Genomic DNA, 242,095 nt, shown 5'->3' with positions numbered 1-242,095 from the left:
GAGAGTCAACCTCTGAGCATTTTCCAGATGAGGAAATGAGGCCCAGAGAAGGTAGGGATCTGCCCAGGGCCACAGACAAGTGAGTGTCAGTCTCCCTCTGATTTTTGTCCCCTTGATGCCTCCCAGCATGGCCTGAGTCCATGATCAGATGGGCGGGTGGGAAGCTTCAAGTGTGTATCAAATTCTCATCTAACAGTTTTTCATCATCTCCAAGTATTGGCCTCAACTTCCTGATGCCCCATGCAGTCCAGGAAACAAGGGGTTGGGGTCAGTGCAGTAGTGAGTACGGTCAGGCCTCTGCTCAGGGCCTCTACCAGAGCTGCCACCAGCATTCATAAGCATCAGGATGCACAAGCCAAGTAGCCTCTGCTGCTGCAGGGAGGGTAACGTCCACTCTACTTAGGGATCCACCAGCAAAGAAGTGCTGCTGGTGGACTCAAAGTGGGACTCAGCAAAAAGCTGTTAGGAATATGGATTTCCAGGGATACAGAAGCTAATGGGGCAATTAATATGTACTGAGCATCTACTACATGCGGGTGTCTTAAACATGTTGTCTAATGACAGCTCACAGTCACCTAACAGCCCCATTTTAGAGGTGAAACAAGGTGCAGAGAGGTAAAGTAATGGCCCAAAGCCACAGAGCCAATGTGTGATGAAGCCAGGGTTTTAACCCAGGTGGTCTGACTCCAGAGCTCAGGTTACAACTGTCTCAAGCTACTTGAGGCCTTCAGGGGCTGGCCATTAGGGGCTGGAAATGATAGGAACACTAGAGTGGCTGGTCCTGAATCCTAGGACCTCAGGACCTGGCCTCCTGCCCTCCTTCAGGAAGTGCCGTGAATGTGACAGAAGGGAGCCACTTCTGACCCTGCCCCAGGCCTCCCCGACACACAGCTGGCCAACTTCACTCTCCTGCTTAAACACCCTGTTGCCCTAAGATTGAAGTTTCAGCTCCTTCAACTAGCTGGCAAAGCCCACTGCCTCACCAGCCGCTCCTCCCTCCTCCCTCCTCCCTCCACACTGCAGTCACTCTGAAATTCTGAACTTGTGGCAGTTGCACGGACCCACGCCCTCCCTCTATCACCCCCGCCCCCAACAGTTTCCCAACTAACTCCCTAACTCCCAGTTTCAATTGATCACTAAGTCACTTCACCCAGAAGTGGTGGATGCCTGGGGCTGGTGAGAAGGCTTTAAGCCTGAGCCCTAGGCCTAGATTCACCATTCCTAAGCACAATCTCACCCAAGGCTGATCTCATGGCCCTCACAACCCACCAGGGCCAAGGGTGGTGGGAGTGTCAAGGGATGATGGGGTACTTGTGATCAGGAGGGGAGGGTGAGTATGATAGGGAGGGAGACGTCCCATCAGCATCTGGTCTGTGCTCGACCTTCAACCATCACTCCAAGGGCCAGGCCAATGACCTGGGAGCACAGAGTGGGGCCTGCTCCCCTCTTTCCCTTTCTTCCTTCTCACACAGGAGGAATATGAAGACTGATTCTTTTTTTTTTTTTTTTTTTTTTTTTTTGAGGCGGAGTCTCGCTCTGTCGCCCAGGCTGGAGTGCAGTGGCCGGATCTCAGCTCACTGCAAGCTCCACCTCCCGGGTTCCCGCCATTCTCCTGCCTCAGCCTCCCGAGTAGCTGGGACTACAGGCGCCGCCACCACGCCCGGCTAATTTTTTTGTATTTTTAGTGGAGACGGGGTTTCATTGTGTTAGCCAGGATGGTCTCGATCTCCTGACCTCGTGATCCGCCCGTCTCGGCCTCCCAAAGTGCTGGGATTACAGGCTTGAGCCACCGCGCCCGGCCTATGAAGACTGATTCTTTTAGTTCATTGAAAAAAACTAGTTTTTAAAAACAAGTGAGTATTTTCTCAAATAGCCACAGCTCTTATGGCATGTTAGCTTACCAGGTGAATGATGTTGTCATAAATTGACTGTCAAATGGTTATGATATTTGAAAAAGGGCTAAAAGTAGAGGATGAATAGTGACAAAGGGGATCAGAGAATCCACTCATTTACCCTTCCCCCCACGGTGGGTGGGTTATACTGATGAATTCACTCATGGGCATTTATTGGGTACTTCCTCCATTCCAGGACCCCTCTTTGGTGAAGGGGTTCCCAAATTGATGAAGACCTGGTCTCTTGCTCTCAAACAGCTCACAGGCTATTAGGAACAAGGGGCTTGGACATCTACAAGGTCTGATAATAGCCAATAGCAATGCAAGGGTGCAGAAAAAAATCTGGGAGACATTGTCAACACCTCCTCAGTCATTATCTGATGAGTGCTTTCAGACACTCATCAGATTCAGCCAGTGAAGGAGCATGGAGAGAGCCCATCTGCCCAAAACTGATGTCTGGAAAGGCAAAACTGGAGGAACTCAAGGTGACGGGATGGTCTATGATGTCTTCTAGGGCCAGCAGCCATTCATTCTTCCACATGTGGATTATCTGCCCCTGTCTGCTTCTAAGAAGGGTTTGACTCAGTTCTGAGAGTCTGAGGTTCTGCATCAAAGGGCTCAGGAGCTAATGCACCCCCTGATCCTGTTTCAGGCTGGGAAGGAACCCTGAGACACTTCTTTTTGGTGCTCACAAGGAGGTCATGGGAGAGGCAATAGGACTCAGCAGCAGAGGCCTTGGGATTTTGGTTTCTTCCAGCAGTTGCTGAAAGAGGTAGGAGGGAGCTCTGAACTGGAACCTTGTGAGAGAGAGTGCATTGGTTCTTTGTGAGTGGTAACCATGTAGGTAGTATGGGCCTGAGTGCTATCTGGTGTGGGATTGCTTTCTGGCCTGATACAGACCTGTAGGACAGTGGGTGGTGGGCCAGTGACCTTGGGTTGCTCCAATATGGGTCACCTCTGGGCCATCTGATTGCTCCATCTCTGTGGTTTGTTTGGTCATCTTGGCAAATCAAGCTCCGAGTGCATGGAGATATCCTTCCCATTCCTCAAGTTCTTGGAGACTGTACTGGCCTCTATTGGTTCTGAGAGGTGGGGAACCAAGGGATTTGCTGGCCAGGGCAGCCATGTTTCTAGGGTGCAATATTGGGAGGACTCCATGCATGATGTTCAAGGTCAGCCTATGGCTGTCAGTGGTCTCTATGTTCAAGCCTGGGAAGCTCAAGATTGCCCTCATCCTCCTCTTCTGAGCTGAACTCACTCCTGGTCCCAGGGCTACTCTCCATCACACTCTTGTCTCACTCAAGGACTTAGCTGGGTCACTTCCCAATCAGGACCCTGGCCTGGTAGTGAGGTTTATGACCTTCAGATGGTCCCTTCCCCTCTTTTGGCCTCCATTTTCCCACATGAACAAATGAAAATGTTGAATAAAATCAGTGTTGAATAAAAACTTTCTCAAGGACCTCTTGTCAAACGAAATGTTATGTGAAGCCCAATATAGAGAAAAACTAAAGCTGCTTGGAATAAGATGTGTGTGTGTGTGGGACGGGGGAACCTGGACCTCTATCTACCTGGCCTCCTTAACCCACAAAGTGGCCACTGAGTTCTCAGGAGACTCCCAGGACTCTAAAGAATGCAACGTGACAGCCACTAGGCTGGATGGTCTTTCAAGGGCCTTTAACTTTGGTATCCTGGGATTTTGTAACTTGAAGCCACTGCAGCCCAGCCCTAACAGACTCATTCTGAGTCACAAGCAGGCAGTGTGGGATGGGCCACAGACCTGGGCTGCCTAGCTGGTGACACTGCCATATGGTTCTCCAGAGAAAGTCCATTCTCTGAGGTCCTCTGGCAAAAGGCTTGTTGCCAGTCACAGCAGAAAGAAAGGTCCTATGTCCCCCAGAGCCACAGGGAAGTCAGGGAATGGGGATCTAGCCTGGTCTCCATCTTACCTGAGGGCCCTCCTCCTGCACAGGCTAGGGCTTGGTGGGGCAGATGGTCAGGGGTCAGAGTCTTTGACGTTGCTATCCCTACAGACTTCCCTTCTCCTGCTGTGACCTGTCCCTCATCCGAAACAATATATTTTAGCAATTATAGTTACACAAACAAGCTCCAGCATCCTGGCGGACTCAGATGAAGACAAATCGTCTGAGAGTTTCATCAGTTCTAGCCTCTCTTATCTATCCTAGGGTTTTCCTCTACTGGGTCTTCCCAGAAGTCTTGACTCTTCCTCCACGTACTCCTCTCTACTTCCCTCCACCCCTACTCCAGAACCTTCTCCCTCGCCCCCAGTCACCAAGATAAGAGATCTTTCCTATTTAAGTATCCAGTCATCTGATCAGGGTACCTCGATATCCTTGAACTAGAAAACCATGTGCTCAGGGCCTTAAAAATAAAACTCCAGGAGGGGCTGCTCTAGGCATGTCCCAGGAACCCTCTGTTTTGCTGAATTGAAGGCTGCTGGGCCAAAATAATGAAGGACATAGAACTGGGTTTTCTATCTCCACCAGGCAGGGACAGGCTAGAGCCTTCCTACTGGTGTGTTAGCTTTCCGTATCTTTAGTGAAGACCTAATCCCTCATTCTCCTCTACTGAGTAGAAAGCATGTCTGCCTCCTTGAGTCCCAGGCACTGGGCAAGCAGCCTGCCATCATTCTGGTTTATGGTCAGCCCACCCATCACTGCCTCCTGAGCCCTTCTTTGGCCAACCCCACAGCCCAACAAAGCAATTCTCTGGGAAGGCTTTTGGTGGGAAAAGCCACTTTATTAAAGATTCTCTATCACAGTCCCCCATTTCTGGACCAGTCAGATTGGCTTTGGGTTGAAGTTTCTGATTGTCTTTCCTTCCAGTTTCTCTCTTTGTCCATGGCTTCCTGAGATTCAGTGTCCTCGGTGGCATCTGGGGAAAGGTAGGTGACCTTGGGGTCCTGGACCAATGCAGGGTGAGCTGGTAGCTGGCAGAGGGCCAGGGAGTGGCCAGCCCCACAGCCCACAAGGAGTCCTGATGATGACAGCAGAGCCTGCACCGGCTTCGGGGCCCAGATGTTGGCTTCAGTGCCATCTCCGCACATGCCATGCTCATTCCAGCCCCAAGAGTAACACACTCCACCTGTGAAGGAGAGGGCAGACTGCTGTAGAATAGGTTTTGGATAATAGGGCTGAAAAATTCACCCTGAGGGTACAGGTATCATCATAAACCCCAGTTCACACAGGAAGACGCCGAAGCTTAAGGACACATGGTGGCATGCTCCCCATCCCTACTTTCCTCCCTTCCTCCGAGGGCGGCTGCCCTCCCACCCCCGAGGCATGCTTCCCATTCCCACAAAACCCACGACTGCTCATGTTCCAAGCACGGCTTTCCTCCTCGGCCCTTCCCTACTGTCACCACCACATATAATCCATCACCAGACCTACTGACTCTGCCTCCAAAAACATCTCAAATCTTTCCCCACATTTCTCCATCTCCTCAGTCAGCTCCAGCCTGATCCAGGCCACCATTTCTCCTACCTGGACCATGCCAATAGCCAACTAACCAACCCAGCTGCTCACTCCATCCACCCTGATCTTCAAAGAGCATCAAGGCGATCTTCGACTACTGCAAATCTAATCACGTGTCACTCTACACCTAAAACCCTTCAGTGACTTTCCACGGTCTTTAAGGAGGCCTTCCCTTGGCCTGTGAGGCCTGAGTGATCTGGCTCCTGACTATCCTGTGGCCTTACTTGCACAACTCTTCCCCTTCTTCTTTGCATCCAGAACCCTGGCTTTCTTTCTGTTCCTTTCTGTTCCTTAAATATGTCCAGTAAGGCCTTCCTATCTCTCAAAGCCTTCAGTTTACTGGGCTTCCAGACCTCTTCATGTTTTCCATTCCAGTTGTCGCTCAGAGGCCAGGGTCTCCGGCCACCCAATCCAAATAAGATTCTCATGACTGCCCATGTATTCTTCCCTCAGGAGGACCTGGCACGCTGTAGTGAGGGATGATTTGTGTGGTGATGTGTTTACTGTCCTCTCTTCACTAGACTACACTCTGTGGTGAGGGACAAAGCATGTATAGTTTCTCCACTGCTGTATCTCTAGGACAGTGCCTGGTACACGGTTGGTGCTCAATAGGTGTTTGCCGAATAGATACAAGAATGAACAAATTCATACAGTCAGAAAGTGGCCAAGCCAACAGTCATGCCCAGGTAACTCCAACACCCCACCAATCATAACACATCTTCCTAGGTTTTAGATACTGTCCTAGGGTCTAAACTCACTCATGTTTTTCTGTGGTTGTTTAAAAAATCTTCTGGATGTAAAAATAATACATCTTCATAACAAAAGAAAAGAAAAGAAACAATGGACAATATGGATGTGTAAGGAAAAGCAAACTTGCAGAATCTTGCCCTTGCCCACTACTAGAAATATTTTGGATATCTCTTTCAACCCTTTACTTTGTGAAATTTATAAATATTTGTATATGTTTGTCCCGCTTTTTAACATTATAGCACAACTATTTCTCCATGGATTGTAAACTCTTCAAAAAGTAAATTAAAATTAGTCAGGCATGGTGGCGCATGCCTGTAATCCCAGCTACTCAGGACACTGAGACAGGGGAATCGCTGGAAGCTAGGAGGCAGAGGTTGCAGTGAGCCAAGATTGTGCCATTGCACTCCACCCTGGGTGACAGAGCGAGACTTTGTCTCAAAAACAAACAAACAAAAAAGTAAATTAAAAATAATTTTCTTCTCAATATGCATTAAAGAACAGAAAATAATTTAATAGAAAGATGCAGATCTCCACTCAGATTAAGAACATTAGCTAACATTTTGCCATATTTACTTCAACTCTTCTCTTAAAAATATCATAAAGATACAGTTTATGCCTCACCTCCTATTCTTGTCCCTCTATCCAACCCTCCTTCCCAGAAGTAACCACTATTTTGAAGTTGGTATACATCATTTGCATGGTTGTTTTATATTTTTCTACATAGCTATATCCTTAAATATTGTGATCTTTTTAGTTTGTTTTAAAGACTTACACAAATAGAATCATTCACATATGCTTTTTTTTTTTTTTTGCAAGTTGCTCTTTACACTTATCATTGTTTTCGAAATTTATCTGAGCTGGTAGTTACAGATTTAGTTCAGTTATTTTCATTTTAACTGTGCATAGTATCCCGTTATATATAAATCGCACTTCACTTACCCATGTCCCTTTTGATGGATAGTTATTTAATAATATCATTGCTGCTGTTTTATTATACAACAATTGAAAATATATAATATTATGCAACAACAATACTAATATGGTTGCTATTATAGACAGTATTGCAATGAAAGTCTTTGAACATGTCTCCTTGTACAAACTGGTATTTGTACAGGGTGATTCCTGGGAATATGTGCATCATGCATGTATATGCAAGCATGTTTACTTTCAGTAGGTATGGCCAAATATCTCTCCAATGACTAGACATTCATATTCTCATCAACAACAGATATGAATTTGCTTCCCTATATCTTACTTTTAGACTCTTGCCATTCTCATGAGTACATTCAATTAGTTTGCATTTCCCTGACTACTAGTGAGACGGAGCAGTAGCGCTTTATGTTGATTACCCGTTTAAGTTGCCTCTTCTGTGAATTGTCTATATACATTCTTTCTCTGTTTTGTTCTTTGGTTGTTTGCCTTTTCCTTATTGATTTGCAAGTATTCTTTGTGTATTATTTTGTTTTTCTGATTCTTTGTTGTTACGTGCATTGGAAGTATCTTCTTCCAGAAGTCTGTGGTGTGTCTCTTTACTTTGTTTATGGTGTCTTTTGTTATACAAATTTATTTATGATGGCTGCCTAATTGCCTATTATGAAGATTAAACAATTTACTTAACCTGCATTCTATTATCAGATCCATAGATTGTTTCTAATTTGTCATTATTTTATATAGCATTGCTATGAACATCTTTATGCATGAGTCTTTGTCTGTCTCTAATTATTTTCTCAAATTAGATTATTAGAATGGGAATTCCTGGTCAAAGAGTATAGGCATTTTTGAGACGCCTGAGTACTGTTTTGAGTACTGCCAGAATATTTTCAGAAAGGCTACTTGCATACAACTTCAGCAATCTGTGCGAGTCTCTGTCTTACTCAGCATTGCAGGTACTTAATAGTATTATAATGTTGAAAGATCTTCCTAATTTGAAGACAAAAAATGGTATCTCTTGTTTCAACATGTACTGTTTGGAATACCATTGAAATAGAAACATAATTCTAATGTTTATCAGATATTTATATTTCCTCCTTTGTGTACTATCTGCTTCATATCTTTTCCCTGGTTAGTACAGAAGAGTTTAAGTACTCAGGCCCAAGAGCCAGATGGACTGCATTCAAATCCCAGCTTCGCCACTTATTAGTTGTGCCGCTTCAGGCAAGTTACTTAGCTTTTCTATATCTCAGTTCTCTCGTCTGTTAAATGGGGACAGTAACACCTTATTAGAGTTGTTTACAAGGGTTAAATGAGTAAGTAGAGTATATGCAAAATACTCAGAATGGTGCCTGGCACATAGTACTACAGAAATGTTTGTAATTGTTGTTGTTACCTATTAAGAGCTTTGTGGTTTGAAAGACTTTGATTTTAAGAATATAAGTTCTTTCTCTGATATATTTAGCATTACTATTTTTTTCTCAGTTTGACTTAAAGTTTTGTCTTTTGATAAGTGTATGGTTCTGCGCAGTAAAAACTTCTTTTTGATATTTCAATAATTTGAATTTTTAAATCTTCTTTACATTTAACTCATTATCCATTGAAAACTTGTTTTGCAGACCACTCTATCAAGAGGGTGGCTGACTGGGCCCCAGAATTACCCTTCCCTTCCCTTTGCCTTAGTAGGAAGGCAATCACTGGCCAAAAGCTTGGGTTTAGGGAAACACAGATGTCTGCCTGTTTGGCCCACAAACGCGGAAGCGCATACAGAGAGGATGAACCCCAGGCCACATCTCCTACAGTTAAGCAGGAGTTCCAGCCAGGTTGAGCTGAGGCACAACGTAGGGAGAGTGGAAGAGGCTTGGTACCTTTGGCCCTAGTTCGGCACCTGGTATGGGCTTTGTGCCCGGCCCTGGTGAGTGGCACCAGCTGACCGTCAGCAGGAATGGGGGTGGGAGGAAGGCAGAGCTGACCTACCAGCAGGACACGGCACAGTGGGAAGCTGGCAGGCCCCTCTCCTCCAGCCAAAGGGAACGCACTCTGAGGAAGCTACGCCTGGGACCGGGTCAGCCAAAGGCCTAGAGCCAGGATTTTCATGCCCACTGGGTCGAGAAGCCTGGTAAAGGCCCAGTAATATCCCCCCACAGTACTTCCAAAGAAAGCTTGACTTTGGGTTAGGTGCTCTGTGTACTTTATCTCATTTAATTCTAACAACCATGTGAGGCAGCCACAATTTACTGATTATTCTCATTTTTCAGAGAATAAAACAGAGGCTCTAGAATCCAGGCAGGATGGCCCCAGAATCTGTGCTAAAGTCTGCATGTTCTATCCCAGGGCTTGCCAAGATTATTCTATAAAGGGCAGATAGGATATATTTTAGGTTTGAGGGCCATGTTAGGTCTCTGTCATGTATTCTTTTTGATAACCCTTTAAAAACCATTCTTAGCTTGCAGCATCACACAAAAAGAGGCTGCAAGTCAAATCTGGTCATAGTTTGCCAACCCCTGATGCACACATATTACAGACTATGGCGTACGGACTCTGCTATCCTGTCCTGGGTCCCACTTTACCACACAACCGTGTGACAATGGTACGTAGGTCCCCACCGACTTCACAGGGTTGCCAGGAGGAGGAGCAATGCCCCAGCACCATGCCTGACACAGCGACAGCTCAAATCCATGTGGAAAGCAGACCATAGAAAGAGAAGGAAAAGGCAAGGAAAGCCACACCAGTGGCAAACAGCACAGAGGAGATGGGGGGGCAGCAGCAGATGAGAAGGTCTACAGTAGAATGATAGGAAGTTTGGGGTTTCCAGACACTTTAAACAAGCCTATAGAAAAAAAAAAAAAAGCCAGGATGCTGAACTCAGAAAGCAAAGGATTTGTTATCCCCTTAACAGAAGGACTTGCAGCAGGACATCTTTCAGTAATAAGCTCCTCTAGCATTTTAGAATAGGTTTCATTCACCCCCTAACCTCACTTAGGGCCACCTTTTCAGGGGCACAATGAAGCTGGCAAGGCCCTCCAGACTCAGCAAGATGCTACTGTGCAGGCTGTTCTCACACAGAAGTAAGAGGAAGGAGAGTGGCCCACAGAAAGCCTCTCCCTAAGCTACACGGAACATGGAATGTCCAGTTTTCAAAACAGGTAAGTTAGAGGATGATTCCTGGCTTTACAGAGGGCTCTCTGCAGTGTGCTTGGCGCTTGTCATGTCCTTGAAGACACTGGAATCCCACCTGGTTTACTGGTCCCGGGGCACATGGCTGAGCCTTGGGTAGAGAGCCCCATATTTACAGAGGGATTCCCTAGGCCCTTGGAGTTCAGGCCCCCTGCTCACAGGGCTCAATCTAGGCCGTGACGAGTGATGGAGCTCACAGCCCACCACACTTGCGTCAGCCTAAGAGCCCTGCAAGCAACGGAACCTCGGGACTGGCAGGGTCCCTGGCACAAGCTTGACACAATACCCAAATCTGTTCGGGTCTGTGGCACCTGCCTGAGCTTCTTGGCAACTAAGTCCTCACAGGGCCGTATGGTGCTGGGACTGCAGCCCAGTGCTAGGAAGGGGGCAGCATTTCTGCTGGAGGACCTTGCCAAGGAGGAATAAACACCTGAGCATGTGTGCAGAGCCTCCTGGTTGTCTCCTGAACCACAGAATCAAGACATTTCCCAACCTTTCTTGCAGCTAGGTGTGATCATGAGGGTCAAGCTGAAATGTTCTGTAACTGCTTATGGGACTTTTCCTTAAAAGACAGAGGGCTACACTCTCTGCTCCTTCTTCTTTGTCCCTCCTTCATCCTGTCACCGGGAACGTGGATGTGATAGCTGGAGTTGTAGCCACTACCTCTGACCATGAGGATGAGGGCTGCGACCTAGGGATGGTGCTTCTCAGTTTCATAAAAATGTCACCTTAATTTCCACAGCAACCCTCGGAGGTATTACTACTTCCATTTTACAGATGAAGAACCAGGCTCAAGAGGTAAAATAACTTTCTACAGTCACACAGCTATTCTAGTCAGGACTAGAATCCAGGACTCCCAAATCTCAGGCTCCTTCGCTAGTTCCAAACCATGTGAAAATGGTAATACAATCATTGAATACTTGGTATATGCCAGACCCTGTGATAAGCACTTTGCAAGTATTCATTCACTGAATCCTCACAACAAACCTGTGAAGTGCCATCTAATATTATCCCCATTTTGCAGAGTGATGACGTGAACCGTGCAAGGTAACAAGAGGCAGAGCTGGATTCGAACCCAGACAGTCTGGCTCCAGGCCCTCTTCTATTTAATATTATACTGTTCTCTCTAGCAAAAACACTGCTTCCCAGGTAGTTAAGAAAAGGTACAGAGTAACAGGCCACCTATGGGAACACAGGAAGTAATGGAAGGCAACTCCAGCTGGCGAGAGAAAGACACTATGCAGAGAAGCAGAAATCCCCCTGAGCCCTGTGAGCACTGGGGCTGAAGCCCTGCCCCCTTCTGCATCTGCTGGGCAGTGGGAAGAGGAGGGAGAGATGGGTACACGAAATTAGGTAGCCAATGGTCCATGTTGTCTCCTCCTGTCCAAGAGCATGCATAGGCCTAGACCAACAGTCAGGATTGCTCTTCTGCACTACCAGGCTGATGGAGAGGAGGGGTGAGGTTTGAGCACCCTCATGGAGAGGAGGGCTCTGGATTCTGGTAGATGTCAGGAAGGATGGGGTGGGCCTTGGAGCGGGGTAAGTTTGGGAGACACTTCTGAGTGTTTAGCCACCCAAGCTCATAGGGATCTCATCCTTTTGGCAGCAACTGGTAGAATGGTCCCTAGGGTCCTGCTGTGAGGAACAGGGAATGAGGAATCCCAGAAGTGGGACCTCCTGAAGTGCTTTGGGTCTAGATGGCAATAGCAGGATGGGAAAAGGGGATCAGGTCCTCAGCTCCCTTGCCCGGACAATTGCAACTACTACTTTATCCTTTACGCTGAGGCTGCTGGCCTGGGTGGGAGAAATCAGGCAGAAACGCAGCCTGGACTAGGTCCTCCCATGGAAAATTTCCTGTCTCCACAGCACCTATGAGACCAAGTCCAGACCCCTTAGCTGGCTCCCAAGGCCCCTCAGTAGTCTGTTCATCTTGGCATCATCACTCCTGTTCCCAACTCAGTGTTCCAGCCCCACAGGCTTACTGTCAGCTCCCTGAATTCACCCAGGCTGTTCACATTGCCATGCTCTTGCCCAACCTGAGTCCATTTATTTCATCATGTGGGTGCCTTTTCTGGTTTAGGACTTGTGCTGCACACAAGACCCAGAGAAGAGGAAAATTCAGTTTGTGCCCTCAGGGTCCCCATCCACTGAGGAAGACAGCCGTGGGAAAAGACAATTATGGCAAATGACGGCATGTGTACACAAAGGGGCATGGACAGTAGTGTTTACTGTAGCACCGTTTGCAACTGCGAAAGACTGGGGGGCCCCAAGAATATTCATCAATAGAAGATTATTTCAAAAAGCCAGAGCCCCCTTCAGGCCAGGGTCCTTACATATTAAAACTTCTTTTTAACATAAAGTTATGTAAAGCCCCTATATATTTTTATATGTACAAATCAAACTGAGAACAGTCTCTGAGGAAGAGAGGGGGAAATGGGGGAAGGGTGACCCTCATTTTCTGTTTTGTTCAAATATTTTAAAAAGCCATAACACAGATGATGATTTAAAAAATAATAATATTTCTAAGGGACAGAGGGGTAGCATAGAGGAGAGGATGACCTAGGAGACACTGACCCAGGAGGCCATGCAGAGAACGGCCATGAGAATGGCTATGAGGATGATGGTCCTATTGGGCTGGGCAGAGGACACAGGCACTGTCAGTGTTGGGCCCTGCTATGGTTTAAGTGTGCCCCCAAAAGCACAGGTGTTGGAAACTTAATCCCCAGTGCAACAGTGTTGAGAACCGGGACCTTTAAGAGAGAAGTAGGTCATGGGGACTCTGCCTTCATGAATGGATGAATGCTGCCACTGTGAGAATGGGCTAATTATGGTGGAGTTTGGTCTCTTTTTCTCTCTGTCTTGAATGTTTGCTTGCCCTTTTGCCATGTTACGATGCAGCAAGAAGGTCCTCCCCAGATGCGGCCCTGTGATCTTGGACTTCCCAGCCTCCAGAACCATTTATTGAGCTAAATAAACCTCTTTCTTTAGAAATTACCCAGTCTGATGGTTTCCAGCTGCATCCATGTCCCTACAAAGGACACAAACTCATCCTTTTTGATGGCTGCATAGTATTCCATGGTGTATATGTGCCACATTTTCTTAATCCAATCTGTCACTGATGGACATTTGGGTTGATTCCAAGTCTTTGCTATTGTGAATAGTGCTGCAATAAACATACGAGTGCATGTGTCTTTATAGCAGCATAATTCTTAGCAATCTATCACAAGAACAGAAAACCAAACACCGCATGTTCTCACTCATAGGTGGGAACTGAACAATGAGATCACTTGGACTCAGGAAGGGGAACATCACACACAGGGGCCTGTCATGGGGAGGGGGGAGGGGGGAGGGATTGCATTGGGAGTTATACCTGATGTAAATGACAAGTTGATGGGTGCAGCACACCAACATGGCACAAGTATACATATGTAACAAACCTGCACGTTATGCACATGTACCCTATAACTTAAAGTATAATAATAATAATAAATAAATTAAAAAAAAAAAAAAGAAATTACCCAGTCTGTGGTATTCTGTTATAGCAGCAAAATATGGACTAAGACAGGCCCTTTCAGGAATTAGTCCATCCATCAGTCTCCAGGGCCAAGGATACCCTCGAGGCAGGAGCTGAGGCAGCAGGAAGAAGCTATTCCAGAATCAAGAAGTGGGGCTGTTCACCCACAGAATTACTCTGGGGATGTTTTGGGTTTGTGGCCCACATTGCTTCAGAGAAGGCTGTATGTGGGAAAGCAGACAGGCCTAGGGTCCCCTTCTCACCAAGATCCATAGCAGCCCTGAGAATGAGGTAAGAGAAATAGATGGGTGGCGGGGGTAAGGCCAGCAAGGAGGCTGTGGCTGTCCACCAGGTAAGAAAAGGGGAGGGCCTGTGGAAAGAGGGTTTGGGGAAGATAATGTGCAAAATACAGCCAGGATCTGGCCACATCTCACTGGCCCCATCACCCCTCAAGGGCTGCCCAACTGGTCTCTCTGCTGCCTCTGTTTCCCTGCATGTTCTATTCTCCGCACAGCAACTTGAGTGATTGTGTTAAAACCTATGTCAGACAAGGCACTGCACTGTTTAGAATCCTTCAGTGGCTTCTCCTCTTACTCAGAATAAACAACAGCTGGTCTCCAGCTCCTTCTCTGACATCACATTCTATCACGATGCACTCTGTTAACATCATCATAGTGACACTGACTTTCTTACTGTACCTCAAACACTACTTGTCTCAGGACCTTTGCACTTGCTGTTCCTGCTATCTGGAATGCTCTTGGCCCTGATAGCCACAGGTTCACTCCTTCATGTTGTTCAGGTATTTGTTAAAGTCCCACCTTATTTGAGAGGCCTTCTCTGATAACTCTACATGAAATAGCAGTCTACCCTTACTCCTATCTCTATCTCTTCACCTGCTTTATTTTTCTTCATTTTTTTTACAGTATATTTATTTTATGATCTCTCTCTCCTAACCAAACACAATCTCTTTCAGAGTAGGTACTCTGTTTTGTTTGCTGCTATATCCCAGTACTTGAAACAGTGCTTGGCATATGTTAGTGCTCAATACTGTTGTGTGAATGGAAGGACAAATGAATGAATGGCTAGTGAGAGAATGGAGCTGCTTGTTCTCTCTTAGAGACCGAAAGAGAACCCATGGATGTGGGAAGAAGCAGCCATGGGCATGGCGATTGTAGCTCGCTATCAGGAAGAACACTGCAATGACTTGAAGACTGCTCTAGAACATAGCTGGTGCTCTGTCAGAGGTCCTGAGCTCCCAGGACAGTCCCACAGTGGGCAGAGGCTGGGCTGAGACAAACCAAAAGTCCTTCCAATCCTGGAGAACTTGTTTGGTGGTGTGAGTGGATATGGAAGTGTATAAGAAAGAGAAGGAAGGTGGACACAGAAGAGTAGAATGGGCAGATACACGCTCCCCAGGCTGGCTCCTTCAAACCAGACAAAAGAAAGGTCTTGGTTCAAGTGATAAATAAGTGTGTTGAATTAATGGGTTCTAAGCTGCAAGGCTAGGACTGCTCTGGAACTTCTTCTAGAACCCCTCTGCTCAAAAGGTCACCCAGTTTCTCTCTGTCAATCACTTTCCCTTTACACAGGAGGAAATTGAGGCCCACAGTGGGGCAATGCCAGGGCAAAGGTCCCCACTGGTCTACCTCCCCACTGCTCTCAACCACCCCCTGGCATCACTGCAGGCACCTCATCTGACAGCAGCCCAGTGAGGCAGGTGTTGGATCAACATTGCATGGAAGAGAAAACTGCATTTGGGTGCGGTTCAGAAACAGCCAAGCTGGGACAGGCAGAGGCCAGCCCTCCTTACCCCCAGCCCCAGGAGTAGGAGGCTGCTGAGGCTGCTGTGGACACATTTCCTCAGTCACCTGCAGTGAGAGCGTGCTGTGGCACGTTGGCTCCAGTGGGTGACTATTCTTAGATCTAGGGAGCTATGATGACGGATTTAGAACTTACAAGGTGGAAACATGTTGGCCTGTTTTATAAACAACTGAAATCCTCCCTACAGACTGTCTTTCTGAATTCTGTGTTCTCTCAGAACTGCTGGCTTTCTGGCTTATTGGCTGCTTTGGGAGAGGGGGGAGAAAGAGAAACTAATCCTCTTGAGGGCCTACTATGATCACATATGGTGTTATGGGCTTTTGTATCACCCATCTCATTTAACAGCTCTGGAAAGAAGGCATTTTGGTCACACTCTGTGGATAAGGAAACAGGCTGGGAGAGGTCCAGAAGCAAGCACACCCTGTGATGTGGTACAAGAACGAGGCCGTGGACCAGCAGGTCTGCTGTGGAGCCTGGTGCTGCCAAAAGAAAGGTGGCCCTGGCAGATGAAGCAGTAAGGGCATGCGCACAGCACCTTCAGATTTGAATCCCTTCAGGTGTTGCTCTCCTGTCCTCTAAGATTTCTTCACTCCTGGTGATACCTCCTCCCTCTCTATGACCTGGTAGCTTGTCCCCATTGCATACCAGGGCCCCCTCAGCAGGTTCTCAGTTGTCATCATCCCTCTAGAAGTATGGTATCCAGAGCTGGCTGAGGTCCAGAGATGAAGAGCCCACCAAGATGCACACACAGTCCCCGAGGCTCTACCTCTGTTAGCTTAGCCTGAGGCCACATTCGCTGCTTTGAAGGCCAAGTCCACTTCCCCTTGCTGAACCTACGGCCTGTATATACTCCTAAACAGTTTCTGGAGGACCTATTCTCCTATCTTTTACCTGGCCTGCCTGCATGCTGGTGTTTTAGACCTGGCTGGAACTTTCAGGTTGTTTCCATTAAAAGTCATCTTATTAAATGAACATGCCAATCTCCGAGGGGCACTAGCAGAGGGGTGGAGGAATGGATGCCACTCTGGGCCCAGGAGCAGCTGTACTGTTGCCATTCCTGAAGCCTGGTCACCACCAGAGCCTCCTTACATTGCTCTCCTCAAGCCTGTTTGGGAATCACCAGTGTGCAGAAGAGGAAGCTAGGGAATTAGGGGAATAGTGGAGGTGGTAGTAACAAGGTCTGCTCTGGAATCCAGTGGCAAGTCCAGAAGAATCCACATGCAGGAAGATTAGGGTACTAGAGTTCACATGGGGACGGATGACACAAACCTGAGATAGAATTCTCCCTAGAGGTTCCAATCACTGAATAAATATTATACCTACTTAGTATCTGGTCTGTGTCTGGTGCTATGCCCAATTCAGTTCAATTCATTTTGTACACATCAACTAGGCTCCCACAAAGTCCAAGTGCTGGGTTGGAGAGCTGAGCATCCATCCCACAGTGACAGTGCAGGGAGATGAGGTCCTGGAAAGATTTGCTCAGAAAGACCAGGCAGTGGCTAATTCCTGAGACGGATCAAACCCCCAAGGGAAGAGAGTCTCTTATCTTTTTTTTTTCCTAAACAGCAAAATTTTATTAAACTTTATGTCAATAAACATTATTACAGTACAAAATAGGAAAAAACTAATGGGTTAATACTTATAATACATATTAATCAATTTTTTTTCCTTTTAAATAGACTATTTTTTAAGAGAAAACATAGGTTCATAGTAAAATTAAGAAGAAAGTATGGACAGTTCCCATAACACTTCCTGCCTCTACTTACTTCACAGCCTTCCCCACCAATATCCTGCACCACTGACACACCATTAGTGCTCAAAGTGGGTGGTTTACATTATGGATGATCTTGGTATTGTACATTTTAAGGGTTTTGACAAATGAATAATGACATGGATCCACCTAATTATAATGTCATACTGAATAGTTTTGCTGCCCTAAAAATCCTCTGTGTTTTGCCTACTTATTTATCTTTTCATCTGCCAGAGTTGCAGAATAAATGTTATAGAGTGCCTATAATATTCAAGCAGTTGCAGAGAATACAGCACCAAACAACACACAAGGTCCCTGTCCTCAAGGGGCTTACACTCTAATGGGGGAAACAACAACCAAGTAGGCATACAAGTCAACAGAATGCAGCTAGTAATAACAGTTATACAAAAAACCAGTGATACAATTTAGAAGGGCAGGTAGTCGGGAAGTCCTCCCCAATTATGTGGCCCCTGAGTTGTGACCTGAAGGACAAGAAGGAGCCAGCCATACCTGTGGGAAGAACTTGGCAGGCAGAAGAAATGACAATACAAAGGCTGGAAGAAGGAAGGCATTTTGCCAGTTCCAGATATAGCAAGGAGGATGACTACGCGTGTCTGGGGCCAAGTAAGCCAAGGGAGAGGCAGGCCTTAAAATTGAAGGGGAAGCAGAGCCTTGAGATGCCAGGTGAAGAGTTAGAAGTTTGAGAATGCTGAGAAGCTAGGGAGGGATTTAAGCAGGCAATGACAAATTCTGATTTACATTTGAAAAGGCTGCTCTCTGAAGGCTGGATTACAAAGGCAAAATGCAGGGAGCAGATTTAGGAGGCTACTGCATTGCAGAGGACCAGGCAGTGCATGAAGGTGGCTCGAAGTAGGCTGGTAGCAATGGGGACGGAGAAAAATGGATAGATTTATAAACTGCTTTGGAGATAGGATTTCTAGGACCTGCTGATAGATTATACACAGAGAGAGATAGGAATTATAACTGATTCCTTGAGCAATGAGTGGATGGTAGTGCTATTTATGAAGTTGAGGAGGCCTGGAGGAGAGAGAGGCTTGGGGGAGAAAATCAAGAGTTCTGTTTTGGACATTTTAAGATGTAAGTGCCTATGAGACATGAATGAATGAATGTATTCCCCAAATACAGACCTCTGGTGAGCCTAAGAGATGATAAACCTGAGACCTGGGAAACCGTGTGAATGACAAATGGTAGGAGCTACCAGGTGAGCAGTGGGCAGCTCAAGAGGTAACATTGTGCTTATGGTTCGATGGGGACTAATTTGGTGCCTTTATCACTCTAAATTATAGCTTCTGTTTTTGTTTTTTCTTGAATGAAGTGCTTGACTGGGATGCATACCTACTACATGGGCTAATAAATATAAATTGCCTTTGTGAATGTCCCTACTTCATTAAAAAACACATAATATTTGAAAGGAAAATTACCATTTCAGATAATTATAACCACCGGCCCAAGTTCTCCTACTGGTCCCATTGGAAGTAGCATTCTTCTCTAACCCTGGTGAGCTGCCAGGACTGCTGGGCTGGGAAATCCAGGCACAGAGTTCCTCTCTCAAAGCAGGGTGTCAGCAGGAGCAGTGGCATTCCCAGAGGATGCAGTGTTTGCATGAGACCCTGAAGCCAGACTCTCCTTGGGATATCTAATTCCCAGGTAGTAGGAGGCCACCCCAAAATGAGGCAGCCCTGAAAGACCCTTAAGCATTGGTTCTAAGAATAAATATACAAATGAAGATAAGGAAGCCTGGTGAGTTCCACTGGGCTCCCTCCCTACATGACTATACATGTCTCCACCTGGGACTATTCAGCCTCCTGTGGGCTCAGCCCCAAGTGGCAGATTCCCCTCCCAGATAAGGGGACTAGAAATTTTGAGGCTGAGGCGAGGTACATTTGTCTCAGAGTGTGAATCCTTCAATGGCATTCTAGCTCAGAAGAAAATCCCAAGCCTAGACCTTAGCCTATAAGGTTCTATACCACCTGGTCCCAGCTACCTCTCTGATGCCCATTGCTGCCATTCTCATCCTCACCTCTTCTAATCCACTCGTCTTCAGCCACACTGGTCTCCTTGCTCTTCCTCCAACTGGCCAGTCATGCTTCCAGCTTTAGCCTTTGCACCAGCTGTTCCCTCTGCCTGGAACCTTCCTCTCCAGATAACCATATGGCTCCCTCCCTCCCTCCCTTCAATCAGGGCATCATTCAAATGGCACTTAGAGGGCCTTCCCTGATCACCCAATTTCATCCTTCCATCTCTGTACACTGCTGAATTTTCCTTCCCAGCACGAATACCCTATCATATACTTTTGTTTGTCTGTTTCTCCACCAGAATGAAAAGCTCTATGAGAGCAAACATTTCATTTTATTCAACTGCTGTATTTCCAGCACTTAGAAAAGGTATGGGTATATAAAAGGTGCTTAATAAATATTTATTTTAGCAATGAAGAGCTGTCACTTGCCCCAGGAGGGGCTCATTCCCTTGAGGGGAACCCAAATCAAAGTGCTGAGCAGACCATCCACTGGGATCACCAATCCGAAGCAACTGCTATATTGTGTGTGCACACCCACACATGTGGCAGGGCAGTTAGGGTAGCCCATGCTGAAGGCATTTTGTAGGGCAGCTGCAGCCTCAGTTATGGAGGAAGGGAGTTTTATTAGAGCTAGGGGTTGAACAGACCACCTCCAGCTCTAGGATCAAACCAATCCTGGCAGGCCTAGCCTAGCCTAGTCCATCCCAGCTCTTCAAATGAGCACCCATCCATCTGCCTGTAGGCTGACCCTCTGCTTCCTGAAATGAAGGAAAGCCAGCTGGGCAGTATATATCTCAAGTCCTCACCCAGTGGGTCAGAGAACTGGGAAAGAGTTGTTGCTGCTCAGTACTTTTGGAGCCAGACAGGCTTGGATTTGATCTTGCCTCTGCCACCTACTGCATGTACTTAATTCTTGGTTTCTTCATCTATAAATAAGGACAATCATCTTTTCCTTGCCTTTTTCTAAACGAACATGTAAAGTGCCCAGCACAGACTCCATCACGTGACACATGCTCACTGGACACTTGTTCCCTTCCCCATCTTCCCCTCTGCTGCTGGGATTGCCCACATCTCCTGCCCAGGATCTACTTCTCAGCCTTCCTCGATCTAGTCTATCTTGAGGCTAGCTATTAGTAAATCTGGGAAAATCGTCCAATACAGGGGCACATGGAAAAATGGTCTCATCCCTTCTCCTTCTTCCCATCTCAATGGACCCCTTGCATGGAACAAGTAGGTAACATTTCATACAAGTTCTAGCTGAGGGTTCAGATTAGTGTTTGTCTGAGGTGTCCTGACAGGCACAAGCCACTAAGCATTGCTATGGAAACCATTTTGTTATTCTCTGCTGTGTCGTTTGTTTTCTGGCACAGCTGCAGTTGTGGTACAGGGGGAAAGGCAGTGAATAAGGTGCCCAAGGATCAGAAACCTAGTGGGGCCTGTGTTCCTACAGGATTGTATGACCAAGGCTAATTCCTGCTTCTCCTTGGGTCTTGCAATCTCCAACTCTCAGGTAGAACACTATTTTTCAAATAGTGGCCCGATGACCATCTCAACAATCAGAGTCCTGATGCCCATCCTATACCAACTGTCAGAATCTCCCTCAGAGCTCTGACGCACAACAGAGTTTGAGAACACTGCTGTAGGAGTTAGACTCGCTAAATTGTTTTCAATCTCCCAGTGCACAAAACAGGCAGCACTGAAGTTATGCTGACTGGAGCAGGGATGAAAGGCTCAGAGCCCTATCCACTCAGCCTCCCACTACTCCCAACTGGCTCCATGGAATCCTACAGCTTCCCAGAGCACAGTTTGGTAACCACTGGACAAAATGATTTCTAGAGGCTTCCCTAGAAGAGGAGTCAGCATTCATTCAATCATTCGTTTATTCACAAATATTTATTAGGTGCCTTCCTTCTTTACACCAAGTATTTGTTTGAAGTCAGTAGCTCCACTATTACCTAATCTCTCTTGGGCTCAGATTTCTCCTTTGCAAAATGGAAACATAGTATTTGTTTTCCCTACTTTACTGGATTCTTCTAACAATCAAATAATCATGAGACCACCTAAGAAAAAGTTGTTTGTTACCTGGAAGAGACTCTGCAAATGCCAACAACTATTATCATTACTGCCATTAGTGGTATATCTAACTATCTCAAGTCTATAGAACTAAGTTAAGTCCTCAGAGGCCTCAATGGACTGTTACTCTCCTATTCTCTGTAACTAAACTTCCAGAAGGTGTTGCAGGGTTTGGAGAACCATTGGTCTAAAAGCCTCCATCTAAAAAATATATTTTCTGAGGGCTAAGAATATCCCTGAATTTGATGTCTTCTAAATAGAACATTTCTCTATTATCCCAATTTACTTCCATGATCATATATTACTTTCATAACAAAAAAAGTTAGAAAAATGAAGACTGTTGAAAATACTGTCTGATGCACACAGTTCTCTGATAAACTCTTTATCTAATGGTTTAAAATGAATTCAAATGAGATATTCAGGCAAGAGAAAATGCAAAATTTTCCCTTCCTGACAGCTACATGGCTCCACGGCAGTGCGGGGCTCAGTGTCAGACCTGGGCTCTAAGTCTCGGCTCTGCCACTAACTCAACACGTGGTCTTGGGTGAGTCACTACCTCTCACAGGATCTCAGTCTCTGCACCTATAAACTGAAAGCACCAACTATAGTGATCTGCAAGGGCCCTTCCGGCTCTGATGGTTGATGCTCCAGACAATGAAGGTACTTTCCCAATATACCCAGGCTGTAATTCTACAGCCTATCTGGCTGTGCTGGGCGCACAGCCATGCTGAGTTCACAGTGGCTCATGGAAACAGTGCTCCTCTCCCCAGTCACTCATGTGGAGTTTTAGACCTTCCAAAGCTCCATCAGCCCCACAACAACCCTGAAGCAAGAAGGTCAGGGAACAAGCACCTTGGGAAGAAAGGTGGCTCATTTCAGAGCTGCAAACTTGTAAGTGACAGGGTCATGACCAAAATCAAGGTATTTTGACTCCAAGCCTACCTAGTATTCTTTACCTCATTTGGATCATATCCTAAGAGAACTACAGACCCTAAAAGCTTCATGCGGTGGAAAGACCACCAGTGTTAGAATCAGAAGATGGGTGCAATCCCCTCTTCCTGCTCTCCTGTGTATGCTTCTGCACCAGCCACTCCCTATGACTGAGCCTCAGTGTCTTTCTCCATAACACGGGGCTATTGTTCTGACAATTCCAGTGCTGTGAGGAGGCTCATGGAAGAGTGAATGGAAACCTTTTGTATGTTATAAAGTTAGATGTCAGTTACCATGAATACCATTTATTGGGCCCAAAGGTAGGGAGGAATCCATCCCATTTGTCCTTCAAGAAACCCAAAGCCCTGGGAAGTTTAAGTCCTGGGCCACAGGGCAGCTGGGTATGAAACCTGAATGAGCAAGTCACTTGACTTGCAAGCTGAGCTATACAAGACAGACTTTAAGCTTGGCCTGGCTCCCACCCTATGGAGACCAAACTACAACAAAACTAAAAACACTGGACAGAAGTGTAGAGCCCAACAATATGGATGGTTCCTTCTTCCCATCATTCGCACATTCAACTAGTCAACAAACATTCCTCTAATATCAATTATAGATAGTGATGTTTGGGTACCTTATGTATGCAAGGAAAGAGAAGGAAGAAGGAGCAAAGATGAATATGATGGTCCATATATGGAAAATAACTAACATTTAATAATGAACATTTCCTGAGCTCTTACCATATATCAGGAACTATGCTGTACTATTTGTGTTATCTCATTTCACACCCACAATAAGCCAAGAGGACAGGAATGTTCTGGATTACTATTTTACCCTTGAAGAAGCTGAGGCTTAGCTGAGGCTCAGGCTCAGCTGAAAACTAAGTGGTGGAACCAGTACTCAAACCAATGCCAGCCTGTTCAGATCCTAAATTTTTAACTTCTAGTTCCACAGCCTCTGTATTGCTGGGTGACCTTAGGCAAGCATCCTCCCATCTGAAATGTAGAGATTCAATTATTCTAATGGGCACAAGAAAGATCACAAACAACTGTGACCCAAAAGAGAAAGGGAGAAACGCCCACTTGAAGTGAGGTGTGGCCGTCACTTCCCATTCCTCAGGAGAGGAAAACATCAGATATAATCTGGGTGGCATGATGACGGAGTCAGGCTTTTGCCAGACAGGGCTCAAACCGGCAGGGTTCAGAGAGATATGGCTAATATCTGCCTACCTTCAACAAGGTCTGTTCTCCCACCAAACCCAACTGTGTACCCCATCTACACACTCCATTTACCACCCCACCCCTGAGCCAGGCCTTTTGTTCACGCTGCCCCCACCTCCCCTTACTTCTTTCCTCCAGGAGGGTCTCTTCTGATGCTGCATCTCTCCCCCAACAGAAAAGCTTTAACAACCACTCAAATACTATTTCATCAAGAAGCCCCCAACTTGATGGAATAGCATTTTCTTTAAGACCCTGGTCCTTGGTGAATGGTTCCCCTGTCTCCACAACTTGCTCTGCTTATAAGAGAAGAGTAGTGGTCCTTCTCCATCTGAATCTGTCACAGTAGCAGATGCCGGTAAGGTTGCCTGGAATGTCCGCACATGTGATGCTGCCATGGTAACAGCAGACCAAGGTTCGGAATGCTTCATCCCTGATGAGCTGCCCCGGCAGTGCCATGCCAGGCTGCTCACGGAATCTTCCTCGAAGAACAATAACAACAACAAAAATCACCAAAACCTATGCAACAACAACAACCCATTAATGGACAAGAAACTGCTGAGCACTGGTGCCAAGGTTCAGTTCCTATAAACATACTTTGGGCCACTCACCTGGTCCCTTAGCTGATAAGGAGGCCAGGCCTTGGCTGTGTGTACTGTGGCTCACCCAGAGGGTAATGCAGTTTTTAGCTGGCTGGGCCAATGAAGCAGGCCGTCCCCAACTCCAGCCCCCAAATTACCACTTCTCTTGTTTGATGCCGCCAACCAGGGATCTGCCGGCGTGGACCCTGGCAATTAGCACAGCGCTCGCATTTGTTGGGGAATTAGGAGCCACTGATTACCCTAATTCCACGTCATTTACAGGCAATGAGTGTCAGCCTGGGATTGGCCTTTCCAAACGGTGGCCTACAGGGTGGCATGATCATGACTTGACTTTGAAATGGAAGCAGAAGCCTGGTAAGCCAGGCTGTGAACCAGGAGGGGAGGCAGGACTCACAGCTGAGCCTAGCTATATGGCAGCCATTGCCTCCCCTAGTCCTGCCCACTTAAGGGAAATGAAGACCAGAAGAAGGTGTTTCCAGATTGAGAACATGCCTATTTCTAAGTCATCCTGACCCAGGAAGGGAGCCCATTTCCTGTTGATAGCCCTGCTGACCCCCTAGAATGTGCAGCCACAAGATTAGTGTCCCCTAATCTGAGAGTTTCTGGGGGCTAAAGGCCTGAGTCAAACTCTCACTGACTGAGCAGGACCCTCACACTCAGATCTGCCCCCAGGATCCAATCACTTGCCACCAGGCCCCACCTCCAACATTGGAAATTACATTTCAATGTGAGATTTGGAGGGGACAAACATCCAAGCCATCTCACCCAATGATAATTACCTTTAGACTCTTGCTGTTAGATCTCTAGTCACAAATGGGCCCTCCAGGATAGTGACATTTCCAGGATAATATAGGCCCCTACACCTTGTATGATTGATCCCTATCTCAACCCAGCAGGGGCCAACTCTGTAGCTAGTATATTGCCTGTGTTTCTACCATCTCCTGCCAGTTTGCTGTAAGAGGAGCCAATAGGCTTGTCTACACTTTATAGGGTCATGACCATGTGGAGCCAGCTAACTGAATACTTGTCCACTAGAGAACTTCTGGATCTCTCCAAAGGAATATATAGGTATTGGGGTTTGGCTGGACAAGTCCCAACAACTTCCCTAATTCAAACTGTAGCTTGCTTGAAAATCGGGGACTGAACCAGGTCTTTCCAGTCATTCATAAAATGTCTATTTTGTCTTACTTGGTAGATATCGTAAGGGATATAAAATGAACCATTCATGGCACCTGCTAGCAAGGAATAAACAGTCTAAGGGATCAGAAGAGACTTCCTGGAGGAAGAAGAAAAGTTAGGGGAGAGGGAAGAAAGAGCATCCTAAGTAGAAAGAACAGTGGGAACAAAGACCTAGCTGGGGGAAGGAGTGGCTTGCAAAGATAATGGTGGTAGTTCCACTTGGTGGAAGAAGAAGTGGTGCAAAACATAGCAGAAGGAAATAAATTTGGGATGATAGGTAGGGGGCATATGGCAGATGGCTCAAGAAATATAATCCTTAAAAAGCCTGACTAAAGATTTCGGATTTTATTTCATAGCCAATTGGAAGCCACTAAGGCTTTTGGACAACAGAGTAGCAGAATCAGATCTGTGCCTCAGAAGCAAAATCTGGCATAATAACAATCATCATTATTGTTCTTGCCATCATGACAGATCACATTTAGGATGCACTCACACAATGCCAGGCACTTTTCTAAACACTTAGACTGAGTGGGAAGGAAGGTCTACAGGGAGATCACTTGGAGGTGGAGGCAAAGTCTAAGAGGAAGAGGATGAACAAAGCCTGAGCTGTCTCAGTGGCAATGGGACATAGAAGAGGGCAGGATGGAGAGAAAGCAAGGAGGTGGGACCAAGAGGACTTGGCATCTGTGAAGCTGTGGGTACAGAGGGGTGAGAGGAGTCAGATAGCCTTAGCCAGGAGACTAGGAGGATGGAAGTCACAACTAGGTCTATGATATGTGATTCCTTGATTCATAGTCCTGGTAGATGAATCTAGAATCCAACCCCAAGGATATAGCCAAAATATTCCTTGTCAACCTGAGTTCAAGAAAACATCTGGGGAGGAACAGACCATGAATCAAGGGCGGCTGTCCCAGGAAGATTTATTCTCCCACACTGTGCCCTACTCCTACCAACCTAGAACCTGCTGGTTGGAGTGAGAAGGAAAGGACCTGGAGAGAAGTAGCCTCTCTTTGCTTTGACAGTAGTATCTTCTTGGTGGAGGTCTTCTATCATGATATGCATCAGACTAGGGTCCCTATTTAGGGAGAATGCCCTGGTTTTAACCTAACTTATTTCTCTGTCCTTAGGTATCACTGGGGTGGCCCCGAGCCCCTGAGGATTAGGGCCCTCAGATGGAAGGCAAGAACTGCCTGCTCTGATATTTCTCTCACTTCTTGTATCCCACACAAACCCTGTGCTCTGGTCAGGAGGGCTTCCCACACTCTGCCCTCAGCCTGGGATCCGTCTATGCTCATACCTCCCCATCCCGCAATCAGGAATGCCCTTATCCTGGGCTAATCCAAATCCTAGCCTTCGAGGCTCAGCTCAAGTCCTCCTTCCTCTAAAAAGTCTACAATAATCATGCCTACACTGAGCTACAGTGAAATTTCAGAGCTGCAAGGGAACTTATAGATCATTGGCCCAACCCTCAAAACTCTACCGAAGAGAAAACTGGGGCCTGGAGAAGACAGAATAAGGGCTATGCCTAGAACCCGAGTCCATAGCATTCCCTTGATGAGCTTCCCATGAACTTTGTAGTTCTTTATTTCACCTGTCCATGTCACAGATTGTGAGACTGTCTGTGAGGACAATGACTTCTGTATCTCTATATCCTTCACTGTGCTTAGCACAGAGCCCTGGGTCACAGATGGCTCAGGAAATAGAATCCTTAATAGCCAAAGATTCAGGAAGGTAACAGGTCCTGAGGAAAAGCAGGATACAGGTGAAGAAAAAAAAAAAAACCACCACCAAAACCCTCCTTCCAGCAATTCTCCACTGTTCTGGGATGCAAGCCAAGCCTAGCCACTGGACTGGGGGTGAGAACAGAGATGATGCATTCAAAGGAGACTTTTACATCCGAAAGAGATTTCTGCATCCAATATCAGTGTTCTAGCCCAGAGCCTCTTGGGAGAGCAGCTTCCAGAGGCTGGCAGAAGGGGTCATGCTGAGGTCAGCCTCCAGCCTAGGGACACTGGTAATGGTGGTGGAAGCAGCTGAGAGAAGATTTTTCTTTTAAAGCTGAATCTTCAAATTTGGGGAACTAAAAGAACCCTCCAAGATCACCTAACCCAATTCCTAAATGTTTCAGATAGGGAACCTGAGGTCTTGGTAAGGAAAGAGACTTGATCAAAGTCACACAATACATTAGGGTTACAGCCAGGACACAGTTCCATGTCTCTTGATCCCAACCCAGGGGTCTCTGCAAGACAACTTTTCTCAGCTGGGTCCCACATGGACATAGCCAGGAGAGCAGCTGGTAGGATTACATGGCTACCAAGAATTTCTACACTGCTTTTTAAATTGTCAAAACTCAACTGCCGATAGACTTGTGATGCAGGTTTAGAGAAAATAATGAGTTTGACTAAGGCTCCAAGCTGAGAAGTCACTTGCTTGAGATCATATCAAGCACAGATTTATCTAGTTCAAAAACCCGTCGTTTCCCATTGGCTCATGCTGCCAGACATGCTGCATCTAGGCTCAGCATGGAAGAAGAAAGACAGGACAGACAGACATTCTGAGAGGTTTGACAAAGAATTCCATCAGATACACACTTCCTGGTCAAGTTCCTCCTTTGCCCCAGGCACTGTGCTGGGCGCTCCAGACGCAAAGAGGAAATACGATCCAGGAGTGGAGAGACTAAGTAGGTAACTTCCAGGGAGCTCCTAAATGAGCAGTTACAAAGATTGGAAGAGAAACAAATTCGGTCCTTCAAATTCTGAAAAGAATGAGGTTGAGGAACAGTAACAGACAGGGATGTTGTAACAGAACAGGCTGGCAGGGTCCACCACAGATGTATGTGCCACCAGCCAAAGCCATTTCTGTACTTGCAGAGCACAGCACAATGCCTGGCACATAAAAGACACTCAATGTAGACTTGCTGAGTCAATGCATGGATAAATGAAACTAGCATCCCAAAGGGAACTGAGGGGCAGTTCCAGTGCTTGCAGAGAAAGGGTCTGCCCACCAAATGTGGTCTTGCTCCACTCCATCTGTAGAAGGGGCAGGAGGCAGCTGGTGGGTCCAGAAATGCTGACAGAGAAGGACAGAGCTTCCAGCCCCAACCCACTTCTCCATGGCAACGAGCTGACAGAAAACTGCACAGGAGACTGAGAAACCAGTTTTAAAATAAAGACACAAAACACTCTCAGTCTAAAATCACACATGCAAAGCAACAGCTCCTGCCTCTCAGCCCCTTAGGAGGGGTAGGCACAATCACTAAGAAAAGTACCTCCTTCCAACCTGCCCATTTCTCTGCCAAGGGCCCATGGGCCTCCCCTCCTGCTGTATACTCTTCTAAGAGCTGCCAGGCAGAATTCCTCTTGCTTTGCAGTATATGCTTCAGGGCATTGCATCAAATCTGACAAGCAATGGTAAAGCTCCACCAGGGTTAGATCTGGCAGGTTCTGCAGCAAACAGGCTGTCTGCTGCTGGCTTCGTGTAGAACGGCAGTTCATAGCAGGGGTGGCTGTGGCACAGGGGCCAAGCAGGAAGAGCAGGACAGGGATCACTTTTCTCCATCCTCCTCATGTTCAATCCTGCTTCATCCTTCAGGGCTCAGCTGTATTTGCCTTCATCTCTCCAGGATGACTTAATTGTACCTTTGACTGTAAACCCAAAGCCCTCTGTTTACATTTCAAATACAAAACTTACCAGTCTACTTTTCATTATACTGCTTACTTATTCTGCCCCCAGTAGAGAGCCTGGCATATGATAAAGCCTCAATAAATGTTTTCTGAATTGAATCAACAGCATGAGAAAACATGTTAATTTGAGTAGCTGGAGACCAACCTCCTTCTGGTTTATGGGAGTCCACTCAGACTACCATTTCCCTCCAAAGCCTTGGGTGCTTAGAGAGTGTGAAGGCAATGTCACCTCCTCTCCAACGTTGGATCTGCTCACTACTTTTCTGCCAACACCACTGTGTGCTCTTCCCTATAGTTCCATGGACATCACCGTATTCAGAAGGGTACCCTAAAACAAGCTAGACTAAGGATCCTAGATTCAGTCCCAGCCTTATCACTTCCCATCTGTGTGAATTTAGACAAGTCATTTAATCTCTTTGAACCTTAGTGGCCTTGCTTGAAAAACAGAAGTACCAATTTCCATACCAGTATCCTGCCTACCTCACGAAGCTGGTATGAGGACCAGAGATGATGAATGGTGAAAGTGCTCTGAAAGCAGTCAAGTGGTGTCTGTGCAAAGATGAGGTGGAGTTTTATTTCCAGAATCTTATAAAAAGGTAGCTGAGGCCTAAGCTCATGAGGTGACTTGCTCATGATCATATGGGGAGACAGTGGCAAAACAGGGTTCCAGTCTTCTAATTCTTGGTCCAGAGCTCCTTTCACAACCTTTTGCTGCCTTAGAGATCCCATCTAGACATTCTTCAACTTTGGCAAAAGCAATTCCACATTCCATTAAAATGAGAAGCATTTTGGATCACCTGCAGAGTATAAATCTCTGCCATGGAATGGAGTCCAGCTCTCTACTTCCAGGCAGAATGCCACCTGAAACATTCTAGGCGGGGAGTTAACTCTGACTCCCCCACAAAAATCTTTCCTTACAGTCTCTCAGTGACTGCTAACTAACCTGTGCCAGAAAGGTCATCCTGGTAGCTAAAATATTCTTGCTGTGGCAGAGCCCACATCTTTTGATCAAACCTCAGAAACAAAAATAAAGAATGCAACACTGCAAATATTAGAGAAGCAGATTGAAAACAACTTGTACAGGATATACAGGAAAACTCATATGGCCTGGAGCACAGGCTTCAATGGAAAACCACTAAAGCTACCCTAGGGCTTGACTCAGGAAGTAGGGACACTGCTTCCCTGAGATGTAAAGTCAGCAGAAACAGATCTGAGAGAGTCAGGAGGGACACACAGACCCCACTGCTTAGGTTCTAACAGCTTGTGGGCCTACAGGCCAGAGATAGCATTAAGTGAAACCTCTTCAGACCTCAGCAATGAATTTAAAAAGAAGGGAGGAAGGGAAGATACAGGGAAATGTCTTTGCTGAGAACTCTAACCCTTACATGGTATGATGGTTAATTTTGTGTCAATTATGGAAACCAGTTGTTTGATCAAACACTTGTGTAGATGTTTCTGTAAAGGTATTTTTTAGATGTGACTAACATATTACAGTGAGTTGATTTTAAGAAAAGTAGACTACCTTCCATAATGTGGGTGGGCCTCATCCAGTTAAAGGCTCTAAAAGCAAAGACTCAGGTTTCTTGGAGAAGTAATTCTAACTCCAGACTGCAACAGAAATTTTGCCTGAGTTTCCAGTCTTTGGACTCAACTCTTACCTGAATTTCCATTCTGCAGCTTGCCCTATGGATTTCAGACTTGCTAGCCCCCACTACTGTGTGAGTCAATTCCTTCAAATCAATCGCACTCTCTCTTTATCTTTCTCCCTCTCTTTCTCTGAGATGGAGGTAGAGGTAGAGATGTAACTTATTGGGTCTGCTTCTCTGGGGAACCCTGATGAATACACATGGGATGCGATGCTTTCATTTAATTTACCTAATTTCATCCTCCAAATGACCCTGGGAGGTAGGTTTGCTATTTTGATGCTTGTTTGCAGATGAGGAAACCGAAGCTTGCTAACTATGATTCCAAAACCCATGTGTCACCATAGGTCTGTGAGGAAGTGGAATTTCTCCGAAGAACTCTGGGACAGAATTCCTGGCCAAAGCAAATAATGTTGCTGATTCCTCTGAGTTCTCCTTCTCCTTGGGGATGTAGTTAACACCAGAGGGAACCAGGAGTATGAATAATTTTGCTCATTCAAGCAGGATGACTTGCTTTTACAAAACACAGTCTTTAGGATGGCCAGGTACGCTCAGAAACAGCCTATAATCCTAGTGCTTTGGGAGGCTGAGGTGGGAGGATCACTGGAGCCCAGGAGTTTGCAACCAGCCTGGACTACACAGCGAGACCTTGTCTCTACAAAAATAAAAAATAAAAAAATTAGTCAGGTGTGGTGGCATGAGCCTGTAGTTCTAGCTACTTAGGAAGCTGAGGCAGTAGGATCCCTTGAGCCCAAGAGTGCCAGGCTACAGTGAGCTACCATTGGGCCACCACAGTCCAGCCTGGGTGACAGAATGAGATCCATCTCTTAAGAAAACAAAAAGCAAAAATTACAGTCTTTACGTTATGACCTACATTCTTACCTGGGGATCTGTTTCTGGATTTAGGGTTTTGATCTACATAAACACTCCAAGGTTTCATCACTTTTAAAAACTGACCCGGCTGGGTGTGGTGGCTCACACCTGTAATCCTAGCACTTTGGGATGCAAGGCAGGCGGATCACCTGAGGTCAGGAGTTCCAGACCAGCCTGGTAAACATGGTGAAACCTCGTCTCTACTAAAAAAAAAAAAAAAAAAAAAAAAAAAAAAAGCAAAATTAGCTAGGCATGGTGGCACACGCCTGTAGTTCTAGCTACTCCGGAGGCTGAGGCAGGAGTATCACTTGAACCCAGGAGGCAGAGGTTGCAGTGAGCCAAGATTGCGCCACTGTACTCCAGCCTGGGTGACAGAGCGAGACTCCGTCTCAAAGCAAAACAAAAACTGGCCAGGCTCAGCAGCTCACACTTGTAATCTCAGCACTTTGGGAGGCTGAGGCGGGCGGATCACGAGATCAAGAGATTGAGACCATCCTGGCCAACACCGTGAAACCCCGTCTCTACTAAAAATACAAAAATTAGCTGGGCGTGGTGGCGCATGCCTGTAGTCCCAGCTACTTGGGAGGCTGAGGCAGAAGAATCACTTGAACCCAGGAGGCAGAGGTTGCAGTGAGCTGAGATCGTGCCACTGTACTCCAGCCTGGCGACACAGTGAGACTCCATCTCAAACAACAACAAACAAACAAACAAAAAACACTGGCCCTCAAGTACGAAGGGGAAGATAAAGTTTTTGCTAGTTAATGAGTGGTCTTCCTCCTGAAGGCAAATCCAGGCTATAGATTGTTTCCATTGGGCTACTGCTAGAAAGTGGGAAGACTGCACTCCGCTCGAATAATGAGTCCTAAAGGGGCTGAGCTCAGGTAGGGCGAATGAGCAAGCAGCCCTCATTCTGCCTCTTCCAACTCCCCTTTCCTGATCCAGAAGTCTCTCAGCACCGTGGTGTCTCCTGAGAAAGGGGGAGTATTGTTTTCCTGAATAACAACTCTAGTCTAAGGATGGATGAAACCCTCTTTCCTCAGTTCCCATTAGTGCAGCTGAGACAGGGCGGTATTTGCAGGAGGAAGTTTACTAAATGCTAGGGGGCAATGAAAAGGAAATAATCACAGGAATCCAAACATATCTACCAGCAGGCAGGGCTGCCAAGATGAGGTTCGTGACTCCTTAATAATTCTCTCTCCAAAGGGCTGGAACATGCATCTGCAGCAGCCTTTGCTAAGCTTCCTGCCATTTGAGCTTTCAACAGTCTCCACTTGGTCACTATCTTGCTTACTGCCTCAAAGGCACAGCCTCCCAGAACTCCCCAACGTGTTAAAGCTCACATAAAAAATGCTGAAGTTTGGCACATAGGTAAATGGAAAGGTAAGTGTGTAGTCTGACATCACCGGCTCCTGCTAGCTCAGGCCTGACCAGCCACCCCAAAGTGCTGAGGGGATCCTTGTCTTGGTATCCTGGTTGGGAAATCTGTCCTGCAGAGTCTTGTCTCACTTGTGGCCTGAGACAAGATCCAGAATCAGCTCTGGCTCTGGCCTGAGCCAATCCCCTTCATTTCTGGGTTCTGGTCTGAGAGTGCTGCTTCCTCTTCAGGTAATGGGCTGGAACGTGGTGACAGACAAATGACTTCACCTTCAGATGAGATCTCAACCCTCTCCATAGGGAAGCAGCCTTATATGTGATATACCAAAGGGTCCTTCAGGAACAAGGAAGAGTGCTACTTGCCCTAGAAGCCTGTCCAGACAGGTACATCTTCTCTGTATCTGCCTAAAGACCAGGGATCTCTCCTCTCCTCTGCTGCTGGTGTTGCTCTGTCAAAAAGAGTTGCCTGCATGTTTACACAGCTGCTAGGGTCTATGAGGGGAAAAAGCTCATGATAATAATAACAGTAGTAACTAACATTTACTGAGAACTTACAATGTATTAGATACTACTACTCTAAGCACTTTCCATGTATTAAACTCATTAATATTCACTATAACCCTTTGAATTAGGATCTATCATCATACCCATTTTACAGACAAGAAAGCCAAGACACACAAAGATTACATTATTTGATCAATATAACAAAGCTAGTAAGTGGTAGAGCTGGGATTCAAACCCAGACAGTCTGGCTCTATATCATTTAATCCAAATAACAGCTCTGCAAGGTTAGTATTATTAATGCTGGTTTGGTTGAGGAAACTGAGGTTTGAGCACTCTGCTAAGATCATATAGCTAATAAGGGGCAATTCAAGTATTCAACCCAAAGGCTGCATCCTTTCTCAAGCTCTCCTTGGTAAGGATGATGTTATAACCACTCCAAGCTAAACTCAGGGAGGCCAGCTGACTTCATTTGTCCTTTGGGTTGAAAGGCCACAGAACCAGAAATGGATGCCCTCAGCCATCAGGAAGGCTCTTCCAGCAGGTGACTTTGGAGGAGCAAGGTTCCCAAAGCACTCTATGTATAATCCCATCTTTCCCTAAGATGGACAGACTTGAGGATTGGGAGAGCCAGCCTTCTGTGACCACGTGTACACTTTTTTGTTAGAGTGCATGGACACTATACGGTTATGGTTTTCTGGGTGTCCGCTCTGCCCCAGGAATAAGTGAACCTACTTGTAATCAGGATTGTGTGAGACACTCGAAACAGCATCTCCCAGTGGAAAGGGCAAAGGCTCAGAGGAACTTAGACCTCTGAGCCACACTACCTGGGGGGATTTAGGCAAGTTTCTTAATCTTTAAGAGTTTCAATTTGCTTATCTGTAAAACAAAACAACAAACAAATATATTTTCCCTTTTGGGGTGGTTATAAGAAAAAAATGAAGTATGAAAATTTACAGAAAACATCTACTAAGTACCTACGGTGTGCCGGGCTCTGTACGTTTGTATCTTATTTATATTCCACAAAAATCCCATGAGATAGATACACTATTACATCCATCATACAGATAAGAAAATTGAGGAACTGAGAGACTGAATAATTAGATCACTCAGCTGGTAAGGAGGAGAGCTAGGATTTAGGCCCAGGTTGTATAGTGCCTGAGACTTTGTGCTTTGGCGCTCTGCTGTGAGTCCCACTCTGCTGCTCCACAACTGCCTCCTTTTCACAGGTCTCTCCAGCTCTACTCTCCACACTGCAAAGGCAATGATCTTTCTAAAAGGCCAAACACCGTTACTCCTCTATCTAAACTCCACCCTTGATTTCCCCTGCCTAAGGTGATCTTAAACTCTATAGCATGGCATTCAAGGCCTGCTCCTGACCCTGCTCCTAGCTCCTTTTCTGGCCTGTCTCCCACTCCAACTCCCACCAAAACTGAAGTCCTTGCCACCTAGACTTTGAACCTGCTGTTCCCTATACTTGCAAGGCCCTCTCTGCAAAGGAGGGAAACTCCTACTCATCTTTGAAAGCCTAGCCTAAGTATCACCTCCTCCTTCCCAGATTTCTTTAGGCAGCTGTCTAGCTTTCCTCTATGCTTCTGCAATAGCTCTGTAATAACACTGTTCACCCATAATCTTGTTTGTCAGTTTATATCTCTGTCTTCCATGCTACACCAGTGGTTGCCAATAAATTTGAGTCTGAGGACTCCTTTTTAATGTTGGAGAATTTCAGGATCTTCATATATACTAATCAAAGCAATACTTAATGACCAAGAGTCACCATTAATTCAGTAAAGCTTATAAATGCGACTGTATTTTGGTCAACACCGTGCCATCTACAATATTTGAAAACAATGCTGCATGTAGGTGTATGTGTTATAGATTCTGAGGACTCTAAGGCTCCAGAGCCTCCAGTTTGGAAACAATAGCTCTGCTCAGCAAGTGAGTTTTTTGATTAAATGAAAGTAACATTCATTGACCCTATTATATTCCAGGGGTGTGCCAGTCACTTTTCATTTTTATCTCCTTCAAAGCTCAAAAAAAATCTATATTCTTCAGATAACAAAACAGAGGCTTGGAAAGCTAAAGTGCCTCATCTGAGGTCACACGGTGAATGAGAGGCAGAGCAGGGATTTGGTTCCTGATCTTTTTCTATTCTACCACTCTGCCTCTGGTGCAGGACCAAAACATGTTCATCTCTAAATTTCCAGTGTTCACTCATGGCAGTGCTCAGCAGGAATGAATAATATAAACCCAGAGAACCCTTCTCTACACAGTCTCAGGCCCTCCAGCTTATATCCACCCCAGCCAGAGACCTTCCCAGTTGTAGGCAAGCATAGGAGCCCTTCACACATCAAAGAACCAGAGGTGCTGGGCAAAACTCTACAATGGCAAAGCATGGCCCACTTTTGCTTTGTTGTTGTTGTTGTTGAGATAGGATCTCACTCTATTGCCCATGCTGGAGTGCAGTGGCACTATCAAAGCTCACTGCAGCCTCAACATCCCAGGCTCAAGCAATCCTCCCCCACAGCCTCCAGGAGAGCTGGGACTATAAGTGCACACCACCACCCCCAGCTAATTTAAAAAAAAATTTTTTTTTGTAGAGGTGGGATTTCACTACGTTGTCGTGGCTGCTCTCGAGCTCCTGGGCTCAAGTGATCCTCCCGCTTCAGCCTCCTAAAGTGCTGGGATTACAGGCATGAGTCACTGCATCTGGCCCTACTTTTCCTTTAAGTGCTATTTCCCTCATTTGGTGGGTATTCCTGCCCTTTTCCTGAACTCCAAGCCCCTTTTCTTCATTGTCACCCTCATCCCCACTGTCCTCACTCCCCCAAACTTCCTGCCCATATCCACTGCAGCCTGCTCTCTATCCTCTAACAGTTCCCTCAGACTAGCTCCCACAAAGGTCATACTGCCTGGTAATAGCAAGGTGTGGCACCCCGCAACCCCCTCAACCGGACATTTATGTATTAAGCCAAAGGACAGACTTCTAAACAATTCTGGTCAGTATGCCATGGGAGGAAGAGAATGGGCTTCAAAGTCGGACAAAGCCAGGTTTCAATCACTGGTTCTGCTACTTCCTTTTTGAATTACCTTGGGCAAATCACTTAATTTATCTGAGCCTCAGTGTCTTCATCTGAAAAACGAGGATAATAAAAGCTACCTCATAAGGTAAATATACAAAGACCTTACAATCTTGGACTGTATAGTGGGTTGAACAGTGGCCTTCCAAAAGATGTCAGTCAATGCCTTAACCTCCAGAACTTGTGAATGTGACCTTTTATGGAAAAGGGTCTTTGCACATATAATTAAGTTAAGGATTTTGAGATAAGAAGCTTGTCCTAGATTATCTGAGTGAGCCTAAAGATGCCATCACAAGAGAAAAGCAGAGGGAAATCTGACACACAGACAAAAGAGGAGGAGGCAATATGACCATGGAGGCAGGGACTGGAGTGATGTGGCCACAAGTCAAGGAATGGCAGCAGCCACCAGAAGCTGGAAGAGGCAAAGAACAGATTCTCCCCTAGAGCTCACAGAGTCTCTGCAGATGTAACCAAGTTAAAGACCTTGGAATGAGTGCAATCTCTTCTTTATAAGAGAAAGAAGAAAAGATGCAGTCACACAGAGAGGGCCACATGAAGACAGAGGCACGGTTAGGGTTTTTGCAGTCACAAGCCAAGGAATGCCTGAAAACACCAGAAGATGGAAGAGGCAAGGAAACAGTCTCTCCTAGAGCCTCCAGAGGCAGCATGGCCCTGCTGACACCTTGATTTTGAACATCTGGCCTCCAGAAGTGACAGCATAAATATGAGAATAAATTCCTATCATAAGCCACACAGATTGTGGTACTTTATTATGGAAGACTAATAATTTTTAGGTTAATAATACTAATAATTATTCATATCATGTATACTAATACACACTGCCTATCTCCTTAACTTATCATATATCACCCCTCATCTCCCTCATACAAACTACGTTACAAGAACGCAAGCTTTGGGAGAATGGAACCTTATCTGACTTGGTCATTATCAAAACCCTAATGATTAGTATGGCACCAGATAGATGGTAGGTGCTCCATACCTTTTTTTAAATAAATGAATTAATTGCAGTTCCTCAAACACAATATGCTATGTCATGCCTCCATGTCTTTGCATACACTGTTCCCTCTGCCTAGAATGCCCTCCTCATTCCCTTACAAACACCTATAAAATTATCCTTCAAAACTCTACTCAGATATCACCTCTTCTCTGTGTGCCTTTCCTTACCACATAGATTAATCTGTCTACTTTAATTCCATGTCACGTACATTGCTCTAATACAGCATGTCTTACACTGCACTCCAATCATGTGTATATGTGTCCATCTCACTGAAAAGAGAAGAGCTTCTCAGAGGGCAAGAGAGTAATGTGATTTACTGCTTCTAAGTCCTCAGCATCCACAACATAGGGTACAGCTACATATACGTAGAGCTTCCCCCTCCTTCCACATATTCCAGCACTGAAGGGGCAACTCTCCCAAAAAAAGGGGCAAATCTTACCAGCCTGAGGCCCAGAAATAAGCCTACAGGATCCAAAGAGTACATGAGCCCCTTCTAGGCCTATTTCCAAACTACCTCTAAACAGAAGCCATAGAGAGAACCTTATGACTGCAGAATCCTGGGAATGGTATTGTTTAATTAAACAGAGACTCAAGTCACCAGCATCTGGCTCAGGCTGGGCCTCTGGGACTTGAGCAAGCAACATTTCATCATTAGGAGGAAAGGAGATGACAAACTCTTTCCTGAAAGAACCCAGCAGGCAGGCAGCAGAATTACTGGATGTGGATAAATAAAACCATTATTTCCAAATACATATCCCAGGCAGCACTAAATGCATTCTCCGTATCACAGGCGATACTAAATTTAGAACTGGCAGTTTGAGTCATATGCTGATTCCTAAAGAGAAAAACTAAATTCAAGGGGGAAAAATGAAGTGAAATATGAAAATAAAAATGCAATCTTAGTCTATAAGAGCAAGCTATCAAGAGAGGTGAAGAGGAAGTTACCCGCACAGAAATTCTGGCTGAAAAAGAACTCCAAATGGGGAGAGGGCAGGGTTTTGCTAGGTACCAGCAACAGCGGCATTTGGGGAAACCTCTGGAATGTCTCCCTGTGTGGAGTTTCAGAGAGGCAGGAGTGGAATCTGCATTTGAACAATAATGTGGGTAGCACCCAAAGCCATCCTAAGGGCCGAGGCTTGCTGTTTCCAAAGTGCTGTCAAGCACACTGTCTCACTGAAGTTTTTTTTTCCTATTCTGCAGTGAAGGTATGTCACCCCCATTTTACATCGAAGAACCGAGCCTACAGGGGTCAAGTGACTTGCCGAAGTCATAACGTCAGTGAGGAGGAGCACAGAGATTTCATTTAATAAACTCTTAATTTTAAAATAGCTTCAGATTTACAGGAAAGTTTTAAAGATAGTACTAAGTTCCCAAATATCCCTCCCCCAGTTTTCCCCATTGTCATCATCTTATATTACTGTGGTACATCTATTACAACTAAGGGACCAGCATTGGTACATTACTATTAGCCAAACATCATATTGTATTTAGATTTTGCTAGTTTCTCCCTAATGTCCTTTCTCTGCTCCAGGATACCATGTTACATTTAGCCATCATGTCTCCTTAGTCTCCTCTGGTCTGTTACAGTTTCTCCAACTTTGTTTTTGATGACCTTGACAGTTTTTAGTATTAGCAGGTATTTTGTAGGATGTCCCTCAATTGAGTTTTTCTGATGTTTTACTCATAGTTAGACTGGGATTATGGGCTTGGAGAATGAAGACCACAGAGGTGAAGTGTCCTTACCATCACACTATATAAAAGTCATATACTATCAGCATGATTTATCACCGATGATGTTAACCTTGGTCACCTGGGCAAGGTAGTGTTTGCCAGGTTTCTCCACTGTAAGGGTATTCCTCACCTCATCTCCCTCCCCCAACCCCTTTCCATGCTCTACTCTTTGAATGCAAGTTAGGTGGTCCCAGGAGGAACAGTTTGGACGGAGCCTGAAAGAATGGATGAGATATTAAAATGTCAAAGGACATCCCAAGTAGAGGGAACTGCAATGTAGGTAAGTGCAGGCATATCTGGGGAACAGGGCTAGGGGCAAGGTATTGGCAAATGGGAAGAGAAGGCTGAGAGGGTGGCTAGGCCCAAACTGAGTAGTGCCCTACAGTCAAGCACGGGGCTTGGACTAATCTGTAGGCAAGACCCATCTCCTCTCATCACCTTGCTTAGGGCACTCAGGGTACTGCTCAGATGCTGAGAAGTGGGACTATTTTGTGAGTGATATGCTGACTTCCAGCTTCCTTTATTCCCCAAAATTCTCCTGCTCTTTGAGGCACAGACTGCTGGTTACCTGCTCACGATCCATTGTCCTCTTCTTTCCTGGTAACAGACCTCAAATTTTATTCAGGATAGCCATATGCCCAGCTAAAAGTCTCACTTCCCAGGCTTCATAACAGGTTTGGCTATGTAGCTAGGCTCTGGCCAATGAGTTTTTAGTTGATATTGCTGGGTACCACTTCAGGGAAAGTGCCTTAAAAGGGCTTCTTTTTGTCCTTTCTCCCTTCTATCTGGCTGAATATTGCTAGTAGCCATCTCAGACCTTGAGAAAATCTTGAAGACAAAGGCCTATGTTAAGGATAGTGAAACAGAGAGATAGAAATAATTAGGGCCCTTGATATCTGTAGAAATATTATACCAATCTTGTGGGGGATATCACCAGACCTCTCATGCGTGAATGTATTAGTCAACTTGGGCTGCCGTAACAAAAAATACCACAGACTGCATAGCTGAAACAACAGAAATTAATTTTTTTCACAGTTCTAGAAGCTAGACGTCTACGATCAAGGTGCCATCAGAGTTGGTTTCTAGTGAGTCTCTCCCTGGCCTACAGATAGCTGCCTTCTTGCTGTGTCCTCACATGGCCTTTCCTCTGTGTGTAGAGGGAGAGCAATTCCTAGTATCTCTTCTGCTTCTCATAATGATACGTCATATCAGATTAGGGCTCCATCCTTAAGACCTCACTTAACCTTCATTACCTCCTTAAATACCTCATCTCCAAATACAGTCACATTGGCGGTTAGGGATTTAATCTATGAATTTTGGAGAGAAACAATTCAGTCCATAACAGTGAGAGAAAACGCTTCTGTCTTGTTTAAGCCATTATTATTTCCGATGGCTAGCATGCGCACACACTTTCTTAATGATAGACCTCCACAGTCCAAGGAACACCTTCTAAAGCTTCCACCTTGATGGCCTTGTTAGCTGAAAGTCCAAAGGAAGGTACCAGAGATGCCACTCTTAAGTCATTTGGAACGCTGATTCATTAATCGCTTTCATCCATTCAATTGACAAACATTTACTGAGCATCTCCTATATGCCAGATACTGAGTTATGTGCTGGGGACACTAAAGTAAACGAAAATGGTCCTTGACCTCTAGGTGCTTATAGTCTTTATTGATTTACTTACTCTAAGCTCATCTCCTTTGAAAGGGTATTCCTATAATATAGTAAATAAAATAGAAGTGGAAATTCAAAACCATGGAAAGGAGGCGTATCCAAATGCCAGCCCTGGGAGCTTATATACATGCCATAATTGAGCATCCAGGTTGGCTTTAGCTTCCTAGCAACCATGAAAGAGCAAGAGAGCGTGACTTGGTTCTTGTTTTCTGAAAGGAAAACGAATCCCAATCACTCACAGAAGTCAAATGTAAGCATTTTCTTTTCTGAGCAAACTCTACCTAGTGTTTGTGTCCTGGAAAATACCATTTTCTGATCAAATCCCAGTCAACGTTTCTCTAAATTCCATGTGCAGTTCATTAGCTCTTAGGTACTCATCAAATAAAGCCAGAAAGTTCCATGGTTTGCACACATGCTTTTGGTTTCCTACTTTAGAGCTTATGGAAGACTGTGAGTGATCACTTCATTCACAGAGAGAATGGGGACTGGTAAATACAGAAAGCGCTGAAGCTTGGACATTAAGTATATGATTTTAAGAAGAAGAAACAGCAAGATGATATGACCCTAGAAAATGGCCAGGGTATATATTAAGATGGAACACCAAGATGAAGTCAGTATACCTCACCCATAGGGTTCCTTTCTTGGTGTATCACAACAGGCAGCATCTTATGAGAGAAAGAGTATGGGTTTGAATCCCAGCTCTACTACTCTGTAACTTATTAGCTCTGTAATTTTGGGAGTTTTAGCAGCCCAGAGACTCAGTTTCCTCAGGTAAGATGAAAATGATATCTACCTATCATGGGAATTAACTACCAAAACATATATGTTATCTCTGCCATAGTGGAATTATGGTAACAAAAGCCTGCATATAAGGGCCTGATCTGTGCCAAGCACTGTATTATACACTTGACATGAATTATATCATTTAATCTTCACCATAAGGTAGATGCTATTCAAGAATTCAAAAACTGTTGGTTTCTCCCCAAAGCTATGCCAAGCCATATCCTTTGATATTTCTGAAAGGAATGTATCAGCACTTAGAAGCCTCTTTGCCAGATCCATTCCATGCAAAGCAGCTATATTGACACCAATTTTGTAACCATCTGCAATCCCAAAAGTTTGCTGCAACTGGTATAGACTTTTAATTCTCGGGCTCCCCAGTGGGAGTTTGAAGAACTCAAAACCCTTCCAAAAGGCTCTTTTTAACTTCCATTTGCAATGGGAAGAAAGACACTGAGGAATTTGGAGCATGCTATTCAAAATAGAGTGCCCTGGCTGCAAGGATGGGGAGTGGGAGTTATTGTTTAATAGGTACAACATTTCAGTATGGGAAAATAAAAATGTTCTGGAGATGGATGGTAGTAACGGTTTCACAACAATGTGAATGTATTTAATGCCACTGGACTGCATGCTTAAAATGGTTAAAATAGTAAATTTATGTCATATATATTTTACCACAATAAAAATAACAATAGTAATAATAATAATAAATAAAGTAACCAGGGCTGTGAAGAATCTAAAAGTCATACATGATAGAGAACATGTGAAAGAATTCAAGTGTTCTGAAGGAAAAAGTTGGAAAGCCTCTGGTTTACAGGATAATGGTGCTCCCTACTACGTATGAAGCACATCATATATGTCAGGACTTTACCTAGATTATCTTTATTCTCTAGCAGGGCCCTGCAAGGCATTCCTTGCTTATAAGGATCAGGTGACCAGCCCACGATCACACAGCCAGAAAGTAGTAAAGATGGGATTTGAATTCAGCCAGTGTTCTTTCTTCTATACAATGCCGCCTCTCATTCAAATATTGAAAAGATGCCTGGATTTTAAAATGCTGAAAATTTATCTCAAGCCTGAGATTTTATTATTCTGAATTGGGATGTAGGGGGTAGAAAGGTCAGATATCCATCTTCTTGAAGGCTCCCTGTACTGCCAGGGCATGCAGGTAAACCTCAGCCTATTGAATCCTGCCCTCTAGGGGCAATCATTATGATAAGAGGAAACTGGAGGGGCCTTGAGATGAGAACCAGAGGCAAAACCAGGTTGATGCTGCCAGGGGACTGCATCAGGGCCGCTGGATCACAACCAGCTCCTATGGCTAAGGAGGGAGCCATCAGCCAATAGAGAACACAAAGTAAGCTCCAAATACAGCAAGAGCTACTAAAAGCATTTCTCCCCACAGTGTAGTCACCATATCCCAGAAGAGAAATTTTGAAGAGGAAGAGAAAGACAATGAAACAGGAAGAATTAGAGTTCGGTGAGAAGGCTCTGAAATCTGTAGTGTGTGTTCAGATCCTAGCCTATTGTTCTGTTGGTAAGCATTGTAACAGTTTTGGAGCTGGAGCACAATCTCCTACCTGCCTTGGGTGCCCTCAGAAATTCCTTGGCATCACCTCCTACTCTTCAGTTACCTCCCCCCGCATCACTGAATCTTGCCCTACAGAAAAACAGATTTGGGAAATGATCCTCAGGTCTAACTCAGTGTCACAAACTTCCAGATAACAAAGGTATTAGGCCAGGGTCAAAGGATGAGTGACAAGGAAATGAGTTTTCTGTAATGCTGGCTATTGATCAGAGACTCCTAGACACTGAATCTGAATTTTTTCCCACTGGATAAAGATGTAGACTTGTTGACCATTAGTTTGCTTCAAAAAGTAGAAGAGCTTTTTGTGTAAGAAATGTCTGTGAACATTCTCTTAAAGGAAAACATAGCAGCTCTAAGTTCTTCAAGAATAAGACAAGCCTTGAGTGAAAAAGACCTGTGATGCAGCAAGAAGGGGCTGACTCCTAGATGAAACAGAACCCTATTCTGCATGGATGGTGTCACCTGCAGCTGCAAGTTCCGCTAGGGAGCTAGGGGCTAGTGAAGGCAGACTTGAGATACCCCATATCTACTGTGTGCTCTCAAAACATGTCTGTATCCTTGAGTAAGTTGGGAAGTTGATGTAATCTTACATGCGTGTGTGTTATAGGTATGAGTGTGTGTTTCTGGCCTCTTTCTACCAATCCACAGATTCTCATTGCATTTCCTCCAGTTTCCTTCAAGAACTTTCTCTTTAAGCTTGTAAGCTGGGACACATTCATATGAGTTCCACAGATGGCCTGCACCGGCAGCAGGAGTCTTTCTGAGAAGAGCCTTGGAATAGTGAGCGGAGCCGTGGCTGACCAGCCCTGCCGTGTGGATCCAGCTGGAGTCAGCTGGGCTCTACTCCACACAGCGCACGGCTGTCGCCTGCTCACTTCAAGTGGAGGATCTGGCACTTATTTTAGGTCCTTATAAATAATACATTTTGTCATCTCGATTCTTCAAGGCCTTCTTTTAAGCTATTTTTTCCTCTTTGGGAAAACCGCTTTTACTCTACAAGACAGAGTTGTTCATAAATCAAGAGGAGTTCCTAGTGACCAAAGCCTAAGTTCCTGACTTCAGAAGAAGTGGGCAGCCACCCAACCTGATTAGTCAAAGCCTCATACAAGAAGAGAATCTTATTTTAAGGATGAAAAGAAATGTCCAACATCTGATTCCTTCACCTCTGACCCAGGAAGTCCTAGTGCCTGAGCTTTAAATACCACATTCAACCCCTGCTTCCCCAAGAGTCCCTACAGGCTCATCATGGTCAGTAAAATACTGAGGTTCTTAGCATCTGTAAAATGGGAACAAGGCTTCCTGTGTATAATTGTCCAAGTGTCTGGCATAAAGTCAAGGTTCAGCCTGTGAGCTCCCGGTTCAGTCTTCTAGTCCCTTGCAACTCCCAAGAAGATGCATTTATACTTTGAAAAATTGTTCCTTTCTTCCTTCTTCACAACCATGAATCAATCACAGAGGAAGTGTTTACCAGTTAATACGGCACAAAGAAACCTAGTAGGACAGTGATAAAGTGCTGAACTGTGATCAGATAGACCACGGCTTGAAGCCTGGCTCTGCTACTTGTTATGTGACCTTGGGCAAGTTCCCTAATTGCTCCAGACTTCAATGTCCTAATCAATAAATGGGACAAACCACTAACTTCATAATCTCTTCCAAACTTTACTGTGCATAAAAATTGCCAGGGAATACTGCTAAAGTGCAGATTCTGATTCAGCAGGTCTTAGGTAGTACCTGAGGTTCTCCATTTCTAATTAGCGCCTTCCTCCCTGCCTCTGGTTTGTGGACCATCTTTTGACCAGAAAAGAAGAACATGAACAGTAAAGACATGTTGTAAGTTGTAAAGGGCTATGCCACCTTAAAGTCTGATTCATTAACCATTATCGTTTTATCTTAAAACACAAAGAAGACAATGAATTAATCCTTTATCCTTTATGGGTAAGCAAAATAGTGATTATTTATCTAGTAAAATAACAGGAGCTGGCCGGGCGCGGTGGCTCAAGCCTGTAATCCCAGCACTTTGGGAGGCCGAGACGGGCGGATCACGAGGTCAGGAGATCGAGACCATCCTGGCTAACACAGTGAAACCCCGTCTCTACTAAAAAATACAAAAAACTAGCCGGACGAGGTGGCGGGTGCCTGTAGTCCCAGCTACTCGGGAAGCTGAGGCAGGAGAATGGCGTAAACCCGGGAGGCGGAGCTTGCAGTGAGCTGAGATCCGGCCACTGCACTCCAGCCTGGGCGACAGAGCAAGACTCTGTCTCAAAAAAAAAAAAAAAAAAAAAAAAAAAAAAAAAAACAGGAGCTGGGGAAAACCGGTTGTCACCAATCCTCTCCCCATACCACCCCCAAAAAATTCAACAACTACTAACCAACAAAGTGCAACACTCCTCCTATCAGCTGGCTGATGTAAAAAAGTAAATATACAAACAAAATCCCTAATAGAGCTTAAAACTATTTCAGATGAAAACTTTTAGGGTTAACAATGTAAACTACACTGATCCTCAAAAAAGCATTGTTTTAAGACCAAGTGTTTATGACTAAACTGAAGTGTTGGTTTTGAGTGTAAAAGCAGATTTGGGTAGGTTGAAAAAGAAAAAAAAAAAAAAACAAAAAAACACATAAACATTGAGTTCCTGAGATTAGTTTGATGGAGGAGGAGAGGAAATTGATGACAGAATTTAATGGAATGGAAGAAGGAAGCAAGTGACAAGGACTGTGAAAAGGGCTTTCCTGCTTCTTGGAACAATCCTATACTCCAAGGCCACTTCCTTGGTGACACCTTTCCTGACAGCCCCAGATAGAGGTGATTCCTGCTCTTGTTGCCAAAGCACTAATACCCACCTCTCTATCCATCCTGGGGCCAGTGCTTATCACAGTACGCTGAACACTCACATTGATCTCCAATCCCTTAAGGTCAAGGACCACATCCTATTTATATTCTCAGCCTGGCATAGTGCCCTGGCACATATTAGGCACTCAGTGAATAATGCTGATTGAATGCATGAAGTAGGGGATGTTGAAGAAAAAGTTAATGACCTTTCTTCAGGGTTTACCTTTCTGGAGCTATTCATTCATATATACATTCACTTGGTGTCTTAGTACATTTTGTGCTGCTATAACAGAATAGCACAGACTGGATAATTTATAAATAATAGACTTTTATTGGTTTATAGTTCTGGAGGTTGAGATGTCTAATATCAAAGTGCCAGCATCTGGTGAGAGCCTTCCTGATGCATCATAACATGGTAGATGGCAAGAAAGTGAGAGAGAGGAAGGGCCGGAGGGGGAGAGAGAGAGAGAGAGAACGCATGTACATGCAAGAGTGAGTAAGTCGGGATGAACCCACTCCCTCGATAACAGCATTAGTCCATTCGTAAGGGCAGACCTAAACACCTCTTACAGGTCCCACCTCTCAATGCTGTTGTAATGACCAAGTGTTAACATGAATTTTGGAGGGGACAAACATTCAAACCATAGCACTTAGTAAGCACACATTTTCTAAGTGTGAGTACTCAGACCATTTACCAGTTTTCAGTGTATTTCAGTCTGAGAAATAATTCAAATTTTCTTTATCTCAAGACTGTAAACTTAATAATATGTAATAAGTAAATACGTATAAACTTTTAGCATCTTCCCAAAGTACTTTTCTATTTTTGCGGTAAATTGAATATATAATTTTCCTATTTTAAAACAAGGAAACAGGTCCAGGAAAAAAATTATCTAAGGCAGAGTCTTAAACTTTAGGTAAATAAAAATCACTTGGTGCACTTGTCAAAAATACAAGTTCATGTCACCTACCTCCAGAGATTCTGATTCAGTAGGATGAGATGAAGCCCAGAAATCCACATTTTAATACTCCCCAGGTGATTCTGACACAAGTGGTCTACAGACCTGGGGCAAGACCCCTATACAATTAAAGTCCAGTCCAGAGCCCTCCTTCAGGCTGGGTGCCTGGCCTATTCTGGAGGTCAGCATGGGGTGCAGATTGTCTCAGGGCTTTGGTTTCAAACCTAGAGTCATAGGATGGGAGACAAGTCACATGTATGGCACCTTCATGGGGCCTGGTGGCAAAGCCAAAACCAGAAAATGATGGCAGTGCCAAGAGCCCATGAGTAAAATCATGAAGCCAGAATGGTAGCTGGCAAATGGATCCCATTTCTGAGGACTTAAGAGCTGGAAGGTCGGGTTCTGGAAAAGAACTAGGCCTTCCTACGGAAGAGGAACAACAACAACAATTGCAAAGAGGCTCATTTGGGGAAATACTGGAGGTGTCTGATATATTTATCTTGGCTCTACACCCCTTCTTTTCCACTTTGAGACAGCTTACCAAATGGAGCCCAGTGAGAATTCAGTAAAGAACAGTAACTAAAGACAGGATAAGTTTCCCTCTTGTCTGTCTTCCACATTCAAGTCCTGCTGACTAGACCTCTATGTTCTCTCCCATCAGCCCCTTCTTCATTAGCCCACTGCCAAAGCCCTAATTAAAGATCTTGTGCATTACCTTTCATCTGAACTGTAAAAACATTCCAAGGCTCTCCCTGACTCTGGCTTCTCCTTCAAACTACCTCCCCTAGAAAGCCTCATTAATCTTTCCGGAGCATAGATTTCATCATAGAATGTAAAACGTCCACTATATTTGAAGCAAGAAGATCTGGTTCTGGCCCCAGCTCCAGCACCATCATTTACTAGGTGTCTGACCTTGGGTTAGTAACTTCCCCTTTTGGGATTCTGTCATTATGTGTGAGATGGTGATATGGTTTGGCTGTGTCCCCATCCAACTCTCATCTTGAATTCCCATGTGTTGTGGGAGGGACCTGGTAGGAGGTAACTGAATCATGGGGGCAAATCATTCTCGTGCTGTTGTTGTGATAGTGAATAAGTTTCATGAGATCTGTTGGTTTTAAAAAGAGGCATTCCCCTGCACAAGCTCTCTCATTTTATGCCTGCTACCATCCACATAACATGTGAGTTGCTCATCTTTGCCTTCCGCCATGACTGTGAGGCCTCCCCAGCCACATGGAACTGTAAGTCCAATTAAACCTCTTTCTTTGGTAAATTGCTCAGTTTCAGGTATGTGTTTATTAGCAGTGTGAAAACGAACTAATACAGTAAATTGGGACTAGTAGAGTAGGGTGCTGCTGAAAAGATACCCAAAAGAGTGGAAGTGACTTTGGAAGTGGGTAGCAGGCAGAGGTTGGAACAGTTTGGAGGGCTCAGAAGAAGACAGGAAAATGTGGGAAAGTGTGAAACTCCCTAGAGACTTCTTGGAGACTTGTTGGATGGCTATGATCAAAATGCTGATAATGATATGGACATGAAATACAGGCTGAGGTGGTCTCAGATGGAGATGAAGAATTTGTTGGAAACTGGAGCAAAAGTGACTCTTGTTATGTTTTAACAAAGAGACTGGCAGCATTTTGCCCCTGCCCTAGAGATTTGTGAAACAAAAGAGATGATTTAGGGTATCTGGTGGAAGAAATTTCTAAGCAGCAAAGCATTCAAGAGGTGACTTGGGTGTTGTTAAAAGCATTCAGCTTTATAAGGGAAGCAGAGCATAAAAGTTTGGAAAATGCCTAACATTTTCCAGCCTGACAGTGCACTACAAAAGAAAATCAAGCCAGCTGCAGAAATTTGCATATGTAACGAGGAGCCGAATGTTAATCCCCAAGACAATGGGAAAAATGTCTCCAGGGCATGTCAGAACAGCCCCATCCATCACAGGTCTGGAGGCCTAGGAGGAAAATATTATTTTGTGGGCCATGCCCAGGGTACCTGTGCTGTGTGCAGCCTACGGACTTGGTGCTCTGAGTCAGCCCTGGCTGAAAGGGGCCAATGTAGAGCTTGGACTCTGGCTTCAGAGGGTGCAAACCTCAAGCCTTGGCAGTTTCCACATGGTGTTGAGCCTGTGAATGCACAGAAGTCAAGAACTGGGGTTTGGGAATCTTCCTTTAGATTTCAGAAGTATATAGAAAAGCTTGGATGCCCAGGCAGAAGTTTGCTGTAGGGGTGGGGTCCTCATGGAGAACCTCTGCTAGGGCAGTGCAGAAGGAAAACGTGGGGTGGGAGCCCCCACACAGAATCCCTACTAGGGCACTGCCCAGTGGAGCTGTGAGAAGAGGACCATCATCCTCCAGACCCCAGAATGGTAGATCCAATGACAGCTTGCACCATGTGCTTGGAAAAGCTGCAGACACTCAACCCCAGTCCGTGAAAATAGCCAAAAGGAAGGCGGTACCCTGCAAAGCCACAGGGGTGGAGCTGCCCAAGACTATGGGAACCTACCTCTTGCATCAGTGTGTCCTGGATGTGAGACACAGTGTCAAAAGAGATCATTTTGGAGCTTTAAGATTTGACTGCCCTGCTGGATTTTGGACTTCCATGGAGCCTGTAGCCCCTTTGTTTTGGCCAATTTCTTCCATTTGGAAAGACTGTATTTATGCAATGCCTGTACCCGCATTGTACCTAGGAAGTAACTAATTTGCTTTTGATTTTACAGACTCATAGGCAGAAGGGACTTGCCTTGTCTCAGATGAGACTTTGGACTGTGAACTTCTGAGTTAATGCTGAAATCAGTTAAGACTTTGGGAGGACTGTTGGGAAGGCATGATTGGTTTTGAAATGTGAGGAAACATGAGATTTGGGAGGGGCTGGGTGGAATGATATGGTTTAGCTCTGTGTCCCCATCCAAATCTCATCTTGAATTCTCACGTGTTGTGAGAAGGACCTGGTGGGAGGTAATTGAATCATGGGGTCAAGTCTTTCCCATGCTGTTCTCATGATGGTGAATAAGTCTCATAAGATCTGATGGTTTGAAAAAAAGACATTCCCCTGCACAAGCTCTCTCATTTTTTGCCTGTCTACCATACACATAAGATGTGAGGTGCTCCTCCTTGCCTTCCGCCATGATTGTGAGACTTCCTCAGTCACATGAAACTGTTAAGTCCAACTAAACCTCCTTCTTTTGTAAATTGCTCAGTCTCGGATATATCTTTATCAGCAGCATGAAAACGGACTAATACAGATGGAGTGCTGAACTGGGTTATATCCAAAATCCTTTCCAACTCTAGGATTTTTCCAACTCACACCTGCTTAAAAACTTATTAAACTTATTAAGTTTTTACTTATTAAACTTAATAAGTTTTTAAGCAGGCATCTTAGTGCCCATAGAATTAAATATATAAATGCCTTACCCTGGAAATCTGAGGAAGAGGCCCTCTGTGATGATCTGATCCCAACCCTTTTTAAGCCTCTTCCCCTTAGCCAAACTGAAGTATTCCTACTTTCCTAAACAAGCCTGAAGTTTTTTGCTTCCTCAATGCGTTTGTCATTATTTTATCTTAGAAATCCTACTACACCTATTTCAATGTGTATGATTCCTGCCTTTTTGAGGTCCAAATCACATGGATCTCCTTTACATTTTTCTCTTTGTGCCCACAGGCTAAAAACAAACTTTTTCTGCTCTGATCCCTCTAGTACTTCTCTCAGCTGGTATTTCAGTTCCCCTTGGCCTGGTTCACACATCTTTTGTCAGCTCCTTGAGAGCAGAGCCTGTGTATGTCTCCTACCCACTTAGCACAGGGCCTTGCACAGAGAATCATTTGACAAATAATTGGATAAATGTTGGAAAGTGGATGATCCCATTTTAGTTAGGTCCTGAATTTCAGTGGCAGCCAAGGCGGAGAACAGCACACACTGGACAAATATTATTAATAGTTTTCAGTCTGATAAAACAAGAAATACAAATCTGTGTTACAGTGAATGACTTTTTCTTGAAATCAACCCCAAGGATACAAGCCATAAAAAGATGCTACCAAGCTTGGCAGTGTAGTATGTGCACACTGTTCATTAAGGCCTAAGATGATTTTCGTTGCCAATAACAGTTTGGGCTGAGGTGCTCAACTTGATGGCTGAGGATGACTGTAAGCTCCAGGCAGTCGCATGGCACAGAGCACAATCCACAGAGCACATCCTCATAGCCACAATGGCTCAGTTTAAATTCGGAGCCCTAGGGTTGTGGTAAGAGGCAGACTTCCTACATATATGATGTACTTAGAAAGGATTTCCTCCTCTGACACTCCTACCCCTGTATCTGGACTGTCTCTGCTTCTCTGTCCACCTGGGTCATAGTCAAGCATGTATATGTTTTATCTCCCTAACTACACCATCAATTCCTGCCTGGAAGGACCTGTATCTTATTCATTTTCCTATCTCCCTCATGCCTAGCATAAAACTTTGCTCATAGCAGATGTCAATAAATGTTCTCTGGATGGATGCTCAAATTTAGATCAAACTGACTCAAATCCCAATTAAAATCCCTAGTCAGGAAGACAAGATTTAATTTATTTTTTTTCCTACAAAAAGGACAATCTTGCTGTTTAATATAACCTAATACATTTTCTTCACAACTCTGAGACAGATGCAGGTTCTGTTTTTAGAAGGCATATCTGAAATGTTGTAAAGTATTGCTGATTTTGATATTTTATTCTGATTAAATTTGAGGCATATTAGAATTATAAATGATAACTGGGTTTGCTCTGAACTATTCATCACCCTATAATCCTAGGGTAGTAGAGTATGAAAGGCCTTAGAGAACAACCAGGTGGTTGTACAGCTGAGAGAATGAAAATTCGAGAGCTGGAATTAGAACCCAGGTTGGATGGTTGACTGGTTAGGTAGAGAGTTGATTAGTTTCTTTTCCTTGTTCATTTGTTCAGCAAACATCACTGAGCACATACCATGTGCCAAGTTTTGTGCTGGATGCTAGGGATACAGAGCTGGCAAAGACAATCACAGCCACCAGTGAGGTTACAGACTAATGGCTACTTCCTGATTCCTTAGCCCAGCACATTTTATCCTCTTCAAAAGAGCTTGACTTTCTGTTCAAAAGAGCTTCCTGGAAAAAAGGACCAATGTCCATTGGGCAAGAAGGCCTTGAGTTTGCTGGAGCACTACAGGTATATGGGCTAAGGGCATCCACTCAAGGTCTACTGGACTGGGCTTGCTTGAAAGCCTCATACTTTCATGCCTCCTTCATGAGAATATTTCTGAGGCTGCATCCAGACTCTATAGAAAATGGGGATTTGAATGGTTAGCATTCAATAGGACAGCTATTTGCTTTCCATCAACTAGACTACAGCTTTAAGACCTCTATTGCCTCCTGATGCCTAAGGATTAAGTCCAATACCCTCAACATGCCACACAAGGACCTTCATGGTACAATCAACAATGTAACACATCAGCGCATATCTCCTAAACACACCGTCTTGTTTTCTATTTCTTGAATATACTCCTTTCCTTAAGGATTCTGGGCCTTTTCAAGTGTTATTCCCTTTTTCTGGAATGCTCTCTTGCCTAATCCCCTTCTGAGGCACAGTTTCTCTATGAAACTTCCCCTTCCTTCCCCTATGAAAAGTAAGTCCCTTCCTTTGAAGTTCCCACCTTCCCTGGACTGTCCTTTGCCATTATACCACTCACTGAGATTCGCCTATCTACAGATTTACCTCCCCAGAGAGAAGGGGAGTCCGAAATAACAGAGCCCTATCTTATTCACCACCAGCAGAACACCAGCCACAGATAAGGTACTTGCTAAAAGACTGCTGAATGGATGAATTCTTTAGAAATAGCTCCCCTTTTCACTTCTCCAAGCTATCTTTTAGAGGTATAAGAACTAGCCTCTATAGTCCCTCAAATTTATGGAGGTACTTCCTGGCAGTCAGGTCTGTTACCTCTCAAATCTACCCACTGCCAGGTGATACCCTTCTCTTCTTCCTTACCATACCCCACACCCCAATCCCCAAGTTTTAGAGCTGAAACTAGGTATTAACTTGATCTATACTAATTGAGTACTTTTTTGTCTAACACAGGGTCTGGCTGAGAATAAGTGCTAAATAAATAAATATTTATTGAAAGCCAAATGAATGAGTTCCCCTAAACCTCATGTTGAAATTTGATCCCAATATTGGAGGTATAGGCCCTGATGGGCGATGTTTGGGTAAAGGGGGGTGGATCCCTAATGAATAGTTTGATGCCCTCTGTGGGGAGTGAGTTGTCACTCTATTAGTTCCTGCCAGAGCTACTTGTTAAAGAGAGCCTGGCACCTCCCCTCTCTCTTGCTTCCTGTCTCACCATCTCTGCACATGTTGTCTCCCCTTTTTCTTCTGTCATGAGTGGAAGCAGCCTGAGGCCTTCACCAGAAACCAAGGAGATGCCGGTGCCATGCTTCTTATATAGCCTGCAGAACTATAAACCAAGTAAACCTTTTTTTTTTTTTTTTCTTGAGACGGAGTCTCGCTCTGTTGCCTAGGCTGCAATACAGTGGCACTATCTCGGCTTACAGCAACCTCCGCTTCCTGGGTTCAAGTGATTCTCCTGCCTCAGCCTCCTGAGTAACTGGGATCACAGGCATGTGCTGCCACCATGCCCGGCTAATTTTTGTATTTTTAGTAGAGACGGTGTTTCACTATGTTGGTCAGGCTGGTCTTGAACTCCTGACCTTGTGATCCACCTGCCTCGGCCTCCCAAAGTGCTGGGATTACAGGCGTGAACCACCGTGCCTGGCCAATAAACCTCTTTCCTTTATAAATTAACCAGTCTTAGGTATTCCTTGATAGAAACACCAAACAGACGAAGATAGTAACCTTCAGGGCATGCACAGCACTAGAAGTCAGAAGACCTGTGTGCCATATGTGGCCTCTCATGAAGCACAACGTAACAACATGAAAGAGTCCAGGTAAAATGTCAAAGTAAGGGAAGCAACTCGTATTTGCCTTAGAGAAAGTGAGGAAAGAGGAAAGCTCTGTGGCTAGAGAGGCCAGGGTAGGCTTTAGCGGTCCAGAACACAGCTGTGGGGCAAATGTCAGGGGTGTGGTGCAGAATGCCAGGGAAGGATGATGTTTCCTGAACTGGCATAAAACTAAACAGGCAGTATCTGACAGAGAGACTTGAAGTGGCCTCTGGGCAGTAGGGATGAGTGTGATGGAGAGAGCTATGGAGAGGACTTAAGCATGACCTTAGCTTCCAAATGTATTTTGTGGGGTACAGTAGAAAGACCACTAGATTAGAAGTCAGAGGAGGAACTAGGGAAAGGAAACAAGTATTGACTGAGCACCTCCTCTATTCCAGGCTCTGTGCTGGGCAGTTTACACATGTCATCTTATTCAGCCCTTATCATCACCCTCCCAGGGAGATATTAATATTCTTATTTTATAGAGAAACTGGGGCTCAGATAGGGAAAGCTACTTTAGCACTCTGAGTTTCAGGATACTTATCTGTAAAATGGATAATAATAAAACCCCTCTCACAGGTCTAGTGTGAGAATGAAAATGAGATATAGTGTAAAGCACCTACTACCACGCCAGGTGCTTTGTAAATTCTACTCTAATTATTAATATCAATAACCATTTATAATAACTAGCTTGCACAAGGTCATACAGTTCATGAATGCCATTGTTGGGATGTAAATGCTGGATGGTGTTTTCATTATGTCAGGCTGCCCCTTAGAAGACCAGGATTTGAAAAACAGCTCTGCCAATAATTAGTTGGGTGACCTCAGACAAACTATTGCACCTTGCAGAGCCATGTTCTCTTAATCTGAATAAGATTAAGGGCCAAGAACCCTGCCCTCCAGAGCCCACAGGGAGGCTAGGCAGATAAAATAACTGGTAAATACAGAGCTTCATTGTGTGTACAAATGGAACTGTGATGACTATGTTGGATACCCTGAACAGTGACAAATGTCTTCAAGTTGGAATGATTCAGGTGTGCTAGATGGTGACATATGAAGCCAGAATTTTGCCTGAGGTGTCAAGGATTTTGCAGGTGGCAAGCAGCCTCTAGTTTACAATGACTATGCTTGCCCCAACAAAAGCCTAGTCTACATCCTCTTAGTGCTCCCCATGAAAATAAAAACATTGTGAACCTCCTAAGACACCATCAGAGACACGCTTTAGGATTTTATCCAACACATTAGAAAAATAATTCCTCATAAAATCCGCTTTAGTAAAGAGTTGGCATGGGAAAGGGACATAGTGAGAATTCTTCCAGGGGTCAGATTGCAAGAAACATGCCACTCTCGGCACCTGAAAGGATTTCTCTGTAATGAAGACTGAGTTCTTTGGGGAAACTTAAGCCGGGTGGGCTGTTTGCTGAGTGGGTGTCAGTCCTCAGGCAGGAACAGGACAGCGTGTCCCAGCCTACCCCAGGCTGCCAGTGAGCTGACACATGCCCTGAATTTGTGTTCTGTGGAGCAATGAATGTTCTCCCTGTGCAGAGCATGCAAACTCAAGCCATGTGCACACCATCCACACGCACACGCCACACGGCTGCCAGCTGATCAGAGGCTCCAAAGGTTTCTCCCCTGAGGTGTTGGCTCCTAGACTTAACTCATTTGACCCTTATACACACAAAACTCTGCAAGGAATTATAAACCTAATTTTATAGACTGGAAGAAGGAGGTTCAGAGAGCCACCTGCTTAATTTACATAGCTAGAAGAGGTGGAGCTGAGATTTAGCCTAGGTCCTTCTGACTTCAAGGACACATCTGTCCTTGGCAGATTTGCCTAAGGCAAACTTACTTTTCAAGACAGAAAGCAAAGCCAAGAATCAGAGAATCTTAGAGCTGTGATTCTCAGTCCACCATGGGAAGCAGTTCCTCTGTCCCACCTGACACATGGTCGTCTGGCCTCTGCTGGATCACCTGCCCTGACAGGGGCTCACCATCTGCTCCAGTTATAAGAAGTTCTTTGTTCCACTGACATAGAGAATGCCAGCTTCCCCTGAGTGCCTAAACTGGCATAAATATTTCGTCCCTCACTACATTGCATTTTAGATACACTAGAGGATATTCTAAAGGATACCAGCTCCCTTTTGTGATGGTAATCGCTGTTCCAAATTCATGTGGCTTGTGAGTTTAGATTTTCACAAGGCAAATGTTCTTAAAGCATGTATCTATTTCACATGGGTATTCACAGATCCTATCACATGGTGCCAGGGCTTGATGAGTCACACCTCTGCCCACCACCCCCCTTCCTGCCCACCAGTCCAGCTCTCCTCTGCTATTCTACAGAAGAACATGAAACCTCCTCTGACACTTCCCTCACCCTCACCTGCTCACCTGGACACAAAGAGTTGCTTTCAGGCAACAAACCAGAACACATAGCAGTGGTAGGGTGGGGCGGCTCAGAGTGCCCAGCTGAGCCCTGTTCAAAGTGGAGAACCGGCACTGATGTAGTTACTGTCTAGGGAGACTGCAAAAGAGAGGCCCCCAAAGACAGACTGAGGAGTTGCAGCTGCAGAGGAAGCCCCTGACAAACCAACCACGTGAACTCAACGACAGGTTCCCTTGATGAAAAGTCAGCCGCTCAGCAGCCTAGAGATTTAGTATTCTCTAAGATCATAAGAACAGCAAAGCCAGATGGGTTCTGGGGGTGTCGCTTCCAAACTACCATGGGTCCTTTCTGACTTGACATTGTGTCTACCACATAGTAGATATATATTAATAGCAAATATTTTAATAAATAAAAGCACACATGTCAAACACAAATATCTCACTCACAGATTTGGAAAAAACATCTCAAACAACACGCATCAATACCTAAATTGTTTCCCCTAAAGCAGCAGAGTCTCTCCCCAGACCGTTCCTATTCCTTCTCAGGCTGAATTCTCCCCTTTCACGATATTCTGGTAAGGAAATCGAACCACAAGGGTGGGAAGCAAACCATAAGTCCTCAGGCCAGCTACTAAACAAGCCTGCCCACCAGAGAAGCTGGATCTGGGTGAGATTGCTTGGGGCATTCTAAGGCCATTGTGGCCTACCCTTGGTGGCCATAGGCATGGAATATCCATACCCAGATGTCTGAAAGGCACCTCCAGTGCAGCGTGTTCAAATTCAGATCAGATCTTCCTATCCAAACCTGGTCACCTTCTACTTTTTTTACTTTTAGCTTAGTGAATGGCAGGGCCATTTCCACTCATGCACCCAGAAACCTGGGGCTTGTGCTTCACATCTTACCTTTCCTCACAGCTTCATTCAATCCACCATTAAGTCCTGCTAATTTTACCTGCTAAGTATCTCAAATCACGTTGTCCTTTTTATCTCCACTGTTACTTCTCTAGCTCTATCCAGCATGATTTCTTGCTGGGACCATTGCAAAAGCCTCCTTAACTGGTTTTGCCACACCCACTTTTGCACCCTCCATCCATTCTCAAAGTCATTGTTGGAAAGATCTTTTGTAAATGTCGAATTGAGCACAGTGCCCTTCCCATGTGTAACATACACATAACCACCTCTGCTTCAAATCCTTCTGTGATTCCTATGAGCTTAGAATAAAGAGAAAAAAGATTCTTCACATGGCCTGCAAGGCCCTAATCTCCTCCTCCAGCCTTTTCTCTGTACTCAAATCATATTGACCTTCTAATTTCTTTGAAAGCGCTAAGCTGCCTCTCACCATAAGGGCCACATTTGTCCATATGCCTAGAAAGCTTTCTCCCCACCCTACCCACTGCTTTCATCTAATTATAACTCCTAGTGATCTTTCAGATCTCAGCTCAGATGTCAATTCCTCAGCAAAGCTATCCTTGATCATGGGAAGTAGGTGAGGACCCCTGTCATACATTCTCAGAGTACCCTGTCCCTTTCTTTCATAGCATTTATCCTAGTCTGTAATTTTACATGACTGGTGCAATTTTTTTTTTTAACAGTGTCTGAGTCCTTCCATAATACTGTAAGCTCCTTGAGGGCAAGGGATCATGTCTGTTTTATCATCATAGGATCTCTAGCTTTTAGCACAGGCCTGAAACATAGTAGGTAGTCAATAAAAATCTGCTGAATGAATAATAAACTGCAGCTATTCACTGAGTTTATTCCAAGCAATCATACCAGGTCCCTTTCTAATACTATTTCTGAGGTTCTCTTGAGTCTCGCTTAGATTAACAGAAGCTGTTGATATTTTTGCCACCTCTCCTCATCTCTCTGGTATCCACTACAGTGAACCATCTTCTATAGATGAAGAGACCACAGCATTGTCATCATTACCACAGTTACATTTATTGAGGATTTTCTTACCATGCATTAGGCGTGGTGCCATGCATGTGGTATTCAGTTAATCCTTTCAGTATTATGAGGTATACATTACTAGACCTTTTTTGATAGTAAGAAACAGAAACTCAGAGAGGATTTGCTAAAATATGGTGGGGTCCAAGATTTGAACCTCGGTCAAACTTAAAAGCCTACAGTCTTAATCATAACCTACTGCCCTATAAAATGAGCTAATAATAACCACTAATAGTGATGTCAAAGGACTCAAACACAGTAGGCACTCAGTAAAGGGTGGCTGTTATTTTTGTGGTGCTGGAGGCATTGTGGGGAGTGATAAGCATTTACCATTTTGCCCAGAAGAGAACGAATCTGGCTGCCTTCTAGGACTGAAACAGCTGGACTTGGTTTGAAAGACAGACTTTTATGAAAAGCAGCATGCTGTGGCAGTTCCAACACAGAGTGTGTGAAGAGAAGAGTTGATATGCTAACGAAACCAATGCACAGATTTTTAGCCCTGAGAACCAACCATTTGAAATGAACTTGAGTTTCTCACAGCAAGCCCAGACATCAAGCCTGCATAAGGATCCCCAACATACAATAGTTCCTTGAATTTCTTTTGTTACTTCTCCTTCTACCTCCTGTAGCTCACAGAAACAGAGAGAACATGCCACACTTAAAGTCAAGAGATTCTAAGTCTGAATTCTGATGTGCCCAGGGTTGAGCAGCTGAGGATCACCAAGATGCCTGGCCCTCAGTCAGAACCTCAGTGTCGCAGGAAGCCAGGAGATGACAATGAACCATATTGCCATCCTCTGTGGCCTGGCTTGAGATTGATCTATTCTTCTGAGTCTTCCTCCCTCCTTTTACTGTTACTCATCACTGGGCATGTAAAGGAAGAAAAGAAGCTGAGATACTTGAGTTCCTACTATATGTCAGGCACTCTACATCCACATTTTCATGTAGTAAGTCAATCCTAACAACAATCTCAAGCAACAGGTGCCATACTCCTTATTTTACAATCAAAGAAACTGTAGTTTAAAGAGATTAAATGACTTGGGAGAAATCACTACACAGTAAGAGAAAGAGTTGAGATTCAAATCCAGTTTTTTTACATTCTAAATTCTGTGCTCTTTCCATTTACCGTTCTGAAGAAATCTATAGTGACTGAGGATGCAGGAAAAATTAAGGACATTACTTGGATGTGTATAGGTGGTATAAAGCCATGAGAGCCCATTCATTCCTTCCTTCCCTTCATTGTGCCCACTGCTCACTGAGTACTATCAGTGTGTGAGACATTGAGCTGGAGGACGGGGATAAAGAGATGGGTAAGATACAGGCCCTCCTCCTCAGAGGTTCACAGTCTAGTGAGAGGAGCACTCTAGGGAATAGAGGAAAAGAAAACAATGTTCCCACTGAGCAAAGAGAAAGAAGGCAAAAGATCCTAAAACATCAGAACCAGAGGGGTTCAAGGAAGACCAACTACTCAAAACTTGGCTATATCACCTGAAATTAATTACCTGGAGGACTATCAGAACTAAAAATTTCTAAGCACCCAATTCCCAGTTCTACTTATTTGGAAGTGAGCCCAGGAGTGTATACGTTTAACAATTATCCCATGTGATTTGATAGAATAGTCCAGGTGAATAAAACCACTGATCCAGACTCTTTACTTTGTTGGTGTGAGAGCAGAGGGGCAGAAAGGGGAAGTGACTAGCTCAAGGACACACAGGAATCAATACTTCAGACTCAGGCATCCAAATCACAGTTAAATGACCTTTAGTCACTTTTTAAAAATTAGAATAATTTTATTTTTATACATTATATATACATTTATACATTCACATGACATTTTATGTACATGGATTAGGTAGCTCTTGACAATGTTATATGTTTACTAAAAAATGACTTTATAAAAATAAGGCATGGAAAATAACAAACCAATTTAGAAGACTAAAATTATCCATGGACACACAGAATGGATATAGGTTTCCATAATCAAGAACAGTATTTTCACCCTCTCATACCTCTGACCACCTCTTTCCTAGGTAGTCAGTATAGGGCAGAAAATTATAAATTAATCAAGGATAGTGCTTCAAGGTACTGGTTCCCAGACTGTGATGGACATAAAGAAAGAGCAATAGACAAATAAGCATTTTAGTATTTGCTAAAGCCTCGCATCTTCCTCTATCCATAATGGAGATGTCCTGGCCACTGAAAACATGATGGGCCCCCTGTTGCCAACTTCTCTGCAGTGATCTCAATCCCTTTGCCTCACAAGAGCATCAGAAAGGTCCCCTGCCCTTCCAACTTTAGATTCCTTTCATTGGTTACATGTAGAAGACAGACATGGGCCAGAGGTATAGAGAGGCTCTAAGTCAGAGGTGTCCAATCTTTTGGCGTCCCTGGGCCACACTGGAAGAAGAACTGGGCCACACAAAAAGTATACTAACAATGGCTAATGAGCTAAAAAAAACGAAACAACAACAACAAAAAACGACCCCTCATGTTTTAAGAAAGTTTACAAACTTGTGTTGGGCTGCATTCAAAGCTGTCCTGGGCCACATGCAGCTTGCTGCCCGCGGGTTAGATAAGCTTGCTTTAAGACAATGAGTGTAGGTAGGCCGTTCTATAGGGCCTCTGAGTTCATGGAGCAACTTCTCAGCAGCCATCTCCACCAGGTTCCCTTCTTTTGTTGTTTCACTGTGGTTTGCCTCTGTAACTGTTTGTTCGAGAACTCTGTCAGCAAACTCTACATGCTCTGCTTCAACTTCTTCATGTCCTTTTTGTTTTGGCAGCCTTAGCATAACAAAGTTAAATTTGATTTACCTTCTGGGGCTCAGCTATCAAAGCCTACTCCTTCCTTTTCTACTCTCAGGCCATCAGGCCATGGGCCCTGGGGCTGCTAAGGAAGCCCAGAAGCAGTGGTTAGAGGTATAAGTAGAAGACTCAGTAGAGCTCACTGTTAGAAAAGCCAAGTGCAGAAAGGGTTCCAAACAGGGGCACAGCAGCAGTGCTGAGTGAAGAGGCAGCCTCAGTAGGACTGGGGTGTCTCAAGACTTGGGCTCAGCTGACTGGCCTCTCCATCCTGGCTCTGTTCATTGATATACTAGTCAAGACACACCCTTCTTTTAGCCTCATTTTTCCCATTTGTAAGTGAAGTAATTTAATTAGCTTGTGTCCATGTTTCCCATCCAGATTTTGAAATTTGAGATTTTCATTTTTTTTTTTCCTTTGGCATTGGATACAAATGACTAAGATTGATACTGTGACTCATGTTTATAATCCATAACCACAGATTCTGAAATCTTAGAGCTAAAAGAAATTGACCAATACAATTCTCTCTTTTCTACTCATTTGATGAGAAACTAACGTCCAGAGAGGGCCCACTTCCAGGTCTACAGAATTGGGAATTGGGTGCTTAGAAATTTTTAGTTCTGATAGTCACCAGATGATTAAGTTCTGCAAGGGCAGGAACTATCTGTCTTGTTCTCCATTGCATGCCTGGCCAGATTTTTTTAAATGCTTGTTGAGTGAATGAATGAACAAATAATCTCCCTCTAATGTCATGCAGCCTGGGACCACGGAAGTATCCTTACTCCTTGCCTGGAGGTAGAGGCAGATAAGACTGAAGACACAGACTGCTTCTGGCCCCTAAAGGGATGGTGCTCTCCAGCTGGAGAGCCAAAACGGCGCCAGGAACAAATTCTCAAGGTTGGTGGTGCCAGCAGCGCTTGGCCACAAAGTGGGCTTCTACTAGAGTCCTTCGTGCTGTGCATAATGAATCACGATATGTCAATTACTGCATTCTGTTAACAAGCTCATGTCCACCTGTGCATCACCAGTGAGTGCCCTGCAATTTGCCACAGCTCTGCAGTTAATACATGGCAGAACAAGTGGGGCAGAGGATTCTGAAACACTCCAGGCCCAGGGAAATCAGGTGGTTGGTTTGTTTTTGGCAACTACTGGGCTTGATGATGGGGCAGCAGTACGTGGAGATGTATTCTCTCCTCTGGGGAAAGGGTCTGCGTCCTGGGTATTCTTTCCTGTCCGGACTCAGATAGGTTCAGATGGAGAAAGCCACCTTTGTATTTTTTTTTTCTCTGAAGTATTGAACAAACTGGGGCAGAGGCAGAATGATAATTAAAAAATCACCTCCAGCATGGTTTGATGGTCCGGTCATCTGATCATCGGCACTGAAGTCTCTCACAGGATTCAAAATATGGCTCCACGACACATGAACAGTGTGATCTTGAGTATATCTCTTAATTTCTCTGCAACTCCATCTCCACATCAGCAAAACTGGGATAATAATACTTACCTTGCAGAGATACTGCAAAGATTAAACGAGAGAATGCATATCAAACCCAGAATGGCGGCTGGCATGTAGCAGGTATACAATTAGATGAGCCTCCTACCATGTTAGAGGTGTTTCCTGAAGGGATTCTAATCTCCTGAGGAAGATTAGGGCCAAGACCTTAAGCAAACCCAGACAAGAGCCTCTGTGTCTTAGATGTGTGTGCGTATTACCCCCTAGTGGCTCCACAGTAATGATTACAACTGCAGTCATGTGAGGATGTCAGATCTGCCTTCCTCACCTCCACACTGGCCGTGTGAGAAGTGAGCAGGCCTCCCGGTGACACGGGAGGCTGTTCCTTTCTCAGGCAGCACCGCTGCAGCCCCTGACCTACTTTCTTACTAAAAATAGCTCTTCTTAGGTCACTGCTGCAAATTGAATTCCACTGCTTCACTGCACCCTGTAAGCAGGTGGGTGGGCGCCAGAGCACATTTGGTGAGATGCAAGCCTCTGCTTATGTGGTGCATTGCTGCCCAAGGATGCTAATTCCACATGCCTGAGTAGACGGCAGAGGGTGTCTGCACTCAGCAGGGCTGCGTGTGACCCTGCTGGGGTTCCTTTATTTGGGGGGAGGAGGGACAGGGAGGAGCAGTGAGGGAAATTCTAGATCCAGTTTTGAAGTCTGACAGAACTGAATCGAAACATAGGATCCAAAGTTTTCTTATTTGACCTCGGGAAAGTCACAATTTCTCTTTGCCTTAGTTTTCTCATCTGTAAAATGGAGATGATAAAACTGACCTTAAAATATGATTGTATAGATATTTTAAAATGCTGTTTATAAAGCAGTCCTTGGCACAGAAGAGGAGGAGCCCAATAATGAAGCTAGTACAGGTATTCTCCATTGTATGGCCTGTTGCTCCACATGCGCTCCAGCTAAAGCCTCTCATAGCAGGGGTAGCAAGGGATAGGAGGCCAATCCAAGAACTAGAAAGATTTTAAGCTGAAAGGGCTTTAGCAGTACTGAGGTCAAAGCTTCTCAGACATGGCTGAGCATCCCAGTAACTATTAGCCTGCTAATAATACTGATTCCAGGTCCTTACCCTGGAGACTGGGACTCAAGCAGTCTGTCTAGGGGCCAGGGAATCTGCATGTTAATAAGCTCTCCAGGTGATTCTTATGCACTGCCAAGTTTGAGAACCTCTCAACTAGGCCAGTCACCTTGTTAAAGTAAATGAGTAAATGAATTACTATTATTTTTCTTCCATTATAAGCACAATGTAGGGTCATTATAAAATATGCAGAAAACATGGAAAAGCAAAAAATCAAAATAAAAAAGTAAAAATTCATTCATATATTGAGTGATTATTAACTGCCAGGCACTTTGCTGAGTCCTAGGGTTTTGTTGATAACACAGTTCTGACCCTCAAGGAAGGCCCAGTCTATGTGCAGAGATAGAAACAGACAAGAAGACTATAACACAAGACATATGTGTTAGAGTCAAGTTACAAATTATATAGAAAGAAGGATGAAGGAGCACCTGATTCTACCTAGGAAGTCAGGGACATCTACAGAGCAGGACTAGAAGAAGAGCAGATATTCATGGCTAGACAAGGGAGGGAAGGGCATTTCAGGAGGAATGAACCAGACATATAAAAGCATATAGGGATGAAAGGTATTCATTAGGAAAATGTCCTAAAGTCACCATAGTGAGGTCACTATATACAGTAAATAGTGGTGGCACAAAGAGAGCTGATGTGAACATCTGGGTCTGGATCATGAAGGGTGTGGATAACATCAACAATGCTTCCTACACTGGGAAGTATATTTCCCAGTATATTTTTCATATATGGCTTTTTGTTTTCATTTTTACATGACCAATGCTGCAATTCTTACTTAATAAACACTACAAATTAGTCAAGCAGAGAGGTCATCTTTTATCCAGTTCCAAATGTTAGTAAAATTAGGTAGCTCTTAATTTTACTAAATTATAAAAAGACTATGATGAACATCTTTAACCATAAAGCTTTTTCCATATTTAAGATCTTTCCTTAGAGGAGAATTCTAGGATATGAATTAATAAATGAAAGTGAATGGACATCTTCAAGGCTCTTGATAATAGCTCCAAAGGATTTTCAAAAAGTGGCCCAGATGGTTTTACAAATAATAATAAGGCCCAAAGAGGTTCCATGTCTTGTGCAGATCATACAGTTGAATGGGGTGCTACCAAGAGCAACATCTGGATCTCCCAACTCCCACTCTAGCTCTCTTTCTTCCGACCACATTGCTTTCCTACAAATCAAAGAGAGATGAAATAATATCTATCCACCCAATGCTTCTAATCAATTCTAAGTATTTTAGGTTAGCAATGTACATGCATAGGAGATGTGAGTAACATGTGTGTGTTTATATACACACGAAGCTGCATATATGAGTCATTTTTCCATCCTTATCATGTATGCTCCCCTACCAATGACAATTTTTGTTCTAGCCAAGCTGAGCAAATCTTACGTTGCCTTACCTCCACACCTTTGATCCTACATGAAGTTATCTCTTGTTCTCCTAGTCAAATTCTATGCATATTTTTAAAATCCAAAAAGCATTTCCTGACTCTGGGCACTTATTATCAACAACAGTCATATGTGACACTTACTTTATTGCTTTGCAGCAGCTCTGGTATTGATATAAAATTATTTAAGTTTTGGCCAGGCGCGGTGGCTCAAGCCTGTAATCCCAGCACTTTGGGAGGCCGAGACGGGCGGATCACGAGGTCAGGAGATCGACACCATCCTGGCAAACACCGTGAAACCCCGTCTCTACTAAAAAATACAAAAAAAACTAGCCGGGCGAGGTGGCGGGCGCCTGTAGTCCCAGCTACTCGGGAGGCTGAGGCAGGAGAATGGCATAAACCTGGGAGGCGGAGCTTGCAGTGAGCTGAGATCCGGCCACTGCACTCCAGCCTGGGCTACAGAGCGAGACTCCGTCTCAAAAAAAAAAAAAAAAATTTAAGTTTTACCTATAGAATAAAAGCTGTCTCTGGCTTCTGTCATTAGAAAGGGATAAAACAACCTCCAACCCCACCCTCGAGGCTAATAAGAAGACTTCTGGTGTTTGATGGGCTGAAGACAGGTCAGGCCAACCCTTGTACCTTGTATATCTACAGTAGTAGACATCTTGGTAGACTGGAAAGAGCACAGGACTAGGAGACAGAATAATAAAAGCTTCCATGTGCTGAGGACCTACTCCAACCAGGCACAATGTTGGTTGCTTTATATATATATTACTTAGAATCCTTAAAATTACCCCCAGCAAGGGAAACATTATTAGACCCATTTTACAGATGAGGAATCTTAGGACCTGACAGATTAATTTATTCAGTCAATACCGTCAGTAAGTGGCAAAATCAGGATTTAAACTCAAGTATGTGTGACTCAAAAATCTGTTTCTTTCTGCTTTACTATATTATGCCTCAGCAAATGTCATTTCAGTTCATTTCATGTATCTTTCAAGATACATGATCTTCTCCTGGTCTTTTATTCTGTTGCTATAACCGAATACCACAGGCTGGATAATTTATAAAGAAGTTGATTTGGCTAACAGTTCTGGAAGCTGGAAAGTCCAAGAGCATGGTGCTGGTATCTAGTTAGGGTCATCCCAGAGTAGACAGGTGGAAGGAGAAGAAAGCACATGCAAGAGAGAGCTTGCATTTTTAACAAAGCCACTCCAGCAATAACTAACCTACTCCTGCAATAATGACATAAATCCATTCATTCATAAGGGTGGAGCCCCCATGACCCAATCACCTTCCGAAGGCCCCACCTCCCAGCACTGTTACACTGGGGACCAAGTTTCTAACACAGGAACTTTTCAGGAGCATATTCAAACCATAGCAGATGCCTAAAAGGACATTCATGCTCTCCAAATCCTAGCCTCCTCACTAATAACATGGGGATAATCATCTTCCTATCCTGCCCTTTACTCCTAACACACACATACACATACAGGACTGTTGCAATAATTAAATGTTATAATGGGCATAAAAGACCCAGACAGACATATGGGTTGTTATTAGAGTCCTGAACATCACAACTGATCATTCTGGTGATAAATGGACATCCTGCCAAGATCCTCTGTCACCTAAAGAGAATTTAATTATGCTAGACAGCTCCTTCTATAGCACCAGAGAGTGAATGGTTGCAATGCATTTCATAATGACTTTCAATAAGGCCTGAAACCAAGAGGTTAATACTCTGAGAAAAATCCATTAACCAAAATACTGCATTCTTGGAGTACTCTGGTAATCATGGCTCCCTGGGATATTTTCCCACTCTATCACATATATGTATGCATTTCTATATACACTTGCATACATCTTTCACTGGCAGCCTATTTCTAGAAAGCAGGATTCAGCAGAAGGGAAGCTGGGCTTGGATTCCACCACCAGGGGGGCAACTGTAAATGGGCTGGGGTGCATTTATTCCAGTTTTCCAGAGGCTTCTGGTGAAATGTTAGGAGACTTGGCTGAGGTGTCAGGAGACCTGGGCTGTAGTTCACATTCTGCTGCTTACTCACTGTATAACATTGGACAACATGCTTGACTCAGCCTCGATGTCCTTTCATATAAAATAGGGATGATACCTACCTTAGATAAATTAGCTATCCTCCCTGCGGCAGTATTTCCTCTGCAGTGAAACTGTCACAATTACTATGTATATATCTGTACTGTGTGCTGGCCCTGTGCTGAGGGCTTTGCAAGCATTCTTTCACTCCTCCTTACAGTCCTGTGAGATGGGTACTATTATCTCCAGCTGACAGAAGAGGAAACCTATGCTCAGAGGAGTTCAATAATTTGTACCAGGTCATATAACTGTTAAGTCACAGAGTTAGGATTCAAACCTTGGTCTCCTTGATTTGAAATCCAGTGCCCTTAACCATGAAACCATATTCCTACTTACCAGAGAGCTGTTGCAAGGAAAAAATGAACAAACATTAATTATTATGTGTCTCCTGTGTATCTAGTAGTTTGCATCCCTCTTCTGTAAGACACACGAGTACAAGGATGCTTTACAGAGCCCATGCACATGAGGCTGCTCTGTGACTGTGGGGCCCTGTGTGGGGATATGTGCATTTTGAGAAGGGAAGGGAGAGACAGGACCTGGTAGAAAAGTATTTACTGCTGCGTTCCCCAAAGTCATGAAGTCAGCCATACTAGAAACATGGATGAGGGTTATGGATGAAATTTCTCCAAAGTTTTAAAAGTTGGAGAGTTGAAGGCTGGCGTGGCAGTGACAGAATCTTGCTGAAGACTAGAGTAAAACACTTGCATTCATGCATTATCGCAGATTTTTAAGCTGATGGTATCCAAGGTGACTGTGCTGGACACTAATGAGGAAAAAGATATGACTGAAATGGCAGGAGTACTCGCCTTCAGAGAAGCTGGACAACCCACCCCACCCCCACTGCTTACACAGAAAGGATGAGGGGACACAAGGAAGAACCCACATTTTGAAACCTTAGGCTGGATTGAACTAAAAATAGAACTGTGATTCAAACATCTATTACTGAGTTCTCTGCTTTTGCACTCTGGAAACCAGGTTGTTTCACTCCCCATCAAATCTACCTCCCCAAGGTGTTCATTCCCACAGCTTGGAGACACAGCAAAGTAAAAACTGCTGAGAGTCTAATGAGTGTGTGGTACCATGCTGGGCCCTTTAAACCCATGATCTCATCTGCGCCACATAATAACCTTGAGATGCATGTACAGAGGAGGAAACTGAGGCCCAGTTAGGTGAGACGACTTGCCCAAGGTCATTCAGCTACTAAGTGGCAATACCGGGAATTGAGTGAACTCAGGGCAGTCTGACTCTAGAACCCATGCTCTTTCAAACAGAAATCCTTGCTACATTTCAAAGAGGCAGAGCTTCATTTTAAGCTTAGTGAGTGATGAGAGCAACATTGCTCCCTAATTTACCTTCTGGCTCTGGGAGGACCCAGCAAGGCAGCCATTTGAATGATTCATTCCTGTGACTGACAAGGAGACTTCTCTTGGTTATAGCTTCAGCAGCTGCTAAATCTGCTACACACCACCCCACCTCACCCCCTCCATTTGGCTCAGGTAGGTGGAATTATTTATGTAAGAATTTCAGTGGCCTCCTGCCTTAAGCATGATTATCACAGACTTTTAAGTGATAAAAATGTCATACATCATAATAAAGGACAAAAGGAGTCAGGGTCAGGGAAGGTAACAGGAAAGAAGATAATCTGAAAAGCAAAGAAGTAGGTACAGATGCAACAGGGTAACTCTCAACATTTACAAAAACACTTTCCTAGCAATTTATTCATCTGATCCTAATACCCTGGTAGATGTAAGTATCTCCATTTTACAGATGAAGAATATGAGGGTTGGATCTGAGGTCCAAGGTCAGACTGAGGGTGGGATAAGAACCTAGGTCTCCTAATTCTCACTCAGTGCTTCCCATAACCCACTCACCCAATAAAGTGAAGACAGAAATCCATGAGAACTATCAGAGAAAGAACTCTGTAGTCTTGCTCCTCTGCATGACAGGACCAGGGAGGGGAAAGTGGCTGTGACAGTATCAGAGAGAAGTAGCATGGAGTCTGGAACTGTGGGTTTAAGAACATTTTTCAAGTCCCACCTTGGATATATATTACTAAATAATTGTGTGACCCTAGGCAAATCATTTAATCTCTCTGCCCTGATTTCCTCACTTGTAAAACATGGCCAACAATAGTACCCACTTCATACGGTTGTTGTGGTGATTAAATAGAAAAACAAAACACCATACGTGAACAGTCCTTGGCACCAAGGCAAACAATCAGTAAGTGTTAGCTGTCACTGTTTTCATCATTATCATCATGAACATGCCCAACACACTGCTTGGCACATGGGAAATGTTAAGTGAATGTTTATTTCCTCTCCTTCCCCTTGTTCCTGTATCTCCCAAGGCACCACACCCCCATCTGTTATCTGTAGACCTGTTGACAGGAGGTCTGGGGTTGAGGAAGAGCACACAGTGCTTCTTTCCAGACAACGTGACTGGGCTGGCCTTGTTTACTGGGGCAGCGAGCTGCTACACAAAGTCATTAATCATACTTGGTGCTATGAGCTTTCAGGTCACTCCGCAGAAATGAACAACTCCATCTGGTTTCTCCCCAAGGAGACAGAGCCTTCCCATGTATCCATGTATGGGGTTCCTATTGAGGATTCAACCTTTGCAATAGCTTCTTGGAATCTGGAAAGTCTACTATGATGAATTGGCCCCCATAAAAAGGGACCAGGAGGCTGGGCACGGTGGCTCATGCCTGTAATTCCAGCACTTTGTGAGGCCGAGGTGGGTGGATCACCTGAAGTCAGGAGTTTGAGAAGCCTGGCCAACATGGCGAAACCTGTCCCTACTAAAAAAAATACATATATATACATATATATATACACACACACACACACACACACACACACACACAATTTAGCCGGGCACGGTGGCGCACACCTATAGTCCCAGCTACTCGGGAGGCTGAAGCTAAGGCAGAAGAATCGCTTGAAACCAGGAGGCAGAGGTTGCAGTGAGCCAAGATCACACCACTGCACTCTAGCCTGGGGGACAGAGCGAGACACCATCTCCAAAAAAAAAAAAAAGGGGGGGGGGACCAAGAAAGCAGTCTTTGCGCTGGGCCAAATTATTGCAGCAGCAAAAATAATCACAGAATAGTGACACTTATATAACATTATTAAAGCTATCACAACACCATACCCTATAGCAGGGCCACTTAGCAGAAATGCTTTGTACATATACATACAGAAAAAACTGTAATTAAGTAGCTCTGCTTCATTAAGCTTTTTCTACAGAACCAACTCCTTGACTTCTCTACAGAGCTGAAAGCTTTCATTCCAACCTTCTACCAAGTAGTCCTATTTGGGTGTTCCACAGGCATCTTACACTCAGCTATGCTAAAAAAAAAAAAAATTTCATTACCTTGCCCAAAGCCTATACTTTCCTCTCTCCAGGCATCTCTCTTCTCAATGATGACCTATCTACCCAGTCTACCAAGGAGAAAAGGGTACCACATCCTCGATTCTGCCCATTCCTCCCCTTCCTTTCTCAATCCTTTTCATATTAGGCCATTTAATTACTGACAAGCACTGGCTTTCAAATCTCTTCCCTACTTCCTATTTCTGCTGCCACTGCCTGTCCTTCCTGACAGTTTGCCCTGTGGATTTCAAGCTTGCTAGCCAGTCTCCACAATTGTACAAGCCAATTCCTCACCTAAAATATCTTAATTTGCATCTCCTTCTGGGTCTGTTTCTCTAGTTGAACCTGGACTGACACACTCTGTCTTTGAAACTAAATTCTTATTTTGGTAGAAAAACATTTTGTTTCTCACCTTTGACTGGCAAAAATTGACAACTGGATCATGCTAAGTTCTGGCAAGGATGTGGAGCTACAGAAATCTGCATTTACTGCTTCTGTCAAGCATCAGGCCCTAAGCTCAGTTCTTTACATATATTATCCCGTCTAACAGTCATAGTAGCTCTGAGCATTTTCATTCTTTATCTACGTAGGGAAATCGAGGCTCAAGGAGGTTATAATTCACTCAAAGTTGCATGGCTAGGAAGGAGCAGAGCTGAGTTTCTTTCATGGACTTAGTGTCCCCCTCAAAATCACATCAACTTCATTTGAAAATTGTAATGAAACTATTTATTAAAATTATAATATTCTTACTTTTTATACAAAATTATTATCTTTCTTTTCCAACCATACTTATACTTGTTACAACCTCAGAAAGTCTATATAAAGTAAAGTGGGGGAGTAGGAGAGCCAGAGTATTATCTTTATTTTATAGATGTGCATTTGGAGCCCTTGAAGGGCAAGTAAATTACTTAAGGTAATTTAAATTTCATTTTAAAATTGAAGATTAACAAAGGTACCTGGACAGTTTAAGGAGCCAGATTAAAAAGACATCTTCACTAGGGGATAGTCAGTACTGGATTTGGAAACTGTCACAGTTTTAAATACAGTAGTGCCCCCTTATCTTCAGAGGACATGTTCCAAGACCCACAAGGGATGCCTGAAATCTCAGATAGTACCAAACTATATATATTTGCTGTTTTTTCCCATACAGTAACAGGCGGATAGTATATTCATCATGGACACATTGGACAAAGAGATGATTCATATTCTGGGTGAGATGGAGTGACATGGCATGAGATTTCATCACGCTACTCAGAATGTGAAACTTTTGCATTGCTTTTTTCTGGAATTTTCCATTGAGTATTTTTGGACTGTGGCTGACCACAGGTAACAGAAACTGTAGAAAGTGAAATCGCAGATAAGGGGAGCTGCCATTCTCCCTCTGAGATACAATTTGAAGCAAAGGGGCCTAGGCTGAGAGTTGGGAGATCTGCTTTCTTAGTCTGCCTGGGCATGTCCTCTGGCTGGCGTACAACTGAAACATATCACTGCCCCTTCTAAGACTTGAATATTTCACTTATAGATGAAGATTGGGAACAGTTGGCTTCTGAGATCCTTTCCAGCACCAACCCACTTTAATTCTATAAACCCAACATTCCCAAGTATACCATGGCCATCTGTACTTTGCAGGCTCTCTCTGGAATGGACAAAGGTTATTCTGCAGCGTGGGCACAGACGTGGTCCTGTAATGCAAGATACTGAAAACCACATCCCCACCCCTAACCTACAAATTTCCTCTCTAGGCCTCTTTTATAGGAATGTCTTCAGACTATGCCACTGCCTATCCCACTGACAGTTTAAAGGCAATATAATTAACAAGCTCATCCTTTATCCTCTGTCAACATCTCTGCTGCCATGGCTGGCTCCCCTGTGCTCTGGCCTCCCTAGTGCAAGCTGACTCAGTCAATACCCAAGACTTACCATTTCTACCACTAGGCCCTCTCTTATATTTATTCCCAATTACACATTACTTTGTTAACTTCTGTTCATATTTCCACCCTTTAGATCCTGAATTCATCATCCTTTGTGTATATAAATTCCCAGTTTTCAGAAAAAGTGAAATGTTCCCCTTCTATGCCTTCATGGAGACAGGCTGCAGCTGGAGCCTTTTGGCAGCCAAAAGAGACCCCTTTGCAGCTCCTAGCAATCTGTTACTGAATAATTTGAGAGAATATTGCTAATTATGAACATGTGCCTTTAGATTCCCAGCTCCTTAAGCTGCAGAGTACCCAGGACAAGGTTCTCCTCCTTGAGCAAGTTACTTAACCTCTCTGCCTGAGTTTCCCCATCTATGAAACAGGTATAATAATAGTACCTACCCAACTGTTGATGTAAGAATCAATTAATAATGTATGTAAAATGTGTAAAACCACACATAGACCAATAATGTCAACTATTACTGTTACTACGGTCCAATAAATATTTGAGAGTTGATCATACAGCGTGTTGGCTTCCTGGACTCTTCTTTCCCCTTAACTTTTCTAAAAAGCCAAGCTATTGAAGTCATTATCTTTTTTTGTTTCTTAAACTACATTTGAGTTCATATGGTGAGCCTTGGCAGAGCCCCCAAAAACAATGAAATGAAAGGAAACATGTCTAAACGGGTCTACAGTTTGGCATAGCACTGGTTCAGTACAAACCTCTGCTGCATAGCCTTGTACCCAAAACTATGCAGCATAGGGAAATGGAGAATATAACATCTCCAGTGTGGGTGAGTAGCAGAAACTACCCAGAAACAAGCCAAGTCAAGGGCTCCTGAGGCCATGGACTGCTAGGTCACAGCAACAAGGGTGGGGCCTTTGGAGCTCGCCTCTAAAGTTGCTGACTTTCTATCTCCAGAGGGGTATAATGTGCCAGCTGAAGTTAGGACTTATGGGCGACAGTTCTGGGCATAGCCTATAACTTGCTGTGTGACTTAGGGCAAATCATTTCCAAACTGAGGCCTTAACTTCCTCTTCTGTAAAGATTAGGCTATTTCTGAAGTTCCCTCCACCATGAAAGTCTGTGGTCCTATGACCCCTGGGCTCTTCTTACATTAGATCAGCTAAGATTCTGCTTCTCCCCCCTCTGAAAAGCAGTCCTTCCCACAGTAGAAGCCTATAAATCTTCTTTGGCTACCCTCTACATTTGGCAAAATTAAAATTTTAAAAAGTATCTGTCCAAGAGCTCCCCATATTTTTCCCCCTTCTTGCTATGTAATGCCATTTGGTAAAAAATTCTTCAAGTAGGTTCCCAACTGATCTTAGTAAATTCCCTTCACAAGAAGTATTCATCTCAGAGGTGCTGCTCGAATAAAATGAACTGACTCACAAAACTTGCAAATACAAAGGCCACGGAGCCAAGGCTTCAGTTTTGAATGGCTTCCCTTCTGTCATATTGCGCAGTCACACAACTTCCAGCCTGCCTCGCGCTCTCTGGGCCACTGTGACCACTTCCTCTATCCTTTTCAGCTGTGGCCTACAAAGAGTAGTAGGAACTTCCATTAATCCGGGTAGATTGAGCTCCTACTTTATCCCTATTTCCTTCCAAAACCATCTTAAACCAACTGTAAAGGAATAAAGAAAGTATGAATCCACCAAGAAAAGAGGAATAGAAGGAGAAACAAGATAGCTCAACACATTTCAGATGACTACCACAGTTGAAGGAGGTAACTGACTATGCAGAGTGGAGGAGGCTGAAGCCCTGTGCCTGCTGAAGGGAACAGTGAGAAGGAAATAAATTTTGTCTTACAAGACACTGAAAAGCCTCAGGACTGAGAAGCACCAAGTGTCTTTGAAAGTCAGGTAAGGATAGGGCTGAAATCAGAGGGGTTGCCTGACAGTATATTTATGGGGGGTAGTTAGATGCCCAGATCCTCACCAACACATGTAACTAGGCAACCTATCTCTCGCTATACCTAACGAACACCACACGTTTATTATCTGGCGAAACTGACTCAGGGGAGCCGTGGACCCGGAAAAAGAGTCACTGGAGGGTGGGAATGAGGATCAGAATGAAACAAATGGGTTAAGTGACTAAGTGATGGTCTATGTAAAGGATGATGGGACTCCCCCCAGCCCACTTCCGCCATCCTGCTCCAGAAAGTCAACAATTAAGCATATACACCCCAAGACAAAAGATTAGGGGAAAAGTCCATAAATATTGATCTCTGGAAGTTTACCAATGGAAAAGCTTCCCCAACTCCTCAGTCGAAACATCTTACAAGGAAGTCAGCAGCCAATGCACCCTCTCCACATACACAGAGTCTCACGTAGTATCTCTTTTCAATATAAACAGCCAGCTAAAGATCATCGATCTTTAGAGAGGAAAATCCCTGTATCTGTTAGAATCTCAGTAGAGGACCACATCAAACTGGATAGCCGGCGAGAGTTTAATAAAGGAACCATTTACAGAGGTATGGACAATGTTTATATTCCAGGACTACTAAATAAAACTAGAGCTCTACCACCTCTAAGCCTGAAGAGTGGTTACCCTTGGAGAGGGTGAATTGAAGAGGGTGAAGTTAAGGAGAGGGACACCAGACTGGAATCCCTGATAGAGGGATGCAGCTATGGCAGGTAAGCAGGGAGAAGCTAGGAGAATAAATGCCCTGACCTCATTGTTTTTCAGTCCTGAGATCTGCCATTCCTCTCATTAGATGAACCCAACCAGAAGCAAGAGGGCCAGCTGATGCAGGCCATAAAGAGGCCATCCTCCCTAGGGGTATATGGAGTGTGAAAAAAGGTGGATAGTGCATCTACAGGGCAAACAAAAAACATCCAGCACAGTCTCCAGTGTGAAAGGACAGAACCCAAAACAAAGAAATAGAAAATTAAAAATTGGAAAAAAACAGAGTCAAGGCAGAGAACAAAAGAAAACATTTTTTAAAAATCTATAATATCCATAGAAAAATGACAGATGATACGGCAATATAAACAAGAACAGAAAACTATTTTAAAGGATTAAAAATAAGAAAGAGCCTTAGAAATTAAAAATAATAGCTAAATAAAAGTTCCATTAGAAAAGTTGGAAGATCAAGTCAAAAAATTTTCTCACAAAGTGGTAAGAAAAGTAAAAACATGCCCAAGAGTAAAGAAAAGATAAGAAAATTAGGAGTCAGGAAATTCAATAAACATTCAATAGAAGTCCCTGAAAGATAGAACAAAGAAAAATAAGGAAAAAAATGTAAAACAATTTCAAGAACGATTTCCCAGAACTGACAGGCCTAAGCCTCTGGACTGAGAAGGCTCAATAAACACTGGAACAATGAATAAGGAAGACACATACTAAGGCATGTCATCATAAAATTTCAAAACACTGAAGTAAACAGAAGTTCCTAAGAATTTCAAGGAAAAAAATGGCAATGTACAAAGAAACAGGAATTAGGAAAAGCAGCAGACTTCTCAATAGTAACACTAGATGCTAGAGGACAATGGGAAATGCATGCAAAAGTCAGAATGAAAAAAAATGCCCACCTAGATTTCTTCAAAGAGTGAAAGTGTCAATTAAGTGTGAAAATGGAGTAAATATATTTTCAGAATTTCAAAGAATCAAAAAGTTTACCTTCAACTCCTCTTTTCCAGGAAAGGTACTGAGTCCTGTGCCCCACCAAAATGAGACTAATCTAAAGAAGGAGGAAGATAGGGAACAGGGATTTAACACAGGAAAACGGTATAGAGAAGTCATCAGGTAACCATGGTGCAGGCCTAGAGTAACCATTTCAGAGTGGAACAGAAAGGCAGAACCCCAGAGTGGCATGTGGTGAAAGTGGGGATGGGGAGACTGCTGAAAGAGTTGACATCTTCGACCATGTTGCAAAGCGTGTAAGAGGTGTTTTACAGATGTTTTGGAGGCATTTGGGAACAATTAGTAATTGGTATATAGAAAGTCAATTAAAGGAAGGGAAAAATAAACAGGCAAGTTTAACTCCAAGAAAAGAAAAGTCTAGCATAGGAACCATATCATGATATATTACTTGGCTTAGCAGTGAGAACAGTATTTACACTACTCATAATAATAGACTAATGACTTAACTACAGGTGGGGATGGAGGGAAAGGAAATGAAGGTGGTGGTATAAGATAATTAAATGTTTATTTATAAGGAAGCAACAGATAAAATTTATTTTAAAATTGATATCTTAAATAGACATTTAATTTAAAAATACAGAGATAGACACCCCAAAATAATTCAAAATGGTTGGCTCCAGAAATCAGACAACAGAATGGGAAAAGATGAGGCAGAAATTGCCATTATTAAGGCTTTTAGTATTTTAAAAAATTTTTAACTCTGTACATAACACTATTTTGTAATAAACAAAAGGTAATCTAATTTAAAAGTGCATGCTCCAGAATCAGATAACCTGGCTCCAATCCTGGTTTCATCACATATGAGTTTAAGATCTTACTATGTTTAGCTTTTCTGAGCCTCATTTTCCTCATCTGTAGAACAGGGTTACATGTTAAGCGTACAGAAGTGTACGTAAGATACACACACAGTGGATGTAAGAGTGTGTGTAAGAGCTTAGTGAAACAGTGTAAGAGCTGAGCCTGGCACTTGGCATACAGTAAGTTCCCTAAGGAGGAAGAAGGGATCATCATGAGATGGTCAGATCACCTCAACTTTGTTTCAAGAGTGAAGGCTAAACCCTCTCCACCCTAACATACACAATAATCAGGTAGCAAGCAGTGAGGGCAAGGACCATTTCCTATGTCCTCTCACTTCATCCACAAGGCTTAGCTTCATATCGTATACCCAGGAAGAACATTTCCAGTAATACATGTCTGTGGCATTGACTTAAGAATAGAGGAGCAAGAGAGATGACAAAGAGGGCCATATGGGAAGCAAGGCGAAACACCAGAAAGAGCACTGAAGTGAGTCAGAGGAAACAGAAACAGACACTCTGAGCACCTACTCTGTGCCAAGAGCTTTTCCATAAACCACATAATTCGCTCCAATGACACGTACATACAGAAGCTATTATTATCTCAGTCTTTAAGGATGAGAAACCCACAGTTTAGAGAGGGTGGCAATCTTGCCCGTGGTCAGATATTAAGATATTAAGCAGCAGAGCTGGAAATGGAACCCATGACTTCCCAACTTCAAGACCTCATCCCCCTTATACTACATTATGCTGGTTGGGGCAAATCATGCAACCCTTCTGAGATTCCATTTCCCCACTGTACAGTAGGGATTATACTTTCTCTGAGAACTTCAGAGTTACTGTGAGAATGAAAGAAGTTGATGAGTCAAAGTGCCTGATACACTATGAAGCAGTGAGCACACATGAGGACCTACTGACACATGCATGCGTGCCACAAGGGCTACACTGTGGAGCTTCCTAAGTCAGCTGTTTGGCTTGGTTGTCATGGGAAGAGAAAAGGGCTGGCTTTGGCTTAGGCCTGGAGTTGCAACTAGAATCGGGCAGAATCTGGGCCAAGGAGTCTGATGGGGATTCTGGAGCCACAGTCAGACTGTAAATCATGACATCCCCCATCCAATAGGTCAGTAGCAACTTGTCTCGGCTAAAAAGCACAAACTTACCAAATTAATATCTTATAAAGCCACAAGATTAAACCCACTGCCATTCCTCCCAGGTTTCTCTGTTGAACAGTACTAGCTTCTAAAAATAGATCAAATCAAGTCATTTCTCTGCTTTAAAACCTTTCCTGCACCTTCACCCCACAGGATGAAGTTCCAGTTTCTTAGCCTGACATTAAAGCCTTTATGACCTGGTCGTAGCCATCACTGTAGCCTTGTCTCCCACTGCTCTGCTCCCCTCCAGATGCCCTCATTTCCCCCAGGTTGCCATGCCTTCTCCATACTTTTGCTCATGTTGATCATATTCCCTGGAATACCTTTCTCTTCTTCATACCCATCCTTTAAGAACCACTTCAAGCACCATCTCTTCTAAGAAGCATTCCCTAACCCCATGTTAGGATGAAGGTGTGAATTTACGGCTGAATAAAACAGTTTCAAAGTGAGAGAGCTAGTAGAGACCTCAAAGATTACCTTACGCAATTCTCCTATTTTATCCATAAAGAAAAGGAGGCCTGTAGAAGAAAGTGGCCTTCCCAAGGTGTCAGCAGCTTGTCTAGTACTCAGGTATCCTGTCCCAGTACTCTTCCTATTGCATGATACAGCTTCTTAATGAATGAATTCATGAATAGACAAATAGGCAAACCGAATGTTGCTAAAGTACTGCCCAGGGACAGCATGGTGAATGAATAGTCACAGCTGTTCTACATTTAAGGGCTTTAGGTGCACCCAGGAGGAACAGAAGATTCCAGAGGTAAGAGGCAGCAGGGACAGCAGTCACAGGACAGGTGATACAGAGGGGCACCAGCATAGGCTGAGGCCTGTGGATGCTGAGAAGCAATACTGTGAGTCTGGGTTTTGCAGATACAATGGTGCTGCCCAGGCTCAGGAAGCTAGTATCTGTCTAAGGAAGGACAGAGCAGGCTCATGGGCGGACTGCTTGGCCATTGTCCAAGCTGCCCAATGCCACATGTGGTCATCCCCTAGGTGCTATGCTCTGGGAGATAGACAAAAGGATGGGACTGGCCTCCGCCCCTACAAACAAGTACCATCAGTAATGCTAGCTCTGCTGTTGCTTTCTCCTGTCTTCCAAAGTCACATGTGTATTAAAAGTTCAGTTTATGCTGTTTGATATGCTAATTAACCTAAGTCAAACCTCTGCAGGGAGCAGCAAAAGAAGCAGCAAGTGCAGACCTTGCAGTCAGCAGACCTGACCTTAGTTTGAATTCTGGGCTCTACTTCTTTGAGTCTCCATTTTCTCATCTGAAAAACGGGGACAATTTCTATCTACTTTCTACCCTGCATGGTGATAACTAAATGAGATGATATACACAAAATGCTTAGAATAGTATCAGCACTTTGTACTTAACTACATCACTTCAGTTTTACTCTGTAAAAAGATATTATCCTTTAAAGAAAAAAAGTTTTATCTGCTATAATTGTCAACTTCTAAAGAATCTTCCTAAATAACCCACGATAGTTCTACACTGTCTAAACAATAAAGTCAGTGCCCTTCAGCATGCTGTTGGAGACTTGGTCCTAAGCTGTTTTGCTAGTTGGCCACTTGTCCCTCAACCATGATTCACACTTTAGAGCCTTCTTTCCCTTTGCTCATGCTTATCCCTCAGCACAGAATGCTGCTCTTTACCCTTCCTCCACTCAGGAGCCACCTCTTCCACAAGGATTTCCAAAATTAATCATTCTTACGTCTTCATTCTTTCTCCTAGTTCTTATCATGGTCTGCTTTGTATGCATTCATTCATTCATTTACTCAGTATTTAAGTGCAAAGTATGTGCCAAATTTAATTTCCATAGCTCTCTTTCCCACTAAATGTGAGTTCCATGAATGTGACTACATGAATGTGAATTCCATGAATGCTGTATTCTTCCACAGCATCCATAATACTACATGGCACATCATCAGCCACTAGTAAGCTGAAGGAAGAGAATGAGAAAAATATTGCATATAATGTTCATTCAGTATTTAACAAACACATGAAGCACCTATTGCATGCAAGGCAAGTATAGATGGTCTGAGTCTATGAAGATGTTCAATACAGTTTGTGGACATGAAGACAGACTTTGAGAGTTGCAGAAGACTTTAGAAATTGTCTAGTCCAGCTCCCACATTTCCCAGACAGGGATTCCAAAGGCCCAGAGAACGAGAGTAACTGCCTAGGATAACACAGAGTTATCACCATAACTCTAGTTATGGTGCACAGTGGAAGGCTGTCTCTAACTTGCTCTAATTCTTTGTATTTCCCTCTTTGAGTTCACATTAGATTTACTTTTGCCAGGTCTCAAACCTCCTGAGTAACTGTAAACAAGTGCAGTGGGTCACCAATGCAGTTTCTGCCACTGTAAGCAACCCTAAAAAGGACCAGAGCATTGTGCTAAACAGGTGGTCAACCTTGTGCCTAAAATGACCAGCATGAAAGAGTAATTTAGCAAGTATGGGAGCCTCCTCAACAGCCTAGCACCCTCACCTGTGGTGTCATACAGAACGACTCCTCAACTCCTGTGGAGTGATATAAATGCTGCTTCTTTAGGAACAGTGAAAAATCCACCTTGATTGAGAGGTAAAAAGTTACATCTTGGGTTTGAAGCTATGCCTTGAAAATATATGACTTAACAGAAATGTGACTTGAGCAATAAGCAAGATTCCGTAAAAATATCTATATTTATTGTGAAACATCTTTTTTATTTATTTTTTTATTTTTTTATTATTATACTATAAGTTCTAGGTTACATGTGCATAACGTGCAGGTTTGTTACATATGTATACTTGTGCCATGTCGGTGTGCTGCACCCGTCAACTCGTCAGCACCCATCAACTCGTCATTTACATCAGGTATAACTCCCAGTGCAATCCCTCCCCCCTCCCCCCTCCCTGTGATAGGCCCCGGTGTGTGATGTTCTCCTTCCCGAGTCCAAGTGATCTCATTGTTCAGTTCCCACCTATGAGTGAGAACATGCGGTGTTTGGTTTTCTGTTCTTGCGATAGTTTGCTGAGAATGATGGTTTCCAGCTGCATCCATGTCCCTACAAAGGACACAAACTCATCCTTTTTTATGGCTGCATAGTATTCCATGGTGTATATGTGCCACATTTTCTTAATCCAGTCTGTCACTGATGGGCATTTGGGTTGATTCCAAGTCTTTGCTATTGTGAATAGTGCCGCAATAAACATACGTGTGCATATGTCTTTATAGCAGCATGATTTATAATCCTTTGGGTATATACCCAGTAATGGGATGGCTGGGTCATATGGTACTTCTAGTTCTAGATCCTTGAGGAATCGCCATACTGTTTTCCATAATGGTTGAACTAGTTTACAATCCCACCAACAGTGTAAAAGTGTTCTATTTCTCCACATCCTCTCCAGCACCTGTTGTTTCCTGACTTTTTAATGATTGTCATTCTAACTGGTGTGAGATGAAACATCTTTCTTAAATGTAAAAGGTTTATCTCATATCTGGCCTGTTGGAGAGGAAAATACGGTGCCCCAACCAGCCAGGTGTGGTAATGGCAACGAATATATCAGTTCCAGAGCTGGGAAAGGCAAGACCTGGGACAGAGCACTGGTAACCAAGAACTAAAAAACTGTTGTTCCCACCTATGAGTGAGAACATGCGGTGTTTGGTTTTCTGTTCTTGCGATAGTTTGCTAGGACTCGGGAAGGGAAACATCATACATTGGGGCCTATTATGGGGGGGAGGGGGGAGGGGGGAGGGATTGCATTGGGAGTTATACCTGATGTAAATCATGAGTTGATGGGTGTTGACGAGTTGATGGGTGCAGCACACCAACATGGCACAAGTATACATATGTAACAAACCTGCACGTTATGCACATGTACCCTAGAACTTAAAGTACAATAATAATAAAAAAAAAAAAAAAGAATATAACTAGATTGTAACACAAGGGATAAATGCTCAAGGGGTTGGATACGCCATTCTCCATGATGTGATTATTACGCATTGCATGCCTGTGTCAAAACATTTCATGTATCCCATAAATATATACACCTACTAACTATGTACCCACAAAAATTAAAAATTAGAAAAAAACAAAAAAAAAAAAAATAAAAAATAAATACAATAGGAAAAAAAAAAAAACTGTTGCTTTGCCTTTAGTTGCTGTCTCCCCGTTTGGCAAACAGCTCAAGCAACCACTTGAGAAAGCCCCTTGAAAACCAGGCACAAGGCCGGGCGCGGTGGCTCACGCCTGTAATCTCAGCACTTTGGGAGGCCAAGGAGGGCGGATCATGAGGTCAGGAGATCAAGACCATCCTGGCAAACACGGTGAAACCCCGTCTCTACTAAAAATACATAAAATTAGCCGGGCATAGTGGCAGGCGCCTGTAGTCCCAGCTACTCTGAGGCAGGAGAACGGCGTGAACCCAGGAGGCGGAGCTTGCAGTGAGCGGAGATTATGCCACTGCACTCCAGCCTGGGCAACAGAGTGAGACGCCATCTCAAAAAAAAAAAAAAAAAAGAAAAAAGAAAACCAGGCACTATCTCCTTCTGAATAGCACAAGCTAGACTTGAGTGCTAGTCCTAGCTCTGCTACTGACTAGCTGTGCAATTTTGGGTAATGCCTTAGGGCTGCTCTGGTAGCAACAGGACCCAGAAGGCAGCCAAAGAATTCAATAAATAGTTTTGAGATAATTGATCAGCCATTTAAACAACTGCGAGGCTGAATGCACACCTGAGTTATAACAGGATAAATTCCAAATGGATCGAAGATTTAGATGCCAAAAATAAAACCATAAAAATATAGTCATGTAACACATCACCATGTTTTGGTAATATATACAACAGTAGTCCCATAAGATTATAATGGAGCTGAAAAAATTCCTATTGCCCACTGCCATAGTAGTTGTGATAATGTTGTAACACAACACATTACTCACGTTTGTGATGATGCTGGTGTAAACAAAACTACTGTGCTTCTAGTCATATAAAAGTCTAGCACATACAATTATGTACAGTATGTAATCATGCTTGATAGATGAATGACTATGTTACTGGTTTATGTATTTACTATACTATACTTTTTATTGTTATTTTAGAGTGTATTCCTTCTACTTACTATTTTTTTTTAAGTTAACTGTAAAAATACCTCCTAAAAGTCAGGTCCTTTAGGAGAGATATTCCAGAAGAAGGCATTGTTACCATTGGAGATGATGGCTCCATACATGTTACTGCCTCTGAAGACCTTCCAGTAAGACAAGATGTGGAGGTGAAAGACAGTGATATTGATAATTCTGACCCCGAATAGGCCTGAGCTAATGTGTGTGTTTGTGTTTTAAACAAAAAGGTTTAAAAAGCAAAATAATTATAATAATAATTTAAGAAATAGAAAAAAGCTTATAAAATAAAGATATTAAAAATATTTTTGCACTGTATACAATGTTTGTGTTTTCAGCTGTGTTATTACAAGAGTAAAAAAGATTTTTAAAGTTCAGAAAGCAACATGTTACAGTAAGCTATGGTTAATTTTTGTTTGAAGAAAGAGAGTTTTTATGTGTAATTTAATGTAGCCTAAGTGCACAGTATTTACAGCCTAAGTGTATAGTGTTTATAAAGGCTACAGTAGTATATAATAAGGTCCCGGGCCTTCATATTCACTCATCACTCACTCACTGACTCACCCAGAACAACTTCCAGTCCTGAAAGCTCCATTCATAGTAAGCACCATATACAGATGTACCATTTTTAATCTTTTGTACCATATTTTTAATGTTTAGATACATAAATACTTACCATTGTGTTACAAGTGCCTACATATTCAGTACAGTAACATGCTGTCCAGGTTTATAGCCTAGGAGCAACAAGCTAAGCCACACAGCCTAGGTGTGTCCTAAGCTATACCATCTAGCTTTGTTAAGTACACTTTATAATGCTTGCACAATGACAAAATTATCTGACGACACATTTCTCAGAACATATCCCCCCTTTTGAGTCTTTGAGGGAGTCTTGCTCTGTCACCCAGGCTGGAGTCCAGTGGCAGGATCTTGGCTTGCTACAACCTCCGCCTCCCTGGTTCAAACAATTCTTGTGCCTCAGCCTCCCAAGTAACTGTGATTACAGGCATGTGCCACTAAGCCCAGCTAATATTTTTGTATTTTTAGTAGAGACGGGGTTTCACCATTGTATTAGTCTGTTTTCACACTGTTAATAAAGACATACCCAAGACTGGGTAATTTATAAAAGAAAGAAATTTAATGGACTTACAGTTCCCTGTGGTTGGGGAGGCCTCACAATTGTGGCAGAAGACACGGAGGAGCAAGTCACATCTTACATGGATGGTGGCAGGCAAAGAGAGAGCCTGTGCAGAGAAACTCCCCTTTTCAAAACCATCAGATTTCGTGAGACTTATTAACTATCACAAGAGCAGCACAGGAAAGACCTGTCCCTGTGATTCCATTACCTCTCACCATGTCTCTCCCACAACACATGGGAATTCAAGATGAGATTTGGGACACAACCAAACCATATCATTCCGCCCCTGGCCTCTCCTAAATCTCATATCTTCACATTTCAAAACCAATCATGTTTTCTTAACAGTGTCCTAAAGTCTTAACTCATTTCAGCATTAACTCAAAAGTTCACAGTCCAAAGTCTCATACGAGACAAGGCAAGTCGCTTCTGCCTATGAGTCTATAAAATCAAAAGTAAGTGAGTTACTTCTTAGATACAATGGGGGTACAGGCTTTGGGTAAATATAGCCATTCAAAACGGGAGAAATTGGCCAAAACAAAGGGACCACAGGCCCCATGCAAGTCCAAAATCCAGTAGAGTAGTCAAATCTTAAAGTTCCAAAATGATCTCCTTTGCCTCCATGTCTCACAGCCAGCTCATGCTGATGTAAGAGGGGCGTTCCCATGGTCTTGGGCAGCTCTGCCCCTGTGGCTTTGCAGGGTGCAACCTCCTTCCCAGTTGCTTGCACGGGTTGGCACTAAGTATCTGTGGCTTTTCCAGGTGCACAGTGTAAGCTGTCAGTAGATCTATCATTCTGGGGCCTGGAGGATAGTGGCCCTCTTCTCACAGCTCCACTAGGCAGTGCCCCGGGAGGGAGTCTGTGTCGGGGATCTGACCCCACATTTCAGTTCTACACTCCTCTGGCAGAAGTTCTCCATGAGGGCCCCACCACTGTAGCAAAATTTTGTCTGGGCATCCAGGCATTTCCATACATCTTCTGAAATCTAGGCAGAGGTTCCCAAACCCCAGTTCTTGACTTCTGTGCACTCACAGGCTCAACACCATGTGAAAGCTGCCAAGGCTTGAGGCTTGTACCCAGTGAAGCCATGGCCAGGGCTCCACATTGGCCCCTTTCAGCCACAACTGGAGTGGCTGGGACACAGGGCACCAAGTCCTTAGGCTGTACACAGTAGAGGGACCCTGGACTCAGCCCAGAAAACCATCTTTTCCTCCCAGGCCTCTGGGTCTGTGATAAGAGGGGCTGCCATGAAGACCCCTGACATACCCTGGAGACATTTTCCCTATTTTCTTGGGGATTAACATTTGGCTGCTCATTACTTAGGCAAATTTCTGCAGCTGGCTTGAATTTCTCCTTAGAAAAATGGGATTTTCTTTTTTATCACATCATCAGGCTGTAAATTTTCCGAACCTTTACGCTCTGTTTCCCTTTTAAAACTGAATGCCTTTAACAGCGCCCAAGTCACCTCTTGAACGCTTTGCTGCTTAGAAATTTCTTCCACCAGATACCCTAAATCATTTCTCTCAAGTTCAAAGTTCCACAAATCTCTAGGGCAGGGGCAAAATGCCACCAGTCTCTTTGTTAAAACACAGCAAGGATCACCTTTACTCCAGTTCCCAACAAGTTCCTCATCTCCATCTTAGACTACCTCAGTCTGGATTTTATTGTCCATAGCATTATCAGTATTTTGATCAAAGTCACTCAACAAGTCTCTAGGGGGTTCCAAACTTTCCCACATTTTCCTGTCTTCTTCTGATCCCTCCAGACTGTTCTAACCTCTGTTACCCAGTTCCAAAGTCACATCCACATTTTCGGGTATCTTTTCAGCAGCACCCCACTCCTGGTATGAATTTACTGTATTAGTCCATTTTCATGCTGCTAATAAAGACACACCTGAGACTGGGCAATTTACGAAATAAAGAGGTTTAATGGACTTACAGTTCCACATGGCTGGGGAGGCCTCACAATTATGGCAGAAAGCAAGGAGGAGAAAGTCACATCTTACATGGATGGTGGCAGGCAAAGAGAGAGCTTGTGCAGGGAATCTCTCCTTTTTAAAACCATCAGCTCTTGTGAGACTTATTCACTGTCAAGAAAACAGCACAGGAAAGATCTGCTCCCATGATTCAATTGTCTCCCACAAGGTCACTCCCCAAAACACGTGGGAATTCAATATGAGATTTGGGTAGGGACACGGCTAAACCGTATCAGTCATGTTGATCAGGCTGTTCTCAAACTCCTGGCCTTAAGTGATCAGCCTGCCTTGGCTTCCCAAAGTGCTGGGATTACAGGTGTGAGCCACTGACCCTGGCCACGTATCCCCATTTTTAGGCAATGCATGACCATACTAGAATAAAATATAAAGAAAGACCATTATACTCTGGAGTAGAGGAGGATTCCCTGACTCAAAATCCAAAAGCCGTACAGGAAAAGACTGATACATTTAATCTATAGTAAAAGAAAAGGTTAGGCCGGGCGCAGTGGCTCAAGCCTGTAATCCCAGCACTTTGGGAGGCCGAGATGGGCGGATCACGAGGTCAGGAGATCGAGACCATCCTGGCTAACACGGTGAAACCCCGTCTCTACTAAAAAATACAAAAAACTAGCCGGGCGAGGTGGCGGGCGCCTGTAGTCCCAGCTACTCGGGAGGCTGAGCCAGGAGAATGGCGGGAACCCGGGAGGCGGAGCTTGCAGTGAGCTGAGATCCGGCCACAGCACTCCAGCCTGGGCGACAGAGCGAGACTCCGTCTCAAAAAAAAAAAAAAAAAAAAAAAAAAAACAAGAAAAGGTTGTATGGCAAAGTATTAAGGACAAAATAAACAAAAACATTAAAAACAAAAGATAAAAAGCTGGGAAAATACATTTGCAATTCAAATCACAGAACAATGCCTAATGTCCCTAACATGTAAAGAACACCTAGACATTTATTAGAAAAAGACTAACAATCCTTTTTCTATTCAGTTGTTTTAAAAAAACAAAAGGCTGTCTTAGTCCTTCTGGGCTGCTATAACAAAATACCTTAGACTGGAAAATGTATAAACAATAGAAGTTCTGAAGGCTGGGAAGTCCAAGATCTACGTACTAGCTGATCTGATGGTACATAGTGAGGGCCTGTTCCTTTTAGATGGCACCTTTTAAATGTCCTCACATGGCAAAAGGGGTGAACAAGCTCCCTTGGACCTCTTTTACAAGGATACTAATCCCGTTCTTGAAGGTAGAGCCCTCATGACCTAATCACCTCCCAAACACCCCACCTAATGCTATCACATTAGGGAATAAATCTCAAAATAAAATTTTTTGAAAGACACAAACATTCAGACTCTACAGCAAAGGCAAAGGATACTGAGGTAGAAAAAATAATGGCCTCCTAAATGTCCTAATTCCTAGAGCCTATAAATATGTTTTATTACACAGCAAAGGGGAACTGAGTTATCAGATGAAATTAAGGTTGCTAATTAGCTGATATTAAGACAGGGAGTGATATGGTTTAGCTGTGTCCCCACCCAAAATCTCATCTTGAATTGTAATACCCATAATCCCCAGGTGTCAAGGGAGAGACCAGGTGGAGGTAATTGAATCATGGGGGCTGTTTCCCCCATGCTATTCTTGTGATAGTGAGTAAGTTCTCGTGAGATCTGATGGTTTTATAAGGGGCTCTTCCCCACTTCATGTAGCACTTCTCCTTCCTGCCTTGCTTCCCCTTCACCTTCCACCATGATTGTAAGTTTCCTGAGGCGTTCCCCAGCCACGCTGAACTGTGAGTCAATTAAACCTCTTTCCTTTATAAATTATCCAGTCTTAGGCAGGTATTTACAGCAGTATGAAAATGTACTAATACAGGGAGATTGTGCTGGATTATCCAGGCAGGGCTGATGTAATCAGAAGGGTCCTTAAATGTAGAAAAGGGAGGCAGAAGAGTCAGTATCAGAGTGATGCAGTAGGAGAAAGAAAAGTCATGGCTTGAAAAGCCATGGCTGTGTTTGAAGATGGAAGGGGTCACAAGTCAAGGAATATAGGTAGCCTTTAGTAGCTAGAAAGGGCAAGAAAATGAATTCTCTCTGGAACTTCCAGAAAGGAATGAAGGCTGCCGACAGCTTGATTTTAGCCAAGTGAGACCCATCTTAGATTTCTGACCTCAAACTTGAAGATAATACATTTGTCTTGTTTTAAGCCATTAATTTTAAGGTAATTTGTTACAGCAACAATGAATAAACTAATATGGGTGTGGAAAACTCTTCATAAAGGAGGAAATATAAATAGTTCTTGAACATATAAAAAGATGCTAAACCTTCATTTACAATAATTAAAATTAGACAGATTAAAAAGGCCACAATAATCTTAAAAAAGAACAAAGTAGGAGAGCTTATAATGCTAGATATCAAGATTTATTATAAAGTTACATTAATCAAGCTGGTGTGCTACTAGTACACAAAAGGAAAAACAAACTAATAAAAAAGAATCTAAAAGCACATTCACATATACATGCAGTCTCTTGATTTATAACAAAGATGCCTCCACAATTCAATGGTAAAAAATGAACTTTTCAATAAATGGTTCTAAATGTTTTAAAAAACTAATTTGGGATGGATTTTAGGACTAAATACCAAAGGCAAAATAATAAAGCTTCACAAAGAAAACATAGGAGAATACTTTCATGATCTTGGAATGGGTAAAAATGTCTTAAATAGGGCACAAATACCTCAAACCATTAAAGGAATGGTCAATAAACTGGACTTCATTAAAATAAATATTCATCAAAAGAACAATTAAGAAAGTAAAAGAGTAAGCCACTGGCTGGGAGAAGATGTTTACAATACATATATTCAACAAAGGACTGGAATCTACAAGATATAAAGGATGCCTACAAGTCACTAAGAAAAGCATAGACAAAAACCCAACTCAAAACGATGGGCAAAGGCTTAAAGTCTTTGGATTTGACAAAAGAAGCCATCCAAATGGCCTATAAGCATACAAAAAGGTACTCCACATCATTAGTTATGAGAGAAATGCAAATTAAAATCAGAGAGATTCCATACTGCACATTCAACAGAATTGCCTAAATCTATAAGATAGAAAATTTCTGGTGAGAGTATAGGACAAATGAACTATCATATTGCTGGTGGGGGTGTAAACTGGTGCAACTACTTTAAACAGTTGCGCAGTATTTACCAATTATAAACATGAACTAGAATTCCTAGTCTTAATCATGCACCCAAGAGAAATAAATGTATATGTCTACCAAAAGGCGTGTATAAGAATGTACATAGCATCCCCAAACTGGAAACAACCCAAATGTTCAACAGTTAAATGGTTAAGTAAGTTGTGATATAGTTATACAGTAGAATATTACCGAGCATTATAAAATTACTGCTGCACACAACATGAATGATTCTTACAGACACAATGTGTTGAACAAAAGAAGTCAAACACCATTCATATGAAGTCCAAACAAAGGCATCTTTGGAGACAGAAGTCAGAAGAACGCTTACCTCTGGGGGTGGGTTATAGGCAGAGATGGAGCGTGAACTAGTCTTCCAGGGTGCTGGAAATGTTCTATATCTTGCTCTGGGTGGTGTTTTCTTAAGTATATACATATGTAAAAATTCATCAATCTGAACGCTTAAGATTTGTGCACTTTACTGTATATTTTATACTTCAACTTTAAAAGATAAACAAAAACTACCCTGAGTAGTTGCTTACCTATCAGACTGGCAAAAATCCGAGTTTCTTAACATATCCTATTAGGGAGACTGCAATAAGTAAGTACCCTTACACATTGCTAGCAGGAGTGAAAAATGGCATAGCCCCTATGGAGGCCAATTTTGAAGTACATTGCACAATTACAAATATATTTATACTTTGACACAGTAATTTCACTTCTAGGAACTTACCCTATAACTATACTCTCCTACACATGAAATAACATATATAGAAGGTCATTCACTATAGTGTTGCTTAAATAACAAAAGACTAGAAATTACATAAATGTCCATGAACAGGGCACTAGTTAAATATATCAAGGTACATAGGAACATTGGAATATTAAATAACTGTAAAAAAAAAAAAAAGAGCTAGGACAGCTTTTATACTGATATGGAAAGATCTCCCAGAAAAATCGTTGAGAAAAATCAGGCACTGAGAAATGAGCATAGTATGCTGCCATTTATGTAAAAGGCAGGATAAAAACATATCTTAGTATTCACTTACATATGTAAAAGGACACTAGAAGGATACAGAAGAAACTAGTAACAGGCTTTAGCTGCACATGTGGTAGAAGGGTTTTGGGGAACTGGAGAGAGGGAGATAGCATGGAAGGGAGTTTTTCTTTTTTTTTTTCTTTTTTTTTTTTTTACCAGACATTCTCAAATATATTTATTAAATTATCATGTATAACCAAAATAAGCTTTTTTTTTTTTTTCAAAGAAAATTTGGCACTACTTTTATTATTTGACAATGCTGCCCATGTACTTGAATATGTCAAATAAGCCCAGTTATTTTAGTATCTCTCTTTTTTTTTTTTATTTATTATTATTATACTTTAAGTTGTAGGGTACATGTGCATAACGTGCAGGTTTGTTACATATGTATACTTGTGCCTTGTTGGTGTGCTGCACCCATCAACTCGTCATTTACATCAGGTATAACTCCCAATGCAATCCCTCCCCCCTCCCCCCCCTCCCCATGATAGGCCCCGGTGTGTGATGTTCCCCTTCCTGAGTCCAAGTGATCTCATTGTTCAGTTCCCACCTATGAGTGAGAACATGCGGTGTTTGGTTTTCTGTTCTTGTGATAGTTTGCTAAGAATGATGGTTTCCAGCTGAATCCATGGAGTTTTTCATTTTAAACACTGAAACAAAAAGACGAAATACTCCTCTCTGGTAGCGTTAAAAACAGGCCAGACCATCACCAGTCTGCAGGAAGGCAGCATCGGGTAGTAGTCCACAGGCTCTGAAATTAGAGGCGTGGGTAAAAAACCTAACACACAAATTCTTCCTACTTGCGTGACCTGGGCAGGGTAAATTGCTCACCTTCAGCTTCATTTTCCCTTACCTAGAAGATGGGATTAACCAGAGTACCAGCTTATCAATTTGCTGTGAGGATTAAATGGGATGAGATAGGTAAAGTATTTACATTCTGCCTATCTTGTTGTGCATAGAAACATACAAGTTTGTATCTGCCTCTAAGCTCTCTACAAGGCCCTAGGGTATGGAGATATCACCTCTCAAAGGAATATCCAGTGCCAAAAAAAGTTATTTCTTTATATTTCTATTAAGTTCTTACATGAAATTGCTTGATAGTTTCATGCCAAGGTCAGATGTTCTGCCATACATATTATAAAGGTACAATGGTTCAACAGTTGAAAATCATCTGTGAAATGAAAAAAAAATCTATGCATATATTATAGCTCCAATTTAGTAAAAGAATTGGCTCTGCTTGGAGGAGGAGGAGGAGGAGGCATCACACTTCCCTGCCAATAACCAACCCTTTAACAATGGCTGTCTGGCAAGCCTGAGTGCTCCAGGAAAAGGCCACCAATAAAATCCTTCCAAGGTCTGCGTGGAGCAGGGAGAGAGGAAACGCAGTCAGCTCTTTTTCCTCCGCAGGAAGGGAAGACAAAACTGCACATCAGGGGAGAAGGCAAACAAATTGCCAATTCAAGCCAAAATAAGCTGCTCCTGATGGAAGCACAACAGCTGGAGCCAATTCATCCAGACACAGAGGTGAGGGGCCTGAAAACAGAGCTGGATCTGGGGACCCTGCCTCTGAAAGGCAGGGATCTTCTCAGCAAGTGATGGCCACGTGCCCTCACTTCACCTCAGCCTATGCCCACAAATGGGAGTTAGCCAGTGAGCTTTGTCAGATGTGGAAAGAAATCCTAAGTGGAAAGGAAGAAAGCGAATTAGTGAAGCAGCCAAGTGGACAAGCACCTGTGGAGCACCTATGACATGGCAGGTACTGAGCATGCACTTGACATACATATGCCATTGGGAAGAACAGCTTCTCGGAGTGGGTATCAGGGTGTCGATTTTACAAATGAGGAATCAGGCTCGGTGAGGCAGAGTGATTGTAGAAGGCACATAGGTAGAGAATGCCCAAGCCAGCCATGGTCAATGGCCTCAGCTCTCTCTTTTCTGATTGTCACCTGAGTCTGTCTATGCTTAGCTCCAACAGTTCTTAGTCTAAAGCAGGAACTCATACCACTTCACCATTCTGTTTAGCCATGGGGGCACCTGGTGGCAAAGACAAAACATGTCAAGAGAAACTTAATTGGAAAACTAAGGAAGTAACTAAACCAAATTTCAAAAGAAGTGAACAAAGAAACCCAGAAGCACATAAAGCAGCAGAGTAAAATTTCCATCTTCGCAAGAAACTGAAATGTGGCTTCCATGGGGCTTGCCTCAGGCTGGAACATGCAGGGCCTGAGTTCCTGTCTGGGACAATGAATAGCAGAATCCTGTCTTTGAACAAATCTGGGCTAGCACTGTTTCCAGGGCTGTTTGGATGTGCAGATTCCCCAATGGGAACCCCAGGCTCCAGTTTACAAATCCATCCTGCAGCTATGCTGAGATCTTGCCATGGACCCTGATATCCAGGCTGGGAAAGACACTTCCTTCTCTAGCTCCTGAGGTTCCTACCCTGGCCTCAGGCTTATAATTATTTCCTTCCTTGAGGTCTTAATATAGAATAATAATAATAATAGCAGCTAACATTTATTGAGTCTTTACTTTTGTGTTAGGCATTGTTCTTAGCACTTTACCTAACAACCTTATGAAGTCAATAATAATATATCCCAGATGAGGTGATCAAGACACAGAGAAGGTACGTCACTTATACAGGTTACACAGCTCGTAAGTGGAGGAGACAGCTGTACTATCTAACTGTAGGACCAGTTCAAACCAATTAATCACTGCTTAAGTTACAGGTAATGCAGAGCCAAAGTTACCTGGCATGCTCAGGAGAAAAGCTTTAGCAACCTAATTGTTACCATCACCAGCCTGGCCAACCAGCTGCACTGGCATTACCTGGGATTAGTTTAAAATGCCACAAAACCTTGACCCACTCCCAGGTTGGGGAGATTGATTTGAGAGTTGCCTCCCTGTCTCCTTGTCAATTGACTCACAATAAAGCTTTTTTCTTTGCTCAAAGCCAGTGTCACAGTATTTGCTTCTGTGTGCACTGGGCAGTGAGCCCATTGCTCAGGTAACACTGCTACTTATCTCTACGACCTGTTTAACCCATTTAACCTCTGAGCCTGTTTTGTCTCTAAAGCAGATACAACAAATATACTTGGAGGAATTGTTTCCATTAACCCAAGACAGAGTAGGTTCTCAATCATGTCCTTTCACCATTCTCTGTTTCACCTCCCTTTCCAAGTTGATTCATCTGTCACACACTCATTAGACATTAAGGTTGCTTCTACCCTTGGGCAAAGTTTGATTGATTTATGTTATCTTCTAGTCTATTCTATAACTATTTTGTGCCTTTTACATGTGGGACACAGCACCAGGCACTGAAGGGCTAGAGTTCAGGAAATGACACTGAAGGCAGGGAAATCCCTCTAAAGTAGGCAAAGGCAGTAGGGTTGAGGGGAGGAGCTCAACCCATGGGAAACACGGCTTTAAGCTGGTAGGAACTCTTCTTCACCTGCAACTTGTCTCCCTCATGCTGGCCTCCTGGCAGGGCTAACAGGCAGCTTCTTGTAGCTTCCTGTTTCAAAGCCTGCACCCTGCAGAGCACCCTCTCAGGGCCTCATTCCTCCAGTGATGGAGAGCTTCTTCCTCCTGGCTGGCAGGCAGGTACATACGTGCAGAGCCCTGTGCCTGCACTCACCTTTCCTGACTCTGAAACCATTATTCAGCAGTCTGTGAGCCAGGTCCCAGGCACTGGGGATACAACGGAAAATAACAGGTCTGCCCTCAAGTGCTCGCCAGCATGCCCTATTCTCCCACTGCCTCTGATGGCCTCCACACAGGTAACACTGGACACATCTTTCCAGAATGTCATTGTTTCTCTCCCAACAAAGAAATATTTCACTAGAACAGTTACACTAACAAGTATTTCTCCCCTCCCCCTACCTAACCAAGAGAAAAGAGAAACCAAAGGAATTTATATCTGCCAGGTATTTCACATAAATTATCTCACCTAATCACAATAATCCTGAAAGGAGGAATTATTATCCCCATTACAAAGATAAGAATATGGACGCTCACACAGTGATGGAACCAGTTTGAATCAAGGCTGTCTGCAGAGTCTTTGCTCCTTCTACAGCCCCAGGCTGCCTACATCAGCTCAGCCTGTCGCTTTGCTAGCTCTGACCCATTCCTTCATCTGGATTTTGTGTTTTCACAAATTTAGATTCCCTGCAATCTTCTTGTTTGTGTTGGTCCCAGGGGAAGCCGACCTCTCCCAGTCCAGTGATAGCAGTAGCAGCAATGTCCTAGGCACTGCCTTTGACTCTTTGATTAGCTTATCTTAATTACAACCAGGCTAAAGCAGTTCCGGTATAAAGTATCTGGTCCTGCTGCAAAGCATGCAGGTTTGCTGTTACATTTTCTAGCTCCTTCTCTAACTCCAGCCCCTGTTACTCCCCACCTCCTCTGCTGTCTTTGGTTCTGCCTCTTTGTACATCATGTTTGGGCCTGCAAAGTAGTGCTTCACACTACTGCCACCCCAGACAGCCAAGCCAGTCTAGCTTAATTCAGAAAAGAACGTGTGAGTCTCTGCTAAGAGCCACGCACTGCTTTAGGTGCTGTGAATAGGCAATAAATGAGGAAAACACAAGGGCCTTGCCTGGTAGAAGTTCAAAGTTAGAAGCTAGGAGACAGGAGTGGCCAGGAACAGAAATTATTGACAGAAGTCAGTCAGTGGTGGGGTTGTAACAAGAGTCCTAAAATATCAGAGCTGGAGGGAAACTTGGTTTTCTGTTTTAACTTCTCCATTTACAGCTGGGGAAACTAAAGCCCAGAGGAGGGCAATTACTTTAACACATAACACCAGGTAATAATAACAAACATTACCAAAGTCCCTACTAGGAGTTAAGTGCCATTCTATGTGCTTTGCATATCTTAACTCGTCCCTTCAACAACACTATGAGGTAGGCACTATTGCCCTCCCCATTTTAAAGATGAGCATAGAGAAGTCAAATACCTTGTCCAAGTTCACATGGCTAGTAAGTAGAAGTATGTACTGAACTCAGGCAGTCTGGCCCTACACTGCAGTCTCTTTAATGTACTGTGAGATGGAAACTGAGTCTACCTGTGGAAGTAAAGAGAAGGCTTCTTGAATGAATAGATCTAATTATGAAAACACTAAACTGTGATTATCCAGGGCCAACTAAGAGGAAGCCTCTATTAACCAGAGGTTTGAGTCCAGCTGGGAGCTCCTGAGTGCCACTAAATACAAGGCAGCGAGGGCAGTGAGCAGAGCCGCATATTTCCAAAGAAAGAGCCAAACAAATAGGAAAGAACTTTTGAATGGGGATTTATTCAAAAAACCAGAAGCAGTCCAATCATTCTTCCTTTTTATGTCTGGCTTTCTACACATGATGCCCCTCAGCCTGTGAGTTCTTTAATATGCTCAAATGCCACTTCCCAGGCAGGGAGACCAGCTCAGGTACCTTAAAAAGATGCTCAATGATATGAATTGAAATATTCAGAAAAGGAGCTTCTAGTAAACCCTTGGTCAACCAAGGATTTCCATTTTCCCCAATCTCCCCTAAAACATGCATGAGCACACGCACCATGGCTTTTGGTTAACCAAAAGTCTTCTCCAATTCTGCCACATGACTTTCAGAAGAAACAGTTATCAGTATAAAAATTACTCACCAATTACTGCCAAATTATGCTCTGAGCCACAAGAGACCTGTAAAAAAAAAAAAAAAAGAAAGAAAGAAAATGGATAGATATTTCAGTCAGTATATTTTATAATCATAGTTCTTTTCTAATGACACTAACATCCATTTTTGGCAAAATTTAGGAAGGAAATAGAAAGGAGCATCACATACAAAAGTTAAGATTGTAATTACAACACATTCACAGCTACGTAAAAAGAGAAAATAAAGAAATACAGAATGGAAAGTCATCAGATATTAAAGTTGTCTTTAGCTAGTGAGACCATGAGTAATTTTTTAAATCCTTTCTTCCTTTTACTTTTTGTATTTTTCAAACTTTCTATAACGAGCATATGTTACTGTAAAAATGGAAAGATAAGGCAATAAAGATAACAGTTTTTGAAAACTGAACTAAAAAGACCATCACTCTCATATGGACTGATAAAATGAGCAAAGAATTCAGTGGAAACAGACTGGTCCGTGGAGAAATGTTTGACTTTTTCTCATCTGTCCACTATCCCTTTCACCTACCAGCCACACAAACTATCTGTAGTTCTTTCAACATGTCATGTTCTCTCACACCTCTAGCCCCTTGCACATGCTTGTTCCTCTACCCAGAATGTCCTCTCCTCTACTGCATACCTAAAAAATTTCTACTTATCCTTTAAAATCTCAAAGTATCTACTAAGACTCCTTTGCTGTTGCGTCTAGGTAGACTCAGGTGCACCTGTCCTTATGCCCTTAAATGTACCCCCACCGTAGCAACCATCTTGTTGCCTTTTATCATTGTTTCCTGTTCTTATGAGACTACATGTATTTTGAGAACATGGTTGAGTCTCATTCACCTCTGTATTGCACGGATGGATTGGACAAGGCCTGGGACTCAGTTAACATCTGCTAAATGAGGGAATGAATGAAAGAACAAAGTACATAAAAGAACAAATACTTAATACATAAAAGACAGTTTTTGGCTTTCTGAATCCAGGGTTTCCAACCAGTGAGAGATACTTCTTGCCCTTCAGTCTCCATATGTCTCAACCGCTAGCAGGAGGAAGTGACTGGGAATACAAAGGCATAAATGGTTCCCTAGGACTAATTAAGAGGAGCTCTGGACTTTGGAGAATTATCCTGTGACCTTTATCAGGATACTCACTTTAGCTCCTTGCAAGAGGAATGTTTCAAGTACTCTGGAATGTTAATGCTGGAAGGGCCCTGGAGATACCCTACATTATGAGGAGAAGATGGAGGCTCAGGAGGGAGAAATAACTTACCGCAGGTCCCAGGCAAGTCTGTGACAAAACTAAGACTAGAGCCACCACTCTATCCTCTACTTCTATGAAATCAACTTTTTAAATCCACATATGAGTGATTCCTTATTGAATGAGATCATGTGGTATTTGCCTTTCTGTGCCTGACTTATTTAACTTAAAGTAATGTCTTCCAGGTTCATCCATGTTATTATATATGACTACAGTTAATATATCAGATTCTTAAAAAATGATGAAAATAGATTTTGTTTTCTCACCACAAAAATGACAACTATGTGAAGTAATATATGTTAATTAGCCAGTTTAGTCATTCCACAATGCATACATATTTCAAAACATCATGTTGTATACAGTAAACATATACAATTTTATCTGTCAATTAAAAAAATAAAATAAAAAACTAAGACTAGAGTCACTCTGATTCCCTTAATTCTCCCACAAGTTCCTTTGGTAGTGTTTCTCATTCTTTCCCAGTGAAAACCACTTGTAAGTAATATTCAATGGTTCTTAGCGCAGGCCCCTGACAGCGTAGCTCAAAAGGCATTTGAGTATTAGAAGCCAATCTGCATATTCATAGGTGAGAAGCGGCAGCAAGGTTTCCTAGGCTTTTTCCTGTATAGAAGCTGTGCTTCCCAGATCCCAGTTTCCAAAGGGAAAAGGTTACACACACTTTAGTGGACTCCCTGACAGTGCTTATTTGCCAGTAAGTATCTCCAGGTTGTTTAGTCTCTGAGCTCCTTTGAGGCTGGCTCTGTGTCTGATTGACCTGACGGCTCCCACTATGCCTCACTCAGGACCATATACACAGCACAAGTTCATTATATGCTTCCTGGCTGTAATGAGGCTGGTTCCCTAGGTCTGTTACAGGAAGCTATTTAGATTGAAGAATTGGAAAAAACTCAGATGTCTAACAATTGGGAAATGCTTATGTAAATTATGGTAGAGCCACCTGATGGACTAATATGCAGCCTTGGAAAACGATGCTTATAATAAGAAAATATTCATATGAAAAATTACATAAAAATTGTATATATAATATGATCTCAACTCTATAACAAAGTGTGAATAAGAATGACTGGAAGGAGATACAACAAAATGTTAACAATGAGTATGATTTTTCTTTTTCTTTTTTTCTAAACTCTGAATTTTATAAACAATTTTTATAATTAGGAAAAAATCTATTAAAAACAAGAAAAAATAAGTGTAATGCAGTTACCACCATGGAGGAAAAAAACCCACCTGGGTATAAAATATACATGTGATAAAATCAGAAATGTTTAGAAGTAGTGGGGGAAAAGGATTTGAAGGAAATTTAAATTACAAGGGTAGCTGCATCATGGTGGTAAGATTGTAAGATATTTTTTCTACTATTCTCTATTTTCCAAATATTATTTAACTATGGTGGCAGTAGTAGTGGTGGCTGGGGCAACAGTAACTGTAGGAATTAAAGTCAGTATATATTGAGGATTCATATGTGCCAGGTGTCATGCCAAGGTACTTTATAAACATTATCACATTTTAGTCATTACGACAATCTTTTCAGGTAAGTTCTACTTTCTTATCTTAGACATAAGGAGACTGAGGCTCATACATATTAAATGATCTTCACAGCTAGACAAGTGGCAGCAGCAGATCTAAAACCCAGGTCTGCCTGATCTCCAAGCTAGTGTTCTTTACTGCTACATCATGTTATCTTTGCTATTGTTTTAAAGTTATTTTATTTTACAAAATGCAGAGAGAGAAAAGCCCTACTTCTGACTGCCGGGGTTCACCCTGGGGCTGTGACTGTAGAGCTGACCAGCCTTGAGGACTGGGGCTTCCAGAAACAAGCCATTGACAAATGTCAGTATCAGACAGCACATTAATGAAAGAGACAGTGATGAATGGATTTTGTCAAACCAATGTAGAGCTTGAAGCTCAAAGTTCCCCACTGCTTCTTGCTGTCTGTGTGCTGGCATAGAGGTCAGGCGACTGAACACCACAGGCCGCAAAATCCAGTGTTACACTCCCTCAGTGAAACTGTATCAATGACCATATGCTTCATAATGCTCCTGTCTGCATCTACCCACTGCTCAGTTGCAGGCAGCTTTCTAGAAGACGCTATTAACAATGGCAATGCACCCAGGAGAAAAGAGATTCAGGACCGGGAAGCTAGGTGAGTCCCAGGTCCTCCCCTTTCTGGCTCTGAGACCTAAAGGGCAAGGTATCTGACTTGACCTCTTGGGCCTCAGTGTTCTGAGGTGTAAAAAGTAAACAGTGTCTTCCCTGCCTGCCTTACAGAATTGCTAGAGGACAAATGAGACAATTTATCCTCTTACAGCCATGCATCCCACCTTCTTCATGCACAAATCTGACCATGTCATGTCCATGTATAAAACCTTCACAGGATTCCAGCGTTGGTAGGGTAAAGCCTAAAACATCTTACAAGGCCCTCATGAGTAGGTCCCTGTTTACCTCTCTGGCCTCATTTCCTCCCTCTGCTACTCAGAACCCTCAACCCAAATAACATAATCCTTTTGTTCTATTCACATCACATCACTTTTTCTCTAAGAACATGATGCAATTTCAGGCCTTTATGCATGCTATGCTCCTTGCCTGAAATTCGCTTTCTCCCACTGTCTACCAAGGTAAATCTTTTAAGACTGCTCAGCCGGGTGTGGTGGCTCACATGTGTAATCCTAGCACTTTGGGAGGCCAAGGCGGGGGGGATCACTTGAGGTCAGGAGTTCGAGACCAGCCTAGCCAACATGGTGAAACCCCGTCTCTACTAAAAATACAAAAATAATTGGTGGGGCATGGTGGCGGGTGCCTGTGATCCCATCTGCTCAGGGGGCTGAGGCAGAAGAATTCCCTGAACCTGGGAGGTGGAGGTTGCAGTGAGCCAAGATCACGCCACTGCACTTCAGCCTGGGCAATGGAGCAAGACTCAATCTCATAAAAAAAAAAAAAAAAAAAAAAAAAGACTGCTCAAACAACACCTCCTGGTAAAGCCTTCCCTGACTTCTTCGGCAGAGCCAGCTGCCCCACCCTGGCTATTCCCACAGCACTATGTATCATGGCCCTTATCACACTACGATGTCTGTTCACAGACTGTGCATGTTAGGTTCTCTGTCTCTCAGACATCCAGAAGACTGCCTGCTCAGTAGTGTTTCTGCCACAAAATCTAAGTGTAGGTCATGGGGGTGAGGAGGTGGCAGTGCAAAGAGAAGGGACTCAGGGAAGGTATATGATCCCAAAGCAAGTATGAGCAGCAGTGTGGCCAATCCAGTCCAATTGGAGACTGACCCTGACATGCACAATGCGGGCAAGAAGGAGAGAGCATTAGAAGGATACAGCATGAAGATGCTGGGGGCACTGAAAGCAGAGAAGCGTTCTTCTGGCAACTCCAGTACAGCAAAGCACAGAAGACTATAACAGAAGTCAGTTCTAGGAAACAGGACCCCACTATAGAAAAATCAGGTTCCAGCTTGCTGACTGGGGCCTTCTGGAGAAGGGGGACACAACTCCCCAAGAGTAAGGGGTGAGAAGCAAAGGTGGCTGTGGAGAGCTGCTCTGTCTTAATGCTTCCCAGACATGAGAGAGGTCTGCTCTGTTCAGGGACCTCAGCCCACGAAGTCAGAGCTGCAAAAAACAAATTCCAAACCCCCACTGCCACAGGGATAAGATCTCCCACCCACCCACCAGGCTAGACTTCATCAGTTCTTGCAAGGCCAGTTAAAACTTTCCTAGGGGTGGTGTCTTAGAAAATACAGCTGGACCAGGGCAAGAGCTGACTAATAATATGCTCAGTAAATACATGCTGAATGCATTAATGAGTTAAACAAATGAAAAATTTAAGCAAAAATTTGATGAATGTGAAAATGTTTGCCAACTGTTGGATGTGAGTACTTTGGTTCTCAACAGTACAGTTGTACCTGTTTGTAAAAACAGCTGACTGGCTCTTATAGAATACTTATAGGCCAGGCACTTGGCTAACTACTTTACCTATATTATTTCATACAGACTTACACAAAACCTAAGATATTCTTTTGTTACAACCATTTTACAAATGAAGCTGCTGGGGTTCAGAGAAGCAAGGTAACTTGCCCAGTGTTTCACAGCTAGTGGAGGTGTAGGATTCTGTGATCCTTCAGGTTCAAGCTTTCTTCCTCAAAACGGTATGTACCCTTCCTTTTCTCATATAAGATGGAAATAAACTACCCATCCAGTTCCCTTACATCTGGCAAGCCCAGTGCCATGGATGTAAGGCTGGGAGAGCCCTAGATTTACAGGGCCCAAACAACATCCTGACTGGGGCTAGGAGGGCCCACCTCTGGAAAGATCAAGGAGCTGTTTCCAGGGATATTTCTTAAGGGGAATGGCTGCAAAATGGCAACAAAGTTCTGCCGCCTGCCCTCCTCATGGATATCCCTTGGCGAGAGAACGTCGCCAGATTGTTCAAATCTGAATATTCTAAATGGGGAAATCGGGGCACAGAAGACTGGGGTGGGAAACGAACACTGGGTTGCGGACCAGAACTCAGGGTCAGGTACGCCAAGGAGAGGAAATGAGACGAGGTCAGCTCCATGCCACCAGCCAGGGCCCGCTTCCCTCTACCGGAGAGTGGTAGCCAGCCGCGGCCCAAAGGCCACCCAGGGTGCTAGGTGGACAGCGAGGCCTGCCGACTGGTTCTCGCCCCGCGCCAATGAGTCCGGGTGCCTTCAAGTGCTTTGGCAATGGGGCGTACGTGCGGAGATGCGTGATGGCCAGGGTGGAAGGGGAGTAACAGGGTTTAGGCTGGTATGGCACTGGGCTATGCTCTGTGCCTCACTGCGAGCCCTTGGCAGGCACAGCCGCCAGGGTGGGAGAAGTGTGCCAGAAGCAGCTCCAGAATGGCAGCCCCAGCTGGCTGGGCAGCCTGCGCCGCCAGGGTTAACAGGTCAAGGGAATGGGTGTCTCGGTGCCCCTTTGCTAGAGCTCTGCCCAAACCCAGTTTCCATCTGTGTATCTCTGGGGTGACAACCAGAATTTCCAAACTATTAAACACAGTGCTTGGAAGCTGGGCATGTTTTACAGGCACACTGCAATCCAGTGAACCACAAGAGTTCCACCCCTAAGCTCAGAAATAGTCCCAACTGGGGAAGGCCACCGCGACACCAGAGAAGCAGTACAGCTGTTTGCTTCTGGAAGCACCTAGCCTTACAAAGCTATCTTTAACTCTCTCTGTGGGCTTGAATTTGTATTTTATTTCATATATATGTACGAAATAAAATGAAGGCACATTGTATGTATGCCTGTGAAAAAACAGTGAGGCTTGAACTAGGTTCTGCTATCTTCCAGAGAAGTTGGGGTGAGAAGAAAAGAGCTAAAGTTTGGTTAAGTGCCTGGATGCCAAGCATGTGACATTATAGAATTTCACTTTACCTGCAATACCTCCCATCCTCACAGCCACTCTGAGAAGTGGGAATCTGTCTCCCTACATAGCAGGCCAGCAAACCCACTCAGACCAGTTAAGTCACTGGTCCCAGGTCTGCTTTGGTGCAAAGTCTGTAAGCTAACTCACTATAGACATCGCCTCCTCCTCTTCTGATACTGGTACCACAGCGTCCCTGTCACAAAGGCTCAAACTCTCAAGTGACAGTTCTAACTCTTTTCCTTATCTCTCTCCTACCCTTATATTTAGGCTGTCTCCAGATCCTATTAATCCTGCCTTCTCAACGGTTCTCAAATCTGACTTATTTCCAGCTGCTATCATCTTAGTTTAGTCCTTTTTGCCTCAGTCTGAAGTCTTAACAACCAATGACTTGAAGCTTTCTTCTCACCATAATATCATGATCTGATCTGTTTTTGTTTTTGTTTTTAGAGACAGGGTCTTGCTCTATCACCCAGGCTGGAGTGCAGTGGTGTAAACACAGCTCACTATAACCTTGAATTCTTGGGCTCAAGCGACCCTTCTGCCTTAGCTTCCTGAGTAGCTAGGACTACAGGTACACACCACTATGCCTGGCCAATTTCTTTTTTACTTCTTGTAGAAACAGGATCTCATCATGTTGTCCAGACTGCTTGAACTCCTGGCCTCTCAAAGTTCTGGGGTAACAGGCATGACCCACCATATGTGCATGGGCATGATCTGATTTCTTTTTAATTAAAGTTGTCACAGTTATCAAAGTCTCATTACTGTTTAACACACATTTTACCACTCCTTTCCTACATAAACCCTCCAACCCAGCAACACGAGTCTCTTTTCTGTCTCTGGAAAAATCTCTTGTTTCCCCACTTTTGTATCTTCATTTGTACCATTCTCCCTTCTCCACACCATTCTAAATCCAACCAACTCTACAAGGCCTAGTTCAAAACCTTGAGGCAGTCCCCCAGATCACCTCAGCCTTTAGGAGATCTGCCTCCTCTCAGTTCTCCCCACTTGCCTTGACTATAGTTTGCTTTTATCAAATCTCCTTTGTGCTTTTAATAGTTTGGACATGAGTATGGGGCATGTCAGTGCGAGGTAATGCAGAGAGTTCTGGATATGGAACCAGAAAACCTGGATTTAAGTCCTGATGCCCCCCGCCCCCACTTCCTAGCCATGTGACTTTGGGCAAATCTCTTTGCCTCCTTCTCTGGCCCTCAGTTCCCTCATCTGTAAAACGGAATTCAAACAACCAGTTATACTTCACGCATCCTAACCTCTGCTATCTACAGAATAAAATTCACTTTGGGCTTGACCCCATTCTACAGATACATTTTAGGACTTATATATTATTTGAGAACATAAAAGGAGACTATAAGCATTAGGAACTGGCATAGGTTCACTATGAAGAGTTCTTCAAGCTGGGTGTGATGGTTCACACCTGTAATCCCAGCACTTTGGGAGGCTGAGGCAAGCAGGTAGCTTGAGCTCATGAGTTCAAGACCAGCCTGGGCAACATGGCGAAACCCTGTCTCTATCGAAAATACAAAAAAATTAGCCTGTCATGGTGAAGTGTGCCTGTAGTCTCAGCTAGTTGGGAGACTGAGGTGGGAGGATCATTTAACCTGGGAGGCAGAGGTTGCAGTGAGCCGAGATCATACCACTGCACACCAGCCTGGGCAACAAAGTGAGACTAAAAGAAACAAAACAAAACAAAACAAAACAAACTTCTTCAGTCTAAACAGTTCATTTCCTTTTCCAATCGTTTACTGACAGATAAGGAGAGGGCTTGAGAAATGTCTACTGAATTAGAATATAATATACACAGTAATTAGACTATAATATATACAATTAAACTAGTCAGGCAGTCAGATTGCTTGCTTTTCCCATAGTGCCCTTCTAAGGGAATGTCTTCATCATAAATGGCCATGTTGATACCATGTGGTCCTGCTTCCTGGGGCCATACCTAATTGGACTATGGATGGACATCTGTCTCAATGTGGATTAATGCATAGATTGACCATAGCCTGTGAAATGGCTTAGTGAAGATTCTGCCTTGAAACAGTTTTAGGGAGTGAGTCCTCTAGTTGGTAGCTGGAGCAGCAGCTGGAAGAAATAGACACAAGGAAGGTTAAGATGAGGAGGAGGCACAAGCAGAGGAGTCAGAAGCACAGGAACAGTAAAGTGAAGATAAGTCACCAGGATGTGAGTTCTAAAGGAAGAAGCAATAGATCTTACTGCTGAGGGCTCAAGAAGGTTTAGGCTTTTGAGTTGCCTTGGGTTCTAAATGACTTTCCCATTGTTCTTTTATAAGGCATTTGCTTCACCTGTTTTCCTTACTTATGCTAAAGTACAATATAGTCTTCACAATAATAATCTGCAAGTATCTTTGGTCCTTGCCGGCTAAAAACGCCTGACACGACAATACATCTGGATTTCAGTAAAGGCATGCTACTAGGTTACTTAAGTTACTCAGTACTTGTATTGAGAACAAAATGGAACCATGTGAGTTGGACAATCAAACTAAAAGACAGGCAATTAATAGATTCAGGCCAGGCAAACATCCTATGGCAGGCTTCTCAAAAAAATGTAACCCTTTCCCTAGTGGCCATGATAGGTTAAAATTAAAAAGACTGCCAACACCAAGTACTAACGAGGATGTGAAATAACTGGAACTCTCTTACACGGCTGACGGGAGTGTAAATTCAACAACTGCTTGGAAAAACTGTCTGGCAGTATCTACTAAAGCTAAACATATATATGGACACCCAAGTACCCAAAATAAATTATTGCTTACTTCTACCAAAAGGCATGTACAAGAATGTTCATAGCAGTTTTATTCATAATAAAAATATGAAATAACACAAATATTCATCATCAGTATAATGGATACAGTGTAGTTCATTCAGAATACTTTACAGCAGGGGTCCCCAACCGCCAGGCTGCAGACTGGTAACATTCCTCGGCCTATTAGGAACCAGGCCACACAGCAGGAGGTAAGCAGCAGGCAAGGGAGGGAAGCGTCATCTGTATTTACAGCTGCTTCCCATTGCTCATATTACCATCTGAGCTCCGCCTCCTGTCAGATCAGCAGTGGCATTAGATTCTCATATGAGCGTGAACCCTATTGTGAACTGCGCGTGGGAGGGATCTAGGCTGCGCAATCCTTACGAGACTCTAACTAATGCCTGATGATCTGAGGTGGAACAGTTTCATCCTGAAACCATTCCATCCCCACCTCTTCCAGGAAACCGGCCCCTGGTGTCAAAAAGGTTGGGGACTGCTACTTTACAGCAATGGAGGAAAATATTGATATTCACAACATAAATCTTTAAGAATGATAATATGAAACCCAAAAGTAGGCAAAACTGATTTCAAATAAATAATATAACTGCTCTTAAGGGGGTCAGAGTAACTCCTGAACATAGTACTTTGACTAAATAACTTATGTTTACAAACAAACAAAATGCAAAAAAAAAAAAATTTAACTACTTTGTAGGTTATTTTCTTTCATTGCATGGGTGTATCAATTCTGAAAGTATTTTGTATATATTGTGGGACCATGCAAATAAGGAAATAAATGAATGTTGCTGGGAGCCAGAATGCTCACTGTAGTCGAAGGAAACACAAATATAGAATGAGAGAAGGCAAAGAGAAACCCTGTGGATATCAGGTTAGAATTAGAGTTTTCAGTATGAACTCAGAGTTTTACACACACACACACACACAGGGGTTGAGTTAAACCAACACGAAATTGCCTAGTAGCACTGACACCCCAGCAGCAATGAGTTTACTTGGTGCACAGACCCTGGCTTTTAAATACTATTCAACTAAGAGGGATCAGAGCTCTTTGGAGAAAAGGCTCATTCTAGGGTTGGGATGAGGAAAGAATAATTTGAGCCTGGAACATGTATTTGTACCACGAAGTAATAAAAGAGTAATGGAGACATGTCAAAAGGAAACTAGCCAGCCTGAAACAGCTCCCACTAGCTAAATCAGGGAAAACTTGAGCTCCAAAATGAATAATGACAATAGTAGATTACAGCCCATTGAATAAAATAAAAATCCACAGTACATACTGAGCAGTAAATATATATAGGAAAGCAGGGAAAGCTCTTTCTTATAGTAGGATGCCAAAAATAATAAATGTAAAAAGAATAATTGGGCTAGAAAATAGTTTTGCAATCATTAGTTAATTCAGACAAGAATCATCAATGCAGTTAAAACTACTGGGCAAAAGTCTGAAGAGAAAAAGGATATTCACATAGTCTTAAAGTATTTCTTCATAGATGACTTCTTAATTACAAAGAATAAATGGTAGCCTTACAGCAGAGAAAGGAGGCAAGCACTGCCTTACACAAGAAATGTAGGTTAGCATCACTAATAATGGGCCAAACTGACAACAGGTGCCTCCTCACATGATGCATTAAAGACAGACACAACATCACTTATTTAGTATTCCTGCCAAAAGTGCGTAAGTGAAATGTAATCATGAGGAAAAATCAGATAAAATCAATTGGGGGACATTATATACAAAACAACTGTCCTGTACTCTTAAAAAATGTCAATGTCATAAGAGATAATGAAAATCTATTCCAGAATAAAGGGGGCAAGGAGACATGACAACTAAATGCAATATATGATCCTGAACTGGATCCTAGATCAAAGTGAAGAACTGTCATAAAAGATATTGTTGAGACAACTGGAAAAATATACAGAAGCTCTGTAGATTGGGTAAGAGTATTCTATCAACGTTAAATTATTTTAAAAAGAGAAAGGACACAAATGTGGCAAAATGTTAATACATTCTGTGTCTGGATGAATGGATTTGTGGAATTCTTTGTGTTATTCTTGCAACTCTTCCGTGAGTTTGAAATCATTTCAAAATAAAAAGTTAAGCAAAATTAATCTGTGGTGAAAGTTTAGAATAATGGTTATTTTGGGATGGGTATATCCAGGAGGCTTACTGAACTGCCTAATTTGGGTGATTACATGGGTGTATACACATATAAAATGTCACTGAGTTGAATATTTACGATTTAATCATTTTACTGTATGTAAGTTACACTTCAACCAAAAAAAAAAGCAAAAAAACAAGGATAGCTTCCTTCTTAAGCCTAAGTGAGGAAAGTGGCCAAGCATCAGAGCCTACATGAGAAAAGTGGCTAAGAAGGGGCAGCAAGGGCCCAGTGGAGGTTCAGAGCCTGGCTGGACAGCTGTGGCCTGCTGGGGAAGCAACCTGTGCAAGGAAGGTAGTCAGCAGGACTGTGGTGCAATGGGTTGGTTTCATACAGGAGAACTGAGCAAGTCAGTAAATGTACTGAAGATAATGGGAGCCAGGTTGCTCATAGTCAGGGAAGTGAATTACAACTGAAAGAGCGAGATATAGAAGGAACTCTGTAGTGTTGCATTATAACTTAAGACACTGGTGTGAACTCATTGTTTTCAAGGTAGACACAGAAATAGAAACAAATATATATAGAAAAGTAGGTCTGTGTGTGTGTGTGTGTGTGTCTGTGTATGCACAAACTCACGTTTTTCTCACATGTTTTCTCTCACATATTTTCTCAGCTTTGTCCACTGAGAGAGCCTGGGAGCAGCAATCTCCAATGATATAAGCACATCCAGACCTGAGACTGATGAACTGATTGATTTTTTGTAGAGACAAGGTCTTACGATGTGGCCCAGACTGGTCTCAAACTCCTGGGCTCAAGCGATCCTCCCACCTCCCAGCCTCCCAAAGTGTTGGGATTACAGGCATGAGCCACTGTGCCCAGCTGACTTTTATTTCTTTTTTTTTTTTTTAGACAGAGTCTCGCTCAGTTGTCCAGTCTGGAGTGCAGTGGCGCGATCTCGGCTCACTGTAAGCTCCGCATCCCGGGTTCACACCATTCTCCTGCCTCAGCCTCCCGAGTAGTTGGGATTACAGGCACGCACCACCACGCCCGGCTAATTTTTTGCATTTTTAGTGGAGACGGGGTTTCACCATGTTAGCCAGGATGGTCTCGATCTGACCTCGTGATCCGCCCGCCTCGGCCTCCCAAAGTGCTGGGATTACAGGCGTGAGCCACTGTGCCCGGCCTGACTTTTATTTCTAAAAATCATTCTCCACTAAAAATTATTGTTGGAGAAATGGCTGATTCTAGGACTGAGGCAGGGAAAGTACAAGGTGAATCTGTAGCATCTTGTATCAGAGAGCAAAAAAAAGTGCTCAAAAAATGATGGGGGTATGTCAAATGACACAGAAGCAAACTTGAAGGAGTTCCCACTGGCTAAATATAAGACAAATTGAGCATCAAAATAAACAATGATACTCATTGAAATATAAGCCAGAGACTGAAACAGAAATCTTCCTACGTGAAGCTCTTACCTAGAGGCATCTTGTGGTATACCAAGGAATGTGGCCCTCAATTTGGCCTACCTAAACTTCTGATCAACAAATAGGATCAAGACTGAAGATTTGCTTACTAAATACACAGAATTTATAATGCTGGGAGAGACAGCCAGTACCTTGGATGGAATGCTCTGGACTCAAAGAGATGAACAAGTAGAAACACAAAGGTTATAATTTAAAATGTGAATTCCTACACTCAGTTTCAAAAAATAAGTTGTAGAGAGGCAGAATTGGCAAGAAATAACTAAAGAGCATTTCTTGTGAAAAAAGATTCATACTTGCAATTTGAGTCAGCAATGTGACATAGCCTCTCAAAAAATAGGATCCTGGGCCGCATTACATTTTTGCCCACAAAAATGAACTGATCCTAGTGTCCTCTGTGCTGGTCACATCATATTTGGAGCACTGTGGTCAGTTCTGGACTCTCTCTCACATTTTAAGATACTGAATTTAAGGAATAATAAGATCAAAGTAACCAGAATATTAAAACATGTAGAAATTGTCATATGATGAGCTGCTGAAGAAACAATACATGTTAAGCCTGGAAAAAAAACATTTGTAGGGACGTGGTAGATGGAGGTGCATATAACTCTTCAAATAATTGAAAGACAGTCACATAGAAAACTTGTTCTGCAGGGTTCCAGATGGTAAAACAGTGTTATTAACATAGAGTGTGGTCTAATAAGCAGAAGAACCTTTTTAACACAGAGCTATTCTAAAACACAGTGGTCTATCTTGTAAGGTGGTGAGCTACTACCTATTATGGGAAGCATTTAAGTACAGACGGGGTGACTGCCTCTCAAAGCTAATTACTGAAATCCTTTCGAGTTCTGAGTTTCTGTATCTGGCCTACTACTGGCTAGACATTTTTTCTAAGCCACCATCTTCTTTGGTCGCCTTGTCTATCTTTTAGGATCTTTTTTCCAAGTGGGCAAAAATTCTGAAAATAAATATTTGCATATAGATAAATTCTGGAGTAGGACTATGCCTAGAATGGGGGTGAGAAAGCTTCCAACTTTTTCCAGAAAAACACTAGAGTTAGGAAAAATGTGAGGAGCACTTGGGGATAAAAAGGAAGCATGCCAAGAAGATAGTAAAACATAAAAACACTATTATAGACTGATTGGATGAACATCCTCAATTCTTACTCCTCCTCATATCCACATCCTTTGCCATGAACTGCCTTCCCATTCAGAGACAGTTTACCAGCCCGTCAGCCTTTGACTTTGGACTCAGCCATGTGACTTGCTTGGGTAACTAGATGTTAGCAAATGTGACACAAGCAGAGATTTGAAAAATCATTTGTATATTTACGCTCATTTTTGCTCTCTGCCCTCTGCCCCTGCCATGAGAACTTGCCCAGGCTACCCTGTACAATGATGAGATGTGTGGAACAGTGCTGAGCCACTCCCAGTTGTCCTAATCAAAGATCAGCCAAGACCTAGGCATGTGAGCAAGCCCTGCCAAGACCAGAAGAGCCACTCAGCTGAGCCACAGACACATGAACAAATAACTGTTTCTCGTAGTAGAACCTAGAAGTTTTTAAACTACTAGGTTATGAGTGATTTGTTATGTAGCATTACTGTGGCAATTGATAACTGATTTAAAACATCCACTAACACTTGTCTGGCACTGAAGGGTTTCCAAGTGTATTCACTGTCAATGCCCTGCAGCCTAAGACTACCAGGAACATGTGTGTAGTTGAACAGACTGGGTTTACTACTTATTGCTGTGAAGGAGAACACACACTACAGGAAACCATGGAGCATCTCTGGGAGGTGGAGGCTGCCGTGAGTCGAGATCATACCATTGCACTCCAGCCTGAAACATATTAGAAAGGACTTTATTAGACAGAAGAGTAGTATGTTTGGTGTTTTATGGCTTGGACAATGTTCATGTTTTGTCTGTGTTCAGACATGATTACAAAGTGGTCTTATTTTTGTCTTGATCCATCATGGTCACAGAGTGGCCCTGTCTGATGCTGATGTTTTGTGAAGTAGTATATGTTCAACAGGAGAACATCAAGACCTACCTGAGTGCCAGGCCAGCTCACAGCAACACAAAGGCCCAGTGACTGAGAATACTAGGCCAGTTCCTGGATGCCAGGGAATGATTTTCTCTTTATCATTTATACAGAACTCTATTTGATCCACAAAATAGCCCTAAAAGTTGGTTTTATTATGACTTTTTTAAATAGGTGAGGAAATTGAGGCTCATGGACATTAAGAGCCTGGTCCGAGGTCTGACATATGTAAGCTGTCTGACCTTGGGCATGAAGCCTGTACTTTTTGAACCTTTGCTTCTTCACTGTAAAATGGGTGTAGTAATATTTGCCTCACATGATAGTGAAGATTACATGAGATCAAATATGCTGAAGAACCCAACCCACCTCCTAGTATCTAGAAGTGGTTCAACCAATATTACTGCTTCCATCTCCCTTGATATTCCCACTCTTTGCATATTATGAGGCCTCTGGAAAACATCTTTATATGGAATCCATATCAAGGTAATTTTCATTGTTGTGATTTTAAATACTGGGCGTCTCTTCAGAGAGGTTCCCCTACATGAGGCTATTTCATAGTTCAGCTGGTTCCACAGCGGCTCAGCTCTATACAAGCCACTAGTGTCCACGTGCAGAAAGATCTTGTGTATATGCTCAACTCTCATATGATGTGATGAGTATAGCTACATGGGCAGGGATGCATGGGTAGATCAGCCTTGAGATCAGAAGGCTGAACATAACCTCAGAATATTAAAAGTTATGGGCTACATGGAATAAACTATCACTCAAACCAGTGTTCCTCCAGCAAGAAAACCAGAGGCACATAGAAAGGGTGGAACTAAATATCTTGCTCAGCCTCCATGACACTGAGGGTGTCAGAGAAATGGCCTGAGTCTTAATTCTGGCCTTAGCTCTTGCCTGAGATTCTGCAGCAGCTTCCTTGTGCTCCTCTCTCCTCTGATCTCTCCCCCACTCTGTCAAAATGGTCTCCTTAAGTACAAGTGAATTATTTTGCTCCACATTGCCCAAATCCAAATTCCTTTGTCTGGTATTTAAGATCTTCCATGGTCTAGACCCAATGCAGTTCTCTAGCCTCTTTCCCCAGTAAAATTACCCACAAGTACTTGCATTCCTATCTCATCAAACCCCTCCACACAGCATCCGACCACCCCACTCCTCATCATGCCCAACTTGTGCTGTGCTCTCAGTTCAGTGTACCTTCACCACTCATCCTTGAGAAGGAAGGAGAAAGGAGAAGAAAAGGAAAATAATTGCATTTATTGATTACTAAACCTATTCTAGGTACTTTTTGTGGATTAACACATTATATCTACATTTTATAGATTAACTGAGAAATAGGATGATTAAATACCTTGACAAAAAGCACATAGCTAGTAAGTGGATGGGCCACTTCATAAGTAATTGCTTCCTCCTCTGGGTCCTGCTATAGAAATAGCACTTATTCTACTTATTATTAAGTGGTTTTCAAATCTGTCTCTTCCCAAATTATATTGATTATAACTTTCTTAATCATGAGGGCTATATTTCATTCATTTCTATCCCCTGTGGCTTGCACAGTGCTGTGTACATAGTAGGTCCTAATGAGATGTTTGTTGAATTGAAGCCACTTCTCTGGGTACCCCTCACTGCTCCTGGCTCAGAAGCTGACACATTAGTATTCAGGAAATGCTAAATGAATGACAGTGAATTTATCTCTGAACTTCCTGAGCTCCTCACCAGGGTCTTGTAAATGCATCGAACTCTGTAAGTAATGGCTGAATTCAGAGACTGATGACCCTTCAGACGTTAAGAATTTGAGTCAGTGGCTAAACAGAATGGCCTCCCAAAACATCACAGGTAGATCCCACAAAGCCTGGGGAAAAGTTCGCTGGGTGATGCCACAGGGCAGAGACAGTTAAAAAGTGGGCCTGTAGTGTATGGGGAAAGGCAGCACAGCCCCTTCCTGTCTCCATTCTATCCCCAACAACAACCAGATGACACGCTGACTCTGAGCCATTTGTGCACAGAGCCCAAGAATCTTTGCCTTTGCTACAGCTGCACAGGAGAGCTTGGCTGGGCCATTGCCAGGCATGAGGCACAAACACGTGAACATAGCCCCTGATCAAGAGGCCCTCTGGCACCCCAGAGCCCTTCACAGTAAGGATCACTTTTGCTTTTTTGATTAAAACAAAACAAAACATATTGAGGCCAGGTCCTAAAGCTTTACTCTTTCTGGGATTTAAAAAGTCAGTAATGAAGATAAGATGTGACAGAGAGATCAAAGCTTATCATAGCAAGTGTATACAATATAACATTGAACACAGCAGCAAGAATGATGAATATATCTTTCGCAGCTGACTGGTGCCATGTAACCCAGCCTGACAGACTCCTTTCCTAGGCACAGCCCGACAAGTCAGCAGACTTAGGAGTGCTGCTGTCCTGTTCCCAGGGGCAGCTTGCTAGAATCCCACTGCCAGAAGTCCAGTTCCTAGCTGAATGATGACCACAATGACCTTCTTGATCTACTGACATGACTGCAACTTTTCTGGTACAAAACAAAGTTGTAGATTATCAGGTTCTGTTTTGGGTGACATACACATACATAATAATGTTTAAATAAAGTTTATTTTTTTAGGTTATAAAAGTAATATACACTTATTGCAAAGAATATAATAAGGAAAACAAAAACACCCATAATCCCACTGTTCACTTAACATGTGGTGTATTCCCTTTAGTCCTTTCCTATCAATATTTGTCTTCATGTGAATAAAATACATATAATTTCAGAAACACAGCTTATAGTCATATTATATATTCAGTTTTATATCATGACCTTTGCATTTAACATGTTATGTTTCCCATATCATTGTTTCATTGAAAATGTGATTTTCCTGACTTTATAGCATCATAGGAATATGCCTTATTTCACTATTTCTCTTCTATGGGGTACCTACATTATTTTCAATATCTTACCATTATAAAGTGTGTGGTGAACAAAAAAATCTTAACTTATATCTCTAATTATTTCCTTGGGATAAGTTTTCTAAAATAGAATTCTTGAAAAAAGGGCTATGAATCTCTTTAAGACAACTACACAATTTGGGGAGTACATTTTATTAGGATCATTGACAAAATGAACCACATGCAGAAGAAAAAGAACAAAATGGGGAAAAGGTAACAATACTGAAATGATAATATTGGCTAACATATATGGGGTGTATATAATGTCACAGGAAAAGTGCTTAGGAATTTTGTTTGCATGCATTAGCTCATTTAATCTGTGATTTAATCCTATAAAGTATACGTACATAAGGAAACCATAGTTCAGAGAAGTTAACTTTTTCAATATTGCAGTTCATAGGTGGCATAGCTGCAGTTTAAATCAAATTATGGTATAATTCCAGAAAGTACACTTAATGCTATGCTACAACATATCACATAAAAATAAAGGGAAAAAATGAGTGTTTTCAGTCTGGAGAAGAGACGACTTGGATAGTACAAGTACTGGGATAGTATAGAATAGGACAAGGGAAATCAGACAGCAGAATGAGATGGTACAGTGAGGATCAATGGATAGAAATAGTGGGCGGATCTCTTGAGGTCAGGAGTTTGAGACAAGCCTGGTGAACATGGTGAAACCCTGTGTCTACTAAAAATACAAAAAAAAATTAGCTGGGCATGGTGGTGTGCACCTGTAGTACCAGCTACTAGAGAGACTGAGGCACAAGAATCACTTGAACCCAAGAGCAAGAGGTTGGAGTGAGCCAAGATCACACCACTGCACTCCAGCCTGGGCGACAGAGCAAGATTCTGTCAAAAAAAAAAAAAAAAAAAAGAGAGAGAGAAAGAAAAGAAAAGAAAAGCTTAAAATGTCAAAGTACACCTTAATACTAGGCCATTCTAAAAATAAAGTTCTACCAAAAATCAAAGGAGTGTCTCCAGGTGGGCCTAATCTAATCACACATGCCCTTTAAAAGCTGAGAGTTTTCTCTGGCTGATGGCAGAAGGAGAAATCAGGAAGACTAGGAGCACAAGAAGGATGTAAGGGACCATTGCTGGGTTTGAAGATGTGGTGCTACATACAAGAACTGGAGAGCAGCATCTATTGCTGACAACAACTCAAGGCTGACAACCAGCAAAGATACAGGGACCTCAGTCCTATAATCTCAAAGAACTGACATCTGCCAACAATTGGAACAAGCTTAGAAGCCGATTCTTCCCTAGAGTCTCCAGATAAGAATCCAGTCCAGCTGACACCTTGATTTAGGCTCTGTGAAATCTTAAACAGAAAGCCTTGCCAATCCCATCCAGACTTCTGGCTTACAGTACTGTGAACTATTAATTATGTGGTGTTGTAAGCCACTAAGTTTGTGGTAATTTGTTATGCAGCAAGACAGAACTAATACAATGGGTAAGTGAATAAACAAAGCATAGTACAACCATATAATGGAATACCACTAATCAATACAAAAGCAACAATCTACTGATACACATAACATGAATGAATCTCAAAAACCACTGTGCTGAGTGAAAGAAGCCAGGCACAAAAAAGTAAATAGTGCATGATTTCATTAATATGAAAGTCTAGGAAAGTCAAATCTGATTTACAGTGATAGAAAGCCGGCAAAAAAAACAAATCTAATGTATAGCAATAGAAAGGCTGTGGTTGGGGTGGATTGGTTGACTGATCCTATCCCCTTCCTGTCTGATTTTTCTGCCTCCACCTGCAGCCTCAGCCTAGCATGGAGAATGGGGAGGCCCACTTACAAAACACACCAGTATATATTCATTTCTTTCTCTGCCACTCTAACAAGACTAAGGACCCTATTAACCCCTAATGTGGGTAAACAGTCTATCAAAAGCACAATTTGAAACCTTAAAATACATTCCAGAAGGGAATAACCAAGTTTTCAAAAAGCTATGCTACATCGATTTCTCTTGTCAAGTTCCTTTTAACAATATGTCCCATGTATAAAGGGGCCACACTGGCAGGGCTGAGCATTCATGATAATTTAACACTATTAAAAATACATATTTTAAACAAGTAGGCAGCAATGGTGACTGAGAAACTCAGGAATCTGGCCCTGTCTTGCCTTCAAGCAATATACAGGTCAAATATTTTTGAATGAATTCCTTGTTCTAGCAGATCTAAAGTGAAGCTGTGAACATAAGCTGTCACCCTCTGCCACACACAGCAGGAAGGGTGCACGGCAGGGAGAAAGGAACATGAGCTCTGCAGTCACAGACTGTCAGGAAGCTACTGCAGTAGTCCAGGTGAGAGTAGGTTGAACTTCAGGTTCTATCACAATCTTCTGTGAACTTAGCCAAGTTACTAAGACTTTCTGGGCCTCAGTTTTCTCATCCGCATAATAGGAATTATAGTTCTAACCTCACAGGACTATCATAAGGGTTGAATTCAGTTAACTATTATTTAGCATCTTGGACAAAGTAGATGCTTACACGATGGTTCACTTGCCCCTTTGTCCACTGAATATTGTTGAGGGGTAGGAAAACATTCTTCCCCCAGACCCCCTGCATATTTCATTAAGAAACATTAGATGGGGCCAGGCGCGGTGGCTCACGCCTGTAATCCCAGCACTTTGGGAGGCCAAGGTGGGTGGATCACAAGGTCAGGGTATCGAGACCATCCTAGCTAACACGGTGAAACCCCATCTCTACTAAAAATACAAAAAATTAGCTGGGCATGGTGCCGGGCGCCTGTAGTCCCAGCTACTCGGGAGGCTGAGACAGGAAAATGGCGTGAACCCGGGAGGCGGAGCTTTCAGTGAGCCGAGATTGCGCCACTGCACTCCAGCCTGGGCGAAAGAATGAGGCTCCGTTTAAAAAAAAAAAAAAAACAAAACAAAACAAAAAAAACATTAGATGGAAAATAAAAACTCTTCCAAAACTCTGAGTTTAATTCTCTCTAAATGTGTTAGCTATGATAATTTTACGAGCAAACAAAAACATTTTTGTACCCATCAACAATTACTTTAGCTCTCTAAAGGCCTGATATGGTTTGGTTCTGTGTTCCCACCAAATCTCATGTCAAATTGTAATCCCCAGTGTTGGAGGTGGGACCTGGTAGGAGGTGATTGATCATGGGCGTGGCCCATCATGAATGATTTAGCACCACTCTCTCGGAGCTGTTCTCATGATAGTGAGTAAGTAATCGTGAGATCTGGTTGTTTAAAAGTATGTAGCACCTCCTCCTTCTCTCTCCTGCTCCTGCTCCTGCTCCAGCTATGTAAGACATACCTGCTTCTTCTTTCCCTTCCACCATGATTGTAAGTTTCTTCGGGCCTCCCCAGAAGCAGAAACCACTATGCTCCCTGACAGCCTGCAGAACCGTGAGCCAATGAAACCTCTTTTCTTTATAAATTACCAAGTCTCAGATATCTCTTTACAGCAGTATGAGAACAGACTAATACCAGAGCACTTTAAAATCACTGTACATTTCCATTTTAATCAATATTTTGGTCCTAATCTAAAAAACGACTTTTTTCCCTTCTACAGTTTCAAAATTTCCATCAGCAATAATATAATCCAACATTTTCTGAGTTCTATGTGCCAAGTACAATGCTAAGAGTTTTACAAGAATTATTTCATTTAATCTTTACTAAAGCCCTACATTGCAGGTTCTATCATTATTTCTATTTTACAGATAATAAAACTAAGGCTTAGAGAGTCTCAGTGATTTGTCCAAATCTACACTGAGGGTGTGCCTATTAATATATCACCATACCATAACTCTTCTGTGAAATACAGCATCTCTAGCAGCAACAACAGGAATATGTAAGAAACTTCTTTGACTACCTTCACTTCATATCAGATTAGGAAAGTAACTTAGAAAGATATTCATTCATCAAACATTTAATGAGGCCAGGTATGGTGGCTCACACCTGTAATCCCAGCACTTCAGGAGGCTGAGGCAGGAGGATCACTTGAGGCCAGGAGTTCAAGACCAGCCAGGACAATATACTGAGACCCCCATCTCTAAAAAAAATTTAAAAATCAGCTAGGCATGGTAGTACACACCTGTAGTCCTAGCTACTCAAGAGGCTGAGGTGGGAGGATGGCTTGAGCCCAGGAGTTCAAGGCTGCAGTGAGCTATGATGGCACAAGTACACTCCAGCCTGAATTTTGAGACTCTTGTCTCTAAACATGTACTATATGCCAGGCACTGTGCTGGCACTAGGGATACAGATAGAATGAAGACAATATCCCTACCTTCTAGGAGTTAAGAGTACAGTGGACTAGAGTTTGCTTTAGACAATATTTCAAAGCTGACTGAAGTATCACCAAGTGGCAGTACACACAGTGGCTAACAGTGCAGGGTCTAGAAACAGACAGCCTGAGTTTGAATCCTGGCTCTGCCTTATTAGAGCTATGTGACCTTGGGCAAGTTGCTTAACTCTAAGCGTCTCAGTTTCCTTACCTAAAAAACAGGAATAACACAGTTGCCATTTTGCTAGGTTACCATGAGATGTGAATTAATTATGATATGCAAAATGCTTAGAGCATTATCTGTACAAAGGAAGTACCCTATATACGACAGCTATTCTTTTTTTTTAAATATACTTTAAGTTTTAGGGTACATGTGCACAATGTGCAGGTTTGTTACATATGTATACGTGTGCCATGTTGGAATGCTGCACCCATTAACTCGTCATTTACATTAGGTATATCTCCTAATGCTATCCCTCCCCCGACCCCCTCCCCACAATAGGACCCGGTGTGTGATGTTCCCCTTCCTGTGTCCAAGTGATCTCATTGTTCAATTCCCACCTGTGAGTGAGAACATGTGGTATTTGGTTTTCTGTTCTTGCAATAGTTTGCTGAGAATGATGATTTCCAGCTGCATCCATGTCCCCACAAAGGACACGAATTCATCCTTTTTTATGGCTGCATAGTATTCCATGGTGTATATGTGCCACGTTTTCTTAATCCAGTCTGTCACTGATGGACATCTGGGTTGATTCCAAGTCTTTGCTATTCTGAATAGTGCTGCAATAAACATACGTGTGCATGTGTCTTTACAGCAGCATGACTTATAATCCTTTGGGTATATCCCCAGTAATGGGATTGCTGGGTTAAATGGTATTTCTAGTTCTAGATCCTTGAGGAATCGCCACACTGTTTTCCACAATGGTTGAACTAGTTTACAGTCCCACCAACAGTGTAAAAGTGTTCTATTTCTCCACATCCTCTCCAGCACCTGTTGTTTCCTGATTTTTTAATGATTGCCATTCTAACCAGTGTGAGATGGTATCTCATTGTGGTTTTGATTTGCATTTCTCTGATGGCAAGTGATGATGAGCATTTTTTCATGTGTCTATTGGCTGTATGAATGTCTTCTTTTGAGAAGTGTCTGTTCATATCCTTTGCCCACTTTTTGATGGTGTTGTTTGTTTTTTTCTTGTAAATATGATTGAGTTCTTTATAGGTTCTGGATATCATCCCTTTGTCAGATGAGTAGATTGCAAAAATTTTCTCCCATTCTGTAGGTTGCCTGTTCACTCTGATGGTAGTTTCTTTTGCTGTACAGAAGCTCTTTAGTTTAATTAGATCCCATTTGTCAATTTTAGCTTTTGTTGCCGTTGCTTTTGGTGTTTTAGACATGAAGTCCTTGCCCATGCCTATGTCCTGAATGGTATTACCTAGATTTTCTTCTAGGGTTTTTATGGTTTTATTTCTAACATTTAAGTCTCTAATCCATCTCAAATTAATTTTTGTATAAGGAGTAAGGAAAGGATCCAGTTTCAGCGTTCTACTTATGGCTAGCCAATTTTCCCAGCACCATTTATTAAATAGGGAATCCTTTCCCCATTTCTTGTTTTTGTTAGGTTTGTCAAAGATCAGATGGCTGTAGATGTGTGGTATTATTTCTGAGGGCTCTGTTCTGTTCCATTGGTCTACATGTCTGTTTTGGTACCAGTAACATGCTGTTTTGGTTACTGTAGCCTTGTAGCATCGTTTGAAGTCAGGTAGTGTGATGCCTCCAGCTTTGTTTTTTTGGCTTAGCATTGTCTTGGCAATGCGGGGTCTTTTTTGGTTCCATGTGAACTTTAAAGCAGTTTTTTCCAATTCTGTGAAGAAAGTCATTGGTAGCTTAATGGGGATGGCATCAAATCTATAAATTACCTTGGGCAGTATGGCCATTTTCACAATATTGATTTTTCCTATCCATGAGCATGGTATGTTCTTCCATTTGTTTGTGTCGTCTTTTATTTCACTGAGCAGTGGTTTGTAGTTCTCCCTGAAGAGGTCCTTTACTCCCCTTGTAAGTTGGATTCCTAGGTATTTTATTCCCTTTCAAGTTATTGTGAATGGGAGTTCATTCATGATTTGGCTCTTTGTCTGTTACTGGTGTATAAGAATGCTTGTGATTTTTGCACATTGATTTTGTATCCTGAGACTTTGCTGAAGTTGCTTATCAGCTTAAGGAGATTTTGGGCTGAGACAATGGGGTTTTCTATATATACAATCATGTCATCTGCAAACAGGGACAATTTGACTTCTTCTTTTCCTAACTGAATAACCTTGATTTCCTTTTCTTGCCTGACTGCCCTAGCCAGAACTTCCAACATTATGTTGAATAGGAGTGGGAAGAGAGGGCATCCCTGTCTTGTGCCAGTTTTCAAAGGGAATGCTTCCAGTTTTTGCCCATTTAGTATGATCTTGGCTGTGGGTTTGTCATAAATAGCTCTTATTATTTTGAGATATGTTCCATCAATACCGAATTTATTGAGAGTTTTTAGCATGAAGGGCTATTGAATTTTGTCAAAGGCCTTTTCTGCATCTATTGAGATAATCATGTGGTTTTTGTCTTTGGTTCCGTTTATATGCTGGATTACGTTTATTGATTTGTGTATGTTGAACCAACATTGCATCCCAGGGATGAAGCCCACTTGATCATGGTGGATAAGCTTTTTGATGTGCTGCTGGATTCGGTTTGCCAGTATTTTATTGAGGATTTTTGCATCGATGTTCATCAGGGATATTGGTCTAAAATTCTCTTTTTTTGTTGTATCTCTGTCAGGCTTTGGTATAAGGATGATGTTGGCTTCGTAAAATGAGTTAGGGAGGATTCCCTCTTTTTCTATTGATTGGAATAGTTTCAGAAGGAATGGTACCAACTCCTCCTTGTACCTCTGGTAGAATTCGGCTAGGAATCCGTCTGGTCCTGGACTTTTTTTGGTTGATAGGCTATTAATTATTGCCTCAATTTCAGAGCCTGCTATTGGTCTATTCAGGGATTCAAATTCTTCCTGGTTTAGTCTTGGGAGAGTGTAAGTGTCCAGGAAATTATCCATTTCTTCTAGGTTTTCTAGTTTATTTGCATAGAGGTGTTTATAGTAGTCTCTGATGGTAGTTTGTATTTCTGTGGGGTCGGTGATGATATCCCCTTTATCATTTTTTATTGCATCTATTTGATTCTTCTCTCTTTTCTTCTTTATTAGTCTTGCTAGTGGTCTATCAATTTTGTTGATCTTTTCAAAAAACCAGCTCCTGGATTGATTAATTTTTTGGAGGGTTTTTTGTGTCTCTATCTCCTTCAGTTCTGCTCTGATCTTAGTTATTTCTTGCCTTCTGCTAGCTTTTGAATGTGTTTGCTCTTGTTTCTCTAGTTCTTTTAATTGTGATGTTAGGGTGTCAATTTTAGATCTTTCCAGCTTTCTCTTGTGGGCATTTAGTGCTGTAAATTTCCCTCTACACACTGCTTTAAATATGTCCCAGAGATTCTGGTATGTTGTATCTTTGTTCTTATTGGTTTCAAAGAACATCTTTATTTCTGCCTTCATTTCGTTATGTACCTAGTAGTCATTCAGGAGCAGGTTGTTCAGTTTCCATGTAGTTGAGCGGTTTTCATTGAGTTTCTTAGTCCTGAGTTCTAGTTTAATTGCACTGTGGTCTGAGAGACAGTTTGTTATAATTTCTGTTCTTTTACATTTGCTGAGGAGTGCTTTACTTCCAACTATGTGGTCAATTTTTGAATAAGTGTGATGTGGTGCTGAGAAGAATGTATATTCTGTTGATTTGGGGTGGAGAGTTCTGTATATGTCTATTAGGTCCGCTTGGTGCAGAGTTGAGTTCCATTCCTGGATATCCTTGTTAACTTTCTGTCTCGTTGATCTGTCTAATGTTGACAGTGGGGTGTTAAAGTCTCCCATTATTATTGTATGGGAGTCTACATCTCTTTGTAAGTCTCTAAGGACTTGCTTTATGAATCTGGGTGCTCCTGTATTGGGTACATATATATTTAGGATAGTTAGCTCTTCCTGCTGAATTGGTTTTATGTAATGGCCTTCTTTGTCTCTTTTGATCTTTGATGGTTTAAAGTCTGTTTTATCAGAGACTAGGATTGCAACCCCTGCTTTTTAAATTTTCCATTTGCTTGGTAGATCTTCCTCCATCCCTTTATTTTGAGCCTATGTGTGTCTCTGCATGTGAAATGGGTCTCCTGAATATAGCAGACTGATAGATCTTGACTCTCTATCCAATTTGCCAGTCTGTGTCTTTTAATTGGACCATTTAGTCCATTTACATTTAAGGTTAATATTGTTATGTGTGAACTTGATCCTGTCATTATGATATTAGCTGGTTATTTTGCTCATTAGTTGATGCAGTTTCTTCCTAGCATTGATGGACTTTACATTTTGGCACGTTTTTGCAATAGCTGGTATCTGTTTTTCCTTTCCATGTTTAGTGCTTCCTTCAGGATCTCTTGTAGGGCAGGCCTGGTGGTGACAAAATCTCTAAGCATTTGCTTGTCTGTAAAGGATTTTATTTCTTCTTCACTTATGAAACTTAGTTTGGCTGGATATGAAATTCTGGGTTGAACATTCTTTTCTTTAAGAATGCTGAATATTGGCCCCCACTCTCTTCTGGCTTGGAGAGTTTCTGCCGAGAGATCTGCTGTTAGTCTGATGGGCTTCCCTTTGTGGGTAACCTGACCCCTTTCTCTCTGGCTGCCCTTAACATTTTTTCCTTCATTTCAACTTTGGTGAATCTGACAATTATGTGTCTTGGAGTTGCTCTTCTCAAGGAGTATCTTTGTGGCATTCTCAGTATTTCCTGAATTTGAATGTTGGCCTGCCTTAGTACGTTGGGGAAGTTCTCCTGGATGATATCCTGCAGAGTGTTTTCCAGCTTGGTTCCATTTTCCCCGTCACTTCCAGGCACACCAATCAGACATAGATTTGGTCTTTTCACATAATCCCATATTTCTTGGAGGCTTTTTTCATTTCTTTTTACTCTTTTTTCTCTACACTTCTCTTCTCACTTCATTTCATTCATTTGATCTTCAATTGCTGATACTCTTTCTTCCAGTTGATCGAGTAGGTTACTGAAGCTTGTGCATTTGTCACATAGTTCTCATGTTATGGTTTTCATCTCTATCAGTTCTTTTAAGGACTTCTCTACATTGGTTATTCTAGTTAGCCATTTGTCAAATCTTTTTTCAAGGTTTTTAGTTTCTTTGCGCTGGTTACATAGTTCCTCCTTTAGCTCTGAGAAGTTTGATCGACCGAAGCCTTCTTCTCTCAACTCGTCAAAGTCATTCTCCGTCCAGCTTTGTTCCGTTGCTGGCGATGAGCTGCATTCCTTTGGAGGGGGAGATGCACTTTGATTTTTTGAATTTTCAGCTTTTCTGCACTGCTTTTTCCCCATCTTTGTGGTTTTATCTGCCTTTGGTCTTTGATGATGGTGACGTACTGATGGGGTTTTGGTGTGGGTGTCCTTTCTGTTTGTTAGTTTTCCTTCTATCAGTCAGGACCCTCAGCTGCAGATCTGTTGGAGTTTGCTTGAGGTCCACTCCAGACCTTGTTTGCCTGGGTATCAGCAGCGGAGGCTGCAGAAGATAGAATATTGCTGAACAGCGAGTGTTGCTGTCTGATTCTTGCTCTGGAAGCTTCGTCTCAGGGGTGTACCCAGCCATGTGAGGTGTGAGGTGTCGGTCTGCACCTAGTGGGGGATGTCTCCCAGTTAGGCTACTCAAGTGTCAGGGACCCACTTGAGCAGGCAGTCTGTCTGTTCTCAGATCTCAACCTCCGTGCTGGGAGATCCACTGCTCTCTTCAAAGCTATAGGACAGGGACATTTACCTCTGCCAAGGTTTCTGCTGCTTTTTGTTTAGCTATGCCCTGTCCCCAAAGGTGGAGCCTACAGAGGCAGGCAGGCAGGCAGGCCTCCTTGAGCTGTGGTGCGCTCCACCCAATTTGAGCTTCCCAGCAGGTTTGTTTACCTACTTAAGCCACAGCAATGGCGGGCATCCCTCCCCGAGCCTCGCTGCCACCTTGCAGTTAGATCTCAGACTGCTCTGCTAGCAATGAGGGAGGCTCCATGGGCGTGGGACCCTCTGGGCCAGGTGTGGGATATAATCTCCTGGTGTGCCGTTTGCTAAGACCCTTGGTAAAGTGCAGTATTAGGGTAGGAGTTATCCGATTTTCCAGGTGTTGTGTGTCTCAATTTCTTTTGGCTAGGAAAAGGAATTCCCTTCCCCCTTGCACTTCCCAGGTGAGGCGATGCCTCGTCCTGCTTCAGCTCTCGCTGGTTGGGCTGTACCCGCAGACCAGCGCCAACTGTCTGACACGCCCCAGTGAGATGAAACCGGTACCTCAGTTGAAAATGCAGAAATCACCTGTCTTCTGTGTCGTTCACGCTGGGAGTTGGAGGCTGGAGCTGCTCCTATTCGGCCATCTCACGGCAGCTTTTTTTTTTTTTTTTTTATACTTTAAGTTCTAGGGTACATGTGCACAACTTGCAGGTTTGTTACATATGTATACATGTGCCATGTTGGTGTGCTGCACCCATTAACTCGTCATTAACATTAGGTATATCTCCTAATGCTATCCCTCCCCCCTCCGCCCTCCCCGCAATACGACTTGGTGTGTGATGCTCCCCTTCCTGTGTCCAAGTGATCTCATTGTTCAATTCCCACCTATGAGTGAGAACACGACACCTATTCTTAATACTGACAAAACATCAATCTCAGCATTGTTATCATCCTGAATATATTTTTAAATTTTATCATCTCTTTCAACAAAATCTATGTACTTACAGCAGCTAAAAGTCATCTAACTTTCCTATTTGATATATGCTAATGGCTCCAATTGCATTTGTTATTAAACTAAAATCTACTGTTTATTCTCTAATAACCTTTTTAGCTTATTGAGTCAATGGTTCAGTGACTCTACCTAGGGGATTAGCGGAGAAGTACAACATACTTCTGACCGTTCTAAGTGCTTTGTCAACCATAAACGTCCATACAAACATGAACTACTGGTGTTATTACACCAGTTATAACCACCAGGTGGTCATACCTGTAGGTATATTTATGTGTGGGAAAGCATACAATGAGGAGACTAGCCTTAGGAAATACCAAGTGACATGGATGGTACATCAGAAATTCAAAGATAAAGAAGGTCCACTTGAGAGTTTCACTCAGCTACATTGTAAAAGGAGCCAAAAGTTTGCTTAATAAAAAAGAAGGAGAGAAGGGGACCAGGAATGGTGGCAGTCATAGTGAAGAACACTGAGCATAGTTGTGACATAGGTAACTCACCTGCACCTAAAATTCAACCTGCACAAAACAGAACACACCATCTACCACCACCTCATCCATTCCCACCCCCAAATCTGTTTCCCTTACTGACCCTCCTATTTCTGTTAGGCGCTGCCATCATCATCCTTGTAGTCACCTCAGAATCATCTCCTCCTCCCACTCCCCAAGTATGTCCAACCACCAAATCCTGTAATTCTGCCTTCCTGGTTCTGCTCTCATGTTGCCCCTCTTTTCCATCTCCACTGCCACTGTACTAGTTCAGGCCCTCAAAACACCTGTACAGGACAATGGCAATAGTTTCTTAAGTGTTTCCTCTATTGTTTCTCTTTCTCTCCAATTCATTGGGTGCCCAAAGTAACCTTTCCAAATCTCAGCTCAGACTAGCAACTCCTCCGCTCAAAACCTGCTAATGGCTCCCCTGAGCCTATAGAACAAACCATGAATCCTTTAGCTAGACATTTAAGTGTTCATCAATGAACAGGCTACAGTTTACTTTTACAGCCTTACATCCCACTACATCTTCTACCACAAGAAGTCCATGCTCCAACCAAAGTGGACTGTACACTAATGATTTCTAATGACACTACCAGCATTTTATGTCTGTACCTCTGCCTGTGCTAGTCCCTCCCTTCCTGATCTCTGCCTCAGCTCCTTCTGTCAAAACACTGCCCATCCTTCATACTCAGTGGAATCCAACTTCTCCACGAAGTCTTCCCTAATCTTCCAGCTAGAAGAAATTTCATCATCCTCAGAATTTTGACAGCACCATAACTACAGTTCTCATGATGATGGGCATTTTCTTCCATGAAGCTGTTTTATGTGTGTGCCTTATCCCTCCTGCCCTCTTAAAGACTTTAGTTCCCACCCACCACTCTGCCTCTAGCACCAGCACGGCAGCATAGCAGGAGAACATGTTACTTTTTTTTTAGGGCTTCAATTTCCATATCTATAAGGTGAACAGAACTCAATCTAACCCACAGGAATAACAACAGAATTAAATAAGATACTAAATACAAATTATCAGCACACAGTAGGTAGTTACCAAATCCAAAACTCCATTCTTCCCTTTCATATAGCAGAGTACTTTGTTGGCCAGACAAAAGGTTGCATTCTTTATAGTTTGCAAAGAAATGTTACTGTATTTTTTCACTGAAGAAGGGAGAGAGGGATGGAGGGAACAAATGAGTAAACATGCAGCAGACAGGAGTAGTCCACTTTGGTATGAACAACCTAGATGGGAATTGAAGGTTTGATTGATGAAAGAGCTATAACGTTTGGCCTGATTGCTTTACCAAGTTTTAAGTTCAAAAGTTGGGAGTCTATCAGTCTGTATGATGGATGAATGGACAAAGGACCAGAAGATCACGAAGAGGCTACTACAGTGGTCCAGCAAAGAGAGCACAGACACTCGGCTATGGCTGGTAGAAGCCACAAGGGAGCAGACAGGAATCAATTTGCAAAGCATGTTCAAGAGAAAAAAATGGCAGAGTTGGTGAGTGCAGATGAACTAAATGACTGGAGCACTCTTATCAAGCTGAATCACAGAGAACCCCAAGCCTAGGTAACTAGAAGAACAGAATACCCAGAAGAATGGAGGGATCTGGGGAAGGTAGGAGGTGTCAGGGGAGCAACACATGTAGGAAGAACATAAGTTTACTTTTTTAGTTAGGTGGAACATGGGCAGAAATGGGGAATTAGTGCCTGGGGGCCCTCAAGGACTGAGACGCCACTTCAGAGACAAACAAACAAAAAATCACATTTTGTACATGAGAGCCTACAAGGATTCGCTGAACAAGCAGCATGCAGGACTAGAGTTTCCAACATGCTGACCTCATGAGCTTTCTAGGAGACAAGGGACAAGGGATATCTGCCTACCTACCAGACATCACCTGCCCAAAGGAAATGACTTCTTCTAAGCTATCTTTCCTTCCTTACATTATCAAGGCATGGTATTACAAAAGGAGGTCCTAAATTGTTTTATCTGCAAAGAGAATTCAGAGAGTTGATGCCTTCTCCAAATTAAGAATTTGCTTTCCTGGGAAGGATAAAGTCTGGCATTAGGACTAATAATTTATTAGCTGGGCAGCCTTAGGTTGGTTATTTAAACGCTCTAGGTCTCAGGTATTTCACCTGTTAAGTATAATAACAGTATCTCATGTGCGAGAAAGGACCAGAAGATTTTGAGAGGTCTCTCAGCTCTAAGATAGAAAATTCAGTATTTCTTCTAAACCCTGCAGGTCACACTCTAATCTCTCTGAACCCCTGGACTGTGACTCACTGCAGAAGCCTACATGATACGAAGATGAAAAAAACCTGGCAAAAACTCAGAGTTGAGACTGGGGGCAGAAACTCCAACTGGCAGGTCCCAGTCACAAGAAGATACAGCTAGAATATTAAAGCTGGCCTGGGGACAGAAGATAATTAATCTTCAAGGCAATAAAAATATTTAATTCATTCATCTGAGAGAAATGACAAGAAAGAAGATGGATATTTCCTTTTTCCCTCCCTGTTCTGACAAGGTTACCCTGGATAGATCATAGAATGTTTAATGAATATTTAGTATAAAAGCCTGAGATGCAAACAAGTAAATGATGAGAGGCTGGGCAGCAAGCAGTGGAGGCTGACATTGTAGAGGCTGCAACCAGGACAGACGTTTCCAGAGCAGAGCTTTGGAAAGAGAAGCTAATTCGCAATTGTTCAGGTGGCAGCACAAGTTAAAACATGGGGAGAGATATAAAAGAAATTCCGAGGGTAAAAATCACAGGATTTGATCATTGAATGGATAGATACGGAAGGAAGAGGCACAGTGAAGCTGCCTGAGCTTTCTAACCATGATCAGAACTGAGGAGGCATTGATGTAGGGAAGGAGACAGCCATGGAGAAAAAGGGTAAGGGGAGTCTCCATTCCCATAGATCATCTTAAGTGACAAGGTAACAGCCATCAACTGTGAACACGATAATCCCTCCTTCACCTTGGCCGTGTAGGCCTTGCAGGCATCACCACAAGTGCCAGATCAGTTAGCCCACATCTGTTCTGTGCCTAGAACAGAGGAGTAGGTATCTAGGGCCAGGGGAGTATATGCAGGGAAGTGTTCAGGGATTGGGATAGTAGCAAAGCCAAAAGAAGAGGAGAAAATGCAGCCCACTACTTTAGACCCTGTGTTGGTTTTGTATCAGAGGGCTAATGAGGGCCCCAAGAAACAGAAAAGTATTTCCAAGGCTGGAAGTAGGAAGATGGGCCACAGTCTGAGCCAGTGAAGCAGAAGTGAAGTCCTCAAGGAAAAGAGTGGGGGTTCTCCAAGGTACCCTTGGCAGCAGCTAAAAGTGAATGGTTGAGGACTAAAGGCTACTCTTAAGATAAGTGTCCACGACCAAAGAGGCTGGGATCCTGGAAAGACTACCCAGACAGCCTCCACCATGCCAGACTGAGCCCTGCTGGGGCATTCGACTATAACCACAGGCCCTGCCTTTCAATTCCCTTAATGTAACCGTTCTAGGAAGAGAGATGACTCTTGATAAACTTCAAATTACAATCTCTCTCCAGCTTTACTCTGTCTATTCAAACCATTTCTATGAACTCTTAGGTGACTCTAGTGACAAGTCCTAGTTTAACCCAAAAATGAGAATAAATGGAAATTTCTATGACTATGTCAGTCTCTGAGTAGAAACCTCCCTAGGTATCAAGAAGCTTTTCTTCTTTCCTTCTCCCTCTTTCTTTCTTGTAGTAAATATCAACTAGATGCAAGGCCTACCAGTTTGCAAACAGATATAACCTTCCAAGACCAAGGAAATCAATTAGAGGCATTTAAACAACTTCTCTGACCAAAAACACAATGCAATGCAGTGCAAGACAGAAACCTCTGCTTGAGGAGAACTGGATCGGTTCCAGATGCCTGATTCCCCGGGTCATCAAAGCCTAATTCTCACAGTTAAAATGTTTCACCTATTCTAATGGGTTTGTCTGTTTTTTCAACTTTGCTCAACCCAGAGAGTACTTGACATCTGAATTATCAACTGTCTTCCAAAACATGTTGGCCTTGAAGTTGGCTCTGAAAGATCCTACGTGAATAGTGCATTTGATTAGCAAACTTTAGTACATCTATAAAAATATGGGTACACATTTCTGCATTTCAGTTGTAACATCAATACTTGGTCCAAAGACAACATTCCTCATATTGGAGACTATCCAAAATATCCAGGAAAAAGTATTAGGGAGATTGGTTTTATTCCACCCTTTGTTTCTCTTCAAAAGCGAAAGAGATGCTGTACAGAATTTAAATGTTCTAACAAACATTGTCTTTAAAGCAAATTTCAATAAATTGAAGTGCAATTTATGGAAAACAATTTTTAGTCACAATGAGCCCAGTTTTCTCACGGAATAGCATAAAAGTGCAATGGCCTGGGTTCCTGCCACACTCAGCTTTTCTGACTGTGAGAATCTGAGCCCTTGCTCTGAGGGAAGACCCATTCCTACCAAGCATTCTTGGGGAGGCACCAGCCTTGCTGATCAACCAGCACTGGCTGAACAGGGCTTGGTCTGAGGAGGAAGGCTGCAGTTGTCTGACAGAGATGGAGTGACCTTGGAATCCAAAGTGAGCAGGACCCCGGGCTCCTCTAATGGGTAATTTACAGGTGGAGACCACTGGGTCTCTCAGAGCTCACATGACAGGAATCAGAGGTGACAGGAGTGAAACCCAGAAGGAGGAAGTGAATGTTCTCGGAGACCCATTAGAAATGAGGACAAGTGCACAAATGGGCACTGTGTGGTTGTAACAGCACTAGACTGGCCTATGTTCTAATCCTTTCCTCTCTGTCCCTTAGTCTGCCCATCTCTAAAATAAGGAGCTTGGATGAGCAGATCCTTAGGGTCTCAGTCAGTCTGGAAATTCTGAAATAGATTACAACCCCAGATTGCTGAGGAGGTCTCCAGCCTTAACAAGGTTGCCCTGAGACTAGCGTGGGAGGCCACCAGCATCTTCCCTTCATTTCTTCCTGTCTTGACCCAATTCATCACTCAAAGCCTAGTTCGAATACCACTGCCTTCAAGAAGCTTCCCCTGACCCTTCTGGCACAATCACTCATTCCTTCTCTAGAAGCTCCTAATTTGTGTTGGTGCTCAGCACTGACGCTTTCAGAGGTGGGTGCTACACAATTGGAGCAGGGCAGGAGGAGGGGTGGACTGATAAGGAAGGGAAAACAGGAGACAGGCAAACTGAAACATTACCAACCCTTTCCTCAGTACTGTGCAGAACTCTCAAACCCACTTTCAGCCTCCTGACAAAATCAGCTCTGCAAAGCCAAAAGACTTGATCTATGGTTTAGAATACCAGTGGCTAACGAAGTTTAGGTCTAAACCAGTCTCTGTCTTTTTTATTGAGAAAAAGCCATTCTTGAGCTGAGAGATATAAAAGGTTTGTGGTCTGTAGAGAAACAGAAGGCAAAATGGCCACAGGAACAATCACCTGCAAAGGGGGTGGGGTTAGTGGGGGGGTGCTGCAGCACAGAGCTAAGTGGGGGTGGGACGCTTGGTGGCTCAGGCTCTAGGAGACAGTGCCATGCTGTGGCCACCTGCCGCCTCTGCGCCGCCTTCTGCAGCCTCTGCAGGTACAGGAGGCCTGTTTCCTGACCCAGTTTTCTCCCCAATCTCTATTTAGCTGTTCGCTAGTGATGCTCCTGGCATGCCAATCAGATACTGCAGCCGGCAGTGCAGTTTGTTACAACAAATTCACAGTTCCTAGTAAATTCAGTGGAAAAGTACTGTGTCAAGCAGCCTAATTAAACTGACGTAATTTTCACAGCCATACACTTCTACCAAATAAGAAAAGAAAAAAAAAAAAAAACAAAAAAAAAACAACTTCAGGGTAAAAAGAAAGAAATCATGTCTTTCAATCTTACGAAATTGACTGTGTTGTAATATATTTAAAGAATGATTCTGCCCAGTGTCCTTGGAGCCACAGTTGTTCAAGTCTTGGGCCCTAGATGAGACTTTGGACTGTGCTGGGAGGAACACTAGGCTATAAGTCTGCAGGCCCTTCTTCTCCTTGCCCAGTCCGTGACCCTGGGAAAGCTATTTCTGGTGTCTTGGGGGAAAGGGGAGACTATCAAACTGGATTGTCATTAAAACATTCTGTAAGTCTCTTATTCTCTAGTCTGTCAAACTGTCAAACTTATGACCAAAAAAAAGGAAAAAAATGTACTTTCATTAGACTAGTGAAACAAGAACTGAACTAGAGGTCCCCATTCTGGTCCCAGTTCTACTACTAACTAATTAAGACCTTGACCAAACCACAGGATCCTAGAAACTTCAAAGTCTTCATCTGCAAAATGAGGGTGATGAACTGGATAAACTCTACAGTTCCTTCTGATGCTAATGCTCTATTCTATTCCATAAAAGATTAAATTGGTCAGCACTACCATGGAGGGAACAGTTCTGAATGTCACCAATTGCATTTCAATCTGCCTACAATGGGTTTTCTCTTCTCACAATGAGAATTAGTTATATGTCCTTTCCCTGTGTTTAAAGATCTTCTATTCTAAAAATGTCTGCAAGACAGACACTTGCCTCTTCTTTCTTTTGAGATAGCTCAGCAAATAAGGTTGCCCTTTTCCTCACTCCTCCCCAAGTACCACTCTTGGAGGAGGATAGCACTATCCAGGCAGAGGGGGAATGAGAGTTACCTAAAGAAATACCAAAGTGTCACTCAGGTTTCCAAGTACAAATTGAAAAAATGACCCAGACATTAGTCAGACAGACGATAAAGGTAGAATCAGCCAAAAGGAGAAGGATCTCAGAGGGAAGATGGGGTAGGGAAAGGGAAATTGATAGTTAACCAGGAAACAAACATCAGGTTTCTCTTCAGACAGCAAAAAGGAACTGCATGGAGGAGACAGCAAGGCAGACAAATCTAAGGGTAAGACAAAATAGCATGCATCCTCAACTCCATGGGCAGCTAATCAGCTACTAGTCCTAGAAATTGCACCTCCCTGATATTCTGAACCTATTTACTTCTCTCCATTATTGCTGCCATAACCTTAGTTCAAGTTCTCCTCAACTTAGCCGTCAATCACTGTCACAGTTTTCTGACTTCTCTCTTATCTCTCCCTTTCTCCAGTCCATCTTTCACCCTGCCATCACAGTGATCTTTCTAAAATGCTATTTTAAACAAACCACTCTTTTACTTCAGATCTTTCAGTGGCCCCTCATCACCTTGAGAACAAAATAGGAGTCCTACACAATCTGGTTCCAGATGACCTCTCCTGCCTCATCCCTCACCATCCCTACAGGCTCTGCTCTAGTCATGCTGAAGTGCTTGCAGTTTCCTGAATGTGCAGCTTTGGATCTTCATATAAGCAGCTCTTTTTGCCTGAAACTCTGCCCTCTCTACAACTCCCGCAACCACCACCATCACCATTCACTCACTCTAAGGCAATTTCCACTCATCGCTTAGGAGTCAGTTCAGACATGATCCCCTCTGAGAAGACTGCTCTGACCAGCTCCCTCAAATCTGGATGGCATGCCCCTCCTCTTATGCTCCCACAAACATCTTATGTTTATGCCATCACAACCATTTCCATATTGAATTGTAAAGGGCTTCTGATTCCTTGATCGCTTCAACCATATTTTAACATCTTGGAACTCTAAATACAGTGCTTGACATCAGTATTCAGAAAACAGTTGATGAATGAGTGAATGAGTAAATAAATAAATGCACATGGGAAACCAAGCCTACCTGATAGAGGGGGTGCCTTAATGAATCAAAGCAACACTGACAGGACAAATGGTGAGAAATATGGGACAGATTAGGGGGAAAGCGGGACCTAAGGTTCAGACCAAGAACAAACCTGATGGTAGAAAAAATAAAAGCAGAAACCAGTAAGAGCTCTGGCTAAGGGAAATGGATAGGGTTCCATCATCAGCATGAGAAGCCACAGAAGAATCTCAGGGCCTGAGAGGTAAAACTTCTTCTTGCTGGAATCCATGGAACTCTCCCAAGAATAAAAAGGTATAGAAGCAGCAGAGAAATTAATAAATAGTTTAGCCTGGGATCACAGAAAAAACCTGGAGCTAAAGCCAGAATAAGCCTAGGCAGATCAAAGGGAAGATGCTGGTAGAAGGAGCCAGGAGTCACATGGAAAGAGGACCGGGTTTGGAGTTAGGTCGCTCCACCACTTACTACCTCTGTGACCTTGGTCAAGTCAAGCCATTGTTTTCCTAGGAATCTTAGATTCTTCACTGGCAAAATGGGAATATAATACCTATTTCACAGAACTATTTAAAGAAACATATGAGACACACAACACTTTGTAAATGAAAGGAACAATGTAATTGACAATTATTATTGAGTATTGGCCAGAAGCTGTCTCTTCTGTTTGAAGGAATCCAGAGCTTACAAATTGTTCCAGATTCCTTGTGAAGAGAAACAACACATGTTGATAAAGGAATGTGCTCCAAGGTATGAGAAACATGAATGTTACCATTCCCAGTGGGAGATTCTGCTGGAAAGGGCAATGCTTAATCCAAAGGAACGGTATTAATGATGATGAACTTATAAGCAGGATCAGGGACCAGCTGGGATGGCACAGAATAATGTGTTATTTTGTGTAACTATCAGAATATAGATGTCTTCTTGATGATATGGCTAAGGTACATCATGCTACTAGAGTCGAGTAAAGGACAAACCAGAACGATATTTGTGCAGAGTGGAGTGGCAGAAGTGTCACCTGAATAGTGATCATCCTGGATATGTCTCTCAAACTGAATAAAGGAAATGTGTATTTAGAGAAACAGAAACCAGGTTCTCCAATCTTAGACATTAAAATGTCATATATCCAAGAAGGAGCTCCTGGGGAAAAGTTTTCAGATTAGACCTCCCACAGAGGCAAGGGGCTGCAGCTGGAAAGCAGAGGACCAGGCTAGAGTCAGGGGAGTTGCATCCACCCCTTAGGGCCAGAGACTGAGTGTCCTAGACTAAGTGAGCCAGATGCTTCGCATTTCTTCTCTCTTTGTCTAGTTCCCTATCTCTCACTCACTATCATTCAGACAAGTCAGAACACTGCCAGCCTGCCTCAGCTGCACTCAGGGGACTCACAGCAAGGTCAGGGTCCAAACTTGGGTCAAGGGATTAAAGGAGGCCTACAGTTCCCCTAAGGTCCGAAAGGGAAGGTGAATTCAGAGGAGCAGACTTGGGACCATTTGCCACCTACACACACAGATACACACACACACACACACACACACACACACACACACACACAGAGAGAGAGAGAGAGAAAATTTCCCTCCAAGGCTAAATCTTGTAAGTTCTGGGTTGGTTGGTTTGTTTGCTTAGAGATAGGGTCTCACTGTGCTACCCAGGTTGGAATGCAGTGGTGAACTCATAGCTCACTGTAACCTCAAACTCTTGGGCTCAAGCAATCCTCCTGGCTCAACCTCCCGAATAGTTAGGACTACAGGCACGTGCCACTATGCCCAGCTAATTAAAAAAATTTTTTTTTGTAGAGATGGAGTCTTGTTATATTGTCGAGGCTGGTCTCAAACTTCTGGCTCAAGCAATTCTCCCACTTTAGTCTCCCAAAGAGCTGGGATTATAGCCATAAGCCACCATGCCTGGCCTGTTGTGGGTTTGTTTTAATAAGCTAAATCATGGGAATTTGTCTGTCTAAAGTCTCCCTAATATTTTGCAAATCATACACCATTCACTCATTCATTCATTCATTCATTCTACTTTTACTAAAAACCAACTATATGCCCAGCATAGGCAAAGACGACATACAGAAAAAATACCAGATATTACATGTGCCCTCAAAAGATGTCCAATGTAGATGAAGAAGAAAGATATCTATACAGAAAGCCACTTAAAAAAAAAGACAAGACCAAAAATCTGGCTGTGAATCAGTAACAAATACACTAATACAAAACATCAGTGCTGGGGAGAGAGGAGGGTGGCCAGGAGGGCCTCGTGGCTCAGGTGGGTGGACAAGACCTCACAGATCAAGTAGAACCTAAGTTGGACCTTACAGAAGAAACAATATTTAAATAAAAGTCAAGGAGGGAAAATAGTACTTCAAGACTGTGGCAACATTCATTCAACAAACACTTATTGAACACCTATTCTGTGCCAGACATGGGGCACATGAGATGAATAAGAGAGGAACAGCAACAAACACTTTGGAAGTGTCAGGTAATGTTTTAAGCACTTTACCTACCCAATCTTCCCCACAATCCAGTACGGTAAATTACTGTTACAACCCTCATTTTACAAATGAGAAAAACGAGGCAGAGGAAAGGTGAGTAACTTGTATGAGTGATAGGGCCAGGATTCAAGTCTGGCTCTGGGAAGTGTTTGTTTGTTTGTTTTTTAAGTTTTATTGAGGTATAATATGTACATATACACACACATATATATATTTAATGTGTGTGATTTGATAAGTTTTGATGTATTTATACACTAGTAAAAAATGTTTTTGAGACAGTCTCTCTCTGTCACCTGGGTTTTTTAGAGACAGGGTATCTCTGTTGCCCAGACTGGAGTGCAGCAGCACGAAGGCTCACTGTAATCTCCGCCTCCCAGGCTCAAGTGATCCTCCCACCTCAGCTTCCCAAGTAGTTGGGACTACAGGTACACACCACCACACCTGGCTAATTTTTGTATTTTTTGTAGAGATGGTATTTCATCACGTTGCCTAGGCTGTTCTCAAACTCCTGGGCTCAAGCGATCTGCTTGCCTCAGCCTCCCAAAGTGCTGGGATTATAGGCGTTATCCACCATGCCCATCCTACACTAGTAAAATCTTTACCACAATCAAGATGATGAGCATATCTATCACCAAAAAGTCCCCTTGTACAGCCCTGAGCAGTTTTTGAATGACAACTCATTAATGGAAACAGGGAAGTCAAGTGGAGGTAGCTGGGTAGTAGTTTGGAGTTTAAAAAATGACATGTTTAGTTTTGGATATGATGAGTTTGAGTTTATATTCAGCAAATAGTCAAAAACAGGGAACTAGAGAGGGGCTTGGTAAGTGGAGGTGGAAATACCGATTCCAGAATAAAGATAAAAGTATGACTCTATCCATGAGGGAAAAAAACAAAACAAAACAAACAGAGAGAAGAGCAGGGGCTAAGAACTGAATCTGGGAGACATACGGTATAGAAGACAAGAAGAGAAGATGGTGAAGGAGACAGTGGGATGACAATGAGAAATACACAGTGTTATGAAAACCAACAGAGAACAAAGCTTCTAAAAAGTTAAACGCCAGAGAAAAGTCAAGGATAATGAAGACACTGTATAAAACATTTCAGAACCAGAAAAAAACTTCAGAAATGATATAATTTTTCTTAAAAAAAAAAACACAGGGACTCTGAATACCGTTTGTGGCCTAGTTAACAAGAGGTATTGTGCCCATTTCCTGATTTTGATATGATACGACAGTTACCTAAGATTCTATCATTGAGGGAAGCTGGGTGAAGCGTATCTAGGATCATCTGTATCAATTTTCCTCTGAATCTATATTTCAAGATTAAAAAGTTTAAAAACCAAGGAACTAACTGAACATCTAGTGTATGCCAGGCATTGTACTAGATACTTTCATAATGAATGATCATTTTAATCTTCAAATAATCCTATTAAATAGATGCTATGTTCCCATTTTATAGCCGACAAAAGTGAGAGGCATAATAAAGGACTTGTGCAGAATCACCCAGCTAGATTACAAGGGAGCCAAAGCATTCACTACTTCTTCTACCGCAATGTGTATACATTTCACCTAAGGCAGCCCTGGCAAGCGGCATCCTGGCTCCCGCTTGAACAAGTCACAGCCTGCATATTTTCCATCCACACAACTGTAGAATAAGGTACTTTACCCTATCCTAGCCCTAGTTTTCTCATCAGTAAAATGGAGCAATAACTCTTATCTTATTCAATTCATAGGACTGCTGTGAGATTCCAATGACATAATGGGTGCAAAAGGTCCTTACAAACTATAAAGTCTGTGCCCATCTCAGGGACTGACATTCTGAAACAAATGACTGTGAGTAAGGTCAGCCCTGGCTAAACAGACAGAGGGAAGGAAAAAATATCTGCCCTAGCAACTCTTGCTTGCCTGTCCTTTTGGGTAGTATATGACCCTGGGGATGTGCTGGCTACCATGAGCATCTGGCCAAGGGCAGGCAGTCCTCTCTGCATAAGCCTGTATCAGCAATACTAGACCCAGTCACCATCCTGCCTCCACCAGCCCCACACACATATGGTGTGCCTGCCTGTGCAGATGTCCTGTGCCTCCAAAAGCTTCAGTTGTTTATAAATGAGCATCCTGCTACGAAGCTACTAAAAATACACCCTTGGGCCCCTGACCCCAGCCCTAGCTCAAAGCTGTCTTTTTGGAGGCAGGATGTTGTTAGTACACCCAGAGCTTAAGAAATTAACAGCTCCAGATACTAGTAGAGCCGACTTCATTCATGGTGCTGGAATTAGCTAGAGAAGACACACACTGCTATTGTAAGATAACAGAAACCTATCTCAGAGGTGGCTTTGGAGGGACTGAGTTCTGCCTGTAGAAATGCTTCTCTGGATAAAATGGCCTATCATTTCAGGAAGGAGGCCTAGCTGCACTGTCTACTCCTCAGTCGTGCACAGGAAAAACCTAGGCTAGGGAATGCCAGTGCAGCCTGACTCCCCTGGCTTGATTAAAAGGCACTGGCACGGCAATGCCAGTGATTCCACCAAGAGAAAAGAGACCTGTGGCTGCAGTGTAGGCAGCCCTCACACGGCCTGGTTGTACAGGCTCCACTGCTGCCCTTCTCTCCAACACCAGTGATGCAGCCCTCAGTGGAGCCCACCTTACTTAGACTTTGGCAACTGCCTCCTTACTGGTCTCCCTGCCTGCTTCCAAGCTGTCCTCCAAGGGCAGCCAGGGAAGCCTTTGATCACATCATTTGTTTAATAACCATTCACAATTCTCACTGACTACATGACTCAATGAAGCCCAAATTCTATAGCCTGGCATTAAAGGCTTTCTCAAATTGGCCCCAGCTGACCTTTACAACATTGTTTCAATTATTTCCCTTTGGGTTCCTTAGGCTCCAGCCGAAATGAACTACTTGCTGATCCCTGAACTCAGCCTGTGATTCCTGCCTCTGTACTTTGTTCATGCTGTGCACTCCATCTGGAATGCTTTCTTCTTGTCCAAATCTTACCTGATTTTCAAGCCAGCTCAAATCCCACCTCCTCCATGAAGTGTTCCCGACTATTCTACTAGTTCACACTATTTTAGCTACATATTATCAGTACCTGAGGAGCTCTTACAAAATACTGATGCCTAAGCGTTATCTTCAGAGATGACAATTTAATGAATTTGGGGTAGGGCTTGGCAACTAACATTTTTAATGTTTTTATTTTTTTAATTTAATTAATTAATTAATTAATTGATTTTAAAGTTGGGGTCTTGCTCTGAACCCAGGCTGGAATGCAGTGGCACAATCCAAGGCTGACTGCAGCCTCCAAATCCTGGGCTCAAGCGATCCTCCAGCCTCAGTCTTCCGAGTAGCTGAGACTGCAGGCATGTACCACTGCCCTCAGCTAAGTATTTTATTTTATTTTATTTTATTTTTATTTATGGAGAAAGAGTGAGAGAAACTCAAGGTATTTCTAACATGCAACCAGAGTTAAAAACCATTGTCCTCGTTAAAAGAGATCTCTCCTCTCACTGAGCTCCCATAACATTTTATCTAAATATCTTTTATGACACATAGTTTCTAGCTTTTTTCATACATATTTTATTTCTAAAGTATTTTATTGAGGGTTATTTTGTGTCAGGCACCATTCTAGGCACTGTAATATAATAGTGATGGACTCAAAGGGCCTTGCTCTCATGGTGTTTAAATTCTGATGGGGAAACAGATACTAAATAGATAAAATAAGGTCAGATGATAAGTACCATTAAAAGCAGGAAAGGAATGGAGAATAAAAGAAGAGGTCCTCTCTTAGAGAATGTGGTTAGGAACAGCTTTCCTTATTGCAATCTTACGTCCCTTTTAGACAGCATATTGACTGACAACAAAACCTGTGTCTAATTCATTTCTGTATCCCTCATAGCTTTTTCTATAGTGCCTGCATAAATAGGTGCTCAATAAGTAGATGCTCATTGTATGAATGAATGAAAGAATGAATGAGTAAATGGATCAATGTGCCTTATTAATAGTTATATCCCCCATAATGCCCAGGGCAGTACCTGAAATATACCAGATGCTCAATACATATTGGCTGAGTGGGTGAACTTGACTCAATTTTGGGACAAGTTATTTTGATGGCTCATTTCCTGCGACTAGATCATCACAAGATCACAAAATATCAAGCTGATCCTGAGATCACTGAGCCCAACTTCTTCATTTTAAAGATAAAACTCTTGTTCAGAGATGATCACCTAACTGGCCCAAGGTCACAGAAGAAATCAAAGGGACAGGTGATCTGAGTCCCTAGTTCTTCTGACTCTTGGTCCAGTGCTCATTCCATCAAACTGAAACACTTTTTCCATTAGTAAGAGAAAACCATTCTGAGGACCATTCACTCAACTGGCCCAAGAAACAACTCGGATTAGCATCAGTAAAACTAAAGAAAACCTCCATTTTCTTTGATCTCATAACAGTCTTTGCTGATGACTCAAGCGTGGTACATTTAACAGACAATCTCACCCTCATGACACCTCACTGCCCAACTCCACCACCCACAGCAAGGCATGCAGACAGGATCTCCTAGAGCAGGCAGGGGATTGGTGAATTTCCAACTACAAATAAAACTATGTACCTTTCCCCTTTTCCATCCTTAGCCACAGTTCCAATGAGATATGGTAAGGCAATGCCAGGCTACATGGGAAAGGCTAGGCTAAGAAGCCAGCAGCTGGAAAACCAGGGAGGAGCTAAAGAATCTGGCCAGGTGAGGGACAGCAGCAGGTGCAGGGACTGTTGACACAGTGATGGGTTGTGCTGCAAACTAGTGGTTGGCCACACTGGCCTTGCTGTGGGCAAATAAACTGTGGCCTGAAGACAAGCAAGTAAAACCTTTTATTTCCCATTTTTCTTAAAATTCTGTGGAATCACAGCATCCATCTGGATGCAATGAAGACCAATTTCCTAGAATAACATTCCAAACAAAATGCTCAAGAGAGCCAAAAGTTACACAGTTGGCATGGGCTTCCCTGGCTTTGTAGTAAATACATCGCTCTATCACCTGGCCATTCTGTACCTCTACAGTCCAGGAATGTTCAAAATGAGGACTCTAAGGCATTTAGAGATCCTAAAGGGTTTTCTGAATCATCAAAGGAAAATTTGGCTGAGTGCAACTTTCAGTGCCAAATATATTATTATTACTATTTCTTAAAAATTGGCATTTTGTGTTGGGCATAGATGAAAAAGAAGCAGAGTAGCTGATTAACTGCAGCAGAGATTTCTAGCTTTATCTGAGCTTATAAATTACCTGGAGGCATTGAGCCCCACCAGATTAGAATCAAAGTAGAGACCTGGAAATCTGTATTTTTAGCAAGCACACCACGTGATTCTTATGAATTGGTTAGCATAGGAAACACCAAGCTAGAAAACTATAGTATCCATTTCACAGGATTATTATCAGAATTAAGTGAAACTATATAAAGGTGTCAGCATAATAGCTGGCACATAAGTATTCAGTAAGTGTTGTTTTTTGTTGCTATTTAATTATTAATAAGACATTTCAAGCCTGGTCAGATAATAATTACACTATGGACATGTACAAGTTAAAAGGCAGACAGTACAAATATCCTGGAGTGGAACAATTACTATCATTTACCTCTTTTTTCTTATTAACTTCATCCCTGTTACCCTCCTAGCACAACGGTTCTCAAAGTGTGGTCCCTAAACCAGTAGCATCAGCATCATCTGGGAATATTATTAGAACATGGATACGGTGAACAGGGAACACTTCTACACTGCTGGTGGGAATGTAAATTAGTACAACCAATATAGGAAACAGTGCGGAGATTCCTTAAAGAATTAAAAGTAGAACTACCATTTGATCCAGCATTCCCACTACTGGGTATCTACCCAGAGAAAAGTCATTATACAAAAAAGATACTTGCACATGCATGTTTATAGCAGTACAATTTGCAATTGCAAAAATGTGGAACCAACCAAATGACCATCAATCAACTAGTGGATAAAGAAACTGTGGTACATATATATGATAAAATACTACTCAGCCATGAAAAGGAATGAATTAATGACATTTGCAGCAACCTGAATGGGACTGGAGACTGTTATTGTAAGTGAAGTAACTCAGGAATGGAAAACCAAACATTGTATGTTCTCACTCATAAGTGGGAGGTAAACTAAGAGGATGCAAAGGCATAAGAATGACACAATAGACTTCAAGGACTTAGGGGGAAAGGGTGGGAAGTGGGTGAGGAATAAAAGACTGCAAATTGGGTTCAATGTATACTACTTGGGTAATGGGTCTCAAAAATCTCACAATCACCACTAAAGAACTTACCCATGTAACCAAATATTACCTGTTCCCCAAAAACCTACGGAAATATAAATAAATAAATGAATTAAAAAGAAATGTAAATTCTCAAGCCCCACTCCAGACCTACTGAATGAGTATATCATCAGAAGTGGAGCCCAGAAATTCATTTCAGCAAGTTTTCCAGGTGATTCAGAAACAGACTATAGTTTGAGAACCATCACCCAAATATCTTGCAATTCAAAGTATGGTCCCTATATCAGCAGCACAGGAATGTTAGAAATGCAGAACCTCAGGTCCCAACCCAGACTGACTAAATCAGATTCTGCATTTAATGAAATCCCCAGGTAATTCATATGCACTATATCATCTGAGAAGCACTATCCTAGTCCACAGGAACTTCAGAGATGTAAAAGAAACTAAATTTACTGTTGTTTTGATTATTAAATGGGGTTTATAAGTACTTACTAGGCACTGTCCTTTACACAGAATACCTTGTTCATTCTCATTAGGCCTGTGGTAGGTATTTTTATTCCTGTTCTACAGATTAGAAAATTGAGTCTCAAATCAGTAAAGTAACTTGCTGAAGGTCACAAGTTATGAAGTGGTACAGCTGATCATCACTGTATGACCCAAAGTCTGTGTTCCTTTCTCCACTCCATGGTGCCTGTGGGTATAGCTAAGCAGATACCACCTGCCTGCTGGTACAAGCGGAGCACTTCAAAACAGAGGCAGTCCCCAACTTATGAATGAGCAAGACTCCAAAAGTGTTTTTCTAAGTCAGATGTTTGGAACTAGTGAGAGAACTACTTGTAGAAACTATTTACATCATGGCTTCTACAAGAAAATGCATTCTGAATTACAGCACCAGAAGGTAGCAGCTCCCTGCAGGGTCAATACATCTGGGCTCCAGGAACTTGTTAGCACTTCATTTATATCAACATAAGAAAAAGCACCTCCAAGGCAAATCCCTCCCCAGATGTTATGGCCTGGGAAACATTCATTGATTCCCTCATTCAAAGATTTACTGCCTCCTATGGAAAAGGTGCTGTGCTAGGTGCTGTAGGTGAAAATGATCCATGACTTAAGGAATTCATAATCAGTAAGGGAAATAAAGCAGGAACAGACACACACACATTCTCTCTCTCTCTCTCTTTCTCCCTCCCTTCCTCCCTCCCTACCTAAAATCCAAAGCAGGAAGTGGTAACTGACAAAAAATTACTACGGAAGTTCAGAGAAGGAAGTAATCAATTAGGACCTGGACATCAGGGAAGACTTTCCAAGGAGATGCCATCTAAAGCTAGTCTGGAAAAATACACAGAATGTGGATTAGGCAAAAAGCACTCCTGGCAAAGGGAAGAGTGTGATCAAAGGTATAAATGTGTGAAAGAGAAGTCGTGTTACAGAACTGCGAGTTATCCCCTTAGGTGAAGCAAAACGTTCACTTGACTTTGGGAGATGAAACTAGAAATGCAGGACTGTGCCTCGGTAGGGAAGACTCTAAATGCTAGGTTGAGAGAGCAGAACTTTGTACATATATAGAGAGCTGCTGCATATTACTCATCATATTACATAACAAATCAGTGAACCCCAAATCCTTTTTGCAACAAACTAGGGTAAAAACAAACATTTCTGAATTGGTATTATAATTATTTCAAGTCTGCTTCCTCCATTAGACTGAATTCAAATGACTTTGAGCATTAGTAAATTCTCAAAAGATGCTGAATGTATCAACAAAGGAATGAATAAATGAGTACGTTAATGAGCAGCTGAGAGGTTATAAGCAGGAGAGAGAAGGCTCAATACTGCATCATGGCCTGAAAAGGAAAGGGTAAGGGGAGGGATGGAGATGGAGAGACCGGAAGCTGCAGATCTCATGGTTAGGAGGCCACTGTGATTAGACAGGCAAGAATTTGGCAACAACTAGGTTAAGGGTAATGGGAATGAGGAAAAAGGGACGGGAGAGAGAGAGATGGTTACAGAACACAGCAAGTGATTGACAATGTGAGCAGAAAAGGAAGACATTAAAGTCTCACTGAAGTTTGGAGTCTGGGTGACAGTGCCATTTGAAAAATGGGTAGTGAAATGGAAGAGCAAGGTGCATTATAGATATCACTTATTAAATCCTTACAACCCTGAGGGTATTATCTCTCTGACCTCATCCTCTCATTCTCCCCCATACTCACTCCACTTGAGTCATGCCAGCTTCCTTGCTATTTCCTGCATATGCCACGCCTGCTCCCACTTTAGGGCCTTTGCACTGGGACATGCTTCCCCAGATATCTGCATGGCTAAGTCCCTCACCAACCCCATGTCATTATTTCAATGAGGCCTATTAAAAACCGCAACGCAGGAGGCTGAGGCAGGAGAATTACTTGAACCCGGGGAGCGGAGGTTGCAGTGAGCCAAGATCGTGCCATTGCACTCCAGCCTGGGCAACAAGAGCAAAACTCCATCTAAAAAAAAAGAAAAAAAAAAAAAAACAACTGTGGCCGGGCGTGGTGGCTCATGCCTGTAATCCCAACACTTTGGGAGGCCAAGGCGAGTGGATCACAAGGTCAGGAAATTGAGAGCATCCTGGCTAACACAGTGAAACCCTGTCTCTACTAAAAATATAAAAAATTAGCTTGGCGTGGTGGCACACGCCTGTAGTCCCAGCTACTCGGGAGGCTGAGGCAGAAGAATTAGAACCCATGAGGTGGAGGTTGCAGTGAGCCGAGATCGCACCATTGTACTCCAGCCTGGGCAATAGAGTGAGACTCTGTCTCAAAAACAAACAAAACTGCAACTCACACTTCCCCCAGCATTCCTAAAATCCCTTACCCTGCTCTCACTCTTTTTTCTTCTTTTGATTATATTTATTATCTTCTAACATGGTATTTGATTTTCTTATTTATTATGTCTAGGTTTAATGTCTGTCTCGCCTCACTAAAACGTAAACTCCATAAAGACAAGGATTTCTGTCTATTCCCCAAATGCCTTGGAAGTGACTGGCACATAACTGTGCTCAATAAATTCAACGAATTATCTCCATTTTATAGATGAGAAAACTGAGGCTGAGAGGAGGAATGCAAATTTCCCTAAATAACACAGTCGTCAATCAGAGATAGGAATCTGAATTCAAACACAGATCTATCCAACTCCAACTGTCACTTTACCAGGCAGTCTCCCTTTAGACAGACCAAGTTTAAGGCTACAGTGGCCTATATGGGAGGCGAATGATGTGAGATTAGAGCAACCATTCCCACAAGACAGTAGACTTGGCCTGGAAGGGAGCAGGTCTACGTACACATAGAGATCCTGAACTACCTGCAGTCTGAGAAACAAGCAGTCTGACTAGAGGATCACCAAGAGAACCAATAGTTTCATTTTCCAAGTGCAAGTTTGAAGAATCAGGCCAGCTTCTCCAGTGAAAGAGCTTCTAATTTTTCCAGCTGCCTAGATTGTCAAATTACAAACTTGTCTTCAGGGGAACGTATTTAACAAAGGGACATGTTCATTTCCCTTTTTACCACCCATCCAGTGGATCTGCACTTGGTTTAATTGCCACTCTGATCCCCCCACATAATCCATACATCACAAGACTCACATTTACAGTTCAGTACATTATCACACTGGAGCTGCTCAAAATAAACGGGTTTGGCAAAGTGTAATTATTTCCAGCAAAAGAGTTGGTTCTGCATTTTGACAGTCATCTGATACATTATTGTACTAAATGCTAAACTGTGAAACTGCAAAATTAAAAGAAAGCAATTTTTTAAGTTTTAAAAGTACTCATTATTAAATTATAAAGCAGGTCATTTATGATGAGTCAGTCCAAAAACAGAAGGATGATAATGAAAGAGTGAAGGAAGATTAGCTTCTTTGTATAACCTCTAATATTCACAATCCAAGGCCATTGTGAAAATGAAATGAGATTGCACATGTAAAATATCTAGTCCAGTGCCTAAGACATAATAGATGCTCAGTAAATGCTGATTTTCTTCCTTAAAAATTATTTTCTCAGCAGCAGAATTTACAAACTACCTCAATTTGTTCATTTGTTCATACATTCCACAATTCCCTCATTCCCAAAGAGCTCTCAGTCCGCTGGGGAAAGGCAAGTAAGCAGATGACTCCCACAAAAGGGATGAGGGCTAAAAAGAAACGTAGACAAAAAGGGCCATGAGCGTGCAGACAAAGAGTCCTTACCCCAGGGAGAGCAAGACCTGAAATGAACTGGACAGGGAAAGATGAGGTTAGTAAAGCATGGGGGAAGGTGAAAAAGAGACAGAGCCCAAGAGACAGAGAGAACAACACATGCAAAGGCCTGGAAGCAAGGAAGAACACATGATTTAGGGATACTGTAATTCGAACCAGCCTATAATGACCGATATGGGGGAACAGATGGTAATAAGACCTGCAATGGCCCCTCTTTTTTTGTTAAAGTGACTAAATGCACTGACTCCTCAGCACAATGGGAAGTGGCTGAGCTTGCCTCGTAGCCCACTTTCCCTAGGGCAAATTCCCAGTAAGGTGATCTCAAGCCCCAGCCACCACCAAGCCTCATGGACTTGTCTCAAAGATGAGATGGGAGAGATTTCTCTTTAAAAGAAAACTTGATGAAATCTATGTTACCCAGTGGCAACGTCTGAACATGCTGAGTCAGCTGCACTTCAGGAAACAGAGTGTCCTTGGAGAACAGAGCATATCACTTTACACACAGAAAACCACTCCTGTCCACGAAGGACAAACTGCGAAATGCTTAACACTGGCCTTCAATTATTAAACGAGCCCAAATGAGCTCTGGCAGTGAGACGGATCACACACACTCACAGAGAAAGCTGTAGCACGCCAGCCTATATTGTCTTAGGATTATTCATCAAGGCACCAACAGACCAGGGTCTTTCAGAGATCTTAGGGTCACGAGGTTACCCATAGCTCTTGGAAAAGATGATCATGCTCAGAACAAGGAAGAGAAAGTAAAAAGAACCTGACCCTTTGCAGAAAACATTGGGGTTTTTTTTTCTAAGTATTATAACACAGCCTATGCTGAAAATATTTCATTAACAACTTTTTGCTCCTTGGGTGGCAGTTTCATACTGGTCAGTTTTTGGCTTACCATGTGGTACTCAGGTACTCAATTGTCTCCACTGGGGGTATTTTTCAGTCCCCTGAGAACAAGCAGAACACTGAGGAGAAGCTCTGGATTCATACCTGGCTTCAAATACTGCTTGTTCTCTTGTGTACTCACTGTATGACTTGCAGTCTCAGTTTCCCCATTCACAAATGTAGATTCATGGGGTTTCTGTGGAAATTAAATAACATACCATGCACCTGGCACAATGCACATAAGGGAGCTATTTACATTTTGTTCTCTATTCCCTTTACTCCTTTTGTGTCCTGGAAAAATTAGAATGGCTTCCTATCTGGATACTGGGTTCACCTCTTGATTTCAGATTAAAACTGCCATCCTAGTCTCTGCTGGTTTGAAACTAACTTCCACCTGGAGGTTACCCTCACAGAAAGAAATCTGGGTAATGACCACAGGGCCAGTCCTTTCACATCTCTCCCTCCTCTGACCTCTGACAGTCCCACCCTACCTAGATATACATCAACTTGCACTCCTCTCTAGCTGACCCATCTATGAGGTCTGTCCGTTTCCCCTGTCCCCGCAACCTTCTTCTCTTGTCATCAGCTGATTCCCCTCTATTGGTCCAGCCCTGCCATAGGCCCAGTGATCACCCTCCACATCTAGCCAGGCTTCTGCCCTCATCCAGTTTAGCCTACTGGATCCTTAGTCCCTGGAGAGCAGGGGCCACACCTCAGTGCTCTCAGCTCTGTAAGCAGCTGGGCATCCAGTACACAGCAGAGGCTGGCCAGAAGTGGTAGGGTGAGAGGGACTTGGTGCCAGAGGGCCCAATCCTGGGACATGTTCTTAGAAGTTCTGTCTTGAGGCCAAGAAAAAATTTCCTAGGATGGAAATGCTCCAGGAAACCTAGGCAATGACAAATGAGCTGAGTACAGGCAATCTCCAGAGACTCCTGGTACTCCAGAAACCTTCACACTCTCATGCACATTCCTCACACACTTGCCGCAGATTATGTGAATGGGGCCTGGACCAGGGTGGAGGCAGAACAGATTCCAGACTTACTGAGAAGGAAGGTGTTGCAGATGGACTAATGAGAATACAGAGAGTGAAGCAAAAGGTGACTGAGATTCTGAGTCCTGGTCACAGGGGAAAACAATTTAACACAGTGCTAAGCGCTAGGGATGCAGAAGTGGGTGTACACACAGCTCCAGCCCTCCCCCAGGATAAGTTAGTTCCCAGCCCTCTGCTGCCATAGCACCGTGAACACCCTCATCATTGCACTCAGCATCCTGGACTGACACTATGACTTACCTGTCTCACCTACTACATCACAAGCTCCTCGATGGAAGAGACTATGTCATATTGAACTTTCTATCTACAGCATCTAGCATAGTGCCTGGTACAATTCCCAGGCCTACCAATTACTGGCTTTGTCAAGTCATTTAAACTCTCTAAGCCTCAATTTCCTAGTCTGTAGAGTGAAGATGATAATAATCTCTACACCCAAGGAGGAAGAAATGAGTGAACTTATATAAAGCCCTTACTTATCCCAATCCCCAACTGAGAGTCAATACTCAAAAAGGGTTAGCTAGTGAATGAATTTGAGGTAAGAGAGAGGGAAAAACATTCAAACAAATAGTTCTGTAATTATGCAATAAATAATATAGTAGGAATATATTTGAATTACTCTGAGAGCAGAAAGGAAAGCACCAAATTTTGCCTTGGCATATATAGAAAACTTCACAGAGGAGGTAACACTTGAACTAAAATCTAAAGATCTAAAATCAGGCCAAAGGAAGGCCACGTGTGAAGGCAGAGAGGCAGGAAAGAGAACCTAGTATGTTCAGGAACTGCAAGTCTGGCTATAAGAAGAGTCTGTGCAAAGGAACGGTGGTGACACACAGGGTGAAGAGATAACTCAGAGCCAAAAATTCCCTGCAAGCTCTGCCACAGAGAATGGATTTCTCCTGGAAGATACTGAAAATCCACTGCAGGGTTTTGAGTAAGAGAGTGAAACATAGAGGCACTGTGGTGGCAGTGTGGAGGGTAGAAAAAAGGGGCAAGACTGGGGACAAACATAGAACAGTGGGGATTAGGGGATGATCTGGGTTGAGCAGAAAAGAATGGAGATGGGGTGGAGAGAGGGGGAAAATGAAGCTGGCCAGGTCAAGAAGCTAGGTAGAAACTGAGTCTCAGAAAAACTGCAACTGGCCCTTGGCATTCCCCAAGACTTTTTCATATAAAGTGTAGGTCTATGAGTTATAACAAATCACCTTCCCTCCACGTTTGCTGTCTTACAATTTGTGCAACAGAGAAGCACGAATATGGAAAATTCCAGCTGAAAACTCTGACCACATGAACAGGCCCAGAAGTCACAGTCACCACTGATGGTTAGATGAAACCATCTACAAATAGGCCTGAGATCCCGGCCAGCAATTTTTTATTCACATGCAAACTTGGGGCTGGAGTTCCAGTGACAAAACCTTTCAGGTGTACTATTTTTTTCTTCTTTTTTTTAAGCCATTTACAGAAACCCAAGGTCCTCCTTGTACTTCAGAGAAATGCTTTGTATTTAATTTGTTCTTAAAGAAAAAACAATAGCCTCTTTGCTCTACATGACTAGGCCACTGGGCACCATGAAAAAGATACAGTAACCTGGCCAGGCACGGTGGCTCACGCCTGTAACCCAGCACTTTGGGAGGCCAAGGCGGGCGAATCACAAGGTCAGGAGATCGAGACCATCCTGGATAACACGGTGAAACCCCGTCTCTACTAAAAATACAAAAAAAAAAAAAAAAAAAAAAAAAAAAAATTGGCCGGGCGTGATGGCAGGTGCCTGTAGTCCCAGCTACTTGGGAGGCTGAGGCAGGAGAATGGCATGAACCCGTGAGGCGGAGGTTGCAGTGAACCAAGATTGCGCTACTGCACTCCAGCCTGGGCGACAGAGTGAAACTCCATCTCAAAAAAAAAAAGTAAAATATACAGTAACCCACCAAGTCTCTAAGGTCCCAGAAGTCCATCTGTCTGTCACATCACAAAAACACCACTCACGGCAGAAGAAATACACTACTGCAAGGTGAAAGGGACTGCATTCTAGATACCTTCTGGAGGGCAAAGGAGGGAAGAGAAGAAGAAAAGAAGGGAGGAAAAGGGCCAGAGAGTGTTTAAGACCATACATGACCACTTCTGCTAAACACAAAATAGTTTCCTCCCTTGCTTTCAATCTAATTAGACAGAAAGAGCTAATGAGTAGGCAGCAGTGGTGCTTGGTTCAGCTGTTCCAGACCCTAGTGTTTCCTCCTTATTAAAAATAAAGAGACCCAAGGGTTCAATTTGGTAGAAATGCACACAGGGAGGCACATTTCCTTTATACAAAAATGTTTTGCATTAAAAAACCATATCTGTTTAATAGGTACCAAAAATTAAATGTACAATAGCAAGATCCCTGGTAGTATCTGTCTGCATTTTTGGAAGTGTCTTCAAAGACAGAACATTAGAGTAAGACTCAAAAGACCTGAGTTCCAGTGTCAGCTGTACCATTTACCAGCTGTGTGATCTTGGGCAAAATATGTAACATCTTGAGCCTCAGCTGCCTTATTGTCAAATGAGTATAATGCTCTGCCTGTCTCACAGAGTCTGGGGGAAAGAAAATATTTTGAAAACTATAAAGCACTTTGCTAACACCTACTCAGTCAATAAATATTCACTGAGGGCCTACTAGGTATTAGACATTGTTTCCCTTCAACTGTTAATGTTATTACCAATATTGCACCCCTTCCAGCTCAGTCATTAGATGTCAATTTCCAATGCAGACAGGTCTATGGTCTCAAGCCAACCTCTCATTCATCTAGTTTTCTCCCCAGTTGGGGCATTAGTCACTTGCCTCCATCAGGAGACATCTAATGACATCTCAGCCCTAAGAGGCCCTGGAACTTATTAGTATAAATGATGATGGGGACAAGAGCCTCTGCCACCTCTGCTACCCTAGAGGGCCTGATCCTAAGAAGCTTCCAGAATCTTACTCTCCACAAACACAGAACAAGACAGTTCTCATAAGCAGGGCCAGAGGTAGGTAGAGACAGGTGAACAGATGGAAAATCTGCATGGCTAAGTCTTTCCAGTATCAGAGTGCCTGGCTCCACGTCCACACCAGGTGACCTACTCCAGCCCACCCCTGTCTTCTACCAGGAAAGATTTCAAGTTTTAGCAGCTCAGAAGCAGGCTCAGTGTGCTGCCATTCCTGCCCTGACCTTGTTCCTTGGTTTCATCACTGGGTATCTGCCTTGTTCTAGAAACCATGCCCTCCTTTGTGCCAGAGGTTCAGCAAGTGTGACCCTGAATTGATTGTTTCTTCTATCTGAATCCTCACCTAATAAACCATTTCACCAAGACCAGAGTCTTACCTTGCTATTACTCCAAAAGACTGTCTTGATGCAGAATCCACCTGGAGGGCCTCCTGAGACCAGAGCTCTAGGAATTCATCTCCACATCCCCCACTGTGCAGTTCAGTATCTGGCATGTAATGGGCACACAACAAATATTTATAGAATGAAATGTTACCCACTGGTCTAGATTACTGCAGACTGTCTGCTCCTATGCCCCTCCCCAACTCAAAGGACCTCCTTGACGGATAAACCAACCATCGCCTGCCATCATGTTCTCTGGCTGCTTTGTTGTTCCAACTCCAGGCCCCTGACAGGGTCTCTGGGTCAAACGTACCTACTCTATTCCCAGTATGTCCTCTTTGCCACTTAGCACATCCTAAAAGCCAAAGTGCTAAGCAAATTCTGAAGTCTGATGACTGCTTCAGTGTCCCCGACACACCTTTTGCTCCTGGATTCTGAGGGTTAACCTACACTAGACACTCATTTGGGGCCATCTGGCAATTTTTGGCACCACCCACTTCCCCTTGTCCAGTATGGAAGGGACTCAAGTTCTGTTCAACAAGCACTACTGAACACAAAGCCTGGTGTCATAGAGAGGCTCTGTTTAAGATCCTGAGGTAAATGCCTGACTAAAACCTAAGAAAGAAGGGCTTCAGGCAAGTCTAGACTACCAGCACATCAGATTTTGGTTCTGTGAGGCTGCTCTAAACATGAAAATGCAAGTAGGAAACCTTATTTCTGCTTCTTTACATTGCTAGATCAGCAGAGGAAAAGCACATATACAACACAGAAGGAAAATGATGACCTGAGTGTTGGTCCTGGTCTCTTCCACTAATCTGCTGTGTGACCTCAGGAAAGTCACTCTGCTTCTCTAGATTTCTATGTCTTCCTTTGTAAAGTCACAGTCTCAGATGTGATGACCCATTTCTAAAGCCCCTTCTATGCCTGACATTTAGCGATTTCCTTGCTACTCAGACCACAGAATTGACATCATCTGGGAACCTGTTAGAAACAGAGAGTAGCCCTACTGACTCAGACCTACAGAACTAGAATCTACATTTTAACAAGAACCCCAAGTGATTGCACACACATTGAAATTTGAGAGACACTATTGTGCAGCTTCTCAGGAAGATCCAGGCCGACCTGGGGCATGACATCTGCAAGAAGCTGGAAGAAGAGTCTGTCACAGGACTTTACTGAATGTGATTAGAAGCAGCTGGCTAGTAGTAAGGGCTGAGGAGAAAATGCTGCAAGATCCCTTTAAACTCAGCTGCAATCCATAAAATGTCTCTCAAGTACTTTGAGTCTCTAAATTTGAAGTCTTTAGATAAAATGACTTTAAAAATACTAATTATGCACGGAAGTCTAACCATGAACCAAGTATTAGTGAATCCAAAGCTCCTTCTGTACTGGCATGCTGCCAGCACGCATGAACAGAGAGCTCTAAAATCAGCAAGGAGGTCACCTCTGAAACCACAGCATTTCTCCCAGCCTCACCTGTCTCCTGACTGGTCCTCACCTACAGAACTTCAGTCTCAGTTGGAATCTCACAGACAAGACCACATTGAAAGGAACATTGTGTGGGCCTAGACAGTAGGGCAAAGGTCAGAGAGGGCTACAAACTCTGGGGTCACAGACCCACAGAGTCAGTCCATGGAGGAGAAAGGGAAGAAAGGGAGAAGCAGAGTGGAACCAGCACAGACTGAATAAACTTAGTGGTGAAGACTCCTGCTTCCAAATCCAGGGAGAAGCCAGTTTCTGACTTCTTATCTGTCTCCCCTACAGACTGCAAGCTTTGTGAGGACAGGACTGTAAAACTTGTCTCTCTAGCTATAGTGGCCTGCACATAGAAGTCATTCAACAAATGTCTTATGAGTGAATGAATGAACAAACAAACCAATGAAAAAAACAATAAACAAACAAGGACCAAAGATCATTCGCTTGGTTTTATCAGTATCAGTCAAGACTACCCTTCAAACTCGTGAACTAAGCTTACTCCTCAGTCCAAAAGCCAGAACAGAAGACCCCAAGGGGTCTGGGAGATATAAACCTGAAAAAAAAATGGGATTCAAACTAGCTTGGCATTTTTTTCTGGACCAAGGTATACTAACAAATAGGCTATTCTAACCTATTCCAGGTTTTGTAATGTTTTATGCTACCCTTACCAGAATTTTCAGGCAAGAAATTTTTTTCTCTAGAAATTAGATGCTATTTGTATTTTAGTTATTAAATGCAATGTGAAAGTACCTAACACATAATCATCGTCTACATTAACATTTGTTGAAACTCAATTGATAGAATTCTATTACTCTATGTCATAAACTAGGAATTTTGCAAATAGCAGAATTACAGAACACTCTGGGCCACCCACTTTTGTGAATATAAAATCACTTAAGTAAGGCAAGCTGACTTTGGTGGAATAGCCTTTATTTTTCATCCACTTACATAACTCTGCATTGTCAAAGTGCACCAATAACTGGTGCTCTCATCTCTCATGCCCCCAAGAAAAAACTCCTTTGGGGCTCTTTCTACATTTATTTTCAATTGCCAGATCCCCAGAGGAAAAAATCAAATCACTGACGCTATTTCAAACTTCATGCTCAAGGCAGCCACTAAGAGGATATTAGGGCAGCTCAGCTTTTGCTCTCTTTGAGACAGGAAGACACCCCACGGCTGTGAAGGAAAGGCAGGACACGTGTGTGGACATTCAAAATATAGCAAGGAAACCCAAAACAACAGAAAGACAAGAGGAGCTGGAGGAAAAAGTCATTTGGAACTATGAATCATCCCAAGGTAACTTATTATGTGTTTATATAAGAAGCAAAATGAGCTTTCGGCATTGCCATTCATTCATTGTTTTAGCCATTCATGCATTTGTTCAGCAAACATTCATTGGGTACCCATTATATGCCAGGCGCTGTGCTAGGTAGGCAGGCAGCAGGACATCAGCCTACTACTGCTTACTATGTTCCTGCCACTCTAGCCTTCCTTCAGGTCTTTTGCAAGGTTGTTTCATGCTTCAACACAGTTCTCTGTGTAAATGTTTCCTCTTCCAAGAGGCCTTGACTGATTTATTCCCCCATCCCACCCTGGACTAGATTAGGCTTCTCTGTTGTATATTCCTACAGCATTTCCTTTTTAACATTCTACACATCCATCATTACTTTATAGTCTCAGATAGATGGTAAGCTCCACGTGAGCAGGGACTGCCTCTCCAGTTACGAGCACAGAGGCTAGAATATAGTAGGATTCGATACACATTCACCGAACAAATGAACAAGCTGGGATTTATAGGCAAGCTACAGGCTCTGAGAGGTATACCAGAATAAGTGCAGGATTTGGAGCTCAAATCTGAACCCCAGCTCTACCACTCATTAGCTAGGTCACCTTAAGCAAGTCCCATAATCTCTCTGAGCCTTAGTTCCTCATCTGTGAAATAGAGATAAAACTTCATAGAGATGTAGTGAAGATTAAATAACATGATGTGGGTAAAGTAACTGGCACAAAATAGACGCTCAACAAATATTATCCTCCTACCCACTTCCCAACTTTGCCTATAGTTAAGATTCTTAAAGAGTTGACAACACCAAGGCAGGGCCCCAATTCTACCAGAACTCATCAAGACAGGATTCAGGCACAGAAATAAGGGAAGGTCAAAGATAGCATCCCAGATGACATCTTACTGACTCCCAAGCTTTGAACTTGAGCTCCTTCAATTTGTCTGACCAAAGTACAATACTAGGCCCAGGACTGAACCTGCAGATGGAAGATCCAATGGCTGCAGCCATGGGAAGAAGATGGCAGAGACTAAGCCCATTCCTTTTGGCTTTTGAAGCATTTAGACAAAAGCATACAAAACTCCCTTCCCATCTATGCTGTCTATAGGTAACTCAATGGAATCAAAAGTCTACAAGTAAGCTTAGTTAGACCAGTGAGGCTAAAGGCAGCACAGCACAAGAGGACTACACCTAGAATCAGATGACGGGGTTCAAGTCCAAACTCTGCCATCTACTGGATGTGTGATTTGGGACAAGAGTTTCCCTTATTTAGTTCTCATTTCACCATCCATAAATCAAGGGGATTAGACTAGGATAGTGTCTAAGGGCCCTTACAGTGCGAAAGATCTGAGATGCTAGATGCATGTCAGTCAGCTGTAATCAGCAGGCAAAAGGAGAACTCTTCAATCACGCACACCACTGAGCTGACGTCTGCCACACCGCTCTCAATTACACTGCAGAAAAAATGGTCATAAGGAAGAGCTAATATGGTATTTCCTGAGCCTATTTAGTCTCCCAATTCAGCACTGCACCTGTTCCTTCTGCATTTGCAATTTACTAGATAATATCATCACAGGCACTCCCTGAAACAGCTACCATTTATTTGTCACTTGCTTCTGTATTTCAGGTATTATCTCTTATTTTAAATAAGATTAGGTAGAGTATTAGAAAGACTAATCAATACAACTGCCAAATGAAATTTACCCAGAAAACAATTTTCTCCTTTGTTTTCATTGTAATAACAGCAATATCTATAATGAATTGCTGACCTGCAATAAAAATCAGACTACTATCAGAAAGAACATGGGGGCAAAAATATAATGCCTACTTCACAAACATATAATGTCACACACAGTAAGGTAGCCCATTCATAATCCAGAACCTTTTTCTTACAGAAACACTGTAAATAATACTCAATGTCCTGGGCCTGCTGCCTTGCAATGCTAACCACCTCCACCCAAACACATACCCAACATTCACTAAATGCCATTTAACATGTCCTAGCCATTCTTCTTAGGGCTGGAGAAACACAGTAATAAGACACAATTACTGTCCTTAAACAAAGTCTCAGCCTAAAGGTCACGTGGTCCCAACTGTGAAAGAAAAAGTGGCAGACTGGAACCCAGTCCATATGCCACACGGTGACTTCTGTGAGCACTTAGGCCAAAGAATGGACTGCAAAACATCACCCAATATCTACATTATAAAAGACCACTTAATACTGGGGCTGTGGTTCTCAAAGCATAGTCCCAGACCTTAAGTATCAACACTACCTGGGAACTTGTTAGAAACCAAATTCTCAGGCTCCTTCCCAGACCTACTGAATCAGAAACTCTGGGAGTGACGCCCAGCAATCCATGTTTTAACAAGTCCTCCAAGTGATTCTGATGCATGCTTAGGTTTGAGAGTCACTGCCTTAAAGCATCCAAACTGCTGCATGTTTGCAGTAAAAATAGAAAGCTAAGCTTTCAATTAAACCTAAGAGAAAAGCAATAAAACTGGGTAAGAATAGGTTTTTCGATGTATCTTAAATATTGGTGTTTTGGGGAAAAGAAAAAAAAAAAACCAGCCTTGTCAGAGAAGGAGGAGAAAGAAATGCTGTGCTAATGCAATAGGGAATGTCTGTGCGTGTTCAAAAACTTCTGAGGCCTAAGGCCCTAGGCCTTTTCCTGTGTGGTACTTCATTTCCAAATATAGGCCTTTTCTTCAACTGAGAGCCCATCACTTCAGAGCGTGTTCCCACACATTCACTGGCAGACCTCTCAGACTTAGCAATCATAATTAAGGTCACTTTTTTAAAAAAAAAACTCATAAATAAGAGGATGGAAAGTAAGAAGGAAAGGAGCAATAAATGTTCCTGGGGTCAATAAATTTTAAAATGAAGGTAGAATTTTTGAAAGGATGGAAAAATAAATGTGTGCACGTATGAGAAAGAGGTTGCTTAAAGTTGAATTTGTTGAGCTCTGAATAAAAAAAGAAAGATGGGAGGACCAGCCCTAAGAGGAGAAAGGAGCCACAGAAGGAGAAAAGAGGTAGTGAAGGAATATTGAAACATTTCTTAGCCTCTGCCACCAGGTGGTGAAATCGACCCAGCGCAGCTTAGTTGCTGTCCAGAGCTACTGTTTTGATTTATCTTTCCTTGTTTGTCATTGCATTGGGGTGGGAATAGAGATGCAGAAAAATGGAGATGCAGAGCAACTTCAAGCTGGATGGCTGGGAGCAGGGAGAGTATAATGAGAAATGGATTGTTTTTATGCATACTAATTCAGTGGCCCTAATTAAGGAGCATTATTATATTTTAAAATGCATGGACAACCATGTAATAAAAAGTGCTCATGATGATAAAGGCTATACTGAATTATACATTAATGTTTAACTCCAACTAAGTTTTAAAATAATACATTTGACTTTAAAATATCTATTTTCCTGGAATGAAACTCAATGTCAGGTTAGGTCTAATGTTATCATCCAAATGCAATTTTCCTCCAGTATACCACAAAATGTTGAATACTGAGGAAGACAATAATAATGAAAAGTCAGCTGTACTATAACAGCAAATTTCCCGTAGAGATGATTTGAGGTTCTACAGGTCACAGAGGAAAAGAGACACATGGTAATCATAAATCCATCTAAAGATAGTTCATTTCTATCATCCTTCATTTTAAATGGAGGCTTAAACAACTCTTGGCTTGGAGGGTTGTAAATTTAATAATGTTGTTCCAATTCACTACTAGTCCTCATTGATTTTCTCTTATTTTAATCTGTATTGATTGATTAATGTCATCTTGTGACATCCAAATGGCAAACTGAGGAATAAAAATGATATGCATTGAGTTGGACTTCTACTGGAAAGAGCACTAAACCAAGTATCAAGAGACCTGGCTTCTAACATGCTCAGTCACTACTAGCTACTGTCCCTGGGAAAGTCACTCCATCTATCTGGGCTTCAGGTTCCTCATATATAAAATTAAACAATAATATCTGCCATAATTCACCAAATTGTTGTGATAAGCAGATCAGAAAACAAAAAGTTGTTACTATGAGATGGTACCTATATTCCCTTAAGTTCAAAACAAATAAACCCTCTATTGAAGAACAAACTACTTGCAAAATATTTTTAAATTAGGCACAAAAAAGATGCTGTTTTAAGTATTACAAATATGTAGGTGGGCAAGAAGGAAAACTGGAAAATAGTTCTCAGTGTTGTTGAATTCCTACATTTGGATCATTTGGAAATAAGTGTCTTTGGAAAATTTGAGTTTGAATATTTCCGAATGTTGCTGCAGTTACCATAGCAACAGACAGGCCCAGTCAGTTGAGTCAATCAATAATGGCCATGAACAAGTGGCTCTGCTTTTCCTAAGATGACAGCCACAAGAAAGTTTCTACTAAAGCTAGCACCTCTAGGCTCATACTTCTCTGCAACGTTCAGTGTCAAAATGTTCATGGAATTAACAAGGCTCAAGTGGTTTTCAGAATAAATTGAATAATAAAAAAACACTAGATTTTTTTTTTTAATATTGAGATCCTTAAATGAAAGGTATTGTCTGGGTATACATATCACTCCCATTATCCAGGAAGAGATACCAGTCAAATGGATCTAGGGACAATTTACTCTGAATGTTTCTTTAACTGCTATATTAATAAAAGGTAATATAATACATGTAAATATGCACTCAGCAAAACAAGAGCTTGCAATCGCTCTCAATTATTAATGGATATTAAAATTCAGACAAGCCAAACCATCCCTCAAACAATTCAGATCACAGAGCTAGACAAATATTAGCTTGCTTCCCAGCTGGTAACCCAAACAGAGTTCAATCTAGTTATTCATTCAGGAAAAAAGAAACTGCCTATGTCATTTATCTTTAATTCATTGTCCTGTTGAATACATATATCCAACAACTCTCCTCTAGGTCAGACCACTGCTTAGACATTACTTCCACTATTAACTTCAACAGTAGTCCACTTAAATAAAATGGGACAATGACTGTGAGAACTTAATGTAAAAACTTTATAAAGACCCCCTAATCATCTGGCAATTCCAAAACAGATCTCTAGGCTTCAGGCTATATGGACATTTGTATCTATGGAAGAAAGAGCAACGTGTATTGACTAACCCCAACCAAATGAATTTCTAATAAAACTGTATAATGAGAAATTTTATCCTGAATTTTTTTTGCATAAGTAAATGAAATCATTTGTAGAAAGAAAACTTCATCTACAATTCCACCACCTAATACCGTGTCACATCTTGTTTTTCATTGTTCAACATTCCCTTCAAATCCATATCTAAGCATAGACAGAATTTTCACTCAAAGACATGACCCAGGTCCTATTTCTCACTTAATTTAGACAAAGATTTTCTCAAAACTAAGTTCTATAGGGCCCTAGTGCTCCTGGATGTGCCTCAGGAGCCACCACAAAGGGAACCTGCCAGTAGGCAGCCAAGTGATAAGGCTTCCTTCTCCCACCCCCATCCCTATGCCCAATTCAACCACAACAGTTATATTTTTATATTTTTATCTGTTTTAGATTTTGAGGCTCTGCATACAATTCCAAAATAAAATAAAATAAAAATGGTATATACTGCTAAGCATTTAAAAATAAAAGAATGTTTCCAGCACCTTGGGTGGCCAAGGCAGGAGGATTGCTTGAGGCCAGTAGTTTGAGACTAACCTCAGACATAGTGGACCATGTCTCTACAAAAAAAAAAAAATTTAACTAGCCAGGCATATGCCACCAGATACTCAAGAAGCTGAGATGGGAGGATCTGCTTGAGCTTGGGAGTTTGAGGCTGCAGTGAGCTGTTATAGCACCACTGTATTCCAGCCTGGGCAAACGAGGGAGACAAAACAAAAACAAAACAAAACAAAAACACCAAAAACTAAGGATGTACAGAATCATGTAATTTTAGAGCTGGACAGAACCTTAGAGAACCAATGATTTTATTTTATAGATGCTAAAAGAAGGCACAATGAGAAGAAAGACTTATCCAAGTTTATACAGGCAATTAGGAACGAGAATTGGATCCTAGGTCTCTATAGCCAACACAAAAGCCTTATTCATAATTCAGGAACCATTCATTCACTCATTCAGCAAATATTTATCAAATGCTACTGTATGCCAGGCAGTGACTGAGGAACTGAGAAGTCAAGAAACAACCACAACAACGAAAACCCTGCCCCCATGGTACTTACAGTTTAGTAGAGGAAGATAAATAATAAACACAAGAATACAGTATATTGGCAAGTGATAAAGCAAAGAGGTGAGATGGGGCAGCAGAGTGGAGGGAGCAGGATTAGAGGTTACAACTGATGAATTTCCTCAAAGATCACTGCCATTCAGTCTTTATGCGGATATGTGTGTTTGTGCTATAATTGATTAATTCAGGCTCACCAATTCAGAAAAGGAAATAATCTAACGGTAAATCTGCCTGAAATTTCCCAGGACTCTATCTATTCTTCTAATAGCATCCAAAGTAAATCAGTATAACAAGCAGAATGTTAAAACTATTTGGTAAAAATGTTAAACAGCATCTTAGAAGCACATACAAGCATGATAGTAATTGCTGCACTTGGCTCCACAACAAACCAAGAATGTGGCCAAAAAGAATTAGAAGTGAGGACCTAGCTGCCAGGTTTATTCTTCTGGGTAATACTGGATAAGATGATTAAGTTCTCTGAGCCTGAGTTTCCTTATCTATAAAATAAGAGGGCAGGGTAAGATATTCTCTGAGGTTCTACATTATCATTTAAATATCAAAGCCCCCTAATGTGCCGAAAGCATTATGTAATATCTTAGTAGTCATATCAGCATTACGATTTGAATCCAAAGTAGCCCTAATAATAACACATTACATTTATAGAATTCTCTGGTTTTCAACGTGTTTTCACATTCATTATTCTCATCTGACAAGTAACAGAACAGCATTTTTTTTTCATGTTCTAATAAAGAAGGCTGGCCCTTCAGTCAGTCCAAGGTAATATGAAGCTTCCTGCTCTCTAGGGCCTACACTCTGGTCCAAATGTGGCTCCAGCCAAGGAAACCAACAAGCACCTCACAGAGAGACTCACAGAGTTACGGGTTCCATTCATTAGGGTTAAGGATGCCAAGAGTACATGAGATACCATTTCGTGGGTAAAGGGAGTGTTCAAATGAAGTACTTCAGACACTCAGGCATCTGCCACTATACCAGTGATGAGTGTAGGGATCAAGGATGAGAATGTGAACTTTAATGATTCTTGCCATCCTAAATATGTGTCAAGAACCTTTTAAAAATCTGTATCTTTTCATCCAGGAATCCTATTCCTAGAAATCCTTCCTGAGAAAATAATTAGAGATTTGACCAAAGATTTAAGTATGAAGATGCTGATCATAGCATAATTTTTGGTAGCAAAAACTTGGGAACAACCTAAATTTCCAAAAATAATCACATAAATTATGGCATATTCAAATAATAAAATATTATTTTTAAATGTTAGTTATTTTAAAGAATATTTAAGTAATATAGGTAAATGTTCCTAATATAATTGTAGGTGGAAATATGAATATAAAGCAAACACACTACCTATAATATCTGATATTTTTAAAAAAATACATGTAGAAAAAAATATTTAAAATGTACTACAATGGGCCGGGCATGGTGGCTCACACCTATAATCCCAACACTTTGGGAAGCCAAGGTGGGTGGATCATTAGAAGCCAGGAGTTCAAGACTAGCCTGGCCAACACAATAAAATCCCATCTCTACTAAAAAAGAAATACAAAAAATAGCCAGGCGTGGTGGTGCGTGCCTGTAGTCCCAGCTACTTGGGAGGCTGAGGCATGAGAATTGCTTCAACCCAGGAGGCAGAGGTAGCAGTGAGCCGAGATTGTGCCACTGAACTCCAGCCTGGGTAACAGAGAAAGACTCTACCTCAATAATAATAATAATAATAATAAATAAAATAAAATGTATCACAATAGTATAAGTGGTTTTCCCTAGGTTGTGAAATTACAGATGATTTTGATGTTCCACAATTCTACAATGAGCATGCACTCTTTCTATAACACAAAATTTAGTATTACTTTTTAAAATTCCTGTCCTACCTACCTCACAGAGGTATATAAAAAACAATATAAGGATGAGCTTTCTAACAGTAAGAACTATCCTAAAATGGAATCTCTGGGGAGAGAGTTCAAGCTAGCAGTATATGACCACATGGCCCCTGATTAGGTTAGACCTTAGAGACCTGGGATCTACAGCCCCCTGTAAAATCTCTCTATCCACAGAATATGTTAGCCCATCCTTCCTGCCGAGTACCCTGATGCTCAGTGGCACATACTATTGAGGATAAAGCAAGTAGTCAGTGGCCAAGAAATAGAGATCCTCCAGGAGAACAACCCTAGCAGTCAATGGTCACTATGCCATTACCAGCTTGGCCACTATGCCATTACCAGCTTCTAACACCACAAGTGGTAAAAGCCCCTCTGTCCAGCAAACATATTGCTAGGACCTCTGCTACTGGTTCTAGGACACTGTGCTCATGGTAACTTCTCTGAGGACCTAAAGTGATCCAAAGGCTTCACTTTGCAGCTATGGTCCCATATATGCCATGGAAAGGGAAAGGAGAAGACTGTCAAATACAACCATCAGACATTTTATGCTTGACCCACCATTGGTTTGGCCCACTAAGTGTTTTAAAAGATAATATAGTAGGGATTTGACTTGGTCGCAATATAACATAAGCATCTCAACTTATACCTATATCCCTACAAGCACCTAAGCTTCAGACAGGAAAAGTGAGAGGCAAAGTGACTTGTTGAAAGCCACACAGCAAGTTATTAGCAAGCTAGGTTTAGAACCCAAGTGTCCTGGCTTCCAATTCCATGTGTTACACTGCAGAATCCCTAGCTCCTCAGGGACCCTAGACCCCTGATATTAGGAAGGACCCCAGATCCCTGATATTAGGAAGGACCCCAGACTCTGCTACCTCCTATGGTTCTCTTTGCCCAAGACTGCAGGACACTTTAGTTATTAAGTTGTCAGTGACCGAGACCTGAGGAAATATGTAGTTCATACTTGTAGTTAGGAGTAACTGACAGCAAGCAAACAGAAAAAGACAGGACATCCTAGAAACATATGGGTATACTGGGTACTCTAGACCCAAAGTTTTATATAGGAAGTGAAATAGCATGTAATGCTAACTAGATCTATGATACAAGTGAACATCCATACTCCTCACCGGAGGAGAGAAGCAGAAATACTTCATGGGTATCAGAAGAGGCTGGAGCAATGGACGAATGGGTGTTAGAAAAAAATCATCAATTTCTACCTTGGTTTCTTGGTCCTCCTTAGCCTGGCTGCAGATTTCCTCTCATCAGAGAACTATTATAGGATAGAGCATAATAAATGTAATAAATTCTGAATGAAAGAATGTTTATTGTGGACTCTCTATTTAAGATAGTGACTCTATCACCGAGGGAAGGGGTGAAGGGGTCTGGTGTGTTATATTTTTCCTAGCATTCCACATTCTCATATTATTAGAAAAGAAATGTTAAAAGAGTAGAAGGTGGAGCAGGAATAGGAAGACAAGAGTGGCAGAACAAGGAAAACGAGAAGGGAAGGTTGGGGTAGAGAAAAGACATAAGAATAGAAAAGCATTAACAGTAAACAAGTTAGATGACAATCCTGGAAATATAAGTTATTTTCTTTCTAATTTAAAAAGGAAAGTAGACTTCATTATTCAGACTTCTATTCACTCACCAACCTGTCTTCAGCTCCCTCCCCTGCCTAATGGCTTCCAAGATAATGAAATATCAAGGTAAATCAGGCAAAAGTATTTGAGTGTGGACAGAAAAATCTACCTCCCCTCATCCCCACCTGTTGCACTGGAACACTCTGAAATGCCATGAGTCTTCTCAGCTGGGAAGACTGCTAAGAATGGTGAATTAATTTGGGCATTTCAATGCAGAGAAGCTGAGGTGCCACCTCACTGCATGAATACAGTATGCTGCTGGCTTCCTCTGGATCACCAGGTATGCCTAGGCATCACAGGCAGTGTGACTCCTGAGGGATGGGGCAGCCCTTGGGGGAAAGGGAGAGCCAATGAGCCAGGAGGGAGCAATGACACAAGGGATATCCCAAAAGTGCAAACACAAAGTGAAGGCCAGCCTTTGGGTCAAATCCATAGCTCTGTGGAACCCTGTCCAACTGGCAGCAGATGGCTGTTCTATTCTAGACTTGGCCATTCCCCTTGAGAAAACCTCTTTGGTAATGGGGTTGTCAGTCCCTTTCTCAGTCTAATGCTCACACATCACCAGGACATGCAACCAAGAATGTCACAAATATTTTCAGTGATATTTGAAAATCAGAAGGAACAATTAGTTACTTGTTTTATTTGGAATTAAACATGTTTATTACAGAGAAAAGAGCCCCAGAAAAACCTTTCTAATAAAACAGGCAGTATACTCTCCAGCCTGGTTCCTCCTTTCCACCTCTAACAAAGAAGAAGAAAGCTGAATGGGAAGGGGTCTAGCAAATGAACTGAGTCCAGTATGTAGGTTCAATAGCGAAGTTACAATAGCACGTTTCAGACCAAAAAAGAGCAGTCAAAGAAAACCCAAGCCACCTTGGACTCTAAACATTCCTCTCCTCGTGGGCAAGATACCAATATCCCAGGATGCTAACAAGGCCATCTGGGACAGAGGAAAAGATGGTTCATGGTGAGTCAAGATTATGTGGGTGGCAGGCCCCGCTCGGGTATGCAGCATGCTTAGCCTCTTTTGAGTTCCAGTGACCCCTCCACCCACCCAACTGTAAAACAGAGACAATAACATGTATATAACTTATTATTACTATTGGCAGAAATAAACAAGACAGTGTACATGTAGAATGCTAGGTCAATGTCAAAGCCCTCAATGTCAGTTTCCCATGCTCTGCCCAAACCCACACACAATCATTTCTTTGAAAAATGGTGATCAGTCTTTTTTTTTTTCTCTCTCTCTCTCTCTCTCTCATTCTGTTGCCCATGCTAGAGTGCAGTGGTATGATCATAGCTCACTGCAGCCTTGAACTCCCAGGCTCAAAAGATCCCCCTGCCTCAGCCTCCCAGGTAGCTGAGACTACGGGGACATGCCACTATGACCGGCTTGATGATCAGTCTTACGGCCCCTTTCTAGTGTTCCTTCAGTCTTAAACTGGAGAAAGTGCAAAGGCTGAGACCACTTCCCAAGGTCAGACCACCCACTGCTCAAGGCAGGCTCCAAGTCACTGTACTTCTGCTGAATTGTGGCCAAAAGCACTACAAATAAGTTTTCTTTTTCCTCACAATTTGGTTTCTCCACCAATATTTATTACAAACATTTTTAAATACACAGAAAAGTTTGAACATACAGAAAGACTTAAATAATTATACAATGAACACTCATATTCCTACTACCTAGATTCTACAGTTAACATTTTGCTATATTTGCTTTAATCATGTATCTAGCCATCCCTGTCTCTATTCACCCATCTATCTTTTTAAATGTATTTTAAAATAAGTTGTAAATACAAGTGTCCTTCACATATGCTGATGAGTTTTTCCTCCAATTTTAAAAATTGTGGCAAATATACATAACATAAAATTTACCATCTTAACCATTTTTAAGTGTACAGTTCAGTGGTATGAAGTATATTCACACGGTTCTACAACTATCACCACCATCCATCTCCAGAACTCTTTTCATCTTGCAAAACTAAAACTCTGTACCCATCCCGGAATCATACAGTATCTGTCTTTTTGTGACTAGCTGATTTTGCTTATCTTAAGGTCCTCAAGGTTCATCTATGTTGTCGTATGTGTCAGGATTTCCTTCCTTTTTAAGACTGAATGATATTCCATTGTGTATATATATCACATTTTGTTTATCGTCTATCCTTTGATGGACACTTGGGTTGCTTCCACTTTCTCGGTATTGTGAATAGTGGTGCTATGTACATGGGTATGCATATATATCTTCGAGATTCTGCTTTCAACTCTTTTGGATATATATCCAGAAGTGGAATTGCTGGATCATATGGTAATTCTATTTTTAATGCTCTGAGGAACTGTCATGCTGTTTTCCACAGCAGCTGCACTATTTTACATTCCCACCAACAATGCACAAGGGTTCCAATTTCTCCACATTCTGGCCATCACTTCTTATTTTCTGTTTGTTTGGTATAGTAGCCCTTCTAATAGGTGTTAGGTGGTATCTCATTGTGGTTTTGATTTGTATTTCTCTAATGATTAGGGTTGTTGGGCATCTTTTCACATACTTTTGGTCATTTGTATAGTATCTTCAGAGAAATGTCCATTCAAGTCCTTTGCTCTTTTTAAAAAGTGGGCTGTTTGGTTTTTGTTGTTGCTGAGACACAGTAGTTTTATAGCAAATCATGAAGTCAGGTTAGGTGGATCTTGCAACTTCATTCTTCTTTTCCAAGATTGCATTGGATAGTCACAGCCTTTTATGTTTCCATATAAGTATCAGAATCAGCTTATCAACTTCTACCCCCAAAAAAGCCTCTTGAGATTTTGATTGGGGTTGCTTTAAATCTACAAATCAACTTGGGAAGACCTGACAAGTTAACAACATTGAGTTTTCCAATCTATGAATGTGATATATCGCTCCAATTAATTGGGTCTTTAACTTTTCCCGGCAGTGTTTTGTAGTTTGTATGTACAAGTCTTGCACATTTTTGTTAAGTTTATACCTAAATATTTTGTACTTTTTGATACAACTGTAAAATTATCATTGTAAAAAAACTGCAAAAAGAGCCCGCATTGCCAAGACAATCCTAAGTCAAAAGAACAAAGCTGGAGGCATCACGCTACCTGACTTCAAACTATACTATAAGGCTACAGTAACCAAAACAGCATGGTACTGGTACCAAAACAGAGATATAGACCAATGGAACAGAACAGAGCCCTCAGAAATAATACCACACAACTACGGCCATCTGATCTTTGACAAACCTGAGAGAAACAAGAAATGGGGAAAGGATTCCCTATTTAATAAATGGTGCTGGGAAAATTGGCTAGCCATAAGTAGAAAACTGAAACTGGATCCTTTCCTTACTCCTTATACGAAAATTAATTCAAGATGGATTAGAGACTTAAATGTTAGACCTAATAACATAAAAACCCTAGAAGAAAACCTAGGTAGTACCATTCAGGACATAGGCATGGGCAAGGACTTCATGTCTAAAACACCAAAAGCAACGGCAGCAAAAGCCAAAATTGACAAATGGGATCTAATTAAACTAAAGAGCTTCTGCACAGCAAAAGAAACTACCATCAGAGTGAACAGGCAACCTACAGAATGGGAGAAAATTTTTGCAATCTACTCATCTGACAAAGGGCTAATATTCAGAACCTACAAAGAACTCAAACAAATTTACAAGAAAAAAACAAACAACCCCATTAAAAAGTGGGCAAAGGATATGAACAGACACTTCTCAAAAGAAGACATTCATACAGCCAACAGACACATGAAAAAATGCTCATCATCACTGGCTATCAGAGAAATGCAAATCAAAACCACAATGAGATACCATCTCACACCGGTTAGAATGGCGATCATTAAAAAGTCAGGAAACAACAGGTGCTGGAGAGGATGTGGAGAAATAGGAACACTTTTACACTGTTGGTGGGATTGTAAACTAGTTCAACCATTATGGAAAACAGTATGGCGATTCCTCAAGGATCTAGAACTAGATGTACCATATGACCCAGCCATCCCATTACTGGGTATATACCCAAAGGATTATAAATCATGCTGCTATAAAGACACATGCACACGTATGTTTATTGCGGCACTATTCACAATAGCAAAGACTTGGAATCAACCCAAATGTCCATCAGTGACAGACTGGATTAAGAAAATGTGGCACATATACACCATGGAATACTATGCAGCCATAAAAAAGGATGAGTTTGTGTCCTTTGTAGGGACATGGATGCAGCTGGAAACCATCATTCTCAGCAAACTATCGCAAGAACAGAAAACCAAACACCGCATGTTCTCACTCATAGGTGGGAACTGAACAATGAGATCACTTGGACTCGGGAAGGGGAACATCACACACTGGGGCCTATCATGGGGAGGGGGGAGGGGGGAGGGATTGCATTGGGAGTTATACCTGATGTAAATGACGAGTTGATGGGTGCTGACGAGTTGATGGGTGCAGCACACCAACATGGCACAAGTATACATATGGAACAAACCTGCACGTTATGCACATGTACCCTAGAACTTAAAGTATAATAAAAAAAAAAAAGAAAAAAAAAATTTCCAATTCTTTGATGCTACTATATAAAAAAAATAGTTGATTTTTGAACATAGATTTTGTACCTTGCTAGATTGCCATCTTGGTTCTAAGAGTTATTTTATAGATTGGTTAGATTTTATAATTCAACAATCATATCATCTGTGAATAGAAACAGATTTTCCTCTTCTTCTCTGATTTTAAGTCTTTTATTGCTTTTTCTTGCTTTATGGCACTGGCTAGAACCTCCATCCAGTATAATAGAGAATAAAAATGGTGAGATGACATACTTGCTCATTCTGATCTGAGAAGGAATACATTAAATTTTTCACCATCAATTATCATGCTAGTGTGCTTTATAAGTGTCCTTTATTAAACTGCAGAAATTCCTTTCCATTTCTAATTTTCTAAGTTTTTAATCACAAATAAATGTTAAATTTTGTTAATGATTTTTCCACATCTGTTGAAGTTATTATTATGGCTTTTCTCCTTTATTTTGTTAACACATGATGAATTAAATTGATTTTCAAGTGAAAAAGCAAGCTTTCATTCCTGAGATAACATAGTTTGGTCATGATATATTATCCTTTTTAAATATTAATGGATTTGATTTGCTAATATTTTGTTGCAGTTTTTGTGTTTATATTCATAAGGGATACTAATCTATAATTTTCTTTTTTGTAAAAACGTCTTTGGTATCAGAATTATGCTAACTTCATAAAACAAATTTGGAAGTGTCCCCTCCTCCTTTATTTTCTGACTTTGTGTAAAAATGGTACTATTTCCTTACTTAAATGTCTGATAAAGTTTATATTTCCTTACTTAAATGTCTGATAAAGTTTATCAGAAAAACCCCCTAGGCCTAAAGAGTTCTTTGTGGAAAAGTTTTTGATAATAAATTGATTTCTTTACTAGACATACAGATAATCTGATTTTCTATTTCATCTTGTGTTTTTGTACATTGTAGTTTTTCAAAAAATCCATTTTATCTAAGTTGCTGAATTTATAGGCATAAAGTTATTTGTAGTATTTCTTTAGTCTCCTTTAATGTCTATACAATCTGTAGTGATATACCTACTTTCATTTCTAACATTTGCATTTTGTGACCTTGTTTTTCTTGATAGTCCAGGTAGTGCTTTATCAACATTGTTGATATTCTCAAAGAATTGCTTTTGAATTTCTATTTTTCTCTCCTTTCTATTTCATTAACTTCTGTTCTTTCCTTTATTATTTTCTCTTTCTATTTACTTCAGGTTTATTTTTCCTCTTTTTCCAACTTCTAAAGGTAGAACATTAAGCGGCTGAATTTAGTCCTTTGTCTTTTCTAATATATGCATTTAAAGAAATAAATTTCCCTCAAAGTACTGCTTTAGCTGCATCCCACAAACACTAATGTGCTCTACTTTCATTATTCAAAGTTTTTAAAATCTTTTTATTTTGAAGTAAATTCACATCTACAGAAAAGTTGAAAGAACCACACAAAGAACTCCTGTTTACAATTAACTCATATTCCCAAATCTTAACATTTCACTCGCTTTGCTCTCTATATTCCCTTCCTTCCCTCCCTCCCTCCCTCCCTTCCTTTCTTTTTTTTTTTTTTTTTTTTTTTTTGAGACAGACTCTGTGGCTCTGTCGCCCAGGTTAGTGATCTCGGCTCACTGCAACCTCCACCTCCCAGGTTCAAGCGATTCTCCTGCCTCAGCCTTCCAAGTAGCTGAGACTACAGATATGTGCCACCAAGCCCGGCTAATTTTTTGTATTTTTAGTACAGACGGAGTTTCATCATGTTAGCCAGGATTGTCTCCATCTTCTCCATCTCCTGACCTCATGATCCGCTCGCCTTGGCCTCCCCAAGTGCTGGGATTTACAGGTGTGAGCCACCATGCCTGGCCTTTATTTTTTTCTAAACTGTCTCTGAGCAAGTTGCTAAACTTGATGCCCCATTATTCTAATATGTCAGTGTGTTTGCCACCAAAATTGACATCACTCTCTACATAACAATTCAACCATCAAAACTAAAAAATGAACACTGATATGTAACTTTCAAGAAGCTTCAGACTCCATTTAGGTTCTACCAATTGCCCAGATAATGTCCTTTACAACAAAAGGATCCAGTTCACAACTGTACATTTCATTTAGTTGCTATGTCTCTTTAGAATCTTTCAACCTGGAACAGTTCCTCAGTCTTAACTTCCAGACCTTGACACTTGTGAAGAATGTGCCTGCTTTTGGTTACTCTCCATTTCCTTCAGGTAGTTTTTTTCACATTTTTTCTGAGTTTATAGTTGATTTCTGTAGGAGGACTGGTCTGATAGAAACTACTGCACCACTACCAGAAATGGAATTGAGATGAGATTCAATCCTCTTCTGAGCACAGATACTGCATGAAAAACCTGCTTCTCTCTGTTTGATTAGCACGACAGATCTCACACTTACAAAACAGGAACAGCTATATTATACAGCCTCATAACATTTCATAAACCTTTTCCAAATATCTACTTCATTATTATAATTAAGATGATGCCAACATAGAATTAAAAGATCAAATAGTAGAGAAAGGTATAAAATGAAAAGAAAAAGCCCTCCTGTCTAACATTAAAAGAATGATCTCATGAACAGAGTCTCTCTATTCTATGCTTGCCATATCAGTGATAAGAAAACTAGAGGAAACTTAGGCTGGAAATCAAAAGATATAAGTTTCCAGTCCTAATTCTACTGCTCCAAAAATGGCCTTAAATAAGCCACTTACTCATATTTGATACACAATTAGCACTTTTCTCAGCTGCTAGGAGTATATTAAACTGCTCTGTGCCTAAGTTTCCTTATCTGAAAAACATACATAGCACAAATCATCTTTTCTATATGCCTCCTAGGTAGGAAACAAAATGATTTAATAATGTAAGTTTGAGTGCGCTGAAAGCTGAAAGCTTAATACAAATGTAATAATATATCAGGTATTACACCTCTGGAAAAATCAAATGGAAATTAGAAGCCTTGGTTGGAACATAGAAGAATCTATGCTCTATTTAGTTTTATATTATTATACTATCTATACCTGCACTGTCCAGTATAGTAGCTTCTAGCCACATGTGGCTACTGAAATTTGAATTAAAATTAAATAAAATTTAAAATTCAGTCACTTGGTTACATTAACCATATTTCAAGTGTTGAGTAGCCACATGTGGTTATTAGCTATTGTATTAGAGTGATACAGACCACTTCCATCATCCTAGAAAGTTCCACTGGACAGCACTGATCCATACAATTTTATACTATGTATTCTCTTACTTGCCTGATTTGAATGTTATTGTTGTGGAATTAATACCCAGCAGCTAGCCTGCCACTATAAAACAAAACAAACAAAACAAATAAACCCTGCACTTTGGGAGGCTGAGGCGGGCGGATCACCTGGGGTCAGGAGTTCAACACCAGCTGACTAACAGAGAAACCCCGTCTCTAATTAAAAAAAAAAAAAAAAAAAAAAAAAAAAAATTAGCCAGGCATGGCGGCACATGCCTGTAATCCCAGCTACTCGGGAGGCTGAAGCTGGAGAATCGCTTGAACCCAGGAGGCGGAGGTTGCGGTGAGCCGAGATTGCGCCATTGCACTCCAGCCTGGGCAACAAGAGTGAAACTCCGTCTCAAAAAACCAAAAAATAAAAACTCAAAGGTGAAAAGAAATTGGTCTCCAGGTGATTAAGAGCTCTAGCCAAACTAGAAGGGTACTGGCCTTAGAACTTTGGAAGAACCCTTGAAACTGCTTCTCAATATACAGATTAGGAAACTGAGGCTCAGAGAAAGCAAAGTCTCTGGTCCTAGGTCCCATAGGCAGTCAACATCAGAGATGAAAATGGAATCCTGGTACACAGCAGCATAGGCTTTGCAGTAGGATCAGGGTTTTACTAGCAACTTTGAAATTTACTAATCATGTGACCTTGGACTAGTGACCACCTCCGAGTCTCACTCTCTTCAACTGCAAACAGAGGAATAATAATCCCTACTCTGCAAGACTGCCATGAGGATTAAAGAGAGGGTGCCTAGAAAGTGCTTAGGAGAGAACCTGGCATCTACTGGGACTTGGAGAATGCTACCTGCTGTCATTATTAGCAAATACATTGCTCTTTCCATTGCATCCCAGACCCTGATCAGGGAGGCTGTGGCCACCAGATGGATCATCATCATGGAGCTAGTGAGTGTTGTAAGGCACAGGGAAATTACGCAGCTTGACAAAATGTGCCAGGGGAGCAGAATGATAAATGCATTATACAGCAGTAACTACAGAACTGCTCCCAAAAGTCCCCGTGCAACAGCAGAAATTTCACCTTGAGGGGTGCAAAGGGAAATGCACCATTTTCGTGCCTCTGTGCTGTCACCCTAAAATAGGTGTCTGAGGAACAGGGCAATGCAGATTGAAAAAGATGCCTATATTCCTATGAGCCTCATGCTGAGACTGCTGGAGGAGTCAGCATTCTGTTTTTGCTTCTCTCCCTCCAGAACTAATACATTGTAACTCTGTTAGCAACCAGTACAGCGATCTCATGATGGACCTCTCCAAGCCTGCTTCAGAGTAGATGTAGATGGAGCCCCCAAGGCTTCTCCAAGTGCCTGCCATGTGACCTAGCCCCTCACTCCCTGCCTAACAGGGTATGACAAAAAAAAAATCATATGATACAGTGCCCACTCAGGAGCACCATACAATTTCCTCTGGAAGACCACCACACATGGCATAATCAGATGTTACAATACAATCAAATATTAATAGGTGATTCGAACTCTGAGTTAAGATTTCCATTCAATTCAATAACAAATCCCAACCATTTGCTTTCTGACGGCACTGGGTTATGCACTAAAGTTACAGCCACAGTCAAGATATGGTGCCTATCCTCAAGTAGCTCATACTTGAAATGGCAACTGAAGTTGTCCAGAAAAGATTCCACTGGGCAAGCTCTAATCTGAGCCTTGTAAAGTGGTACACTTTGGATGTACAGGTAAGGGGGCTAGGACTGAGATACTCCAAAACTCATTCTTCCCGCCACTGTAAACAGAAACAACACAAAGCCAAGAAAGAATGATGAGGAATTAAAGTATCTTTTTGCAAGTCTTCAAAGGCATGTTTTACTGTACCAGCTTTAAAGTGGTGGTTTCTGGGGAAGGAAAGCCTCTTGGGTGCCTTTGTTTACCTCCACTAGCTTGTGCCCAGATACCAAGGAGGGACAAATGAGCTCTTACAGGCTCTGCCAGAAGACTGGCACATCTGGACTTCTAGGGGTTGCCACAAGTTGCTTCTTGGTTGTTGACCAAGCCACAGTCACCTCTTTGCCCTTCAACCTGGAAAACCACCATCCAGTCACCTGTATGTCCTCTAGTCCACACTGCTGCCACTATGTTAGCTCTGCTATTTATCAGCTTTGTCCCTAAATAAGTTACCTCCCCAGGTTTTGGTTCCCTCATCTACAAAATAAGGATAAATTATTATACTGCTTCATGGGAATGTGTTAAGAATTAAAAGTGACGTTTATAAAGTGCTTAGCATAATACATGGCACGTAGTCAATGTTCGACAAACAGGAACTAACATTATTATTACTTCTTTTAAAAAAATCCAATTGTCTAATCCATTCTTTCTTTCTTTTTTTTTTTTTTTCTTTCTTCTGAGACAGAGTCTTGTTCTATCACCAAGGCTGGAGTGCGGTAGCACAATCTCAGCTAACTGCAACCTCCATTTCCCAGCTCAGCTTCCCGAGAAGCTAGGACTACAGGTACACATCACCATGCCTAATGTTTGTGCTTTTTGTAGAGACAGGGTTTTGCCACGTTGCCCAGGCTGGTTTCAAGTGATCCACCTGTCTCAGCCTCCCAAAGTGCTACAAGAAATTAGTTTTCTAAAAACCCATGTAAGAAATCTACAAACAAAACGTACATTTGTTTATAGCTTCATAGTTGATAAAATGCTTTCATATCCCTGACATCATTCTGACAACTTACAGAGCTAAATCCAATAAGAAGTATTATATCTATTTGACAGATGCAAAATCTGAGACTCAGAGAAGTAAAAACAGCTGTCCAAACATCAATCCGCAGTGTAGTCTCTTGATTCTTCCAAGTCCTTCCCCTATTTGTTGCTCCTTTGTGCAGACCCTATCCTCAAATGATATGCATGTTCCATGCAATTAATAAGAAATCTTACCAGTGGGGACCACAGTGAAATAAAACCACAGAGAAGAAACTCAAAAATTACTGAATCACCTTTTTGAAGCAAGGGACTTTCCTCACCCAGTCTTGGGAGTGCTGCTTACAGTGACACAAACATTTTGTTCAGTAGCCATGAGCAACCTTCCCTAGCCAGCTGGGTCTCCTGAAGTGGTACATGGGGAGGCCCCTGTGGGAGCCACAGTAGCCTCCCAGCACCTGTGAGTGGGACCCCACTCTACCTCCTACTTGGCTTTCCACTTATATTTCTGGTTCCTCTGAAAAGCCAGAGGCTTCACAATTAATTATTGTAGCAGTTGCTCCTTTTGCAAAGATATCTCTGATTCCTTCCATTTCTGTTATCTATAGCCAGTCTCCCCCAATCTTGGATGACATCCGACATCCAGTAAAAAGAGCTCTCTTCCAAATAGTAATCTTCAGATGAAGGAGGTGGCGGCCACCACTGGCAGTGTCCCCACAGACAGAACCACTACATCACAAAGGGAATTATGTAACCATACAAAGATTAACCTCTCCCTTCCAGTCACAATTCACCAGTCCCTCTAACAACTGGCCAGGGATCTTGGGGTTGTAAAGGCTGCATCCCAAGGGAACGGCCTGTTTTTGCTTTCTTGGAAGCAACAAGAGGAATGTTTCCTCTTTATCTACCTCAAGAGGTGCCTACCAGGCAAGGCCTCTGTGGTTCAGGACATTTCAGGCAAAGAAGAGGCTGGAGCCAGATGGCAGTCATCTTTGGGGAAGATGGTGAACTACAGGGCTGGCTCCTAAGGCAGCTATCCAATATAAAGTACCCAGTGGACCCTGGCAAAGAAAAGCTTAATTCAGGTCAGTGTAAACAACAAGGAGGTCCCATTGGTCAGAAGGCTTCCAAGCAAGAAGCTCCAAGGAACAGCAACCCTTGGAATCAAGCAGATGACCTTGTATAGGGGAATGAGCCACTCAGAACAAAGTCCCAAACAGTAACTAAGGATCCAGGACACTGAGTCCAATCCCTGCGCAATGGGACTGGCAAAACCCATACCCTGCTCAGGGTAGGGTTTTTGTGCAAGTAGAACTGGCAGAGATCTAGCTGTCTGGATGTGGACAAAGCAGGAGGGAGAAAGTGTTTAGGAAAGGCAAAAGGGAGGTCAGGGCTCATCACATCCCAGAGCCAGGCCACCAACAGCCCAACAAATTCCAGGCCTAAACTCGAAGGCAGGGGAGGTGAAGGGAAAAGTGCTTCAGGGACAGCTGCCCAACAGAGGCAAGGAAGGTGGATAATGACACCACGCAAAGAAAAACTCAATAGAGAAAGTAAGAAGGGGCATGTTTGTAAGACTTGGTGGTAGGAATACCAAGATGATTATAAGACATCATCCTTGTTAGCTACTGAGAAATGGGTAGTAGTTGTCCAAGGAGCCAAAGGCAAAGGGAAGCAGAACCAGCATGCAAAGACCCAGAAGTATCAAAAAACATGATGCATTATTGGCTAGGCATAAATAAACTGCAGAATACAAGGAGAGACTGGTAGAAGGTGAGGCTGGGTATTTTGACAGAAGCTGGATCAAGAAGAGCTTCTTATGAAAATCCAGAGATTTTAGACTTCATTCAGGATGGGAAGCCATCAGAAAGTAAGGGCACACATTCAGCCCTATAATAATCATTTGCTCAGCACCTGCTGTGTGCTGGGTGCTATTCAAGGTGATGAGGAGGCAGTGGTGAACAAGGCCAACAATAGTCCTGGAGCTTACACTCTAATACCTCCATTCTTTGCAGACTGGCTGTGCAGATTATGGGTTGTGTGTTTCTCCCACCCATTGAGAACAGAGGCTGGGTCTTAATCTCCACCATATCCTAAATGCTTGGCTAAGTTTCTTCCATATAGAAAGTCACTATCTAATAAGTGTTTATTATGGGAATAAACATTTTCTGTATTTTCTAAGAGTCTAAAGAAAAAGAGCATAGTGCAATCAGATTTCTATTTCAGTACATCACTTTGGCAACTGGTTGTGAGCAACTGGGATGAAACCAAACTAGAGACAAGGGGTTACCAACTAAGAAGCTGTCACTCTATTAGGCACTAGATAATGAGAGTCCAAACTAGAGGAACAGTGGCAGAAATGGAGGTAGTTTTAGTCCCCTGACCAGCCAATTCATGTGCAGTGCATTCAGCCTTCACAGACCTAGAATCGCTCTCAGCAGACCACCGCAGCCTCCTTTAAACCCTCATTGCCTTCTGTTTCCACTCTAAACCTCTGCATGATTTACTTTCACCCTGGGACAGCCGTTTTCAAGGTCAAATGCAACAAAAGACAGCTGGTCAGCTCCAGGGTAACCCTGGGCAAAGCCTGGGGCAGTCGTACTTCTGCAGAGCATGGTAGTGACATACGAGGTCACTAGGACTTTAAATCAGTGCTGATGAATTTCCTCTGCTGCTGAAAAAAAAGCAAGCCAGAGATATCCTTGCTGTCAATGCTGATGGCTACCTCAACAGGAGTTCATACTCTGATGCTGCATGGAGATTGGCTGGATTATCAAGCATCTAGGCTCCACTATCTTCACTGGTTCTGGTTCTAAGAAGTGTTTACCAGATCCACGGTGGTTCTATGTAGCTTCTAAGATCTCAAGGGATTAAGACAAAGCAGCAGCTCTGACCCATACTTTTAACAAAACCTGCACCTGAAGCAGCTCATGTGTCATGAACCTAAAAAACAACTTTTTTTGTACATGTACAGCACTTTACAGTCTACAAAAGCCCTTATATATACTATCTGCATTTTTCTATAATCCTATGGGCAAGATAATGCAGATATTATTATGTGCACTTTGTGAATGAGAAAGCTAAGGCTTGGAAAGGTTCTGAATGACCCCAAATCAGATTGTACATACAGAGCAGAAAGTCCAACCCAAGTCATGCTCTATGTTCAAGACTGTGTCCATCAGACCTCCAACTCCAGCCAGCACGAGTTTACTACTATAAGCATGAATTAACTTACTGTCCCAATACTTACTGAGGCTATTCCTTTCCTTGTCGCTTTTCCTGATATGACACTGAGGCAGAGCCTGTAAAGGGCCACCAAGTCTCCATTAGACCTGACTACCAGCCAGTGATATCCAAAGCCAGAGCCCAGGGTCACACACTGATCAGAACTGTCCAGAGAAGAAGCTGTTGGTATACAGGGCTAGCAATGAGAAAAATGAGGGGTCTGAGAGCCAGGTTCAAGTCCCTGTTCTGCCATGTACTGCGATTTTGAGCAAGTGACAGCTTTCTTTCTCAACTTCAGTTTCCTCACCCCCAGAATAAGGACAACAGCATCTGCCCTTCCTGCCACTCAGGGGTCAGAGCGAATAATGGTGTCTTCCTTCTCCCATTTCCAGACAGTCACCCAACAGTGCTGGAATAACCCATTACAGAGTAAAGTGAACTAGTCCCTCCCTGGTGGCCTCCCTGCTCTAACCTCATCACTCCAGCTGATAATTTGCCTTCCAATCTAACCAGGAAGATTTAAGCCAACCAACATGAGGTCTCACGCTTTTTTCATCACAATTCTATTATTACTTTGTACCAAACTTTGACCTAATTATACAAAGATAAATAAGATAATGCCTGTCCTCAAAGAACTTCAAGTTTGATTTTGAAATGGGCATGTTAATAATTACTACATTACTAATAAATACCACATTGCAGTATTGGGCAGCAAGTTTGACTTTTATTTGTGAATTCTTGGTGCCTGTGCATGGCCCACAGTAGGATACGGCAAACATCTGTTGAATAAATAAATAAAACTAACATAAAACCTGATGACAAAAGAGGTACACAGTTCAATGAAAGCATTCTCTTCTCCACCTCAAAACTTCTCTCTTCACATATCCCCTTATTTCTTTACTCCAGCACTGAAAGAAAGAAAAAGTCTCCTTTCTTCTTGTCAGAACTGACCCCTTCACAGTGACCTCAATCCTCTGTCTCATCTTCTTGGGGGCCTTGCTCCAATTCTTCTCCCTTCCTCTTGCAACTTTACTCATTCAGTTTTCTTTCTCTCTCTAAATCTCTCTTTCAGCCTTCTGACACACTCTGGTTTCTCCATGCTTACAAAACAAACTGTAACCAATCCCTCTCTTCAAAGTACTGGGCTTGTTTTCATCATCTTTGACCGGAATCTCCTGGAAGGGCTACTCACACCCACAGCCTCTATTTCTCATCACTCGCTCACTCATTTGCTGTGCTCCTGCTTTAGCTTCTACCTTCCAACTGAAGCTGCTCTCTCAAGTGCCACAGCCTCCCGGTCACCAAATTCAGTGGTCTTTACTCCATCCCCAACCTCCGTGACCTCCCTGTTGGCATTTCCTTGGCTTCTGTGACTTGGCAGGACCTGGCTTCCCTTCTCCCTCTCCTGTCAATACTCAGTCTCTATCTGGCTGCTCTTCCTCTGCTTTCCTCTTCAAATTCTTGCCAAGATTCCCCTGTTACTTTACTTTTGCTCCCTTGAGCACTAATTCAACATCAAGGCTTCCAATTCGGGAAGGCTTTCCAGTCACAACTTCCCACTCCAGCCCCTACCCCCACCCAGCAGAACCCAACAAAACCACAGGGACTGAAAATGCAAGAAAGAGAAGGTCACCAAGACACAGGAAGGGACAGGATCAACATATTTTCATTGCCAGATTCTCTTAAAGCCTTTGTCACATTCTGTTTGTCCTACAGTAAACTTAGCCCCGCTACTAACTCACAAGCTCCTAAGACAGAAACTGTTCCACTCTTCTCTGCTTCCACTACCCTAATGCTGTGTTCAGACAGACAGGCATACCTAAGCATCTGTTGGATTAAAGAAGAAAATCTGAAGGTGAACAGGCGCGAAAGTACTTGGTAAACTGTGAAGTGCTAAAGGACTATGAGCCTCATCATCAGTAGCCTTTGCAAGAAACTTCAGGGCTGTTCTGAGCACAATACAGGCTCACAGCCTATCTGTGCTGGGTCTGCAGGGCATCTGATGACCAAATGCCTGAAAACATGGAAATGCCTATTCCTGAACTGGCCTGGGATTGAGAAGCACAGACTATGGGGAAGAAGCGAAGAAGAAGTGAAAACAGGCACATACCTCCAAAACCATTGCTTTCATTCATTTTTCACTTAGCCAGTAAACATTCATTAAGTACCCACAAGGTGCCAGGTACTATTCTAGACACGGGGATCACATCTTTGAACAAGACAGACAAGGCCCTCGCTCTCTTGGATTTTCTATTTTAGTGAGAAAAGAGAGATGATAAATATAAATAAGAAAACAGTGGGTAGTAGTAAGTGCTTGTTTCACCATCTCTCTCAAATATGACAGCTCTTCCTCCCTTCTGAGTGTTCACAGGGACAAATCCGGTCCACCACTTTGAGGTTTGTTTTGTGTTATTTCTTCCCCTGCTATGTCAGCAGCTATAGCACAGATGTGCTAGATTTTTAAATCTCCAATGAAACCATCTTTGGGTGAACAGTACTACCCATTTTAAGCACTGCTATCCCATTTCCAGAGGCCTTTAAAACACTGGACCCTGCTACAACTGAAAGGTTTGGGCTGCCTGGGCCTATGGTCTCAGAGACCTTATGCTTCTCTAGGAACAGCAATGATGCTGTGGGTTACTTACCAGAGAGCCACTTGGGAATGCTTTTTCAGGTTGTGTTCAATTCTGTCAGAGCCCTCCGGACTCAGCTGATTGCTAGTGGTAGATTTCTGTGTTATTTAGGGCACCAAAGTCCCACAGTCTTGACACAAACTTAAAATTAGAAATGCATTAAATATAGGAAAGGAGGAAGGTCATTCAGGAAAGGCAGTCTTCCGAGGCAGCTGTAGGACAAAGATGCCCTGGAAACTTCCAGGTTCATTAATGGGTTTTACACAAGCATTCAAGTGGTATTTCTCCTTTAGAAATAACACTGTGGAAAGTGTAGGGGCCTGGCTCAAACCTCAGTTAACACAGCTGAGTGAGTGACTCTGCAAACTAAAAATAGCTTCTTTCCCACTCATTCCGACAGATTGCACTTAGACCCTGTGCACAGGTTGATCCTCTAGCAGTTTTAGTCCCGCTGCAAATGAGAGCTGATGGCATTTGGGCTTGACAATTACCCAATCTCTTGGTTTAACTTTTGTTTATTTCCACATTTCCTGCTCCTGCTCCAATGGCACTGTATGCGCACACACATGCACGTGTATTCTGAGTTCCCTGGCTGGGATTTGGTGCTCCTCAACCAAACGTAGGCAGAATTTAAACCAGGAACATGACTCAGGACTGTGGCTGCAGACTGAGCCCAGAGAAAGTCCTTAGAAACACTGGGAATCAGGCTGTTTGCCTTGGATCCTCTCCTAATTCCTAGCTAGCCTCTCTGGCCTCAGTTTCCTGAACAACAAAATGGGAATAACCATGCCTATTCTGGCCTATTTCACAGCATCATGCTGGGATCGAATGAGACAATGTATGTGACGGTCATTTTCCTTCAGACAGTGATGGGACAGGCTAGACAGGCAGCCAGACTGCAAAACTAGGTTCAGCCACTAGAATGGGTAGGCATCCTGATTGCATCAGAAGTTAAAAGCGATCTAGACTCAATTTCAGTTTATGTTGTCCCTCAGCCTGATATCCTTCTACCTTTGCTGAACTCCTATGCATTTTTAAGAACCCAATTCAAATAACATTTCTTTTTTGTTAGTGTCTTCAGAATTAACAATTCCATCTTTACTGCTCCTTTGGCCTTTTGTACATACCTCTAATAGCACTTTTCACTCAATTACAGTAGATATTAACTTATGTACCTGGAAGTTCTTTGAGGGCAAAGACTGTGTATTTTTCATCCTTGTATCCACCTCCCCACCCACTTCCACTGTATGGCCAACACTGGTGCATGACAGGTGTCAACCAATGTTTATGGAATGCGCAAGAACTCAAAAGTCAAGAAGGAGGTAAATGTCAGAGAGATCCAGGAGAGCATAAAAGGTGGGACAGCACACAAACAGTCAGTGGCGGGGACGGCGGGCAAGAAATCCAAGAAGGTAGTGTCACTGAGGTCAGTCCTAGGCAATAAGGGCACAGGCACAGGGATGACAGTCAAAGCTGAACTGCAAGTTCTGGGAAGACCAGACAGGGATTTCATCTTGGAAACACAAAGAATTGAACAGGGAGCAGGAGCATTCTATTGAGGTCCAGAGAATAAGGAACGGCGGCATCATACCAAGTCCTGCAACCTAAACTGGAATAGGAGGGCTTGGGGACAAGAAACAAGGGCAGAGAATAGAGCCAGGGCAAAGAATTGAGCAAGGCTGAAGTGGTACTGAAGAAGCCTGGGAACTTATAGGTTAGTTAACATTCTCAGGAGTGCCAAAGTTGAGTTAGCAGCTAGGGATTAGAGACCTTAGCTATGAAACTGGCTTGGAAAGCAGAGAGCTGCTGGGGTATACATCTGCAGTCAAGGAGCAAACAAACCTGTTCACACACATACTGCCCTGTCATGTGCATGGTGGGATTAATCCAGATCACTGTACTACCCACTCTGGAATTTTCCAGGAGTGCCTAGAGAGGCCCAATATCTAAGGTAAAACTGACAGCGAATGAAACAGAAGTTTTTACCACTGTGAGAACATTAAAGGAAGGCCTGCAAGGTCTAAAATCTCAAATAAAGTGTTTCTCCAGCTAGAGAGGAGACATGGCTCAGAAGAAAAGAATTGAGACACTTAGGGAATTTACAGACCCTTATTCCCAGACTTCAAGCACCCAGCAAAGGGATCCACCCAGGAAAGGGCACATAGAAAAAAGGACCTCAATTTTAGTTTATCTGTAGAGTATGTGACCTTCTTCAAGCACGTCAAGTTAAAGACCCAGGCTCACTGTTTACCTATTGTGTGATCAGTAGGGGCCAGCTGAGTTTACCCATTCCTAGCCTTAGTCTCCTTATTCATAATGCAGCAATTGTGACACCTGCACATAGGTTTATCATGAAGACAAAATAATATCTGCAAAGCATTTAGCATATTGGCCTATAATAAGCACTAACTAACTTTGTGTTTCTTTGCTTTCTTTGGTTCCCAGGAAGGGATGGTTATACCACAGTCTAGCTGTCTACCTGTGTTTTCCTCTCCTGTTTGGCTGTCCTTCTGGACCCTTCTGTGCAGACATCCTATCTGAGACACCAGACAATTCACTCCTCCTCTTGCTTATCCCTTGGACATTAAAGGCAATTAAGAAGAATTAAAGGCAATTGGTCAGCTATGTGCCACACGCAGGTCCTCAAGGGTCAGGAAACATCAGCCTAGTCCAACACTGTTCCTGTGCCTCCAGGTGTCTCTGCACCTCTCTGGCCAAGCCCATGACCAGGGTAGCACCTAGTTTAGTGTGGCTCTTGTCTTCTCCAAGGTGAACCCACTCCTAGTAGCATATACCTGCCTCCTGGACTGGCTCTCTCTTGGCCTTGAGCAAATATATGCCTAGCAGGCGAGACCTGGATATCCAGGTGAACCCACTCCTAGTAGCATATGGCTGCCTCCTGGACTGGCTCTCTCTTGGCCTCGAGCAAATATATGCCTAGCAGGCCAGACCTGGATATCCACAGCTGGAGATAATTCCTAGACCCAATTTACCAGAGAGTAAGAGCCTGGAGTCTGAACCTGAAGTGAGACCGAAGAGTCTACACTCCAGCACCCCAGAGACTGGAGCTAGGAAAGAAGGAGCTCTAAAATGAAGCTGCTAGGGGGCTCAGAGCTCAAGCCTACTCCTGATAAGCTACATAAAATTTGTATCAATGTCAGGCTCTTATCCTAAATTTTGCACTGGCCATGTCTATCACAGTGCTGCATACTGTGGCTACCACAAGGCATTAAAAAACTTCAAAGGGTAAGAAGAGAATGGACTCAACAGTTTCTGAGTGCCTACTAAGTCATGAACTTTGCAAGTTATCCTTACCAATACCAATACCTTAGGTATTATGACACAGGGTATACTCATCTTTCCAATAGAACTAGAGACTCGGAAAAATCTAAGAATCCTCTATTCCTCCACTACTGTGCAACCTGACCACAAAGTCTTAAATGATCTGGGAAAGACAAAGAAAAACTAGAGTCTAAAGCACTATTTAACAGGCTCTCAGCACCTTAACTCACTAAGGAGACAATACTAGTTTAAATACTGCATTGCCTTATTTACTACTGGTAGAGCCAACTTCTGCCAAACACAATCTGGAGAAATATATCAAAAGTCATAAAGATGCTCCTGACCTTTGCCCTTGTCATTGCATCCCTAAGATCATATCTTAAGGAAACAGTTCAACAGAGATTCACTAGTGGTGAAAAAAAAAAAGGATGATCTAAATGTCCAATATCTAAAGAATGGTTTGAGAAATCCCAGAACCTTCTAATCATGTAATGTTTACTGTATAGCCATTTTAAATGTTCATTTTAAAGACCAAGAGGGAAAAAAGCAAAGCATCTGTGATAAAATAAAGATTGAAAACAGCCGGGCGCGGTGGCTCAAGCCTGTAATCCCAGCACTTTGGGAGGCCGAGGCGGGCGGATCACAAGGTCAGGAGATCGAGACCACAGTGAAACCCCGTCTCTACTAAAAATACAAAAAATTAGCCGGGCGCGGTGGCGGGCGCCTGTAGTCCCAGCTACTCAGGAGGCTGAGGCAGGAGAATGGCGGGAACCCGGGAGGCGGAGCTTGCAGTGAGCCGAGATCGCGCCACTGCACTCCAGCCTGGGCAACAGCGTGAGACTCCGTCTCAAAAAAAAAAAAAAAAAAAAAAAAAAGATTGAAAACAAAACATCATAAATGCTATTGGTACAACTTGTAGAGAAGTATGGACACGTGTATACACAAAAAGGAATGTAGCTGTTTTAGGGTGGTAAGATCATGGAAATCTTCCATAATACTAAGTGGTTTCATTATTATTACATGTAAAATTGTCTTTGTGGTATTGTTTAGTACCTTTTCAACCCAGGAGAAAGAGAGAGAAAAAAAGACAGACACATTTAACCCAGCACTAAGAAAAGGCCCAGGAAGACCAGGGCTGGGATGTGAAAGCAGAAACTGAGAAGCGTCCTACATACCCGGAAGGAGGAGGCCAGGCAGGGCCCTGGGGAAGGGAAGCCCTCTAGGTATGAAGAGGGTTGTCATTAGTCTGATGCTAATTACAGAAGTCTCACTAGCTTATTAATTTTTTTGACAGACTCTGAATGAAGACTGAATTCCTTCATTAAGCCAACTTGGGTTCAGAGGCACATTTCCTGTGTGGCCATCCTCATTCCTCTAAAAAATCTAGCCTTTTCTTTTTTTTAAGGGTAACAGTAAAGTAAAATTTAGTAACAGAAACACACACCCTGGAGAAATTAAGATTCCTGCCTTAAATGTAGAAATTCAAACCACTTCAGAAAATCAAAGGGGTTTGAATAAGCAACTGAACTGCAGTACTTTCTGGACTGGGAAAAATAAACACAAGTATAAAATATTTAGCTCAGTATTAAACGGCCCCTTGATCAGGTTCCAGCCCATCTTTCTGATATTACCTCATAATTGTCCCTCCAGATACCCAATGCTCCCGCCAAACTGAACCACCAAGTGGTCCCCAAAATAGTTTCCTCCCTTTCCTACCCCCATGACTCTGTTCAAGCTGTTGTGCACACTTAAAATTTCTGTCTTACAACTGCTTGCCCAAGTCTGACCCATCCTCTAAAGCACAGATGAAAGCATCAAAGCCTTGTCATTGTCCTGGGTTTTTCTTGGTTTTTTTTGGTTTTTTTTTTTGAGACAGAGTCTTGCTCTGTCACCCAGGCTGGAGTGCAATGGCGCGATCTCAGCTCACTGCAACCTCCGCCTCCCAGGTTCAAGCAACTCTCCTGCCTCAGCCTCCCAAGTAGCTGGGACTACAGGCGTGTGCCACCATGCCCAGCTAATTTTTGTATTTTTAGTAGAGATGGGGTTTTACCATGTTAGCCAGCCTAGTCTCGAATTCCTGACATTAGGCAGTTCACCCGCCTTGGCCTCTCAAAGTGCTGGGATTACAGGTGTGAGCCACTGTGCCTGGCCAGCCTTGTCATTTTCAAAGCCTAGGCCAATCCCTGTACCCTGAATTCATTTCTTGCTCTTCATAGTAGATCCAAAGTACTTTGAACCTCCAAGGAACTACACAAAGTCTGCCTTGCAGTACAGTTATCTGGGTAACTGACTTTTGACCACATTAAAGCACGAGCTCCTTGGAGCAAGGATCTCTTCAGATTCCTACATGGAACCTATCCATAATGCCTGGCCCACAGTAGGCCCTCAGTAAATGCTTCACTGAAAGACAAGAAAAAGGGACACATTACATCTGTGTGAAGTCACTTCCTACCTCAGTTGCTCCAGTTAAGCAATGCAGAGATGAAGGCATGTTGTTCAGTAGTCTTGAACAGGGGAGGAATGAATCTTGCTTTTCTAGTTTCCAGCCTTCGTAAGTCTCCAACTTCCTCCCTAGTTGACCATAGTCTGCTCGGCCCCAGGTAAACACCTTGCCAGTTTCTAAAAACAAACATTATTTGAATTAAGACTACATTCCACAGCTGTGCTCCCATGGGTAGGCAATGAATTACAAGAGAAAGTGTGACACTGATTTTAGTACCAACTACCAGGAGCCTTCCTATCTTCCTGTAAAGAAGGCACACGCACTCATATTTTTACAGATGTGGAAATGAAGGTTCAGAGAGGTTAAATGACTTGCCCAAGATCAAACAAGCTGTAAGTACCAGAGCTGGATTCAAGCAGATTCATTCTAAAGTTTCTGCTCTTGCATGTTATATCGATATGGATATGACTATGGATATAACTTCAATCATGCTTTATGGCCTTCCATTCCCTCCCTTCCCCACACACTCCTTGTGCTTTGCCCAGATGCCTGCTCTCAGGCTCTCCTCTTCCCCACCCAACCCAGGGCCCATTTAGCTACCTTGAAGTTCTCCACTCCACAATCTCTTAGGGCCTAGCTCAACGAATGGCCAGTTTCATTTGCTTTCCCCTCCTTATAACATAAGGGGACCTTTCGGAATCTATGCTCTTACCAAAGAATCAATTCTAACAATCCTAAGGTAAGTGTTTATGTGTGCTAGAGGGAAGGGAGTGAGAGAAGAAAAAAAAAATGGCAAAACCATTTGGAGCCAGAAAAGCATTTAGTCCCCCAGATGCACCACATGGGAAGCGGGCCAGTGCTAAAAATGACAAAAGAAAACGAGATTTGCAAAAGGAGAAATGGACTTTCTTCTCCCAGATAAGAGAAAATTCACCAAATTCATTCAGTTGTACCAAGTGCCACATTTATTATTTCAACACAAATGCAAAATCTGATGAGGCATAGATTATTAACAGATTCTCTGCAATAAATATGCATAACCATGTGCGTTGTATAAATTCTTTATACATGTTTATTTTAACAAAGAAAAACTTTGCTTTAGAGACAAAACACAGAGCAATGCATATTAAATTCTAGACAAATCTACTACTGCATACTTTGTGTTTGGTATCAAAGCTTCATCTGGCCCCACATTCAACATATGGTTTATAGTGTCAGCTAAAAAACAACCATAGATTCATGGGGAAATGTCAGAATATTGCAGTGATACAAGGTTCTGCAGGGAACCAGTTCTCAGCATCAGCCTGCTAGCAGACACTAAGGTAGATACCAACAGTTTACAGGAATCTGACTTTTGGGCTTCCTCAAAGAGGAAACAAAGTCTGTGTAGCTCACAGGGTATATGGGATACCTTGTATATTATGAGAGCTGGGAGTAGGTCCATTCACACGTACTACTTCATGGCTCTTTGTGTGCTGTTCCTTTTGCTAAGAATGCCCTCTCCTTAACTGGTAAACTATGGCTGCACCTTTGGAGTCCAGCTCATGTACCACTAGTTCTATGAAACCTTTCTTGAATCCCCAGCTCTCCCCAGCAAGGGTGAAAGTCACCCTCCCGTGAGCCACCTTTATCACTGTACTCATCAACTACTATGCTGTCACTTGACAGGTGAAAAAATTAAGGTTCAGATAAGTGACCTGCCCAGGGTCACACAGCTAAGCCACATCTCTTTCTACTAGCCCATGGTATCACTCTGCATTGGTTATTAAGCCCTAGTCACTGCATAATCACTCAACACTCTTCCTTCACTTCTGCAAGATTACTCTTAAAAACCCATGTGCCCAGGACCCATAAGGCATCCAAAACTGGCAAATTGTCCCTCTACCGGAGCTGGCTAGGATTTCTAACCAGATTGCTAAGCAGGAGATTCCCAAGAAGCCAGGGGATGAGACTGTTGCTGCTTAAATGACTATAGCATTCCTCTGCTGGGAAAAACTAGGAAGTTGTTGTCTCTAAGACTACAGAAATAATTTTATCAGAAATCACACATTGAATCCTTTCTTTCACATGAAGTAAAACATCTTAGAGCTTTCCTGTTATTAATTATTGATGTCAAAGACAGTCAAGACTGGTAGAATATGGTGCCACCATTATTATATCCCCGATAGCAATTCAGCCATTCCACTTACATAGCACTTTTCACCTTCAAAGCACTTTACAAAGATTAACTAATTAATCCTCATACTCTCTGGGGAGGCCATAGACATTCTGGTTAAGACAAGTCCAGAAACCAGGCTGACTTAATGTTCAGTCTTCAGTCTCAAGCCTAAATTTAATGCACTCTGAACTTGTCTCTCCTCAAAATAAACTCTGCATCAGAAGCCTCACCCAGGATAGAAGAGACCCTTTTATTTTTCCTTTTCTTTTAAACAGACATTTATTGACCTCTTCCCAGGTACCCAGTACATTCATTGACATTGTCTCAATCCTCACAATAATGCTGTGGCATACAGAGTATTAAGCTTATTTTACAGATGAGGTTAAATGATGAGAGTTAAATGATTTGGTTGGGTTCAAACAACAACCAAGTAGTTGAATCAAGATTTAAACGTGTGTCTTCTGACTCCAGGGCCAATGGTATCTCCAATGATTGCACAGCTGCTGTCACAGACTGACAAAATTTGGCTGATGAAACAGCCATTTTTACAATGTTTGAGGAAGAGGAAAACCCAGATTAAATGGATATGCTCTGTGTACCATCCAGCTTTCCTCACTAGAATAATCTTCTTCCCAGGAGCCCATGCAGAAATCAGGACTGTAAGTGCTGAAATAAAGGCATTAAACACATGGATGATGATTTTATGTCATCTGGAGTAAAATAAATCCACATATAAAAAATGCTCATTAATACATTGTAGATGAATGTCTGCATCAAGCTGATGCATGCTGTCAAATCCAGGGAGACTCGATCACAAATTTAACAAATGAATCTTTTCCTTAAAGGATTATATATTACTATGATAAAAAAATAGATACACTAATGTCATCCAAAAAGTATAGGTATGTGTCTCCAGGTAAATGATAAATTAGAGAGATGACAAAATAGCTCAAAACAAAGTCAGCAAGTGACACACAATTTATAAGGCAGGTCCATGTAAGAATTAGCACAGAATAACTACAGAGCCAAGAAGTATACCCTGCAAAAAATATCAACGCACCACAGAAAACGACAGAGGCCAAATGAGAAGTATGGAGAAAGAACACTTAAGGGGTCTGGAACTGGAATTGTCCTGGCAGGCTTGAGGGAACAAGAGGCATTTAAGGTGAACTTCTGGATAAGAAAAGAAAATGGGAGACCGAGGGAGGATATTGAGGAACAGTGTGAGATGAGCAATGATATGAAAATCAAAAGGTGGCCAGGCGCAGTGGCTCACACCCGTAATCCTAGCACTTTGGGAGGCCAAGGCGGGAGGATCACCTGAGGTCAAGAGTTTGAGATCAGCTTGGCCAACATGGTAAAACCCCATCTCTACTAAAAATACAAAAATTAGCTGTATGTGGTGGTGCACGACTGTAGTCCCAGCTACTGGGGAAGGTGAGGTGGCAGAATCACTTGAACCTGGGAGGCAGAGGTTGCAGTGAGCCAAGATGGCAGCATTGCACTCCAGCCTGGGCAACGGGGGAGACTGTCTCAAAAAAAATCAAAAGGCAGGAGAGTGAATGAGGGTCACTAGGGAAGGAGACTGGGAGGGGAGTCAAGACTGCCAGGCTGGGGCCAGCCACAGGGAATTGCCATGGCTGGGTCTGGATCTCACCCTCCAGACCAAGGGTCCCTAAACTTGGTTGCTTACTATTAGTAAAAGAAAAAAAAAATTTTTTTTTTGAGACAGAGTCTTGCTACATCATCCAGGCTAGAGTACAGTGGCATGATCTTGGCCCACTGTAACCTCCACCTCCTGGGTTCAAGCAATTCTCCCGCCTCAGCCTCCTTAGTAGCTGGGATTACAGTCATGCACCACCACATCTGGCCAATTTTTGTATTTGTAGTACAGACAGGGTTTCGCCACGTTGGCCAGGCTGGACTTGAACTCCTGACCTCAAGTGATCTGCCTGCCTTGGCCTCCCAAAATGCTGGGATTATAGGCGTGTGCCACTGCACCAGATGTCTATCAGCAAAATATTTTTTAACACATCACCAACATATGTACATTAATTTATTTATTAAAGTATGCCCATTCTATGTACAGTATCCTGCTTATTCTTGCAACAAGCCTGTGAGTTAGGCACTTTTACCATCCCCATGTTACTCACAGGGAACAAGGTACTTACCCAAAGTCACAGAGGTAGTAAGTGATAAGGTAAGAAAAGAAAGAAACAACAACAATAACAGAAGCCTAGGATGCATCCAGGCCTAAACTAGAATTGAAGTCATAGGAAAACAAAAAAGAAAGAATTTACAGGGCTCGGCACCCCATTAGATGTGATTTTGAAAGGAAAGGAGAGGAAATAAACACCATTCTGAGATTTCACGATTTCAAGGTGAGTAGGAAGGTGATGAAGGTATAGAGATGCTACATCAAGGGTCCCGCTAATGGGAATCATAGAATGTTATTTAATTACCAAATTATTTAACTCTCCTGGGGTGTTTTGCAAACATGTTATCAAATAGTCAAATATAAATAAAAGGGGAGAGAGTAAGGAGAAAGACTACTAGATGCAAACCACAGAGAGCAGGGGATACTCTGCAGGTAGGGTGGGTGGATGATGAATATTCAAGAGGCCAACTTCCTTTACCATCCATCAAGGGCTGCAGGTGCTGCAGCCATAGCTATAGGTACAAGGAGAAGTAGCTCCAGGGATGTCTGAGCTCTTCAGGGAAGAGAAATTTCTACCCTGTTCTAGAGAAGGGAGTCCTATAGGTGATAGAAAGATAGATTAGAGGATCATCCGTATTTTCTTGACAGCATCTGTCCAAAAAGGGAATATAATGTCACTGAAGATAGCAAAATGGAGTCAGCAAACCAAGGTAGATGTTATAAAAAGAAAATCCATGGGTAAAAGAGAGAAAAGACCACATGACCTCTTCAGTCCCTCTCAACTCTAATATTCCAGGATGTTACAAGGCTATCTAGAATACACTCATGAAAAGGAGGAAGCTCTCTACCCATAGGTTTGTTATATTTATGATTCACCTGTTTACAAACATAAGTACCAGTTACTCTCTGGGTTATTCACTCTATGTCCTTAGAAGGTAAGAACCTGACTTCTGTCACTCATCCTTCATTCTGCCACATGGACAGAGACTTCATAAAAAGGCATTTGATGATAATACCCAGGGACTCGTTAAACACAGAACTAACTGCCCAAGAATCACCTAGCATCATCTTCCTGTACAAGGAGCAGGAAACAGGCAAGGAGAGAGCTCAGAGCACAGCGGCAGTCACACCACACTCCTCTCCGTATAGCATGTGCCATGCTGCTCCTCCACAAGGCCTCTAATATGGTTTGGCTGCATCCCCACCCAAATCTCATCTTGAACTGTAATCTCCATAATCCCCACATGTTGTGGGAGGGAACTGGTGGGAGGTAATTGAATCATGGGGTCAGTTTCCCCCATGCTGTTCTCATGATAGTGAGTGAGTCTCACAAGATCTGATGGTTTTATAAGTGTCTGGCATTTCCCCTGCTGGCTCTCATTCTGTCTCCTGCCACCCTGTGAAGGGGTGCCTTCTGTCATGATTGTAAGTTTCCTGAGGCCTCCCGAGCCATGTAGAACTGTGAGTCAATTAAACCTCTTTTCTTTATAAATTACCCAGTGTCAGGCATTTCTTCACAGCAGCGTGAGAACGGACTAATAGAGCCTCCATACTGGTTCCCTCTGTCCCCAGCTATCCCTACTACCCTGATCCCATTCGCCTAGTCAGCTCCTGCTCATCTTCAACTCTGCCCACTACTCAACTCAGATCAGGTTCCTCTGTGCAACAATCTCAGAGGACCATGTTCCACATCCTGGGAGCATTTACCTCAGCTTATAAATGCACACTCATTAGGACTGTTTAATTAATGTGTGTCTCCTCTTTCAGAGAGTCAGCTCCATGATACTGGGGACAGGCTATTTCACTCATTCTTGAGTCCTAGAATAATGCCCAACACAAAGTAGGCACTCAATAAATATCTCCTGCTTGAATGAACAATTGAATAAATGAATCCAACCACCTCCCTACCTATCAACCTATCTACCTCTTACTCACCACTACTGAGCACTACCATTCACTGGCTCCATAATCTTGAGCAAACTGCTCAACAACTCTAAGTCTTATCTGCAGAATGAAAACAAAAGCATCTCCCTTGTAGCATTGCTGCAAGGATACTTTTCCATAAAGCGTGTGGCACACACTAACTAGTGAACGGCCATTATTACTATTATGCTCCCAAACTGAACAACACAGCCTTATTAAGGATTTACATGGTTCCACACAGCATTTCTACCACTTTGTCAAATCTTCTCAGCCAATTCCCACCTACCAAAGTGTTAGGGTCAATGTCTCTAATGATAATCAAAGAAGAGAAGGAACATTGAAAGCTCGATCACGGAATTTTGATTTTTAAGATTAAAGCATGGTGGCTTGCACATCAGAAGTCTATAATGTACCAGACGAAACAAATTAATTAAAGGTAGGAAAAAGAAGAGAGTTAAAGGGAACAATGGAGAAGAAAGATGAAGCAAGACGAGTTGGAAAAGAGAAGAGAGGAGAGGAAGCTTTAACTTGAGATTCAATAAAACTTGAATTAAGATTCAGGTCTAATCCTGGCTTCTCTTCTGGGCTGAATGGCCTTGAACAGGTCCCTTCTTCTTTAGGGGCCTAGTTTTCCCATCTATAAAACAAGAGGACTGGAATAGATGACCTCTTGGATACCTCCCTGATCTACACTTTAATTATGATGCCTAAAAATCTTCAGTGTTAAAATGACTGGTATACAATTTAATTTTATTGTCACCTTTGGAATATTTAGTCTCACCACGGTCCAAAAATAAAGCATGCACTCTAATATCAAAGACTACTCATATAGTTCCCAGTGTAAATAAAAAGTAAAACTTGACTGTATAGTTTTTTATTTTTTAGTAAAATGTCACAAGTTTCCAAAGTCGTATCATAAACAATATCACATAATAAAAGGTTTGGATTTTTTTTAAGTTAATACAGAAATAAAATTCCCAAATACGGGCTGCCTAACTAAAAAGGGGAGAAAAAGCCTGCAAAGAGAATGAACAAAAGTTGAGGGGTTGGGGGGAATTTATTTATTGAGAGCTGACTCTGTATAAAACTGCTTTTGGCACTATCATTAAGTTACATAATTTAATCAACCCCGACTGATTACTGTGAATCCCATTTTACAGATTAAGAAACAGATCACAGAGGTTAAATGACTTGCCCAAGATCACACAGCTAGTAAGTGGCACAGCTGCAATAATAACAATAATAATTGCTAATATTTTGAGGGCTATTTCATGCTAAACTCTTCATATGGATTATCCCTTTTAATCCACAGAAATACCCTAAGTAGGCATTATAATCCTCAAATTACAGATGAAAATATTAACGCATAGAGAGAGGTTATGTCTCTGGCTCAGAGCCAGCAGCTCTCAATGGCAAAGCTAGGATGGGACCCAGCGGCCTGGCACCAGAGTCAGTGCCCTCAGTCATTGTCCTGCAGAGGATGCACAGGTCTGTCTGACCTCAGCTCCACTTTTCACTTGGTCACACTGGCTCTTCAAAAGTGAACATTCGCAAGGACTTCCTGAGGTTGTTCAGAGTCACAGGGACACACACGTGGGCTGGAGGCACAGAGAGAGCCCAGCTGATGAGTGAGTGAGCTTCATCCATCCTTGGCCTATATGGCAAAGGTCAGATTCCTAAAACATAGAAGTATTACACACAGCTGCTCCATTTTCACCACTGACTTTCTTAGCTACCAAATCGGGGGCAGCAGTGATAGAAGTGAAGACAGACTGCACCCTGAGGAACACCAAGACTGACTGCAGAACTATCTACAACATGGGGTTAGGGTTTCCCAGAGAAAAGCAAGGAGTCAGGCTGGTTTCTTCTTCCAGGCTAGGCAAGAGCATGGCAGGAAGCCCCAGTCCTAGTTTGTTCAGTAGCTCCCTTGCCTCTCTCAAGGCACCTACATTCGCTCGATGTTGGATGACTGCTCCTTTGTCAAAAGCATATTCAACTTCCTCCCTCCGGGGCCTTAGGACCATGCTCTGCCCCCAGCCCACAATGCTGGTCAGCCTGCAACCCCTGTCAGCCTGCAAAGCTGGTCAGCCTGCTTGTCCCACTTATGGAATCCTACTCCTGCTTCAGGGCCTAGCTCAAACGCTGCTGCCTCCCTAAAGCACCCTATCATCCGCTGGTCAGAATAAGCCATCTCTTCCTTTAGGAGCCACTGGCATGGTGCTTGTACCTCTGTTTCAACAACTTTCTATCCCTCCAAACATAGGGTTATTTGACTGCATATCTTAGTTTGCCCAATGAACAATGATCTTTTCTTATTCTCTCAGTATTCCCCACAGCACCTAACACAGGGCCTGACCCAGAACAGGTGTTCAGTGTTTGTTGACAGAAAACAAAGTAATAGGTATTGCTGTTACCACCAAGGACATCAGAGACCATCTAAACCTACTCTCCAAAGAGAAAACGAAACTGAGGAAAACAAATAATTTTCCAAGTCACACAGCCTATACAGATAGAAACAGATCCAGGCATTCACAATAGTCAACAAATAGTTACTGAGCACTTTCTATATGCCAGGTGCTGCCCCAGGTGCTAGGGGCTACTGCACTGAACAGAAGACATAAAACTTAATCCTAGCACTTTTGTAGGTCAAAGTGGGAGGATCACTTGAGCCTTGAGTTTGATCACTTGGGTTTGAGACCAACCTGGGCAACATAGCAAGATCCTGTCTCTACAAACAATTAAAAAAAAAAAAAACTAGCTGAACAGGTAGTACACACCTGTAGTCCTAGCTATTCCAGATGCTGAGGTGGAAAGATTGCTTAAGCCTAGGAATTCAAGGTTGCAGTGAGCTATGACCATGCTACTGCACTCCAGCCTGAGTGACAGAGCAAGAACCTGTCTCAAATTAAAAAAAAAAAAAGACAAAACTCCCTCCCATCATGGAGCTTAAATCTAATGACAGGAAAGACAGACAACAGCAACAACAAAACATTACCTATGGCAAATGACTTTCATTGCTATAGAGAAATATAAAGTAGGGAAAGGAGACAGGTAGAGCTGGAGAGGGAGATGGCGGCCCAGGACCAGTGTCCAGCTCCTATCTTCCTTTCTGAGCTTCTCCTCTACAGCATACCACATTTCCTAATGGAAGAACCTTAAACTTACAAGGTCCAGCCAACTCAAGTAGAGGCAATGAAACTTGCTTAAGCTGCCTCTCAAGCCTATGATGAAAAGGCAGGCAATAAACATAAATGCACTTTGTAAACCCTAAATGCAGGTGTTAATAACATTATGACTCTCACTCTCTAAAGCCAGTTTACAAAGAACCATCATGAGAGGCTGGACCATGATGAGTCCCTGCTCTGAGATGTGCTGGCTGAGGGCCTTGGTTTTCCTGTTCCTCTAGGGGTCCAGTAGCACATCACGCTGCTAGTTACACCTAGAAGCCACTTGGCAACCTGAGAAAAATCTCTGATTGAGGCCAGTGACTCTACAGATGTTTCTCAACACATTTCACATTCAAACTCTAAAGCTTCTTCACACACTTATAGATTCTTATTAATAACATTTTAAAATGCAGATTGCTGCCTAATCTTAGCTGCGTAATTAAAAAATAATCTTGCTTTTCTCCCTCCCGGCAAGAAAGGAAACTATACCCCAGGGCTTCTGCAGCTAAGAATCACACCCTGCAGAAAAGCTAGTAGGAGGCTGGGGGGCGGGGAATGTGTGTGGAGCGGTGAGGGAGGGTAGTTGAAGCCAAGCAGCAAGTCTAATCCCTTGATTTTAAAGAAAATGAAAATAAGGCTGAAAGAGGTGAATGATCTGCCCAAGGACACAGTATGTTTTGGTAGAGCCAGAACTAGGATCCCAATTTCCTGCTTCCCAGCAGACTCTGCTGCCTGGTGGGGACAGGAAAGAACGACAACAAGCTGTAAGTCCTTAAAGGGTGAATACCATGTCTATGTGATTCTCCTTATACAGCGAGCAGAACACTGCTCATCTGGAGGAAGAGCTATCGGGTTTGGATTCTCAAGAGGATTATGGGAATAAGGTTCAAAGTTCTTTACATTCAATTCAGCCTCATAAACCATCTGAGCCAGAAGAAACCTTAGAGAACTTCTTACCCAATCATTTGCTTCTAGTTAGGTAAAATGAGGCCCAAAAGGAAAGTAACTTAACTACCCAAGGTCAAATAGTGAGTTAGAAGTAAGACTAGACTAGAATCCAGGCCGCCCTGACTTCTAGTACATCTTGTCCACAGCTTCTTAGAAAAGTACAGGCATACTTCACTTTACTGCACTTCACAGATAACTGCAGTTTTTGTTTTTGTTTTTGTTTTTTAACGAATTGAAGGTTTGTGGCAACCCGGAGTCAAGCAAGTCTATTGACGCCATTTTTCAAACAGCACGTGTTCTGTGACATTTTGGTAATTTTTGCAGTATTTCAAATTTTTCACAATTATTATTATTATAATATCTGTTATGATGATCTGCAATGATCACTGATGTTACTACTGCAATTATTTTGCGGCATGATGAACCATGCCCATATAAGATGGCAAACTTAATCGATAAATGTTGTACGTTCTGATTGCTCCACTGACCAGCCCTTCTTCCATCTCCCTCTCCTCAGGCCTCCCTATTCCCGGAGACACAACAATATTGAAATTAGGCCAATTAATAACCCTACTATGGCCTCTAAGTATTCAAGTGAAAGGAAGAGTCACATATCTCTCACTTTAAATCAAAAGCTATAAATGATTAAGCTTAGGGAGGGAGGCATGTCAAAAGCCAAGATAGGCTAAAAAGCTAGGCCTCTTGCACCTGTTAAGCAAGTTGTGAATGCAAAGGAAAAGTTCTTGAATGAAATTAAAAGTGCTACGCTAGCAATAAGAAAGCAAAATGGGCCGGGTGCAGTGGCTCACGCCTGTAATCCCAGCACTTTGGGAGGCTGAGGCGGGTGAGGTCAGGAGATCGAGACCATCCTGGCTAACACAGTGAAATCCCATCTCTACTAAAAATACAAAAAATTAGCCTGGTGTGGTGGCGGGCGCCTGTAGTCCCAGCTACTCGGGATGCTGAGGCAGGAGAATGGTATGAACCTGGGAGGCGGAGCTTGCAGTAAGCCCAGATCGCGCCACTGCACTACAGCCTGGGTGACAGAGCAAGACTCCATCTGGCAAAAAAAAAAAAAAAAAAAAAAAAGCAAAATGGCCTTTTTGCTGATACAGAGAAAGTTCTAGTAGTCTGGATAAAGGGTGAAACCAGCCACAACATTCTCTTAAGCCAAAGCCTAATCCAGAGCAAGGCCCTAACTCTCTTCCATTGTAGGAAGGCTGAGAGAGGTGAGGAAGCTAAGGAAAAAAAGATGGAAGCTAGCAGAGGTTGGTTCACGAGGTTTAATAAAAGAAGCTATAGGCTGGGTGCAGTGGCTCATGCCTGTAATCCCAACACTTTGGGAGGCTGAGGCAGGGGGATCATGAGATCAGGAGATCAAGACCATCCTGGCTAACAAGGTGAAACCCTGTCTTTACAAAAAATGCAAAAACTTAGCCAGGCATGGTGGCGCATGCCTGTAATCACAGCTACTCCAGAGGCTGAGGCAGGAGAATCGCTTGAACCCAGGAGGTGGAGTCTGCAGTGAGCCGAGATCACGCCACTGCACTCCAGGCTGGGTGACAGAGCGAGACTCCGTCTCAAAAAAAAAAAAAAGAAAGAAAAGAAAAAGAAAAGAAGCTGTCTCCAAAAAAGTGCAAGGTGAAGCAGCAAGTGCTGATGGAGAAGCTATAGCAAGTTATCCAGAAGATCTAGCTAAGAAAATTGATAATGGGGCTACACTACACAGCAGTTTTTCAACGCAGACCAAACAGCCTTCTATGGGAAGAAGATACTATCTAGGGCTAATGCAGTTGGTGACTTTAAGTTGAAGCCAATTCTCATTTGCCATTCCAAAAATCCTAGGGTGCTTAAGAATTATGCTCAGTGTACTCTGCCTGTGCCCCAGAAATGGAACAACAAAGCCTGGATGATAGCACATCTGTTTACAGCATGGTTTACTGAATATTTTAAGCCCACTGTTGAGACCTACTGCTCAGAAAGGAGTCCTTTGAAAATGTTACTGCTCGTTGACCAAGCCCCTGGTCACTCAAGAGCTCTGATAGAGATGTGCAAAGAGATTAATGTTGTTCTCATGCCTGCGAATACAACATCCATTCTGCAGTCCAAGGATCAAGGAGTCATTTTGTCTTTCAAGTCTTATTATTTCAGAAATACATTTTGTAAAGCTATCGCTGCCATAGATTGTGATTTCTCTGATGGATATGGGCAAAGTTATTACATATCTTCTGGAAAGGATTCATTATTCTAGATGCCATTAAGAACATTCATGATTCATGGGAAGAGGTCAAATAACATTAACAGGAGTTTGGAAGAAGTTGATTCCAACCCACATGGATGCGTTTGAGGGATTCAAGGCTTCAGTAGAAGAAGTAACTGCAGATGTGGTAGAAACAGCAATACAACTAGAATTATACATAGAGCCTAAAGATGTGACTGAGTTGCTGCAATCTCAAGATCAAACTTGTAGGGTTGAGGAGTTGCTTCTTATGGATGGCAAAGAAAGTGATTTACTGAGATAGAATCTACTCCTGGTGAAGATGCTGTGAACACCGTTGAAATGCTAACAAAAGACAAGCTATTATATAAACTTAATTGACAAAGCAGCAGCAGGGTTTGAGAAGACTGACTCCAAATTTGAAAGAAGTTCTACTCTGAGTAAATGCTATCAAACATCTTTGCATGCTACAGAGAAATCTTGTGAAAGGAAGAGTTCAATCAATGTGGCAAGTTTTACTATTGTCTCATTTTAAGTAACTGTCGCAGTCACTCCAATCTTCAGCAACCACAGCCCTGATCAGTCAGCAGCCATCAACATCAAGGCAAGACCTTCCTCTAAAAGGCCACAATTCAAAAAGATCACAACTCACTGACGGCTCAGATGATTGCATTTTTTAGCCATAAAATATATTTTAATTAAGGTATGTACACTGTTTTATAGACATAATGCTATTGTGCATTTAATAAGTATAGTATACAGTATAGTGTAACACAACTTTTATATGCACTAGAAAAACAAAAAAATTGTGTGACTCCCTTTATTGGATGTTTGCTTTATTGCTGCAGTCTGGGACTGAACCTGCAATAACTCCAACGTATGCCTGTACCAGTCAACTTCTCCAAGCTTCCATTGCAACCTGCCTCACCTAATTATCATGGGTTTCCTGAGCTGCTTGGCAGGGAAGAGCAGACAGGTGAGGTCACCATGATTCCTCACTGCCTCCATCCCAGGGATGGCTTTTGGGAGGCCCAAGGGCTAGGTAATGAAAGAAACATCCCTTTCTCCATCTCCTCCAGATACTCCTCTCCCTATCTGGAACTTCCATCCCTAATCCTGTACATCACCTTCAGTTTTTGTCCACTGCAAAATCATCAGTAGTTTCCATCTCTGTGAAGTTACAAAAGAAAAAAAAAAGGAAAGAAAAAAGGCCAAGCGCTGCACCCAGCTGTTGATAAGGCCGTGTTTTCCACTGATGACGATGACTCACAGTACCCAAGCTGAAGGCTAAAGCTGGGAATGCGACTTGGGAGAGTCAGCACAGCCAAGGGAAAGCCGCAGTTCCCAAGCATGCCTAAACCTGCAGAGAGGAGCTGCTTGAGTTCCCTTGGTAAAAAAATCCCAGCACTTGGCTATGGGAACACAGCTCCCCCTGCAGACCACCCTGAGGTCCCACAGGAGCAGGACCAGGGACAGGCCATACACTGGAGCCAGCTAATTCTGCAAAGCCCATCCACTGCCATGTATCAAAACTGTTATGTTAGAAAGCCAGGACCCCACCTCTGAAACCCCAGGACATCCCACAACCCCCTAGAAATACTATTTGCATCACTGGTTTTCAAAGAGAAACTCAGGAAGCTCAGATTAAGATCTCCAATAGAGGAGACAAAGGTTGGCCCCAATCTTTGGGTGAGCAATTCACCCAGAGGCAGCAGTAGGGAAGGAAACGAGCCTATCCTAGGATGCTCGTTTGTGGTCAACCAGTGAGAACATCTTGGTACATGACTATAGACAGTGCCTCTCAAATTTACTCTAACCCCATCCCTGGGAAACTGTTCCAGGCTCTTCAAGAGAGATTAGTATAAAAGATCTATTGGGGTCCTAATAGAGCTATACTCAAAGATGGGAAAACATTCTCCCACCCCCATATTTGAGAACTCTACAAGGGTGAAACTGAGCAGTGGACATGGTCAGGAAGATGCCAGTGGAGATAATGACCACTCCACTGTCGGTGGTTTGGGGACTTGGCACTTGCATCGAGCAGTGGCAATAATGAGCATCACCGATGGAGGCCACTGAGGAGAACATATAATGTTCAAGGACTCACCAGGAAAGGGAAGATAGTCAGGAGACTTAGAGTCCCAGTAATTTCAAAGTAGGGGGTTGGGAGAGGTTTGGGGTTAAAGTCCACTGTCAAGGCTGGCAGACGGTGTGACAAACACTGCAGTTACATTCAAATGGCTTGTCTGGAGGTCCATGGTCTCATGGTATGGAAAAGGAGAGGTTGCCAGGGCAGACCCAGGGTGGGATGGCCACCTTTCCCTCCCACATTGACTAATCTCCCTCCTGCTCTGCTCCCTGCTCCCATCTGTCCCTCAGGCCCCAGAATACAAACACCCTCTACTAGCAGCTCAACTGCCAAGAACCTCCAAGTCACCAATGTGACCTTTTGTAAAACCTTGACACCGTTTAAGATTATCTTTCAGGGTGCTGACACTTAGTCCCACTAGAGACAGTTACCACCAAAGCTACAGTACTTTCCTTGGAGAGGAGGACTTTTCCATGGCCAGGGCCTAGGAGAGGCATCTGCTACTGAGGATTTTTCATTTCATAGGCTCAGCTCCAACCAAATCAGCAAAGCACTGTTACTATGGACCATCTGCCAGGACCCGGAAACAGCCCTGTTACATAAAGGGGCTGGTATAATGAAATTTATTAAACTCGATTCTTCCTCCACAAAGAAGCCAAAGTCTCTCATAAAAGGGCTGACGTGAGGCAGTGGAGGGGTTCTAGACAAGGGACCCATTGGGTTCTAATCCTAGCTGGGTCTGCTGCTACCTGTTAGCTATGGGACCATGGGGACAAATCATCTCTTGCTGGGCTTCTATTTTCTCAAATTTCAAATAAGGATAAAATGGTCCCTTCTAGGATTAAAATTCCACAATTTACGTTGTTATCACCAAAATGGCAAAAATAAAAGAAAGTTTACCTTGATATTAGTTGGTACTGTAACGTTTTAAAATGTTAACATTCTAAAAAAGGACATTGCTCTCTTATTTGTGGGCTTAATGGAGAGAAGTGGTGAATAAAGCCACTGACTCTGGGGCTGGCTGAGGGAGAAAGTGCACAGAAGAGAAACAAATGGCTAGAAGCTTCTATCAGCTCAGGAATGAGTGGTCCAAGCAAAATTCAATGTAGGAGTGTGACTGGGAAGGAGTAGTACTATTGATGGCTCCCTGCCTATGCACATAGTAACTTTCCAGTTTACAAAGTGCTTTCCATGATCTTATTTGAGCCTCACAATACCCCTAAACTTGACAAGGTGATGTTGACCTGCATTTCACATTGAGCAAAGCAAGGCTAAGTACCCAGGTAGGGTAAGCTCATGTCTCTTCACGTCTCTTTGGTTTCCTCATGGATAAAATGGGAGTGAGCCTCACTTGGCAAAATTTGTATATGGATTAAATAAATGTTTGTAAAGCCCTGGTAAAATGCCTGGCATACATGTGCCCTTGATAAATGTGACAGACTCCTTCCTCACACAGCTCCATCTCCTCAGGGAGGTATAAGGAGAAGCCCCAGAGCTGCTCATTTTTAGGCCTTTAAGAAAAGCTTCAAGACGAAAGGTAACATGATGGTTTCCTAAATGACCTTCCATATGGCCCATGACAGCTTCCCAGAAGAAAGGCTAATGAACCAGATGACTCCAGTCCCACCCATCTCCCCATCTCGTAGATTCTCATAATCACCTGAGCCCCTGAAAGGGGCACCCCTAAGAATTCAGAGTACCTCTAATTCAGCCACAGCAATGAGCAGAAAGCAAGCATGAGGCCTCAACAGAGGAGCCAGCAAGAGCCACCCAGAGTCATGGTGTCTCCTTTCAATGTTTACATTTCTCACACACCCCCACCCCTCACAGAAACCTCCAGCTGCTCCTCCACTGCTCACAGAGTAATGCCTCAACAAGGACCCATTCCCATTATACCCAAAAGTTCCTGGTCTCTTATCATCTGGCCCAGGTGAAGCAAACTACACCACAGAGCACTTCCCACTTCTACGGATTTTTTCGCAGTATTGCTTCTGCTTGGAATGCCCTCCCCTCACTTCTGCCTATGCAACAAATATTTGTTGAACAAATGAGTGAAGGAATAAAGGGAGGAACTGCGAATGAGTAAATGATATAAGACACCCCTGTGAAGCAGACAAATTAGGAGTTAAGGTTCTCATTTTACAGGTGAGGAAGTTCAGGCCCAATGATTTGCCCAAGATCACACGGCCAACAAATAGCCAAATTAGAACTTAAACCTAGCTCTTCAGGGTTCTTTTGGCTACATTAAGCTTCCTCCTAAGGTAAAAAGTCACTCTTAGATTGGGCAAGAGTTGGTTCCTCCAATATTCCTCAGAATGGGTTGCTTTCACCTTGACACACGTTGAGAGCACTTTAAGGTACTGGTGGTCACTGTGATTTATTTATTTATTTATTTATTTATTTATTTTTGAGACGGAGTCTCACTCTGTCGCTCAGGCTAGAGAGCAGTGGCGCGATCTTGGCTCACTGCAACCTCTGCCTCCAGGGTTCAAGTGACTCTCTTGCCTCAGCCTCCCGAGTAGCTGGGACCACAGACGTACACCACCACACCCGGCTAATTTTTTTTTTTTTTTTTTTTTTTTTGCAGCGATGGGGTTTCACCATATTGGCCATGCTGGTCTCAAACTCCTGACCTCATGATCCGCCTGCCTCAGCCTCCCAAAGTGCTGGTATTACAGGAGTGAGCCACCGTGCCCGGCCGTCACTATGATTACTGAGAGCACCCATGGGACAGGCAAGGTCCCCTGAAAAAGGGCAAGCAGAGTGCCATCTGTCAAGAACCTAAAAATGATGGCAAAATCATAGGCCAGTAACTCAATGCTCACTTTTAGAGCACTCCTGGAACAAATCAATCTCCATCAGGAAAGAGGAAGATTCTTTGAATGGAAACTGAACTCTCTGCCAGGGACCTCTGCACCATTCCCAGAACCATCTGGTGAGCTTGCAGCATGGCTGGTCACCCCACTCACTATGGACAGATCGCGGAAGCCAAGGTCCCAAGGCAAGGCCTTGCAGATAGGCAGGAGCAAAACTGGTCTTAAAACCCTGGGGCACCAGACATTGCTGTCAGCCTCAGGGAGCTGAGGCTCTCTGATCTGGGCTTCTCCAAGAAAGTAGGAAGAGGACAGGGCTGGCTATAGGCTGTGTCTCCTAAACACAGCCATTGGAAACAGCATAGCTTCCACGTCCAAGAGTTCTACCCATTCCATGCTACCAGCACTCGAGTCTCTCCCCTATGTTTGGAGAAATCTAGCGGTGAATAAAGCAGACCAAGTCCCTAACCTTGTGGGGCTCACATTCTGTTAGGAGAGAATGACAACAAATAAACAAAAATGACACTATGATTTCAGGCAGTGAAAACTGCTATGATGAAAAATAACGCAGTGAAGGGAATAGAGTATAAGAGGTGACATTTGGACAAGAACCAATGGAAGTAAGGCAGTAGCTATGCAAGAATCACAGAGACAAGCATTCCTGGAAGAAGGAACTGCTAGAACACAGGAACAGAGGGGAAAGGTATTTAACCATTTCTCAGTGGGCTTTAGAACACCAGCCACCACTCCCTAACCTGCTCCATAAAGACCTGCCCTTTCCTACTTCAAAGGCCTCCTCCCTCTTGCAGTTCACCACCACAACTCCCCCAGAAGCTTTCTCCAGGAAGGAGAGACAAAATATCTGCTGCCCCCTCCCTAAAGCCTAAAGGGCTGCTACGGACTGAATGTTTGTGTCCCCATTAAATTCACATGTTGAAATCCTAACCCTTAACATTACGGAGACGAGGCCTGTGGGATGTGATGAGGTCATGAAGGTAGGGCCCTCATGAATGGGATCAGTGGCCTTATAAACAAAACCCCAGAGAGCTCCTTCACTTCTTCTGCCATGTGAGGCATAGCAAGAAGGGGAACCAGGAGGCAGGCCATCACCAGACACCAAATCTTCTGGCACTTTGATTAGGACTTCCCAGCCTCCAGAACTGTAAGATATAGGTTTCTATTGTTTATAAGCCACCCAGTCTATATTACTTGGTATAGCAGCCTGAATGGAATAAGACAGTCACTTGCCACATTTCCAGTAAGGTCACCTTGAGAGGCAGTGGCATGATGAAATAAAATAAGCTTTGATATCAAACACAGTGGGATTCAAGAGTCTGCTTTGCTTTCTAACTAGCTATGGTACTTTATGCAAGCCACTTAGCCTCTCTGAGCCTCAATTCTCACTTAGAATGAAGGGAAATGAACCCTACCTTAAGGGGCTACAGGAGTATTGCCCTCAGGCTGCAGAGCAGTACCTGGCAGAGCACCTAGTACATAGTAAGTACTTGGCAAACACTGGCTCCCTGCCCTATCCTGATCCCCTTGGAAATTTAAAAAAAAAAAAAAAAAATTGTTCTTATTCAACCAATTGTGCTAACTCATGTCTTCAGCACGCCTCTGGCAAGGCCCTGGGCCTGCCCATCTGTGGGGTATAGGGCTTAAGAGATGACCCCTAATTCTATCCATTGCACAGTGTGATGGGAAGCCTTGCCCCAGAGAACTGAGGAGGAGAACTGGAGAGGGCAGAGGCGAGCAGAAAAGACATGCACATTGCTTTTGCTGTGAGTGAGAAGGTGAAAATCATTAAGACAAGGCCCTTGAAGAAATCAGGAAAAAGGCAAACAGTTAACTGCCACTGCCAGGTCCTCTCCCACAGCTGGCTCACTGGCTCTTGTCCCCTGGATCTCCATGGGGCAGCCAGCTAGAGGTCAGCCCAGTCTCAGTTCCTCTTAAGAGAAAGGACTATCAGCTATTAACTCAGGGTGTGTCCTTACGCAAGCTCCTTTCCCTTTCTGGGCCTAGGTTCTCCCATCCATACAAAAAGGGGGAGAGCGTGGATGACCTCTAGGGGCCCTTTCAGCTCTGACCTTGCTAATTCCGGAATGACCCTACCAGCCTCATCCCAAGGCTATCTGGCTGCCTGCTGCTGCCATCTGGTGGCCCTACAGGCCCGGCCCCTTCTCAAATATACCCACTTCAGAGGGTGGCTCTTGCTTCTGCTTCAGGTACACACATGCTACACTTCTCTAGACCACAGATCAATGGGTATTCACTGCCAAACACAAAATCCAAATACAATGACAAAACTTCATCTCTCTATCAGAGATGACACAGCTGCAGCTGAGAGCATGAACTCCCTTCTCAAAGACAGAAGGTAACCTGCGCAAGGTCACAGAGCTGCCTGGCTCCCAAGCCAGTATATGATTTCACTTTACCACAACGCTTAGGGCTGGTGGGTACCTGCAAACCAAAAATAAAGTCAGCCTAGAGCCAAGGAACAAGGTTGAAGGTGGAGAAAAAACTGCCAGGACTCCTCGCAAACCTCAAGAAAAGGTAAGGCATGGCACATGAACGGGCTAAGCACTGCTTGCAGAAGTTAACTGGAAATACAAACTTAGGGTACCCAATGTATCTCCCTAATCTTGGAGGTGATCATTCATAAGAACACCTGCAGGGTCTTCCACAAACCAGCCTCCAAGCCACCACCACAGCCTGGATCCTAGACTAGGCAGACCACCAAACAGTGGGGAAGACACCTGGGGAAGCATTGTGTGTTTGTGCATGCTTCCCCCTGCCAGACAGCAGCTCCTCAGGGCAGGGTTATATCTTTTCTTCTCTATCTCCAGGCCTCTTAACACCTGGCTAGAGGAGCTCAGTGAATCCAAGTATACAAGTAGATCCTTTAGGTTTCTGCACAACATGGGACCTGTCTATTCTTTGTGGACTCAACTGATTACACCCTTGGCTCTGTCTGCAGCCTTCCTTTATAGTGTAGACCCTGAAAAAAACACATTGTGTGACTTTAACTAGGTCGCTTGCTTTATCAAGCCTCTATCATCTCACATCTGCAGCATACCGGGGTTTTATTGGATGATCTTCAAAGTCCTTTTAATTCTAAAATGCTAGAATTTGAAACCCCCAGGCAAATCAAGGCTAATCTTCACCTGCAGACACAGCAGCTAAAAATGGGAAAGGAGAAAGTAATCAAACAATGCTTCCCTCTAGTGGTTCAGTGCTGTCACTACACCCTACCTGCGCAGAGCCCCTGACACTCAACTTTTACTCCAATTCACCCTGAACTCTGAGTAACAGAAATCAGCCTGCAGCCAGCAGAGCCCAAGTGCAGGGGAGCGGAAGAGAAAAGAAAGAGGCCAGGCTCAAGAAGCCAAAGAGGCCTCTTAGCCAGTTCCACAATAGTGGAGAAATTATCCATCTTTAGGAACAAATATATTTCGCAACTTGAAGGATCTTTTGTGACCTCTAATTCCCCTCTTCGGATGAAGAAATTGAGGCTCAGGGATGTTCAGGAGGGACTTACCCAAAGTCACAAAGCTGACTCATGACTGAGCCAAAAATAGATGGTCACTCTCCTGCCTCCTGCTAAAGTATCTTGCCTCTCTTCCACGCAACCTCCCAACTGAGGCCCGCGCAAGTGACTTGTCAAGGACATATACATGGGAAGAGATGGCAAAGGAGCCAGTCTCTTGCACTGAGGGGTAAGTGATTTTATTCATTAACTTTAAAATAGTATTTATAGGAGATATAATCAAATTGAAAATATTCAAAATTCAGCATAGAAAACAAAATTCACTCATAATCCCACCTGGCCCATTTCCTTCTAGTCTTTTCTATGCATTCTTCTTTTCTTTCAACAAATTAGAAGTTACAGTATAGTTAATCATTCTTTTCACTTACTATACCATGAGCATATTCCTGTCATTAAATATCCTTCTAAAACATTCTATTTAATGACAATATAATATTCCAACATATGGCTCTGCCATCATTCGTTTAACCAATCTCTCTTCAATTTCATTTGTTTCCATACCTTTGTTTTTGTCATTATAAATTAGGCTGCAGTAAATGGCATTATACTTAATCTTTGAATGCATCCATGACCATTTCTTTAGGCCAGTTTTATTTTTTATAGGATAGAATTTCAGAGCTGGAATGACCCTTAAAGATCATTATGTCAACGTACTGGCCAGATGGAAGAGAGGGGGCCAGAGAGTTTAGTGTCTTGCCAGAGGACAAAGAGAAAGCAAGAGAACCAAGTCAAACTCTCCGTCTATTAAAATGTGACCTTCCCAAAGCCCAACCACAATTTCACACCCTTCCCTGACCAACCTCACCCACACTGACCTCTCCTTCCCCTGAAATCCTAGAGCCTGCAGTGTCTGGGCCACTCCTTTGGCCCTTGGCTACATTCTTTTTATTCTTCTACTAAATATTTAATTGTTCATCCAACCAAAAGCTTCCTAAAGGTGGTTCTGGATTTTAAATTCCCCTGTATTCTGTAGCATAGTGCTATATACATATAGAGAAGCATTTCACAAATATCTGCTAACGGACTAAAGATACCTACGAATTTCCTTCCAATTGCTTGCTGAAATGTAGTATCACTGGCAATAGTTGGAGAAAGATGCTTCTTTGAACAGTAAAAGAAGTTTCGCTGATGAGTTAGAGCTCTCTGAGAAACACAAGATCTGGAATTAGAATAGCAGGCTTGGGGACAAAAGATGGGATTCAAGTTTTAGCTCTGTCCATCTACGTGAAACAGAGCAATGCCATTAACCAATTAGGGACTCTTCTGTGAAGTAAGGATACTACTACTCATCTTGCCAACTTCATATGAGAACACGGATGTGAAAGTACTTGATAGTGATAAAGGTGGTCCATGAGAGTTATGATTGCTGCTGCATTCTCATGCAGCTGCTTCTGTGAATCCCAGAATGGCCTCCTGACCCTCGCTTCTCAGGCACCATTTCCCAGTTTCTACTCCACACATATATCCTTAAAGGAATCTATGGCTGCACTCTTCAGGTAAGAATAAGTGTTTTCTTGAAGCAGAACTTTTTTTTTCTCTGTGAGACAGGGTCTCACTCTGTCAACCCAGGCTGGACTGCAGTGGTGCAATCTTGGCTTACTGCAACCTCCACCTCCTGGCCTCAAGCCATACTCCTGCCCCAGCCTCCCAAGTAGCTGGGACCACAGGCACGCACCACCACACCTAGATAATATTTTTATATATTTTTTTGTAGAGATGGAGTTTTGCCATATTGCCCAGGCTGATCTCAAACTCCTGGGCTCAAGAAATCCACCTGCCTCAGCCTCCCAAAGTGTTGGAATTACAGATGTGAGACACCATGCCTGGCCAAAGCAGAACATCTGACACAGAAGGAACTATCTTCCTGGTTCAGGTCCCTGGATTTGACTAGTTAAGTGGTCCACACTTCCTCATCATCTCTGGAAAGAATGTAACAAGGCAGAAAGAACACTGTGCTGAGAGTCATGAGACTTGATTGAGTTCTGGTCCTAGTTCCTTGACTCACTCACTGTGTCTCCCCTATTTAGTCCTCAGTTTTCACATCTCTAAACTGAGGAATTAAGGCCAGATGATCTGTAAGTTTCTATCCATTACTGACATTCTAAGTATTCTAGGATAAAAACTCATGACTTTAATAAGAATCAAAAAGTATCCATTTCAAAATAAGCCTTTGGGCTCAGCTTGACTTTCACCCATTGGGTTTTCAAAGTTCTAAAGAACAAGCATCATTAATTCCAAAGCACCTGCTTTAAATAGAGCCCATGAGGTCAGAATCTCCCTGAGCTTGGTTGAAGTTTCATGATGTATGGTCCCAAAGAAGATGGAGTAATGTATACTGTCACCCTATTCTGAAAAGGATCTTGGCCCCAAAACAGAAAAATCAGCATTAGGTATATTTATAAACTCAGTTTAGTGTGAATCAATGGCCGGGCTTGAATTTCACTAATGCTTAGACATCAAATGCAATAAAATAATTTCTTGGGCTGTGACACTTGAAAGAGTAGCTAACAGCTAGTCCCTTTCATACGTACCATACAATTCCCCTCTTTAGGAAAACAAAAGAATAAAAAAATCTCAATCAAAAGGACATAACCACGAATCAAATGGAAGGGGGAAAATTTCACTGGAAAGTAGAACTGGATTTCTAGCTTAAAGTTGCCATAAAGTCACTTTCTCTCCTCTTGGTTTCAGTTTTTTTCATTTGCAAAGCGAGGAAGTTGCTTCTTTCATCATTGATTCTCTAAAACTTCTAAGACTCATGGGCTTTTTAAGGTGACACTGAAGAAAGTAAAGAATGTCAAAGAACTCTCTGTATTTGTTCTCACTTTTTCAATCCATATCCCTTGTAAGACCACAAGGCTACTTTGGGATACTGTAGGATCCAGGGAAAGCTTCCAGCATCCCAAAAGCAACTGGATTCTAGACATTCTGACCAACTCCACATAAAGGTTTAGATCTTGTATAAATCATTCCCCTTGAAATTCTAATACACCACCAGCAACCAGCACTTAGCATTTGTAAGCACTGATCTTTCTGTACTCTTCAGGAGTGTTCTGATCAACTTGTTACCTATCCAGAGACATTCACATCCAGCCCCGCAGAGACCTCTGACATAAAGAGAAGAAATGGAGCATGTGATCTCCAGAGAGCTCATGAGTTTCCAAAAGAGTAGTGGGAGCTAATGTGTCTTAAAAAGACATAAGAGCCAGTCCTGTGCTGGATGCTTTAATACATCATCTCTTTCAATCCTCATATCAGGTCAGCAGTTATTTCCCCATTTTCCTAATAAGGAAATAAGTTCAAAGAAATCAGGTTTTTTCATTTGTCTAACATGTCTTAAGTAGGCAAAAGCAAGGATGGCTTCTACCCTCACAGAGCTTACAGTCTAGTGGGAAAGGAAATTAGTCAAAGAATGCTACCAAAAAATAGCACAAAAGAGAGGTTTATGGTGCTATGAGAACAGAAAAAAAAGGAGAAGTGACTTAGTCAGCAATGTCAAGAGAAGTTCTCCCAGATACCTAAGTTAAGGATTAAGATTTTTAAAAAAAGGATTTAGCTAAGTCAAACTGAAGAAGAGGTGCACAGATAAGTGGCCAAATAGAGGGAATATCAGGTGCAAAGGCACTATGGTGGGAAATGAATGATGCTTTCAAGGAACCAAGCAAAGGCCAGAGTGCAGACTGGATAGGGATCAAGAACTAGCATGGTGAGAAATGGGACTGGAAAGGTCAGCAGAGAGCAGATCACACAGGACCTGTAGGGCCACTAAGGATTATATTTTTATCTTAGGAGCAAGGGGAAGCCATCTGAATGTGACGCAATGGCTTTGAAGAGATCTTTCAACTGGGGTATGAAGAATGGGTTGGAGGGGAGAGGGAGGGTATTAGTCCATTCTCACATTCCTATAAAGAATACTTAAGACTGGGTAATTGATAAAGAGAAGAGGTTTAATTGGCTTACAGTTCTGCAGGCTATACAGGAAGCAAAGCTCAAGCATCAGCTTCTGGGGAGGCCTCTGGAAGTGTACAATCATGGTGGAAGAGGAAGCGGGAGCTTGGACGTCATCTGACAAGAGCAGGAGAAAGACAGCAAGGGGGGAAATGGTACACACTTTTAAACAACCAGATCTCATGAGAACTCACTCACAATGGCAAGAACAGTACCAAGAAGAATGGTACTAAACCATTCTTGAGAAATGTACCCCCGTGACCCAATCACCTCCCATCAGGCCCCACCCCCAACACTGGGGATTACATTTCAACATGAGATTTGAGTGGGGACACACATCCAAACTATATCAAGGAGTAAATATGGGAAGACCAGGACACCAGTTAAAGGCTACTGCCGGATTCAGTTAAGAGGTGACAGTGGGCTGAACCAGGGTGGTGACAATGGAGACAGAGAGAGGTGGAGCTGCCCACAGTCACACAATCAGTAGGTTAAGAGAGCTAAGATTCAAGCCTCCATCTAGCTGACTTCAAAGCCCAGGTTTTTCTCTACCTTGCCATTTACTTATTCATTCAGCACTTAGTTACTGACCATCTGTTATGTATCAGGCCTGTGCCAGATGCTGGGGATATGGCCATGAACAAAACAGACACTGCTCTCGTGTAATTTACAGTCTAGACATTAAACAAATAAGAATACAAAGAGATGTATACAATTACAAATTGGGATGAGTACCATGAATTTTAATAGGTAATATTACAAATTAGGCCACAAAAATCTTCCAGGTTGTTGATAATATGAAAGAGCCACTTGCCTACTGCATGCAAGTAAAAGACTTTAGGAAACTTTGCTGCCAGAGTTTGATAATGAGTATCTCAGGCCTCTGAGCCCAAGCTAAGCCATCATATCCCGTTACCTGCACGTATACATCCAGATGGCCTGAAGTAACTGAAGAATCACAAAAGAAGTGAAAATGGCCTGTTCCTGCCTTAACTGATGATATTACCTGGTGAAATTCCTTCTCCTGGCTCATCCTGCCTCAAAAGTTCCCCCACTGAGCACCTTGTGACCTCCACCCTTGCCTGCCAAAGAATAACCCCCTTTGACTAATTTTCTACTACCTACCCAAATCCTATAAAATGGCCCCACCCCTATCTCCCTTCACTAACTCTTTTCGGACTCAGCCCACCTGCATCCAGGTGAAATAAACAGCCTTGTTGCTCACACAAAGCCTGTTTGGTGGTCTCTTCACATGGAGGTGTGAGAAAGAGTATGGCATCCCTGGCCAGCTCATGAGTTTCAGGCTAGTAGTCTCAAGGTCACATTAACCCTGTGGAAATAGAAGTCTTTCTAAAAGCCACTACTAAGTCTTTAATTTACTTACATATCCCAGGCAGCCATCACTTATGTATGCATTTTACAATAGTTGGGATCTTTCACAGACTCGTTCATTTGAACATCACAGCAGCCCTATGTAGAATGCAGGCAGGTTTTAATATCAAACTTCAGAGTTGAGGAAACTGAGGCCTAGACAGGTAAAGTGACTTAATCAAGGTCAACAAACCAGGAAGGCACCCAGATCTGCCATCCAACTCTCACTAGAAGCACCTCCAGCCAGGAAACCATGAATCTCAGATGAGACACCTGCAGGTCACTGAGCCTGAATAAAGTCACCCAGGAGTCCCATGAAGTTCCTGAGAACAATGATCAGCAACATTAAGCAGCTTGGGAAAGGTTTCTAGAATGCAGCACCATGAGCCTGAGACACAGGTACCCTTGCCAACTCTCCCAGATTAGAACAGGTTCTCTTGGACTCTTTCCAAGTGCCTCTGACTAACAGAAAAGTATTTTTCCATCACAAACACTGCAGGCAGGCATCAGACAGACTCCTGAGAGGGGAGGGCAGAGAACACATCACAGATTCCCATACAGACAATCTATAAAGTTATTCTGATACCGTGTGAACTGCCCTAGCTAAGCACCTACCACTGGGGATGTCCAGTATTGAGCAGTGTTTCTCAATCTTGACACTATTAACATTTGGGGCTAGATAATTCTTTGTTATAGGGGGCTGTCCTTGCATTATAGGATGTTTAGCAGCATCCCTGGCCTCTACCCATTAGACGCCAATAGTGTCTGTGCATAAATTCTTTTTTAATCAATATCACACAACTAATGCCTCCCAGAATGAGACTGAGAGCAGCCTCTGTGCTGATGTGGCCTGCAAGTTCGTTCCAGGAACAATTCACCACTGGAGCTTGTGAAAACAACTAGAGTCAAATAACTCCTTGTTCCACTAATGAGCTGCTCCTGACCCTGTGAGGAAACCTTATTCCCATTAATGTGAGCGCTGAGTCTGATTAAATAGAAGCCCTGGGTGTTTCTTCTCAATGACACTGGGCCAGAGCACAGGCCTCCACTGCTGTGGAAGGAACACAAAATTGGTGAATCAAACAACAGGAAACTCCCATTTACCCAAAATTCAGTACAAAAACCAGGACATTCAAACCTCCCAGGTTTAACCATTCTGGACTTAGGATAAAGGAGTAAGTGGCAATGTACAAAAACAAGCAATCCGAATTAACAAGCTAATTAAATAGCTGAAACGTTACCAAAAACTCATGCTCTTGAAAGGAGGCAGGAACCTGAAGCTGAGCTCCAGAGGAGCTGGGGTGACTCAGTGTCAGAGACATGGGTTCCAACCTCCCACCCCAAGGGCTGGGCTGCTGGCCCAGATGCGGGAATCACCTCAGTTATAATGCTTCAAAGCTAAAATCAACGAAGCAACATCTTTATGTCTTTCATTAGTCAACTACCTAACTAGTTAAAGGGTTTACTGACAGACTCAACCAAATTCACCACCATTTGGTAGTAAGTGTATTTTAATGTACTGCAATTCTTGGAAGACTGACTAACCATGAAATGCCTACCTATGAACACCCAATCACTCAAGATGACTGCTAATTTCTAAGCGACCTTTGCACTTTGTACTTAGCTCTACTGTTGCACATCTCATACTGGAATATAGTAAAATTTTATCATAGGTCTATCACCCCTAATGGACAGTGGACTCGTTAACGCCAAGATTTACATCTAGTACAAGGCACAGTACATAAAAAGACCCTCACCATTTGTATGATGGATGGATGATAAAGTTTTCCATCTCTATATTCTCAGACTTATACCTATCTACATACATTCTAGTGGGAAGATATGGCCTATGTCTTTTCTCCTCCATTTCCCCAAGGCTTAACACATTGCTCAATAGGTGCCTAATAAACATTAACCTACTTGGTTGGACACCAGAATCCAAAAAGACAAACAAGCTTTCTGTTCATGAACATCTAAGTCCCAGGAAAGAGGTCAGAAATCCTAGCTATCTACCCTGCCTTATATGCATTTGTATATGTGAAGTCTCTTTTAACTATAAAGAGTTTGATGCAGGAAAATGAGTACATTCTCTGATAGGCAGTGGAGACACAGAAGTGAGCAAGACTAATCTGGTGGCTTCCTTCACAGAGCTTATTATCTGAAACAAAAGAGAGATACCAACAATTACACACACACAAAACCCAGCTACCATGCTCAGGGAGTCTCTTTAGGAAAAGCTTCTGTAGATAAGCCCAATCTTCAAGCAATCTGAATCTCTTTGAGGAAAGTGATGACCGTCCTCCTAAATGAATGACACACTTTCCTTAGAGCATCCTCCAAAGTAGTAATATGGAAAGCCATTATACATCTTTGTTATTCAGGCCACTGTTTCAAAATGATCATGAAATGTTTTAAAAGACCAATTAAAAGCATCATAGATATGACTGCTCATAAGTCTACATTTGTGTATAGAAATGTGTAGTATGTGTGACTTACCAAGGATAGCTGAAGCTGACCTGAAAACCTGCAAAAGCCAGAAATTCCTGAAAATAAGAATCACTAGGTATTTGGGAGTCTAGAGATGTATGTGTAGCTAGCAAGCAGGACAGGAGTAGGTAAGGGGACTCCTGAGAACCCCTGAAGCTCAGAATACTTTGACATGATAACAGATCTTGGGAATTGCAAATTGGCTGGGGAACTCTGTGAAAATCAACAGGCAGGGGCAAGAATATGAAGGCCAGGAAAGCAGAACCGCCCTAAGGGAAAGATGAGAAACAAATAAAGATTCAGGAAAAGATGAAGATGCCAAAAGCTGTATGGCACGATGTGAGAACATTTGAGGGAATCTATGAGATGTCTGAACCAATATACATAGTTTATTACGGTCAACACAAAAGTTTAAATCAGAATACCATGCCAGCTACGAATCAAAATAGTGCTCCTACTTGAATCTTGAGATATTTATCTTTCACTTAACATTTTCCGATGCTTTTAATGTAGACTTAGAAATGCAAATAGCTATGACAAAGTAGGGACTTCCCAACAAGCTGGGCAAATTTCTGGGTGACGCTTGCTGCAATGGATCCCTTCTCAAAACCTCATGGGCTCTTAGGACCGGAAGGAGTTAACTTAACCCAGGCTTATCTTTTTGGGTACAAACCTGTGACCCTGAGAAGAAAAGCCACATATCTGGCTGATGGCAGAACTAGACCCCAGTATCCCCGTCGCTGATCCTTAAGCTTTCATCAATAAAAAGCCTTAACCCCAAGCACTCACAGCTGCTTAGACAGCTGTCCCCCAGCTGCTCTCACCAACCGTAAGTTCTCTGCTACTGTCTCACCTGTCTGAGCAACCAGGTGCGTCCACCCACTCCAGACGGCAGTGACCTTTTCATTCTGGAAACAATGTGCTTCTATTTTCTGGGGCACAGGAAGGAAAGCAGCCTCAGTAGCCAGTTGCCCATGCTTGTTGCTTCCCCAAACATAGACCTCTCCTGCATCTTAAACAAACAGAAGGGGAACAAAAGAAGTGAGGGAACATTAGTCCAAAATGATGGAAAATAACAGAAGTCTAAAAAATAAGTGGTTAAAAGAAGTCGTTTTATACTTACATTACAACATTGAGTGGAGCCAAGCAGGATACAAAATTTGTGTACAGCATAATAACATATCACAAGATTTTTTTAAATTCTACACATAAAAAACAAGGCCAAATGTTCTTAGTAGTTCAAGAAAAAAAAATGTGTGGTTTTTCTCTTCATTTTTTCATTCAACAAATATTTATTCAACATCTACCACGTGCATGAGACATGTTTCTCTATTTTCTACGTTTTTAAAATATATGCCTATACTACCTTTTGTATGAAAAAAAATGCTTTAACTTTCAAAATAACAGGTTAAAAGATACATTATTTAAGCTTAAATTTTTTAAACATAAGATTATTTCACCGCATGCCCTGTCCAGCAGAAAATATAATGCTATAGAATTGCATTTGGATAGCACTTCAGCTTGTTTTAACCTCACAATCATCCTGTGATACAAGCAGGAAAGTGACTGACTGACATTGTGATTTAACAGAAAGAGAGCAAATTCAGAGTCAAGTGACTCTAGTTTCTATTCCTGGATCTGCTAACTAGCTATTGACCTTGGACAAATCACTTCCTCTCTAAGACTTAGTTTCACCAGCTGAAAATTGGAAGGGAAGGCTGTTGGTGTAGAAGGGCAGACAATATGACACTAGTAACAAGAATAACTGGTGGGTGACTGTGGCAAGCCAGGGAGTACGTGCCTGCCTAAAAGGCATTCACATTCAAAAATACTTTGTAAACGAAAGCCATACAAAATGAGGCCATGGGCTATAATTTACCCTACGGCTAGTCAGTTTGTGACTCCTCAGCTTTTCCAACCCTTATAATCCAAGGATCTACAACTGTACTATCCAATACAGTAGTTCACCACCTACATATGGCTATCAAACAGTTTAGATGTTGCTAGTCCAAACTGAGATACATTATAAGTGAAATGCTACTGTCTCACACAATGGACTGCAAAGACTTAGTGCAAACAGAGTGGGGCTCATTATAATTTCATATGGGTTACATGTTGAAATAATATTTTGGATATACTGGGTTAAGTAGATATATTATTAAAATTAATCCCACCTGTTTCTTTTATTTTTTGAAATTGTGGCTCATATTATATTTCTATTAGCACTGTTCTAGAACATAAATTAATCAAGGCTGGAAGATATTAAATTACTTTTCAGGGATCACATGGCTAATAAGGAGTCAAATAGGGACTAGAAGTCAGGTCTTCTGCTTTCACTGCATTTTGTAGCTTCCCAATAAAACTTTATAGTATTGCTTGCCCTAGGGCAGTCTAGTATAGTCCAAAAAACTGATGGAAAGTCAAACAGTATCATTAAAGGGCATTAGACTAAGGTTCAGAAGTCTCCAGTTCAAGTTCCATCTGCTACCCGATCACTGTTTGACAATGGGCACATCACTTCACATTCTAGGTCTGTCTTCTCAACTCTAAGATGAGGGAGTGTAAATCACTGAAACCTTTTTGTCACTCAGGTGACCCTGCAACACTGACATTCTGCAGTTCTGTGAAGTGAATCTGGTGTATTACATTCCCAGAGAGAGATCAACCTCCTGGACTTCCTCAGGGTATGCAAAGTATGAAGACCTCTTACAAGATAGCAAAGAAGCCCCCTCGGCAAAGTATCAATCCATTAAGTGGACTGGTGAGCTACAAAGAAGACACTGATGATGAAGCCTGTGTAAACAACTTCACTTATCTTAGTAGCTCTAAACCATCTTTTTGAAAGTCAAACTGTCTTCCAGATGAGGATCATTATGCTGTTGCCTCAGCAGGTAAAATTAAATTATGCTGCAATGCCAAATAGTTATATAATCTACAACCCCTCCAGAGAAAATGTCTAAAGAGCATTGAACAAAATTCAATGTGTAACAGCTTGAACCACATGAAGAAAGAGAGGGCTATTAATCTTTTTTTTTTTTAAATTTTTGACACGGAGTCTTGCTCTGTCACCCAGGCTGGAGTACAGTGGTGCGATCTTGGCTCACTGCAACCTCTGTCACCCGGGTTCACGCGATTCTCCTGTCTCAGCCTCCCAAGTAGCTGGGATTACAGGCACATGCCACCATGCCCAGCTAATTTTGAATTTTTTAGTAGAGATGGGGTTTCACCATGTTGGCCAGGCTGGTCTTGAACTCCTGACCTCAAGTATTCCACCTGCCTCAGCCTCCAAAGTGCTGGGATTACAGGTGTAAACCACAGTACCCAGCAGGGCTATTAATCTCCACAATCTTTAGCTCATTTTCAAAATATCAAAAATCATTTCATTTTGTGAATATACTAAAAATTACTAAATTGTATACTTTAAATGAAATGTAAATTCTTTAATCGTATACTTTAAAAGAAATTTAATTTATTATATATAAATTACATCTTAATAAAAATATTCAACATTTCTATATAAATAACACCATAATAAATGTGCCCTACATATGAAATACTAAATTTACTACCAACAAGAATTTTTAAAAAGTTGATGTTGACAAACAATTAGACAAGCTCTAGGTTTACATACCATCAGTCATTTCAGATTAATCAGAACAAAACAGAAACACCTCATAGTCTACTTTTATTCTCAGAAAAGAATGCCTTCTCCATCCCTCATTGACTGTGGGGCACGAACACATCCCTTCTCACCCTAGGGTCTCCAGTCCTTCCTCTGTAAAAGGAAGGGAGGAACTAGATACCCAGTGGAGTCCCTTATAGGTGGGATTCATTTCAACTCAACACTTTTAACAAATATTAATATATAAATCTACCTGATGTGAGACGTAAGTTAAAAGCAGGTGCTTTTTTATTAGATGTTTGTTTTAAATTCATTAAATAACAAATTATCTGCAGCTCAGAATTTGCAAAGCATTTAAACTCTCATATTAGGGCTCCTGTGCTCTTGAAATAACTTCTCAGCTGGGCTGCATTGCAAATTTGAAGTCGAAGAATGCATACCACCATTAATTTACATATATTATGGACACACCTGAATTTCTACATAAAACACTAAGTATGGAAGTCCCTCCTCTTTGCTTAAAAAATAGAATACATTCAACTCTGTGAGAGGTCTTACCAAACAAAATATTATAAATCTCTCAGATGTATAGTCTCCAGTCTACCAGCAGGGGTCAGGGCAATGTGGGCCAAAGAAAAGGGATTACTGTCACTTTCAAGAAAATGCTGTATTGCCTTGGAAGGAAAAGTCACTAGACAGTTTATACTGTATTGGCTCGGTGTTTCAAATGGAAGGATGAATGCGCAGCCAAAGAGAGAGATATAGTGTAGAATAAAAAAACAGTTAAGATAGAAAAACAGATAGATCAAAGAGATGAAGTAGATAAATTAGAGAAATATATAACAATATAAAATATTCACAAAACTATGTATCTAGAGTTAGATATATAGATATATAGATTAGATATTAAGATACAAAGATTAAAGATAAATAAAACAGATAAACAGAGTAGATAGATAGACAAATGGAGATTGATAAATGGATTAGAAAGATACAGATGGATAAATGGATTGGAAAGATACAGATGGATAAAACAGGTTACTTTAGTATACACAGGTAGAAAGCTTAGACAGTTGTAATACACACCAAAACAGATTAGATGGATAAGACAGCAGCTTCTGCCCTCCTAATCGTAGGTATATGAGAAAACTACAAAGAATTAATAATTATATAATACACTGTGTTATCCATATATGCTATATATAAATTTACTGTTGATTATATGATTTGACAACCACCATTACCCTGAGAGGAAGACATTATTATCTTTATTGTGTAGTTAAGGAAGCAAACTCAGACGAAATGGAAGTGAGCCTATGTTTGCTATTCATGATTTATATGTATTATATTTAATTCTCATAACTACCCACAAAGTCATTTATAGACAAGAAGATGGTCTCAGAAAGGAAAAGTAATTTGCCTAAGAGCATACCAGTGATAGCATCAGAATTCTAGCTCCAAAGTCTATGACATTCCCTCTGTATTTCAATATCACCACTTCAGGCAGTCACACAGAGAATCCTGGATGGCATGTTAAACCGTGAAAGAGCCGGTACCTACCTGTTAATGAAGCTGAGTGGTCTGAGCCAGCAAGAACACACATTGCTTTAGAATTCTCTAGACCTACAAAAGAAAAAATTTTCTTCTGAATTACATTTATAACAGAAACAACTGGGCAGAGAGGGGACACTCAGTCAGCACCATGGGCGTGGGAGACACTCAGCCAGTGCAGGCAGGCCTGAGTCAGCAGCACTGGCCAAGAAGATGGCTGGCATTGTAGGGAGCCTGGTAACACACCAGGAGATTGAACAATCAAGTAAATATATTCAGGATAAAGGAGCCAGATTCATCACTATCAAAGAGCGGAGGAAAGGTACAGATATGAAAAGGGGAAAAGCTAGAATCAACCATGTAATATTAGATAGTAATTGGAAAAATCAGTGTAAACTCATGATTTCTAGTAGAGACAGATAAATAGACATAGGTGTGTATACGTAAAAATGTGTGTGTGTGTGTGTGTATTTCCTAACTTCAGAGGTTGAGTGGGTCTAGAAGCAATGACATCTCATACATTCAGCTGCCATCATATGCAGGCACTTAAATAACCCCAAGCCTCCTAAGAACACACAGTCAGAATCAGATTCTGAACTGGGCTTCTTTCTCCAAATTCAGCATTTTTCCTTCCTTAATGACACTGCTAAAAGCGGAGCTAGCCTGTGATGACATGCAGTCTAGCATGCAGATCGATGCAGACTTATTCTGTAACTTTTTTTTCTGACACTTCTTTTTAATTAATAACTGTTGTAATAAAATGGCCCTCACACCTTCAAGTGTCCTCTGGAATGATAACAGGACAAAGCAGATGTTTTCACCCACGTTCACCAGAGAGGAAGTACTGGGCCCCTAGTGGCCAGGTGAAGAGGGGACAGCCAGGGTTACAGCCCCAGAACCTTTGGCAATGAGGTGAGTACGGGAGGATGAAAAGTGAAAGACTTTGAGGACTGGAAGTTGATGATCCATTCTAATGTCTCATCAGAGAATTCCCCCAAACCAACTCTGAATCTAAGCTGTGCCCCACCCAAACAGATGCCAAACAGGTTGTTTAAATGAAATGAAATAAAAAACATTTTTTCCCACTAATAACAGGTCCTGTGCTAAAATATAGAGCAAAATGACACACAGTTTCCATCCTTTAAAAGTTCATAATCTTTAGCATATGAGAAAACATACAGACAATTCATAATAATACAATATATTGTGCTATCCATGCATGTGAAGCTACTGCAGTGAATGCTAGAAAAGAAAAGGTCTTTACTGAGAAAGGTGTATCTGACCTAGGCCTAGAAAAATTCTTAGAATTTTTCCCAGAGGGAACACAAAGGAAAAGCTTTTCAGCCAGAAGTAACAGTTTGCCCGTAAACACAGAGAAATGAGAAGGCAGGATATGCCTGGGGAGAAGTGAATACCTTGATGAAAAAAAACAAAAATGTTTGAGAAGTCTAAGTTTACATTATACATGTTTCTAATGTCATGTGAAGTGAACTACCTGTCCCACATCCAATGCTCCTTCTCCTTTCTAAGAGTACCCTCCCCAGCTCAACCCATGGGTTTCAGGGAAGCTAAGTCCACCTCCAGCTGAAAGAGAACACCTCCAGGACTTAGAAAAATCAGAATGATCTCAACACCCAATTACATCACTCCCACTGCAACCCATCCTTCCGTATTTTTCCCCCACCCCTTCCCACCACCCTCAAAAATCCCTGATTTGTTCCAGGCAACAGGAAAAGCAGCTACAAGTCTACTATGCAAGTTTTTCCTACAGCCAAGCCTCGGTAAACTGGGTCACAAAGTAAAAGAGTGAGAAAACAGAAAAGGGAGAAGAGGAGGAAATGGAGACATGGTACAGTACACAGAGGGAGAAAGGCCCACAAGGAGAGCAGAGAGAAAGAACGAGAGATAGAGACAGGGGAAGAAGGGGAGGGGGAAGAAAAGGAAGGAGAAAATACAGACCAAATGACCAACAGACCTACGGGCAGAACACGTTACTTACCCCTCGTATTTTCGCATAGAAAGACTTCCCTGTGGGAACACTCCTGGCCCCTCTGTCTACATCCTCACTCACTCCTGCTTCCTTTTTGGGAGAAGGAACTGGCCACGCAAGGCACGGTCCTCCTGGGCTCCCTCTTTGGGGTGTGCCTGCCTGCAGAGAGGGTACGTCCTCATGTCCTCTTGGTCAGGCATTAAGTTTAGCAGGGCCAACTCTATACAGCTACCACAGTGCTTGGTGGGTAAATTCAATCTGAGATTCAGAATTAGAGGCTCACTATGACTATACATTGTCTTCAAACCCCTAATCATGTCTTCCAATCTAGCTTTTAACAGTCCTAGAGTTACCATTTCAATCTCCACCTACCTGACTTGCATCTATGCCTCAATGGGTTCCAAACTCTGGCAGCAAAGAGAGTTGCTTCTACTGGGCTGACAAAAACTGCCAGCAAGACTAACAGACCAACTAATAGAGAAAGTTAGAGAGATCAAGAAATAACAAAATCAAAAATCCATTTAATCCTTTTCTGCATGTTTATGTCTCTACTTCCTGACAAAGAACAAATACAGGACTAAAGAAAGAAGCATCTTACCTGTCACTCTGCTTGGTTCCTTTGCTGTGAAAAACAATGGAAGAGTCTGCCCAGGGCACAACCGTCGTCCACATGATGCCAAACCAGTCCCCCACTGGAACACGATGCCACTCGCTTCCCAACAGAATGGAAGAGAAAGCAGAGAAGATGCACATCAGGATAAGACTAGATTGCTCTTTGAACCTCACTGCTATGAGAAATTCCCAATTCTTTCTCAATTAATATGGGTGTTATGGAGAAGCTCAATTGCTTCAAGAGGTCCTGCAACTGGTCCAGGGATTACCACCAAGCCAATCACAAATTCAGTCTTCAGGGCAGACTAAGACCATCAAAGTAAATTCCAATACCACACAACTTCCTATAAAAAGTTCCGGGACACTCCTCCAGAGTCAAATCAGTGGAATGACACTTTATTCATGATTAACCTGAAAAGACAACTCAGACCTGAGACAAAGCAGCAAAGAACCTTGAAGATCATCAAGTCCATTCCTCACATTTAGTAGATGAGAAAACTGAGGCCCTGAAGAAAGGATGTGATCTGTCTCTCCACGCAGGAAGCTAACAGCAGAGAAAATGCCAGGACTCAGTTCTTCTAACACCTAATGTAGTGCCCTTTCCACGACACCAAGACGAATTCAAAGATTCCTAATTGCCAAGTAAATACATACTTATGACTGCAAGATAGCTTCTTAATAGCCATGATTTCAGTGGAATGGCCTTTTACTTTCATGCCCACTGAATCTAATTAATGTACCTATGTTCTGAACCTCATACAAAGGCAAAGATGAAATTCTAGATATTTGGTCTACAGACAGGTGTGTGCAACTAGGATCCATCACCCAACAGCAACATTAAAGTTCTGCTCCTTTGGGAGTATCCTATAAACAGCAGTCCTTTTTTAGGCTGTAAACAGACAAGGCTGTTTTGTGAAAAAAAAGCTATGACCACTGAGCACAATGTGAGCAAAGCACAGTGCTGAAACAAAAACTTATGATCTCTTCAACAAATTGACTACAAGAGGAAAAAAAAAGAGGAAAAACTTTACAGATTATAAGAGACTTCAAATAGCTGACAGGAGATTAATATCCAGAATATATAAAGAACTCCTAAAACTCAACAACCAAAAGAAACAACTCAATTAAAAAATGGGCAAAGATGTAATCCCAGGACTTTGGGAGGCTGAAATGGGAGGACTGCTTGAGCCCAGGAGTTTGAGAAGACCCTGGGCAATATAGTGAGACCTCATTTCTACAAAAAAATTTTAAAATTAGCCAAGCATGGTGGCGAACACCTGCAGTCCCAGCTGCCTGGAAGGCTAAGGTGGGAAGATCACTTGCGCCTGGGAGGTGGAGGCTGCAGTGAGCCAAGATCACGCCACTGCACTCTATCCTGGGCAACAGAGTAAGACACTGTCTCAAAAAAAAAGTGGGGAAGGAGGGCGCAGTGCAAAGGATTTGAACAGACATTTCTCCAAGAAGATACACAAATGTCCAGTAAAAACATGAAAAGATGCTCAACATTGCTAACCATTAGGAAAATGAAAAGAGATATCACCTCACACATATTTTGATGCTACGATTTTAAAAAAACAGAAAATAACAAGTGTTGGTGAGTTTTCGGAAAAATTGGAACCTCGTGCACTCCTGGTGGAAACAAAATGGTACAACTTCTGTGGAAAATAGCATGGTAGTTCCTCAGAAAATTAAAAATAGAATTACCATATGAACTGATAATTTTACTTCTGGGTATATATCCAAAAGAATTGAAAGGAGGATCTTGAAGAGATATTTGTACACCCATGTTCATATCAGCATTATTCACAATAGCTAAAACATGGAAGCAACTCAAATGTCCATTGACAGATCAATGGTAAACAAAATGTGATATATCCATACAATGGAATATTATCCACTTTAAAAAGGACCTAAATGCTGATATATCCTACTCCATGGATGAACCCTGAGGACATCATGCTAAGTGAAATACGCCAGTCACAAAAAAGACAAATACTGTATGATTCCACTTAGATGAGGGACTTACAGTAGTCAGAACTACAGAGACAGAAAGTAGAATAGTGATTGCCACAGGCCATTGGAATGGGGAGTGGGGAGTTATTGTTTAATGGGTATAGAGTTTCAATTTTGCAAGATGAAAAGAATTCTGGAAATGGATGGTGGTGATGATTACATAATGATATGAATGTACTTAATATACTTAAGAATGATTAAGATAATAAACTATATACTATGTATATTTTACCATTATAAAAAATTAAGAAAAAAACAATTTTTTTAAAAAAGAAAGACTTGTGATACATATCAACTAATTACAATATGTAGACCTCATTCAGGCTGGGCACAGAGGCTCACACTGTAATCCCAACACTTTGGGAGGAGAAGGCAGGAAGATTGTCAGAGGCTGGGAGTTCAAGACGAGCCTGGGCAACATACCAAGACCCATCTCTACAAGAATAAAAATGTAAAAATTAGCGGAGTGTGGTGGCACACATCTGTAGTCCCAGCTACTTGGAAGGCTGAACCAAGAGGACTGCTTGAGTCCAGAAATTTGAGGTCGCAGTGAACCATGAACACACCACTGCACCCCAGCCTGGACAAGACAGGGGGACCCCATCTTAAAAATACATATATATATATATATATATATATATATATATATATATGCATGTGTGCGTGTGTGTGTAAATATATTTGTGTGTGTGTGTATATATATATAGGCATGGGAAGAACTGTATCCCCCTAAAATTCAGATGTTGAAACCCTAATGCCCAGTGTAACTAGATTTGCAGATAGGAGCTATGGAATGCAATAAAAGTTTCAGGAGGTCACATGTGTAGGGCCTTAATCTAATAGGACTGGTGTCCTTACAAGAAGAGGAAGAGACATCAGAGATCTCTCGCTCTCCACAGGCACACCAAAAAATGCCGTGCAAGAACCAAGTAAGAAAGTGGTCACCTACAGGCCAGGAAAAAAAAAAAAAATCACAAGAAACCAATCCTAACAACACAATAATCTTAAGACTTTTAGCCTCCAGAATGATGAGAAAATAAATGTCTGTTCTTTAAACCTCCCAGTTTGTGGTATTTCGTTATGGCAGCCCTAGCAGATTAGTACTGTGGTACACCCATACCAACAAATACTACTCAGCAATGAAAAGGAATGAATTATTGATATACACAACTTGGATGAATGTCTAGGGAATTATGTTGAGTGAAAAAAGCCAACCTCAAAAGGTTATATACTGTATGATACCATTCATATAACATTTTCAAAATGACAATATCATAGAGGTGGAGAACAGAAGAGTGCTTAGCCTAGGGCTAAGAAGTGGTTATAGGCACGTAGAAATGGGTATGGCTATAAAAGGGCAACAGGAAGGATCCCTGTGGTAATGGAACTGTTCTATGTCTTGATTGTATCAATGTTAATATCCTCATTATGTTATTGTACTATAGTTTTGCAAGATACCATTAGGGGAAACTGGGAAAAGAATACACGAGGTCTGTTTTATTTTTGCAGCTGCATGAGCATCTGCAATTATCTCAAAATAAAAAGTTGAATTTTTTTTGAAGTATAATCAATGCTAAGCTCAGGACTATCAGCACAGTCCTGCATTGAGCTCTTCCTCACCTCCTCTCTCCTTCCTCCACTCCACAACTGGACTCACGAAGCACTTGAGCCTCAGCTGCCACAGCCAATTAGTGCTGTCCTTCAGTTCAAAAGGAGTAAGAGCAGAAAAAATGAAAAGGGGAGAGATAAAAGGGTCACCGTTCTCCCACATGCCACCTCCCTGTCCCCCTCACATACAGACTGTCAGTCCCATCACCCACTCACAGTACAGGAGACAAGCTCACTTAAAGCTTTTAAATTAATAAACATTAAAATCTATTAGGAAGGCAGTGCAGTTGCCTGCAAAGAATATGGGCCTTAGGATGCAAACCATCCCAGCCTCTGATCCCAGCTCTACCTTACTCCCCGTGAAAGCTTACACAAGCACTTTAACTCTGTGCCTCAGTTTCTTCACGTGTAAAATGCAACTCGCATCACTTCCTGGTTGTGAGGATTAAAGTAATCAAATCAATAGCACCTAGCACCATACCTAGAACGTAAAGAGCTAGAAAACTTCATTTCCTTCCTCCCTACCTGCTAATGTCTTTCCCACATGACTTCTGCCTTATGTTCTCTCCTTTTCATCAGAAACACAATGCAGCAGGACCCTTTGAAATATTCCCTAAAGGGTTTGTCCCCTAAAGTTCAGTTTCCTCTTATTACAGACCTATTTTTTAAAAAGGGGGGCAGGCTAGGCACAGTGGCTCACACTTGTAATCCCAGTACTTTGGAAGGCCAAGGTGGGAGGACTGCTTGAGGCCAGAAATTCAAGACCAGCCTGGGCAACATAGCAAGACCCTGTCTCTACAAAAAGATCTTAAAAATTAGCAGGGCATGGTGGTATGCACCTATAGTTCTAGCTACTCAGGAGGCTGAGGGAGTCAGACAGCTTGGGCTCAGGAGTTCAACGCTACAGCGAGCTATGGTCGAGCCACTGCACTCCAGCCTGGGCAACAGGTGAGACCCCGTCTCTAAAAAATATTAAAAATAACAATAAAAAATAAAGATAAAATGATCACCTGTAGCAGCTAATGCATGCCTCAGTCCAGCAGCAATACAAACAACCTTCTCTTTATGGAGCTGTCAAAATAAAGAAAAGGATTTAGATCTCAGAACCATCCACCTACAAAATTGTATATAATTTATACCCAAATACAGTGCAGTACGCTCCTCACTATGGGTCTGACTGGTTTAAAGCAACCACTCCCCCAACATTTCCACCCATAAATACCTCTATATTTATCCCTAAAAGAAAAAAATATATCTTTTAAAATGCCATATCACAACACCATATGACAACAACTCTCAGGGCTGAAGGGCACTTATAAGGTCATCTAGTCCAAGAGTTAGTAAATGTTTTCTGTAAAGAGACAGTTGGTAAATGTTTTACAGGCCATAGTTTCTGTCACACTACTCAGCTCTGCCATTGTAACATAAAAGCAGCTCTAGACGATACATAAACGAATGAGCATGACTGTGTGCCAGTAAGACTTTATTTACCAAGGGTTCAAAGTTTCCCAACCTGATCTAGTCCAATCCCCATCCAACAACACCCCACCAAGTGGTCATTCAACTCCTGCCAAACACCTACCCCCAGTGACATAGGGATCGCCATTTCCCCAGATGCCTGTTCCCTCTTTGCACAGTTCCATTTATCTCTTTAGGTGGAACCAAATCTAGCTGCCTGCAACTCCTGACAATGCTTTCCAAATATTTGAAGACAGTTGTCATGTCCTCCCTAAGACATCTTGTAGTGGTTTTAAAAATAGGTCCTCAAATTCTTTGCTACTCCTCCCTTCAAGATGTGGAGCTTAATATCCCTCCCCTTGTGTGGGCTGGACTTAGTGACATGCTTTTAATAAAGAGAATAAAGAAGCAATGAGTGACTCAGAGTCTAGGCAAAAAAAGGCACTAAGGCTTCTTGCTTAGCATCTCTCTGTCTCTCATCACTCCTGGCGTAAACCAGATGCTATGTCTGAAAAGTCCAATAGAAAGGTTCACATGGCAAGGAACATGCAACCATTAGGGCTTTATCACATTTGTTTATTTACAGGTTCACGGAGATCGCAAGCAGACCCAGCTAACATCTCAACTGCAACTTCATGAGAGACCAGCTAAGCTGTTCCTAAATTCCTGACTCTCTGAAACTGTGACATAATAAATGTTTGCTGTTTTAAGCTGCTAAGGTTTGGAGTAATTTGTTACACGGCAATAGATAACTAATGAAGATCTTTTCTTTAAGCAAATATTCCCCATTCATCAGCCATCACTGGGTTTCAAATTCCCTTCCCCTCCTGGTCTTCACTTCTCTAAATATGCTCTAGTTGTTCAATCTTTCTCTTTTAAAGGAACTCTATAGCATCATTCTAACCCCATTAACGTTTATCACATTTGTTTATTTACAGGTCCACAGTGTCTTTCTAAACTTTAGGACTCTCAAGGGTAGGACCTGAGTCTTATATACCTTTATGCCCAGGGCCTAAGCACTAAATCCACAACAAAACATGACATCGCAGATGCAGGCTGAATGGCAGAAAGGACTGGGCTCTGGCCTTCCTTCTCCTGAAAACTATACTTCTGTCAATGGAGTCCACAATCACATTAGCTTTCAGGAAGATCAAATCTTAGTGTTAATACAATTCGAACATATCATCCTTTATATTTTTCTTTTGTTTTTCCCCAAAAAACTAACTGAAGGGTTTTACATGTGACTTCAGTCTCTTTAACACCACTCACCTCCCTCTTACTCTCCATCCCAACTGCTGCTGCTTTAGTTTGAGCCACAATCATCTCATTTGGATTGTTAGCAAGAGTTTCCTAAGTAATCTTCCTTCAGTCCATCTTCTACTACCCTATCTGACCTCCCTACCGTGCTGTTCTTACCATGTGTCACATACAACCACCCTGATTGCCCCATTCCCACCTACTCTACCCTGGAACTCCCACCTCTTCCTTATATTCCAACCATACTACACTACTTACAATATCTCAAACTCTCCTGTTTTATTCTGCTCCACCTTTGCTTACATGCTTCCTTCTGCCTAGAATGTTCTTCTTTTGTACCCATTCTGAGCATCCTCCTATCCCAAGACAGGTAAACTTCTATTCAACTTTTGAGACTTAGCTTAAGCCTCTTCTCACCCCACCTTCCCCTAGATGCTCAATACTCCCTCCTTTGGGGATATACATGCATCTGTCATAGTTCTGACATGGTATTACATTTAAGTATTTATGTGCCTATCATGTCCTACCAAACTATAGCTCTCAATTGTTAGGACAGGTCTTATTCAACTTTGCTCCCACTGCCTAAACATAGTACCTACACATAATGGTTGTCATTAAATAAATGCATGAATTTCCATTAAATTTCACTTTGGCACATTGCTCCTATTGTTGCATAGAATATCACCTGTCAAAATGTTTTTACTTTCTGATTCTGTCATTCAACATATTTTAACCATTATTCCTCTATTCCTTAATTATATAAAGTATAATTAAGCTAAATTACTTATAACTTATACATAGGTGCTTACCAGGCCATCTATTTGCAATTGGGAGCTATAATACTTCCTTCAGGGGCTACAGAGCCTAGACTTGTGTGCATACCATGGGAACGATGACCCCAAATAACAGTCTACAGACCAGCAACTGAGTTCAGCAAGCTGGCAGGGGCAGACCCAAGCCTTCTCCAGGGAAAAAAACATCTCCACTATTAATCAGAGTTTAGGAAAATTAGATCGGGGCAGGGCAGCTTAGGTGGTAAAACTCATTTTTGATTCACGCATATTTCTTTAAAAATTCTATATTCCTATTATGATTACAATATAAACTTCACAAAAAGGGGTAATTTTAAGTATGATGCACTGAATTAAAGAACTCTGAACTAGGGCCAACAGTCCTGTTTAACACTTGTTTTGTCCAATATGGTAGCCACTACCTACACATAGCTCTTGAAAACTTGAAATGTGATTACACTAAACTGAGACAAATTGTAAGTAAAAAATGCATACCAGAGTTCAAAGACTTAGTACAAAATCAGTATAAAATATCTCGTTAATACTTTTTGTACTGAATTAGCCGGGCATGGTGTCAGGCGCCTGTAATCCCAGCTACTCGGGAGGCCGAGGCAGGGAACTGCTTGAACGCGGGAGGCGGAGGCTGCAGTGAGCTGAGATTGCACCACTGCACTCCAGCCTGGGCAACAAAGCAAGACTCCGCCTCAAAAATAAAAATAAAAACAAAAAATAACTTTATACTGATGACATGCTGAAATAATAGTGTAGATATAGTATATTAATTTAAAAGTTATTAAAATTAATTTCACCTACATGCTACAACATGGACAAAACTTGAAAGCATCAAGTGAAGTAAAAGGAGCCAGGTCACATATTTTATTATTTCATTTATATGAAATGCCCAGAACAGGCAAATCCATAGAGACAAAAAGTAGATTAGTACTCACCAGGGGCTGAGGGGAGGGGAGAATAGGAATTGACTGCTATTAAGTATATAGTTTCTTTTGGTGGTAATGAAAATGTTCTAAAATAAGATAATGATATTGGTTGTTCATTTCTGTGTATATACATTTTAAAGGGGTTAATTTTATGGTACCTGAATTATAGTTCACTAATGCTTTTATTTTAAAAATTAATTTCACCTGTTTCTTTTTTAAAAGGAGCTACTAGAAAATTTTAAATTATATACAGCTCAAGTTATATTTCTACTGGCTGGCACTGGCCTATACCATTTGCCCAGCTTAGTGTCTTTTGACAAATCACTTCTATTTGGACCTATTTCTAACATAATTTCCATTATTACTAATTTTAGAACTGTAAAATGTCATTAATATCCTTATGAGATGTATTACTTTTATTGTTTTATTTCACAAAACTTCATATAAAGTGTATAAAAACTAACAGAGGTTTTCATTTACAACGTCTACCTCCCAACTTAACTTTTCCCAGAAGGACCTATTTTTCAACTCAAATTCTCCTACCCCATGGGTTTTCAGGGATCCTGACAGCCTTTTATTCTGGGGAGAGATAGGTTAATACCTCGGAAACACTTCAACAGGTCATGGGCAAGCTAAATATTAACTGTCCTCACCTCAATGGCCTGGGGAACCACACATCTTCGAGGTCCATGAGGAACTCCTAACTGGCCAAAGGAGTTGGATCCACATGATAGAACTTGACCATTTTCTGCAAAATACAAATACTTAAATTGCAAATCTATGAAGTAAGATGTCTGTGACCAATGGTTAAATGGTGCAGGGTGAGAGATGCAAAGGGGAGGAGGGGAAATGCTTCAGTGCATTCAGACCACATTCCCTGCTTTTATTCCTCTGGGAATGAAAACACTGGGCACCAGGTTAAGCATTCTACACCGACTGTCTATTCTATTATCTCATTAATAACAGATTATCTGTGTAGAACACTTAACTCAGTGCCCAGTATCGGGATGGGAGGATAGTAATTTCTCACTTTTCATGCTTCCATGTGACAAAGTTTCCATTAGTAAAATACTCCAGCTTTTCTCCGTGCCCTTCCCCATCCTCACTGCTTTCTAGGAGACAGCGGTCATGTAACCAACTGGTGAGTTTAGGAGACGGGACAGGACATGTGTGGCTTGGCACCTCCCTGTCAGTCATTCTAGGCTGACCCATAGGAAGCATTTCCCTGTGGGGAAAGCCTAGAGATTTGGGGGTAAGTTTGGACCAGAAGAATATTAGGACCACTGGCCTCATCATTAATCCTGTCCTCCAATTTAGCCTTTACCAGTGAAAAGCCAATAGTTTTTAATCTCCATTACTGACTTCTCTGTGCCTTTCTCACAACTGGCTCCAAATGTGAGCAGGAAAGAGCATTATCTACTAACTCCTTACAATCCAAAACACAGGCTCACAATAAACACTTCATAAATGATAGTTATTATTTAGATTCTAATAATTACCATCAAATTCAACACATATTACAGAACCCCTCCACAGAGGAGGATGGTGACACTTGAGCAGGGTTTTAAAGCTGGGATTTGAGTCCATCAGACAGACAAGAGGGGCTGGTCCAGACAGACAGAAGAGCATGTACTGCTTGGTACGACTAGAAAGAAAAGTATGAGGAGCGTGGAGAATAAGAGACAAGGCACAAAGACAGCTAGGGAACAGTTACAGAAGGCCAACGCTAAAAAGCTAGGGATCTGAGCTATGTCTGGGAGAATCCACAAGGGTTTATGACAGAAGAGTGACGAAAGATGCCCTTGCCAGAGGACTGTGGCAAAGAGGGAGCCTGGTCAGAAACCATAGATGGTCCTTTAAATCCAGAATGGCCAGCTAGACAGAGCAAAGCTGAACAGAGAGGTCAAAACTGCTTCAAGGGAACAGACATCATCTGACAAAGTAACTACTTCTGGCTGTTCCCAAGTGCATTATTCTAATAACCCTCTGGCCATATCCTATCCTGCTACCTGGCTTCACAAAGACCAAACAGATCTGCCCAACACCAATTATTTAAAAAAAAAAAAATTCCACAGTGGGAAAAAGCTGCTATCACTGTTTTGACAACCACTATTGCCTCATAGTCTCCTACCACACTCCCCACAAATAACCCTTCGCTGCCACTGCTGGCCACTGGCCAGCTACCCCAGGCACGCAGCTATCATGAACTTTTGGGACAGGAAGTGGCCACCAAAGGTGATCTAGTCTATTCCCTACTCTCTGACAAAATTTTTCCACCCCAATCCCAGTCTCCTTTACCATTAAACTCTCCTTAGGAAAGGTAGTCCACAACTTTCCTTGACAACCAGAGGGAAAATTTGTGTGTGCTTTTTATTTATTTTTATTTATTTTGAGATGGAGTATTGCTCTGTCGCTCAGGCTGGGGTGCAATGGTGCATCTCAGCTTACTGCAACCTCCACCTCCCAGGTTCAAGTGATTCGCCTGCCTCAGCCTCCCAAACAGCTGGGACTACAGAGTAGCTGGGACTATAGGCATGGGGTACCACACCTGGCTAATTTTTGTATTTTTAGTAGAGACGGGGTTTTACCATGTTGGCCAGGGTGGTCTCGAACTCCTGACCTCAAGTGATACACCCGCCTTGGCCTCCCAAAGTGCTGGAATTACAATTGTGAGCCACCACACCGGGCCTTGTGTGTGCTTTTTAAACACAAAGAGGCTTTCATTTAATCGGCAGTCACCACCATCATACTGTTCTCACCCAAAGCCTTTGTGGTGATACAAATTTACATAGGAGTGAACTCACCTGTGAGTATAATGGTAAAATCCCAGCCACAGGCCACCTGTTGGATGGGACAGCCAAAGAGGGATTTGCAGGGGGTAAAATATGGGATATCCTCTGTGTGACCAAGCCCCAGTTGCCCATCTTTGTTCAGACCACAAACAAAGAGGTCTCCTATGTCTGCAAAAGATAAAGGCACCAGTGATAGTGCGCACAGGGAAAAACACAACTGCAAAATGAACAAAAAGATTTCACTAATTATTTGGAGTCTCAGACCAACAACTTTTTTTCCCATCCAAGTTAATAAGTTGTGTATGTTCATGTATTCTGGAGCCAAATAACACAAGGCCAAGGGCCTCAAACTAATACCTATATAGAAACTTCAAATCTTGGAACAGTGGTCAATCACCAAACTGAGCATCTACTGGAACAAAAAGCCAACATTTATTCAACATTTAGAATGTGCCAGGTACTGTTTTAACAGCTTTGTGTGCAGGGTGAATTCATCCTTTAGGCACAGTGTCTAGGGCCCATAACACTTTCAGAGGCCCACAGAGTGGCTTAATTTTTAGTTATTTTGAAATGAGAAAAAGATAATACAGTAACAATGCATATATAACACTAAATTTGGAGTGGATTATATTAATATCCATCTTTATACCAACACAGTTGTAAAATATAATTTTATTTCTTTACAAAGAAAGGGGTCCATAAAGGGAAAAGCACCCAGGACCCATGACAGTCAGAATGGAGCTCTGCTAACTCACTGGTTCTCTTCACCCACTATTATTATCTTCATGTAACAGATTCAGAAACTGTGGCTATTTGCCCGAGGCCACATAGATAATAAGTCACAGAACCAGGATCTGAACCCAGAGATTTGATTCCAGAGCTCATGTTCTTAACCAGATGCAATATGCCCCCTTTTACAACATTGTAGCACTTGTATTACTTGTTAAGTGCTATCCTAGATACAGTAAGGGAAGATTAAGGGAAATGCACAGTTTTTGCTCTCAAGGAATATCCAATCTAATTACAAACACTTCTAACTCCTATGGTGTAAAATATACATTGTAACTCTGCCACTTATTTGCCTTGTGATGTTAAGCAATCAGTGCTCCTTTCTGAGTTTCATTTGTATAATGGAGGGGGTGGGGGAAAGAGTTGGCCTAGAAGATCTCTGAAGTCCTTCCAGTCCTGAAAATCTAGGATCCTCTGATGGCAATTTGGCTCTTTCACAAAAATGTTTCACAAAAATACATTATTTTCCTCTGCAAAATACAAAAGGCTGAAAAATGGCAATATCATATCCAGGGGAAAATGTCTAACTAAGAAAATGAGTGACTATCTACTTTTGAAGGAAGTTACCTGTGACAACTGCAGAGTGGCCTCCTCCTCCTGTGATCCTCCTGACACTCCTAGGTTTACAGAAGTCATTCAGTTGCTGAGGCAACAGCACATCTTCCTTATGGCCAAGGCCAAGTTGCCCATAGCTATTTGCACCCTACGGATGAATAAGCCAAAGATGAAAAAGTTTGGGAACCGCGACTGTCAATGTCTATTTACCTGTCTCTATCTTTCTCACCCTGACATATCTCTCAGAGGCTATAACAAATGAGATTTCTTAAGCTCATTCTTAAAAAAAAAAAAAAAAAAAAAAAAATTAGCTCCTTCATGGCAAATACTCGCAGCACTGTTTATTCAAATATATAATAACAAGCACCAGAAAACAACATGTAACACCATCTCCTGACCCCTGATCTGTAATACCATTAGTAAGAGACTCACGACCATAATAGTGGAGGAAATTCACATCCACGAAAGTTCCTAGGTAGGTACCCTGGCAGGCTTAATTTACTGGGGCAAAGGACAAATGACCTGCCTCTTGGCCTCCTGCAGCAGCTGAAGAACCCACACTTTTTTCTACCTCAGGCCCCAGAAGGCAAAGCAGCAATGCCAGCCATGGTTGTGGGGGCATGAGTTCTATGAGGTCCTTGGCCTAGCCCAACCCTCTAGAGGTAATGGGGTAAAGTAGCCTTTCCTCTTAGAGTGGCCATGAAAAGAGAGGCCATATCCTAAATCAAAGTTCTTCTGACTGAGAACAAGACAGCCTCTTGACGAGGAGGGCCTTGTCTTCTCTAGAGAGAGTTCTGAGCCTCGAGTCCTTGGCAGGAGTATCTCATATCTCTCCTTACTCCCTCCCCCTACACCCACATCCCATGCCACCTCACTGCTTTCCCTAGCTGAACTTCAGCCCCTAAAAGAGAACGCTATCCAGCACATTTCAAATACATTATAAATATGGACACAGAATCCAAACAAAGTTTCAGTAGAAGCTGCTCACAGACCCCTACAGGGGCCAGCATGAAGAAAAATGAAGGTCATTCCTTTGTTATCTGTGTCTCTGGAGCTGTGGGCAAAACTGTCTCCCCTTGTCCTTGAGTAATCATGGGGACAGCTCAGGACAGACAGAGTTTCAGACTTAGAAACACTCTCACCCCATCTCCTTTCTTCCCTCCTTAAATCCCTTCCCCAAAATCTGAAAAGAAAAATAGTAATAATTCGCTCACTGAAGGACTTTGGAGCATTTGGGAATGTAAATCTTACCCTTCCTTTGTCAAGTGGGAAACTGACCAAAGAGGAAATGACCTGTTAGGATCATTCTTACTGGCTGTTATATGCAACCCATATTTAGATGGAGGCCCCATCCTCAGAACACCACGATTTCCATATGAGAAGAGTCCTAAGCACCCACAACTCAGCCAGTGATATTCCTCATCTTTCCCTTCTTATGCTCCAGCCCCCATGTATTGCCTTTGGGAGACAGCACAGGGGTTCCTTCTGATAAAAGCTAACTACCTAGGGAAGTTAAGAAAAGAAAAAAATGAGGGAGAAACAGCATCAAAATGGGAGGGCAATATCCTGGAATTAGTTCTTGTTCCTCCTCCCCACACCCATAATGGGAAAACTGACAACGACTCTGGAATCAAAGTTGGCTAAGGATTTTGTGCCTTAAAGCAAGGCACATCATTATTTCATTTGTACAGTGAAAGAGGTTGGCAATGATCTCTAAGGGCCTTTTCAAGTTCAGTGCTATGTGGCTCCAAGATTCACATGGTGAGATTCCAGTAAGGGGACAGATTTCCCCTTGACAGGCAATATGTCTATTATTATTATTATTATTATTATTATACAAAAAAGGTCCATAATCCCTAATCTGAAATGCTTACAGTCAGATGTATTTCAGATTCAGAATTTTACAGCTTTTAGAAAAGTAATACAGTATACATGTCATATATGCTGATGCAAGGTCCAGGGACAGCAGCCTATAAGCAAAACAATAATCTTTCTGCATTAAAAAGTACAAATATTCATAAGAAGTGGCCAAATACTATAAATGGCCTTATGTCCAGTAAGTTTTGGATTTTCAGAGCTTTTTGTATTCAGAATTGAAGATAAGAGATTGTGGACCTGCAGAGAGAATCTTACTAAGATTTCAGAAATCTTTATAATTTATTGAAGTATCTACTCCTAGCTGATTCTTCCTGGAGATGAGAAGTAAAATATTTTAAATATATTTGTTTTTGAAGACACCTGAATGAGGAAAGGTGATGTAAAATAATTACAACAAATACATACAGACATACTTACATACATACATACATACATACATATATAATCCTTCCCCTTGTAGTCTATTTCACAGCCATCCTGGGCTGTAAGAACTCAAAGATGGAAGAGTAAGCCATAGCAGGGGCATAAGTCCCAGAAGCCCACATGGGGCAATTATTAGCTACCAATTACTGAGTGCTTCTCTCCATACTGCGCATTCACCTTTAATCCTCACAACTAAGAAGGACATTATTACTCCCATTTCACAGAGGAAGAAACTAAGGCTCAGAGAGGTTAAGTAACTTTCCATAGTTACTTCTGGATAGGCAAAAAGTCTGAAGCCCTGTACCTTTTACTGTACCTTACTGTGTCTCTAAGAAAAAATAAAAAAAGAACATACAGTGAACCATCCCAGAGCTTACCTGGCAGGTGGTTAACTGTATGACCTTATCTAACATAGCATCCCCATATCACTCATTTTCTGCTTTATTTTTCTTCATGCCACTTCTTGATGTTACATTATATATGTCTACTTATTTACTGTACACCTCCCCTGCTAGAAACTAAACTCCAGGAGGGCAGGAACTCTGCTTTGCTCACTGCTGTTTCCCCTGCATCTGAAACTGTGCTGGCCCGAAGAAGATGTACATGCATTTATATGGTGAATGAATGTAAGACCCTGTGAAAGACTGTCGCTCAGCAAGAAGGGGAATATAGAGTATACACACACAGTATTTCTTGGTCAGCCCTGAGATCTCCGTGGCTGTCCCATTACCAGGGGTGCAAGGCTGCTGAACACCTGGGAGAAAAGTAATATGACACATGGGCACTCTGAGGTTCAAATTATGGTACCAATTTTTGTAATGCTGGGAGAGGCCCTAAATCCAGGATAAAGCAAGACGATGGGAAATTTAACACAACCTATTACAACTGTTGTTTGCCTTTCTTCCTTACAAACACTCCAGACATATCACACGTGTACATGCATGGATGCACACACACACACACACACACCCCTAACAAGGTAACTGTGGACTGAACTTTATTCCCCCAAAATTCACATGTTGAAGCCCTAACCTTTAGTACCTTACTGTATTTGGAGAGAGGGCCTTTAAAGGGGCAATTAAGGTTAAATGAGGTCATAAGGGTGGGGCCCTAATCCAATATAACTGGTGTCCTTAAAAGAAGAGACACCAGGGATGCTAACACACATAGAAAAGGCCATGTGAGGACACAGTGAAAAAAGCCATGTGAGGACACAGTGAGAAACAGACATCTGCAAGCCGGAGAGAGGCCTCGGGAGAAACCAAACCTACTCACACCTTGATCTTGGCCTTCTAGCCTCTGGAACTGTGAGAAAATAAATTTCTGTTGTTTAAGCCTCTATTGTGTGGTATTTTGTTATGGTAGCCCTAGCCGGCCAACACACCCCCACAGTTTCAGATTATGCAGCAGCAAAAACACACCACCAGTTCTCCAAACACAGCAGAAGGGTGTCAACAACCTATTAAACATATTTTACAGACATACTGTTTCAGTACAGACAAGGCCGAATATTAAAGGTTTGTTTCTGCCTGATGTTTCCTCTGTCCACACAGACGCCAGTCTCCTGCCTGGAAAAAGCCAGAGACAGCACATATTCAATCCCCCAGCTCCCGGGCCACCTCAAAGACGCCAGCCAGCCAGACTACCGCAGGCCATGCTCTCCCTCCTGCCAAACTGTAGCACCACATTCAACAAGTGCCGCCTTGTACTGATCATTACTTCTTTAAAAAATGGTCAATTAATACTGATTTTTAACAGCAATGCAGGTTATACTTTTGCTCTCACCCAACACAAGAACTGGAAGTCTCTCACTCATGTGTATTTCACTCATGTGTATTTCCCCAACACCAGCACATGGGTAGGCACACGGATACTCGTTCACTCATTCGTCAACAAGTATTTACTGGGGACCTACGATGTGCCAGACACCAAGAGAGACACTGTGAACAAGACAGGCACAGCACCCACTCTCACCACACTTACTTTCTAGCCAGAGAGACTGACGTTAATAATAAATTATACACATCATTAAAATTGTGATACGTGCTATGAAGAAGCACAAGACGCAGCGACTGCTCATTCCTGTGCATGCTGGTCGGCCACCTGCCACGCTCCTGTGCACGAAACCTCCTGTCTCCCAAACACACATCAAGATGACCCCGTCTCTCCCAATGCTCCCGTTAAACCAACAGCAGCCCAACTCCCCCAAGACAGGCAAGAACAGGTCACAGCAGAGTATCAGCAAATAGGTAGGGTCTGTGCCTTGTGCGCGACCAAACACCGCAGGCCTCACATCCAAAGGATGCACTCGCCAGGCTGGGACACGGCCTCCCTCCTCCAGGCATCAGGAGGGTGGGGGGCACAGGTGGCCCCACGGGGCTCTGGGACCGGGCGATCCTCTCCACCGAGCCCTTCGCGCTATCTTCCAGGCGCTATGCGGGCTGGAGGGCTCTCGCGGAACCAGACGCTCTGCCCCGAGGCAGGTTCTTCCCGCAGCGCCACAGCCCCTCCGGCTCCGGCCCCGCCAGCCGGCAGGCCCCTAAGTCGACCGCAAAGACCCTTCCCTCCCCGCCCGCTCCTCCCCTGCTCCCAGCCCAGGATCCTCCAACCCAGAGCCCGGCTAGGACCTCGGCCACCCAGCCCCTGAACTGCCCAGGCCGCGGCCAGGAGCTCCCACGTCTCGGCGCCCCTCAGCTGGCCCTGGCTCGGGGGCGGAGTCACGTACCCAGGCGAAAAGCACGGCCGCCGCGGGGGCGGCCTCTGAGGCGCTGGGCTCGCGCTCCATACGAGGTCGCTCTGCTGGCGCTTCCGGGAGGGACCGCACGAGGGCGGGGCCTGCCGGGGAGGGGTGGGCGCGGGAGCCCTGGCGCAGGGGCGGGACCTGGGTCGCGAATGGAGCAGGCGCTGGGAGGGATCTGTGGTGGGAAGGGGCCTGCGGGCCAGGAGAGGGGGTGCGGACGCGCCCTCGGGCCTTTGGGGACCAGTGGTGGGCGGGGCCGAATGACAAACCCGGAGCCGCCTCCCAGTCAGCCCGCCCTGGCGGCGCTCGCAGCGTCTCCGCCCGCAGCCTCCTGTCGCGCTGGGCCTCTCAGCCTCTCGCTCCTCCCCCTCGTACTCTTTATTTTTAGTCATAATTTCATGTTTCATACAGGTGCACTGCGCGCCACAGTTCACAAAGCTCCTTCGTGTTTTTGTCTCCTTGGAGGCCTACGACAGCCCAGAGGGGTTGACAGGGCAGGGATGGCATCACCATTTGCGGGAACAAGAAATGGAGCCTGACGGGTAGGGCAGGGTCCTGCCGGGCATCTCAGGAGCAATTGTCTTGAGCCTGCTTTGATGTGCGTTCGCAAACATCTGAGGGGGCGCCTTGGGAGGCGAGTGGAGTGGCACGTCGCCAGTGTCGCCCTCTGCACCTGGCATGGAGCGGGAACCCGCGCCTCACGACGCTGAATGGGGGAGGCTGGTTAGCGTGGACTCCTGCCGGGGCAGCCTCGGCACGGCCCTGAGCTCATTCTATTAATAATACTGGATAATCGTCACCCAACGAACATTTCCATATAAAATGGCTTTTCTCAGACAGCGTCGTGTTGCTGGTGGGAGTTAAGTTCAATTTATCTGAAGGAAAATATGGCACTGGTATCAGGAATACAGAACACATGGGGTCACATTAAAGATGATCATCCACATTCCGTAGCACTTGGCCCCTCTGCTGACAGGGGTCTCCAGCACTCACCGCCCTTCACACCTGGGCTTCTGGGAAGTGTCTTAGTGAGCTCTTACACTGCTCTTTCCTGTTCTTTCACTCCATCCACTCTTAGGAATTTCTGCCTGTAAGACCACTTGAGGGCAGCCCTCACCTTTCTCTCTCCAACGTGTGGCATCTGGAGAATGTCGATGACCATACCAAGAAAAACGCCAGCTTTGGAGAGATAAAACAGCTCTTCATTCTCTAGGGATCTGAATGTGAAGGAGCTATACCATGCTTGCTGACTCTCTTATGAGTGGGCTTTTTTGTGCTGACCATTTCTTGCTAGCATGTGTAACAAGATGTAAAAATGGGACTCTTCCCCACTCAGTTTTTATTGGGGGAACTCGCCCCCAATATTTCAATGTAGGTTCTTTCTATTTTCCACAAGTGTCGGCCAGCTGAGAAATAAAGAGAAAGAGTACAAAGAGAGGAATTTTACAGCTGGGCCACTGGGGGTGACATCACATATCGGTAGGACCATGATGCCCCCCAAGCTGCAAAACCAGCAAGTTTTTATTAAGGATTTCAAAAGGGGAGGAGGTGTGTGAACAGGGAGTAGGTCACAAAGATCACATGCTTCAAAGGGCAAAAAGGAGAACAAAGATCAAATGCTTCTGAGGAAACAGGATAAGGGCAAAATCAGAAACTCCCGATAAGGGTCCAACAAAGATCACAAGGCAAAGGGCAAAAGCAAAGATCACAAGGCAAAGAGCAAAAGCAGAATTACTGATAAGCGTCTATGTTCAGCAGTGCACGTATTGTCTTGATAAACCTCTTAAACAACAGAAAACAGGATTTGAGAGCAAAGAACCAGTCAGACCTCAAATTTACCAGGATGGGGTTTTTCCCCACCCTAGTAAGCCTGAGGTTACTGCTGGAGACCAGGGTGTATCTCAGTCCTTACCGCAACCGCATA

The 242,095-nt window shown here is 42.7% G+C and overlaps 1 protein-coding gene across 20 annotated transcripts; it reads right to left on the bottom strand.

Moving 5' to 3' along the window:
- Positions 1–4,628: 4,628 nt before the first annotated feature.
- On the bottom strand, positions 4,629–240,248 carry SERGEF (secretion regulating guanine nucleotide exchange factor). Of its 20 annotated transcripts, none has more exons than XR_013403974.1 (13): positions 239,725–240,232; positions 238,115–238,185; positions 235,143–235,278; positions 233,799–233,954; positions 231,648–231,742; positions 227,561–227,621; positions 222,916–223,029; positions 220,337–220,399; positions 216,008–216,166; positions 186,337–186,503; positions 151,766–151,874; positions 96,186–96,222; positions 4,629–4,994 (listed from the first exon to the last, which is right to left on the bottom strand). XR_013403974.1 is itself a non-coding variant. In XM_077963146.1 (12 exons), exons 1-11 carry the CDS (start codon positions 240,214–240,216, stop codon positions 43,341–43,343), a joined length of 1,089 nt encoding a protein of 362 aa, XP_077819272.1. In that variant the 5' UTR covers positions 240,217–240,248; the 3' UTR covers positions 4,629–4,994; positions 43,302–43,340. The 20 variants fall into 20 exon arrangements, 14 of the variants coding, with proteins under 14 accessions (XP_077819272.1, XP_028689414.2, XP_028689413.2 ...); XR_013403972.1 differs by lacking the exon at positions 151,766–151,874 and adding an exon at positions 62,496–62,673; XR_003722631.2 differs by lacking the exons at positions 238,115–238,185; positions 239,725–240,232 and adding exons at positions 238,917–238,999; positions 239,217–239,403.
- Positions 240,249–242,095: the final 1,847 nt, after the last annotated feature.

Source organism: Macaca mulatta, chromosome 14 (genome assembly GCF_049350105.2).
Source record: "Macaca mulatta isolate MMU2019108-1 chromosome 14, T2T-MMU8v2.0, whole genome shotgun sequence".
NCBI classification, from domain to species: domain Eukaryota; kingdom Metazoa; phylum Chordata; class Mammalia; order Primates; family Cercopithecidae; genus Macaca; species Macaca mulatta.
This window is presented reverse-complemented; position numbering and strand designations above follow the sequence as displayed.

Bases quoted from the DNA above. Each gene is read 5' to 3' on its own strand.
- SERGEF (XM_028833580.2), bottom strand. From the start codon at position 239,262: ATGAGTGAAATACACATGAGTGAGAGACTTCCAGTTCTTGTGTTGG. The intron at 227,622-231,647 runs GTGAGGACAGTT...TTATTTTGACAG, and splicing joins TGGTTCCCCAGGCCATTGAG to CTCCATAAAGAGAAGGTTGT. The intron at 186,504-216,007 runs GTGAGACAGTAG...GTTTGTTTTTAG, and splicing joins GCACCTGGTTGCTCAGACAG to AAACTGGCAAGGTGTTTACC.